Here is a 288,358-nt window from a genome sequence, read left to right as displayed (position 1 = left end):
CAATGAGTTGGGTACACAGCCTTCTCTCCAAGCACTATTCTTTCTTCTCTTTAACAGTAGAAGTTTCCCTTGTGTTTTAGCAAGGCACATGGCTGCTCAACTACAGACTTCATTTTTCCAGCTTAATTCATATCAATTTCTTTTATTCCTATAAATGTCAAGTTTATTTATTGCACTTAAATACACATTAAGAAACCATTCTCAAAGGACCACCAAAGCAGACTGTTAAGTATATGAGTTTGTCTACAAGGGATGATAGGATGAAGAGTTTAAAAATCATTTGTATAACTTAAACTGAAGTAGCTGCAACAGACAGAAAAGATAATTGCTTATCTGAAAATATTCAACAAGTTCTTTAGATAATTGTCTATGTAATTTTTCTGTGAAGCAATCATCTTAGTAATATAGTATTGCCCTTGATGAATGTGAGAACTGCTCATGTTTATGTAAATAATGGTCACTTAGAATATAAAAATGTGCAAATTTCTTGGTATATCTAGAGTTTTGTTAGATCTGATGTAAAGTGTATGATGCCTATCTATTTCTATATAAATTAGAGTTTCATGTTTGCATATAAGATGTGTGCATATACTTATTAGAGTTGTACATATCTTTTGAATGTTTGAAAAATTTAACTGGAAAAGTTAATATTTGATAAGATAGTTGACACCTCAATTAAAATAAGCCATTATATTAGAAAAGAGGGAAAAGCCTATTTCAAAATGATTCATAAAAGCTGACCCAGCAACTAAGATCAAATGCTTTCCTCAATTTTCCTTTCTTGAAAAACACTGAATGAATGTAATGTCATATCGTAAGTACAGAAAATCTTGAATTAACAGCTGTTACCATTAAAACAACAATATGTAGGTTAGAGAGAGAACAAAGAAGCTGAGTGATCACATCTGCACAGATAAGATGATGATGTCTAATTTGTCTGGAGTGCAAAGAATGGTCAACCTGAGGCTGGTGTCTACACAATACCGAATGAGCTGACCAGTGTTAAATATTCAACCTGAGATTAAATAAATCACTTATTTGGGGAAAAAAAAGTAGTACTGATGTTTTAAATTGTATAAAATAATAGCCAAGAATTTAAAAATAATAAGATTGCAATTAAACAGAAGGAACAAAATGTTTGTAAAGCCATAATTTTCATGAGACAAATACACTTTATTATCTTGTATGTAAATTGTGTTCTAATGCTCTTTAGACCCAGATGAATGTTGAAATGTTTTGTGATTTTTATTTCACTAAAGCAAATTGTTTCATGAGCAAAGAAAATAATTCAGGATTATAAGGATTATAAACTATTAAGGAGATCTGTGGTTAAAAACTCTATTTCATTAAATAACACATTATATTTATTTCTTTGCAGAAATGCTAGGTAGAGTATGAAGGACAACGTTTCTAAACTGGATTGGTATTAAATAATTCAAAACCCAAGAGTTGTGATCAAACAGATCTGTAGGCATATGTAAGTACCACTGAGGTGAAAATGCCAACCAAAGCAATTAGATAGAAAATTAATGTGTGGAGATAATCAATGGAAGAACTGAATGTAGATTTTCATGTCTGCATCATCTTTGTTTATTGCTGTAGCTGGGTATCACATAAAACAGACTCTTTCAAAGACAAAGAAAGGATGTTTTCCTCAATTTAGGCATTCCTAAATTAAATTGGAATCTATAGGAAGTGATTCCAAGCTCAGATCTTAAGCTGATTTTTATTAATGTTGCTGTCCAGTAATGAAGATAAATGGTAGGCACATTCCACTTAAGTCAGGAACTACAAATGCAAGGTTGGGACAGTTGGGAGTGATTAATTATATCCTCTCTGCACGGGTTCATGGGGGACTGGGGTTACCTTTTTCTCTAATGATGTCTCTTCCCCTGACATTAGCAGCACTGATGCTGGAGTTGGATATTTGACATTCTCTTCAGTGTCTAAATGTGACTTACAGGCATCATAATGAATGCTTCAAGGTAAGCCCAGCTCAGGCGTGTTCTTAACATTTCATAATGTATATTATACCCTCTGGTGAAATTAAAATCCCCAACAGGACCCATTCCAGCAGTCATTTGTATGATTAGAGAACCTCTGTTAACTTCTCATGAATAGTTTTTCTGGATAACTGAAGGGTTAACTCGAAAAACCTGTTTTGCTTCAACTTAAGTAGCCGGAAAAAAAAATCTTTGCAAAATGCATTAGTCCACTTTACAACCTTGCTAAGTACAGTATAGTAAAGCTAATTTAATATTTGTCTTATGATTGATGACTTTGCAGGGCCTTGGGGTCAGTATGAATTGTTGGTGAGGTAATAAGCTGTAGTATATTGAACTCTGAATTCGAACTGACCAGATATTGGTTTATTTCATTGTGCTTTGCTTCTTTCTCCCTAAAGCAGAGTACAGAAAAGAAATTCACTGGTATTATGGCTCTGGCTAGGACTTTTTACTCTATATGTCACAGGTTGTGGTTCATGGAACAGATGTGAAAGGAATAACTCCAGATGTTTTCAGTGATCCTGCCATGTATTCTTAAATGGTCCCTCCCATAAGCCAGTTTCTAAAGTGGGAGACACCAACCAGCTTCAATTTCCAGGTACCTCAGTTCTTTCACATCCTCTTAAATTGCCATAATTCCAATCAGAGAAGAAATGAGCACAATTATAATTGGACTGTCATATTGCTAGCAACTTCATAGTCAAATTGGCAAGCATGACAATTGTGTTCTGAATTCTGATCTTTCAATAAAAAGATAATAATGATTTACTGTCAAATTATGCCATCAATATCTAATTCCATCCTCTCTAATAGTGGTATCTAAGTGCAAGTCGGTATATTCAGTCAATATTTCTCATCTTATTTGGGAAACTTTATAGAATTTTTCCTAGGATTTTTCCTAGAGCTTCTCTTTCAATACATCAGAGAAAGGGCCCATTACTCTGTTTCTATTTTTGTTTTAGGATATTTTCACTTTGTTCAGACAAAGGAATCACAATACTTGGGGGGGAAAAAGAAAGAAGAAAAGAAAAGAAAAAGAAAAACTCTTGGAGAACAAATATAGAAACCACATAATGAAATAGAACTCCTCAGGAACACTATTTATAAGAACTGAAGGGTCAATTATCTCTGTACCACTGAAAATCTAAGACTGGAGATACCCGCGGGAAATTATAGAATATAGCATGGTAATGATGATGGGAGATAGGTGAAGGTTATTTGAAATGTTCCCATAACTTTTCAAACCTAAAGACCCAAAGTCTTTAGGTTTTCATTTTGCTAAAGTTTTCACAGTAGCACAGTACACCCAAGTATTGGGGAACTTTAGGAAATACCTCTTTTGAAAGAACAAGGAAATTGCCCTTTGTTATATCAAGGAATTAGATGTGGGGAAGATTCTGGAGGGATAGAGGACAAACATCATTTTTCTGTGCAGATTTTTTTTTTAATTTTGTTTGTTTATTTTTGTGTAGAACTGGGGTGTAGGCCAGAGGTGCAGTGGGTGAGAGGATTCACCAGAGACAGAGTGGGGAGCAGAATAGGCATATTTAATAAAGTGCACTGGTAAGGGGAGCAGCAGATGAGACAGAAGTGGTCTGCTGTGCCATCTGTGGGTTAGCCTGCTGCCATGGATTATTGCAGTAATAGCACTGAGACTTAACCCCTAGGCCACCAAGGAGGCACAGAAGACATTTTCATGGGCACTGTATGTATATCACTTAACCTTTTTGGTCATATGAATAAGGCAATGCATCTTTTCATATATCAATGAAAAAAATTGAGATTTAATGGCATTAAGTAATCTGTATAATATAATACTAATTTTTTAAGTAGCAATAAATAATAGCTATCAAGAGTCAATATTTCGGGGCTTCCCTGGTGGCGCAAGGGGTTAAGCACCACACTGTGAAGCAATCCACAGCCTCTGCAGCCCGAGTTCAATCCCCAGCCAGCCAGGGAGCAACCCTCATGGCACAGCAGACCTCTCCTGTCTTGTCTACTGCTCCCCTCAGCAGCGTATTTCAGTCAGTCTGCCTGTTCTGTTCCCCACTCTGTCTCTGGTGAATCCTCTCACCCCCCTCATCTCTGGCCTGTGCCTCAGTTCTTGTATGCATATATAAATAAGATCTTTTAAAAAATGAGTCAATATTTATGGAAAGCCTAGTATATGTTGTACATTGTGCTAAGTACCTCACCTATGCTATATAATTTAATTTCTACTACAACTACTTAGTGTAAACAAATAATGCTAAGCTTTTATAGAAGTAGACCATGGTTTATATGTTCTAAGTGACCCTGAATATCAGAGTAAAAGACAATTGGGATTAAATTTTGTTTGTTTGATTCCAAAGGCCATTTTATTTCCAGTATATCTAGTTTAAATCAGATCTACACAACCTGCTGTTTCCCACAAGTATTGGGTAAGCCTTACAGATGCAGTGAGTGGATTCCGACTAGGAAGTTTTACCCTTCAGTAAAAAATAGGATTTTCAGATCACAAAAGGCAAAGTTTTCGGTATTACAAAGGATACCAATATGTATACAACATTGTTTTGGCCTTATGGTAACTTATGATCTATAAAATACCCAGAAAAGGGACTAGCTATTTATCATATATACCAAATAGCCTGTAATAATAGCAAATATTTATGGAACCCTTATTTGGTGCCAGATATTTTTTCTAAGCTTTATATGTATTAGCCAATTTATCCTATAAGCAAGATTGTTATGTAATACCATTTCTCCTCTGTTTGCATAAGAGAAAACTGAGAGACATCACTATAACATAAGTTAAAAAGATATTCCAAGAATGAAAAGTTCAATTTCTCCTAGAAAAATCAGTGAAAGATATGGGGAAGTATAAAAGTATGGGGCAGAATTATGAGGAAATTTCAAAATGACTACTGTTTCACACAACAATGAAAGTTGTGTTGAATTCACTAGCAGCAGTGAGAATTTACAGAATGGAAAAATTCAAATATCCTTATGTATGAATGAACAGTACTAACAAGAAGCAACAAGAATAAGCAGTTCATATATGAATCATTTAAAATCCTACATATATACTTACACATACCTATAGCATAGCCCAAAGTTTCCCATTTTATATAAATTTTAAGGGAGTTATGAAAAGAACCCTTAAGAAAAAGATTGAACTTTTGGTTATTATGACTATGAAAGAGGTGGGAGAAAGAGAATATAGATAATTTGAACTCATAATATTGCTACAATTTTTAATTATCCAAAGGACAGATTTAAAGAAGCAACAGAAATTCCATGATTAGAGGGAAGTGGATGTCAAAGGCAATGGAAGATAAAACTCCCAAGCCCCACCCTTGCTCTAAACAGAACAATCTCTTTTCCTAACCCAGTTTATGAGATGGTGTGGAGTGGAACAGGGCATGAATCTGATTACTCTGTCAGATTTTATTAAGTTTCATTCAAGAGTTAGTACCATATTTCATCTACTCTAAGAAACCATCTACTGAAAACACATCATAAATTTAAATGCCACTAAAAAAGAAAAATTAAACTATAATACACTATGATAAACATCTCCTTATCTTCAATTTTAAGGTCATCCTGATTTCAGAGATGTTAAAATGTGGACAAATGAGAATGTTCTAATTAATGAAATATTATAAACCCCAATTCTCAATGGGGCCTTAACCTGCAAATCTATTTGGATTAATGAAAATATGACTGTCTAACCAGGCATTAATTAAGGATAACAAGTCTAATAATAATCTACTTTGTTTAAAAAACAACTTTTAGAGAAAATGTTCATTATTTTTATTTTATTTCTTTTAAAGATTTACTTATTTATTTATTTATACAAGAACCGGAGTACAGGCCAGATGCGTGGGAGGGTGAGAGGATTCACCAGAGTCAGAGTGGGGAACAGAACAGGCAGACTGACGAAATACACTGCTGAGGGGAGCAGCAGGTGAGACAGGAGAGGTCTGCGGCGCCATGTGGGACCCTTGCCGGCCGGCCAGGATCGAATCAGCGCTGAGGCTGCGGACAGCTTCACAGCATGTTGCTCAACCGCCTGCGCCACCAGTGAAGGCCCTTCATTATTTTTCAATACTAGACATTTTTAAACATTTAAAATGTTTTTACCATTGTCTGCTTTGTCCCAATTTACCAACCAACCTTCCCCCTTCTCTGTAGCAATCACAAAACAACGCAGTCTAAAAGTTTATTTTTGTTTTATTTAATTCATCTGTTTTTTTGTCTTTCTCTGACTTCACTCAGAATAATTCCCTTTAGATCTATCCTTGTTGCTGCAAATAGTAGAATTTCATTTTTAATAGCTGAGTAGTATTCTAGTGTGTATTTATACTACATCTTCTTTATTTATATGTCAGTCAATGGGCAGATAGATTGTTTCCAATTCTTAGCTTATATAGTGTATACACATGTTGAGTCTCAGTAATAAATACCTTAAGCTAATATCATAATGTAATGTTACTTCAAAAACATGAAGAGAAAAATAAAATTTACAACAGTAAAAATGCTTCTTTTTATTTTTTATTGTACTATGCTTTTTACACTTTTCCAGAATTTATTATTAAACAAACAAAATATATTGTGATATTATTGAGGTAACATTGGCTCACAACACTGTACATAATTCAGATATACAGTTTCAGCCCTCCTCAGATGTATTTGATGGCACCACACCCACCTGCAAAGCACCCATAATCCTCCACCACAGTCTGTGGAGCCACTCACACCTTTACTACTCACTCTCACCCTCCCCTTCTGGCAGCCTTAATTCTGCAGTGTGATTTCTACTGTTGGTCTTCATTAGTATAGTCTGTTACTTTGCTTTGATTCTCTCTATTCCAGAGATGAGTGAAATCATCCAAAATTTGTCTTTCTCCCTCAGATTTATTTCACTTATCATAACCCCCTCCACTTCCATCCATATTGTTGCAACTAGTACGATTTCCTCATTTTTTCTTTCATAACTTATTCATATTCTATTGTGCATATATACCACATCTTTTTTATCCAATCATCTGTCTTTGGGTACTTGGGTTGTTTCCATAACTTGGCTACTATAAATAATGCTGCAAGGAACATAGACTACATCTCTTCAAATTAGTGTTTTAATATTCTTCCATTCAATACCTAGAAGTGAGACTGCTAAATCATATAGTAGATCTATTTTCAATATTTTTTAGGATTTATTTATTTATGCATACAAGAACTGGGGTACAGGCCAGAGGTGTGGATGGTGAGAGGATTCACCAGAGACAGAGTGGGGAACAGAACAGGCAGATTGACCAAAATACACTGCTAAGAGGAGCAGCGGGCAAGTCTGGAGAGGTCTGCTGCACCATGTGGGTTGCTCCCTGGCCAGCTGGGGGACGGAACTTGTGCTGCAGTGACTGCAGATTGCCTCATAGGTTGTGTCTCAACCCCTTATGCCACCAGGGAGGCCCAATATTTGCAATATTTTGAGAAACTTCCATAGTGCTTTCTATATGAGAAGGACCAGTCTATAATCTCAGCAACAGTGTATGAGGGTTCCTTTCTCTCCACATTTCTGCCAACAGTTGTTTCTATGCTTTTTGATATGGGCCATTCTCACAGGAATGAGATGGCATCTCATATGGTTTTGATTTGCATTTTCCTTATGATAAATGATGATGAGCATTTTTCATGTGTCTGTTGGCAATCTGTCTTCTTTTGTGAAGTGGCTATTTAGCTCTTCTGCCCATTTTTTGATTAGTTAATTTGGTTTTCTTTTTATTGAGTTATATGATATCTTTATAGATTTTGGACTTTAGCCCCTTGTCAGATGTGTTATGTGTGAATATTTTCTCCCATTCAGTAAGGTGTCTTTTTGTTTTACTGATACTTTATTTACTGAACTTTTTAGTTTGATATAATCCCAACTGTTCATTTTTGTTTTCCTTGCTATTAAAGTTGAGTCCCCAAAGAATAATGTAACCAGAAAGAAACAGTAAAATGTTGTAGAAAAATTGTGTATTTGTAATTAAACATATTTGGATTTTAACTCTAGCCCCATGCTAAATATATAAGATGAAAAAAAATTAATTGCTTGATATTTGATCTCCTAATCTATGAAATGGGAGTAATACCTGCTGGGTCATCAGGTCCTTGGGGAGGTTGAATAAAGTCACTTATGTGTAACACAGTTTTTGGCACAGGGACCAGCTCACTCTCCCCTGGGACAGTAAGAGAGGGTTTACAGGCTACTAAATCATGCAGTCAGGAGAATTATCACTGTTGGTGTTAAAGGAAAAACATTCTGTCTGATCCCATGAGAAAATTAATTGCCCCTTCCTTCTTCACTGACCTCACCACATATTTCTCTGTGATAGTCCACCAAGGTATGGAATCAATGGAAATAAATACTGAACAACAAAATGAATAAATTTGAAGCTAATTAATTCTTAGATAAACTTACAAAAATGAATTGACCATACAACAAATGAAAGCAAAAGTGAACTGAAAAATGATATTATAATTGATTTAATGATTTCAAGATTTAAGCATAAAACTTGGTGTCATATTCCGGGATTAAGGACCATTGGTGGCCACAAATATTAATATATATTGATATTTCTGAGTAATAGTCTTTTGTAAAATGGGTTGCATTTTCTCATTTTAATATGTTCTTTGTGTCTCTTATATTTATGTGATCTTTTAGATTTAGATTTTGTTTCTCCCTAAGGATATAAGAAATTAAACTTCCTATACAGTGACTGATTACATTTGCCTACATTAAATTCATTCTGATTTTTGCTGTACTAGACTGGAGATTGGAATGGTCTAATGGACTTTTTATTTCCCTTTTCTCTTCAATAATAAATACTGTCATGTTGACTTTCAGCCAGTATGAAGAGTAAGAAACATTTTTTAAAAATTAAACCAAGGAAACTCTGGAATATCAAAATAAATATCAAAGTATTTTCTTTCCCAAAGAAAATGCTTTGTGAAAATAAGGAGGGTCATTTGTTGGAAAACTTAGCCTTAACAACCAAGGGTCCTAACAATTTTGAAGAAATGCCTTATTACCAATCATATTTTTTAAGACATGGATCAGAGACATACTGCAGGGGAGGAAGAGGGAAGGGCTGTGAGGGAGGGAGGGAGGAGCACAGGGGACTGTGGTGATGGTGCATGGGTGCCTTGGGAAAGGAAATTCTATGGGGACTCAATCTGAGGAGGTGGGGGGAAGCAAATATTGTCTAAAAGATGTAAAAAATTGATAAATGTTAAAATTAAAAAATAAAACATGGATCAAGTGTTATATGTTTACATCATTAAAATTTACAATTTGATGGAAGTTTCTAGTAGTCCTAGGCTAATACCCATATTGCCATGATTAGTAATCATAATTGCCCTTTTGTGAACATAAAGCCAGGTCAATGGTAGACCTAACAACTACTTCCAGTACTTGTTTGACACAGAAAATAAATTACAAACAAGTTAATCCTAGCCAAACAAAGTGCATTATTTATATTGATAAGCAGTTTGTTCTAAATAATAATTCCATGTAGCCACATTCACAATCTTAGTAAAAACTGTATTGAGTTAAATTTAAAATAACTACCACCAGGCAAAAATAATCTAAAGATTAGCTCACTTAAGTTCTTTGTCATAATCTTAAAATATATGGTATGGATAAATAAACCTGATATAAAATGTTGATTCAACTCTGAATCTTGGATCCAATATGACATGTTGATCAAATCAGTGCTTTTGAAAGGAGTGAAGAAACACTATAAAACTACAGAGAAAATTATTTCGTCCAAGCCTGGCTGGCTGAGCCAAATTTGAGTGTATATGAGCTTTCTGCCTCCCAGTGCATAAGGAAATGAACATCAGTTACTTGATACCTCTTAAGAAAGAGAAAACCTGAGTTACTGAGAAAGGATTCTGTAGGACCTGGAGAAAATCTAAGGTTCAGGTCCTTATTTCATTTAAAAAATATCCCCTATGATTAGGACTTAACAAAAAAGGCTATTGCCTGCCCCCTCTCCTGATTAGAAGCCTTGAGGTTTGGCAGAGAAAACTACTTGGAATCAACTCCAAGCTAGTCTTCAATTAGGATAATGCACATCTCTACAGCAATCATAGCTTTAAAGGATGGGTAGGCAGAAGGTCTAAAATGGTCCATTCAGGTATTTTCTTCTGTGGAATGAATAGAAACACACAGCCCTATTTGGTGCTAATGGTCACTTCATTCATGTAAATGTATGGCAAAGGCAGATCTCAAAGTGTCAAGAGAAACAAGACCTTGCCTGAATTCTCCTCCACCTCCATTTTCTTTACATGCCACAAAAAATTAATCCCCTTTAATATTTAAACCAATGAGTTGCAACCCAAAACATCCCACCTAAAGCAGGAATACAGGTTGACCTGTTTATCCAGAACCTGTCTTAAGTCAGTAGGTATGTTTCTATTTCCCAAGAGTATATATAAGAATTACAGACACAAGAATTACAGACAAAAGAATTACATGCTGGGCCCTGAGAGCAGTACACTCTGATTTATCATCCCACTGAAAAAATGTGGACATATTGAGCAACTTATTTGTGTCCTCCCAGCTTCTGTCACCTAAGCAAACAGTCTCCTTTAGGTTGCCACATAAAGTAGTTACAACGAAGGAGAGTCTCCTCATATCCAAGTAGATCTAGATCTATTCTCTTAAAATAGCCACCACTGACAATTTGGGGGTTGGTCACCCTACCACTTCCTCATGCTGAAAGTCTTTGTGTCAAAAGGTGAGCATTCCAGAAAACAACTGACAGGGACAGTTTAATACCTTTTCATTCCACTACTGAGAATAAATTCAACCCTGGAGATTTTGTGATTTCAGCTACCCTCCATCTTTCAAAAGAGGTCTATGCTTAATCAGTTTTCCAACAGCAATGGATGAAGCCAAGGGAGAAAAGAGAAGTAGAACACAGTGTTCTTTCTGGATCACTGGGTGGCTGATGCAGTTCCCAACCCTGGAATCTCAACCAGTGAGTAAGCTCCTTTCTTCCCTTCAACTTGGGACACTAGGGCAGTCAGGGAAGCTGTAAAACCTTCTAATGGTCCAAGACTGAGTCGCTGATTCCACAAGGATAGTTAACAACCAGAAGTGTATGGTTTTATTTTCTTAGACAAAAGTACATGTGGACGTACAAGCAGCCTCTCCTTCAAGCACGAGAAATTTCCCTTAGTCCTCCATGTATGTAAAAGATATAAGGAGAAAGGTGTCCCTCTGTGCTAGTACACAGAAGAAAAACAGAATTTTAAATTGGAGTTTAGTTGTGCTACCAAAATTAACTGATATGAAATTCTAAAATGAGGTTCCAGATGAAGACACACATTTTCAGGAAACATTTAAACAAACATTTAAATCTTGTAATATAACTCAAACTCAATCACAGGAAGGGCATAAAAGTAGAGAGTTGTTCAAGTGCTGTGAGCTCCATATTGCCCCGGAAGAGGTTGGGACTCATTGGCAGCTCACCTCAATTTTAGTAAAAAGGGACTTCAAATTGATCCCTGACAAATCTTATATATGTTCCCAGGCAACTGAGGGATACAGAAAATTGCGCCTGACTTGTGCTCTCACACAAAATCTTCTGTCCAAGGGCCTCCCCGGTGGCGCAGTGGGTTGAGCACAGCTCTGTGAAGCTTTCCTCAGCCTCTGCAGTGCGGGTTCAATTCCCCGCCAGCCAGGGAGAAACCCAATGGCACAGCAGACCTCTCCTGTCGCACCCACTGCTCCCCCCCCCCCCACAGTGCTTTCGGTCCGTCTGCCTGTTCTGCTCCTCACTCTGTCTCCAGTGAATCTTCTCACCCTCTGAACCTCTGGCCTGTACCCCAGAGGGAAAACAGAGCAGGTTACTTCTATATTGGGTTAAGGCTACATAGTTCCCTTGGGCAAAAAGTAGGTCATGCACACAGGTGAGAGTGAAGGCAACCTACAAGAGGAACTTGTCCTTAACAGAGAAGGCAAACCAGATCCCTTCCAACTTCAGTAAGAGAAGTGGTGAGCCAGAGATGGCGAAATTTCCAGCAACCCTTTTATCTCACAACAGATTAATCAGAAATCAGAGTGAGCTAGCTGGAGGTGAAGCATCTTGGAAGAAAGAAAATGGTGACCATGCCCACCATTAGTAACAGGGTTCCTGCTGTAACAAGAACTGGAAAAGAGAGGACACTTTGAATTTGGGAATCTTGAATTTCATGTGAAACATTCAAATTTCAGACTCTGGTGATTAAGAGGAACTCTCGGATTTCCTTTTTCTCAGGAGCAATCAGAAAAGTCGTAAAAATGATCAAGTTTTTCATTGGCAAGACTAGGGAAGTTAGAACCCTTCTCATTGAGCATGAGCCTAAAAGGGATAATAGAAGTTAACATAAGGCTATTTAACAATGTTTACACATTATAGAGGATTTAAGATATATTGCCATGATAAAATGCTTGGGGAGGAAGAAAGATTTCTGTTATGAACATCTCAGCTCTACCAAAACATTGAGAAGTAATAGAAGGGAGACACTTGGGAGCAAAAGGTTGTTCCTTCATCTAAGGGGATTAAAACACACTTTACAACAGTGGTATCATTCTTGTAGCTGACAAGAGAATTTGAGTCTGGGCAAAACACAAAGGCCTCTGAAAGGGAAAGACAAAATGAACTTAGACTTCACAGAAAGAGATACTTACGGACGGTTTGTTGAATATAAATACAATCTTCAACATTTCAACACCTAATCATTAGAAATTTATTATGGTTGAAATGTTTCCTTATAATAATATAATCAGGTTAATTAACAATGAAACTTCACAAATATGTAAAATACACCACTTTGTTTACTAATATAATAGTTTTGCACTGCTATCAACACTGTAGATCACATCTTCGAAGAGCTCAAAGCTATTATCTCAGGTGTTTCTATGAAATAGACAGAACATCTTATCATGAAAAATAAAAAAGGCACATTGATTTGAAATGATTTTGCTAAGTTGGCACAATGAATTTATTCAAAGGGACTAAAATTAACTTGATTTCTTGTTCATTGCTAAAAGCATTAGTGTGCCTGATTACCACTTTTTATGTAATTCTTAAAATAGATTCTTTTTCGTTCGCTCAACAAATATTTGTTTGGTATCTGTTCTTCCCAGGTACTGTGTTAGGTGATAGCACACATTTTTAAAGATTAAAAACTGTCAAAAAAAATCACATTAGGAATATCAGTAATTGTGACAAATATCATTAAGTGATTTAATTTTAATACAAATGTTTCTAGGGATGGAAGAAGGAAATTGGAGCCATGAAATCTCTTGACTGATTCGTTTGCAGGTTGCAGTCAACCAACAACTGTCTCAATGACCATAAACAAAAATGTCAGCTCTGATGGCACTTGTTTTGTGTTAAACCATGAACTTTTTAATCTATAGCTACTGGATAGCATATATGTAAACATGTAAACATAAATACCTTTATCTATTCCTTTTTTATATGTAGTCAGAAAAAAATCATAAAAGAATCATAAAAAAATCAAAAATTTGTAGACTGGCAGCAAAACTCATTAAGCTATATACATAAACAATCATTGCTCCCTACCCTGAGTGTCCTCTATTCTCAGTGGCTGGCAGCTTTGTCATTGCATTTCTCATAATCCTTTGCCTAGTAATTTCCAGGTTATATTCTGGCAATGAGAGGTTCTTGTAAGAGATTTGAAATGTGGAAAAGAGAAAGCAAAGTTCTTATAATTTCCCCTATATCAGTAACAAATTATCTTCCAAAGATTTGAGATTTTACAGTGAACTACCAGGTGCCTCCTAATGAATCACCTATTTTGACATGGTAAGAAATTGTGATAACCCTTAAATTAGTAGGAGTTTGTTGTGGATTTTAAAATTCTCTGCTCCTCTACAAGGTAGTATTGAGCCTGACCTTTGTCTCTCCAGGCATTCTAGCAATTAGGAAAGCATCTAATGCTTTTCACTAAATCCTCTCCTCTCTGAAATAAATTTAAATAGTCATTCTTATTCAGGTAGAAACCTCTGAAAAAATATTTGATACTGAAAGTAGTCCAAAATACAGATTTTGAAAATGATGAGAATCTGGCTTAGCTTTTCTGCCTAGTTAAGTCTGGAGATAAATTAATTTCCTTGCCATGGTCCATGATATTCAAAGATTTTTAAATAATTGTGAATACTATGGTTGCTGAAATAAAGTGTTAATTAAAAGCTAAGATTTGGGATACAAAGAAGGTGTTATAATAGAACATTTCATTGTAAATCATGACTATAAGGATAACACTCTCTCCTGACTGCACCACTTGCTTTTACAAAGGGAAATTGAAAAACTCAAGGTTTTAAATTTTCAACTCAAGGATCAGAAAACAAAACTATTTCATAAAATATATCTTATTCTTGTAGCCAAATATATGGCTAATGTATACATAAGCCAGACTCAAAGTCTGACAGTGCATATTGTAGAAATTATAAAGGACATTGAATTCACAGTCTTACTTACTATATTATGTGAAAGAGTAATTACTGGAGATTTTGGGTGTATTCTGATGTATTTGTATCTCTAAATTTCACTGAATTCCTTGAAAGAAGGAGTACTTCCTGTGCAAAAGAATTTGTGAGTCATACTTAAGGCAATACCTTCCTTGGAATTACTGATTCTCCACAAGATGTGCCCATCACCTTGTGTTACTTTCAAATCCATAACTACACTTAGATCACAGGAGAGCAGGCACAAAGTTTGACATGTGAGAAGATAACTTATCCATCAAAAGAATTGAAAAGTTTTTTTAATTTATTAGTAAAAACCTGAGCCAAATACTACTCTGAGGACCCTAGTACAGGGAGACAGAAACAAAAGTTTGGTTTAACCACATTTATGAATGTAATTGCACTTTTCTAAATACAGTGGATTAAAAATATTTGATGTTTGAGTTACTTTTGTTACTGATTAGAGTAGTAGACTTGATTAGTAGACTAAAACTAAGATTCCAGATACAAATTGAGGTGCAGTAATTTTTAGTGTATAATGAAGGGGAAGCTTTACAAAGGATTGAAATGCCCATGCTAATTTAGCAAGTGGAAACTGCTACTTGTCTCCCCACTATGTTACTTGGATGAGCTCTGAGGATGTTCCTTCACTACAGTACTAAAAACATTTGGTGAGGCCAAAGATGGTTATAGGAAATCCCCAGTCAAATGGACTCCCTAAGATTAACGGGGATAATGTGATCCTGGAGACAGAAGACAAGAGACTGCTTAAGCTCAAAGGCCAGAGACAAGAGGACATGAGACTCCAAATGAGCTGAAGCAGTATCAAAATGACTTAAGCCACAGGGCTCATGGGTGGAAGCAAGTAGATCAGTGTCTACTGAACTGAAAAGGAACTGCTGCCTGCTGCCTACTTGACTTGTGTAATTTATTTTTTTTTTTTTTTTTTTTTTTTTTTTAAATAAATTTTATTGTTATATTCCCCATACAATTGCAGCCCCCCCATTCTGACCCCAATCCCTCCCCTCCCGCCCCCCTAAAAGTGTCTCTGGTTCATAGTTTTTTGTTGATTTTGATTTTCACTATCTTATAGTTATTCATTTTCCTGGTCCCTTATTTAAGTTTTCTAGATTCCTGCTATGAGTGAGACCATCCGGTATTTTTCTTTTTCTTTTTGGCTTATTTCGCTGAGCATGATCCCTTCCAGCGCCATCCATGTTGCTGCAAATTGCATGTGTTTATCTTTTTTGAATGCTGAGTAATATTCCATGGTATATATGTACCACATCTTCTTGATCCAGTCATCTATTTTTGGGCATTTGGGTTGTTTCCAAAGCTTAGCTATTGTAAACAGTGCTGCTATAAACATAGGGGTGCAGGTGCTCTTTGGAATTGATGTTTCTGTGTCCTTTGGGTAAATACCTAGGAGTGGAATTGCTGGATCATATGGAAGCTGTATGTTTAGTAGGTCCAGAAATCTCCACACAGCTTTCCACAGTGGTTGGACCAGTTTGCACTCCCACCAACAGTGCAGAAGAGTTCCTTTTTCTCCACACCCTCGCCAACATTTGTTGTTGCTAGTTTTTTTAATATGTGCCATTCTCACTGGTGTAAGATGGTATCTCATGGTAGTTTTGATTTGCATTTCCCTGATGACAAGTGATGTTGAACATTTTTTCATATGCCTGTTGGCCATTTGCATTTCCTCTTCAGAGAAGTTTCTTTTAAGCTCTTCTGCCCATTTTTTGACTGGATTATTTTCTTTGTTGTTGTTGAGTCTCATCAGCTCTTTGCAGATTTTTGTGATCAGTCCTTTATCATTAGTGTTGGGTGCAAAAATGTTCTCCCAGTTGGTGGGGTTTCTCTTTGTTTTTGTTATTGTCTCTTTTGCTGTGCAAAAGCTCTTTAATTTGATGTAGTCCCAGCTGTTTATCTTTGCCTTCACTATCACTGCTTTGGGTGATGTGTCTGTAAAGATGTCTTTGATGTGCAAATCACGTAGTGTTTCGCCTATATTTCCTTCTATATATTTTATGGTTTCAGGTCTTATGTCTAGTTCTTTAATCCATTTTGAGTTGATTTTTGTGTATGGTGTGAGGTGGTGGTCAAGCTTCATTCTTTTGCATGTAGCGACCCAGTTTTCCCAGCACCATTTATTGAACAAACTTTCTTTGCTCCAATGCATATTCTTTGCTCCTTTGTCAAAGATTAGTTGACCATAAATCTGTGGGTTTATTTCTGGATTTTCTATTCGATTCCATTGGTCTGTATGTCTGTTCTTGTTCCAATACCATGCAGTTTTGATGATTATGGCTTTGTAGTATAGTTTGAAGTCTGGGAGTCTGATGCCTCCATTCCCTTCTTTTTTTTTCAGGAGAGCTTTGGCTATTCGGGGTTTTTTGTGATTCCATATGAATTTCATCAATAATTGTTCTATTTCTTTGAAGAATGACATTGAAATTTTGATTGGAATAGCATTGAATCTGTATATTGCTTTTGGAAGGATGGCCATTTTAATAATGTTTATTCTTCCAATCCATGAGCAGGGGATGTCTCTCCATTTCTTTGTGTCTTCTTCTATTTCTTTTAACAGTGTTTTATAGTTTTCTTTGTATAGGTCCTTTACCTCTTTTGTTAGATTTATTCCCAAATATTTGATTTTTTTTGTTTCAATAACAAAAGGGATGGTCTTTTTGATTTCTTCTTCTTCAGATTTATTGTTTGTGTATAGGAAGGCTACTGACTTTTGCGTGTTGATTTTGTATCCTGCCACTTTACTGAACTGATTGATGAGTTGAATTAGCTTTTCTGTGGAGTTTTTGGGGTTCTCTATATATAATATCATATCGTCTGCAAATAGTGATAGTTTGACTTCTTCTTTTCCTATTTGGATTCCTTGGATGTCTTTCTCTTGTCTTATTGCCCTGGCTAGGACTTCCAGTATTATATTGAAAAGCAATGGTGAGAGTGGACATCCTTGTCTTGTTCCAGATCTTAATGGAATTGCTTTCAGCTTTTCACCATTGAGAATGATACTGGCTGTTGGCTTGTCATAGATGGCCTTTATGATGTTGAGGTATGTTCCTTGTATCCCAAGAATTTCAAGGGCTTTTATCATGAATGGGTGTTGCACTTTGTCGAAAGCTTTCTCAGCATCTATTGATATTATCATATGGTTTTTATATTTCTTTTTGTTGATGTGTTGGATAACATTGATTGATTTTCGGATGTTAAACCATCCTTGTGCCCCTGGAATGAATCCAACTTGGTCGTGGTGAATTATCTTATGGATACATTGTTGGATTCTGATAGCTAAAATTTTATTGAGGATTTTTGCATCAGTGTTCATTAGGGAGATTGGCCTGTAGTTTTCCTTTTTTGTGTTGTCCTTGTTCGGTTTTGGTATTAGTGTAATGTTGGCTTCATAAAACGTGTTTGGTATTGTCCCTTCCTTCTCAATTTTTTGGAAGAGTTTGTGAAGGATAGGCACTAATTCGTCTCTGAATGTTTGGTAGAATTCATTTGTAAATCCATCAGGTCCTGGGCTTTTGTTTTTGGGGAGGTTTTTTATTACCATTTCAATTTCGCTAATTGTAATTGGTCTGTTTAGGTGTTCTATTTCTTCTTTATCTAGCTTTGGGTGATTGTAGAGTTGTAGGAATTTGTCCATCTCCTCTAGATTGTTGAACTTGTTTCCATATAACTGTTCATAGTAGTTACTGATTATTCTTTTGATTTCTGCTGTGTCCGTTGTGATTTCTCCTCTTTCATTGATGATCCTGTTTATTTGTGCTTTCTCCCTTTTTTCCTTTGTGAGCCTGGCTAGGGGTTTGTCTATTTTATTGATTTTTTCAAAGAACCAGCTCTTGGTTTCATTGATCTTTTGGATTGTTTTTTTAGTTTCAATTTCATTTATTTCTGCTTTGGTTTTTATTATTTCTTTTCTTCTACTGGTTTTGGGGTTTTTTTGTTGTTCTTTTTCTAGATCTTTGAGCTTCGAGATTAGGTTGTTTCTTTGCGTTCTTTCTTGTTTCTTGATGTGAGCTTCTATTGCTATATATTTTCCTCTTATTACTGCTTTTGCTGCATCCCATACATTTAGGATATTGGTGTCCTCCTTGTCGTTCAATTCAAAAAATTTTTTAATTTCTTCTTTGATCTCCTCATTAGTCCAATGGTCTTCCAGTAGTGTGGTTTTTAATCTCCATGAGGTAGGAAAGTTCCTTGCCTTCTTTTTATGGTTTATTTCTAGTTTGATGCCTTCATGGTCAGAAAAGATGGTTGATATGATTTCAATCTTGGTGTATCTGTTGATGTTTGTCTTGTGCCCCAGTATGTGATCGATCCTGGAGAATGATCCGTGTGCGCTTGAGAAAAATGTGTACTCCGTTTTTTTGGGGTTTAGTGTTCTATAGATGTCTGTTAAGCCCAATTGCTCTAGGTCCTTATTTAGAGCTTTAGTTTCTTTACTTATTTTTTGTCTTGTTGATCTATCCATTGTTGATAGTGGTGTGTTGAAGTCTCCCACTACGTATGTGTTTTCTCTGATGTCTGTTTTCAGAGAGGACAACAGTTGTCTGATATATTTTGGTGCTCCTTCGTTTGGTGAGTATATGTTAATGAGTGTTATTTCTTCTTGAAGTATTGTCCCCTTGATCATAATGTAGTGACCCTTGGGGTCTCTTTTTATCTTTTTGAGTTTGAAATCTGTTTTATCTGATATAAGTATAGCTGTTCCTGCTTTCTTTTTTGGTCCATTTGCTTGTAGGATTGTTTTCCATCCTTTAACTTTGAGCCTATTTTTATCTTTTGTAGCTAAATGTGTTTCCTGGAGACAGCAAAAGGTTGGGTTTTGTTTCTTAATCCAGGCTGCAACTCTGTGTCTTTTTATTGAAGAGTTTAGTCCATTTACATTCAGAGTTATTATTGATATGTTAACATCTGTATTTGCCATTGTGTTTGTCTTTCCTTTGATTTTATTTATTTATTCTTTTAATAACTTTTTTTTTTGGCCTTCTTTCATTGTTATTCGTCCCTCTGAGGTTCTGGCTTTAGGACTCCTTGTAGTATTTTTTGGAGTGGGGGTTTAGTTGCAATGAAATTCCGGAGTTTCTGTTTGTCTGGAAAGGTCCATATTCTTTCTTCAAAGAGGAAGGAGAGCTTTGCGGGATAGAGTATTCTTGGTTGGCATCTGTTTTCTTGGAGTCTGTTGACTATGTCCCTCCACTCTCTCCTTGCCCGTAGTGTTTCTTCGGAGAAGTCTGATGTCAGCCTGATTGGTTTTCCTTTGAATGTTATCTGTTTCTTCCCTCTTGCCAGCTTCATTATTTTTTCCTTGTCCTGGATTCTTGGGAGCTTTACTATTATGTGTCTTGCTGTACTTTTCCTTTCGTCGTGGAAGTTTGGTGTTCTTCTTGCTTCTTGTATATCAATTTTCAGCTCCTTCTTCACATTTGGGAAGTTCTCTTCAATTATCTCTTTGAATATTTTCTCTGTTCCTACATCTCTCTCCTCTCCTTCTGGTATTCCTATAACTCTTATATTTCCTTTCCTCATGGAGTCAGATAGTTCCCGAAGTCTTTCCTCGTTCTTTTTCCTTCGTACTTCTCTTTCCTTTTCTGTTTTGGTTCTTTTTATTTCTATGTCTTCAAGATTACTTATTCGTTCTTCCATTTCATCTATTCTGCTTTCATTGCTTTTCCTGACTTGTGTAATTTAAAACATTATGTCTCATTTTCAGGTTTTGGGCAAATTAGAGAGTCATGGCTTTTCACCCTACTTCCAGAGTCCCTGGAATAAAGAGTATTCAAGGTTCTTTTGAAAAAGTATCCTGTGTCATTGACAAAATAAAAACTCTTATCTTTCCTAGATGAAAAAGTATCCTGTGTCATTGACAAAATAAAAACTCTTATCTTTCCTAGAAATCCCTCAAAACATCCCATAATCATCAACCAAAGTGACTAAACATTTTACCATACAAGGTAATTTCCCCACTTTTTGAATGTATGGTAAGCAAAGATACATTCTGCCAATAATGCATTACTCATCTTGGTTCTTTTACTCATGGGATATTAGGAAGTAATGATCATTGTGCCTGGAAGCACCTCTCCCTTTCTACATGTAAACTAAATTGAAGGATACACAGATTAATGCCACCAAACATGACTAGAAGTATGAAGATGTAGGATTCCTGTTATGTCGCATTTAACAGATCTATTTGACCAGAGCTGAAAATAGATGGCCTTCAAGAAAGACAGTGGGTTATTGTAAACTTATTCAGGAAGTAATTCCAATTGCAGCTGCTTTTCTTTATCAGCAGACAGTCTGATATGGGTCTTTTGGGAGTAAATTAACATATCACTGCAGCATGCATCCATTGTATGCAACTATTGATCAGGCAAATGCTTTTTCAATATACTATTAAGAATAAAAATACAGCAAAGAGATTTGATTGCCCCTAGTAGGGCAGTAGTGCACCTTTACTACAGTTCACTTCAGAACTAAGCCAACTCTGCTTTTCTGACACAATGTAATACATAGCACTTTATCATCAGTCATTGCTTAGAGTTTTTTGCTCATCCACTACATTGATGACTGTAGCAGACTGCATTTTCCAGGATGGAAAGATGGTTTATACTGGCCTCTCTTAACCTCTGATGAAACCCTGCCCGAGACACTTGGCTCTGTTTGACAAATACTATGCAAGCACTTTTAGTCGTGAAAGGTAAGGAGCAAGATACTAAAATATGCCTGAGTAAGCTGAAAGGTTTTTAGGTTTTAAAAATCAATTGTGTTTTTTTCTTTTGGTAGCTTAAGAGGGAGATTTTAGAGAGACTCTGGACTTGAGGGAAAGAGATGTTAATGAAAGACTTGTACACAGAATAAGGGTAAGAGTCAACCACAAGACAAAAATCTTGATCCTCAGAAGGAAATTGGATCTCATGGATGGAATCTCTGTAGCTTAGAAATTCTGAGATCTGATTAGTGAGCTGTTATTTCTCCCTGGTACAACCATCATCCATTAACCTACATTTTGGAAATTTCCATACATTGTAGAAATGACAATAGCAGCACTCTTAGCTGTTTCTTTCAGTGTCATATCCTGGACTAGCACATCACTAGGTACATAGTAGGTTCCAAGTTTTTAAAAGAAATAAATGACTGGATTTAGTAGTGTTTTTAGAATTATTAGTAATTCAGAGTTCAGAGTAACAGGTGTAGACAACGCCACAGCAGGCTTCCTCTGCCATCTGAAAGTAGAGTTTCCTATAAAAACTTTTGTAAGTGGAAATAGCATAAAAGAAAGAAATAATTGCCACTAACTTATATGAAAGAATATTTTGGTGTTTCCAGACTCCTGAAGTAACCAACCAGCCCAAAGCAAATAACATGTAAAAGCTAAAATAGTACTCACATATATTGAAAGCATAATGACAAGACACATCCCATACAAAATAGAAACAATATTTGTACAGAGAAGTTTTGCTTATCAGAATCATAAGAAAGTGAGCACATGAGAAGGCTGAGAGGTGATTATGTTGGTGCTAGGCTGAGTGGTCCAGGTTTGGGATGGTGAGAGATACAAGACACTGGGGTACAGGAGAGGAAGAAGGTTAAATATCAACATCTCACCTTGTCTGATTCCATTCAGGTAGGCAGGTCACTAAAGTCTACACCTTCCATGTTCACCTGCCTCAATATTAAAGGTCAAGCTCCTTCCTCTACTGTGGTACAGTGAAAGGTCTGAAGTAGGACAGTGCACTTGACTGCTTACTTCCACAATATTCTATCACACAATTCTTTGTAGACACTCAAATCATGCTGCAAACATGCCCTAAACCAACCCAACCTTTGAAAATTAAAGTCACACTGTAATGCAGTCATTGCCACATGGTCAGCCAAAGCTAAATTATCACATAGGTACTTCTTTCTGAACATCTTCCCTTTCCAGCCCTTTGGTATGACATCAGCTTTGATCACATCCACTTTTCCGCTAAGATTAACAGACTTACAGTTTCCCTTAGGTTTTCCTGATACCTCAAAACACCTTGCTAACCATGCACACAATAAATCGAGATAAAGCACAAATGCTCACAGACACAGTTCACAGTTATGGTGGCTTGCTGCTGAGATGCTGAGTGTAGTTCCCAAGGAAGGACCTCACCTGGGGACTCTCTCCCATGCATTCTGCACTGGAACAGCCCCACTGCCACCAACAAATGCTGGAGGAACATGATCCTCACTTGTTGCTTTTTGTTGTAAAATAAGTACAACAAATTTTATGTAAATCTAAAATCATTCCCAAATGAAGATATATATATATATATATATATATATATATATATATATATATAAAAGGGGGCAACCAGTATATAAAAGCTGGATGATTTTTTGTATTTTAAATTATATATAATTGAACAACTTTAAGGCCCAATCTCAACAACCTTCCAGAAAAGTCTAGTTTGGCACAAAAGGACTCCAGCCACAGCAAAAGTTTCCATGGGACCATGCATTGGACAGAAGGGATACCACATTTGTGCCCACTGCCTGGATATCAGTGCTGCAGGCCAGGCAGCTGCCATCTGGAGAGCACCTTATCCTCTGGCTCAGCAGAGTTTTCTTTAGTTCAGCAAAGACACAGGTTGAACTGTCTGCTGGTACAGCATTGACTGCAAAAGAGCAGATGGTGGTGCTTACATGCATGGTTTCTCCTCAAGCAGTGGGTGCTTGGAAAGGTGGGGAGAGAGGGATCCCAAAGGAATAGGCCATTTGGAGGGGACTGTCAAAAGCAGGGGTGCTGGAAACAGGCTTTCACGGTTGACCAGTCCTGGTGGAAGAAAGAGAACTCCACCTAGCCTGGCACCTAACACAAGAGACTTGCAGGAAATGGGAAAGGAGGACCTCAGAAGGATTGCTTTCAAGGGGTTGGAAAATGGAGACTGTGTGTCCATAGTGGAGGTATTCCTGCTTTCACCTAATGCCAAACATCTTACTTATATATCTTACTTATAATAACATCTTATATATATATATATATATATATATATCTTACTTATAATATCTTACTTATAATAACATCTTACTTATAATACAACCATGGGCTATTTACTAGGAAATTAACATTAAAAATAACAGAATTTATCTTATTTCACCAGTTTTTTACTTCACCTCTAATGCTGTTTTTCTATTTCTATTTTCTGTTTTTCTGTTTTCTGTTTCAGAAACCTACTCTGGCACTGAAACAAGGATATAGGGGTGCTATAGCCATCCAAGGATAATGGCCAGGTAGAAGACTGGTCACTGTCTGTGTGTTCTTCCCCTGCACACACAATTGCTAGACCACTCAGGCTCAGGGAACAACAACAATAGGGTTTACTTAACAAACATGGGAAACAAACATTTCTACGGCCACAGGTGGCTGGATATCTCACCACAGATAATGTACACAGTGTCCACATACCCCAAATAACACGCTGCTGATCCAAGATGGCACCGTCCCACCAGATGAGGACCTGGAGTGTGTGGCAGCTGGCAAGCAGGAGATCAGGATCCAACTCACCACAGCTGGGTGTGTTCATAGGTGGGGCCACTGTGATGACACCACAGCAGCCCACAGCCACAATCTGAAGGTCAGGATGGACAGCACTGGATGCTGGACCAGACAGAAAGGAGGCAGCAGCACCAGGAGGCGGTGCTTGGCCATCAGGAGCAGTTAACAGCTCTTTGTGAGTTGATGTTCCATACCAACAGCTCTTTGAGACACTAGTCCAGGCCTGAGACACTAGTCCTGGTGCTTCTTTCAAGCAATGTTGGCAGCAAAGCTGGAGGCAGGTACAGCTGCCTTGTGGCTGTGAAGTTCTTCTGCTTCTCTTCCGAGGTTAGCTGCTGGATTCTGCTTTTTTCTTCTTTGGAGGCCAGAAATAGTGTGGGGGGAGTCTGGAATGTGGAAATCTACAAGTCCCTTCTTACTTATCTCCTCTTTCAGGATCCCCTCCCTAGTTAACACAGGCCTGAATGGACCATGTAGCCATCTAGCAGCCTTCTGCTGCAGGGCAGCTTGGGTGGTACCCTGAGGCAGTGCTCATTTGGGCCTTGGGGAAACTCTTGGCTCGTACTTTGTACCCAAAACCTGGCTGGTACCCCAGAGGAAGAGAAGGAGGAGGAGGGGCTGCCACAGGCAGCAACTTCTGGCATGAGATGGAAAACTGTTACATTTTCCCAACAACTCCCATGGTGTAGGGGGCTGTGATAAAATGCCAAGTCTCATCCTGCAGCCCACACTGTGGGGCCCCAATTTCAGTACCACATTGCATTTAGTTTCCTTTTAATTTTATGAATTTCCAGATTTGTCTTTTTTTTCCCTATGGAATGTTTTGAATATGCAGAAAATTTGAATGTATAGTACAATGAACTTCTATGTGTTCTGTATCTAGATTCAACAATGGTGAAAGTTCTGCCACTTTCTAACTCATACATATATGGATGTAAACAAATTTTGTTCTCAATATGAAAAAGAATGGGTATAGCAGGTCCTTAACATGTTATACCTTTCCTTCAAATCTTTTCATTATAGCTTTGCCAAGGAAAAGAAATTGATTCTAATCTGGACTGTTCACTGTGTGGAGTTTACATGCGCTCTTCCAGATGTACCTGGGTTTTCTTTGGGTATTCCAGTTTCTTACCACATCCTGAAGATGAGCAGTTCAGGAGTTCAGGTTTATTGGTGTATCCTAAATTGTCCCAGTCTGGGTGAGTATAGATGTGTGTTAGAGGGTGTCCTGTAACTGGAGGATATCCTGTCCAGGCTTGGTTCCCGCTTTGTGCCCTGAGCTACTATGATAGGCTCAGACCACCCTCCACCTTGAACTGAAAGAAGGACTCTAGAAAATGAATGAATTAATGAATATATATTTTTTCAATATCAGAAGTGTTTTGGGTCTTTATATATAAGTTTAGTGATATTTCTGTCAACAGAAATATGCTGTAGGAACGTTCATCTTGTTTATATCAATCAGTCTATTGTAAAACTGGCTTCATTATACACTGTTTCACTTCAGATCTCAGTTTCCAAGAACCATAGATGATGTTGAGTGAAGATTTATTGAATTAACATAGACTTATAAAAGGGAAATGACTTAATGTGAGCTTTAAAAAGAGGGGATACCTGTTGTTCGGCATGTGTACTCAGTAACCACTGAAGAATCCATAGAAAAACTGGTGGAGGCATCAGTCTTCCAGCAATTACTTGGGACCGAGGCTTATGTGATTTTATGAAAGTATCAAAGGACAGATTGACATCAAGAATCTGAAAGACTTGGAAATAGTAGGTAACATATAATAGATTCATTTCAGCCAAATCTCATAAATGTGCACTCAGCTTGGTAAGAGTTATAAATTACCAACCTAACTCTTGTCTGCAAAGGGAAAATGCAAAAAGCAAAGGTGCGCAGTCAATTTTAGACCAAATCAGTTTGCTTTCGAAGAGAAAAGTCCTACCAGCTGCCTAAGTATAAATGCCATCTGACGAGCTCTCACATTTTATGCAGGACCCTTGAAAGGAGAGGATCCCCACTCCACTGGAAACTGAACTTTCTTATTTTCCATGGGTGCATGAGGCCCCGGAGCACGCCATGAATGGGTACTAAGCCTGTTCATGCAGGGGCCCAGATGGAGAACTGTAACTGTGGGAGCAGTGTTCCCAAGCACACAGATGTTCTGCCTTCTCGCAGCTCTCAGAAGGGCTGTCCACTCAAATATAGCTCCTCTTTTCTCTGCTCTCTGAGGAGGCCCAGGGGATGAGTAGTTGAACAGTGGTATCGGGGCTTCCTATACTAACTTATTCTGCTGTTCTCTTGTTTATCTCGCCATTCCTCCTCCACAGTTGTTTTGATTTTTATTCTATGCCTCCTAGAGGGGTTGGGGGTGTTCTTGCTTAGGCACATAGACTTCTAAACCTCTAATTTTTGAAAGAACCTTGTTATAGAAATCACTTTTCTCCAATCATATCCACTCTTGTCATTGAATACTTAACTTGCAATTCTATTGACCCATAAAAAGTTTCAAAAGCTGTCCTATCTTAAAATTTTACTTGACTGATTCTTTGTATCTTTGTCTTAATAATACTCATTTTCCTTAAGATAGAGGAAGATGAAGTATAAGGATATGTGCAAAAAACATACACATTAATTAAAATTTCAAAAGTTCTTATTTACAAGCTCACCTGATAATGCTTGAAATTGAATAAACAAATTTAAAATTATCCCTAACCTGCTCTTTACTTTCATTTTAAGCACTTCTTCCAACATGTCACTTACTCCCATTGTACTCAATCTAATTTACATCATAATGACATTCCTGCTAAAAATGTACTCCCCTGACCTTTGTGGACTTAGCCTGATTCCAGAGCTAACATCTATTCTTTTATTTGGGAAGGAATATTTAAGCAACATCAGACCAAATCTTTAGACTCAGAAGGTAGTCACCCTTGTGGCCTGCCAGGCCCTGTTATAATAAGGTTTCTGCTTTACTCTCAAGAATTGCTCTTTAACATATTCCCAATTATTATTTGTCTGGCTTTCCTTTTGCTGAAATACAACAACAGCAATCTGAAGTATTCAATAATATTGCTTTAACTGATTGGTATTTTTCATTTTATTGGTACTATTAAAGTATTTCCATTGACATTTGCAAAATCACATTTTCCTGCATTTACTGTAATATTTGTGCAGTGATATGACCCCAAATATATTCCATTTGTCAGGATTTCACAGGTCTGGAAGACTGAACACTTTAATAATTTATTACAACAACTTGGATTCAATAAAATAGTCATATCTAAATTTAGAGTAACTGGTCATAATCTATATTTGTGTATAATATAATCTTAGACTAAATGGCTTTCTTTTCATTAAATGTGAGATATAAAGGTTACTTTGGCAGTTCCCATTTTGTATTTCTAGTCTTTTGTATTTTATATTTCACTACCATGTGAAAATCTGTGAAATAATGGGGGGGGGGAAATATAATCATTCTTTAAAAAGTCCTCACAGCAAACATAGCCAAATTCTACAATTTTGAAATTTTCTGTTTGATGACAAAATCATTTCCAACTGTTGTCCCAAGTATTATATTATATTTGATTGTAATGATATGTCCTCTCAGTTCTGTATCCCTACCTCTCAATGCACTTCTGTAAGGGGGTTGTGGCAATACAGTGGCGCTTCTTGATTAGTTTGTGGTTCTCTGTGACTCCTTTGAAACCCTCTTTTTCTCACTCATTCTCCCTCCTGGCAGCCATTCAGGTTGGAGAAAGATCCACTTGTTCAAAATTACCCATATAGCCATGCGTTGAATTAGTTATAGAGAAAGGATCTCTGTTAGAATCGAATGACTCCCTGATAGCCACATTCTGGTCTCCTGGAGAACTGCATGGAGAACTAAAGACATGGATTAGCTAACACTCTCCTATCAACATAATTTACAAAATGCACATTCAAATGTGTGTGCCTAATATATTTCTATTATGGTCCTGTAAATTCTTACAAAGTTGCTTTAAAATCTAAATTAAAATATTATTCTAAAATAATTATAAAGAACTCAGATATTATGCCATGGAGTAATCATTTTGATGTACATATTTTTTAGATTATTTGTATTCAGTGCATTTTTAAAAGAATGAATCTATTTTAAAGTTTATAAAACACTACACCTATAGAGAAGCAAATGTGAGTCCATTTTTAACCTACAATGAATTTTGCAGCCAAATAAGAGGGCTTTGAAGAGAGAACCACTATAATTAACTCAGTTGTCAATGAAGGTATTTTTACCAGGGCATCCATTCATAGCTTGAAATATTTCTGAATACTCTAGATTTTTGTCATTACTATTGCATATTGCACTTTAGAAAATAATACCTACCTCTACTTGAATCTTTTATTTTAATCCTTTATTTAGGAAATTATTAAAATATTTTTGCAGAAATATAAGAAATTGGAATATGCAACCAATATTGTGACAAGAAATTGTGGTGAAGTTTTATTTGCAAAATCAAAAGCACAATTATAATTCTTTTATGTCAACAAAACATTTCATTGTCTAACTTAAGTTGCTATGTGAACAGAGTGCAGACTTCTGACCTGAAGGCTTTTGTATTTATTTAGTATTTCAGCCCCAAGTGAAAAATACTAAAATAAAAGAACTTACTTCAATTTAGAAGTGTCAATCAGGGCCTCCCCGGTGGCGCAGCGGTTGAGCAATGGGTTGCAAAGCTGCGTGTCAGCCTTTGCAGCACCGGTTCGATACCGGCCTCTGGGCAAGGGTCCCACATGGCACGCAGACCTCTCCTGCCGCCCGCTGCTCCCCTCAGCAGTGTACTTCATCAGTCTGCCTGTTCTGCTCCCTGCTCCCCTGATCTGACTCTGGTGAATTCTCTCACCCTCACTGGGTACACCTTCTGACTGTACCCAGTGCTTGTATAAATAAATAAATAAATAAATCTTAAAAAAAAAAAAGAATCAATACATTCAGTAAATTCAGCAGCTCTAAAAAAATCTTTTAGTGATATTGATTATAAATTATCTTTTATTTACAGGCTTATTTACCAAATTATAGACTAATGGGTTTTTCTTGTAATAATTTCTCTCTAATGCTGGGCCTTTCTGGTGGCACAGGGGGTTGAGCACAGTACTGTGACATGATCTGTAGCCTCTGCAGCACGAGTTGATCCCTGGCCAGGGAGCTACCCACATGGTGCAGCAGATCTCTCCTGACTCGCCCGCTGCTCCCCTTAGCAGTGTATTTTGGTGGATCATTCTGTTCTGTTCCCCCTCTGTCTCTGGTGAATCCTCTCAACCCCGACCTCTGGCCTATACCCCAGTTCTTGTATGAGTAAGTAAATAAATAATTTCTCTCTAATGCAAACAAATATATCTCCCTTTTCCTAAAAGATAGTTACTTTCTTTTGGTGATTGCTTTTGAAAAATAAATCAAGATATTTATGTCAATAAGCTAAAATATAAAAAGCTCTAAAGTATACTTTAAAGAGATTATCATTCTTTTTTTTTCATTCTTTTTTTTTCTAAGATTTATTTTATTTATACAAGAGCCAGAGTACAGTTCAGATGTGCTGGAGGGTGAGAGGATTCATCAGAGACAGAGCGGGGAACAGAACAGGCAGACTGACAAAATGCACTGCTGAGGGGAGCAGTGGGCGAGACAGGAGAGGTCTGCTCGCCATGTGGGTTGCTCTTTGCCAGCGGGGACCAAACTGGCACTGCAGAGGCTGCAGACAGCTTCACATTGCTGCACTCAACCGCCTAGGCCACTAGGGAGGCCCGAGATTATCATTCTTATATTAAAGTGACTTAAGTCTTCAAGTCTTTGATTAAGTAAGAAAGTAGACCTTGCTGAGACGAAGCTTTCTTCAAACTCTCCTAAAGATCTCCATTTAACCCTAAAGATCTGTATTTAACCCCTAAAGATCTGTATTTAACCCCACATTGCTCAGGAATGGAATTGTAATTCATTAGGGAAAGGAGACTAAGGTGGGAAGATGTGTGAAGCACATCTGGATTAGAGCTTGAAGGTGTGGGGCAGTGTTCCCAGGGAAGTTGCAAAAGAAACCAGGTTATGGGAGAACATTCGGTAGAAGGGGTAGAAGGAGTAGAAGGAAGAGAACATGCTAATGTAGCAATTTACATAAGCATCTAATTGGGAGATAAGCATACAGTTCAGGATTCAAAAATAAATCTATGCAAACCAACTAAAGGAGCATTTCTGTTAAGTAAATGCAAGAATATTTCCTTTCACTCTAAATCTTTAGCATCTTGTGAAAAAATCTGTTGATCAAAGGTCTAGTATTATTTTTAAATCAGAAAAATGAATGGAGTTTGGTACAGTATGTACCTAAAAGAGAGAATGATCAGGCCAAAAGATTTGACCACCAAACTTCCCTTTCTTATACAAGTATAGAACATGAAACAATGGTGGAAATAATTTAGCTGATGATAATTTTTCCATCTTTACACTCCAAATGGCACATAAAATCTTTTTGATCATGAGAGTTAAAAATTTATTATTATTTTCTAGCTAAATTTAAGGGTCACTGATCCTCATTTAATCTACAAAGGACATGCTTATCACCAAGAGGCCTTTTTTACTGCAAAAAGAATGAAGAAAGACTGCATGGGGAGATTAATATTATTCTCTAAAGAACCCTGATGGGTTTGTTTTACTGTTTCCTACCACTTTATGAAATGTATATCCCCCAGGCAACTTAGCTATACAGCATTCCCCAGATGCCAGACAGCAGAATTTTACTATTCCCTTAATGTTTGTTCATCAAAGAGACTTGGACTGTCATCACCTGGTTTGCAAACGTGTGGTTCCCCTGCCAGCATCCTGGGATTTCCTGCTGCTCAAGTAATAATCCAGAGCTCAGTCACCTAAGACTATTCCTACTGGTTCCCATTCACTGCCTCATCCCCAGCCATCCCTCCCATCTCTCCTAAAATTTCCAAGTGTCCCATTCACCTGTGCTTTAAGCTTATCTAGCATTGATTGCATGTTTATTTGGAAATAAACATTGCCCAAAGAACCAGAAGTACCCAGGTAAGTAATAAACCTAACTTGAGCTTAAAGAATTTATGGTAAAGTGAGGTTATTTTTTTAAGATTTATTTATTTATACATACAAGAACTGGTGTGTAGACCAAAGGTTCAGGGGTGAGAGGACTCACCAGAGACAGTGTGGAGAGCAGAACAGGTAGGTCTACTGAAATACACTGCTGAGAGGAGCAGTGGGCAAGACAGGAGAGGTCTGTTGTGACATGTGGGTTACTTCGGCCAGGGCCAGGAATTTAAGCCATGCTGCAGTGGCTGGTAATAGCTTGATAGTGTCTTTAACCCCTGTACCACCAGGGAGGGCTTCTAAAGTGAGGTTATTAAAAAACTAACAAGGGGTCTGTATCCACAGGGAAGGACCATATAGCACCAGAGCTTGTAGCTTCACATAGGGATTCTAATCAAGTTTTCCTGGAGGAAACGATCTTGAACTAGTCTTGAAAGATGAACTTGGTCACTTACGGAAAAAGTAGGAGGGGTTTTTCAGTGCAGGTTATAACAAATACTAAGGTATCAAGGGTAATAGTATTGTTATGTGGCCTCTTCGTATGTTGAAAAGCTAACTCCCAGTGTACATGCACTTGGAGATCATACATTTAGGAAATAAATAGGGTTAAATTAAATCATAAGGGTGGGGTCCTAATCCAACAAGATTATTAAAGAAAAAAGATGTCTCTCTCTCTCTCTCTCTCTCTCTCTCTGTATATACCCAAGAAAAGCCAGTTATGCAGACAGCAGCAAGAATATGACCATTCGTAAGCCAGGAAGAGTGCTCTCTTTTTTTTTTTTTTAAAGATTTATTTATTTATACAAGCACTGGGTACAGTCAGAAGTGCGGGAGGGTGAGAGAATGCACCAGAGCCAGAGCAGGGAGCAGAACAGTGAGAAGGACCGAAGTACACTGCTGAGAGGAGCAGCAGGCGGCAGGAGAGGTCTGCGTGCCATATGGGACCCTCGCCCTGAGGCCAGGGATAGAACTGGGGCTGCAGAGGCTGTGGGCAGCTTCGTAACCCAGCGCGCAACCGCTGCGCCAGGGAGGCCCAGAAGAGTGCTCTTAATAGAACTCAACTCTTCTTATTTCACTTAACATAATCCCTTCTAGTTCCATCCATGCTGCAGAAAATGGCATGAGTTTATCTTTGATTGCTGAGTAGTACTCCATTGTGTATATATACCGCATCTTTTTGATCCACTCATCTGTTTGGGGCGCTTAGGTTGTTTCTATAGCATGGCTATTATAAATAGTGGGTCAGTAAACATGGGAGTACAAGTCTTCTTTCAAATTAGCGTTTTTTATTCTTCAGATAAATGCCTAGGAATGGAATTGCTGGGTCCTATGGCAGATCTATTTCTAATCTTTTGAGAAACCTCCCTACTGCTTTCCAAGAGGACTATGTCAGACTATATTCCCACTAAGAAGATACAGGGGTTCCTTTTTCTCTACACTCTCACCAGTTCTAATTTTTTTCTGGTCTTTTTGATATGGGTCATTCTCATTGGTGTGAGGCGGTATCTCACTGTGGTTTTGATTCGCATTTTCCTGATGATAAGTGATGAAGAACATTTTTTCATGTGTCTGTTGGCCATATGTATGTCTTCGTTGGGGAACTGGCTATTTAGTCCTCCTGCCTATCTTTTTATTGAGTTATTTGTTTTCTTTTTGCTAAATTGTATGAGCTCTTTGTAGATCTTTGATAATAGTCTCTTATCAGATGGTTGGTGTACAAATATTTTCTTCCATTCAGTAGGGTGTCTCTTTGTTTTAGTTATAGTTTCTTTAGCTGTGCAGAAACTTTTTAGTTTGATATAGCCACAAGTGTTAGGTTCTCTTTTGTTTTCCTTGCTGTGGGGACAAACTACAAAGTCACCACTGAAACTTACATCATAGAATGTAAAAACTTTCTAAAAATGTCATCATTAAGGTAATGAAAATGCCAATTTCTTGAAAAGAAATATGTATATACTAATGACAATGTTTACAAAACCAGATTAGTTACTGAATACTGGGAAAGAAATGGATAAAGGAAGCACAATTAATAAACAAACAACTCTAGTTGCTATTTTGCTTAATAAACAAGTAAATTTGTCTATATCTTAATAATGATGAGATAACCACTGAGAGAATTAAACACAGGATGTCTGCTTTCTAAATCTCTGTGAACACAAGAGTAAGTAAAATAAATAGCCTGTAGAATAGGCCAAATATAAGCAAACAAAAACCAGACAGCCATAATTATCCAAGTCAAACCATGAAAGCTAATGGATATAGTTTAAACTCTCTTATTGAAAAGTAAAAATGTATCAAATAAAAATTAATTCAGTGATTTATTACTTTTAAGAGAGGGAGAGATAAATAATAAAAATAATTTCAGCCAAGATGGTGACTGATACAAATTGAACTAAAAAAGTTGTTGGTTGTTACATATTGAAAAATCACAGAGTAAAACAAATAATAAAACTGATTACCTAAAGCTGAATAGTTTAAAACACATGAAACAAAGTTATCCACAGTATAGGAAATGACATTTTTTAAAAAGATTTATTTTATTTATTTATGCATACAAGAACTGGGGTGGAGGCCAGAAGTACGGGGGGTGAGAGGATTCACCAGAGAGAGGGTGGGCAGCAGAACAGGTGGATCTACTGAAATACACTGCTGAGGGGGGCAGTGAGCAAGAGAAGAGAGGCCTGCTGTGCCATGTGGGGTGCTCCCTGGCCAGGGATCAAACTCACGCTGCAGTGGCTGGTGATAGCTTCATTCATCTGATGATACTTTAACCCCTGTACCACCACAGAGACCCCAGAAATGACATTTTATTTTTTTAAAGATTTATTTATTTATGCATATAAGAGCTGGGGTACAGGCCAGAGATGTGGGGGGTGACAGGATTCGCCTGAGACAGAGTGGGGAATAGAACAGGCAGACTGACTGAAATACACTGCTGAGAGGAGCAGCGGGCGAGACAGGAGGGCTCTGCTGTGCCATGTGGGTTGCTCCCTGGCCTACCGGGAATTGGACTCATGCTGCAGAGGCTGCAGATTGCTTCACAGTGCGGTGCTTAACCCCTTGCACCTCCAGGGAGGCCTAGAAATGACATTTTAAAAACACAACCTTATCTGTCTATTTAACCTGTTAATCAAAACACTTTGATTAGATAAATGAGAGTAAATCAAATTTCTACATTTTTCTATTAATGTCCATATGAAGTTGACAAAAGAAAAAAAATTTGAACAAGGCAGACTGATAAGTATATGAATTTATTCTTTATCCCTTCCCCTATCAGGAGATAATTTTCCATGGGCATCTTGCGTTTCTGCCCATTTTGCAAGCAGAAGCACTTTTGTTTTTTTACCAGACTACCTTTCCAGGGATGTTTTTATGGAAAATAATCTTGGAAGAGAGAAATAGTGCCTCTTTCTAGACCAAAGAACTGGCTTGTTTAGTCTTGGAAGATATAAATAGTCTCCCTTGAAACAAAGCATGGGCAGTCTTAGTGCCTTTTGAAAAGGAATTGGGATTCCTAAGCTCAGAGATTCCTCTCCTAAAACATATACCCTTGTGTGTGGAGGTATCATCTGGTCCTCTCACCTTGTTCTGTGGAAATTATATGATGGTACTCTAGTGTCTCTTCATTCGATCTGAAATGTCATGCCTTCTCCTGTAATACAACAATGGGAGCTAGCCTGTTAGCTATCGTGTAATGCAAAATGAAGCTTTTCATCATTTTTTAATAGTATTAATCATGCTTTTTACTTTGTTTCCTTTTTTTCCTTAAGATTTATTTACACAAGCACTGGGTACAGTCATAAGCGCAGGAGGTTGAAAGAATTCACCAGCGCCAATGCAGGGAACAGAGCAGGCAGACCGACGAAATACACTGCTGAGGGGAGCAGCGGGCATGGCAGGAGAGGTCTGTGTGCCATGTGGGACCCTCGCCGGTGGCCGGGGATTGAATCTGCGCTGCAGAGGCTGCTGGCAGCTTCGCAGCCCAGCACTCAACCACTGCGCCACCAGGGGAGGTCCTTTTCATCATTCTTGACATTACCAGTAACTTCACTAGTTATCTTGACATTACTAGTTATTAGTAACTTTCTTCATACAAAATGGGCAGGAGCATCTATGAAAAACAATGCCATAACACAAAGTGAGTAATCCAAAGAAACCAAAATCATATACCATAATAGCTAAGAACAATGTAATGAAAATCATAAATTTTCTTACTGAAAACAAAGTTCAACCTCTGAGTAATGAAAACACACCTTCCTAAAGAATTACCAAGCCAAGGAAGAGACAAGAAGTAATATACAAAGATGTTAAAGTAAAAGTGGTATACAAAAGTGAGATCACAAGTGTGTATATATACTTTTTTTCTATAAGACTATGTGAACCCTTCTCCAAATTAGATATACAGATGGCAAACAAGCACATGAAAAAATGCTCATTATCAAAGAAATGCAAATCAAAACCACAATGAGATACCACCTTGCATCTGTGAGAATGGTGCATCTCAAAAAACCAGAAACAACAAGTGTTGGTGAGGATGTGGAGAAATAGGAACACTTGTACACTGTTGGTGGGAATATAGACTGGTCCAGGCCATTTGGAAAATAATGTGGAGACTTCCACAAAATACAAAAAAATAGATCTACCATATGACCCAGCAATTCCACTCCTTGGTATTTATCCAAAATAATGCAAAAACAATAATGTAAAGGGATATGTGTGCTCCTATGTTCATTGCAGCACCTTTATAATAGCCAAGTTCTAGAAACATCCTAAGTCCCAACAATAGATAAATGGATAAACACGGGGAATACAAAACACAACACAACAAGACAGACAATTATAAATCAGAGACATACTGCAGGGGAGGAGGAGGGAGAGGGATGAGAGGGAGGGAGGGAGGAGCACAGGGGACTGAGGTGATGGTGCCCAGGTGCATTGGTGAAGGAAACTCTATGGGTACTGCACTTGAGGGGGTGGAGGGAAGCAAATATTGTTCAAAAATGAACAGTGATGTAAAAAATTTAAAAATTAAATAAAAAAAGATGTGGAATACATACACAATCCAATACTATTTGACTATAAAAGATGAATTCTTGCCATTTGTGACAAATGGATGGAACTGGACAGGATTATATTAGGTGAAATATAAGTCAGAAGAAAAAGACAAATATATAAGATGATTTAACTCATGTGGCATATAGAGAAGCAAAACAAAGGACAGGCACGAATAAACCAGAAGAAATCAGAAGTATAAGTGTAACAGGGTGGTCCCCAGGAAAGGGGGAGGTTCCCTGCCCCACCCAAGGGAGGGTGGAGCTGAGCAGGAAGAGGAGAAGCAGAAGAGACTGAGGAAGGAAGTAGGATGGAGCCAGGAGACCTGGAGGAGGCACATGGAGCCTAGAGACACGTGAAGAAGCTGCGCTTGTCTTTTGGTCGTGGACGGGGTGACACAGATGTGGGTGAGACCCATGGGGAGGTGACAATGGCAGCTTTTATCTTGATGTTGATTTTGCTCTTTTCCTTCCGGGCTTGTCTGGTTGTTTCTGACTCTTTTCTGTGGGTCCCCACTGGAAGATGCTTTAGACTTGTGGCAGGCTTTGGGGCCTTGCTCTGGGCCGATCCCATATGGATGGAGTTTTACCCACGAGGGGACGGGTAACTTTGGGTGCTTCATTTAGAAACTAGACTCTTTGCCTTACCTGTATTGTTTCCTAGTTTTATTAAAGTTCCTTTTCATTAAAGTCTCCTATGTTTTGTGTTGATGCGGCGGATGACAGAACCCATTTAGAATAGGCAGGTTTGCGGGGTTTTGGGCTGCCCCTCTCCCTGTCCTATAACATAAGGACAGAGGCTGCTAGAAAGGAAGTGTGGAGGGGGAGACGATGTGGGCAGAGGACACTGGTCTATGGAGCAGAACGATGGGTGTTTTGGTGGTAGATGTGATATGGTAACATACATCTGAAGACATGTGAATCTACTTCCCCAAACCATATACATTGTTGTAAACCAATATTATTTACTAAAAATGAAAGTAGATAAATAAAATATTTTTCTATGTGTTGTGAAGAATGCCAAGAAATCTACATTTTAAAAAGGAATAAGTTCAACTTAAAATAAATAGAAAATTTTAAAATGGAGAAATATAACCAATTTTTTAATAGAGTAAAAGCAAAGGTATAAACTCATTAGCCAATGTTACATACAATTTTAAGTGATAAACACACTATAACTGCTTTTAGAAAGAGATAAAATACCATATTTTGACAAGAATATCAATAAAAGAAGTAAAATGTCAACATATCTATAAAAACTATGATTTTTTTCACAAATAAAATATTAGAAATAGAACTGGACACTATATAAAAATATCAGGTAGACATTATTTCAGAAATACAAAAAGAATCAATATTATGTAACAGTATTGTACTGCATTAAATTACAAGGTAAACTTAAAAAATAATCATTATTTTTGAATAAGACACTGAAAAAAATTCAGCAATCCCTATTATTTAAAATAATAGCATTGAATATTCCATCAACATGATTTAAAAAATAGTTACTGCTGGACCTCCCCTGGTGGCGCAGCAGTTGAGTGCTGGGCTGTGAAGCTGACAGCAGCCCTGCAGCACTGGTTCGATCCTCGGCTGCCGGTCCCACATGGCGTGATAGTCCTCTCCTCCCGCACCCGCTGCTCTCCTCAGCAGTGTGTTTCGTCATTCTGCCTGTTCTGTTCCCCACTCTGGCTCTGCTGAATTCTCTCACCCTCCCGCGCTTCTGACTGTCCCCAGTGCTTGTATAAATAAATAAATAAATCTTTAAAAAAAAATTAAAAAAATAGTTACTGCCCTACATTTCTAATAGTAAAACATAAAGTAGAACATCATTAAATGTAGAAACAAAACCAATAATAATGTTTAACATTCTTATTAAGCATTGATCTATGATGGAAGATGTGAAACAGCTATGGGATATAAGTGCAAGTCTGTGAAATAGCTATGGGATATAAGTGCAAGTCATAAAGGACAGTGATTCTTTTCAAGAAAATACAAATTGAGATCACGTGGAAAATGTATACAATTATTTTTTTATTTATTACAAAAGAGAAACAAAAAACAATAGAATGCCCATATGCTAGTAATAGGAAGCTGTAGAACTAGAGCCCACACACTGTTGCAACAAAAATGTAAAATCCCAAGGATCTAAAAATATGCAAACAAGATAGAGAATATTAAAAATTATTTGAGAAATATAAAGGACTTTGTGGGAAGACAAAATGTTTTATAGATATCAATCCATATGAAATTAGTTGGTAGCTTAATACTATTTAAATAAAACTGAAATTTGATTTTTAATAATTAAACAAGGTAATGCTGAACTTTTCCTGGAAGCATAATCAGATGGCACCAACAAAGAATTTTTTTAAAGAACAATAAGGTAAAGAGTTAAGTCTTTTCACCTAGTAAATGTATTCTAAAACTGGGACAGATGCAAATACCAAAAGAGCTTAATCAATGAATAGAAAAAAAAAATCACAAATTAATAAGTGAATATCCTTGAAGCCCTAGACTAGTAATTAATGGTGGTGTTGGAGACAGAATTGACATTCAATCTTCTTCATTCCATTCTTAAATATAATTTGCAGTAGACCTGTAGTGTGTGAGAGAATTAAAACTTTGTTAATTTAGGCCATTGAGTTTTAAGGAGTGTTTGTTAGCACAGCATAAATAGCCTGTCCAAACTCATTGTCAAGCTCCAAGATATATCTTTTTTCCAGGAGTGTTTAATTTAACTCATAATATTAGCATAGATTTTTCTTGGGTAACAGGAAGTTCAGTGTCTTATGGAACTAGGGTGCAAAATCTTATGTTGCCAGTAGGTGTCAGGAAGCACATTATGCAGTGCAGCCAAAAAATGGTCTTCAGATTGCTGAGTTGGATGCCAAAGATAAGATAGTAAGATAATTGTTTCTATTCACCAGGAATTAGCTTCAAGGAATCTTTCAATTAGCTCTTTGTTATATCAACTGAACATTTAAAAAAAAAATTGCATTGGTTTCCATCAATATAAAATGTTTTCAAAACATAATGTTTAATGTCAATGTCACTGTTGCATTCTACTTGCTAATTGATATAAGATTAGGGAAGTCATTGCTAAATCAGTTAAATAATTAATGCACAGTATTCTAAAGCATTAGTACATTTATGGATTCCTATTATCCCTTAATAATTTCTACTACAGGGACCTCCGTGGTAGCCTAGGGGTTAAATCTCAGTGCTGTGTTCAAAGCCAGGCCAAGGAGTTAACCCACATATGGCACAGCAGACCTCTCCTGTCTCACCCGCTGCTCCCTCTAGCAGTGTATTTCAGTAAATCTGCCTGTTCTTCTCCACTTTGTCTCTGGTAAATACTCTCAAACCCCACATCTCTGGCCATACCCCAATTTTTCTATGCAAAAAAAAATGTTTAAAAAATAATTTCTATTACAAATAACCAGGCTAAATTCCTTTACTATCCTCCAAATAGTGCCTCAGGGCAATGGAATCCTATAAAGAATTCCTGGTATTCTTCCTTTTGCCATCTTTGTCCCATGCATGTTCATCTTTGTGCCAAACATTTGTCAAGTAGACAGTGTGGATTTGTTATAGCAGATAAAAAGCAATATGGCAGAAACAAAAGGATAGTTAACAATCTGAATGGGGTCCATGATAACAGCTGGGAAACTGTTTTGTGCAAATAGAGTCTACCCCTGGGGGCTTATTCAGAATACAAATATACACTTCAATTTTACAAAATTAAACATAGTCTGAAAAACTTCCTGAAGACCACTATTCTACATCATTACTATCACCAGTTAAATCTCTCTCAATGTGAAGTAGCTGAGAACTTATTTCTTCTCCAATATAGGTTTTCTTTTAATCTGATGTGTTTGTTGACAAATTTTTGGTGTTCTGTGGTGAAAGATGCCACAGAAACATTTGTTTTTTTGGACTAATTAGATGATTTTGGTTTCCATAGCTGTCAGTTGCAAATTTTTACAAGTGGTATGTTCAAGTATAATAAAATTTCTAAAATTAAGTATTAGTTCTACAAAGCATATAAACTATATGGTAAGAAGATTTAAAGACTGGAAGAGTTTGCTCTCACCCATGAACACCTCCCAATAACTGATTCAAACAGCAGGGCCCCATGGCACCTACCTGAGGATTAGACATGTAAATCAAGCATAGAAAAAGTCATCAGTGTGAAAAGTTTAACATCCACTTTTTGTTGTTGTTCTTTCCTCCCCACCTACTCCTTCCCTATTTTTTTTTCCTTAAAAATATATATATATATATATTTATTTATGCATACAAGAACTGGAGTGTAGGTCAGAGGTTGGTTGTGGGTGAGAGGATTCACCAGAGACAGAGTGGGGAGCAAAAAAGTCAGATCTACTGAGATACACTGCTGAGGAGAGTAGCAGGTGAGACAGGAGAGGTCTGCTGCGCCAGGTGGGTAGCTCCCTGGCTGGCCAGGTTTGAACTCGTGCTGCAGTCACTGGTGATAGCTTGATAATGCTGTGTCTTTAACTCCTGCACCAACAGGAAGGTCCTTACATTTTTTAGTTTTTGATTGCTTGCTTTTAAGTTACTGTAAGCTGACTTAGAATACACATTTTTTAAAAATACCATCAATTTCAAGAACTACGAAATTATATTAGCTCTGGTTTTAAGTCAAAAGGGGACAAAGGTGAAGAAATGTTTAGTGAAGAAGAGTGGTCAAAAGCAAATATTTTTAAATGAAAAAAATAAGTTGGAAAAATAGTAAAATATTCATTTTGCCTTTGAAATTTACATGAAAATGTAAGAATTGACTGCTGGAAAAATATTAAATATGATATTGGATGCTTAATATAAATGCAACATTTTGGAAGACCACATATAAGATTTTTATTCTTAAGTCATGCAGATTTTTTTAATGCAGATTTTTTTAACTTTAATTTGGGAAAACTAAAATAGCATATAATATTTTATTTTACCTTTGATAATAATCTGATTTTGCTGTATTGATTACAGGAGGGACTGTTAGTAATCTAGACTGCAGGACTTACAGAGAAATGCAAAAGAATTTTAACGGTGTACAATGGATTGATTTTGTGATTCTCAAAAACAAGAATGTACCACAGAGGAATGCCTTCAAGGTTTTAGTCATGGTCTTAGGATAACTTTCCTAGGTTCTAGAAAACAAACCAAAGAATTTCCTGCTTATTCAGATTTAACCAGGTTGCTTTCCTTCAGGCAAAGAAATATGAAATCATCATCTCTTTGTCACTAGCCTTGCCAGGCACATCAAATTTAAAATTTTTATTACAGGGGCCTCCCTGGTGGGGCAAGGGGTTAAGTCTCAGCACTGTAAAGCAATCTGCAGCCACTACAGCATGAGTTTGAACCCCCCTTCCCCCTGGGAGCTACCCACATGGCATAATAGACTTCTCCTGTCTCTCCGCTGCTCCCCTCAGCATTGTACTTCAGTCAATCTACCTGTTCTGTTCCCCTCTCTGTCTCTGGTGAACCCTCTCATCCCCTGAACCTCTGGTCTGTACCCCAGTTCTTGTATGCATAAATAAATAAATCTTTAAAAGATAAACAAAATAAATTTTTTTTAAGGTTTACTTATTTTTATACAAGAGCTGGGGTACAGGCCAGAGGCGCAGGAGCGTGAGATGATTCACCAGAGACAGAGCGGGAGCAGAACAGGCAGATTGACGAAATACACTGCTGAGGGGAGCAGCGGGTGAGACAGGAGAGGTCTGCGTGGCATGTGGGACTCTCCCTGGCTGGCCAGGAATCGAACCTGCACTGCAGAGGCTGCGGACAGCTTCACAGTGCTGCTCTGAACCCGCTGCACCACTGGGGAGGCCCCAAAATAAAAATTTTATTAGAGCTTTCAAATGTCCATGCTGCTGCTCCCCATGGTTCTCCCTCCCTTCCGGCCTGTCTCTTACCCCCACTGTTTTCTTTCACCATAAACTCCATAGTTTGTGCCCAGATGCTTTGAAGTATGCCTGTTCATAAAGCCAAGGGGAAAAGAAAAAGGTCTGAGGCTTTGGTCATGTGTTTTGTTCTCCCTCTTGGATAATTTCCCCAATTTGGAGAATTCATTTAAAAAGTCACTTAAAAAAAAAGAACGTATTTTCTTTATAATTAAAAATAGGCTTTTTTTCCTTCATAAATGTGGTTACCAGTAAGTGCTAACCTACTCAATTTTACTGTAAGATTATCTGAATATTTTAAAGAGGAAAGATACATTTCTTAGAACTCATTATCTAGAAATACAACTTCTGATGAAATGGTGAATGACTTTTACATGTGTGTTAAATGGATGCTAATATTCTTTTCAATTCGAAGTTTGATGTCATCATGTAGATAAAATATTATATTTATAAATCCCTATAATGTGAAGTGATGGCATACTGTTGAATAACAAGATGATGAAATTCAACCTTGTAATATTTTAAATAAATATAAGGTTTATATTAAGTGAAAGGGAAGACCAATTAAATATTAAATCAGTGTTTCTTAATAGCAGAGGAGTGTTAATGGAGAAAGTAGTAACGATCTCCATCAGGAACATGTCACAATATTACAACAAACTATAGTAAAAGCACCTATATGATTCATGTACATGTATTGGGTTCACTTCCCTCAGTGAAAGATGCTTTTCCTAGAAGATGTGGGGCTGTTTTGTAAAAGTATAAGAGGGCAATTATTAGAGGAACTTCAGAAAGTTCTTTAAAAAGAAGTCTTAGAGACAGACTAGGGTAGGGGGCTTCTTGAAACCTGGGAGTATTTTTTTTAAAGATTTATTTATATATGCATACAAGAACAGGGGTAGAGACCAGAGGTGGGGGAGGTGAGCGGAACCACCAGAGACAGAGTAGGTACTGGCCAGGGATCGGACTCCTGCTACAGTGGCTGCGGATAGCTTCATAGGTTGCATCTGAACTGCTTACACTACCAGGGAGGCCCAAAACCTGGGAGTATTAAGTGAAATTCCGCATACTCTCTCCTTCCCCAGGAAGCTTCCATCATAAAAGACTGAGACAAAAATAAAGCAAGAAAAGTAGTAGAGAGGAAACTGATATAATTTAGGGAGCAGAAAAAAATCCTTTAGCAGTATTTAAAGAGATAAGCTCTGACATCCATGAAACAAGAGTAAGGTTATGTAAAACAGGCCATCAGAGAATCACCAAAAGCTCTTGGAAATAAAAAAAAAATATTGCCATGTTTTCATCAGGAAGGATGGAAGGCATAACTAGCTAATGAAATCTCTCAGAAAATATATTTAAAAGAGAGATGGTGGGCCTCCCCTGGTGGCTCAGTGGTTGAGTGCTGGGCTGAGAAGCTGCCTGCAGCCGCTGCAGTGCCAGTTCAATCCCCAGCTGCCAGCAAGTGTCCCACATGGTGTGGCAGGCCTCTCCTGTCTCGCCTGCTGCTCCCCTCAGCAGTGTACTTCGTCAACCTGCCTGTTTTGTTCCCCCCCGCTTGTCTCTGGTGAATCCTTTCACCCTCCCGTGCATCTGGCCTGTACCCTGGTGCTTATATAAATAAATAAATGTTAAAAAAAAAAGTCGGGGGGGGGAGGAAAATGAGAAGGAAAAGAAAATTCAGAATCAATACGTGAAGTTCTACATCCAAAAAAAAAAAAAAAAAGCCAGGAGTTCAAGAAAATGAGAAAAATCAACTTCTGTCTTCAATTAAAGCTTATACTATCTCATTAACATATGGACAGTGTTTATTTTTGACTGAAAATAAAACTCTACAAACTACAAAAATCCCTTTTACATCATTTTCACCTTTACCAAAATAACTTAAGAGGGGAACTTTTGAAGTAAAAATAGGTTTTTAATATTTGTTGAGGCAACAATTTGAGAACTGAGAATAACAGCACAATTCCTCACCAGCAATCATTTCTGACTGAAACTTTATTTCTGTGGCTGTTGACTTGTCCTTATCACAAGATGTGCAAATTCCCGGCAAGGACAGGCTGAACTGCCCCCATGGACTTTTACTTATCACTGTTGTATGGACCTTCCTGTCAGCTGAAAGGCTGCCCCCACGCTCTTGTCCAAATTCCATGTGCTGGTCTGGTTATTTGTTTTTTTTTTTTTTTCTTCTTTTTTTGCATGACTCACTTCTAAAATGGACCAAACATTTGTTGAACAATTACTAAGATTATGACTGTGCCCCTTCCCTGTAATTTGCCCATGGTTCACATCTGCTCCCCATCAGGAACACCTTCCCCCTTGGGGCAGCACAAATACTTCCCTTATGACATTCAATTGTGTCCATTTGTCCCTGCTCTGCTTCTTCCTTTGAGTCTCTTCCTTACAATATTCTTCCCCCCAGCTGAAGAACCCAAACCCATGTCCTAAAGAACCTCAAGGTTTGAAATTTCATGTGGCTTGGATAAATTAGTTTTGGAATGCAAATATATGTCTAGTATTGACGGTTATAACAACTTCAGAAGTGAAAATAATCCCTTATCCTACAAACACATTTTTGAAGAAATCTTTCTCTAGGATGACTCAAAATAATAGACCTCCCAGAAAGATAATTCCTATTTGTGATAATCACTCAGCTCCTTTGAGCTATGTAAAGGATGAATCACAGTGACATACATTATAAATTCTGTAATAAATGGGACTATTGTTGATTTTTTTATATTCATTCTTTAAAAGAAAAGCTCAGACTCTATCTTTCCAGATAGTTCTGCAATATGAGGTGTCTCATAATTATGGTGCATTTAACCGAATGTGATTTTCTCAAATACCTATGCATGCACTTGTACTGCTTTCTAATGGAAAGATAAATATGTTATTTTTAAATTTTGTGGATAAGTTAAAAAAATGGAGAAAGATCTAATTAGCACTTAGTGGCACACTGGTTGTACCACGTTATTAGAATGTGACATAACTTCAGGTAGCAATCATTCCTTTTATAATCATTGAATCCATAACCTTAAAAATTACCATGTATTTATCTAGAGCTTCTTTAAAGACTAAATAGGCTTTATTGACATTATTTGCTTAGTCTGCTCAGCATTTCAGTGAGGAGAATGGAATTATTTGTTCTATAGATGAGAAAGTATGCAAAGAAATTACGTGGTATGTTTAAAATTATTCAGCTAGCATAGATCTGGAAGGAGAACATTCATCTGCTGAGCCTAAAAAGTACTTTATCAGCTGCGTTGATTTTCACTGGAGGGAAGGAAACAGAATAGAAGTTTGGATATTAAATAAGTTTTACTATTCTCTAAACACTGACTGTTGTATTTCAGAATTTTCCAGAAGGCAGACCTTTGCTTTTAAAAGGACACAAGGGCAAAAGTTTGGCACAGCTAAACATTACCAAAGTCTTCAGTATGATTTGTTTTATTTTCTGAAGATAAGTTTATCTTCAGAAATAGGACTTCTGATTTTTAAGTAACCCAAAGTGCTGCTATTATTCCATAAATAACCACACATCTACTACCCAAGGTAGATTTCTTGAATATAATGTAAATAATATTTCCTCAAATACAGCTGATCTTTAAGCAGGACTGAGGAAATCAACAATGAAACTGGCTCTGGGAGTACACAGGAGGAAAGTGATTCTAGAAATGGCAAAAGCCAGGTTCGTAGAAAAAAGGTTCTAGGCAATTAGTCCTGGTCTTGCTATTATCAAATTATGAAGTCATTTAAAAATGTTTTTCCATCTAAGTCACTACATTAATAATTAATATATTGTTTCCTTTCATATTCACAATTTTTTTTTTACATTTTATAAAGCCACCAAATATTTATTCACTCTGTCAGTCTGTAGATTATTCACTCAGTCATTATCGTCTACATTGGAGATTTTATATGGTTCTGGAAAATTTGAGCCTTCCAAATAAAACTCTGATTGAAAGCTTTCTTTTTTTTTTTTAATTGCAGACAGAATGGGGGAGATAAGGGAACATTCACTGAGATTTCTGATTAACTCTGCTCCAAATCCTCAGTGGAAATAACATATTTATTTATTTATTTATTTATTTTCTGACACCTTTGTTAATTTCTGGATAATATTTCATTTCACTCTCAGGTGTAGTCTCTGTAGTTCTCCCACTTCTATAGCATTCATGATCTATCACCACAGTCCCTTGTGCTCTTCTTTCACCTGTTTTGACCTCTCTTCCCCAGCTCTAAGCCTCAGAACTATGGTCAGCTTGCAAGATTTTTCTTTTTCCTAGCCCTTTATTTGGGTCTCCATGGTATCTGGTATTCTCTACAGCATTTCTGGTATTTCTTTTTCCTTCCTACTTGTTTCACTCAGCTCCATCCATGTTGCTGCAAATGGCATGAGTTTATCTTTATTGATTGCCGAGTAGTATTCCATTGGTATATATATATATATATATATATATATATATATATATATATATACCACATCTTCTTGATCGACTCGTCTATTTGGGGGCATTTAGATTATTTCCATACTTGGCTATTGTAATAGCACTATAATAAGCACAGGTTTCCTTTTGGATTAGTATTTTTGTGTCCTCTGGGTAGATTCCTAGTAATGGAATTGCTGGGTCAAATGCTGTATGTGGAATCTTAAATGCCAAATCACACTGAATAAGATGAGATGCTCAAACTCAGACAGATATGAATCCTGAGCCCAAAAGAAAGAAGCAGTTATGCCTCCAATCTCACACATACTTGAAGAATAAGACACCTGAGGGAAAGTGGATTTATCCCTAGTATTTTCTTTTTTTAACCACTCTCATTCCATAGAGTTGACTTTTCCATGATTAAAAGGAACTCCTCTGAATAATGTAAAGAACTTAGACTGGGAATCATGATGGTAGAGGACCAGGGGTGCTTTGGTAGTAGTTGTGGTGTGGTAACATAAATCTGAAGAGGTGTGAACCTATACCTCTGTATCATATACAGTATTGTAAACCAATGCTACTTCAATAAAAAGGAGGGAGGGAAAAAAACAAACAAACAGAAAGAGGCTGTATCCCATTCGGCTTCCTTACTTGCCAATCAGTAGATTGGTGGATTCTTGAAAAGAATCCATGTTTAGTCTATAAAATTGGAGGGTAGGGGTTTCAGAGACTATCTTTAAGTTTCATATAGAACATTCCATAATACTTCAAAAGGGATAGTACTCTGGGAAGGTCAAATTTAATACACTAAAGCTAATTGGGTAGAAACTTGCAAAGTGGGGGATACTTCCTATGGGACAAGGGACAACCCCAGCTTGCTCTAGAGATTGGGAGAAAAGAAGGAGGGTCTTTAACATTTGCACAGGACACTCAGTGGGTGTCAGAGGTAAAGATGAGTGTGGTTCCAGACCTGGAGTTATGTGTAGGGTGGTGTTGGAATGGGTACAGACCAGACTACTGCTATTCAGCATTTGTTCCCCAAGTGAAGCCTCTTAGACACTTAACTGATGTATTTTGTTTAGCATCTCCTATTGGAGATAATACATAACACAAAGTTATAACGAATTTACTTTGAAATAAATGTTTTAAAATGAATCATCATGGCATCAATATATGCATGAAAACTGGCTATGAATGCAGGAGACATCGTTTACTCAGTCTGTCCACAATGCTTGAACCTCAGCAGTAGCCGGTAAATCAGAATTCAATGGATTAGACTGATTTTCAGTGTGTGAGCCAGACTTAGCTTTCATTTTTATTAATTTTTGTCTTTCTCTCCAACCCCTCACTACCTGCCTGACTGAGGGGATACTACCAAGTACCCTGAGCTGTGCAGGTTGATGGAAAGCAAGTCTTTTTTTTTTTTAAGATTTATTTATTTATGCATACGAGAGCTGGGGTGTAGGCTAGAGGTGCAGGCGATGAGAGGACTCACCACAGACAGAGTAGAGGGCAGAACAGGAGGACTGCCTGAAATACACTGCTGAGGGGAACAGTAGGCAAGACAGAAGAGGTCTGCTGTGCCATGTGGGTCACCTCCCTGGCCGGGGATCAAACTCCTGATGCAGAGGCTGTGGATAGCTTCACAGTGCTGTGCTTAACCCCTTGCACCACAAGGGAGGCCGAAAGCAAGTCTGTAGACTGGGCATGTTTTGAATAGGTTCTGAAATTCAGAGTATGGATACCACTTGCCCAGATTAATGAATGGCCTCTTAGATTGACATAACTATGGTCCAACACACGAGAAAGTGGCATTGGGTGCTAAAGTCAACACCAGGTCTACCTTTACCATCATCAAATGGATGCACAAGCCCTAATGATTTGATTTTAGATTAGGTTATTCCTAATCTAAGGACAATGAACAAGATTTGGCTGATCAGATTAACAGGTTAAAATCAGGTGAGATTGCAAAGCAATTCACCTCCACTAGAAAGTGAGAGGCATGCAAGTTGATCTTAAAAAACAAAAACAAAAAAAAAAAAACAAAAAAACTGCAAATGCTTACCTGTATGATTAAAAATGACTGGAAACAGAATTAGGTGATTGACAGACATTCCAAAACAGATTCTGAAGTCATAATAAGGTAATTAATAAAGCTTCAAGCAAATAACACTGCAAGCAACAGAGTTATTCATGCTGAAATCTATTCTACCTTTAAAGTAATCAGAATGACAATAACCATCAATGGCTACTGCTGGGAGTAGTGAGGATGTACCTTAGAGTCTAGATCACAGCTTAATTTTTAGGCCTGGAGATGAGATCTAAAAATCCCACTTTGGAATAAGACAAATGACTCCTCCATTTGCTACTGAATATCTTTTACTATTACATGCTTCCCTGAAGATGGAATTTATAAATACCCTATTGCAAAGGGAACTTTAAACTGATAAGAAATAGTACCTAGTAAAAAAAGGAAGGAAAAAAAAACAAAAAACAAGCAGACCCTTTTGTCATTTAAATTTAATTAACATAACCTTTATTCTTTCGAGAATAAAATCCAGAAAATTCTTTTAGTCTCACTAAAAAAATGGCCTGCAATATTGTTTTAATTAAAATTGAATAAGCTTCCTTATGAATATTAAAATTTTAAAAGCCTAGCCAGCAATAGTACATAATTAAAAGCTGATCACTTATGTCAAAGAAAATTGGTACCTGATATTTAGAGATTAATTTTCAAGTTCTTAAGCGATCAGGATCCTGAAACTCATAATCAAATGTTAATACTTCAGTTACCCAAAGCAGAAGAGTAATGTTCATTAAATGCAACGAAGTTCAAGGACCTTAAAGTATTCAAGTACATTAAGTATTACAGGTACATTATACCTGTAAAATCTGAAAAATAAGTTCTGGAAAAATATTATTACCTGTCAAAATCAATTGTTCCCCACCCCTCTCTCCATACCACGAATATTTGTGACCCAAATCTGTAAAGTCTTTCACTTTTTATGTCTCAAGTTCCTGCCTTAAGAGAAGAATGCAAAAAACACTTTCCTCGGTTCAAATCTGTATCAGTTCTTTTATCTCTCTGAAAATCCCATTTTCATGGCGAGTTCAGGCTTTTAGTTTGTTTCCTTCATTCTTTTCCCTTCTTTTTGTTGTTGGGGATGGTGTCGGGAGGAAGTCAAAGTCCCTGAAACTGTGTTCTAAGATATGAACGGTGCCACTAACGAGTAGAAATCTAGAGCCGGAGCTTTCAAATAAAATAACACGCAATCTCAAACTCCCAGAACAAGAACCCGCAAACTCGGGCTATTCCAGGAGGTCCGCAAAGGTGGGAGAGGCGCGAGCCCCGGTGGGAACCCAGGGCCTCCGCCCTCCCCAGACCGCAGGTGGCTCGTGGCAGGAGCCGGAGACAACAATGGTCAGGATGGGCTTTACTGGAGTCGCTAGTTTGCTGAGTCTGCCCTTGCCCAGAAAAAAACAAAAACAAAAACAGAAGCAAAAAACCAGCAAAAAACCAAACACACACACACATTTAAAAAAAAAAAATCCTGCCTAGAAAGAATGACAAAACAAAAAAAAAGCGTGCGTTCGGCTACCAAGGAGACATTTCCTGCAATTCCTAACATCTCTCTGATTCTCATCCAAAGGTGAACCTGCTCCCCATCAAGTTCCTGCGCAAGTTCTTTTATTCCCCGCAGCCCCTCCACCTGCCGGGCGCTGCTCCACACACCCCAGGCTTCCCTCCGGCGGCCCCCCGCGGGCTGCAGCAAAAAACCGTGCGCCTCGGCGGGGCGGGGGCGGGCGGCTGCCGCGGATCCGGCCGGCTACCGCCGCTGCTCGGTGGCTTCCGATTGGCCACGACGCGAGCGGGAGGCTCGGCGGCGACGGGAGGCGGAGGCGCGGGCGGCGGCGGCGGCGGGAGGGGACAGGAGAGGCGAGCGGGCCGCGCAGCCGGGCACCGCGTGCGGCGAGCGCTAGGAGAGCGGCTGCGGCGGCTGCAGCTCGCCCGGGTCGCGCTCGCGGAGGCCGAGCGGGGCGCGCGGGCGGTGGCCGCGGGGGGCGGCGCGCGCGCGAGGGAGCGGCGCGGGGCGGGGGCCGGCGGGTGGGAGCCGGCGCGCTAGCAGCCAGGCGGCCGCGGCAGCAGCTGCGCGGGACGGAGCGGCGGGGCCCCTGGCCTCACCCCCGCGCGGCCGAGGCCGGAGAACAGTCTCCAACTCGCTGGGGGACCGGGAAGACGAGCCGAGAAGCGGCTCTCAGCCCCCACCAAGCGGAGGCGCGCGGCGGCGGGACGGCTGCCCTTTGTAGGCGCAGCGCGCACGGCCCGGAGCACCCGCCCCGCGGACTCTCCCCGGCGCCTCCGTCGCGCTGGGCGGCCCTGGCGAGGGGACCCGGAGGAAGCACAGCCGCGAGCCCGAAACCTCGCGTTGCGGAGCTCCTGGGGCGCTCACTTCCATCTCCGCGTCCTCCGCCGGCCAAGGTCCCCGCCGCCTGCATCCCTCTTGGCTTCCGCTGCGCTTTGGGCTGGAGCTGAGCCGCCTGCGCTGCTACAGCGGCCGCCTCTTCTCTCTCCCTCTCCCTCTCACACACACTCACACGCGCGCACACACACTCAGGCGCGCACACACACTCACACGCGCGCACACACACTCACGCGCGCACACACGCACCAGCCCTCCTCCCCGCCCCCTCCCAGCTCCTTGATCTCTCGGTCTGTTTTATTACTCCTGGTGCGAGTCCCGCGGACTCCGCGGCCCGCTATTTGTCATCAGCTCTCTCTCCATTGGCGGGGAGAGGAGAGCAGCGGAGAAGGGGGTGGGGAGGGGAGGGGAAGGGAAGGGGGTGGAAACTGCCTGGAGCCGTCTCCGCGCCGCTGTTGGTGCTGCTGCCGCCGCCGCCTCCGGCTCCTCGCGCAGCCCCTCTCCGCCTCCATGTGCCGGATAGCGGGAGCGCCGCGGACCTTGCTGCCGCTGCTGGCGGCCCTGCTCCAGGTACGCGGCCGTCCCCGCGGGCTGGGGGGCGGGCGGGGTGGGGCGGGCGGCGCCGGGTCCCTTTGTTCCCCGCGCCGCTGCGGGGCCGAGCTGCGCACCCGGGAAGGGAGGTGCCGCACCGCGCTCGGGAGCTGCGCAGGCACGAGGCTCGGGCTGGGCGCGGGGCTGGGCTGCCGGGGCCGGCGAGTCTCCTGCGCCTCCCCTGGCGGGTTCCGAAGGGGCCGACTGCGGGCCGCTTCTGCTGCTCCTTCGGGGCCAGGGAGCTCGCGGGGGGTGTCTCCAGGCAGTGGAAAGGGAGGCAGCGTTGCAGTTTTCGGAGCTTCTCGCCCCAGTACACTTTGCTCCAAATTTTCGGTTTATTTCTGCGGGGATGGTTCGCGAGTTTGCAGGAGGAATTCGCACTCTTGGTGTCTTAGTTCCCGGGACTTGTCTCTGCCCCACCACACCCTGGCACCCGCGCGCCTGCCGGTGCCCTGGTGCCTGCGCTGTCCTATTGTCTTTACCCCAGCCCGGAGTTAACGTCTGTGCTTGTTCGCTCGTCCTCCTGATTTGCTGCGTGGGTCCTACCTGGAAAGAAAACCTGCCCTTTTTCCCCGAAAAGAGTCTCTCTGCCTGCCCGCGCCTCCGCACCGACCCCTGGCTCCGCATGTCCTTTATCCCGCCCGCGAGAAGTTCCGTTACTCGGTTATTATTCCTCTCGCTCCGTCGGGCTGACTCTGCCCTGCGTGCGTCCTGGGGACGCCTCGCCGGGAACCTCCGGCACTTCTCACACCCCGGCGAGAGCGCCTGCCCGCCGCCAGCCTTTTCCTCGAATCGGTCCTCGGAGTCTTCTCCGCGGCTGGAAGCACCTGCTCCAGGCAGGTCGCAGGCTCCTTTACCACTCGCGCTGCGGGTCCCCACCCAGGCGGCCCCCAACTTTCCGGGGGCGTCCGGCGAGAGAATGCCCCGAGGCCCTTCCCGACCCTCCGGTGGGTCCCGGGAAGCAACACCGGGCGCCGGGGGCGCGACCCCCCGAGCTGTGCTGGGGCCGGGAGGGGATACAGTCTGTCCCCGCGTGCCATGGGGTCCCAAGGCGGCTGATGGAGGGGGGCATGCGACATGCCAACTCTCGCTGCGGGGCTTGGTCTCCCGGGAGATCCTCCTGAAGGGTCCCCTGCGCGCGGCCGGCGGGTGGGGGTGGCCGGCGGGTAGCTGCCAGGGAAAGTGCGGGAGCGGCTCGGAAGTGCCACTGTGCTGGGGGCGGCCCGGCTGGAACAGATGGTGCTGATCCCTCCACCCCCCTCCCGCGCGCCCCGCTCCACGGTCTTCACGGGTCAGGGCCTGGCGCACTCCGGCCGCGGGGCTGGGGGTGGGGTGGGGCGAGGGCTGCGGGCGTCTGGGGCCGGACCGAGCCCGCGCGTGGTCTCGCGCTTTCTCCCGCCGCCCCCTAGAGGGGTGTGGGCCGCTGCCGTGCCGAGCCCTGTCCATGGTGCGCCATGGTGCGGTGCGCCGTGCCCTGGCCGGCTTCTCGCTCTCTCCCCCCGGGTCAGGTTCTTCTCCACTTTCGGGCTCTTTCCCTCCCGCCAGCTCTTTGGCCGCCGGTCCCGCCGTTCCTTTCTCCTTTCTTGGGTTTCTTCTTTTGTTCTTGCGTCTCCCGCTGGTTTCTCTCTCCCCTTCCCCCACTCGCCAGCACCCCTCCCTTCCCCCTCTTCGCCCCCCCCCCTCAGTCCTGACTCTGGGGTTTCAGAACTACTAGACCAGACATTTTTTGGCCTGTGCAGTTTTGGGGAGTGGATGGAATTTCTTCTAACTTGGGGGAGGAGACCTGCCAGTCACTTGCTAACAAAAGTACCTCCTGTTATAAAACCGCCCTTTATTCTTGGAGCGCACACTCCGCGTTCTTTCACCTCCTGTCACTTCTTTTATTGTTTCTTCTTTTTAAATGGGGCTTATTAAAGAGGTTATGCTGAAAGGGAAAAAGGGCTACTTCAAGTGTTTGAAGTTAAGGGGAAGGCGAAATAAACTTAAAAATCTTGCGTACATCAGATATTTTCTTTTTTTTTTTTTAAACAAAGGAGATGCCATAGATCAAAGCACTTATTTAAAAAAAATAATTTCTGGATATTATTGAACGTTCTGACTTATTTCCAACTTACAATTACTCCTCAGAGTGCGAGTCAAACAGCAGATGGTATGTCCACTAACTTTTTGATCTGAAAGTCAGTTTTAACTGAATACTGTGCAGTGAAGTAACAGGGGGAGATATTTTTGGTCACTACTACCATTGGACTATGTGTAGTACCACTGGAGTAATCGCATATCCTCTTTTAGTCTTCTGCCTTGAAGGAGGTGAATTTTGTGGTCTTTTTTTTTTTTTTTTTGGAGCATTTAAAAGTGCCATTTATCAATATCGAATAAATGTGCTTATTTTTCCCATTGTATGTTCTTTCTCAGACTCATCTAGACTAATGTTAACTTTTGTAAGTCTCCAGGAACAGGGAAATTATAACTTTGTCATCAAGTTATTTGGCAAGTCTTCGAGTTAGCGGGGGCAAGGCAAGCAATAATGTTGAATGATTTGCAAGGTCATTAGGAATGGAAGCAGAGCAGTTTATGCAACATGAGTTTTAGGGTTAAGTGCACCATATGGATTGTGCAACTGAGATTAGAAATGACTTTGGGCTAATGGTCTGCTTTAGACACCAGGACAACAAAGATCTATCTGCAAGGTGAAAATGACCCCTCTGCAGTCATCTGCTGTTAAAAGTCTACATTTTTTTTCAGTCCAGACTAAAGAGCCAAGAGTTTAAGGGAATATTTGCCTTACTAGTGTAGTTACAGACCAACCTTATTTTTTCAGGCCAGTTAAAGAAGAGTAATTGAATATTCAAAAGGACTTTTTGCCTTTACTTTTTAAATGGAATGTTAAAAAATGTTTTAATTGACTGCTTTGTTTTTTGACTTTCTTCATTAGTTGCTCCATAAGATGCATATTTACCTAGCTGTAGTCAAAATTTGCATATTATGCTGTTCAGTACTAACGTTTCTGTTCATTTTAATTTAAGGTATCAATGCCATTCACTTTACAAAAAAGCAGAATTTGAGCATTAAATATAACTGACACTGGTAATCACAAAGTTAAGACAAGCTTTCCTTTTAAATTATACAATTGATTTTCATATCCTTAAGTAGATTAATCATCCAGAAAAGAAAACCATAATTTTATTTTTACTGCCTGCGTAACAATTAATAGACCCGTTTTGTTTGTCTAGTTCACATTTTAATTGCATGGCTCTATTGTTCTCATTTTAAGTGTACTTTTTATGGGTTATATAGCAGCACCATGGACATTTTCTTAAAAGATACTCTGTATTTTTTGTCTTATGACATGGGTCCTGCTTTCAACCTGGATGAGTACCTTTGAGGAAAGATGTGTAAACCCCATGTGATTTTTTGACTATTACATGCAGATTTTGAGTGATTAATATGCAGCATATGAATTAAGCATATAAAGAAACTATTTTAGGATGTGAAATATCTAGAGTACATAACTGTTTTAAGTGTAAATCCTATTTATTCTCAGTGCTTATTTTACTTTGTGACAAATTCTTGTGGAAAGTAAGGGGGATTCATGTAGTTGGTCTTCACAGATTAGTCTGCTTGTTGGAATAGTTATGCTTTTTTCCTTATCTTGTGGTGTGTGGCCATTACCGATAGATTGAGCATTACAGACATACTTGGTGTGATTTTAAAAATAATAACTTGTGTGTTCTAAAATGTTGTGAGCATATCTTTATAAGCTATTTATCAATATACATACATACATACACATCAGTTGCAAGTTCAAAATTTATATAGAGTATACTTTTTGATTTTCATACTTTTATTGGAGTCTTCTGATCTTTTTCTAAAAGATTGGACTGAGGTTTAAAGAGCAAGTTCTTTTTAGATAAATCGTATTTTTTTTTTTACATACATAGTCTAAAACCTTCTTGGAGCAGATTATTTTAGAGACAGTGTATTGCACCAAACTGTCCTTAATTTCCTTTTACATTAAAAATCTTCAATTCTTAAATCTGATGTGCCTCATTAAGCTTTAGGGTTATTAATCTGGAAATGCCAAGATTTAAAGCAACAGTTAATCTTGCTTTAAAAAGCCTTTAAAAAAAAAAAATCCTGAGTAACGCAAATCAGGGGATTTGCGTTACTGAAGAGTGACTGAAAATATAAGTCAGATATTGTGAGAAATGCAGTGTTTGTATATACTCTCTACCACTTTGCCTAAGTTAACTTTATTCAGATTTGTTCTTTGGGCTCAAACGCAAAAAGTAATCCAGTTTAAGCCCTACCAGATTTTGGTAACTTTTATCAGCCACTTATAAAATAGGAAGGATTTTGAATTTGCCACTTGAATAAGTATTTCATATCTGCCATTAGTATACCTTCTAGAACTGAAGTGTTTTCAAGTTGGGTTAAGAAGTGTAACTTAATGCATAATTTATAATAACAAATCATTATGCTCCACTTTTTTTTTCTGCTAAAAACTTCTTTTGTTTTAGATTCTCAGCAAATTATATCTTAATTTGAGCAGATGTTGGTCTTTGTGTATATAGCTATATGTAGATAAGTTCTCATTAACCCTATTTGAGGCAAGGAAGAAGTATAGATAACTGTTTAATAAGAGGTATGTCTTCTACATATGTAAATTGTTGGGTTTAAAATAGGCAGACTATGAGTGTAGGAGCAAAATGTTACCTTTTGAAAGCTTTGGACTTCAGGTTAGGATTTGCGCTATAATAGAGTTTTTAGGAAAATTCAGGTCATACATAATACTGCTCACTTTTGATTCCTTTGTTATTCTTTTTAGTCCTCAGTGTACTTTCTTGTCTGAGCTTCCAAATATATTTACAACACCCAATATAGAGGTTGAGGATTGCTATTTCCAATATATCTCCTGCAGTGTTTATCACAGTTTGATGCGAAGTGTCAGTCAGTAGTTAATTGATAACTTTGTGTTTGTCATCCAGGGTGGTTTGGGCTCCATGAGTGTAAGTTTGTTCTATGCAAATGAACTGCCCTTAGGAGGTGTAAAGGGTAAGAGCTGGTGTCAAGGACAGAAAACCTGGGGTTATAATCTGATCCAGATGTAGTTTACTTTCTTAAACTCTTGTGACCTCTTTTGCCTCAAAAGTAAAGTATTGGGCCTGGTTGGATTAATTGATTTCTTAAGAGACACTTTCCAGTTCTGTGCCTCTTGGGCTTCTTAAAAATATCTCAAACATTCCTTCTTTTCAAAGACTTTGGAATGACTTTAGGCAAGGATTTTCAGGTACTCAGTGTGGTGGAGTATGGATTTTGAAGGTTATTAGCAACCACTTACAAAATACGAAGGATTTTGATAGGTCAGAGGTCATTTGTATTTTTTATAACCTTTATTTTAATTTTTTTCTTGGCTATGCTGCTATTAACACTAAGAAAAAATTTGGGGGGGGGGGTGGTTGGTGAAGGGAAATTCAGTTCACAAGAAGATAAGAATAGTGTTACTAAGAATAAAAATTACTACTTTTATGCTTTTGTAAAAGTTTCTTTGAGGGAAGATAACCTCCATGAAAACCATGAGTTGAGTGATAGGGGACAGCTTTCAAAATATAGATGGGTCAACATTAGAAAGATAGCCCTTTAACATAGCAAGTTCTTCTGTAGTTAATTTCCTACAGATGTATCTGTATTCATGATATATCCATACATACATATATAAGGATATGCATTGAAGCATTGTTTAAAATTACAAAATACTGGATTAGTTGATCTCTGAACATCTATCAGGAGGAACTGATTTAATAAATTATTGAATGATGTGCAATCAGATTTGAGAACCTCATATGTGAAATAAAACATTTTAGTTAAAATGATTGTTAAACCACCCCATGTTTTTAGCATAGTCATGTACCTCAAAAAGCTACAGGAAGGGGCAGCTAATCAGTTGCATTTCAAGGCTTCTGAGTGAGGAGAAATTGGACAAAGACCACAAATATAAGCTATAACTGAGGACTGAAAAATCAAGCAGTATAGAAATAACATGAAGGTGACCTACACAAACATGAACAACTTAAAGTTGGGTTGAGAATAACCTATGGTAGAACTATAAGTAGCTAGAACTGTAAGTAGGACCAGAGGAAGATTGGCTAAATTAATGGGTTGTTAAATAATAGATAACTTTCCATGTTGTATCACAGACTGACCCCACTGTGCTGAATTATCAGTACTTGAGAGATTATACTGGTTGGTTAAACTATTGTGATATTTTTTACATTCTTTTCTCTGATTGAGTATTCAGTTTTTCATCTGTTCTGGTAATGAAAGTGTAGTTGGAAGCGAACCATGCAGGTGTCCAGAACTTGAGATACAAAATTGGTTAAGTAAACCTTTCATCTTGGATTTTTTTTAAGTAACATTGGGAGAATTAGTTAAGTAATGATTTTAAAACAGCTTGAGCTATTTAAGGAGGGGTTATTTATGAAAGAATAATTTGGATAGGTGCTTGATCCATGAGTTGTTCTTATATTTTCTTTCACAAAATATAACTACCTATAATAAAAACAAGTAAATAAATACTGGAGTAATAATTTACTGCTGTGTATTTAACATTGCATATTTAATGTTGGTTTATATGTTAATTGAAAAAATTTACTTTGTGACAGTATACTTATGTACTACATTGTAGTTTTAATTTTAGGTGTTATGTAAATTAAATAAAATTTTACTTAATTACCATAATTAAAAATTTTCACACCCAGATTCTCCCAACCCCCCCCCATTCTAACATATTATTTGTTTTGGTGAATTAAGGAATTAGTAAAAAACAATTAAAGGGGCATAATTTGGAATATTTATTTTCCCAGAATCTACTGGATCTGGAAATGTGATATGACTATTCTTTTCCTCATTAAAATAAGTTTTTAATTTATTTTGTTGCATTAAATATGGCATTATTATATTTACTGCTTTCAGTAAGGATTGCATGGATTACCTTTTGGTTTTTTACTACACGTGAAATTTAAGACATTCCACAATTTATTTTAAGTAATTGTCAGCAGGTCATTCATGAAACTCAGAAGAGCATATATACCAAAAAGAAAAAAAAAAACAAAAGAAGAAGCTTTAAGTGTTTGATGCCGCCTCTTCAAAACTTTTTTAATAAATGAATGGTAATATTAAACCTGAAAAATGAAGTATTTTTATTTCCAAGAAAGAAAATGCTTATGTTATCTCTCTTTTTTAAAAAAGATTTATTTATTTATTTATAAGCACTGGGTACAGTCAGAAGCGCGGGAGGGTGAGAGAATTCACCAGAGCCAGAGTGGGGAACAGAACAGGCAGACCAACGAAATACACTGCTGAGGGGAGCAGCAGGCACAGCAGGAGAGGTCTGTGCACCAAGTGTGACCCTCACTGGCGGCCGGGGATGGAACTGGCGCTGCAGAGGCTGCAGGCAGCTTTGCAGCCCAGAGCTCAACCACTGTGCCACTGGGGAGGCCCTTTTTTTTTTTTTTTAAAGATTTATTTATCCATGCATACAAGAACTGGTGTACAGGCCAGAGGTGTGGAGGGGTGAGAGGATTCACCAGCAGCAGAGTGGGGAATAGAACAGGCAGACTGACTGAAATACACTGCTGAGGGGAGCAGCGGGCAAGTCAGGAGAGGTCTGCTGTGCCATGTGGGTTGTTCCCTGGCGGGGGATTGAACTTGTGCTGCAGTGGCTGCCCAGAGCTTCATAGGTTGCGTCCTAACCCCTTGTGCCACCAGGGAGGCCCCGTTATCGCTTTTTATAACCGTGAGATTGGTGATTTTTTTTCCAATTTGGAGATGATGAAACCGGAACTCAGACCTTTTGGTGTTATGAGAATCCAGAGTAAAACCCCATTTGTTGTGGTAGAGTTGCATCTGACCTCAGCAAAGTGCATGTTTTTCTCCCTCCTCTGGTCTGGGACATCATTTAATAGGATACTCAGAGAAAGATTATCACATTGACGAGAAATTTCAGTTCTCTATTGAGTTGATAAGATTTGCTTAAAGTAGTTAACTTTTGAGTTACATTCTCCATTTAATCTTGACTTTAAATATTTTTATTCACTTTGGCATTTAAGGCCAAAGTGTAATGCTTGGTTAGAATTATCACTGTTTTCTTTTGTATGCTCTCTTAGAGAAAGAAGAAAAAAATCTTAGGGAAGTGATTCATAATTTGTTATATAATGTTCTTAAAATTGTTTGGCTCAAATAATATACTCAAAAGCATTTGAAAAATATTTTTTTTTTGTTTGTGAATCTTGGGACTTGAAATACTTTCTGAAAGCTTAGAAGTGTTCAAGCTATGTATTTTTTGAAATTTTTGGACACTCTTTTCCATGAATATAAACTCAAGAGTTTCTGTCACTAAATTTTGAAATGAAATGTTTTAATGTTTAATGGCATATTTTCTAGGTTTTAATAGCTTAAATTACTTTTCTCCCACCAATGAAATTATTTGTCCTCTTTTAAAATGTACATGTCCTCATCTTGAAAGGAATGGCCACAAATACGTTAGCGCCAGTGTTTTGTGGAACAGCACTAAAGGACACTGATTTGTTTGCTGCTGACAGAATCTAGAACTGTTTCCTTTATAACATGATCTATTGTTGAAGGGTGGAGACAGTGGTTTGACTATAATCTCCAACAAAATGTTGGTTGGTTGAACTCTGAAATGTTGAACACTGAAATCATGACACAAAAGCCATTAACTTTATTAAGTTTAAAGGGGATATAATCTACTTCTGTGTAACATAAATCTTTAATAAACTAGAGGGGGTCCACTTCAACTTTTTTTTCTTTAATTGGTTAACACAAGGGTTCAAAGTCTGAAGTTTATTTTTTATGGCTTTCTGGTTCAGTAAATAAAAGATAATGTGTTTTGTGCAACCCAAATGTTAACCTTTGCAGCTTTTTTTTGCATTTACCCTAATAGAGTCTATTTTGTGCCAGTATCTCCAATACTGGGTTCTAATGTCCTGCTTCCCACATTGTTTCATGGAATTCAGAACTCTAATTACACACATACATACACACACACTTAATGGAAATATCGTCTGATATAGGAAAGTGTCTGCAGAATGTTCATAAATTAAACATACTGTGTAATTGGCATCAAGTCTACCAAAAATAAGTCAGGCAATACCAGCTTCCAGGAGTACCCTTTTCTAATTTTAACCATTCTCCAATGTAACTAATTACTTGACTTCTAATAGCATTAAGTATTTTTGCTTTTCCTTGTGCTTTATGAAATCATATACTGTATTTATTTTTGTGTGTGGCACCTTCCACTGAGTTTGTAAAACCACCCGTATATTAGTGTCATCTATTTTTCGAATAGACACAAAATTAGGAAAGAGTCTTAGACATTAAACAAATGTCTGGAAAGTTAAAGAAGTAGCAAATTAATTAAAAAGAATACAGATTAAAAAAAAGAACACAGATTGATTATGGACAGAGGTAACTTGTGTGTTTATGTTGTCAAGCTATGAACTATCTTTGGTGGGATTTTCTACTTATATTTCTTCTATAATTCTGTTTAGTTGGTATTGCTTTAGCCAAAAACCAAAGACTTGGAATTCAATAAGTTATAGTCTCTCTTGCCCTTCTCTTTATCAGAAGGAGGATGGAGGCAAAGAAGTAAATGCCTTTTTGACTTGAAGTCTTTAAGCAGAAGATTTGAGTGTTAACAGATTTTAATCTTTTCAGTGCTGCTGCTTAATGCCTTCTGAGCTTACTAGTGACCCACTTCTCAATGAGGTCCTACCCAGATTTATTTTTAATTTAAAAAAGGTTAAGTTGAGGGGTTATAATATATAAACTGCTGGTCTTCAAGCTGGAGAGTGCATCTTTGGGGAAGCTTGACCCTCTTGTGTGTTTTTGACTTTTTTTTTAAAGATCTGGGAGATTCTGTGAAGGATGCAGAATGCCATACTTATCCTAAGATCTTTTTAGAGGTCTTTTCTGTTTATAATGGTTATGTAGTAGATCTAGAGTCTAGGTAGAGGATCCCATGCATAATGATGAGGACTGAGGAATCAAATTCCAGAGGTAATTACCCATCAAGGATTTGTCTGCTTCAGGGCAATTCTAATTTATTTACTTTCTTACACGTGTAGATTTTATTTTTCTATATTTATAGAGATTGTACTCTTTGTGTGGCCTTAGTTTATTGATAATTTTATTTCACTTGTGTTTTGCCACTACTCATTTTTTTAACATAAAAGTAATTGTTTACATGCAATGTTTATGTTTTGAAGATTAAATTTTATTTACAACTGTCTTCTCTATTTGACAGATAACTAAGAACATTTGTGGAGAATATCATAATCATTGATTTAATTTACAAATTGATTTACAGCTAAGTAACTTGTAAATGAAACTGAATTAAGTCCATAATTTGGTTTATGATCTTCCCTTTGAGTGAGACCTTCTTTCGGGGCTTTGTTTAAAAGGAGGATAGCTGTATATTTAAATGTAGATAACATTGGATTATTTGTAGATCTCATAACATCATATGACCTAAAATAAAATTATTTTAGAAAACAGCAGTGTTACGTTTTTCAGTGTTTGCTTATGTAACAAAGATCGTCAAGATAATGATTCTGTATTTTTTGAAGTCTTGTTTTTTTATAAAGAAATGGATTTTATATATATATTATATGTGTATAGTATATATATTATGCACATACAGTGTATGTGAGAGAGAAGAGTATTTCTAAAATACTACTCTGGTTGTAAACCAGAATATAAATTGAGATTGTTCACCCTGACACTGTCTTCTCAAACCTCATGCTGTATCAAATTTAATTTATGATACTTTTTATATTCCAATATTTTACTTATCTGAAATTTATTTTTGCATGTGGTAAGAAGTAGGAGTTCATGCTTTAATTCCACCTCCTAGATTTTACACACATATACATATATACAACACATGGGTGGCTGTCTTTTTCAGACAAAATTTGTTTTTCTGAACTCAAATTCTTCCTTACTAACTGGAGTATTTCTATATGGATTTCCTTCATTTTCTCTCCAGGTATATCAATTTAACTGCCTAGGGAGGCAGTGTGACAGGCTGGCAAAGAATAGGGACTCTGAAGTTTTGTGCCCTGGTTCTGATACTAAACTGTTCTGTGAACTTGAATAAGATAGTTAACATATCTATGTATCCAAATTGGAAAATAAGGAAAGTAAATACTTTCTTTTTTTTTTTTTTTAAGATTTATTTATTTATTTTTATAAGCACTGGGTACAGTCAGAAGCGTAGGAGGCTGAGAAGATTCACCAGAGCCAGAGCAGGAAACAGAACAGGCAGACGGATGAAGTCCACTGCTGAGGGGAGCAACGGGCGGCAGGAGAGGTCTGCGCGCCATGTGGGACCCTCGCCAGTGGCCGGGGATTGAACTGGTTCTGCAGAGGCTGCGGGCAGCTTCGCAACCCAGTGCTCAAGCGCTGTGCCACCGGGGAGGCCCACAAAAGTAAATACTTTCAATGATAAAGTTGTTGGGAAGAGCAATCAGGGAAGTATATTTAAGTTATGTAGAAAAATACTTTCATTTATTAAGCAAGATGTAAGAACCTTATTTTTTGAAAAGATTTATTTGTTTATGCATACATGAGCTGGGGTATAGGTAAGAGGTGTGGGGAGGTGAGAGGATTCACCAGATACAGAGTGGGGAACAGAACAGGCAGATTGACTGAAATATACTGCTGAGGGGAGCAGCTGACGAGACAGGAGAGGTCTGCTGTGCCATGTGGGTCACCTCCCTAACCAGAGATTGAACTGGTGCTGCAGTAGTTGTGGATTGCTTCCTAGGGCTGACACTTAATCCCTTGTGCCACCAGGGAAGCCCATGATGTAAGAAATTTAATTGAAGATTTAATGTGAAGATTTCGGGGAATAGTCATTACCAGTTTTACACAAACACAAAGAATGGATGATTTATTTATTTGAATAAATGTGAGGACTTGATCTGTGCAGGGAAGTCCTTGTCTGGGTTCAGGGGTACAGCCAGATAACTTGTAACTGCATGGACCACCATCAGTGTTCCTTAGACCCTACTTGGAAGTCAGAAATGAAAGGCACATATTTTAACATTACTTCTTAAATTCTAATAGACTTGCCTAGGCTTATACTAATGTGTGTGTGTGTGTATACACAAAAATATGTGGTGGTGTTCTGTCAGCAGTTTGATTTGGGAATTGCAGGTCATCAGACAAAAGTTTTTCTGGTGTCTTCTTCTAGATCTGTCTTCTTGCTTCTTTGACTTAATTCTTTAATGTCCTAGTATGGACTCAGATGTGTGTGTGTGTGTGTGTGTGTTGAGACTAGTCTGAAACTAGACTGAATTTTTCAACCTCTTTGAATACTTTTAACATGATGTGGGGACCCAAGAGAAGAGAGGGTTGAGGTAATACTGATGCTAGCATAGAATCTGAAAAAAGAATGAAGGTAGATTCATTGGTTTTATAGAAGCTAATAATTTATTGATGATTAGATGCACAAAGTGTTGTTTTTCACTTCATTTCATTTTATCCTTAATTCACACATACATACACACACACACAAACTATACTCATATTATATATGGGGACACCAGAGTTCAGTTAGATTAAACTAAGATGCCCTAAGTTATTTGTGATGGAAATAGGATTCTTATGCCTGTAGCCTGATGTCAGATATTTATTTAAATGCAGGTAAAAAAAAATTGAGACAGTATTGGCATTTCTAACTGGTATATTTATGAAGCTCAGCCTCTTAAACACCTCATTTCTATTGTAAAGTGTACCTGTAGAGGAGTATGTAAAACATAAGTGCACAGTTTAAGCAATAATTAAAGGATATAAAATATATCCTTATAAATAGCAGCCACGTTTAAAAATCGAATATGGCCAATGCTTGGAATTCTCTGGATCCCGACCTCCATTCCCTCCTTCTTCACAAAAGTGAACACTATTTTCATTTTTTTAATAATTATTCATTGCTTGATAGCTTTACCTCTGCACACACAGAGGTGCTTTATATCATGCATATGTATAAATGTGTCATGCTTATGTAATAGTTGTGTGTATGTATGTGTGTGTGTGTGTGTGTGTATAATTTTTTGGTGATTTGCTTCTGTTCAGTGTTATGTCTATAAGATTCATTCAATTGAGTTGCATAGCTATAATTTGCTCATTTCACTGCTCTAGGGCATTGCATGCTATGAATATGATACAGTTTACTTATTCAATTTATTGTTAATGGGCTTGTGTATGTGGTTTCAGAATTTTGCTGTGATGAATATTTCTGTGCATGCCACTTGGGCATAAATGCCAGGGATCCTCAAGGGCTGCATTTCTGAAACATTCACTTGTAGAAGAATCACCAGAAAACTGATAAAACACAGATTCCTGGCTCCACCCCTGAGCTTTTGAGTCAATGAATCTGTGATGAGCATGACAATTTGTGCATCTAGCAAGCTCCCAAATGATGGAATGCTGGTCTGCTCTGGGGTATGAACCAAGAAGGGATTGCTGGGTTTTGAGCTGTGTGAATGTTTATCTTTACTATCTAATACGAGTGCTTCCACAACCTAAGTGCCAAGGACAAAAGAGTGGATTAGAAAAATGTGTTGTATATACATAAAGGAATACTATTCAGATATAAACATAGATGAACTCTGGCCGTTTCCAACAACACGGGTGGAACTGAGGGAATAATCCTAAGTGAAATAAGTCAGGAGGCGAATGAAAAATAGCGCATGATTTCACTCATATATGGAATATAGAAAAACAAAGCAGAGGGTCAGACAAAACCAAACCCAACAACAAACCCTAGAAAGACAATGGAATGGTGGAGGGGGAGAGAGGGAAAGCAAAAAGGGAAGGAGGCACAGTGGACTGTGGTAGAGGGTTGAGTGTGCCTTGATAGGGGATGTGTTCTTATGCCCTTGAATCACATACAGTGTTGTAAACCAGTGTCACATAGATATGTGTATATTCATTTATATACAAACACATAGAGAGGCGTTTATATCATGCATATGTATAAATGTATCATGCATATGTATGTTGGTATATGTGTATGTGTGTATAATTTCTATAAATCTATATGAATACACTATATGTAAATATAAAATACATGTATTTAACGTATAAATATATATGTAACATTTATATATATGAGATATATATATATATATGTTTAAAGGAAAAAAAATTTACAAACTGGCCCATCAGGCCATGTTCATATATCTGTTTTTCTATAATTTTAGCAGTTTTGTTATAAAGTTTAAAATTTTAACTATCTGGTAGACTGCATAGTGATATCTCTCTTCGGTTTTAATTTGCATTTGCCTGCTTACTAATGAGGTTGAGATTGTTTGTATATGTGCTTTGCCCTTTTCTTCTTTCTTGAAGGATCCCCATGAATCTTAGACTCTTGAGTGAAGTTAATAACTTTACAGAGGCTTGGCCTTGCTGTTTCCTGCCCATTTCTGTTGCCTGACATTTTCAGTCATAGTTTGTATGATGTGTTTCCAAGAGTTGTGAGCATTCTTGAAAGCTGACTCATGTGATTAAATCTAATGTTTGCTGAGTGCTTATTGTGTGCCAGGCCAAGGCATCACCTGCATTGTCTCTTATAATCTTCATGTAAGACCCCTGAGATAGGTGGGAATTGTTATCCTTATCCTGTTGCAGATGTCTGAATGAAACTGGGCTTAAATCATTCATCCAAAGACACACCTCTAGGAGGGGATGAATGGGTGTGTGACCAACGTTTTGCTTTCTCCTTGGAAGTCAGAGAGAGTGGCTGCAGTGGCAGCAAGATAAGTTTGTATATACAAGATTTTGAAGGATTGCAGGCTGGAGGAGGATTTGGACTTTAGAACGAGGGCTTACAGGATCTCAGTTTCAGAGAGAAAACTTATGGGCCACGTGGGAATGGGAAGATCCAGCAGATTGAGCCAGGCGTAGGGTGGGCTGCTGTGGAAGCAGGCAGTTACTGTCACTGACTACGTGCCCATTTATGGTGATTTGAAGAGATGCAAGGAACTGATGGGTGCTTGGTGAATTTGTGAATCACCTGTTTTTTCTGACCTCAGTGCATACTTGGCACAGAACTGGTCATCACCCAGTGAATTCAGAACTACGCATGACTATCTGATCCTGGCCCTTGGGCTTTTCCAAGCACTTGAGTCCTTGGGGACTCCCAGAACCTCAGCGTGCAGCACTCCTAGTGGGCTTGTAACCCTGAGGAGGTATAAGGATGTTATTTGGCCTCACTTCTTTTTGATATTTTGGTCTGGACCTTTGTGTATTCAGCAATATTGAAACTTGTGGGTCAGTTTGGTGTCTTTGAAGGGACCTAATAAAGAGTGCTTAGGCATCTAAGTCCTGGACAAATCAGACCGAGTCAGAAGATACAGAACCAAAATACTAGTTTTATTACTAATAAAGGCAAGGGAGGAGAATGTGGCTTCGATATATCATTTTGAATATAATTTCATCCCTTACCTCACATCTTTAACAGTGCTGTGTGAGGAATCAGCCACCACCTTGGGGTCCTGCCCCACTAAGTTCTCCTACAACATAATGATATTTGCACTGAGTGGAGAGACTGACTCCCACAGAAAAGAGGTGATCGGGGTCTAGACTCAGTGTGCCGAGTCGTTTCGTTCAGACTTTCCAGAGAGGTTGACAGAGGTCTGTGGTGGTATTGCCGGTGCAGCTCTCTCTACCTGAAGGTAGAAGAGAAGGGTTCCATTAAAACTTCCCCAGATTTTGGATTAACCATTAAATTTATGTTCTTAACCATCAAGAGCAGTCACCCTTGGAGAGAAAAATGGGCCTCTGTCAAGACAGTCTTGCACCCAACCTCATGAAGTTTTAGATCTGTCCCTTTACTTTTTTAGAGTCCACAGACCTAATGGGGCATTACAAGATGACCACGGCATCAATTGCAGTCTCCAAAGTTAGACATAAATCATTCCTATTCTGGAAGAGTTTATCCCAGGAGAAATTATGAGCATATAACTTGTCCTGAGTGTTCCAGAGACCTTCACCGATATCCCTTGATTTCTGATGCCCAGTGACTCACCATGGGTGGAGAGAACCTCCCCCTGTTTGACCTTTCTAAACACTAGTCTAGTCAAACCTTTTGTCAGTAATCCACAATCTTTGAACTGAGCACACAGTTCAGTGGGGAGATGAAGACTTAAACTATAGTGAATATGTTGGACAAAAATGAAAGGCACCTCAAAAAAAGATGGGGATTTCTACCATTGGACATTTCTGAGCCTTCCACACAAGTGGCAGCATTTTTAATGGCAGCTTTCTGAAGGAAAACCCAGAATACTGGGGTGGATTCCCCTCCCCCCCGTAAACATAAGCCACAAAATTTATCCTCCCACTGGGAGCCTCTTCCCTGATGGGTTTCGGTTTGCAACCAGCACATTCAAACCTTCTAATTTGCCTTTCTCTGGGGACTCCTTGAGATGGGCAGCCTGGTGCCATCAGCTGCATGGGCTCTGTTGGGTGTCGGGTGAGTGACCCGGGGACTTGCTGTCTGAGGGCAAGTGTGGCCATCAAGGTGGCTCTTTCCGTGCCACTAACTAGTGTTGCTTTGGCCAAAGAAAGTCACCTGCAAGGGATGATTTCTCTTCCTTTATAAACACCAATCCAGGGCCTCCCTGTTGGCACAATGGGTTAAGATGAAACTTATATGCAGCTATCCGGAGCCGCTGCAGCACCAGTTCGATCCCCGGCCAGGCAGATACCCACATAGCATGGCAAACCTTTCCTGACTTGCCTGCTGCTCCCCTCAGCAGTGTATTTCAGTCAGTCTGCCTCTTCTGTTCCCCACTCTGTCTCTGGTGAATCTTGAGCCTGTGCCTCCTTTGCCTCTGGTTGTGGAGCAGAATTTGAGGTAGCCAATCTGGTGCTGTCCTGGCAGGCCTGTCATTATTAATTTGGAGAGTCGGGACAGGATTCTGTAATTCATCTAAAAATAACAAGGATTATTCTACTGACTAGCCTTTAGGCATTAGATGTTCAAATAATCCCCCTTTTCTGTGTCCCAGTTGTCTCTCTTTATTCTGGCCTGGGGCTCATGGTCATCTCTGGAACTTGTGACCTGCCTCAGACCATTGCCAAGGGCAAACTGCAGTAGACCTCACCCAAAGGTGTCCATCCTTTGGTCACTAAGGTTCTTGGGGGTTCACTGTCATTGCATTACGTCCTTCTGATGTAAACAGCTGCTTTCTTGGAGAATAACAAACCTAAGTTGCGGTCACACATCAAGATCAAAATACCCTGTGGTTTAGGAATTAAAGCCTCTTGATGTTAAAAGCCACCTGCCCAACTATAAAAACCAACTGCACTTCACAGTCAAGGCTGCAAACAACCAAGTTAAAAATGGGCAGGACCAGTGTAAAAGGTTTTTTCCCTTGCTTGGATCTCAGTACCTTCCTGATTATTTTCTTCCCCAATTTTGCGCTTCCTTTTTATTTATCAAAGTCCCTAAAGTCTTTGAAGGGGCCCAATAAGTAGGACATCCTCTTCCTGAACCAAACTATAACCCAAGTGAAATATAAGCCAGAATGTCCACAGGTAGCAAAGGCAAATATCACCAGGGTTCTGATAAGTGGTAAGCTAGAGGGCATGGCTTCTACTTGTAGGCATGTCTGTCACTAATGGGAAACCCCAGAATTCCGTATACCTGCTCACTGGGAGCAAACTCCCAGCCTGGAAAATGAAATCACCATGCTTGTTTTCTATGGGCCAGCGACTCCCAGGTGGGAGGGTTAAAGACAGGGCTGGGCACCAGCTGCTTCATTATACTTCGAATGCAACTGTCATGTAGGTTCTGTGTATCCTTTTTGCTAAGGCAGAAGCTCACAAACCCCTTGGTCTCAGGATGCCTTTACACTCTTAAAAGTTATCACCCCACTGGGCTTTTACAATATAATATCTATCAATGTTTTGCATATTAAACATTAAACTGAAAAAAATGTATAATATTCTATTTGTTTAAAAATATTACAACCATTAACATGTAACATAAATACCAATTTTTATGAAAAATCACTATTTTCTGCACCAGAAAAGCAAATTTAGTGGTAAGAGCAACATCAGGCTTTTCAAGTTTTGCAAATTTCCTTAATGTCTGTCTTAGTAGAATACACTTGGTTCTTTTGTATCTGCTTCTGCTTTTATGCTGTTAAGGTATCACACATCACCTAGCTTCTGGAAAACTCCACTTTACACTATGAGAGCATGAGAGTGAAAAGGCAAATAACATAATAATGAAAATAGTTTTGCCCCTTCAGGTCCCCTGAGGGATCTCATACCACACTCTGAGAACTGCCATCCAGGGTATGACTGGGGGAGTGGGAAGGGGTGGGAGTGTTAGACTTAGCAGAGTTACATTCTCATGGATAGAAGAGGCATGAGGAGGGGAAGAATTCTCTTCTACAATTTGCAATAGCAAAACTGTCCAGATGCCAAACTTAAATCATTCACCATGGAAAAAAATGCTAGCCTGAGCCCCTGGATTGAGACTGGAAGTGATGATGTTACCTCTATAACCTCTCCGTTAGGCATGCAGGTCTTGTGGGTTTGCTTCTTTATTACTTAACCTACTAGAACACCCCTGGACTGGGTGCTGCTTTGGGAACAAGTGCAGGAATGACTTTGAACTCTGATGTTATTGACAGTGCCCTCTTTTCACAGCAGTGCATTTCTGGAAGCTGTGCCATGAATGTTATTTTCTCACAAGAATAATGTTATAATTGGTTTGGGTGTATCTTATCAAGAACTCGGGGTTAGATAAATCATCACGATGGCCAGCTATTAAAATTAAATCAGAGTTATGGGTACTGTAAATGTCTTAAGTATTTTTTGCAAACTAAAACTACACTCCAGGTTTTATGAAATGGAGCCAAATTGTACATGAATACAAAGGAGTGCAGAGTATAGGAAGTGTACAAAGAGCCTATTACAGACTAATTTTCTCTCACCAGTATCACCGACTGCCAATTAATAGACTAGTCCTGATATGTATTTACTGATAATTTTCCTTTTGTATTTTTGGTAGACCTTGGAGTGGTGGTAGTACTTTGATTTGGTAATTTAGAAAACAAGAAATTTAAGAAATTTTGACCTCATGTCTTTTTCTCTCCAGTTTTTTTCCTTAATGAACAGATAAGTTGAAATTATTCCATGCATATATATATGGGAATCACATTTTATGAAAAACTAAAATGGCAGCTTGTAGATTTGTCACTTGGTTTTAGTTTATATAGGACAGTTCCCAATATTGGCCAGTTAGGTGTTATTTATCAGTGCATTTGGATGCTTCCTGGGTTTGTTTTGTTTTGTTTTGTTTTATGATCAGGCAGTGGTTAAGGATGGTCCCCAAAGCCATTAGGTGCTGGTGTAAATATCGTACCTAGGCTGACTAGCTAAACAACCCTGGGCAGGTTCATTTGTTTGCTTTCATGTCTGCAAAATAGCTCTATAATTTATTTAACTCAGGGCTGTTTGGAAGATTTGTTAAGATACAAGGTGTGGCCAACTTTGTAGCATAGTTCCTGGCACATGGTGAATTAAAAAAAATAATAAAAATCCCTCAAATCTTTATTAGTAAAAAAGTACTAATAAAAACTGAGTAATCACCAATATTCAGTGTATTTAGTTAAGTCAATTCCCCTTTGGTCATAAACATGACACACTCAAGTGCTGTACTATCTGATGACATTTTGAGCATTGTATATTAGCATGTTGTCATCTTTGGTGAGTGTAATGAGTTGATAGGGCAAAAATGAGTTGAAGGCCATCTAAGCTTAATGGCCTTCTCTACTAGAATTGCCTTTGGCACTTCTGGAACTTTTAATGGCAGTTTAATTCCATAACTGCTGGTGTCTCTATCTCATGATAGTGTTATCCCTTTATAAGCCAAGTAAATCTGTAGGTGTGTTGTTGCTGTGTGTTACATTGTACATCCAGGACACTTACAGGTAAATGCCACTCCATGGGACTCCATTCTAGGAAGCCATGCAGCTCAGGAAGCTTCCTCTCACTTGGGCTGCACAGACCTATTAGCCTCACTGTGTATTTGCTTATGAGCCTAAGCTTCATAGGTTTGACTCCTGAGACATCAGCACATTTTCAATGCACAGCTCACATTTTTTGTCCATCAAGCTGTTGTATTGAGGTGCTGCCTTCTGACTCAGAGTTCAATTTCAACCTCGTTTTCAGGTTCCTGGGCCAGTATTGATCGAAGTTATTGTTTGACTATTCTCTGTGTTGTGACTTGATTAAAAGAAATGAAAATCAGAAAAAAAATGAAGGTACTGATAGTAGAGATATTCAAGGATCCATCCTAATAACACAATTGAAATAAAGAGGGAAATCACTAGGTAGGTCAAGCGGGGCAAATGTGTGGGTTCAGTCTGGGGTTCTTTGTACCTAAACTGACACTGAATAATCATGAAGGTCAGAAAGCGTTAAAGCACCCCTCAGAACACTACTCTCCTGGCAGAATAGTGCATGGCAAGTCAAAAAGAGCAAAATCCAAGGTTAAACTTCTGCACATTTCAAGTAGGTTTCCAGAGATATGAAACTCAGACTGTCATCAATGGCCTTACTGACACAGAAAAAGATCTTTAAAGAGAGGCAATAGCTTTTGAATAATCTTCTTAGCATAGCCTCCAGCATCATGGATGGAATTCCTGAAATGTAGACAATCTAGTAAATGTAATTATATGGTGATAAATTGGATTAAAATAAAAAAAATTAGTCATACAGAGTTGGTCCTAACAGTTCCATTATTCTATTATCGTGTACCCAACTAAGCACTTTAAACATCTCCTCAGTAATTGTTTATATTTGCTTATATCATTTACAAGACATAACTGTGTAATAAGAGTATTATACCACTCTCCATCCCCACACCCAAAATCACAAAAGGGCATCTGTTTATTTTCTTCTGGCCATGTTTGTGAATGAACTTTTATTTTTTTGTCGTCTTGATTTCTTTACAGTATTCCTGCTTCACAAAATTCTTTAAAAATATTTCTCAGGTACTCACAAGAGCAAAGAGAAGTAGCTACCAACAAAACAGTAGTGTCATAATAGTGTCTTGTGGCGAATCAGGTATTATTTTTAAGCCTTTTGTATGCTTTACTGCAATCCTGAAGCTGATACTCTTAGCTGTTATTACTTCATTACTATTAGAGGTAAAAGCTGAGGCACACATGAAGTTGTATAGCTTGTCAAGGTCACACAGGTAATAGGGAGCTGAGACAGAATTTAAACCTAAACAGGTTTGCTCAAGAGCTGTGAGTCTTAACTGTTACACACATTACTGCCTCCATTTCCATAAAGAATGAGGAGAATAAACATAAAATAAATGGAAAGTTTCAGCTGTGTTGACTGTATTTGATAATCTACACCATACTGCCCTAATTGTTGTTAGATTATGGCCATAGCCTATCTGGCAGAGAAAAGAGAAAGTGGTGGATGCTTTAGGGGAGAATACCCAATTGATTATTTTTAAGAGTTTTTGATAGCCGACAGAGCCCACTTAGCTTTTAGTTAGGTGATGTTTAGAGCCAGAAAGAAGAGATAATGATTCCATTAGGTTTGGGCTCCGCTCAGATGTGAAAATTTTAGCCTTAACTGACTTTGATCAGAAAGAAGATGGAGAGGTGAGAAGATCAAAAAGTCTGTAGTGATTTCCATGGAATATTTAGGAGTGACATGGAGGAAATGGGAACGCAGAGCTAGCAACCAAGCTGACTATAAAAAAAATAGAAATAACAGGAATCTAAAAGGAGTAGTGGAGACTCACAGTATTCAGACTATGAAAAAAAATTGAAAGTAACAAAAAAACAGTGTCTCAGTGAGTTCAGAACCGGAACAGACAGACCAATACTAACAGGCAAGCAGAATTCCTCAACTCCTATTACACTTCTGTGCTTTTTAGACGAGGAGGTCGATCTTCAACCTGGGAAGAGTAGAGCAAATACTTGTAAGAGGAAATTGAAACTCAAGATAGGTGAGCTGATTGTGTGAGAGCACAGAGCGACACTAAATGAGTTCAGATCCTCTGGCCAGCGTGCATTTTGTCGTGGTGGACTTGGGAGAACCTGCTGATTGCTTGTAATCTTTGAGGAATTGTAGAGAAGAGAATTACTAAACAAGGAAGGATAAGATAATGTTCCAGTTAAAAGCAAACAAAAAACAAATTCAAGGTGCGGTTTTCAAACAAGAGCTTGGAGAGCGTTGTGCTGACCCTGAGCACAGGCTAGTAATTACCAAAGATGGCTTGAAGTTCCAAATTTCTGGTATATGCAGGTATATGACAGCATAAAATTGTTAAGAATGGAAAAACAAATTGTTTATTTTTTTGGTTAATGCTCAGTTATTAGACTTGAAGACTAATACCTTTGCTGTTTATGGAGTTCAGACATGCTTCAGGAGATAGAGAGATGGGGTGATTTTTTTTTTTTTAAATAGAGACATGTTTTATTTATTTATTTATTTGTTTGTTTGTTTTGTTTATACATGCACTGGGTACAGTCAGAAGCACTGGAAGGTGAGAGAATTCACCAGAGCCAGAGCGGGGAGCAGAGCAGGCAGAAGGACCAAAGTACACTGCTGAGGGAAGCAGCGGGTGGCAGGAGAGGTCTGCGCGCCATGTGGGACCCTCCTCCGGTGGCCGGGGAGCAGCAGGGGATCGAACCGGCGTCGCAGAGGCCGCGGGCAGCTTCGCAACCCAGCGCTCAACCGTTGCGCCACCGGGGAGGCCCGAGATGGGGTGATTTTGACCTCCAGGTGCTGCCCAGACATTTGTCACAGGCACTAGCTTATAAAGCACATGCTTTGAGATTCTGTGTTAGGGAGTTTTGTTTGAGACCCAGTAATCAGTATTTGTATGTGTTTTAGACATATTGCTATGCTGAGCAAGTTTGAGAATTAAGGAGTTGTAAGAGACACCATGCGTTGATGTTGTAATAGTAATATCCTGTTACTACTACTAATCCTACTAATAGCTAGTACATTAGATAACTTTGTGCCATACATTGTCTTAACTGATAGGCTCTCATTTGAGCCTGACATCTGCTCTCTGAGTGGGTGCTATCTTTATTGCACAGATGTGGAAACTGTGATTTCTCTGGGCAGATTCAAACTCAGACAGTCTGGCGAGTTGCAAATCTGGGATCTGTGGTGAATCCTCCCCCCATACCTCTGGCCTGTACCCCAGTTCTTGTATGCATAAATAGATAAATCTTAAAAAAAATAAAAATAAATTCTTATTTTTTCCCAAGGATTTGATTTATTTTTGTGTTGAAGAGTTGGGGTGCAGTGAACAGGGAAGGGGCGAGAGGATTCATCAGAGACAGAGTGGGGAGCAGAGAAGTTGGATTTACTGAAATATGCTGCTGAGGGGAGTAGCGGGTGAGACAGGAGAGGTCTGCTGCGCCATATGTGGATTAGCTCCCTGGCCCGTGATCGAACCTAGGCCATCCCAGTGATAGCACTGAGACTTAACTCCAGGGAGGCTCATGTTAGAATTTTTTGATCCAAAAAACTGAGAGGAAACCCAAAGTCTAGGCGGAATTATTACTTTATAAAGATCAACTCTTGGAGGGTTAAATATAAGTTGCTGCTCCTCAGGGCCCTAAATCGAAGCAAAGATATTAGAAGTCATGATTTAACAGTTGTCTGGTAAAAAAGATCAGGGTTGCTTGGCTTGACTGCAAGCTTATTGTAAATCAACAGGCCCTTTGTCCATGCTGCACCTTTCGCCTGGAGTGCCCTTTTGCACTTCCTCCTCTCTCCTGGCAAATTTTTAATCATCTCTGAAGACAGAGCCTAAATGTCACTTTAGCTATAGAGTTTTCTTTGATTTCTACAGGCAGATTTATCTGTCATCCCATACTTTCTCCTCCTTTACTACTTTTTTATAATTCTGAAATTATCTTACTTAGTTTGTGCCACCCATGTTCGCAGTCACTCAGCTGGGAACACCAGTGAGGGCGTCATCTCTCCCTCCGGGAGCCCCTGGCCTCCCTAAGCCCTGTCAATTTTAACTGTGTGTGTATCGATGCAATCTGCCCCTTCTTCATTCCCGCAGCCCCTGCCTATTCAAGTCTGTGTCCTAACTTGTCATCCAGCTGTCATTTGTCTCCCGCCTCTTCACGTTTCCCATGAAGCTTCAGAATTATCTGTCGAGCACAATCTGTCCCCTTGAAATCTATGCCTTGCACCCCACACCCAAGGTGATAACCCCGAACTTCTGACCATCTATGATCTAATGTCGTCTAACTCTCCAGCCTCAACTTTTGACTTTCTGCGTTGCTTTTTGGATTCTAATGACACTGAACTCATTGTAATTCCCGAGGCAGTCTGCTGCTTCTTGCTGCCTTGTTCTAGCTCCGGCAGTGACCGCCTGGGAAGGCTTCCCTGCTACCCCCCACAGCCTGGCTACCCCTGGGCTCTGCCTGGGAGGCCCAGATCCCTGCCCTGAGTTCTCCCCATGCCTTCTGCATGTCTCCACTTCTCCCAGTGTTCACTTTATATTGCAGTCACCTCTTTATTTTGCTCCTACATTAAGTCTTGAACTTCTTAAGGGCAGAGCTGTTTCCTGCTCTGTTGCTTGGTTGCAAATGACTCTCAGAACATGTTTCTTGAAATAATCGTTAATTATTTATTGTAATTGGAAAAACTGTAAGGTTGGAATCGTGCCTCTTCCCCTTCCTAGATGTGAGATCTTGGCTATTTAACCTCTGATTGAGAACTTTTTTGCTCATTTATAAAATGTGGGTAATTTCATCCCCTCAACTTCCCTCCCCACCCTGGGGGATATTATGGGAATTATGTGAGATAGCAGCATTCTTTAAAACTTTATTCACTATTCCCGGGATCTTCAAACTTTAGTCCTGATGCCATTTTTTTATATGGCCAAGAATATTTCTCACATTTTAAAATTCTTCAGTGCTTTAAAAAAAGACAAAAGTGTATTATTATTTTTAAAGATTTATTTATTTATACAATTTATTTATTTATACTGGGTACAGTCAGAGCGCGGGAGGGTAAGAGAATTCACCAGAGTCAGAGCGGGGAGCAGAACAGGCAGACCGATGAAACACATTGCAGAGGGGAGCAGCGGGCGCAGCAGGAGAGGTCTGTGCGCCATGTGGGACCCTCGCCGGTGGCCGGGGATCAAACTGGCGCTGCAAAGGCTGCGGGCAGCTTCGCAGCCCAGCGCTCAACTGCTGCGCCACAAGGGGAGGCCCATGTATTATTATTTTTTGACACTTGAAAATTAAATGAAATGCAGATTTTGGTGCTCACTAAGTTTCATTTGAATGAGCTAGGCCATGATCATTATTTCCAGTGAAAACACCACATCAGACTTGAGTAGTTTTAACAGGGATCCTATGGCCTGTGAAGCCTCAAATATTTACTCTCTGGCCCTTTAAGAAAAATATTTGCTGACCCCTGCACCTTTCAAATGTTAAGAAAAAGCATGTGATTCACACCCTCTTCCTTGCACCACAGGGAACTTTTCCAGAGCCTCATCCTGAGTCTGGCAGAGTGATCAGTTAGTGTTGGGGGAGGCAGGAGGACTGAGTTTTGGCTTTCTGAAAAGCAAGGCCTTCCAATAAGTGTTGGATGAGCTTTTTGAAGAGCTAATGAACGTCCCACTGCTAGGGATGTTAAAGGGTAGGTGAACACCCCTTTTCATGGGTTGTTGTACAGGTGTCTTGCGCTTAGCTTTATTGACATCTTGGGCTGGATAATTCTCTGTGGTGGGGGCTGTCCTGTGCATTGTGTGAAGGGTGGCAGCATTTCTGGCTTCTAGCTGCTAGGAAGGAGCCTGTAACACTCCCCTCTCATTGTCACAACCAAGTATGTATCCAGATATTTCCAGATGTCTCCAGAGGACAAAACTACTACAGGTTGAGAACCACTGTTGGATAACAAAGACTATAGAACCTTCAGTGTCCAAGCATCTATATTGCTACTGGAGGCTTCAAGAGTGGCATTTGCTTACTTTTCACATCATCAGCCTTGTCTTTCCCACAGTCTCAGGTCTGGTACAAGCCCAGCCTTGTAGCTATAGGAATTAATAAGGTATTTGTTTGATGCACTAGCACAGTGCTTGGCACAAGTCAGCATATAACAGTTCCAGTTTGGAGGGCATATTTGTTTCAAGTGTTTCCTGTTCTGTTTTTTTTTTTTTTTTTTTTGAGCATGTTAATTTTGTTCTTTTCATGGTGAATATTAAGAGGGGAAAGTCATAATAAATTAATTGGTGGATATATTTTTTTAATAGTTTTTACATCCCATTTTAAAGAAACACTGTAGATTAATAACAGGATACCTTTCTACAGATCCATTTTGTCTTGGGGGAAGAATTTAAAAGAGGTTCTACTGTTTGCAGTGAATATGAAAATCTCACAAGAGGATACATGTCTTCTGTATTTTTTTTTTAAATATTACTTGCCAGTATTAGTTAAAGATGTGCATTATAAACATTGCTCAGTAATTATCACAGCCACCCTAGGTAGTGCAGGTAGGTGCCCTTTCTTAGATCAGGAAAATTTAAAGAGAAGATATGCAAGTAGCAGTATGATGAGGGCAGAAGTTCCCTTTTCTGAAACCATTGGAGATAGAAATTGAGAAGCGGACATTCATACAGACTCAGTGCGACCTGAAAACTGGTTTTGGAGGAGGAGTATGTTGCTGCTTATTTTCCCACCTTAGAGCAAGTCAAGGAGACACTAATAGCAGAATTAAAGATTAAAGTTTTCCCCTAATCTTTCTACTTCATTGAGCTCTGTGTGTGTACCCATAAAACTGTCCTACCCTAGCCCAGTGTCCAGACTAGACAGTAACTCCTGTTTGCCTCTGGCCTACTACCTCTGCCAGCTCTTACCGATCTACCTCCTGGGTAAGAACCCCACCTCTGACTCCCTCTGAAGAGGCATATCCCTGACCTGTCGTAGATACAGATTTATAACACCTGGTCCATTTTATATGGTGAACTGGGCAAGTCCCTTCTTTGTTTTGCTTAATTAAAATCAAAATTGTTCCTTTACTAAGTGCTTTCTCTGTGCTAGACCACCAGATAAGTGCCTGGATATTTACAGTTACCAAGTATCAAAGTATTGCCCACTGTCCCAAACTTGGGTGTTGGAAGCTCAACTTCTCATTTAGGTCTGAATATTTCACTTTTTAAAAATGAATTATGTAGAACATATACAATATATAGGAAATGATAATATAACACTCTTTGCTTTAGATTCTCTTGAAAGAAATGAATTGTTGGGTCTCCCTGGTGGCGCAGCGGTTGAGTGCTGGGTTGCAAAGCTGCCTGCAGTCTCTGCGGTGCCGGTTCGATCCCCAGCTGCTCCCCGGCCACCAGAGGAGGGTCCCACATGGCGCGCAGACCTCTCCTGCCGCCCGCTGCTCCCCTCAGCAGTGTACTTCAGTCCTTCTGCCTGCTCTGCTCCCTGCTCTGGCTCTGGTGAATTCTCTCACCCTCCCGCGCTTCTGACTGTACCCAGTGCTTATATAAATAAATAAATAAATTAAAAAAAAAATGAATTGTTACAAATAAAATCAAAGTCTGTAAAATCCTTTCCAATCTCACTATCCCATAGAATAGCCACTATCTTATATTTGTTGTTTATTACTAATTTGTACCGTTTTATATACTTGTTGTGTATGTATGGGTCCGTAACATTATATTATCGTTTATATTTCAGCTACATGTAATGGAAACATCATTTTGTGTGTTTATTTATTCATTTATTTGTTTATTTGCACAAGATTCATACTCCAGTATGCTTTGTCTCCGATTTGAACTTGGAATGTTGCATAATTAGATTTCTGAACTTAATGCAAATAATAGTCATCCATAAGTTGATTTATAATTAAATTTTTCTTTCAGTCTGACATGAAACTTAATGAAACTGTTTGTTTTGAGATATATATGGATAAATGTGAATTCAGTTCTTCTTGTTAAGTATTCCTTTATTTGGCAAAATGAAAATTAGTCCATTCTCTTATTGATGGGCATTTAGGTCCTGCAATTACAGTAGTGCCTCAGTGAACACCCTGAGCATGTAGACTAGATTCCCCAGGAGAGAGGTTGCCTGGGAATATACCTACTGTGTAGATTATTTCCACATTCATCTTTACTAGAATTTTCTAGCTTGAATCTCTGTGTGAATGTATCAGCTGACACCTGGGTAAGGGAGTTGGTTGCTCTGAATCCTTGACTTGATGTACTCTTTTCTTGCACATTAACATATTTAAAACTGTTTGCTGTCTTGACAGGTCTGAACCTCTCATTGTTGCCCCAAATACTTTTTTTGAGATTAAATACTATGTAATATTGAACAAAGTTCATATATATATTTTGATAAGCTTGATAGCAACATAGATGGCAGAGGCTTTACAGTCCAATTTCTAAGAAACAAAAATTTGTATTTTTATATTTTTAATAGATTGCTGCCTGCCAAATTTGAGAAATATTTATCATTGATTGGTTTTATTTGGTATAAATTAGTCTGTGTTTTGCAGTAAGTATGTTGGTGTCATATCTTTTAATGAACAAGGCATATTGAAGCAAACTTCATAATCAGCTAAGCTATAAATATATATATATATATTTGAATGTAGGTTTTTCTTGCAAAGTTGAGTTGGTGATGACTTGTGACTTGTGGCACCTGAAAACTATTTGACTGTCACCACCCGTAGTTCCATCCACTTGATGGTTCTTCAGTCACAATGACTATTTTAATGGAAATGTGAAGTATTTAGAAGAATCTGGAATGTGTATTATTTAGATTTTACTGGAGGAGACAAGTGGGATTTATTTCTTCTACTTCAGTTATCAAAAAAGATTAACCCTTTGGCCTCTGTGTTCTAATTGTAACTATTCAAAAACAAAGGGTTTTTTTGTACAAGATAGTTGAAAAAGTGAGGCTTTATGCCAAGTGGAATGTTTCTCAGTTGAAGGAGGTAGAAATCATTGCACACAATTTTTTTCTTCTTCTTGTGTTGCAGGCGTCTGTAGAGGCTTCTGGTGAAATCGCATTATGCAAGACTGGATTTCCTGAAGATGTTTACAGTGCAGTCTTATCGCAGAATGTGCATGAAGGACAACCTCTTCTCAATGGTACTATCTCAAAAGATATTTGTACATAGAGTGTCTATGCTCTTGAAACAAATTAGCCATTAAAAAGTCTCTAAATCATCTCTACTGTATAACAAGTATGAATTTTTCACAATCACTATAATGAGACTGTAGGGACTTTATTTTCGGATTACAGAAGAGCTCATGAATCTCTTATGTACATAATTGGAAGGCTCCTGATCTCTAGAAAATTTCAGATTTCTTCCTTTTTTAATTTACAGTAGAAACCAAAACACAAATAATCTTTGCAATTTTTCTGTGTTCATTTAACTCATTTTTGAGAAAAAATATTTACTAAGCATCTGATTCTAATGGTTCTAAAAATTACAGCAAAAATCCATTTAATAATTTGAATTAAAGAGAGGAAGTTACTATAATATCTTTGATAAAGCATGTCAGACTTTAATTTTTAGTTAAATTATAATGAACAGATTTAGCAGGTGAAGTCTCAAGGCAGGAGAATGAAAACTGTATTTTTATTTATAGACATTATAGAGAGCTAATGTAGTTGTAGCATGTGAGTTTCAAATATAGACCCATCTCCTATTAATGGATTAAGTTCATTATAATAGCATGTGAAAACTCATGCAGTTATGCTAGAAATTATCTGAAATAAAATGAGTATCAAATGTAAAGTTGAAAGTCCCTTCCTCTACCTCTAATTGAAAGCAAATTAAATATTGGTTAGTAGTTTTTTTCATGGACTTGTTTATCATTACCCAAAATATCACTGAAATGTGAAAGCAGGAAAAATTGATTAGTAAAGTTGTATTTAGATTCTAACTCCCCACAAATGGTGCATATCTCTGAGACTATTTTAGAGAGCTGCTTTTAGAAAATTTGTGCCACCACAACTAATTAATTTACACAGGGCTGTACCATGTGGCCTTAATTGAGTGTCTCAGCACACTGACAGAATCCTAGTGGTACAATATTTAAGACTACCTTAGACAGAGACTTTGAAATGTAAATGGCCTCTTAACTACTGAGGTTTGTTAGTGGTGCAGATTATCATTTTATTTTCATTTCTATTGTAATTGTGATTTGTTTCTACCTGTGTGCTCTTTCAGCAGTTGATTTTTATAGCAGTCCTTTTCCTGTCCCTACCTAATAACTTTAGGTGGTATTTTTTAATGAGTGAACATTTAAATCGGTTTATCTCAACACTGAAGGGCTTGGGTAATGATTGACACCATTAAGGTTCAGTTCAAGTTAAAATGTGTAGATTTTGTTTTACATAATATGAGTATTGGAGTTCTTTTGCATGTTTCTCTTTAAATCTATATAAATTGGTATATGGCAGCCTAGAGAATGTTGGACCTATAAATATTATTTGAATAGTGAAAAAATATATTGATACAATCCTGTGCAAATAAAAAAAGGTCAGTGAAATTTGTTGCATTTTTGCAGTTTAGTTTTGAGATTAATATTTAAATGGCTAGTTCCTTTTCCTAATCTCTTTTCCTGAAGATTTGTTGTAATTTGTTGGTTACAAATAAACACATGGTCTGTCACTAGAAACCATTGATTTAAGATGAAATACGTTGGCATGTTGCATAGTTTTGAAAATGAAAGTCTGTTTTCTAATTATTGGATAATGCTGGTGACAGTTGAAATTGGGCAGAACTGCTTGCCAATATCTTTTTAGTGTAACCTGGAAACTTGGGATTTTGCTAGAGTTGTAAATGTCAGATTGAAAATACTTTGACTTTGAGCTATAGCCATCACTGAAAGAAGTGTAAGATAGTCTCTGGTAGGATTTCTACAGTTTTGGTATGCCCAGTTGTTACTACTTTTTATTTAAAAAAAAAAAAAATCTTTTCTGATGACACACTTTTCTACATTTTCTTTATTATTCATAGACCTTGTTAAAAGATCTATGTCCAAGAATATGTTAAGCGTTCCATAGAATATCTTAACATTTAAACATAAATTTTGAAGTATGGATTAGTAGGAAACCTGTTTTTTTTTTTTTTCCTGGGGCGGGGGGGAGTGAGAAAGACAACGGGATATTATGAAACATCAATATTTCTTTTTATAAGAGTGCTGTCACCAGTTTTATTACTTTTGGAGACTATTTAGAAGAATTCTGTATTTTTGATATTTTCGTGCAGTTTTTAGTAGGACAACAGTCCAAAATTGTATCACCATGTATTAATTATATTAATGAATTCTGCATACTATAATATGTCCTTTCATCTTACATATACTACAGATGAAAGGTCAGCCAGAGTGATCACTTTTGCCATGGTTTTCTGACTTATGTGTTTAAGGAAAGAAGTAATTGTGCATACAGTATATATATGTAACAGTTTCCCAAGGCAATTGCCTCATGGCAAGTTATACCATATTAAGGTTGACTTAGAGTCTAAGAACCCCTTGAAATTATAACTCCTACCTCTTATTGCTTCCATTAATTTTCCATTGATGACTTTTGGGGGTGGAGGACAGTAGTCTGATGGTCTGCCTAGTATCGTTACTTAGGATACATTCCTGGCACAGTAGACCTTGTACAAAATCTTATCATTTTGCTGTGTGGGTACCGTTCATGCTGGCTGTTTTTCAAACAGCTAAGTAACGTCTTTTCTGAAGGTGCTTGAAAAGTATTAAGCTTTTGATGGTGATATAAAGTGGCATTAGTCATATCTGAAAAACTGTGTGGAAGCATGGGATGTAAAAACCGAACTGTAGTTTAGAGACCTTTCCTTCTCCTTCCCCCCAAAAGACCCCATTTTGCTTTTTGCTGTTGCAATGGATTTTGGAAAGAATGGACTTGATGAACTAATTATTCCCTACCAATCCCTCTTTGTTTTTTCCTCAGTATGTTTTTTTTGACATTGTGAAGAGGATGAGTATATCTTATAGTGAATTTTTACATTTCATGTTATATCATGTTGAATATTTTCATTCTTGGAAAATAGTTGAATATTTAACAAATGGCTACACAGGCCTTTGTTCCATTTTGTACAAAGCCAGATTTTGCTTAACAGGGTGTCTATTTTTTCCCTTCAGGTTGTTTCCATTTTTTCTCTCTTACTTAGAATGCTGCTATGGAGATTCATTTTTAGAGAACCCTTTGATTTTTCTTTAGGGTTATTTTCTACAAGGGTTTGTGTTCAAAAGTATAATTACTAGGCCAACAGGAATGTGGTGTATGATAGGAGTTTTTTGGTCATTTTTGTGAGACTTCTAGGCCTAAAAGTATGTTAGTTCTTTTCTACATTCTCATTATCATTTCACTTTATAATGTTTTACTTATTGTTATTTCCCCTCAGCTAAAAAAATACTCCTTTTTATCCTGTGCATTCTCTGCTTTTCTTTATAAGTTAGAATCCATTTTAATAAGTATGATCGTCACTTTCACTTCCCCTTTTCTATTCTGTTTTAAAAGCATTTATTGCCAACCCCCTCATTTTACAGATAATTGGAGCTCACAGAGATTTTTAGGCTTTTCCCATGATTATACAGCTCTTTAGATTGTCAGCTGCAGATTGGGAATCAGAACCCAGGTTTCCTGATTCCTAATTTGGTTCTGATGATGGAACTGTGGCATAAACTGGAACAGAGTGCAGGCTGAAGCAAGCGAGCCTAACTGTCCATATGTCTTGTGGTATGTTTGCCATAACTGGTTTTCTTTAGTCCCCACTGAACACCATGACTTGTGTGATACTGAAAAAATTAAAGAATTGGTAGTAACTATTTTTTTTTAAAGATTTATTTATTTATTTATTTATACAAGCACTGGGTACAGTCAGAAGCACGGGAGGGTGAGAGAATTCACCAGAGCCAGAGCGGGGAGCAGAGCAGGCAGAAGGCCCTAAGTACACTGCTGAGGGGAGCAGCAGGCAGCAGGAGAGGTCTGCGCGCCATGTGGGACCCTCCTCCGGTGGCCGGGAGCAGCCAGGGATCGAACCAGTGCTGCAGAGGCTGCGGGCAGCTTAGCAACCCAGAACTCAACCGCTGCGCCACCAGGGAGGCTCGGTAGTAACTATTGGCCAACAAGCGCCGCCCCCCCCCCATAAATTAAAAAAAAAAAAAAAACTCTCACTTTTTGTCATCATTAGTATTTCGTGCATACCCTATTTACAAGCAGAAACATTTAGGACTTTGGAAAATAATATTTGGTCCTTAAAATATTTAACTTACACTCCACTGAACTAGAAAAATCTCTTGTGGTAGCACATTACTTGAAAATAAAATAACTGCAGTCATAAATTTTCATTTTGTCACCAACAGTGTATCTGACGCTATGAAATAACAACCACACTGTGACATTGCAGAGAGGATATGGGCTGTTTTCAGTGTGGATGTCAGGAGTCATTTTCCTGGGTGTTTTGCATTGGTGGGCTGCAGGCTTAGACATTTCACTGAGTAAACTCATTTCTCCAACTCTGGTCAACATAAATAGTAACCTGCAATTACCATGAATATTTTCAGTAATCCATTCATACTCAACCAACTCTGGGCACTGCATGATGACTATTTTCAACTAGATGGGATTTGATTTAGGTTAGTTTACTTGCTGATTGAGGCTTGTGGACATTAACATGCTTGTGGAAAGGCTCACTGTGGTTTCTTTAGATGACAATACTGAAGTATTTTTTCCTTATTAGTTTAGTAGGAATGTGCAATTGCACTAATTTTTAAAAAATGATATGAATACTTTTGTATGATATGTATTTGTGAATTTCAGGCAATTCTGTGTTAGAGGCTTATATTAATTTCTTGCGAAACCTTGGCTTTTGCTTTAATGAACATTTTTATCTCGATAAATCTTTTTTTCTATTGAATCTGTGTAAATGTTTTAAAGTATTTGAAATGTAGGTTTATAAATACCTTGTTTATAAAGTCGGCAGCCCACAGCACTGTACTGATTTCCAATTGATTGTGGAAAATGGTACCAAGTAACCTGATTTTTCGCTTGGATATTGAGGATAAGCTTTCTAAGCAGGGACAAATGAAATGCAGCCTTGTAGAGTCTCAAGGATAGAGAACTTTAAAAAAAAAAAACTTGTAGCAATATTTTGTTTTCAAGAGCAAGTAAGTATGTAATAAAATCAACATAAGAGCCAAGAACATTCATTCTTATTTCATCATAAAATTTAGACTTTTAATTCTTGGCATTTTAAAATATCCATTTTCAGGTATTTCAGGTTTGGCTTTCTTAATGCAATGCAGCAAGCTGAGATAAGCTAATTTGGATGGCCACCTTTTTTTCTTTTTTGTCCTTTTGCAGTTATTAATAGTCTCTGTAATTTGGAGCTGAGGTCTGTTTCCTCCCAAATTCATAACCAGATCTGTGTTAAAGAAAGTCACAGTTCTATATTTGCTACATATGCCAATAGGTGTGATTTTAAATCTGTCTTTTTGAGATCAGAGATCCCTCTTCTCTCCTTTTAGGACCTCTAGTAACCTCCAGTGGATAGTAGATAATACACTCAATAAATAAGTAAAATATTCTACAGGTAAGATAGTAATAGGTTCTATTAAAAAAAATAAAGCAGAGAAAGGAAATAGGGCAAATGTGTGGTTCTGCAGTTTACATAGAATGGTCAGGGAAGGTTTCATTGTGATGGAGACATTTGATTAAGAAGTGATTTGGAAGATGCCTCAAGAGTTCTGGGTATTTAGGGGAGGATCATTCAAAACAGAACATACAGCTGGTACAAGGGTCCTGAGGCAGGAGTGTGCTAGATTGTTAAGAGGAGCAGCAAGGAGCCTCATGTAACTGTAGTAAAGAGAGGCAGGGCAGAGTAGTGGGGGGTGAGGTCAGATGAGGTCAGCAAGGGACCACTTGTTGTGGGGCCTTGTAGAAGACTCTGTAAGAACTTTGACTTTCACTATGAGGAGGTGAATAATTCTTGGACTTTCAGCGTTATTTCACTGACAAAATAAGATCATTCTGGAAGTTGTGGTGAGGAAAATACCAAAGGGATGAGGAAAAGGGGACCAGTTAGGAGGCTAGTGATTATGTAAGTGAAAGAAGATGGTGGCTTGGATTGGAGTGATAGCAGTGATGGTAGGAGAAGAGTTTGGATCCTGAATATTTTAAAAAATAACATGTTGAAGTGAAATTCATATAGCATGAAATTAACCATTTAAAAGGGTATTGTTCAGTGCCATTTAGTATATTTATAATGTTATGCTATGTGATCACTGCCTCTTTCTTTCTTTTTTTTTTAAGATTTATTATTTATTTTATACAAGCATTGGGTATAGTCAGAAGCACGAAAGGTTGAGAGAATTCACCAGAGTCAGAGCGGAGAGTAGAGCAGGCAGACTGACGAAGTACACTGCTGAGGGGAGCAGCGGGTGGCAGGAGAGGTCTGCGCGCCATGTGGGACCCTCCTCTGGTGGCCGGGGAGCAGCCGGGGATCGAACCGGCGCTGCAAAGGCTGCGGGCAGCTTCGCAACCCAGTGCTCAACCGCTGCGCCCCGGGGAGGCCCAGATCACTGCCTCTTTCTAATTCCCAGATCATTTCTATCACTTCAGAGTAAAACCCTTAACCCATACTCCCAAATCCTCCCTGCCCCAACCCCACAAACCTTTGACATTTAATTTCCTTCTCTTAGCATGTTTTAGAGATTCACCCATGTGGTAGCATGTATCATATTCCATCATATATATACTTGTAAATGATTATAATTTTTTGCCTTTCATCAGTTAATGGACATTTGCGATGTTTTCACATTTTCATTATTGTGAATAGTAATGCTATGAACATGCATCTGCATGTGCTTATTTTAGTATCTGCTTTCAATTTTGGGGGTGCATATATATACCTGGCAGTGATTTACCCCTGTGCATTCTTCTAAGAGTTTTATGCTTTTAGCTCTTATATTTAAGTTACTGACTTGTTTTAATTAATTTTTATATGGTGTGAAAACATATTGTCATAGTCTGTTGTCTGAATCTATTTTGATGATAAAAACTGATAGGGTTTGGTGGGTTTAATAAATGACAGGGTAAAGGAGGACTCAAACATGACTTCTTGTGTTTTATCTGAATACTGGGAAGGATGTCAGTCACTGCACTGGGGAAGATTGGAGTGTGATTTATATTTGTGAAAATGAATATCAGAGACTTTGAATGACAAGGAGACTTTGAATGTGGAGTTGGGGTTCAGTGGAATAGGTCAGGCTGCAGAGCGTGGGGTACTAAGTGTATAAACAGTAAGTAAAATTGTCACCCAGAGTGAAATCATCAAGGATCTGGGTGTGAAGAGGAGAAAAGCAAAGAAAGTTAAGAAATGCTTTCGTATCAAACCCAAGGAGAACTCCATTGGTAGAAGTGAGGATTAACAGACTAGAAACTGAGAAACAGACTAGAGAGTGAGACAAGAGAGTTAGGCAAAAATTAGTAGGGTATGGTCTCTTCAAGGCAAGTTAGGGGGTGTTTCAATGGAGGCAGTAATCACCCACACAACTGCAGCTGAAGGTCAACTCACTGAGGCCTAAGAACACACCACTGACCGCGCAACAAGTAAAGGCGTCTTTACCTGGTTGTATTCAGCAGTCAGGTGGAGGAGAAGGTAGATACACAGGGAGTTTTCCTTTAAGAGGAAGAGAAATTGGGTGGTAGTTGGAGAGGTCAAATACATGGGAATTTTTTCAAGATGGGCATAATATGTTTGCATGGTGATGTCAAAGCTATGAGCAGGGAGGGGGACAGGGATGGTAAAGTGAGGCAATACTTACTAGGACAATATCATGGAGTAGACAAGAGAAATGAAATCAAGTGCAATTTAGAAATCTGCATTTAGGTAAAGCTCCTCAGATGTTTTTATGTAGCTGGATTTGGGAGGTACTCTAAGACATTTTGTTGAGTCATTCCTAAAATGTTTAAAATCCTTCATTTTAGCTTGATGATTTTATGTCAGCAGAAGGTTTTCTCTATAGAAATGGCAGATAGGATAAAAATGAAATGCTTGTGGTGTTCGATGATGTAAACAGTGTTTTCATTGCTGTAGCATCCTTGACAGATGGTTATCCAGTTTCTGCAAGAACACCACTGCCACACCCTCCCCCCCAGACGAGGAGGAATCACTCCCTTACAAAGTCTGCTCCATCTTTGGAGAGCTGGAACTGTTAAAAAGTGATTTCTTTAAAAGTTTAACTGAAGCATATGTTCCTAAAATTTTTACCCACCGATGCCTGTTTCATCTTTTGGCACCACACAGACAAGTGCATTCTCTTATGCTCTGAAGTCATTCAGTTTATCATTTTTCATTCAACAAATATTTTTGAGCATTCGTTGTATGAACCTTCCTCAAGGGTCAGAGCAATGATGGTCTGAGTAAGCAGGCGCAATCCCTGCAGTGCAACTTACAGTACATTTAGAGGTCCCCCCTCACCTGAACATATCCCCTTGGCTCCTTAACTCTTCTCTGCCAGCGGCTAAACATCCAACAATTTTTTTTAAAGATTTATTTACTTTATGTATATAAGACCTGGGGTGTAGACTAGAGAGGTGCGGGTGGTGAGAGGATTCACCAGAGACAGATTGGGGAGCAGAATAGGTGGATCGACTGAAATACACTGCTGAGGGGAGCAGCAGGCAAAACAGGCAAGGTTTGCTGTGCCATAGGGTAGGTCCCTAGTCGGCTGGGGTTGAACTAGTGCTGCAGTGGCTGGTGATTGCTTGGTACAAGGTGTTGTGTCTTTAACCCCTGCGTCACCAGGGAGGCCTCATCCAACAATGCTTTCATTGGGATTGAGATTTTCTCTCCTTTCACACAGAGCAAACTGAGGTGTCCTCCACGGCTGAGCTCAGCCTCTCTGTATCCTGCACACACTGCAATGCCTTTTTGCCTTGATGTGGATGCGGTCCTTCTCCTAGCGCTGCCCATGGTGGAACTGGCATTGTTTATGCTGCATCATTCTGTTGGCTTCTGTTAAGATTGTGGTTAATGAAAACTCCTGGGTGTTTTTCAGATGAACTGCTTACCATCTTGCACTTATAAAATTGATTTTTGAGCTCAAATGTTATACCTGTAAGTTGATTGTTTTCATAAGTCTCTCGCTTCAGTACCATATGAAGAACCCACTGACCACCTGAACACATAATGGCCCCAGGAATCAATGCCAGTACTTATTTTAAATCTGCACTGAACAAAGAGGTACATGATAACATCTATACGTTTTAGATGACATAAGCTGCTGAACTCAAGTAAACCGTTCTCTCTCTCTCTCAATCATTAAATGACCAAAAAGCACCCCAGGATTCATGTTAACACTGCATTTCAGCTCATGGCCTGTGATTCTCTTAAACCAGTAATTTCTTAATGGCAGGCAGTGAAAAAAGGCCTGTTGAAGATACATGAAATGGGTAGAGGTAACAGTTATCAGTGGATATATATCACCCGAGTTACTTCTATTTCAGAATCCTGTGGAAAAACAAATTTTATGTATTTTAAGAAAAAATAAAAACTATTTTCAAGAATGCACATCTTATCAAAGCACATCTATAGATTTTACAAAGTCTCAGTCTCCATTTCATCTTCAGGACTTTTATGTCAGTAGATGCTTGTCCCTAAACTGACAACATAGAATAAAGAGGATTCCTTTTATAGTGTTTGGAGAATTAGCCTCATTTTCCTTTCCTTCCATCCCTCCTTTCTATTCTCCCTCCCTTCTCCTTTTTTAAAAAAGATTTTATTTATTTATTTATACAAGCACTGGGTACTGTCAGAAGGGCAGGAGGGTGAGAGAATTCACCAGAGCCAGAGCGGGAAGCAGAACAGGCAGAACGATGAAGTACACTGCTGAGGGGAGCAGCGGGCGGCAGGAGAGGTCTGCGCGGCATGTGGGACCCTCACCACTTGCTGGGGATTAAACCGGCACTGCAGAGGCTTAGCAGCCCAGCGCTTAACCACTGCGCCACCGAGGTGGCCCACCTCCCTTCTCTCTTTTTCCCTTCCCCCTCCCTCATTTTTTCCTTCCTTCTTCTTTTGTTTTTTTGTCTCGAGTAACTTTGAATGTTGAGCTGTCTCTGCAGGATTCCAAAGTTTGTACCTTTAATTGTTCTTTGTTGAATCTTTCTCTCTGGTTGGGTTTTGCTCACTTGTAAGGGGAAAGTCACTGATACCTAGATCTATTTTTTCCCTTCTTCAGTGTAGATTAGGCGCCTTTTGTGGATGCCTGAACTCCTCTTATTTCAGGGGGAAAAGTCTTGTAGGATTTTTTCCTAAATGGAGTGATCTTGCATGCTTAATATTCATGCTCTGATTTCATCAAGAGTGACACTGGAAGGCCAGCCCCTTTGCCTCCTCTGCGGCCCCATCTGAGAGCAGCCATTCTTTGTGATGTGACATCTCCTCTCTGTGTAGATTGTCAATAATATGAGGAAGTATCCCTTTAGCATATGAATTCATCAGATTTTAATTGCACTGCCTTTTAAATTGACTGCTACACAGCTCTGCACTATTTATATGCTTTTATTCTTTCCATTTTAACTTTTGTTCCTAGTATCTATATGAAAAAGTTCAGAAAATAACTCTTCCAAAGTTCTCTTGTTTTTAACTTCCTTTTTAAAAAACAAGTACCATTGGTTCTCAGATTAAAGGATGCTTGAGAGCTAACCCTGGGGAGCTTATTAAAATGAAGATTTCCGGGAGGGGCCCACTTGGATTTTCAGATCTGGGTCCTAAGAATATGCATTTTCATAAGTGAATTCCAGAGGGTTCTTCAGCCAAACTTAGATTTTTGTCTAAGTGTGTCTTTCCACTGTAGAAACACAAGTCATGTTTAGTAATGTTTCCTCTGTGTGGACCCAAACCCTAGTATCCAGATGGAGTCTCAGAGGTGTCATGCTTGGAGGTTGTATACTTTGTCCTCTTTCTTGCATTTTTCTGAGGGAGACTCTTTTCTGTCTTTGTTTGGACAGATATGCCGAGCATCTCGAACAAATATTGATGATACTATGTTAATGATTGACAAGGACATAATCTGTTTATACCTGTCAGTGGGAAAGCACTGGATATGTTGCATTGGATTTTCCTGTGACATCAGCTGGCCTTCCTGATGTTCCCCTTTCATGTTGACACTTGACTTTGGTGTTGTTTGTTAAATTACATTTTCAAACCCTTCGAATAAGGACCGTTTTGTTTGTCTTTCATTTCAGAAATTCCCTTTAATATTCTCCAACCAGCAAGTATAAATGAATTTCAGAAAGTATGGCTATGGAATTTCTCATAACCTGGGAAGTACTGTGTTCTGTGTATTTATTCACTTTTTTTTTCAAACAATGGAGTGTAAGGATGTCATTATGAATAGCCTTGAAAAATGCCAGGGCTGAGCTAACACTTACTAGTTGTGGTAGCAGGGAAAATAGTTATAATTTGTGGCAATCATTTAAATTATAGATGTTTCTTTGTAGAATTTCTGTATGGTTTTAAAAGCCAAAAATAATGGGCCACCTTAATGAACTAATCAGGGAAAAATCTCAACAGAGTTGAATATTTGTTCTCCTAATTTCTTTGTAAAATTAAATGCTAGAGAAATTCACATTATGCATATATGTAATTATTTCTTCAGTTCAGTCACTTAGATCTGCTATGGCATCTTTTGTTGACTTGTCATCTATTCTGTCAATGCAGAAGACATTTATTAAAGCTTCTTGTTGCATTTATATTGTAGGAAAATGGTCCCTTATGGGATAATCTCACACTAACTACTCAAACTGATAAAGGCCCAGTATGGTATTGTCACTTCACTAATGATTAGCAAATTAGTAGATAGCATGAATTCTCAACAGTATTAGCACCACATTCTTGGAGGTTTAGTAGTTTTGTATTTAAATGTCCTAATTGCTTAACTCATCTCAAATAATAATTATAATTTATTATTTTCTAGGCAATCAAATAAACTAGGCAATTAAGAACAGATATATCCTTTATTTTGCTGATTATTGATACATGATATCTAGTGGCCACAACATGAGCACTTTAGCAATATTACTCTGAAATTCGCCTTCCCTAGGACATTTAGAGAGGTTATTTATAAATGTATTACATTTGCATAGCATTTTATACTTCTTGAGCTATTTCATAAATTTTATTTCAGCTGCGTCAAAATATGAGTGAAATAGGACACTAGGAGGAGTTTCTATTTTCACAGAGTGAAACTGAGTTCACAGAGGTGAAGTGATTCACTCCTAGAGTCCTAACATTAATAAGTGGCTGAACATGGTCTGGATATTGTTTTCTGATTTCTGTCCATTGCATGGAGTCTCCTCCCTCTTGCTGAAGGGACAGTGAATCTCATAAAACCTACTTCTGAAGAAACATTCTGTGGGCCTTCCAATTTCTCATGCCCCACATGCCCATTCTTACTGGGCTGGAATTTAAAATCCATGCATCCTTTAAGCCATGAATGTTTTTTACTGAAGATTTAGAAATTCATTTCTGTGGATGACAATAGAAGATAAACATAGTCTTCATAAACAGTATCTCTGTTTTGCTGATATGCAGTGGCCCAGAGTTAATTTGGCACAGATGGATGAATCCTCTTGTTTGTCCTAAAATATTTGTTAAAAAAATTAGATCTAGCATATGAAGGCACCAGAGAGCACCAGAGGACTTCATGCAAATGAGATTTTATGGTTCTGTAATGAAAATAGGTATTTTATTTAACAAGTGACTATGTGCCAGGTCCTTAATAGACATTGTCTTTAGTCTTTAAAATGGCCCTGCCAGTGGCAATCCTGTGTTTTAAGTAAGGAAATTCAGATGTAAACAGTTTTAAAGTGATTTGCCCAAGGCATACCATTAGCAAGTAGTAACACTTGGAGTCAAACCCACGTCTGTAGGTCTCAACTGTTCTGTACTCCTTGCTGTTCCTGCCTTCTGCATAGAGTGTGCCTGAAAGTCCATGTAAGTCAGGGATCAGGTCCTAGAAGTGAGGACATATTGGAGAGAACAGTCGAGCTACACTTTGGAGATTGGCAGTTTGGATAAATAAGGAGGAGAGCTAGGTAAGGAGAGAGAAAGGGGGGGCAGGGAGAGAGGGAGAGAGGGACAGAGGGAAAAAGGGGAAGATGGGGAGAGAGAGAGACAGAGAGACAGGGTGATCAGATTGACATAGGAAGAAAATTTTTATTGGAGGATATGCCCCCAAAACGTAGCTTGGGGCCTCCCCAGTGGCACAGCGGTTGAGCGCTGGGTTGCGAATCTGCCCGCGGCCTCTGCGGCCCCGGTTCGATCCCTGGCTGCTCCCTGGCCACCGGAGGAGGGTCCCACATGGCGCACAGACCTCTCCTGCCGCCCGCTGCTCCCCTCAGCAGTGTACTTCGGTCCTTCTGCCTGCTCTGCTCCCCGCTCTGGCTCTGGTGAATTCTCTCACCCTCCCGCGCTTCTGACTGTACCCAGGGCTTGTATAAATAAATAAATCAATAAATCTTAAGAAACAAAATGTAGCATGATGGTACTATATCTTGAAGATCCTTGAGTACCAGATTGAGACATTGAGTTTCCTGATGAGGTGGTTGTCATGTAGAGGTGGAAAGGTGATGATGGATTCTAGAGAAGACAGTATGGATGAAGCCGACTTGAAAGGTTGTAAAGAGTAGGTGAATAATGTATGTGAAAAAAATGTGTAGTGGACATTGTGGTGGTTTCCTCTGATGTCATTACAGTTTGTTATCTACTCCTAGCTGCCCCTGAAGTTCAGGACTTGGGGAGGTTGATCTACCCCAAAGGAAGAGACATCATAGACCTGTTCTCTCATCACAGTGAAACGTTTGGACCGGTGAGGTCAAGTTTAGGAAATTATTGCTCCCTCTGACTCTGTCTATCTAGGTCTTTTGCCCTGAAACTCCCCCGACCCCTCCTCTCTGCCCCCTTTTCCTTCTGGTTCTCTGTTCCTGGATGGGGACAAGGAAACAAGTAATATCAAGAGTCCTTGTAAGTTCTTGTCCACTGCCAGGTAGAGCGGAGGGAAGAAAAAAAGCTTGGTCTGGGATGTAATTACTGAGCAGCTGAATTAATACAATCTAGAGCCTTTCCTTCCCTGAGCTGCTAGGAATTTTAGCTGATAAGCCCCCTGTCAGTGGTGTAAGGCAGCACAAGATGAGTTTTCTGTTATGTGCAGTGAGTTGTATCTTAGCTGACAGTGGTTTTTGCTGAAAGTCTCAGTGAGGATAGGAACACAGGCTTCATAACTTCAGGGAAATGAGAAACTGGTTTATTTGGTTATCACCAGAAAGAGGAAGTGTATGAAGTTAGAGACAGGAAAGTGTTGCTTTGATGGATCATGGGTCTTGCTTTTCTGCTGTGGATCTGAGATGGTCAGCTCTATGAAATGGGAACTGTGTATTTACCTATCCAGTACCCCTAAAGATGCTCTGCCTGCCAAATCCAGCTGATAGACTGAATGAGACTGAATAGAAGTGGGGAGATTTACTGAGAAGTTGAACATGAGGTCATAGAGTGTCTCATCTCTTGCAGGGAATAGTAGAGAAATTAAAAGAAACATGAAGTGGTAATATAGGAAGATAGAAATGGGGTGCTATCTTGTGAATTGGTAGAAAGTATTTAGGTAAAAGGAAATTGTAACTAAGTTGTAGGTCACGCTGTTTCAGGACACACAGACAAAAAACTGCTTGAGGAACATTTTCTTCCCTCCCTTATTCTTAATTCTTCCCCTTACCCCTTGGACCATTTTTTTCCCTAAACTTCTTCCAAAATATTTTGGTTTTCTTTCAAGAGTATCTTATGTAAGATAGCAAGAACAGGAAGAAAAATTAAGGGATCTTTCTAGGGCAGATCTTAACTGAAAATCACCATGGCAGTGATTGATGTGATATGTGAAGATTCTATCGGAGTGTTCATGTAACTTGTCTAGATGTGAAGTAAGTTGTTGTCATTAAAAGCCTATGATGTGCTTGCAAAGGGACCTTCCTTGCTCTGATCATCTCTATTCCTGTGGCCTCTTTTCTTAGGAAGTAGAGGTGCAGAAAGTCATTCAGAGTGTTTTTCTTTTAAATAGAAATTTCACTATCTGAATTTTTTTTCTTTAGTTCTGTCTTAATTCAGGTTGCTATAAAAGAGTTTCATAGAGATTGTGGCTTATAAACAACTGAAATTTACTTCTCATTGTTTCGGAGGCTGAGAAGTCCAAATCAACTGACTGGTTTTAAAAATAAATAAAAATTAAAAACAACAACAAAAAGACTGACTAGTTAAATGAGGTCCTTCCTGCTTCTTGTTAATTGATGCACGCTTTCAGGGTACATACTTAGTGGAAGGGATAAGGGACCTCACTAGATACTTTTTTATATTTTTAAAGATTTATTTATTTATTTATACAAGCACTGGGTACAGTCAGAAGCGTGGGAGGGTGAGAGAATTCACCAGAGCCAGAGCGTGGAACAGAACAGGTAGACTGACAAAATACACTGCTGAGGAGAGCAGCGTGCGTGGCAGGAGAAGTCTGCGCACTATGTGGGACCCTTGCCAGAGGCCGGGGATCGAACCGGTGCTGCAGAGGCTGTGGGCAGCTTCTCAGCCCAGCGCTAAACTGCTGGGCCACTGGGGAGGCCCAATGCTTTTTTTTTAAATAAGGTGATGAATCTCATCATGTGGGCTCTACCCTTATGACTAGATCAACTCTTAATGTCCCCATGTCCAAATGCAGTAACACCAGGGAATAGGCTTCCCAAGGGAAATTGGTGAGGGAGGGAGGCACATATATTCAGGTTATAGAAAACTGTAGTAGAAAATAGGAATTTTACTACTTTTGAAAAAATTAAGATATATGATCTAGGATTTTTGAATAGAAGAAATTTAAAAGGAAATTATTGTTTTCAAACACTGTAGAACTTAGAAGGTCTTATTTGAGCTCTTTGGTGTAGGTCATTCTGTTAACAAGGTATATGGTATTTATTGGTCCAAAGTGATATTTGATTTCTCATGTTTTTGAACTAGTTTTTGGATATATGTCTTGTTCACTGAGGAATAGATCTAAAGAGCAGTTTAAAAAATATTCCACTGAATGGATGTGTGTTCTGTTCACATATGTATCTAACTCTAAATTTTGAATTAACTCTTGAAGGGGGCTCATCAACATTTGGGGTCACTGAAGTCTCAGGCTCCCATGGAAATGGAATCCTTTTACTCGTCTAGACTGCTTTTAAGAGGGTTATTACTCTCACAGTGAAACTCCACTTTGGAAAGTCTTGGCAGCGTTACAGCTCTCTGTGCCCCAAAGGAGGTAACACAATTTTAAACTCTAGTCACTGGAGACAAAGCCCAAATGCTTTTCTCCAGAGCTCCCTGGAAGAGGCCTGCTTAGCTGCTATGTTCACTCTTGAAGCACTTCGCTTTCTCAGGACTTGTACCACTTAATTCCACCTTATAGACGCCTCACAGCTAGGTAGGCTTGGTATGATTACCTCACAGCTAGGTAGGCATGCTGTGATTACCTCACAGGGGTCCTATTTGGGTGTATACCCATGTCCTTTAAAACAGTGGTTTTCAAGTTGTTGTGCCTTGGAAACATTGTCAAAAATAGATTTTGCCTCTTGATCCTGTTTACACACACACACACACACACACACACTTCACTTTACTCTTGACTGTGCTGTATATACTTCATTTTCCACTCCATTTCAAATTATGCTTAAAAACCTTTGTTAACTGCACTATGGAAAGCTTTGCCTTCAACCTGGAGGTTGAGCCTCCAGGGACTCAAGAAGTATTTTTATGTGCTCTTCCTCAAAATGGACCTTTGATGATGGGTCATGACTTACCCACACCCATGGTCACTTTGTTAGTGTTAATGCAATTACAAAATGATCATAATGCTCTAACATTTATTTCTTAAACACTGTATAATGGATGTGAAGGTGTTTTGTGTGAATTAGTTCCTGTATTTCTCATAGTCATCTGCTAGGTGAGCACTGTGATTGTGTTTTGCAAATGAAAGACAGGTTTGTTATCCTTACATGGTAGTAGGAGGACAGGGATGCTGAGCTTAATTTTGCATCACACCAAAAATTCTGCTATTGCAAGCAGGCCTGCAGGGCACAGGACAGGTTCTCTATGGATTTGGGCAGATGGGTAAAGGAGAGTCCTGGAGCCCTCAGTGGCTTTTTCAGTCTTTTAATGATCTTTCTACACCATTTGGAGTGAGGCAGTCGGGTGCAGGGCAGGGAGGGGTGCTGGGGCCCAGGAGGTCTGCCAGCAAATCTTCACTGTCTCTGGGCTCTCTGGCCTCCCCCGTCTTGTGCTCTCTTCCTCTCGTAGCCATAACCATTGTCCGCTGCTCTCCACTTCCCTCCACTGCACAGCGCTGCACCGTCCCTTGCCACTCACCGCCCTCTGTGATGCTGCCCTAATATGCTCAGCCTCCAGGCTCAGGTGTGCCCACTTACACATGCCCACACCATACTCTAGGTGTCCACCATCAGGCATGCGTGCCCCAAGCCCACACTCCCAAGTGCCTCCTACATTCAAGGCCGCAGGTGATAATCACAGAAGCCAGTGGTGCAAAAGTCTGAGCAATCTTCATTTACTCTACAACCAGGTAACACTTTTGTCATGCAGTTCTAGATGTCCTAAAAATGAGTAATAAGGTAGGTGCATAAATTATGGTTGCTGACATATAAAGTACAGTTATCCATCCATTTTTATAAGTTAATCATTTGTTTTTTCCAAGATATGGTCAGGACTAGAGCCTGATATTCATTTGTTTTGAAAATCATAAACTAGACTCCTATTTGTACAATAGTGTTTGATAATTTTGCACTTGTCAAAGGCATCCAGGCAGGCATCTTTAATTTTTTTTTTATAATTACCATTTGTGCTTAAGTGGTAGCTAGATTTTTACATGCACGTTTTGCTTGTGAGTTTAAAATTTTTACAATTTTGATCACAGAATTTTAAACTGATAGAAGTAATTTCTTTCAGAGAAAAATAACTTAGCTTTAGGGATGTGACAACTTTGACGCAATGATGTTTTGAAAGGCAAATTATAATTTCCAGTGGAGTCGCTATTTACAGATAACACAAAGGCAATTCTAAGATCTATTTGCATATAGAAGGAAAAAAGTCATACAGTGTAGGATGCTTAATTGCTTTGCGTGTACTGGGATACAGCTGGAACCTGTATATAGTGGTCTGATGTCATAAAAGATGATAGAGTGTGACCTGTCCATTGTTGATGGCATCTGAAATTAGTTTACAAATTTACTTTCAAATCTAAGCAAAACAGCAATTTATATATGCACGGGTATATCTGTCAGAACCTAATAAACAATGTGTGTGACCATATTCATTCTATTTGTGTTTTTCTGTCTTTTTCTGGGAGGTAGCCACTTATTAATGGGTATAATGCTAAATCCAGTATTCAGTTAGGCCTTTAATTCATGACTGCTACTGAAATGAATAATAAAACCTAAGATATTACAGTTTAACAGTCAAGCTTCTTTGGAGGATAACCAAATATATAAGATATCCATTGAATATCTGGATATATGGATTCATATGGGTACACACACACACACACATACACATCAGATAAGGGTGCACACTTACAATATAATATCATTGATGCATAGAGTTCTTGATGTATAATGTATAAGATTATATAAGTAATAAGATTACGCTGTTTAGTTATAATTTTAAATATTTTTCAAAACCTTATTTCATATTCTGGTGTGGGTTATTAATTTGCTTGAATTTGACATTTGATTACAGTACAACCAAATGAAAAACTGACAAAAATTTTTGTGAGTTTTTAAAAGTATATGAGAACCATGATAGTTAGTTGCCATAAACTCCATTTAGTGGCCTGCTGACGAGAATTTTTTTATTATTTCCTTTATTCATGTGTCCTGGAAATGTTGGTGATGTCTCAGGAAGCCAGCCAACTGGTCATTGATCATTTCTTTATCCTTTCATTTGGTATCTAAAATATTTGTCACTGAACATTCCTTTAAGTTTGTTAATAAATAGATAATAGTTTAGCTTTGCAAAATATTTGACTACCATCAACCTTGGCCAGCATCTCCCGTGAATTTTGGTGCCTCGAGCTTTGCATTATGTTTATCATGATTAGCCAAGTTAAAATAAATATGTAAAATTACTAGAAATTTCACATTTTTTGGTTCCTTTATGAATGAATTTTGTAATTGCCTTTGTGCTGAAATAACCTTGAAGGACCTATATTAATGTGGGCAACACTACCTCAAGCCCTAGTAACCCCACTTTTTTTCTCATCTTACTGTGTGTGTGTATACTAGTATGTATAAATAAATATATATTTATATATATATAAATATATATTTATATATATTGCAGTACTTTTTTTGGCATGACTTAAATTGTTGCATTAGCCTAGGTGCTCTGTAAATAGATTATTTCCCTTATTAAAAAAATGGAATCAGCACTATTTTAATAGAGGTAAAGAATCTTAAATGTATTTTTGATTAGATAAATTGATTTAACCATTGCTTACTATGAAGAAAGAATCTTCCTTTTGCCTTAGCACTGATGATTGCTTCCCAGATTTCAGGCAAGGCTAGAATAACCTGTCTCTATGATTACCAAAGTTTGAAGTTGCTGTTTTTAGGAGGAAGTTTATAAATTCCCACTCAGAAGTTGAATCCATCAACTAAGTCTCTAACTCCCATAGGAGCTAAAGGAGGTGGGCAGGAGCGGGGGAGGGTGGAACCCTGCAGGCCAGGTTGGTGATTTGGATTACTTGACAATCACTTTTTTTTTTTTAAAGGTCATCTAATAAGTAATGAAATACTTACCTTTTAAAAATATGCAGTTCCTCACCAAGCTGTCTTCCATATTGCTACTTAAATTCTATAGATAGAACAATGTTTCACCTTTTGACAATCTCATTTTTATTGAATGTTTTCCTGTTTTTCTTACAATGTGAACCTTTGTCCTGTCAGTCTGAGCTCTTCAAAGTGTTAGACAATGAAATTGACCATAGGTTCCAGTCTTTTTCCTGTAAAAATGGTATATTTAACATACATTTTTGTTTTTCAATTTCCATACAATTTTCAGTGCAAATTTAAGGAAAATGATGAAATGATTGTGCATATTTTCTACACTCCAACTATGTAAATTTATGTATATTTTTAATCAGAAGCTGTGATCTCTAGATTATAAGCAATACCTAGGATATAGTGCCTTCACTTTCCTTCAAACACTTAGGATGATAACAGCCACTAATAAACCTGTTAGGATGATTCTATACTTATAATGCTTAGAACAATGACCAGCATATAGTAATACAAAATAAATGTTTATTATGATTAAGCTGTTTTTCTTCCACGTCTTCCTTTTCAACATGAAACACATACACTTATTAAACCAATTTATGTGTAACCTTTACAAATTATTGAAAAATACATGTGGACAGATAAAATCAATCTTGCAAAACAAGGATCAGTTCAGTTTCTCATTCCTTCCTCTCCTCAGTATGTGTATTTCCACTTAATCCTGGCTCCCTTTTCCAGAGAAAATTAAACATTTTCTTTGAGTTTTACTCTCTTCTATAACTTTATCTTCCTTAGAGCCTCTGTTAGTAGATACTTGTTTTTGCTTTCAGTGTATTAATTGAGTGGTGTCAATTCCTTTTTTCATTCTAGGCATTCTGTAAATACTGGTTAAATGAATCAATTGCTGTGTAGAAACTGCGTTTCTGGCTTATTGACCTTCAGAGGAAGGCACTTAAAGAGTTTTCTCATTCTCACATTGTGGAACATAAATATTAAAACAGATGTCTCTCCCCAATTAAAAAGGCCTTAATATCTTGTCACAGCTAGCCATGGCGGTTATGGACATAAAGATGTTAGTATCTAAATCCCAGAAAGTTTTTAAAACAACTCTTAATACTGTGTTCAAGTATTTATTTTAAAATTTCCAGAAGCAACCCAAAGAATAGGCAGCATATGCTCTATAATAGTGAAATTGTGAAGGGCTCTGAGTTTTGCCAAAGACACTGCATTGCCAAACCCTATAATGGCTAAACCAGGATTTGGATGGCATTCAAGTTTGAGTACAGTGCCTAGACCAGATCCTCCCTTACCCCCAATTCTGAACTGAAACCAGTTACTTTATTTCTTTCAGTGAGTCATACTTTAATCACTATTAGTCAGTGAGATTGAAAGGACTCAAGAAATACCGAAAAGGGGCCTCCCTGGTGGCGCAGCGGTTGAACACTGGGCTGCGAAGCTGCCCGCAGCCTCTGCAGTGCCGGTTCGATCCCCGGCGAGAGTCCCACAAGGCACGCAGACCTCTCCTGACGCGCCACCACTGCTCCCCTCATTAGTGTACTTCGTCAGTCTTCCTGGCTCTGGTGAATTCTCTCATCCTCCCGTGCTTCTGACTGTACCCAGTGCTTGTATAAATAAATAAATAAATCTTAAAAAAAAAAAAAGAAATACCAGAAAGATTAATGTGGTGATTTCGTGCTAAATCATTATCTTTTTAAAATACTAAAACATTGGAGTAGTAACCATGGAGTAGTAATAATGGGTCAATATGGTAGTGGATGAGTACTTAACCCTTTGGCTTTGAAGATATAGTAGGAAGACTTTTGGGAAATGTTTCCTTGGCAGATGAGTAGGTTTTCCTAAGTAAGATTTAGTTTTTTTTCCTTCCACTAGATTTTCCTCTTACTTGTTTTAAAATAGAGAACTCCCTGAAAGTGTGAAGATGAACACTAAGGCATTTGGTAACACGTTCTTGGCCTGTGCTTTGAAAATGGGATACAGGGGTATGGTTTCTCTTTTTCTGAGATTAAAGCCTGCTGTAAATTTTGGCAGCAATATTTTATTGTAATAAGATCAGTTTGCAGCATATTCCGCTCATTTTGAATGAAAATTGAGTTTGACTAAAGAAAATCATGTCCTTCCAAATGAAAATGAGCAGATGTACAAAATGAACCTTAAAATTAATCTTGGATTTACCCCTTTCTGCATGCCTCACGTCACCATAATACTGAAAGCAACAAGAAGGGGGTAAACTGCTGCATATGTAGGGTTAAAATTTTTTTCTACAAATATATTTTGGGAGTTCGAAGGGAGAAAGTATATTAAGGAGACAAAACTGACATTCTGCTTAGGATATGCAGTGAAAATACTCCTATTTAAAGTCATTTTACCTTTAGCTTACTATTATCTCATTTTTAAAACTGAGAAATCTGAATTTAGCACAAGTTTTATCTCCCTCCCTGCTCTCTAACTGAATGCTGTCTATTATTTTAATCATGTTAATCTACTACTTATTGTAAAACGCTGCTCTGTGACCGCCTGAGAACAAAAGTGCTTTCTGTTCTTCCTTCTTCAGTGAACTGGCCTTCACATCATGCACGGGACTACGAACAGTTAGGGGTTTAATCTGAGCTGATCAATATATTCAGAACCCTTTATATAGGGAGATCAATACAGTGTAATGAAGTCTGTGTTCCAGTTCCCTTTTAAGCATCACTGCTGAGCTAGGAAGGTGTCTGTTTTCTTTCTAAAGCACAATCAAAATTATGTTTTGAGTGTTTTTATTATTACCCAGAATGGAGCAATGCTTCTGAGCCCCATCCAAAAAAGCTCCACAAATCGCCCTGCTGGGTCCTTCCCAAGAGACAAAGGAGTGAAGGGAAGTCATGTGACTTACGAAAAATTGAATATTAATAAAACACTGCTTCAATTACTATCTAGGACTTATTCACATACAATAAGTAGTGCTAAATGATTTTGAATAAAAATCCTTTGTTTTATGAAAATATGCCCACAGGTTAGTGATGTGCTTCTGAAAAATATATGGATAATCCTAGCATTGGACAGGTGATTTTTATACAGATACATTTATATGCAGCGTGAGTAAAATCAATAGAAATATGTGATACTTTCCTTCTGTGTTTTTAATGCTTTCTTCAGATTTCGTTTAGTGAGTCTTTTGAGCACATTTCCTCCCCTTTAAAAACATTTATATATTTAGAGTTATGTTTTAGAGTATTTGAGATATCAGTTTTCTCACACTTGCATCAAGATAGAAGGAACTGAGGCCTGAAAATTGATCTCTTATATAAAGTGCTAAAACTCAATTTGACACCTTGTTGGCTACTGTATCTTACCATATCTTTGACCAACTTTCATCATGGCTTAAAAATGTCCTAAGATTGTTTTGCTGGAAAAGTTTACCTCAAAAGAGTTTATTTTACTTTGAAAAATTCATTTGTTTTTAATATAAGACAATCTGAGGCATATTGAAGAATTTCTATTTTCTAGTTTTTATTTTACTAAATGTTGTGAAACAGTATACAGTATATATGTGTTCTTAGGCAAGAATGAAATACAGGACTTCTGTGTGCTAAAAGAGTTGTATTTAAGAAAGTTTTGAGATAATGCTTTGTAATTCTCTGTGTTTTATAATTAGAAATCTTAATATTACTTTTAGTTAATTATATTTTCTAAGATCAATGACAGAATTCTAGAATTGGTAGGAATTTTGCACATGACTTAGGGACCATCTCCATTCATTGAGAAACTAAAGTTTAGCTAACATAATTTATGTTGACTTTGCTAATAGAATAAAATTGGATTGTGAAAATACTCTCAATAATAGGAATCTAGTGTAAAGATAAGTAAGGAAAAAAAAACTTGGAGAAAAGGCAATATCTCTGAGCATCTGGCGTGTGCACATATGCTAGTATAAATGCAAATAGGAAAGTTTTGTTTTCTGTGACTTTTTGTCAAAAATTGGAACTGAGCACAAATATTTGGGAATTCAAGTTCAAGTATTTGGGAATTCTTGAAGGAAGAATTGTTTGTATCTATGTTAGAGGTTGGGAAAGGCTTCCAGGAAAAATGGCATTTGGGGTTGGTCCGAATAGGCATTTGTTAGTTTAAGCCAACTGAAATTTTCTGCTTTGCTTCTGTTGCATATGAGGTATCAGAAAGAGAAGGGAGTCTAGAACCTTACAAGGTTTACGTGTAAGTAACTAGAAGTTTGCTGGTACTATTAACTAATATAAGGAAGCATCAAGACCACATTTCCTAAGTGACAAGGGAAGGGAAGATCATCCTTCTTTTCTAGAATTTTTAGTTCTGTCTCTGAAGCCCTGCCCCTTCCTCAGTTGTGCACCTGTGCACATACCATCACACTGCCCTGCTTACCTCTCTGCTTGTGATTTTTTCAAAACTCTGGGCAAATGTCAAGATCTGTGCACAGCTACTACATGGGTACTCTCAGGTCATCAGTTAAACCTTGTATGGTTGATCACTCTGGTGTGAGTATGGTTCTCTTTTGTGGCAAACCAGTGACCTTATTTGCCTTGGAAACCCTGATCCCAGACAGTCAATACTCAGTAGGTTTCTGCTGGATGAATGAAAGAGGATAAAGAATTTCAACTGTTGGAAAGACAATTAAAGGGAAGACATCCAATAGCTGTGGCTTGGCCAACCTACAGTTGGGAAAGAGGTTTAGGAATCTAATCTGTCATAATTAGAGTTGGTGTTTGGAATCGAGTGAAAAAAATTTAGCTAAGGAATAAATTGTAGGGACCAAATGTGGAACTGAAAGAGGTTATGGGAGGAATCAGTACAGTGTAAACTAAGACAAAAACAATCTCAAGAATTAAGCAATGACCAAGCAGTTAAAATACTGCAGGAAGGCCAAGAAAAATGAGACATAATGAAAAGGTTGCATTCGGAGTCTTTGAGGCCCTTGAGAGAAGTTTAACTGGAGTGGTTTAGATGAAAATACGTGTTTCTTTAAGAAAACATTCATATGTTTTCACATGTCATTTGTAATGATGTGCTGGACAATTTGGTTTATTTAGCTGTTTTTCATTGACCTTTTGCCCCTGAATCACCAGCAGCTAAGGATTTCTTGTGGCTGTTTTTACTTGATTGAAAGCTGATTATTGGGTAAAACATATTCTAAGTACTGGCTACTTATGTGAAACTGCACAGAATAACATTAGTGTTTCACTGTGGTTTCCATGGCTTTCTCTATTTGTCTTTGACTTGTAATGAGGCTATTAGCTATAAGCTGTCACAGTGCCTGTGGATAGAGTCAGATTCCATGAGTAAAAGTTTACACTGGTGGCCAAGGGGGTTTTCTCTTGAGAAGGGCTGAAACCCTCACCAAATAGTTTAATTTTCTAATTGGGAAATTGTTATCAAAAGAAATAAGAACCACAACAAGGCAACTTCTTGATAGTGTGTAGAGATGACCTGTATGCGCTGTGTTTGAGTGTTTCTTCAATACTGTTCTTTTACAATTTAGGGCAAGGTCGATGGAATACCATAGGCTTTCTGTCTAATTTGGGCATAAATCATGCCTTCCTTTTATATCTCTCTCTTTTATATTATTGCTCATCTGTCTTCTTTATTATGGTCATGTCTTGTCTTCTAAATACATGCAGGCTGTCTAGTCATGTCCTGTTGGGTGAAATATCAATTTTGGTCACATACAGGCATCTATTCTTTTTTATGTTCATGACTATGTAACAGCAAAACTTTATGGAGAAAACTCACTGATGTATATACAACTGATGTATCAAATCAGTGTTCTATCTTGTCTGTTGTTGAATATTCTGTAATTTCTTTGCTTAAATTCTTGAGTAATGGTATTTTAAGGCATCCAGTCTAAATTAATGCATTAAGGAGATGGAGTATAAGAAATACCCTGGGTCTGTCAGGATGACAAACCATCTGAAAATGATTGACACTCATACCAACATATATACACATATGACACATGCATGTGTGTATTGTTCCAACTCTGTGTGTGTGTATATAATGGTTTAGCTAAAGTATGTAGGAATAATTAAAGTGAGTGGTTTTTTGTTCATTTGTTTTATGGATTATGTAAGGTCCAAATTTAACTGTGTGAAACAAGAGCTAGAAATAACAGCTTAAACAAGTTTATTTCTCTCACACACATAATCATTTGGCAGCGGGCATTGGGGAAGGTGGATTGGCTTTACTCCTTGAAATCCTCTAGACAGCCAGACTTGTTGGTGGTTTTGCCTTCCCCAGAGTGTTGCCCTTGTTTGCATGGTCCAAGATGGCCAGCAGGTAGGTTCATAGTCTTAGCAGCTGACAGACAGAGAATGGATCTTTTCAAAAAGGCATGATCCTGAAGTAGCACCTCTCATTTATCCTACATCCTGCTGTCCAGACGTTTTCTATGACGCATAGGAATCTGAAGGAATGCAGGGACATGAGCTCTCTTCTGAGTTGTGCCAGTTTAAAATTCTATTATTTTGGAAGAGGGAAGAAAGAATATCGGGTTATAGTTTCTGTCCTAGGGCACAATATAGTTAGTGTATATTAATAAAAGAAATGTCATTTTCTATATTTTATTATTATGACTCATTAATTGGATGTCCACTCATTTTGCTCAATATTAAGTCACTAATGAATGCTTTATAAAATATACATCAGCTAACACCTTCAAATGTAAAACCTGATGATTCTCAAATTCTAGAACTTTAATCATGCAAGAACTGCTTTTGTGATAGGTGGCAGTTAATTACTGATGGAGATCCATTGTTTCCCAGCAGGTAAGGGATGATATGTTTCTAAGTGCTTCTTGAATATTGCTATATTCATTCATTTATTTTGATTTATTACTAAACTCTCTCAAGTGTAGTTTCTATCCCAGGCATGGGGTATACAGTAAATCAGACACAGATTTTAGCAGTAAGGCTTTTACAGTTGTGTGCACATTTTGTGACGAGCAGACCTTGATGACCATGACTATCTAATGAAAATCATGGGAAAACATGCCCATGTTCAGTCGGAGTCTGCGCCATACCATATTCCCTGAACATAGTCCACTTTAGATCTGGTTGCTATTGTGGGAAAATATTTTTTGAAGTTTTGGATTCTTTTTGAAGTTTCAAATTATTATGTTCCTTGGATTGTTTTTGCTTTTGAATTTTCTAATGGATTATGAAATTGCTTCCACTGTGGCCAAAGAAAAATAATTTTATTTATGACTGTTTAATTAGGTATTTTCCAGGCTTTTGAAAAAAATTGAAACATAACAAAATATACTTTTATGTAGTAGTTATATACATATTCTCTGCTTAAACAATTGAGATTTAAAAATTTTCCCATTTAATGAGGCTATCATTTCTGAATGACTTATCATTTCAGAATGAGCAATCTTAACAAATTAAAAACTGGTTTTAATAAAAATTAATGAAACACATCCATAACTATTAAATTATATTGACTAAGCCTGTCTTAGTCAGTATACACAGCAAAACCTGGAATGACCTTCATATTGCTCACCACCAGAAGTCAGGGCGCATACAACATCAACAACAAAAAAATCATCAAACCTTAAATGCATTGAAAACAACAAAACAGGAAACGGCGGCTCACTCATTTTTAATCTTTCTTTTTGCCACTTTCTCTAGTGATGACTTTGACCTTGTTCTTTTTAACAACATTCTACTCAACAATAGCTTGTTTTCTTTGATTACATCAGTACAGTGAGGGGCAGTATTGATGATACCAGAAGTCATATGTAGGACATGGAGCACTTTGCTTGACTGCAAGTATGCATCAATATATTTGGGTCAAAAATCACATTTTTCCTTTCTTTTTAAGATTTATTTATTTATGCATACAAGAGCTGGGGTACAGGCCAGAGATGCGGAGGGTGAGGGGATTCACCAGAGACAGAGCGGGGAACAGAACAGGAAGGTTGACCAAAGTACACTGCTGAGGGGAGTAGCGGGCGAGTAAGGAGAGGTCTGCTGTGCCATGTGGGTTGCTTCCTCACTGGCTGGGGATCAAAGATCAAACTCGTGCTGCAGAGGCTGCAGATTGTTTCATAGTGTGGTGCTTAACCCCTTGTGCCATCAGAGAGGTCCCACAACATTTATTCCTAATCTCTCTTCACTTATTGTACTTGTCGCTTCATTCCTTACTTTTCTTTCAACCTCAGTCTATCCTCTAGTAATGTTCAAGAAAACAAAACTTAGCTGAGAAATACAAAAAAGAAAAATGTCTGTGTTGCCCTAAACTCGATAGGAGAACAGATAAAATACAAGTGAAGATGGAAACATCACACCACTCTCCTTTGCTTTTATTTTTAAATAAATTAAATCAAATGATATACCTGCATTGGGATATACGAAACTCCTAAACTTCTTTCCAGGACTGTGCATATTATTTAAATGATAGGCAGCCTAAGCTATTGGGAAAAGGTATAGTATAGCAGTGAGCAAACTTGGATTTCAGGGTCAGCTGAGCTGCTAACTTCAGTGTAACCATCCCATGGGGTGTATATTGCCAGGTGCCTGTTTTCTCATTTGTAAAATTCCGGACCTGCATATGTGATTATTACAGTTTTTCTCAGTTCTATGATGATCATTTTCCCAGTGACTTTTATCTTAAAAACAATACAGAATAAGCAAAAACCAACATTGTAAAAAGTCAAGTCTACAAAAGTAGGGTTTGTTTACGCATCTGTGTAATTCACCTCATCTTAAATCTGCATATCTTTACTGATAATTTAAACTCATCCTCTATAAATTTTGCAATCTTGTGATGTGAAGCTCTAGTCCCTGGGTTGTAGCCCATATTTTTTTTTTGTTTGTTTGTTTTGTTTTTGTTTTTCAGATTTATTTATTTATTTATACAAGCACTGGGTACAGTCAGAAGCGCGGGAGAGTGAGAGAATTCACCAGAGACAGAGTGGGGAACAGAACAGGCAGACTGACGAAGTACACTGCTGAGGGGAGCAGCGGGCGGCAGGAGAGGTCTGCGCACCATGTGGGACCCTCGCCGGTGGCCGGGGATTGAACAGGCCCTGCAGAGGCTGTGGCAGCTTCGTAGCCCAGCGCTCAACCCCTGCGCCACTGGGGAGGCCCCTGTAGCACATATTTTTACTGTGTTGTAGGAGTGCTTACATAAGATCTCTTTGAACTAGCTCACAAGTGAAGCTGTTGGTGTGAGTTTGGGACAGGCAGCCTTTCCAGTATGGAATTTGCGTTTCTTCTGTGGATGAAAGGTCAGATGGCCAGTCTGGAACGGTTATCTCTTACCCCCAGTATGGGAACATTTGTCCATTCATGCGTTTTCCTTTAGCCATATTCCCCTTGGATCATCTCTCCAGCCATGTGGATTTAGTTTAGTTCATTTAAGGTTGGCATTTCCAATCTCATTTAATCTTATTTAACACAATTTGGTTTTTACAAGTAGGTGAATGAATTTCTCTGTGTGTCATTGCTTCTTCCCCTGTTGGTAGTAGCAATCAATTTCAATTTGAATGGAATATTAAATATCAGCATGGAAAAATGAGTAAGATAAACAAACTACTTCTCAGAGTTCAAAATGATGACTTATTTCAAGTACATTGTAATAATGTGAGGGAGGGGAAGAGCACAAAATTCAGGTGGTGGGCACTTCTCTAGGAAATGAGGCTGCTGAATAAATCTTACCCTGCCTACAAAATTTGAATAATCTAGTGTTTGAAAAGATAAAATAATAATCCTTCTCTTTCTTTCCTAAGGCATGTACTTATTATATAAAATAAGAACTATCCTGTGAATTATGCTTGTGTTAACTCTTTCACGTAACTCATAACTACCTTGGATTAGGTCAGATTAAGTTCACGAAGTTATTTCAAACTCTGAGTGGTTCAAACATGGAGTGTCTAATGTGTCACTCTAATGCTCCTGTCACAATCAAAACAAAACAGGGTAATAGCATGAAAACCCTTAACAAACGAAAGAGTTGTTCGAAAAGCGTGAAACATGTCTTTGTTATTGACTGGTTTTATAGAAAAACCTTGAATGTCAGTGGCCTTTGGTATCATCTGGTTCAATCTCTGGCCTTTTGGGAATTCTTTCTAGGACACACATATGCTTGGTCATTCACTCTCTACTTAAAATCTTGCAGTGATAAGGAACTCACTTTCTACTGAAATAGTTATTCCCTTAAGAAACTTTGCTACAGGGACCTCCCTGGAGGTGCAAGGGGTTAAGACACAATTTAGGAAGCTGTCTACAGCCACTGCAGCAGGAGTTCGATCCCCCAGCCAGCCAGGGAGCTACCCACATGGCGCAGGAGACCTCTCCTGACTTGCCTGCTGCTCCCCTCAGCAGTGTATTCAGTCAGTCTGCCTATCCTGTTACCCATTCTGTCTCTGGTGAATCATCTCACCCCCCACACCTCTGGCCTGTACCCCAGCTCTTGTATGCATAATTAAATAAATCTTAAAAAAAAAAAAGAAACTTTGGGGACCTCCCCTGGTGGCGCAGCTGTTGAGCGCTGGGCTGTGAAGCTGCCGAGCAGCCTCTGCAGCGCCAGTTCGATCCCCAGCCACCTGCGAGGGTCCCACATGGCCCACAGACCTCCCAGTGCTTGTATAAATAAATAAATCTTTAAAAAAAAGAAAAAGAAACTTTGCTACAAATGCATGTAGTGTGACTCAAATTATTCATTAAAGGACATTCAGAATAACATAGAATTTGATCATAAAATATGTTAGAGCACTTAGTAAAGTGAAGACATTATTCAAATATATCTGTTACCACTTTCATTATTTTAGATGCTCGGTTTTCAAAGTTATCTGGCCCAAAGATTTTTAAACTATGAACTAGTGCTCTTTACTTAACAAATTGTTCTTTTTTAAGCCTTGCAATTCCAGGTCATTTGGATTAGGAAATAACTAAAATTTCAAAAAAAAAAAAAAAAAAAAACTTAGTGAAGACTTTAAACTCAGGTTTTGTAACCTCAGCACTATTGATATTTTGAACCAGAGAATTCTTTGTGGATGTATCCTGGGCTTTTTACAACGTTTACCAGTTCCCTTCACCTCCACCAATTAAATGCCTCAAAAATATCTCCAGAGATTTCCAAATGTCACCTGGAGGGTAGAGTCACCCACAGATGAAAACCACTGCATTAAAGAAACAATTATTATATTATTATCACTATTTAACACCAGAAATGTCATCAGCATAAAGGATATCCTCAAGAAAAGGTGGTGTGGGGAATTTAAGCAGACCAAATAAAAACGTAAAATTAAAATTTTGTGTAAAATTAAAATTGTGTGAGATTTATTGAGTTACTTGTTTTCTTGATCCACGTTTGACAGATTTAGACCAGCTAACACAAGGTAAAGAAGGTGGACCTTAGATGTTTCACTTGTTCTGTCATGTAAATCAAATATCACAGGCCTGTTTGTGTAAATGGAGGTAATGGTTTTAACATCAGTTACTTGACTTTGGAATATTCCAGGCGAGTAGAAAACTGGCCAATAAATTGCACCTGGTGTGGTTCTAATTAGGTCCACAGGGGGGCTTCCTGTGGATCATTGAGATCATCCAACCGGGAACCCTGCCTGATACCAGAAAATTCTCTGAGAAAGATCGAAGGGACTGGTGGGAAGCTTTGTCACCAGTCGCTAGGAAACCCTGGCCCCTGTTTGAGAATCTTTAAGGGTTGGCTGATTTGATTTCCTCTTTCAAGTCCCTGATAGATGCTGAAGCAGCCTGCACCCAGAGCATGCTGAGTCACTCAAGGGGCATTCCTGTATCTTCCTTTATTCTTCAAGAGTCTGGAGAATAGGACAGGAATTAAAGCAATATGACTCATGCAGCTCCCCCATCCCACCTGGCATTTCTTGCAGAAATGATTGCTGTGGTACCTTGTGGGTAGGAGGGGGGTATGTTTATCAGAAATATTTCCCATCAAATCTTTCAGACTACCATGCAGAAGTCAACACCGTGGGTTACCTCACTTTGGATTCCAGGCTTTAGGTAAAGCCTGAAGACCCCTACTCCCTAAGGTTCTTCACTCATTGCATTTGAACAGGTGAGATGTGTTCCTAAGAGTGAAAATGTGGGGGGTGGGGAAGGGGGCGGCAAGTTCCCTTTGACATCACTGCATCACGCCCTAGGACTGTTATTCCTAGGGATTTGTCATATCCTTTAAGTGGGTTGAACAGGGAAATGGTTGAGAATCCCTGGGAGCTTAAAGATTTTTTTTTAATAAAAATTAGCTAAGCCTTAATACTGTTCACTGTAAGATGGTTTTATATATTTATTTTCCATTAGATAGACAGCCTGAAATTTAGATGGAGAGTATTACATTGATTTTATAGAAGATGGACAGACAGGTCATAGCAAAAGTTGCAATATGTTTAAGGTCATGGCATATTAATAACAGATTCAAGGCCTTGAAATTTAGAGTCCCCAAAACTAAGACCTCTCATGACATAGTAACCTAAGTATTTTACTGACACCAAATCCAGATAATGTCGGCGTTGAACTACAGCTTGATGTGTGAGTCATTACTAAAAACTGTCTTTGACAGCTACATGACATAGAAGTTAAAGGCGACAAACACAATTTAAATGAAACTAAAGCCAATCCTATTGCCCATACATTGTCAGTTAAATTTAGGAATAAATTCAAATCAAAGCTTAAGCATTCCAGATATGAAACATTTAATTACACAGTTTTTCCTTATTGAACACATGTTTCTGCATTCATTGTACGTTGGAGGATCAGTAGAAAAAATAATTAGTGGTGTACACATACAAGCCTGCAATGAATTGGAAGTATTTTAGCACCCAGTGCTCTTGTTCTGTCTAACATCTTAATTCTTGAAGTGGAGGATGATACTATTAAATGCTATGAAATCTGATATTTTTCCAAATGACTGCTCTTGCCTTCCATAGTCCTTTCCCTTTTCAGGATACTGTCATTTTTCCTTAGTTGTTTAATAAGGAAAATGCATATCTTCATTATGTCTCCTTAGGGTTTATATAAATTCCTCAGTTTTTTATCGAGAATAACTTTGTAAACATATGAGTCATCATTAAAAAAAACTAGAATGCATCTGCATCAGTATTCCATAGTCCCTGTCCTCTATTTTTTTAGTGCTAATTCTAAGTTATTTTTTGAGATTTATTTATTTTTTTAATTTTATGCATACAACAGCTGGGGTACAGGCCAGAGGTGTGAGGGGTGAGAGCACTCAACAGAGCCAGAGAGGAGAGCAGAACAGGCAGATTGACCGAAGTACACTGCTGAGGGGAGCAGCGGGCGAGTCAGGAGAGGCCTGCTGTGCCATGTGGGTTGCTCCCTGGCTGGCCAGGGATCGAACTCGTACTGCAGAGGCTGCCAATAGCTTCACAAGCTGTGTCTTAACCCCTTGTGCCACCAGGGAGGCCCCTCTAAGTTATTTTTTTTTAAAGCATTGTCATTTTATACAGTAGTCTAAGGAAGAGGATTCTGCATAAATGCCTACAGTAGAAATGTCTCAATCCAATGAGCTATGAAATTCTCTCTGTCTAAATTTAAATCATTCATATTTCATTTATGCCTAATCTTTCTCCTTTCCTTCTCAAGCAGCAGAGAGTATTTGTGCCACATCTTTGGTGAACATATGCCTTTTTTTCCTCCTTTCCCTGCCTTCCACAGAATTTTGACACAGCTCAGTATGGCAGTCAGCAGTCTCATGTGGCTGTTGAGCATTTGTAATGTAGCTAGTCCAGATTTTGGAGACTGAGTGCAAAAGAAAGAATGTAAAATATCTCCTTTTAAAAAACATCGATTACATATTGAAATGATAATATTTGGATATGTTGAGTTAAACACATTAATAAAATTACTTTAACCAGTTTTTTTAAAACCCTTTTCTTTATTTTTATGGTTACTGTAAATCCAACTTACACATGCAACTCCCTTATTTTCACTGGGCAGCACTCTAGAGTCTAAATAGTGTCTTCGTGCTTAACACCCAGAGTTTTTACGCAAGGCATTATAAATACACTTGACGGTGAAAGACTGTTTTCTGTCTTCATATTCTGTGAACACTTCCCTGTACATTTACTCTACCCCAGTATTCTTAAATTTTTGCAAAAAAACATTTATATATATTTTTCTGTTCCACAAATTTGACCTCCTTGATTTCTTTACCCGTGTTGTATCTGCACCATTGACTTTTCCTCCTTCAGAGAAGAATTGCTGGACATTGTTTCAATGGCTTTGCCTTGTTTGCTTGCCAGCCCTTGGAGATAAGGAGTCTTAGAGAGTGGGCTTTGATCTGCATGTTTGAGTTTCTTTTTTTTTGGACTACTTGTTTGTGTTTGTAAATCCCCTTCTTTGAATGTGGGCAGGTATCCTCAGGAAGTTTTTGAAGTTTTTTTTTTTTTTTCCCATTCTTTTAAAATAAGCCTTGAGTTAACCCATTAGAGGACATTTATGAGGTCATATAGTTTACTTTGTGGAAGTAAAGGTTACTGGATATAAAAAGTTGACCGAATGAGCAATACAGTATAGTCTTTAATTTTTCCCCTTAACCAGCCTGTTAATCTCTTTTAAGAGAGTTTGAAGCTTTAGTGTAATTTTGCATAAACTTCACAGCCTTATGCTGAATCCATCACCTCCATGCTTCTTCAAAAGAATATGGGTCTGCCCTTTTCACTGGCCATTTGGCGCCCCCTCTACTGAGAGCAGCACGGAATGCTTTTCTGTTCATTAAGATCACTGTGTGAAATTCCGCAGGAGGAGACATTACTAACCCGTTTAAGGACAGTGAGTGCAGAAAGACAGGTTGTATTTTGGATCAGTGAATTTGCCTGTGACCATGGAGCTGAAATATGAAACAAACCAGCTCTGGAGACTTAGCGTCTTGCAGTTTGAGTGGAAAAGATTAGATGAGTGGTTGGTAGTGACATAGACATGATTCATGCTCTATCTGCCGATGACGAAACTTTCCAAATACTTCAGTGTACTGATAGGGCATTTCTGAAAGGCTAAATATATCTAACTGTTAACAGCTAATTGTCTGTCAGGCTCCTTGTCTGTTATCCTTACATGCTAAGGTCAAACTGTCCTTCTGGCTATGTCGGTATAAAAATATGTGCATGTGGCTGAGACTTGGAAAAAAGACATATAAAAATTAAGTGTATGCTTGTAAACTGTTAGCTTAAAATTTTGAAAGCAATCACTGTAAATGCAATTTATTTACATTTCACTGTTGTTATTTACTCTTGTTCAGTTTGGAACAGGATGATAGGAAGTAACATCTGGGAAAAAACTTAGAGATCATTGGTTTCAAGTTCTTGATTTTTTCATAGTACATATTAGTAAACAAAAATTAAAGATGGTAAATGACACATCTCCATGTCACATCTCCATGTAAATTGATAGCACAAGTTAGACTAAAATTTGGAATCTTTGACATTTACGTTTAGTATTCTTTCTGCCTGCATTTGACTCTTCTGACTGAAAAAAGTCTCAGACAGATCAAGACTTTAGAGAACTCAGGGTTTTTAATTCCAAGGAAATAACACCTGCCTCTCTGATCCTGAGTTATTTCATTTATAAAGTGATAGGTCTTGGTCATATGATTCCTGAAATACTTTTTACTCACATAAATTATAACACAGTTACTGCTTATTTTTTTTTTAAAGATTTATTTATTTATACTAGAACTGAGGTATAAGCCAGAGGGTGAGAGAATTTACCAGAGGCAGAGTGGGGAGCACAACAGGCAGATGGACCAAAAACACTGCTGAGGGGAGCAGCAGGCGAGACAGGAGAGGTCTGCCACCATGAGAGTATCTCGCTGGCTGGCCGGGAATTGAACCTGCACTGCAGAGGCTGCAGACAGCTTCACAGCACGGTGCTCAACCTGCAGCACCACCTGGAAGGCCCTGCTTTTTAAAAAATTTTTAATGTGGAGCATGTTATTACCCCGAATACAACATGCTTCTAATCTTTAAATAAGTCACTGCTATTTCAAGGTTACCTTAAGTAACATTCAAAATTCAGATGAAACCAAAGAGAAAAGGGTGCATTGAGATTCTGCTGCTGGGGTTGGAGGAGCACATGTGCACGTGAGGATACATGCTCTGATGCATTTCCATCTGCGTCAGGAGGCAGGTTTCAAGAGGGAAAGTGAGGCTGAGCCCCAGCTGCCATGCTTTGAGATTTGGTACTAGAAGGCCTGCTCTGTTGTTTTCTTCCCTGTTAGTATTTGCTTTGTCCATTTCCAAGGCATATCAGTAGGCCAGGCCAGCCCATGAGTGTCAGCCTTGGGAACTGATAGAATTGGTAAGAAGCGCCTTCCCTACAGCACTAAGCAGGAAAGCCCACCTTCCTTGACTGTAGACTGTCGGCTGGGTATGTTCTCTGTCGTCATCTTTCCATTTCTTCCTATGCTAACCCAGTTCAGCTTGATTCACCTGAATTCCTGATGTTTCTATGAAATGGGCCATAAAGTCAGTGTCACTTGGTGAAAAGAACCCACAATTTGGAAAACAGCAGTGTGGGTTCTATGGTCAGCTTTGTGAGACAGCCGGATACCTTTGGCCAAGTCTGACTTCAATTTTGATCGAATCCTACACAGGCATCTGTCTCCTTTGAACTCTAGTTGCCTGAAGGAACACATACTTTAGCACTTATGTTATACATTTATTTCATGTTCATCGCTGTCTTTTTAAAAAAAAGATTTATTTATGCATACAAGAACTGGGGTACAGGCCAGAGGTGTGGGGGCAGGGGGTGGGGAGAGGATTCACCAGAGACAGAGCGGGAAGCAGAACAGGCAGACTGACTGAAATACACTACTGAGGGAAGCAGCGGGCGAGACAGGAGAGGTCTGCTGTACTATGTGGGTATCTCCTTGGCTGGCCAGGGATCGAACTCGTCGTGCTGCAGAGACTATGAATAGCTTTACAGTGCTGTGCTTAACCCCTTGCACCACCAGGCAGGCCCTGTCTTTCTTTTGACACAGAGACATTCTCAGTTTACCCTTAGTCCCCAGTAGTGTGTATAGTACTATCCCTCTCCTAATAACTCCCATTATTGTTTCGGTGAACTGAACTACTAACTTGCAGAGCAGAGTCAATATTTTAGTCTCGGGACTCACAGGAAAAGGTTTATTCCCAAGAAATAATTAATTCAATGAAAGAATGTGACTGATAGAAGGTCCCATGTAGGGAAACAGAGTTTTATGTTAGTCTTTGGCTGGACCTAACACAATGAGGAATTAAGCAGAGGACAATGCTACTCTGTGGAGATAGCAGCAGACGCCCCAGTATGTAATTAGTACAGTGTGAGCATGTTCTCATTTCATATTAACATGGGCAGCACCAAGTTCATAATTCAGAAAGGAAATAAACCACTGAGTGTGTCAGGTTTATTGCCTATCACCTCTTATCTCAAGAAAGGACACCAGATGGCCCTGTATTTGTATATTCTTGCCATGACAATTTCTTCTGTCAAAAATGATTTTCTCCAGAAGTGAGGGACGCACATTCTTGGTCCATCAGTCAAAAAAAGGAAGGAAAGAGCATTTTTTTAACCAGCCTTTTTCAAAATACTGTTTTGTCATTTAAACGAGGAATTAACAACCCTCTATAAGAGTTGACACTATGTGCTTTTAATTATAATAAGCATGTATAATTGTAAAAACAGTTAAAAAAGGCAAAAAAAAGCTTTTTTCTCATCTCCCAATTGTTCAAACATGGAAGATGTTTTGTCAGAGTTTCATATTCAAAAGCAGTAATGAGAAGTGTCAAATAGACTTTGACACGAGTTATTTGTGTAAATGCCTTGAAGCTAAGACTTGATTTTGTCTTGAATGATATTGAAACTTGCAGTTATTGAGAATGATAGGTCACAAAATCTTATCTGTATGGCCATTCCATCTAACTCCTCATATTGTTTATTATTATAATACTTACGGAGAGATACAGCCAGAAAGCTCCACAGTAAGTTTTCATTATGATCAGTGAACTTTTCTCCTTAAATCCTTCATGTACTGAATGAGGAGGAAAACATTACTTTTTACTTCTAAATAGGTAAAGATTTAGAAATTCCACCATTTAAAATTAGCTGGCATTCCATTTTTAATTTATTTATCAGTCCTTTATAAATTGGTAACCTTTTCTTTTTTTCTGTCAACAGTGTTAAAATTTTAAAGAAAGACTGCATAGGGTCACAGAGCAGTCTCTCAAAAATATATTTACGTTGGTCCTCCCTGGTGACCTAGGGGTTGAGTCTCAGCTATCACTGCTTAAGGCTTGAGTTTGATCCCAGGCCAGGGAGCTCATGCACCATATGGCACAGCAGACCTTTCCTGTCTTGCCCACTGCTCCCCTTTCACTGCATTTCAGTAAATATGCCTGTTCTGCTCCCCATTTGGCCTCTGGTGAATCCTCTCAACATATACGTGTGTGTGTGTGTGTGTGTGTGTGTGTGTGTATATAGCAACACAGGAATACTGTTTCTCTAAAAAATTTTTCTTAAGTTGTATTGGGCATTTTAAGAAGGCATTTTCTCTTTTGCTCCTTATTAGCTTCAGTAATAAGAGTTTACAGATGCAGTATTTGTGTCATTTATAGTCTAATTATTCTATCACGTGGTGGCCATGGTTCAGATGCTGCTTCTAGTGCCCGAGAAAGTGCTATCTTGTTGTCAAAGTATCCTTTAATGTTTAACACAGACAAATCCTGTTAGGTATGACAGGATTTGGGCTTCATTCTTCTTTCTTTACTAGTGAGATAAATGGAATTCTACTGATAAGGAGGAAAGAGAAGGACGCTTTTTTATTTATTTAGACATTACTCCTGCTTCTAGTTAGAAATTTGAAAAAAAGCTGTTCTTTTCTAATTGTGATCTTATTTTTTTAAAAAGGTTCTCTAAGGTTTTTGCAAAGCAGATTTCCTATCAATAGAAAATGACTAGTTAAACCATTCTAAGTCTAATTCAAAACAGGACAGATTAAACTAGAGTTTGTAAATTTATAATTGTGGTGTGCATATATTGGGAATGCACAAGTGCCTTTGGAGGGCTTAGAATAAACTTGATTTTCTGAAATTCTTTATTGAAGGCGTGCTGTTTGACTGTTAAAGGGACGCAAATGTGTCTTTGAACAGCTGCTTGATTTAAACCCTGAACCCCAGTCTGTCAGGGTGAGTTAGAATTGGCCAGGACTCAGGTATACCTGATTGTATTTCGTCTGTTTGCTATCGCAACAGATGGATCAATTTCTTTGAATATCTGCAGTTTGTCCTTCAGCAATAACTAGATAAACCAATGACTGTTGATTCCATTGACATGAAAGGGTTAATGACGCAATTCAGTAGAATGTTATGTTTCCCATAGTAGTTTTTAAATTTATGGATCAAATAAGCAACTGAGAGTTTTCAGCACTTTTTCAGATGTTTGGAAGTTGTCTCAAAAGCCTGATCTAAGGAAAATGAGGCCATTTATCTTTCCAGGGGTTTCCATGCCCTCTCAACACCTATGTGTTAATGGGATAAGAGTGCTTTTCACTTCTTGAAACCTGCAGGCTATCAAATGGAGAGGAAATAAAATGGAAAGGTTTCTGCTTCCTCTGTCTACCAGGTTTTATTATGGAAACTGTTCCTCAGATAATTGGGTTTAATTTCTAACACAGGGAATGATTTGTATTGTAAACAAGAAAGTTCTTTGAAGATAAATTTTGTCAATGACTGTTGGAAGGATGCTGGAGAAAGACTTGATTTCTTTTTTAAATGGTCTGGAGTGGGAGGGTGGTTTTATTTCTTTTTTTCTTAACTTTCCTTCCTTTTTGCTAGACTACAAAGTGTTAGTGGGGCTAGAAGGTGATAATTAGTAGTCCTCACCTGATTTTTATTTTTTTTTTTGGCAAGCTGACTAATTAAAATGCATAAAGACTTCCACTTTTTTTCTCCCAAAGGAAAACATAGTTCTCTTGACAGCTGCCTTTCTGACCTTCTGCTCTCTTTCCTGCCACCCTCTTTGTTTCATTGACTGCCTCTTTATACTGTTAAGAAGAACTCTAGTGTGCTTATTAGTAACTCTTAAATATTAAGGGGAATGAGTCTTACTTGTAAATGCAATAGCTGTTTCAATATTTACTGGCATTATATCATACATATTATACTCCTAACAAATCAGATTTAGTTCTCTATTTATTTACATTGGACTTTTTTATATTTAGTTTTGCGTCATTTTAACTGCTCTACTGTTTCTACAGTTTTCTGCACTACAATATACAACCAATTTATGAGTTTCTGTGTTAGTATGCAACCATCTCCTTATCCATACTTTACTGTCACACCAAGAATCAATTACTTTTTTAGTATTTTATTTTTTTAAAGATTTATTTATTTATGCACACAAGAACTGGGGTGGAGGCCAGAGGTGCAGGGGGTGAGAGGATTCACCAGAGACAGAGTGGGGAGCAGAACAAGTGGATCTACTGAAATACACTGCTGAGGGGTGCAGTGGTGAGACAGGAGAGGTCTGCTGTGCCCTATGTGGGTTAGCTCCCTGGCTGGGGATGGAACTCTGGAATTGAACTCTTATCGCAGTGGCTGACAATAGCTTGATAGTGCTTAGACTTTAACCCCTCCGCCACCAGGGAGGTCCTGCTTTTTAATATTTTAAACCCAGTACCTGTTAAGTATTGGGTATGGGGCATTGTAGATCTAGATACATTTTTCAGTTTTTGGTGTCTTGCTTCAGATAACTTATTCTTGATAAACTTTGATTTTTATAGTCTAAAATGGTGCTAGATATTTATAAAATATTACTACAGGGCCTCCTTGGTGGTGCAGCAGTTGAGCGCTGGGCTGCAAAGCTGCTCGCAGCCTCTGCAGCACCGGTTCGATATCCGGCCACTGGCGAGGGACCCACATGGCACGACAGACCTCTCCGGCCTCGCCTGCTGCTCCCCTCAGCAGTGTATTTCATCAGTGTGCCTGTTCTACTCCCGACTCTGGCTCTGGTGAATTCTCTCACCCTCCTGCGTTTCTGACTGTACCCAGTGCTTGCATAAGTAAATAAATAAATCTTTAAAAAAAAATTACTACAGTAAAAATACTATGGTACTTTCTCGTTTTGCCTGTTTTTAATTGTCGAACTTGCGGAGTTTTGAAGTTTTGCTGTTTTCAAGCTTTTCAAAAGCTTGTCATGAAATTGGTAATATTTTTTGAGTGTGTTTTCTAATTAGTGTCGTATTGGGTTGCCTTTATCCATAATTTTGATTCTTTGTATTTATACCCAAAATAATTTTAACTGAACATGTGTGTATCTAAATAGACTGTAAAATATTATCTCATACTACCTGTGATAGATATAATACAACTAGAGATGCTGAACAAAGTTACAAGTTATTTTATGGACTTGAATCTGACTTACAATACTGATATACAATATTTACCATTATAGAGTAAAAAAAGAAAAAAACAATTTTTAAAAGAATAATTTAGGTAAGCCAGAAACAAGAGCGTATTAAATGGAACAGATGCTCTGCCTCGGAAATAGATGAGTAGCTCATCATAAGGGCTTTCTCACTGTCTGGTAATTATATGTTACATGGTTTAAAAAAAATCTTATCTATAAGTTTTTAACTGCAGGGGATAATTTTTATAGATAGCTTTGTTCTTTCTCAGATGGAAAAACGAATCCAAAGCATGTGTCCAGGAGAAATAAACTCTGGGAAACTTATGCCCATAAGATACATATAACCCTTTCATACCTCACATTTGTTGATGGTGACTGACTGCTGTCAAGAAATAAACATCTTGTCCTCCCCGGTGGCACAGTGGGTTGAGAGCAGTGCTGTGAAGCTGTCTGCAGCTTCTGCAGCACCAGTTGGATTCCTAGCCGGCCAGGGATATACCCACATGGCATGGCAGACCTCTCCTGCCGCACCCTCTGCTCCCCACAGCGGTGTATTTCGGTCCTTCTGCCTGTTCTGTTCCCCGCTCTGTCTCTGGTGAATCCTTTCACCCTCCCACACCTTTGGCCTATACCCCAGTGCTTGTATAAAAATAAATAAATCTTTATAAAAAAAAAAATAAACATCTTCAAAAACCTCATTCAAAATCTCAGAGAAAAGGACTTGTGAATAGGCCCTGTGAGTAAACTATTATCAGGAGGATATTGTTAGTGTATTCTACTCACTTCCCATCTATTACAACTTCTAGTTACTGCTTTTACAGTAAGCCTTCAATGAACTAATCCACATAGTGGAGGTTTGTTTTTTCTTCCTTGCTAATGAAGTCATTTAACCAAGACTCCATCTATATTCAAACTTTATTTTTTAAACATCTTTATAACATATATTAGGGTACTGTGGCTATTATAACACCATTAATGAATGTGATTGTATTGTGTATTGACATGGCTGAATGTTTTTCTGAATTTGAATTTTCATTACAGAATTCTGTGGTGTGGGTTATGCTCCGTAAATTTGACAGTGAAAAAGGACAGTGAAAAAGGTTTATTGAACGACTGATAGAAGTTTGTTCTGTTGTCAGATATCAATTTTTCTTCTAAGATTGGAGTAAAAAAATAATCCTTAAACTTTAAATGTATGTAATTGATAGGTTCTGTTTAATTAAGACGTCACTGGATATTTTTATGAAAAGCCTATTTTGAAAAGATAGGAGGAATTTGGAAGTATTCCAAAACTCTCTAAAATTCATACTTAATAATTTGCTTCATTCAGATTTATTTTGATTGGCATGCGATCCCTATGTTGTGTTCTAAAATTTCTAAAATCACAACATCTTGATAGAGTCTGCTCTATTTTTGAATTGTTTTAAATAGTAACTTTAAAATTTGCATTAATTGAAAAGTACCTTGTCATAACATTTGCTTTGTGTCATGAAAGGTTATCTATATTTGGAAGTAACATTTTGGTAAAAGGAAGATTATGGAATATTTATGAACTTTCTTACAGATTCATAGGTTATTAGAACAGGATGGAACTTTAGAGCTCTTTAACCACAACCTTCTCAGTTTACAGTTGAGGGAAATGAGATCTAAGGAAAATAAATGACTTGCCCAAGGACACACAGAATAGTATAAGGAGGATGTCTCCCTGGGCTGGCTCCAGGTCAGATATTTTTACCATGGAAAAGTCTATCCAATAAGTGTAATATAACTCTTCCAAAAATCATGGTGTGAAACTGAAAGGGAGTGGATTTTATTTTATATAGTCATCATTATGGTGAATTAGTTCTTACTTCTATATATGTCTAGGTGGGTTAGTGCTTTTATATTTTATTTTAATTTTTTCCATTAAAGTCAATTGAATACAGTTGGTGAATTAATTACCAGAATGAAAATAATTTTACTTGAATAAGGCTAATTTTACTTATTCTATTTAGGAGCATTGCTCCTTAAGAATACCTCTGTAAGGTAATGGACAGGTATAGGTATACTGTGTAAAATGATTAAATTCTTGGATTACTTCATGGTTTAAAAAAATATTTGAAGAAGGATGAAAATTAAATAACCGTAATGACCCTTGATTTCAAGACACCAACAGTAATCATCTCTCTTTGCAGTTAACTAGGTTTTATGAATACCTGTGCTCTTTTAATTAAATTTGTTTTTACTTGTTTAGGAGCAAGTGCTTTGGGAACCTTTTAATGAGTATGTACAGTAAATATTTTCGCATTCCTAATTTTTGGTGCCGACCCAATAGAAACTATTGGTACATTATTTATACTGTTCCTTCATTATGAATTGGTTTAAATAAACAGAATCAATAATATAACCAGCTACAATTAACACTGTCTCTTGGAGAGGCAGACAGGAAAAAGTCACAGCCAGCTGACATCAAGAAAGTGTTGTAAGAGTTTAATGTCACGAAAACTGCTGTTCCAAATTGTCCTGGGCCATTGATATTCTCCATGCACAGCCTGTTTTCACATTGTAAAGCCTAAAAATTTTTAAACTATTTTTTAAAATCATATTGATTTTTTTTTTTTGGTATATATAAGAATATAAGAATTTTTCAGTTGGGCTTAAGGCCCTTGCATTACTTTATTTCTTAACTATTTACTGAGTACCACCTACTGTTTCTGACTGGGAGTACCTACCTACTATGAATAGCTACTATTAAGTCATTAGTGACATCACAATGCTCTTTCTAGGCCAATAGTATTTTGATAGTTTTAATCAGCTCTACTGTGTCTGTGTGTGGCTAGGTATATATGGATGGGTGAAAAATGGATGGCTTCATATTTACACTCTAAATATTTTTTGCAATTGGAAAACTAGTTTCAATTGCAGTGTCAGTTATTTTTAGGTGTTTAACATTGCTGACTACTAGTAATTTATATACTAGTAACTATTTTATGTTTCCTTATAATTTCCATTTCATATTTTCAAATAAGTCAGGCTACTACCCCTCCCCCTTGTCAACTTTCCCACAAAATTACCCAAATGAGTAAGATCTAAGGATGATAATTCACTCCCAACCATAGGATAAGTATTGGATTTTCTATATTTAATTTACATTATGTGCCTAAACTCTAGACTGAAAAAAAGGCAAGGGGGTAATTTGCATGTTCATTAAAAAGTAATTAATCTGTTCTGCAATTCCTCTTCCCTGAGATACCAAAGACTGTTACTCAGGTCTGAATACTCAGTGTGGAAATGGATCTCTTGTCCTGCAGAAAGTCCTTAGCCTTGACTGCAGGCTGGATAGAACCAGAAAGCAAGATACCGGTCTGTAGTCTTGTACTCAGTGTTTCAAGTACTTTCAGAAATGATTCTACAGAGATAAATCAGAATACCCAGGCAGTGCTTGACATTTTCAGTTCTTCATAGTTTTTAGGCATTTTGCAGTCAGTTCCAAACATGGGATTTTATTTCTCCATTTAATAAAATTAAAAAAATGTAATTTTTCCCATTAACATTAACTCATGATTTTATGTCTTATTGAAAATGTATAGTTTATAACCCTATGAGAGGAAGAAATTCACTTTCGCTCTTACTACTATCCAAAAAACCAGGACTGAACTGGGAGGTTCAGCTCCTATCATGGAGTGAGGTGCTGTGACTTGTGCGCATTTTCCATTGATAAAGGTCGGAGATGGGAACACGCTTTAGCTTCTCACCCTGCACACCCCATTGCTGGCTTCCTCTTGATAGTTTGAGAAATAGGAAGGGACATAGATGGAAATGCAGGGGACAGGAAAAAACTGAAACAGGTGTGCAAGTAGCTAATTTTGGCTTTGAATCGTTATGACCAGTGTGGGGAGTCTTTGTAGTTTGAGGTTTTGTTTTGTTTTTGTTTTTGTTTTTATTTTTTTTTTACTTTCATGTATTTGAAATCCTCCAGCAATCAAGGAAATGAAAAACTGCTTCATGCTTAGGGCAGATTTTTGTAATCTATTGTGTGTGTCAAGCTATGCAGTTTAGCTTCCTGGATTCCGGAAAAGTTTAGTCTTGTACTTTAATCATTTCATTCTCTTTTAAAACCTCTGAATCCCCAAGAACTGCAATTTCAGGCAAACATAACATTTTACTCAAATTAAATTGCACATAGGTATTAAATAAGCTGGGGGAGATTAAATTCCCAAATGTGTTATGGAATATTTGTTTATAAATCACAGGTGTGGTTACAGTCAAATCTCCAGGTGGTTTTTAGAGACATATAAGTCAATAGGGTACTGTTAAAAAATGCAGACAGGTGCAGATGACTTTGAAAGACAGTTAAATTCACCACTAACTTTATTACAGCAGATGAAAATTAAGTTGTGTGTAGTCAGGAGGGTCATATAAATAGCTGGTATGGTTAGTGCTAGGGGGTATTGATTATGTGTATAGTTCAGAATTATGGAAAAGAAGTTCTGGAATACCCTCTAATACAAGTTTTAATATATGACATACTAAGAAACAAACTACCAAGGGATTCTAGATACAGTGTAACTGGAAAATTATTTAAACCATTATATTAATTGTAGACATTAACAGTACATTATCTGAATGTATGGATCCTATTATCTGAATGTAGAATGTAGATCCTATTCAGTATGCTTTGTAGATTATTTTGCGGGGTATGTGAAAGCAGTTATCATTGATGTATATGGAAAACTGTTGAACTATCTTAGCCCCCTAAAATTAACCTACCCAATCATAGCAAATAGGAACCTTCTGTTTTTAGAGAGTTAGGGGGAGCCTGTAGCTGTTTAGAGGAAAAAATGTTCTGCCTTATACACCCAAATCATTATGTGTACTACATGTTTGGATCTCCACCATTAGGTGGGTCTGGAATGTAGGTGTTGACTGAGATATGAAGTGCCACAAGTAATATACTAATACTTATTAGCAAATTTTTATAAAATTACCCTTTTTCAACGCATATGTCTAAGTGAATTGCATTTGCCGCTCTTCGGGTTGTTAGTCTCACTACCTGTATCCAGACTTTCTTGCTTAGTGGGACAGGTTCAGCAAGTTGCATGTCATTGCTGTGTGGCTTGTGGTAGGTTAGCTTTTGAAATGTACTACAAAGACTATAAGATATTCTAAAAATTGTAGTGCTTAGCATTGTACAAGTCTTTAGGTTTTAGTAGACATTTCTCGAAATTTGGGATTATCTATATGCAAATGAAATTACTTGTATCCTGGTTGAAAAATCTGTCAAACTAAACACAGCAAAGTTGCATCATACCAGATTTGGAGAAAGTTGGAACTGCTTTGACTTGCTCCTATGTGGTAGGCTAGCATAGTGTTCTAGAGAATACACAAACGGAACCAATAGAAGGGTGTGTGTGTGTGTGTGTGTGCGTTTGTGTGTGTGTGTGTGTGATAGCTATTTGATTAGTTCTAAATTTGTTCACAGCTAGGTTATCCAGGCTATCACATTGCAAGATCTGCAGGTTGAGTTGACAACTTGGAACCCCAGGAGAGTTAACTCTAGCCTGAAGGAGGTTTAGCTCTAGCCTGAAGACCCTTAGTCTCAATACCCACGAAAAGTCTGTTTCAGTTCAAGTCTGAAGACAGAAAAAAGCTAATGTCACGATTCTAAGGCAGTCAGGCAAAGGAATTTTTTTTTTTGGGGGGGGGTGGGCAAGGATCAGCCTTTTTGTTCTATTCAGTCCTTCAACTAATTGGATGAGACTCACCCGCATTTGGGAGGGCAATTTACTTTACTCAGTCTCTCTCTTTAAAGATTTATTTATTTATTTATGCAAGCACTGGGTACAGTCAGAAGTGCGGGAGGGTGAGAGAATTCACCAGAGACCGAGCGGGGAACAGAACAGGCAGACTGACGAAGTACACTGATGAGGGGAGCAGTGGGCACGGCAAGAGAGGTCTGTCGTGCCATGTGGGACCCTTGCCTGTGACCAGGGATTGAACCGGCGCTGAAGAGGCTGCGGGCAACTTCGCAGCCTAGCGCTCAACCGCTGCGCCACCAGGGGAGGCCCAGTCTCTCTCTTTAGATGTCAGTCTCATCCAAAGACACCTAGAATAATGTTTGACCAAATATCTGGACACATCATGGCCCAGTCAAGTTGACACATAAAATTCACCATCACATACGGTGTATGTCTAGTGCACAGGACATTACTTTACAAAAATTGATGCTCAATGAATTTTAGTGGCTGAGTGAATGGAACTACATGGATGGATATATTTAATGGATGGTTTGGTTCACCTCTATGATTGTGTGTCTGTAGGGCCAATTCTCATTATTTGTGGATTTTGTAGTTGTGAATTCACTTAGTCCCTAAAGTTTATTTGTATATAATTCTAAAATTCATATGACCCTTCATGGTCATTCAAGGACTTAGGCAGAACAGCAAAAAATGTGTGACACACACCTTCCCAGCAGCGGTGGAACAAAGCACGCCCTGCTTGTTTCAGCTCTCATTCCAAAGGGGTGTCCTCTTTGCAGTCTATTTAGTGCCATGTTTTCACATGTGTTCATTGTGTTGGTGTTTTCGTTGTTTAAATTGAGCCACAGGTGTAGTATTGAAATGTTACCTAGTGTTCCTAAATGCAAGAAGACTACGTGCCTTTTAAAGGAAAAAATGCATGTGTTAGGTAAACTTTCCGATTTCAGATATAGTACTGTTGCTGGCTATTCCATATCAGTGAACTAACAATATATATTATATAAGGTGTCTTTAAACAGAAACACAGATAAAGCAAGGTTCTGTATTGACCTGTAGGTGAAAATGTTGTGACCAAACGCTTGAAGGATCCTAACTCTTTATTTCTTCGAGGAACAATAGTTAAGTATTTGCCAAATCAGTATTTGCTGCAACTTTATAGAATGTAACTATGAATAATAAAAATCAACTTTCTTCTTTCCATGGTATGTTTATGGATTTTTCCTCAGTGGTATATTTTGAATATTTTCCTGGGTCATTAAATATTCTCCATGATGTTTTTAATGTCTTTGTTGCAATACAGAATATGAATTAGCTGTGAGTTTATTTAATAGTTGACCTTTTTTAAAACATTAGCCCCCCCACCTTTTTACTATTATGCAATTTTGGATTAAGCATTCTTGTGGCTTAATCTTTATCATACCCATGATTATTTCCTTAGGATAAATTTCCTGCAAATGAAATTTTTGGAGCACAGGATATGCAAATTGAGACTTAGGCTGTTTGCAAGATTCCATTGTGATCTTCCTAATATGTTCTTTTCTGAATAAAAGGAAATTAACAAAAAACTTTTTATCAATTTTTAAAACCTTTATAGGAATATAAGAAAATTGCAAAACTTATTTTTATCTTTTATTTCAGTGGCCATTATAGTGATTTTGTTTTAACACGTTAAAATTGCACTGCATTGTCTTTTAGATATGCAGAGAATTGCAGAATAGATATAAATGTACTTGCAGAACCATTAGTATTTTTTAGTCCACCTTCTTTTTTTGATAAAGTTGGAGACGGGTACGACCATTTTATTGTTAATTCAACTTTTTCTTTACTTGTTAACAATATTTATTTTTATTAAGGTAATGTTGGTTTGCAACACTGTATTATTCAGTCACCTTTTTTAAAAGAAACACCATAATTTTGTTGTCATCTGAATATTATAACCCATAGGTATTGAGGGAAACCTAGACTGTTATCCATCCCTCTTTGGTTTCTTTTTTCTAGCTTTGTCTCAGATAACTTTATTCAGAAACCCAAATAACAAACCTGTTTATTGTAGACTTCAGGGCAGAAGTGAATGACGGTGAATGACTCTGCACCTGGGAAGTCAGGACAGGTACACGTAGGCCCTCTACTTCTGGGGAGATCCTGATGAGTGGCTGAGGAGGGTCTAGGCAAAACACTTCAGCAATGGGGATGTCAGAGAAATACTACTTTCTGCTGTGAGAACTGGCGACTGAAAGTGGACATGTGTGCTAGACATTGAAAGATAACTTGTGTCCATGGAAAGAATTAGCTAATGATATAAATTTGCATACTTCTATTACATTGACAGATTTTTTTATTTCGCATATGGTCTTTCTTGAGCAGGGAGCATGTCTAACTTATCATTTATTTTAAGCATTGCTGCTGCAAGAGCAAATGTTGATTTATGCTTTTTAATTTTTATTTACAAAGTGCATGTGGCATTTCATAGTTTGTACATTTCCCCATAGCATTATTCTGTGTGTTTTTGTGGTGCTTTTATGATTATAATTATTGAATACATACTAGATCATGTCTGTAGATTTTAATTGAAAATTCTTCCCTAATTTGATCATTTTAAATTTTGTTTTACTTTTCGATTATTACAGATAATGTCAAATGAACAATGCAATGCTTATATCTTTTTTTGTTTCTTGTGGGCTGTTTTTAGAGCATACATTAATAGGAGTGGAATTACTTGGAACTACTTTATTGCTTTTGTTGTGATTTTTGTATAGCTTTCCAAAAATATTGCTAATTAATAGTATTTGCCATTGTAGTTACCTTAGCCTTATGCGTTATATATTTAAAAAAAAATTCTTGCTTCCTTAGTACCTATAAAACAACATCTTGAGGTTATTTTAATTAACATATAGCAGGCACTCAACTAACTTTGTTTTCCTTCAATGTCATTTTATTATAACATTGAGGATTATAAACAATCCCAGCAGAAGTTGAATGAAGTGATGTTATTCAAGGACCTGGTTTCATTACGTCATTTTGCCTAAAGTCAGTTTCCAAGAATCTATCAACAAGATTAAGTGAGGACTTACTGTATCTTTAATTATTCATAAGGATCAATCTTTTTCTAATAGTATTTACTATTGGAATTTCATTTTGTGTAAAACCAGTGTTCATAAATTTTACCCAAACACTTGCCCATGAGGGCCTTTTCTCTGCCACAAGTTCAGGTCATTCCAATCATATGGAGTGCTTCCAACTTAAATATGTTTTTGGTATGTAAAATTTATAGTCTGTAATTTGTACTTTTACAGACCCAGTAGTATAGAGGGAATAGCACCTCATGTTAAGGGTTCTCCCTTGGATCCGGACCCTTGAAGGAATAAAAATATGTGTGAACCACTCTCATAATAACCTGTAAAAGAAGTAGGGCTTGTATAAAATGTGTAATTCCCAAATAGTTTATTTTCTGACATTGGAATGCACCCAGTTATTCACAGTAATAACTTCTTATGCCTCATACCAATTCATTCAATCTCTTGTGTTGTTGTTGTACCTTGCATCTACTCTGCACTGTGTAACTTAATCACAGTACCTTGTAATTAATTCTTTTTTATGTGCCTGTGTTCCTTCTTCTGGATGCTTCCTAAGGAGTGCATACCCATGGTCACATTCCTTTTTTAATTCCTCATGCTTAACACAGGGCAGTGCAGTCAGTTCTAATTTGTCCATTCATTAAGCAAGCATTTATTGGATGTCTGAGTGCTGTCCTAACCTTTATTGGCTATGGAGTATATAAAGATGAAAAAGCCTCAGTCCCTGAAGTCTGGCTAGACCATTTACAGGGGGGAAAAACCTAGGTCTCTTGGTAATTGACAGGGTATGAAGTCTGATTTTAAAGCTTAGAATAGTCTTTAAGCACTAAAAAATATGACTTGAAACACCTTATTGAAGCAGCAATGATCTAGAATTATTGGAAAAATATGTAATTACATGTTATAAATTTTTTAAAGGTTATTTTCCCAAACTTGATAGATTTTTATTTTAAATTGGCCTGGCCAACTATAAATACCCACTCTCATTTGTGAAAAACGTTAAATCTTAGAAATGTAGTATTTAGAGCTGGCAGAGACCGTAGAAATCATCTATTTAAAACAACTTCTTTTTATAGTTGAGGAAACTGAACTCGAAAGCAGTTGTGACTTTCCCCAGGCTTGCTGGGGGTTTTATTTTGAAAAGGAAATATTTTAAAAACGTAGAAAAATATATTTTCTCATAAATATGATGAAGAGCTTCATGTGCCTGTTTGCACATTTGAGCTTATGAGTTTTTAATCAGATCCAAGAATAATTTAGATTTGCTCAGACATTGGCTGTGGGAGTGTGGCCAGTTGGCCTGGAGGGTGGTCTGTGCGCATAGTCTGTCACATTTCCTCATATATGTGAACCTGCTGACATGCCTCATGAATCTGGGAACTGTGATATTTCTTAAAATCGGATGTTCTTTGCTTTTTTAAAAAAAGTGAGATTGGGCTTTACTTTGGGAAGTTAGTCATGGTTTTCTTGGTGACAAAGACATGTGCAAATTATTACTGTTCTGAGTTTAGTTTGTCAGTATAGAAGGATGAAATATAATATGTCAAAGAAATTGCATTAATCATGCAATGGGCTGGAAGTAGTAGTGTTTTTCACAATATTTTATCTGAACTTTATGGTCAAGTGTTTTATTGTTTTTGTGAACAATCCAGCATTTTGTTTTGTTTTCTTTTTTACTTTGCTTAGACTTGAAAAGATAAAGACATAGTTTATCTTAATCACACCAGACAAAGCTAACAACATAGTGGCCTCCAGATGAAATTAGAAGGGTGGAAAGGGTAAGAAGAAACCTTTGAAACTGTATATCATCTATTCGTTGGATTTGAAAAACGCAGGTGCTCCTACCTTATTACTTCATTCCTGGAAATGCTTTCCATTAAGATGAAGGCTCAGGGGCAAAAATTACATCTTCTAATTGGCTTTGTTTTTGGATCTGTGTCAGAGGTTTTAATTCTCAAGTACTTCTTTAGGGAAGTTTTTGATTTCCTTAGGGGTAGGATTGAATATTGACTTGATTTCATTTGTTTGTCCCAAGAAAATTTCTGTTTAATAGAACACATCTTCACTGCTAATAGGAGGGGATAGATGTGAAGGTTTCTATGATTCTGTATGTCTCCTATAATTTTGCTCATTCTTTGGAATGTAAATAAAATTAGAAATAAATATTAGAAATGTGAATTTTATACTACCCCTGAATTATGGATTTGCTTCCTGTGGTTTTGTGAAAGACAAGTTCTCTAACAAAATCATATTATATGTTAGTAATTTCAACTGCTTAGTTTTTGTGAGATTTATACAAGTTTTATGCTTTTTTTTCTCTTCTAAACATTATTTTATTCCTAGTTCTGAAATAGGGTGGAGAAAGGAATTTTGATAACTAGATTGAGTGCAGTTTAATTACGTTGGGTTGTCCAGCTAGGAGTCCAACACTTAATATATCCAACTATTCCTCTGATTTATGTTTCATCTCATAACTGTCATTTCAAATTGCTACACAAAGTAATCATTCCTTCAATGGAAAAAAAGGTAAAATGAGACCACTGCTAGCACTCACTATTGTTAGTTTGTCTTCATGGCCAGTAATTTCCCTGACTTCCCCACAGCCCTCTTTTCTTGGCCATGAAAATTAAGGAAGTTAGGGCTCAGAAAATTAAATATTGTAGAGCCACTTGGAAATGAAGGATTAATGTCTAGTTGATGAGGTTGAATTTGTGCCCCCGAAACTCATGTGTCAAAGTCTTAAACCACATACCTCAAAAAATGACTGTATTGGGGCAGCCTCCCTGGTGGTGCAAGGGTTAATTTGCAGTGCTTTGAAGCTGTCTGCAGGCACTGCAGCATGAGGTTCCATCCAGGGCCAGGGATCTCCCCACATGGCACAGCAGACCTCTCCTGTCTCTCCTGCTGCTCCCCTTGTAGTGTATTTTAGTCAATCCACCTGTTCTGTTCCCCACTCTGTCTCTGGTGAATCCTCTCCCCCCACACCCCACCCACATATCTGGCCTGCACCCAGCTCTTGTATGCATGAATAAATAAATCTTTTTTAAAAAAATGACCGTTTTTGGAGATGGGATCATAGCAGACGTAATTAAGTCAAAATGAGATCTTCATGGTGGCCCTGATCCAATATGACCTGAGCCCTCATAAGAAGAGGAGATTAGGACAGATCTGGTAGGAAGACCATGTGAAGACTCAGCAAGAAAAGACAGCCACCCACAAGGCCAGGAGAGGGGCCTCAGGAGATACCAACCTGCCGATACTTTGAGCTCAGACTTCTGGTCTCCAATTGTGAGAAAATATATTTGTTTTTCAAACCACCCTGTTTGGGGTGCTTTGTTCGGCAGCCTAAGCAAACTAATACAGGGGGGCCTGTTTAAAGAGTGTGATTAAAATAACTCAATCAAATGAAAGTAATAAATCTATATTTTTCTTTGGAAACAAAGTTTTTTATTCATGTCACTGGCATATCTTCATAATCCCTTTGAGGGTGTCCTAAAATCATCACTATTTTGTTAATTAATTTTCCAATGGCAGCTCCTTCAAGTGCAGATCAGTGGGTTGTCTTTAAAGTATCTTTTTTCTGTGAAGCTTCAAGAAACCTATACTTTGAAAAATAATTTGAGTTAATCATTAAGATTAATTGCTTCATTCCTCTCAAAATACTGTTTTATCTTGTTTGATGGTAAGAGAAATTAATGAGTTGTGTTTTTTTTTTTTTTTTTTGCCACTTCCCAAAAATGTATTGAAAGAATTGAGAAATATTTGCCTACCAGACAGACTGAAAGACAAAGTCTACTGGCTAACTGAACTAAAGGTAATTAAACACGATTAGTTACAGAGTAGGTGAAAGGAAGGCATTTAAGCATCAGGGGATGTATTTCATGTTCTTCCTATTTCTCAAAGTAACAAGAAAAATATGGGGAGAAATGAAGGAAAGAGGAGTAAGTAAAATTTTATCATTTCTAATCTCAGTTTGATTTATGACCCCTGAGGTCAATTTCTAGTAGGAAAAAAAAATTGTAATCATATAAATATTATAGAAACCAGTACTCCTAAGTTGACTTTGTTCTTCGGTTTCATGTCAGAGTATAACCAGATCCTTTCATTTTTTACAACTTTGTCCTGGAAAATATGGGAAAGTCAGCCTATGCAATTAAATGCAAAATCAATGTAAACTGCCCAAAGGACTAACATTGGGTATTAGCTTGTAGAGACAAATGCTTTTTTAGTTCTCTTGTGGTTCGACCACTATTGGATATAGAAATTTAAGGCTTAATCTCTATTATCTTGGTGTTCTAGTTGTAAGCAAAGTGAAAGGAATAAAAGCTCTCTTTTTTTCCCTTTCCCAAACCAGAAAGATACATGTTACATTAGAAATATTATACTGGCTTCTGGGCGTTTTTTAGGCCATGTTAGATAACAATATTCTACAGTATAATAAAAGAAAATTTGTGTTTTATCCTGAAGTTGTATTTTAACTTTCGTTAAATTCTTTATCTACCATAAGATTTGGAAGGGGAAAGCTTTAATTGCATTTCCAAGAGTCTCCTGGATGGAATGCACTAGAAAAATAAATGTACGCAGGGTTTACTTTTGAATTTTGTAAGTGAAGGAGAAATGTGCTCTTGAGAGGGACCTTGTGGGTAGCATGTAAGTTGATGTTTTTAGACACTACTTGGTGGAAGCTAGTAGAACTCAGTATTGTCAAGTCAGCCATATTGCCAGCCAGAGGAATGACCTTGGGGAGATAGTTCAGTTATTTTTGGCCTCCTTTTGTACTTCAGTGGTGACATGAAGGAGATTTTTGATTCATTCCTTTAAGGGGCCTCAGAATTATTGCCCAGTAAACAAATTCAGATGTCAACCAATACCACACTTTTGCTACTGTTTTTCAAATCAATTTAGATATTATGATTAATGTAATGTATATATATTTAAAGCATACTGAATCAAAAGAGTTCTTTCATTATGCATTATCTTAGTCAACAGATTCTAAAAGTGCAACTGCTAATATATGGGAGGGAGTCTGCAAAGTTCTGTGTTTCTGTGCAGTGTTGCTTTTAAAGTAGAAATTATACATTGTTTATAATTAGTACTTATATTCAAAGGAAAGGGGCAGCCAGAGTAGTTGATCTCCAAGACCCTTAGAGCTCTGGTATACAATATTTTTTTTTGAAGCATGCTAACTGCATATTAGTTTCTCATCACTGAAACCTCAAAGCTTTACTGAAAGTATATAATCAAAGAGTTTCTAAAAGCACAAGTTTGCAGCAGGTATTGAAGATTCTCTATTTGCCAAATGTTTACCTGAAGTGTAGAGAGGTTTATTAAGTGCAGGGATAAGCTCTGTCTTGTTTCCTGCTGTATTCCTGACACCCTTCATATGAATGGTGTCATATATACCTCCCAGGATAATATTTGGCCAATAAATATTTGTGGCTGAGAGTGTCTTTTTGAATAAGCTCTTGGTAGTGTGTTAATTATAATTTCCGCTAACCTTCCTTCCTCTGATCTTTAATAGAAGTTATAGATACAGCCAATTAGGAAATAGATATAGTGGATATGACTAGTTGCCTTAGAAACGATTATACACTTGAACAGAATTGCAATTGAAATTATTTTAAATTATTTAATCCAGTGGCATCTAAAATGGGGCTATTTTCAGATTTTCAATATTATACAACTTTTTGGGAGAAAGAGATTGTGAAAACCTAGATATTCCTTTATATAAAGAGACATAATAACCATTAAAAATTTCCTTTCAACCTGGAAATGCTATTGCCTATAGTAACAGTTATATTGTGAAGAAATGTTGGTTATCCTTTTTAAGTTGTGACTCAATATCATTATTTGATCTGTCAGTGCTACTTATTTATCTGCAAGGACTTTCATTGTGTTTCTGACTCCTTTTTTTGAGGCCCTATAATCTTTTATCCATATTTGTAAATTATACTTAACTATAACGATCTATGCATTGATGTTTTCAAGTCAGCTTTGGTTCCCCTTTGAATATGCACGGTTTATCTTGACACCTAGCTTAGAACTGGCACTTTCCCTGGTGGTACCTAATATCTGCTTCCACATGCTTTTTATGCACACTGTTTTGTGTCATGGTTATCTCTGTAGGTACAGACAACCCCCAGTTCAGAAACACTTAACTTTGGCGAAGGTGGCCCCAGAGAAAACCCCCAACTGCTTATTATCCTTGCCCATCACTAGGGGAGCTGTTGGCACTGCAAAGTTCACTCTAGGGCAGGCCTTATACCCAAGACCTTTCCTCCCACATCGCTCTCAGGTCAACATGCCTTCAGGTGCACGAGGTGGAAGGCAGGATTGTGAGATTTCCCTATGCTGTTAATTCACAATACTCTAGGTTAGAAAGTCTTCCCTGAGCTAACTGGGGACATCTCCATGATTTTCAACTTAGTGAAAATCGTGGTTCAGGTGCCACATTGATGAATTAAGTGTCAGATGCATTTGCATGCACATAAGTTTTCTTACGTACGTCCGTCTCATTTCGATACTAGATTTTCAGTCTCGTGCAGTTACTTAAAAGTGCCTGTAGTGACTTTTGTTTTACTACTCAGAAATATAGTTCATTTTTTTTGATTATCAGTCAATCCCCCTATCTCCAGAAGAAAAAAAATACATACTTTAATGCAATGTAAACAGTCTCCTTTTTCTTTAACCTATTGTTATGGTTTCAGCATTATCAATTAGTTGCTTCTCACCCAGGAAGCCTAGTTAATCAAGGTAGTATTTAATATAACACCAACCAGCCTAGTGATCAAAGAACCATCTTTCTGCCCTGACAGATCAAGTATATCTATTGAGGAACTTGTGTTTGTAAACTGTACATCCTCCCTTCTTCGAGAGCGAGAAAAATAGATGTGGACACAAACAATAAAACTCTGAGGATCTCTCACCAGTGCTTGCCTGTCCTTCAATGTAACATAGCTGTAATGTCCCTGTCCCGGGGCTCCCATGATGGAAGTTTGGTCAGCATTATTTTTTGTTTTGTTTTCTATATCTTTAAGATTGCACAGAGGAGGATATATATTTCAGCAGAATATGTGGACAGTTGTGTTCTTGCCACAATTTTTTTCATCATTTTTAACTACGGCAACATTTTATCAAAGGGCTATGTATTTGGATATTGAAGTATCTGAGGTATAGAGAGGATTGCTTTTTTCTTCTTTAGCCAGTGTAATCAAAAGCTTGCATGCAGACAGCCCCAGGAGTAAATAGCCAATGAGTCGAAAGGGTGTCTTGCAGGACTTGATGCCAGTGGCATTCAGTCCTGTGGTTTGTTTGTATTGACATGCCAGCATGTATAGAGGGCATTTTAAAATACCTCGGCATGTGAGAGACTGCGAAGATGCTTTTAGTGCTTTAACCTCGTTACTGTTTCTGTTAGAACATGTGCTTTTGCTTTCTTCAGGCAGGCTTGTTGTGTTTACATCATTCCATCTTTGTACCTCCTCATGGTGTGGCGAGAACTGCTTTATGCTTTATCATGCTTCTCTTCACACAGATGCACAGCCCTTTGTGTGCTTTGCATCAAACTTGTCTTTCATCCTGTCTTTTGTATCTTTTTCAAGGAAATTGATCTCATAAAGAATGCTATCAAATTCATCAACTGGCAAAAGATATTTCAAAGTCTAAGGAAGAGACATAAAAAGGATGCAATCGTAAGCTTGACTGTTTCAACAGAGCTGCTTAGCAGAAAATATTAAATCTGCCTGCATGCCATTAAATCACTCTGGCCATAACTAGCCAAAGAATTTCACAATGTGGATAACCTCCAGCCCTCTGACTGTATGCAAAGTAGGAGGCCTGAATAAGAGCATTGTATTATAAAACCTTAAGCTGGAGGGAGACTAAAGAGCCCAATCTCCCTGGTTATTTTGGACATTCAAATGCTGTCTAAGAGAAAAGAACTCATTATGACTCAGTTCCGTTAATTAGACGTAAATTACCATCTTTTGTCTGATACAAAAGAAGGTAAAGGGAACTCTGCAAGACCAGAGGATACAGAAATTCTAATGAGATGAGAGCATGGACTGGGAAAAGGACTGAATACAAGGAGCCATTCAACTTGAGGCAAGCCCCTAGTGTGGCTTGTGTATGAGCAAAAAGCGAAAACATACATTTGTAATTGTCCAGATTCATATACTATTTAGAACCACGGTCAATGTCCCCACAGAGCTTGGAGGGACCTGATTTTGACAGGATGTGAGACTGACCCAGGAAATTTGCTCTTCTTTTCTATCCCTGATTACACTCTGAATAATTTTGTTATGTACACAGACTATTCTCAGTGGGAGATGAAAGGCCTCAAACGTTATTGAATAATAAGTAAATGGACCTTTTACTTAAAAACAATAAGGGCTTAATAAATAAGGAAATTGGCAAAGTTGGACCAGGAGACTTAAGGAATTAAGCAGAAGTAGAGGAATTGTTTAAGGATAATAATAACTGAAGAATTAAGGAATTCTGATGCTGGAAAGGACTGCAGGGTAATTCTGAAACTGAAAAGCTAGTTCATTAGGCTAAGAAAATAGTAACCCCACTAATCCCTTCTTTAGAAATGTATAAACACGTTTTCTTAATTGCATCAACTTCTCAATTGCAAACCAGGTTGTTCCGGAGTAAATTTAGCCTCACTGTTTCTGCCTGCTAGAAAAGTTGAATTTCTCCCTTGTGTTAGGCAGAAATTAAAATGGTCTCAAAGGTCCTGTAGTCTGAACACTAAATGTCGTTAGTTCTAGAACAAGTTTATAATACAGTGGCGAACATGCTTCCAGGTGGATAATACCTTTGTTCTCCTTTTGAGAAGATGTGTGCAGTAGGAGTTTATAACCTGTGTCCTATGACTTGGACTATCTTATTGTTAGTTTGCATGATCCAAATACTCATTTCATAGGAAATTATAATATTAGAAGTAATTAATGAGTTCATTTATTCAGCACATTAAGCACATATTAAGTCCCAAACACACTGTTATACACTAGGGATTCAAGGATTACTAACTCTGACTCCAGTGAGGGGGCAGGGATAGAATGCACAGGAGCAGACTCAGAAGAAATTTCCCTTGTAAATTTGACTATGAGATACCCATAAACAGGACAACATCATCAGTGCCAAGCAGATTGTTTGAATATGATTTCTGAAAATGGAGGTTAAATCTGGGCTAGTAGGTCTTGATGTTGGAGTCACCAGTAGGAGTTGAGTGTTACTACCACGAGGCAGTGGATGAAATCATGCAAAGTGAGGAGAGCCAGGAAATGAAATGATGCTACAGGGGGTTAAAATTTAAGGAACAGGTGGGAAATTAGGAGCCTGAGATGCCAGAGCAAGCCTGATCAGAAAAGCAACCTGTGATAAGGGGAATGCGTGTCCTGTTTGCAGGGAGGGGAGTGTATTTTCTCAGTATGTTTGAGTTGTGGGGTTTGAGTGTCTGTCAGTATTTGTGAGGGGTGTGTGTGTGTGTGTGTGTGTGTGTGTGTGTGTTGCAGGGTATGGGAGGAGAGGGAAGAATGCCAACTATATCTGAGAAGTGTATTCAGATAAGGTTTGGGGAGAGAAAAGGACCATTTTGGAACAAGTGTATGGCCTGTGTACAAGGAAAGAATGAAAAGAGAAGCTGAAAACAGGAAGCTGAGGGGAAAGCTAACCTATGCTGAGAGATGAGCTTGGTGCAGTGGACAATAGCAGCCAACCCTGAACAGGAGGAGGAATTCAGCTGGAGTTCTAGAGTTAGGGTTGGCTGTGGTATGGGTAAGTGTATTGTTGGAAGAGTAAGGATTTGAGCTTTGATTTTACTTATGGACTTGTCTTTCCAGGAAAGATGTGGCCCAGGGGAGTGAAGTCACCTATAGGTTGGGCCAGAATGTAATCAAAATTCAGAATGGACCCTGAGGAGTGGGTGAAAGAGGTGTAAAAAAAGACAATGAAAAAAAATCATGGCTACTGATTACTCAAGGCACACGCAGGAGAAAAAAGAAGCTGAATGAGGGGCATACTGGGCCCCCAAAGCTGTACATGCTAAGTGACTTCTGCCATTCACCGCATCAAGACAATATACTCTAGTGCATAAGATCTTTGATAGAAAAGAATTTTAATAAAGCTAATGTGTAATGTGTAGAGAGAAGAGAAAGAATATAATTAAAATAGTTTTCCCATGAAATATCCAAAGTTACCCAACCACTGGTGGGTAAATGCTCAGCCAAACAGGGTTGGGCCACTGAGAGCAAAAGAATTTGCCACAAGTCTAAGGCATCTTTTGGTCGAGATCTATAGTAAAGGGGCATAGGGGCCAGACAAGTCTGGAAGGAAAAGAGGAAAATCGAAATCCAAGTCAAGATAAAGGCAGCCATTGTCAGCCTCCCTACCAGTGTCTCACCCATATCTGTGTCTCCTTTAAATGTCTCCTTCAGTGTCGCCCAAACCCCTGGTACAAGCCCAAGGCGGAGAAGCAAGCATGGCTTTTCCACGTCTTTGCTCCATGTGCCTTCTCAAGCGTTCTCCAGTGTTCCTCCTCATGCTCCTTTCTTTTGCTTCTCCTCACTCCTCAGCTCCACCCTTTCTTTGGATGGGCAGAGAACCTGGAATCTCCCCTTTCTATAGATGGCACACTGTTATAAAGCTACAAAAATTTCTCAAAAATCTCAGTTCCTGTATCTGAATGATAGATGGTGACTTGCTATATTGGTTCCAATTTGGAGGTTTTGCTGGTGTGTTAGATGGAAGAATCAGGATGAGAAGGGACAGTCAGTTCAGCTGTGGTGACTATAACCTGGGGCATTAATATGTTGACCACAGTTGTGTGTGTGTGTGTGTGTGTGTGTGTCTGTCTGTCTGTCTGTTTTGCACTGACCAGTTGCTTTTAGTGCCCTTCCTTCTCTGAAAGAGTGCTCAAACTTTATTCCCCACATGTCTTGGAGAAGATCAATATTTCTTGAAATATTGATAATTCTTACTATTATTTTATTTTTTTAAGATTTTATTTATTTTTATACAAGAGCTGGGGTACAGGCTAGAGGCACGGGAGGGTGAGAGGATTGACCAGAGACAGAGCAGGGAGCATAACAGGCAGACTGACGAAGTACACTGCTGAGGGGAGCAGCGGGCGAGAAAGGAGAGGTCTACTGTGCCATGTGGGAATCTCCCTGGCCAGCTGGGAATCGAACTGTGCTGCAGAGGCTGTAGACAGCTTCACAGTGCTGCACTCAACCCGCTGTGCCACTGGGGAGGCCCCCATTATTATTTTATGCTCTTGAGTTTCTGGAAAAATGAAACAACAAAGAAATAACAACAAATGAAATAAGAAAACGCCTCTTCTATACAGGAGGGACGTTCAGTGACTTTTCCACAGAACCTGCCCCATTGATGTCCTTAGACTTCTCAGAAAGAGGTTGCCTTTTGACTTCAATATCACTTGGTGGTCTTCAAGCAACATAAAAATGATAATACTGCCTCTGAGTGATTTGGTAACAGTTCAGAGATGCAGAGATACACAGAGAATTAAATAAATAGCAGAGTCATGTTTGTTGGCATTTGGTAACTTGAATTTGCCAGACAAAAGTCTTTATGACTGATTTGCTTACAGACTACCCAGGAAAGGCTACATATTCTATTTGAACCAAGCTGGAGACAGCATTCTGAGCAATGCAAAATTTCTCTCTGCTGAATTCTGCAAGACAGATGTAAAACTAACAAAACCACAGTATGTGTCTTCCCACCCCTGTGTAAAAATGTGAATATAAAGAGTTGATTACAGAGCCAAGTGTGTTCTCAAATTACTAAATTTAGGGCCTTGGTTGCCTTTCCTGACCCATGGACATGTGAGTCAGTGCCAAACCTTCTCCATTTGCCTCAAGACAAAAACATGGTTTCATCCATCTGACTGTGGTCTACCTATGGGTATTTCAGTCAGTCTTTAAATGCATCATAACTTTAAGAATGAGGCAGCATATTGAAATCAAACTTCGTAAGGTGTGGGGTAAATGTTGGCCTAAGAATAAGAAAAATCTGAGTTCTGGCTTTCACTCAGCAGCTAACCTTATGCAGCTAACACAAGACCTTATGATCTTGAGCAAGTCAGTGCCTTGCTTAGTTTCCATAGCCATAGTGATCTTTAAGGTCTTTCTTAGCTCTAAATAATTCACAATACTTTAAGTTGTCTTTGAAAGATTTTAAAATTTAAAAATCAATGAACCTTTTTTCTTCTTGCTGTTTTCTCAAGCCAACGTGCCTGCTTTTTTCCTGATATAACAGCATCATGTCCGAACTGTAGATTATTCAGGTTTCTGTTGGACCAAAGCCTTTCCTTTCACAGTCTTACTCTCTTATGGACTATGTGACATTTGGCTATTTGTCTATTCATTAGCACCTCCAGCAGAGGGTGGATGGGGACAATAAAATAGGAAATGCCGGTAAGGTACTGCTATAGTTTTGGTTCTGATGATGAAAATGAGTTTCTTGGGGGATGTTATCTTTAGATATTTAATTATACCATGGGTGTCTCCGGGAGCTAATTGAGGGAATGGCTTTGCAAACAGATCAACAGCAACAAACATGTTTTACCAGGCCTTCTCCCCTAGGAAGTCCATAGGCAGGAAATTTAATATCAGCATTCTTTTCTGCTCTGTTGGCATAAATTGTTACTTTCTTTTAGGCTGCTCACAAAGTATTTTTATACCCCTTTAGGTTAGTTCACTGTGAAAAACAACAAACTGTATTATTCCTGCCGTGGTAGATGAGGGTGGGGAAGAGCCTTTGAGTTGGTGAAGCCAGGCCTCTGTCAGTGCTGAAAGCCCCTTCAGATAGGATGTCCATTTTCATGTGAGGTCATGGATTGTCTTTTTCCTGTTCCTTTTCTTTATGTCTTAAATGATAAAACTTTTAAAAAGTGTAGTTGTATTAGATTCAAGAAAGTAAAGCTTAAGTACAATGAAGAAAACAACCATTTAAGGAACAGCTGGGTGATCATAAAGTAACATGTGTAGTGCACCATTTTATAATCTATTATAAAATAAGATTAATGAGATGATAAGAATTGCTTTGTGAATCTTTGAACAATTTGTAGGAAAAGAAGTAAATTCATTTCTAGATGGGGATGCCTATTAAAATCTTCAGTGTGACAAAAATACTTATTAGGAATTTGATCCACTTTGGCTAGTCTGGATGAATTTACATGAAGTCTCCAGAGAAGAATGTATTTGTATCTGTAGGTTCTGGTTGCCATTTTGATAGCTTTTAAAAGCCGTTAGGTGACTGTGATCTTTGTATTAATAAGAAATATTTCTATCAATTATTTGGTTATAATAAGCTGGGACTTGATTGTTATTTGAGGAACTGATATGGAAGAAGGTGCTTCAAGAGATGGTAGTGAAATGCTAAACTCTTTGCTTACCTGCCTGCTTATGCTGTGTGTTTTGATGAAATATAGTCCACCATTCAAAATGTTTCACATTTAACAAACATTATTCACCTATCTTTCATTCCCTCAGTGCTGAATTTTATGTGTGGTTTGGTGGGCACTAAGCTAACTGCTTTAAACATGCCAATGTATGCTGATGACTGTAGTATAGAAAATAGTTAATTTTGCAAATGCAGTGTAATCATTATTCAGGAAAATTCTTATGAACAATCTTGAAGTCATGGGAAAATTTTTCTGGTGGAGCATTTTGTTACACATGACAGGTGAAATAATACAGGTAATGTACTGTAATCATAATGGAGAAAATTTACTTTATAGGATGTTCTGAGAACTGAAAGATATATACTATTTCATACATTAAACTATCAGATAAAATGTTACAACTATTTTGAAAAAATCTTTAAAAATAGCTTGTTTGTGAGGGATTCCTTTCATTTCAAAATGTTTTTTAAAAGTTAATTTTAATTAACTAGGTATACATTATACCCCTTTAGGTTTTTTCTACTAAGGATTTCAATAATAAGTGAATCCATGAATATTTATTTTAACTAGTCTTTTACGAGGTGCTTTAGGAAAGAAAGCGGAAACTTTCCTAATGGAATAACACATAGCTGGGGAGAATTGCTCACATAAGAAAAACAATTAAAAAACGATTAAACACTAACTAGCTAGAATTAAAGGAATCCAGAAAAGGAAAGTTTATCCTGACCTAGATGAATAAATAGCATCATGGACTGGATCTAGAATGATGAGACAGCTGTAAGTGGTTCCTGTGGCTACAACAAATTACTCTATGTCCTTGGAGAATGCTTAAGCCTCACAAAGGTCTTTCTTAATGAGGAGGCCAGTGCTCAGAACCCAGGCACTGGTCCTCCATCACAAAGCTGCTCAGTGAGCTGCCTTCTTTGAAGATAAGACATTCAGTATGGAAGGAATGCTTGAGATAAAAGCTAAAGGTGGGCACAAATGTGCTTTCTAGGAGTAAGTCGGGCCTAAACGTCAAGACGACCCGTCATGACAGGAGTCTGGTTTAAGCATGTGTACTTTTGAGTGTCATTAAATGTTTCTCCTGTTTCACAAGGTGTGGATTATCTCAGGTGCTCAGTCATAGCACTTTATATTAAGTGAAGAGGAATTGCATATTTCCTAGTTCTCGGTATAATATTTAAATTAGATTGGTCATTGGGTTAAACTCATCGTGAGCATGATTTCACAAGCCATAAATGTTACATGAAGAGAAAAGCTTAAACTCCACCAAAATGTATAATTTGTTTCAGCACTCTTTGAAACTCAAAAGTCTCAGGTTTTTAAAGTACTCCCTTTTCTTCTGTTATCTTGTGCTACATTATTTTTGAAAAAGCTATTAGACTTAAGGGATGTCGTCCAGCAACTTCAAAATTCAAAAAATGAGGCCTTTACAGCAGAAGCCAACCCTTTCCAATTGTGAACTTGTGTTTTAAGGAGTTTCTGTGGAATTTTAACTTATTTTTGAATAAGAATAGGGGATATGCCCAGTTGCCTTGTGAAGTAGGAAGTGAACTCAGATTTCTGGTTTCTGTCCTATTCAGAATTTCCCTGAGAGGCCTGTAGGCTTCTGTTAGATCCCTAGAAGTGACCTTCGATATTCATTGCTAATTTCTCCCTTCAGCATTAGAGCGTGAGTCTTTTGTTTTTTGTTTTGCCCTAGGGGTCTTTCTTCCATCTTCTGGTAAATTAATTACCAGAATATTCTGTCTCTTGAATATCAGCCCTCCTTCCATTTCCTGTGGAATGTGTCATTAGGCATGAAAGCTCCTCAGGGCCCCTGAATTAGACTTTAGGCAGTGTCATTCTAGACAGTTTCATGGGTTAGATATAAAAATATATTTTTCTGACTTTGTATCTCCCTTTGCACAAATTTTATTTTTTTTAATTTCTTATAAAAATCGGGCTAGACTTAGAAATCAGTAAATCCTTATGATCATGTAACACATTTTCTCAGGGGAATAATTCACTTTTTAAGAAGGCTCCCTACTTTATGTACAAGAATTAATCTCCATGACAGGGCATATCGGGCTGTAGTTTCAGGATTGTCCTACCTGACAGAGTTCTTCCCTTCTCAAGGACATGCTTTCCTGCCTCTGACTTGATAACAGACCTGGAATTGGGAATCTCTACCACTTGAAGCCATGGTCCAGAATGTCCTTTCATTTTATTAATGGTTTTTGTTGTTGTTGTTTTAGTAAATTGGCCCTACAAAGAAAAAGAAATCACTCATTTGTTTATGAAACTTGAAGTTATGATCTCATAAAATGCAGAATAATTTGATCAAGGGAGAACACACAACTAATAATTGGAAGACCCAAATACAGCTGAGTATGTGTTTGATTGTTTGTAAGTAGAACTTAGACTCACACAAGATTAGAAATAATACAAACCTTCTGTTATGCTTCTATTGTAAAATAATATTTTGCAGATACATATTTTAAGAATTAATAGAAAAGTGAATAGAGAGAAAGGGTTTCTATAATCTAGTGTGAGCATGAAAAATATTGCTCTTTTCCATCTATGGATAGTGATGAGAATTACTACAGCTTTATTTTGAGAAATTAAGCTAAGCATAGAGGAAATCTTAGACAATTTAGATAGCTAAACTCAGGCAATTTTAAATATTTATCTAGCAAATAATTGTTGAGCAGTTATCAGGTTGTTAGATGCAAAGATAAATAAACATTCCTGTAGACTTCAGGAATACATGTCCATTAGTAAAACCAGGTAAGCAAATAATTATAATTCAAGGTTGGTCCTACTCTGATAAGTGTGCAGAGGGATGATGTTATTAATGTACAGAGGAAAAAGTCCCTTTCTAAGTTATCACAGATTTGATTGTTCAACCTACTGTGAAGTAAGAATGGTTGTCCTAACAGAAGAGTGATGAGTGTGATTTTGATGCATAAACAACAACAACAAACATGGATTAATCTTTTGGGGAGAAGGACATAGAAGCTTTTGATATATAAAATGTTTCCTGAGGGTCTTTAAAAAGTAACTGGTAGTTTTTCTGCTGAATAAGGTTATATCAGGCAGAAAGATTCAATGTGCAAATGCTCATGCTTGAAGGAACACAAGATTAGAGGGAGCATTTGGTGTACTTGGGGTTTTCATTGTAAGAAGGGCAGAGTTAGGAGGGAAGGCAGGCAATTAAGATGAAGAAGTACTTTGTCCTCAAGTTGGAGACAGCAACATTCCACTTCCTTATTCTAGCATCCCCAGGCACCAAGGGTTACCTCTATGAACTGAACAGTGATTAGTTTATCACTTCCCTCTTTAGTGAAGTTTTTTGCCAACGCTCCACCTTTCCCATTGCTGAAATGCAAGTATCCCTCTTTTTTTTTTAATAAGACATCAGTGAATCAAGAAATTCATGTATGAGTCTCCATATTCATTGATATATGAGTTTAAATGAATTGGTCATAGCACTTTCTTTATCTGGATTAAATCAATGTTTATCCAAGACAGGCAGTTTAACCCACTGATCTGGAAGATTATTTGAGAACGTTCTGGAGGATCCTTTCAGTCAACCTGGAAAATTCTGGATTCACAGTATGGGTCTTGAAAAGCACATTGCAAGATTTTATGAAAACATTAACTGTTTTCACATCAAGAGGAAATGCAAAAGGAATGTAATATGTCCCGTATGCAAGGAAAATTTGCAAACAGAGAATATGCTAAGGCATGTGCGTCTCTTGGTGCAAAGGTTATATACAACACTGGTGTTCTCTGAACAGAAGTTAATCCATCTTGAACTTGATTACCAAGTATTACCTCCCTTGCAATGGCCATAGATTTGATTTAATGGCTAGAATTTTGCAAAACATTCACTTCGTAGAAGTCTAAATGGTAGTGATAACCACTGTTCACTTTCCATGTAAACAGGATGTTTACAATTTATATTCTTCTGTTGATTTTTAGAGAAAGTTTAAAAATAATGGCATTTCTAAATTTTCAGAGAGGACTGAGAGTATGCTTTGATCTGATGTAAGGAGGACTTTGGGAGTACACTTATACTGGTGATTTCCTTATTTCAGGGAGACCTTATTTCAATCTTATTTTAATTTTAGATCTGGTAATACCTTCCTTTATATGATTTCCTTTTATTCAGTTTGAAGATTCTGTAAATCTCTGGTGCAACTCGTTTTGTATTTATTCCGAAGATTATGACTTCCATAAACAAGCCTCATGATATGTAGCTACTCACTTGTTGATTTTTACCAGTTTAAACTTACTGATAATATCAAATAACTATGTAGCTAATGTACCAGAAAACAATAACTTTAAAATAGGAAAGGTAAAATTAACATTTATTGCCAGTGTTGCTATTTGATACAAATACCACCAGGATTCATTCTCAAAATGGAAGATGAATAAAGACTTCTGCAGGTGGTGATGACTGATGATTACAAAAAATCATCATCATGATAATGGCAAACCTTTATTAAGAACAAAAAAAAATACTGGGTGGTTGGAAAAGTCATGATGTATCCTTTTGTTCCATCTGTTGCAAAAATGTGTCATGACTTTTCCAACAAGCCAATAGGTACCATATAGAGTGCTTCTAATACATTATCTCATTTAATTTTCCTATTTCTTTGCTTTTTCATTGAAGAATTAGCAAAGTTGTCTGGGCATAATTTTGTGAGAGACCTGATAAACTAATCAGTGCACTCCCTAAAAATAGTGTTTCTTGAGTTGAAAATAAAAAGGACCTTTTTCATTAAAGGTTTAAATTGTGTTATTTTAGTTTAAATGTGTAAACTATGAAACTAGTCAAACCTTTCTTATAATTAATTTATACTGCTGTTCAAACAAAGCAATATTGTAAACATAGCAAAACTAAAACGTCAGTAAAATTGGAATTAAACTTAATTCAGTGTCATAGCTGGTGATGTTTTATTGAAACTAACATTGTACATAGTACATCTGTGTTTTGCTAGTGGCTTTCATATTCTCAGGTATTCATATATTATGAGACAGCTCACTTTCCCCGTTGCTCTCCTTATTCATTTACTCAAAACATGGTGTTATGGTATCATTTGATCTTGGCTTGATAAGAATATTTACTTTTAAGTCACTAAGTCACCTCTCCATGATTGTGTTGTATCTCTTTGTACATAGAATATAAGTGAGCATCAAGTTCTTTTGTTAACTTTAAATCATCATGCGAATAAAGCCAAAACTTAATTTTTAAAATTCTTTTGGAGGATTTGTACTTTCCCAGAATTCCTTGGGCACCTCTCCCAACCTCCCACTCCCCCCCACCATCCCCAGCCCCTCCCACCACATACTAATGAATTAATGCATTGACAGTGGTAAGATCTTGACTCGTTAGGTGCTATGCTAAGTTCTTTGTATGTATTACCTATTTGAATCTCACAGCAACCCTAAGAACTAGGTAGTCTCGTTATTCCTTTTTTGTAGATATAAGGACACTGAACTTTGGGTATATTAAGTAAATGTCTCCAAAGGTCGCATGACTAGTGGAAAAATCAAAGTAATTTTGATTATAAGTACTCTCACTCCAGAGTACTCACCCTGCAGCTGGTGGGGACTAGCAGCTTCCTTCCCCCCCCTCCATTTATTCCCTTCCTCCCTCTAATTCTGTAAACATGTATAATGTACCTTGCTGTCTACCAAGTCCCAAGACAGATGCACCCCATGTATTATTATCTTTGCAGGGCGATGCTTTACAGGTTTGACTTTACAGTCTCAGCATAGTGGTGCTCTCATCTGCCTGTAAGTAATCTAAGAAGGCTCAAGGTCACCCTTTTTATTAGTCACCCTCACCTTAATAAAGGATAGTTTTAGAGGCAGAATTTACAAATGTCTTCATTTTCTAGAACTTCAGGAACTTGATTTATATTTTTCAAGGAAAAGCAATCAACTAAGAGTTCCTATATTTATATTGATTTTTTTAAAAATAAAACTTAAAAAATGTCATTGGAAAAATGGACCTGTTAAGCTTGTTAAAGGCTTCCATTGTATGTGAACGTTGACAAAGGACATGAAACAAATGCCTTATAAAATGAAGTTCTGTACATTACAAACAATTTTGGTCAGCAAATTTTGTGGCAAATTTATCGATGTAGTAAATATTTCATTTACTGATAGGGCTATTTGGGAGAAGATTTGTTTACACTAGAGAACTGAAGGAAATGTAATCCAAATTACAGGCATAATGATTCTCATTGATATTCTTGCAATACCCTCTGGCTTATATGGTTCTATAAAATGATTATTTTTTGAAAAAAGACCCTGTGTCACCATCTATATAATTCATGTGAGATTATTAACAATTAGTATACTGAAAGCTAAGACAGTAATAGAAATTGTAGGTTATAAAGTGAATGTGCATGTTTGTGTGTATTTATAAAGACACATACATGATTATGTGTGTAATCCATGAATCTAACCAGGGTTGGGATTTTTATTTTGAAACTCGTGTACCACTCATGTTTAAGTGTTACTTTGTATAAAGCAGACTTGTTGGTCTTGGGCCTTTTAATCAATTTTAACTTAAGGCCTTTTAATCAATTAATTTTGTTTGAGGGATAATACATTGTAATAGTAAGTATCCCCAGGGCCTTCCCTGGTGGTGCAGGTGGTTGAGCTCCGAGCTTTGAAGGTGTCTGCAGCCTCTGTAGCATGGGTTCAATCCCGGCTGGCCGGCAAGGGTCCCACATGGTGTGGCAGACCTCTCTTGTCTCGCCCGCTAATCCCCTCAGCAGTGTATTTTGTCAGTCTGCCCATTCTGTTCCCTGCTCTGTATCTGGTGAATCCTCTCACCCTCCCGCGCCTCTGGCCTGTACCCCAGTTCTTGTATAAATAAATAAATAGATCTTTAAAAAAAATAGTAAATATACCAGACTGTTCATAATGTTATAGTAAATATATCATAAAGCTTCCCTGTGTTACATATATAGGTTTCATGAAAAAAATCACTGGTTTTGTTTTATACTCTATCATTTGAATATGACCTTTTAGTCTGTTTTATGACTTTAAGTTCTTTATTGGTTACTTGCTAAGTGCTGAAAGGAATAGTATGGTTAACTAGAGGAACAGAGTTCCTGATATGGTAGATCTCGAGAAGGTCAAACCTTCTCATCAAACCTTCTCTCTGGCAACAGAGCCTCCCTGGTGGCCTACAGGTTAGGTCTCAGCAGTATCACTTCTGCGTCCTGAGTTTGATCCCAGCCAGGGAGTTAACCCGCATGTGGCACAGCAGACCTCTCCTGTCTCACTTGCTGCTCCCGTTTGCAGTGTATTTCAGTAAGTCCACATGTTCTGCTCCCCATCTGTCTCTGGTGAATTATCTTCTCCCCTGCACCTCTGGCCTACACCTGAGTTCTTCCATGCAATAAATAAAAAACCTTTGGCAACAAATCAGCACATGATCCTAAATGGTGGTGAAGATGGAGAAGACCTATACCAGGTGGAATTCTCAAGATCAAGCAGACATTTGTCAGGTGGGGATGGAGCAATGAGAAAGAAAAAAGAGGATCACAGGAACACAGAGGCTGCTCAAAAGCTGAGAAGTCACGCATTATGGGGGTCTCAGCAGGCTGGTATTAAAGACAAGTGGTCCTTAGCTTGGACAGGCAAAGGATTCCTCCAGGAAGCCCAGACACACCCATATGCTAGAGAAATAGAAGAAAAACTGATAAGGCGAAGGCTCAAAGGAGGGAGAGGAACAGGAGAGTGATAAACTGAGAGCTAAACTGGGGCATATGTGGGGGCCAGAAATTCAAGGCAGAGAGAATAAGTGACTCCCGTCAGTTGTTGCCAGTTGTTGCTGTTTCTTTCAGGACAAACACTCTGAGGAGTCATTGACTTTAGCAATCAAGAGGTCATTGGTGGCCTTATCAAGAGTAATATCATTATCACTATTGTCTATTGAGTTTTTCAGATCTTAGAAGAGCAATTATATGTTAAGAAAGCCTCATAAACCTCCTCATTTTTTTCCTAATGACTGCGGAACTACTGGAGACTCTGTTATTGCCACCCTTAGGGTTAGTAGTGAAATCCCTGATTGTGAAAAGGAGCCAAATTGTGGGCTAGAAGGGAGCGAAGGGGGGGGAAATCATTACTCAAGCTACTTCAAGGAAATGGACAGTGTATACAAACTCATCTAGAATATTTAAGTGACAGGATTTATCTTAAGTAGCTTATAAACAAAATTACTTGGGTTGGTTGCTGATTAAGAAAATGCATGCCAGCTTGTCAGAATGCCAGCGGTTTGTTAATTATTTAGCAATAAAAAAAGGTTTAATTCTTTCCCTGCTTTCAGCTAATGGGAAGATAAAAGGTGGAGGAGGGTTGGGAGGGGAAGGGAGAGCAGGTCAGAGTTCTGCAGTCCCCAGAAGAGTGAAGTCTCCTCTCCTTGGCGTCTCCTGTGAAAGCACACTAATGGAGAGACAGTTACGGACAGATGTCCCTGCAGTCTGCGTTCTCTCTCTATTCCTCACACTCACTCACATATTCCCTTCTCCGCTTCCTGCTTCCTTTTCCAAGGTGCAGTGAGTGACCTTCCAGCTGCGCACATCTGCATTTGTGCTCACTCACACTTTTCATCTCTCCCTTTAGGAACTGGGGGAGAATATATTTTCCCTCTTACTTAAAGGAGGGAAAAAGAAGGGGGGTATACAAAAATTGGCAGAAACCCTGAAAGAAAATGACTTCGACAGATTTGTTCAGTTCTGGATTTCTCTCTTCCTGTTTCCTAAATCTGTCAGAAAAGCGACGACCCTGCCCCCACCATGAGTAAAATCCCTAAGGCCACTGTCTGAGAAGAGGGGCGGATACACATCATTTTCTCTCCAAATTATCAGAGGAAGATCCATGCCTGCAGACAGAACCAAGACACAAGTCATTATCTTCAAATTATTGGCGGGAAATCAAATTAATGCTTGAGGCTTTAAAATGGGTGGGCTAGAGTAGAGGAGAAAAAAAATAATTGAAAAACAGAATGTCTCATGAATAAAAAATAAGTAAAATCTACTTGTAATTTAATCTGAATCCTACCACTAATGGATTGCTCGTGATTAGCGGTGGGGTGTGCTTTTACCATTTCCTGATATTTCACTTCTCTACCTGTGTTCTAGCCCCTAAAACCTTTACCATAGGACATTTAATTATTTGTTTACACTTTGTCCTCTCCAGTCATGCAGGAGCTCAGTGAGAGCTGGGACCCAGGGTTACTGCATTCCCCATGCTCAAATCACAGCAGGTATTCCAGAAGGCTCATATCCCATCAGGGAAATTCAAGCAGTTTTTATTTTGCAGAGACTGTCTGGTTTGGTGAGGGACCCAGCTTTGAAATGGAGGCTGGGCTAAAGGTGTCATCTTCTCAGATGCACTGGATCAGTACCGCTCTCTGCATCTGCCCCTGACTCCTGTAGGTGCTGGTTGATGGTAGTTTAATGTGTCCCAGGGGAATGGGCACCTGACTTGGGATCAGTGAAACCCCAAATGCAAAGCCCATTTATGCTCCACCCTGGAGGATCTTAGCAATTTTTATTCACATATCCCAGCCTTAACAATTAAATAGGGTCATTCTGCCTACATTATTGGGTTGTAACATGGCTCAAATAAGATAATAACTATGAAAACTTTTTTTTATTTTTTTTATAGAGGCATGTTTTATTTATTTGTTTGTTTTGTTTATACATGCACTGGGTACAGTCAGAAGCGCGGGAGGGTGAGAGAATTCACCAGAGCCAGAGCGGGGAGCAGAGCAGGCAGAAGGACCGAAGTACACTGCTGAGGGGAGCAGCGGGCGGCAGGAGAGGTCTGCGCACCATGTGGGACCCTCCTCTGGTGGCCGGGGAGCAGCCAGGGATCGAACCGGCGCCGCAGAGGCCGCGGGCAGCTTCGCAACCCAGCGCTCAACCGCTGTGCCACCGGGGAGGCCCATATGAAAACTTTTTGAACTGTGAAGGTGGTGGCTGTAGTTGAGCTTGTAAGAGAGCAGAATAATAGCTGCAAATACTATACTTATGCAGCTTCAATTCTTGGCAAGGTACCTTGCATAAAGAAGGTTTTATACTTGCTAGGTTCAAAACCATGTCCCCAAACCACGTCTCAGTGCCCTCTCCCTCTATGATCCTGTGCATATGGGGTTAGCTGTCTGATTAGTCCCCACATTTCCTCTTCTGATCCACCCCTGCCTTCTGGATATCTTGTAGTTAATGTATGGAGACCCATAAATTAGACTTTCACTTTATGTCATATTTTTTTATAGAGTTCCCAGAAAAAATGCAACCTTGAGGGTTGTTCAAGGTGGGGTGAAGGGCTGGGTAACTAGTTCTCAGATGCATCCAGGTAAGTTGGGTCTTCAGCACTGAATGAGCTCAAATTAATTATGGGAGTGACTCCATTCTCACATAAAACATGGTGGATGCCTTCATGCGCACCCTCGTTCTGTAACAGCGTGGTCTCCAGGAAAGGGGGAGTTTCCCTGCCCCACCCAAGGGAGGGTGGAGCTGAGCAGGAAGAGGAGAAGCTGCAGAAGAGCCTGAGGAAGGAAGCAGGATGGAGCCAGGAGACCTGGAGGAGGCGCATGGAGCCTAGAGACACATGAAGAAACTGCGCTTGTCTTTTTGGTCGTGGACTAGGTGACACAGATGTGGGTGAGACCCATGGGGAGGTGACAGTGGCAGCTTTTATCTTGATGTTGATTTTGCTCTTTTCCTTCCGGGCTTGTCTGGTTGTTTCTGACCTTTTGCTGTGGGTCCCCACTGGAAGATGCTTTAGACTTGTGGCAGGCTTTGGGGCCTTGTTCTGGGCCGATCCCACATGGATGGAGTTTTACCCACGAGGGGATGGGTAACTTTGGGTGCTTCATTTAGAAACTAGATTCTTTGCCTTTCCTGTATTGTTTCCTAATTAAAGTTCCTTCCCATTAAAGTCTCCTATGTTTTGTGTTGATGCGGCGAATGGCAGAACCCATTTAGAATAGGCAGGTTTGTGGGGTTTGGGCTGCCCCTCTCCCTGTCCTATAACAGTTCCAGTGTGCCAGCTAACTGCTTCTCTGTGCTATAATGCAGGTATCAAATCTGTTCTTGGGCTTCCTGTAGAATTTGCGGGTGAAGTATTAAAGGTTGTCTTTTAGTCTCAAGATCTCAAGGAGGACTTCTTAAAGCAATCCACCTGCTAGGTGCCCTGGAAAAGTAGTGTTAAAGTGGGTTGGTTGTCACTGGGTCTCTTGAAACTCAAGTGTCAGTGGACACTTGAAAGTTGGAATGGAAACAAAATGGGGTTACTATTACAGAACGAGTACAAAATGAGGAGGGTAGTTTCTTTGGGAAGAATGGAATTCAATAACCATTGAATGGGAGTAATATTGGAGGTTCAGAATAAAATTGATTCTTTCACTTAGAGAACAATCACAGAACTTTTCAGATTGTTACTTCAAAACATTTTGAAAAATCATATCAGATTCTAGATTAGCAAGAAAGGTAAAGGTTAGCATTACAGTGTTACAAAACTTCCAAAATTAAAATACTGTATTATGAAAATATGTGTAAAACTTCTAGCCTAGATTCTGAAATAAAGTGTATCTTCCTAAATAAAAAATGTGTCAAGATTACTGTAATTTCAAAGTGGCTAAACGGAATGAATTTTCATGGTGTTTCTACTTCATATGATAAATAGGACTATCCTCAGTAATTTGTCAGGCTTAATCTTGGAATTGAGAACTCCAGGAATATGAGTCTTGGGTAATATCTGACAATGCTGTGATTTTCTATTTTTTGAAAATAATGAGAGGAAGAATAAAGATGATTTATTATAATGTAGGGAATGGTTTGTCCTCCTACTTAATCTAAAGTTTTTTGTGATAGTAAATAGATTTCAGGTTGAATAGTTGTTCAGCAGCGCAGTGCATCCCACTTTGCAGGAAGTGAGGCATGTGAATGAAAGAGCCTGAGCTCTCGTTCACCATGGCACACTAGGCCCTAGCTCTGCAGGTCTTCTTGTTACACTTTTTAAAAAAAATATTATGTATACGGGAACTGGGGTACTGGACAGAGTTGGGGGGAGTGAGAGGATTCACCAAAGACATAGTGGGGAGCAGATGCACAGGCAGATCTACTGAAATACACTGTTGAGGGGAGCAGCAGGCGAAACAGGAGAGGTCTGCTGCGCCATGTGGATTTGCTCCCTGGTCTGGGATGGAGCTAGTGCTGCAGTGGCTGTGGTAGCTTCATAGTGCTGAGACTTAGCCCCTTGAACCACCAGAGAGAGCCCATTGTCAGCATTCTTCAGACCAAACCACATCTTCAAGTTCTCAGTAATGACTGATAGTAGCTAATGGTATCATCATCATGTGTGAACATTAGGTGTCGTAACCTTCCCACAAGGTTTAATGAAGCTTATTTTGGTCATGTTGTTAGTTAGCACTTCCACTTTTAATAACGAGTGTCTCCATTATCTGCTGTATGAGTAAATTCAGTTTATTTTTAATTTGTTGATAAGTTTTCTACTGCTTAGGAACATTTATCTGTGTGTTTCTTCTCACAGTGTTCAAAGTGGTCACGATAGTGACATTATTAGTGTTTGTGTGTGCGCATTTGTTAATTTCGCCTACTCGGCGCTTCAGAATTGCATGCAGACTGCTTATCATTTGGACTCTCTGGAACATTCTTTGTTTTTATAAATAACTGTTATGCATGCTAATAATGCTGAGACCTTACAGCAAGCAAATCTGGGATTTTTATTCCCTCTTTCACTTTTAGCTTTCAAAGTTTAAAATGCTTAAGGAACAATGATCTGCTTTTTGTCCTTCCTCATCTACTCTGCTGCAGGAAGCTGACCTGATGGATGACATCAGAGGGCTCCTCTGCCCTCTGTTTCTGGATGGATTTAACCAATGAAATCCTTGGCAGAGCTCTAAGAGAGGGAGGACAGCTGAATCAGGACAATATCTAGTTTATCTCCTCTCCTGTGAAGTGACTTTAGGCTACTGTCACTATACTATGCTATACTATACTGTCACCATACTGGATTTCATTCAGCTTTATTTTAATAATTCCACTGTATTATGAACATCCATTTTTATAGCCTTACAATTTGAAACTTAGAAATAAATTTTATTATACCATAAGTGTAATAAATAATCAAACCTTGACTCTTAGGGACAATTCAGTACTTGTGACCATAATCTAAAACAGAAACTAAATCATTTTACTTTAGGGAAGTTTTATTTTACAGAGTTTGATAGCATGAATTCCTTTTTTCAAAGTTTTATTTATTTATGCATACAAGAGCTGGGGTATAGGCCAGAGGTGTGGGAAGTGAGAGGATTCACCAGAGACAGAGTGGGGAACAGAACAGGCAGATTGACTGTAAACACACTGCTGAGGGGGAGCAGCAGGCAGGACAGGAGAGGTCTACTGCACCTTGTGGGCCACCTCTCTTGCTAGGGATCGAACTTGTGCTGTAGTAACTGGGGATAGCTTCAGAGTGCTGACGCTTAACCCTTTGTGCCACCAGGGAGGCCCAAGTATGAATATCTTTATTAAGAAAATAAAAATATATGAGATATACTATTTAAAAATTAGTCAATTGAAAGAAACCCAAATATCCACCAACCTATGAATGGATGCATAAAATGTGTATATCCATCTAAAATTACTCAGATACACAAAAAAATGAAGTATTGATATCTGCTGCAGCATGAAGGCACTCTGAAAACATTATGCTAAATAAAAGAGCCAGTAATATAGCACCACTTATTGTATAATGCCTCTTACATGAAACATCCTGCATGGGGGTATCTAAGGAGACAGCCTGTCAATGGTTGTCTAGGGCTGAGTGTCTAGGGCTTTAAAAAAAAACAATTTCTGATTATTACCATTATCCAGAATATGCAGTCTACTTGTTAAACATTTGTAGAGTTTATTTTCTCTTCCAATTTATGAAGTTTTATTTTTATAGATTTGATTGCTTATGAGGAGAAAGATCAAGTAGAAAACAAAATTTTAATAATGTTCTTATTTTAGGCTTTTTATTTCAAGTGTTACTGGAATTTGCTTTTGATTTTTATGTTTTGTGGTATTTGCCCATTCTTTTGTGTTGAAGGAGCATGTATATAAATGTTGCAAGAAGAATTAGTCTTCTCCATATGCTAAAATTTGCTCATATTGTAGCTTTCAGATTCTGACAAATATTTTTGAAACTTTCAGATTAAAATTTTTACCATGTGATCCTATGGCAAAATTTATCCTTTGCACAATTCAGATTCAACCTGACTGTAATAGAAATCTTTATTCAAAGAGTAGAGTAGTATCAGCTTTTCAGCGGCACCTAAACTAAAAAGAATTATTAAAATGGTTTTAATTACATGCTTGTCTGTTTGATAGGCAGTAAGAAAAGAAGAGTTTTACCTTTGAAAAGTGAAAGGGGTCTATTTGGCAAAAGGGATTGTCAATACAATTCCATGCATTGCTATCAAGAATTATTCTGAAAATTGTTGATGCATTAAACATAAGAACCTTTGTTCGAACTCTTGCTCCAAAGGTAGCAACCTTAAAATCTAAAAATACTCTGATTAGAAACCCAAGTTTTACTTTAATAATATAAAATTGGTGTTACTTTTTAATTATTACCTGTATTCCACTGTTCTTCTCTAGTTAGTTTGGAAGGTTAAGTTTTTTATGTTTAATAAGTGTCTGCTTTGGCTAAATCTTTTCTTTTTCCTGTGTGCAAGTGAAATGTGTTGTCCGGTTCAGTCTGTTGAGTTTGTTTTTCAGATAAATATTTTTATTTAAGAATAACTTTTTTTTAAAGCAGCAATTAAGTACTTTTTAAATGGTTGTTATCAGAGAGAGTTGTGGCATAAATTGACATGCAGATCCTGACACTGGGCAGACTCACAAATAGGGATGAACAAATACAGAGAGTTGGTGAAAGTTCCCTGAACACTATAACCCCCACCCCCACTTTAACCCAAAAGGTCCAAGATATGTTCTTTGTCAAATTTGGTCTGAGTCTGATGAATAATTCTCAGAAACCAGGGAGAATGAAATTTAATTTTGCGATCTTCTCCAACCTCTAGCATTTAAGTCTGGCATTGCCTGTAAGAAATAAATGGTGGTGGTTTTTCTGCTTTTCTGAGTCATTAATCACCTCACAGCCCAGGGGACTACCAAAGTCTTCCTGCACCTTTAAGATACCCTAGCTTATGGTGTTCTGCAGAAATTAATATTAGAGAATATGGCAGGGTGATGATGATAATGAAGATGAGGAAGAAGAGGTTGGTGCAACGTTTCTTATAATTTGAGCACCCTGAGAAAACAAGGAACCAATTCTATAGCAAATGACCATGGATTTCCTTGGAGGTTGACAATGACTGGATTATCAGTGTGGCTGGCATTCTTAGCCCTTGAGCCAGTGTCTGAGAATGCAGAACAGTAATCCCTCTTCCATATTAGGAATAGAAGCATTTGTAGTTGAAAATAGCAGTTCTTTCAAAGATTCCTCTATGACATTTGCTTGAAAGTGAATTCTTTTTAACATATAGTGTGTTTTCTCCTTTTTTTTGTAAGATGTCTTCTATAATTAAAATGTTGTTCTGGATCCCTTTGAATCGCTGTACTACCTGCATCTTGCTATGTGGATGTTTTGTGGTATAGAGCTTGTGAAATCTTAATAGACTTGGAATCCTGGCTTAGAATCTGACTTAGATCTGTTCATCACCTCCGTGAATAATGAAATGTCAACAGGAGATAAACCCCTTGGTGAGTGAGTTTCTGGCTTAAGGCCCAAAAGCTCACTTTTTAAGAGGGACTGAGGAGTGTCGAAACTGGGGTGGTCTCTATAATTTACAGTTTTTCAGTAGCCACTGACTATAGCACTCGAATTGTCGTATAACTTCATTTGTGGTGTTCTTGGGTATGAGAAATCTTATTATTGTAGGCAGCTGCTGGGAAGAAAGGAACCTGAAAATTCATGGTTCTTTGCAAAGAATAAGCCGAGGGAGTAGGAAACAGCAGAGGCAAGTTTATCATGAAGCAAAGGAAGCTGAAAGTTCAAGGCCTCTCACTTTTAGGTCCTGAGTGATGGGATTGGCTGGGAGCTATTTCTGATTGTCCTAGGAGAGGAGGTGAAGCCAGGTTGTAATCTAGATACATTTCTGGTAAATTGCCTGAAAAGATCTCAGAAGAAAGGGACCTGAATCTCTCAAGGCTCCTGTAATTTTGGTGATTTATTTCTTCATTTCAAGTAAATATTCACTTGATTTTATATTTTATACTTTTGCTAAATAAGGCTCCAGGTTTCTGAATACTTGTGGCATGACCACGGTGTCCATGAGGTTTTTATTCCTTTTCTCACACCACCTCATACTTGGAGGAGGTGACCAAAACTTCATTCATCCCAGTCTTTGTGTCATCTCTGTTTTCGTATCTGTCTTCTGTCTGTCTACCTACCTACTTTATCTATCTATCTATCTATCTATCTATCTATCTATCTATCTATCTATCTATCTAATATTATTTTGGTTCCCTTTGTGGTTTTTTTTTACTCCTGTTCTGATATAGTCCCATGCTCTCTGGCTGGTGTTTCAAAGGAAGAAAATGGATGGGGAAAGCTTCCTAATTACCACGGAGGGATTCCATACAGACACCATATTCAGAGGAGGAGTTCCTTTTGAAACAGAACAGTGAATATCTTCCTCTGCTCCTTACCCCCCTTTGAGAAATTTATGGTATTAAGAGATGTCCAGATGTTTCTCATCCAGACATGTCTGGAGAAATAAATGAAGGGCAGCATATATTTTCAGTTGTTTTGATTGTTCACGCCTTTGAGGCAAACACTAAATATTGTATTACCTTTTCCTGTGCCTGAGACTATCTTAATGATAGAAAAAATTGGACCTGATTAGATGCAGTCTACTATGCCGCTGGTGATTTTTGAAGATCATAGAATATGGATGGTTAGCAGTCATAATGTGAAGCTCCTTTAGGAAGAAAATACAGAAAAGCCTGTTAATACTTTTTGAAGCATGAAAGAGGATACTTTTGTCTACAAATCCCAGGGACTTGTAGCTTAAATGGTGTGAAGTTTTGCATATACACAGTTATGCCTTCAGATTTGTCCTAGCCAAGTAAATTTGTCTCAGTAGACACCCTGCTGCAGATCATTACTGGGTTCAAGCTTCCTTTATGGCTTCCTGAAGCTATAGGCCTCCTGCTGACATTTAGTTTTGCATGTAGATGAGAAAGGAGCCCCTGTGAAAAGTTTTTATTAGGATGTGTTAATGATGCCTTAGTGCTCAATACAATGAGTGAGAGGGACTGCTGTAGTTGTGGGTGTGTCTCCATAAATAACTTGCCAGCTTGCTCCATTTTTCTTTCCTCCAGATCTCCTCCCATTCCTCCAAACAATGGGATATTCTTCTACCCTTAGTCAATGTACTTCCTTTTCTGCCCACTTAGAAAAAATAGTGACTTATAGTAGTAATAATACATTGGGTAAAGTGGTTAACATTCAGAGTACAAGAAAAGTAGTATAAATGTTGCTCTTGCCCTGTAATAATTTTGGAGTGTGATTTTTTTCCCCCAAGTAGTTTTAATGAAACAAATAGAATTTTAGAAAGCAATATGCTTTATTTTTAAGAATTACCGTAAAAGTGACTTGAGGGCATACACTGCCACTTGCATCTAACTATTAAGTTGCTGCCTTTTAAAGTACTGCTCTTTTAGAAATAATATTATAATACAGTTTTAACAATTTGGGAGCCTGTTAGTCTTTTATGAAACATGTATTTCATAATTGGTGATGTTTCATCCCATCTTTCTGATGTTGTGCCATTAAAATTTGGAAGGTTTTCATATATGCAGCCACCTGATTTCATGTGAATATATTGGTCAATGTTTGTGTTATTAGCTTAACACTATGATTTGGATTTCTTGAATTAAAAAATCAGACAATGTTCTAAAAAATATTTTATAATTTTTAAAAAGTCTGCAATTTATAAAAGTTTTCATCTATAGTATGCTATTGAAACAATGCAGGCACACAAACCAATTCTCTTACTGACTCAATTTGTAAACACTAGATTATAAATTATAGTTAAGAAGTTGAATGGTATCTATTTTCTTAGAAAAGTGGACAAATTATTTTATTTAGTGGACAAATGCGTGAGTAATTGTCAGCAATCTTTTGCATTCTCTTCCGTTTATAATACTTTTAGCCACTTTTTTAAGTTTTAAAGAATAGATAAATGATTTCACAAAATATTAAGTGTTTCACAAGTTTATTGGAAGAAGAGGTTGTTTACTGGAGCTGTTCGTAAATTTAAAGATGCCTATAAAAATTTTTAAAGGTAAGATTTATAGACAGGAACAAGCTAAATGATTGAATTAGAGACTACTTGAATAGATTATAATACATCCCATCTAAGGAAGTACTATGCATCTCTTAAAAGAAGTAAGGGTTACCCCTCAACTGCTGTGAACAGATAAAATGTTAAGTGAGAAAACATCATAGCGAAGGAAAGTATGCATAAATAATGTTATAGTTTATTTAAGGGCAATTTGACTTTGGAAACATGTTCATATTTCATATAAGTATGAAGCAAAACCAATGAAATGAAGACAACCACTAAAGAGAACATAAATAAGCCTTATTGTATTTAGTGACATAAACAGCCCCACAGAAAACCATTGCAAATGCTTTTTTTTTTTTAAGATTTATTTATTTATTTATTGACTGATTGATTTATACATACATACATACAAGCACTGGGTACAGTGAGAAGCGCGGGAGGGTGAGAGAATTCACCAGAGCCAGAGCGGGGAGCAGAGCAGGCAGAAGGACCGAAAGTACACTGCTGAGGGGAGCAGTGGGCGGCAGGAGAGGTCTGCGCGCCATGTGGGACCCTCCTCTGGTGGCCGGGGAGCAGCCAGGGATCGAACCAGCGCAGCAGAGGCTGCGGGCAGCTTTGCAACCCAGCGCTCAACCGCTGTGCCACCGGGGAGGCCCTGCAAATGCTTTTAAGATTCAGGATATTTTTTTCTCGCTGGGATTTTTGTTTTTATTTAATTTTGGGGTTATGTTTTTCTTTTCCATTCGTATACATGTTCCACTCACCCTCCACCAAAGCACCCATGCCAATATCAGAAATACTCGGTATTCAGAAATTTGTACGTGTTCAGTGAACTATACTTGAGATTTAAGAAATGGGATAGAAATTTTAAACTTTCTCAAAATCGTATTTGGTTAAAGTGTTAGTTTTAGAAACTGGTGTGTGTGTGTGTTTTGCAGGGTTGAACAAATGATCAGTCATGGTTTTGGCTGGAAAAAAAGGCTGAGGTTTAAGATCAGTGTGATTAAGTAAAAATTCTGACAATCTAAATTTGAAAGGAAATCAAAATTAATTCATTTTAAAAGTACTAACTTCTTGTATGACTCCTATTTCAGAGTAAACATAGAGATGATGAGAACGGATTCCTTTTTATAGAAGAATTGCAGCTAATAAATGGAGAGGTTATAGGAACGATCACCACCTCTATGTATCTCTTTTAGAAATAGTAGATCTAGGCAATGAGCACCAGTGACTAAAAGAGAGAAAATCTGTATGTTCTCCTGATAGGAATACTCAACATCATTTAGGAATTAGTTTGTCCCCCAAAAAGTCTGAATTTGATCAAGTGTGTATCAGAGACAGAGGATCAGCGACATGGCATGATCTCCTTTCTTCAACAACAACAAAAAACTAAAAAGAGAAAGGGGATAAAGAAAGATTAAAAAGACTGTTGAACTAACCTTCACCTTCCTGGAGTCCTATTCAAATGTATGGGTTTATAATATACATATTTATATAAAAGATACGTGAAACATAGATACACCTGCAGATATATATGTGTAAATGCGTATGCATGTGTATATGTAGCAGTAAGGAAAATTTGATTCCTGATTGAGTATTTACCGATTTTAGTGAATTATAATTCACTATTAGGTGTTGATAGTTATTACCTTGTATGAAAAGGGTTTAATGTCAAAAAAATTATGATCCCACTAACTTGCCTGGTTATGAATGAAGTCAGTGACTTATTTTAGTATGTTAATTTCCTTAAGGCGTCACAACAAAATACCACAGACTAGGTCGCTTAAACAGTAGAAATTTGTTTTGTCACAAGTCTGCAGGCTGCAAGGTGTTGTTAGGTATCCTTTCTGATGAGGCCTCTCTGTTGAGCTTTCTCCTGGTCATCAACTCACTGTTGCTTCCCATGGCCTTTCCTTTGTGTATGTGAATATCTGTGTCCAAATTTCCTCCTCTTGTAAGGATACTGGATTAGGGCTCACTCATATCACCTCTTTTCACCTTAACTATCTCTTTAATGACCTTATTTCCAAATGCAGTCATATTTCAGGTACAGAGATCAGTTTCAATATGAATTTTTGGGATAAAAAAATTCAACCCATACACATGGAATAGAAATTTTTGGTTATCTAAAGGAGAGGATAGATTTTTAAACTTCAAAAAATAAGTCAGTTAGTTTCAGTGGACTGTTTCTTGACATTAAGCAAGCCAGTTGGCCAGAGAACTTGTGACCACTTTATCATGGCAGGTGTTTTTACTTTCAATCCTTTAACAGTTTTTGCTTGCCTCCCAGACTACTTTCCTACAGTCTTTTCCCCATTATAGAGGCTTTTGAGGCATCTGTTAACACCTTAGGTAAAAGCATTGTTTAATAACTTTAAAACTCTTCTCTGCAGTCTTTCGAATTTGTCTGCCTTTCTAAACAAATACGAATGACTTTGTAGAGAAGCAAACCATTAAATATATTAGATTTCATTTAAAGTGACATAAGGAATGAGGTACTTTAGAGTTCACTTCTGTAAGTTTTTAATGAAAGTGAATGTTGAGAAATTTTGCAAACAAAATTTATTTTTTGTTTGCATTGTTAAAGCCTAAATATAAACTAAAATTCAATTAATGCTTTCTCTTTCTTATCTGTTGAATTATAAGTTTGATACACACATTGACACCATGTCTACTCCTAATTGTACCTCCTTTACACAAATTGCTTTAAATGTGTAATGTACTGAGTTGAAGTGGGAATTATGGTTCCTCTAATTTTTTGTTAATATTTCCTCTTGGAAAATTATTGTAGAGCTGAAAAATAAAATAATTTGTAAAATATGATGGAAAAACAAACTTGCTTTTGATTTTGTAGATTGGTGCCATGCTACCAAAAAATTGTGGTTGTTTTAGGACTGTCCTCTCATTGCTCACATTTTTTGAGACACATACTTATGTGGTCAGGGGTTTGCTTAAATTACTTAAGCAGTAACAACAGGGACAGATGAAATGTGTGACAAAAATTTAATCATTTAATCTGATGATCAGAATGAATTTATTGTACTACTCTTTCTTTATCTTATGATTATTCCCAGTAAAAATTAATGCCATTATGTAATTATCATTATTACAAAGTGATTTCATAGAAAAGTAAGTGACAGAAAATACCACATTCTAGTGGTTGATTTTTTTTTAAGATTTATTTATTTATTTATTTATACAAGAACCGGGGTACAGGCCAGAGGCGCGGGAGGGTGAGAGGATTCACCAGAAACAGAATGGGGCACAGAACAGGCAGACTGACGAAATACACTGCTGAGGGGAGCCGCGGGCAAGACAGGAGAGGTCTGCCGCGCCATGTGGGACCCTTGCTGGCCGGTCGGGATCGAACCCGTGCTGCAGAGGCTGCGGACAGCTTCACAGCGCGGAGCTCAACTGCCTACACTACCAGGGGAAGCCCTGTTGGTTGATTCTTACCCTTTATTTTCCTTTAGACACTGAGGCATTACTACTGGGCCTCCCAGAATGTGTACTGGGAAACTTACAGTGTCAAGGACAAGGCAATTCTGCAGCTCAGAGGAAGTGTTTTGAAGTCGGATACATTGGCAACAAAGGATTAGATTATTTTATTTTTACTGAAATGTTTGGCACTTGATATCTTAATTTTTAAAAAGCCCAGCACTCCAGCTAGGCATGAGAATGGCTGTGACAGAGAATCTCTCATCTTTCGCAGATTCCTTCTTTCATTTTATGGACTTCATTTCTCAGGATGAACAGACCTTTTTAGTTGAAAGCCTTATGTTAGTGATAATGTCGTTCTATTATTAATTATGCAAAGGTTACTTTTTTAGTGCATTGGTGTCTTCCCAAGGTTATTATTACACCTAATCTTAATATCTAGTTTGTTATGGTTTTGCCAAATCTTAAAAGTTTTGAGAGATTTTTTTTTTTTACCCAGTACCTTGTTAGCTCTCCTTTACGCCCACTTCTCTCCAATAGGGATAACCTTACTATCCTAATGTATTAGGAAATCTGATTAAAGTTTATATGAGCAGCAGAAATATTTGTAATAATTTAACATGATGCTTAGCAGGACTTAATCTCTGCATCAGTGTCTTTTAAAAGCTACCTCAGGAAAAGCATTTGTACAAAGATATTCACAGTTTTTTGTTTTTTTTTTAAATAATACAAATAAGTGTTAGAAGTGGGGAAGGAAAATTGCTTGAGAGAATTGTTTATTTTTTTTTCCTGCTCTTTGTATGGGTTAATTAGATTATACCTGGTTAGCAAGATGCATGTTTTTTAGAAAAACAAAGCTCTAATTTTCCCTTTGTACAGTCCTTACAAGACTGAACTATCTTAATGATCACAGATGAAAAGAAATAAACTTATTTTTAAGTATCCTCTTGAGCTAAAACATACAGCTATCTTAGGAATTTTCTAGACTCTGCTTCTCCTTTGCAAAAAAGAGAGCTTTCAGGCATCCCTAGAGGCCTCTCCTTGTCAAGTGGACCATCTGGGGGTGGGAATGGGAGAGCTATTTCAGTGCCAGATGAGTCCCTACAGAGCAACAAAAGTGAAAAAGACATTATATCTTCTCTATGGAGGCGGCTTGTTCTTCCTTTAAACACTTAAAGTAGGAAAAAAAAAAAACTTACTGAAATATGGTAAGTATTAAGGAAACACCTACTTAAGACCTAGGGCTGTAACCTACTAGCTCTGTAGTCTAAAGTAAGTTTCTTGACTTTTGTTAAGTCTTGACTTCCTTATCAGTAAGGGGGTTAAATTTACATTGCAGGAATTGTTTCAAGAATCTGATGAATAAAAAGTAACTACTTTAGTGTCTGAGAAGTTAAGAGGTAGCATAAATGGCAGCAACTACTTTTGTAGGTATAGAAAGTTGAGCGGGATGTGAAGCTAAGATAGCCCAGTTTTACTAAGACTTATAACTAGATTTTATTCTATCAGCAGTGCTGAAATCTCTGTTTCCATTTCACCCTGTATATTTATTTAATATATAGGCACTGTTTATGGTGACACATTGAATATATCATTGTTAAGATTGTTATCACGTTTAGCTGTTGTCAAAATGATACTGCATGAGAAACAACTGCAAAACTCAGCATGTAAAATAGTAATCATTATTCTTGCTCATGCATTTGTGAAATGGGTAATAATAAAATTATTATTAATGACATCCAAGTTAAATTATACTGAAAATTTCTAAGAGCGGTGATCAGTTCTGCAGAATGTGGCTGAGACTGGTTTTTGTTGGTGGTGGTTGGATGTTAATGTGCATGCGATCTTATTATAGTTACTGTTCAGAGATGGGTGACTCCATGCAGCTTTCTCACAGTGTCACATGTCCAAACAACAATTGCATATAAAAATTTTAAAGCACATTGGTGCTTTTGTGGTATCATTAATGATCTAGCTAAGGGTAAAACAGGTTTTCTACCTATGCTCTATTAGATCTCACTTTCCCTTCAGTACTTCCACAGTGTATATTTGTACTGTTTATTTCATCTCTGTGTGAAGAGTTGCTTCTCTTAAAGAAGGTGAAGTTTCAGGAGCATTGTAAAGGGTGAATTGGAAACAGCTATATAGCAAGCAGTGTCTGCTGTTTGGATGCTAGTACTACATGCCCATGGTATGTTTTTGTGTGGTCACCATAGAAGAAGCTTTGAAATGCATTCTCTTTGCTGGTTGGATTTGCCACTCACTACTTTTAAGTGCTTATTTTTTTCCCAAACTTTCCCTTTTACCTTCGCATGACCCCAAAGAAATCAATCAGAAGTCCTCTGGTTGAAAACTTTTCCAATATATGATGTGACACCAGTAGAATCTTTTAAAAAATGACTGTGTATTCCTCTGAATGTACAATCACTGGGAGTAAGAGATGGTTTCAGGGAATGAAACAGAGCCAAAATAGGCGTCTGAGTCTGCTGCAGATTGCGTGCAGCAAGTAGACTGACAAGTGTGTCCTGTGTGCATGCAGATGCTGTTGTCTATGTTCTTTTTTTTTTGTCATACAGAAGTGGGAGGAGAGGGCTGTTTCAGCTGCCATTGATGAAAATCAAACTCCCAATGTCTGATGGCAGGCTGCTATTTCACGCTCTGCCGTTTTTGTTTCAACAGAAATTTAGTTTGTTGTTTTTGCTGGCAGTGTTTGCCTATTCTGAAATAGCGAGACTGCTGCATTTAGTTAGAGGTTCAACATTCTTTGCTTACATTCAGATGCATGCCATGGTTATGGTGCTTCAGATTTATTAAAGAGAAACACCTTCATGTAGATTGGAAATAGCATCATGAATAACACTGTGTAGTCTTGAAGAAATGCCAAAAAAACTTCAGTGTTAGTCTCTAGATACCCACTTTCTATGCTGTGGGGGCATTTGACCCACATTGCATATCAAATACACTTATTCATTTTAACAACCAGAATCTTTATTTATCACGGTGTAAGACACATTTTTGCTGGGTGCTTTTTCTATATATGTTCAACTTATGTTCACATCAAGTCTAAAATCTTTTATGATAAGAACTTGAATAATGAGATGAAAATTTGTTTTTCCTCTTCGTGATTCCCACTGAAATTTAGTGTGGCTCTAGAAAACAAGTTGTTTCCTTCATTTTAAAAGGGCAATCATAAGAACTGCAATCTTTTGGCTTAGTGCGGCAAGCCGATCTTACCCTCCGGTCTTAAAACATCTGGAGATGTAAAATGAAGAGTATCCTGATAGGTTTTCTTGCTCAGCCATGAATATAGAGGACCAAGACTTTCTATGATAGATATCTATCTTTTATCAGCATCTCATTTCTTTATGGCTTCTAGCAACCTTCTAGGTATTTAAATCTCTTAGTGCTTTTTTGTAACTCAGTTGCTTCTCCTACAGCTAAGAATCCACTTCCTTCCATAGGATGGTAATTTGTTTGTGAGCTGCCTGGAGCTTGGCTGATAAGAGGAACATAGAAGATTTGAAATGTAAAGAAGCCCTCCAGGAATCACATCAAATATAATAATTTGGTTTCCAGCACATCCTAGTAATGTGTGATTCTTGAAATTCAGACTTTATTTTTTTCAACCCTTACTAGATTCACCTAGGTAACATTGTGTGCTCACCTAAAGGCTACTTTAGAAAGAGAAATTTGCTTCTACTTAATCATTCTTGGCTCCCTTCACTTTCATCCTACTCCAGTTCAACAAAAGTGAAATCTTACACGTGAAATAAGACTTTTGCTCTGAGTGAAGTTCTTTGGAAAGTCCAAAGCAAAATATTTTAAAGACTGTTTATTAAAGTTAAAATAGTACTGCTAAAAGTCTATTAAAGGGTCGATTTATTTCCTTTAGCTTTTTTAAACTAGGTTGCAAATGGATGGATAAATTATGTCAGTTTTGTTCTCGCCTGTGATAATATCTCATAGAAGATCTGTTATCTGGGATACATTCTGTAAATTTGCAGCACATTTTCTCAGCACTGAATTTTATATTACAACTTAATTTGATTCAATTATGTAAGAATTTCCTCTAAATTATGAGTTAGGTTTACATCTCTTCCCACTTGATCATGTTAAAAAAATCATTTTTGGAAAATTTCTGACCACATCTTTGCATTATATCTTAATGTTTTACTGTGGCACACCTATTAACATTTTTAAAGAAATAGTTCTCTTCCTAAATTAGATAATTAATAGCTTTTCCTAGTGTATTTTTGTCTTTAAGTTCTTCTAAAAAGTTCCGTAACCCTTTGAGGTATATATGTGCAAATTTATTAAAGTCGCCTAAATTCTTAATAACATAATAGATACAAATTGCTAAACAATAATGAGTTAATTTTGGGATATTGTTCCATAATGTACTATATTTACATTATTTAGACTAAAAGCATTTATAAAATTTCTTAAATTGTCATTTAAGGGACAAGGAGCCATCTTAGAAAAATGAATGCTTGACTCAACCTTTTTTTGAATCAATGTGTCAGCTTCATCACATATTTGATTACCTTAAATAGGGCATTCAAATAACTTTGATGGACAGTTTCTTAATTAGTAGAAATCATAATTATGAACAGTTATCATATTCTGTATTGATGTGGGTCCTCTGAGACCCCGAGTGTCTACAAACTCCAAAACATGCTCTGAACTTTGCTTTTCAGTTTTGAAATTCAAATTCTAAATTCCCTTTACTGTCTCTTTCTGTTTGTTTCCTTCGTTCACTCAGCAAACATTTATTACTAGCTGTTATGTGCCAGGCCCGAGCTGAGCACCAGAGCCCATCCTCAAGGAGGAAAACGTAGTTTTGCCCTTCGGTTTGGGGAAATATGAGAACAAGCATATGTTGCGAGGTGTATAAAGGGTTATACTTGGATCGCAAATGGAGAGGAATATAGAATATATAAGGCAGGGCTTGGTAAAGGAAATGTCTGTGGAAAGATGTGCAGCCCCTTCTCTTGGTAATCAAGTAAGTGTGTTCCACTCACATGGACCAGCGCAAATAAGGCAAAGGAAACCTGGAGCTGATGTATTGCAGAAAGTGCAATTAAATAGATGAAATGGGAGCAGGGTTCACTAACAAGTCATTGTGAGGGAATTGACTTTAGGTGATGACCACACTGTCAAGCACATTTGTGACAGTCCAATTTATTCTCTATTCAGCAGGGCATTTTTAATAGATTTAAATGTGATCAACTTGAGCTTTGGACTTGTTCATTAGCTAGTGGGAGGGCAAATTTGGTGAGTGTAATAAAGGCAAAGTATATTCATTAGGAAGCTATTGTGGGAGGCCTAATAATAAAGGGATCTGTGTGCCAGGGAGAAGCAGCAACGATGACTCCAACATATCTGAAGGGTTAAAATCCACAGGATGTGGGAACCAATTGAGAGAGTAAGGAGTCCCAGGTTATTATACCTTATACCAGGTAGCAAGTAGATGCTGGTCTCATTCTTCTTTGAAATAAATTGAAAGGAATAAAGATATTAATTTTCCTTTTGAAAAGATTGAACTTGAAATTTGAGGTCTTCCCTCAAGAAAAGGAAAAGTCATATAGGCACTTAAATCTATGACTCTGAGTCTTAAGAACAGGTTTTGGGTTAGAGATATACATTTAAATCCTCATGAACTAAAATAACATTTATTGAAAGCATTCTATGTGTGAGGTGATTTTATGTATATCTACATGTGACTATATATATGGTCTTCGGTATTTATAAAAACTCTAGGAATAAGGTACTATTATCTTCACTTGTTTTTGGAAATAATGAAGGCTTAGAGTGGTAATCAAACTTGTACAAGCTTCTACAACCAGTAATTGGTAGATCTAGTATTTGAATCCAAACCCATCATTTAAATAATGTTCACTGCTATTTCCATTGTGATATTTAGTAGTGTTTTAGGAAGCATGCTAAGCAAGGTGGAAGTGGTGACAGGATATGGGTTCACTTAGACTCGGGTTTGAAAGTTCACAGAAGTGTCCTTAAGAGAATATTGGAATGTTAATCGATTTGATTTTCTCTCATAGACAGTAGTAAATATTGAAAGATTTTAGCAGAATGATAAGAAAAAAGGAAATGAATTAAATGAAGCATTCAAAAGGACCAGTGGAGGGCCTCCCTGGTGGCGCAAGGGGTTAAGACTCAGCACTTTCGAGCTATCCACAGCCACTGCAGCACAAGTTCAATCCCAGGCCAGGGAGCTAACCTACATGGTGCAGCAGACCTTTCCTGTCTCGCACGCTGCTCCCCTCAACAGTGTATTTTCATAGAACCCCACTGTGTCTCTGGTGAATCCTCTCATCCCCTGCACCTCTGGCCTGTACCCCAGTTCATGTATGCATAAATAAATAATTTTTTTTTAAAAAGGACCAGTGGAAAGCAACATAATATTCATGTTGTATTTTTTTTTCTTTTGGTTGTAACAGAAAAAAATTTAAACAAAAGGATTTGTTATTGGAAGAGTACCAGGAAAATCACAGAGAAAAAACGCAAGAGGTTAACAACCAAGAAGTTGAAAGTTTGTGGAATTCCCCTTCCATGCATAACTGAAAATTAACATGCACTCAGCAGTTCCCTGTGTTTCTTTCTCTCTGTTCAAAATTGTGTGAGGCTGAGAACGAGAGCGGCAGCCCAACTGAGGCAAGGGTTCTTCATCTCTGATCCTGATAATTGAGAACTTTCACTTGTAAACACATTATCTATCTCCAGCTTCTTTGGGTCTCTTCTCCAACTTTTAATTTTAGGGAACACATTTTTTTCTAACTCTATTTTATTAACTTGAAATAAAAAAGATACTTTTCAAAGATGATCATCATAAGAATATTCCTAGTGAGCTATTTATTTCATTAGGATAAGCCATAAAATTTGACGTGAAATGAGAAGTAATGAAAATTGAGCGTCATCTACCACTAAAGAACTTGTTTTAATGCCCCTGAAAAAATCACAAATTTCCACCGCCTTGTCCAAATCAAATCTTTTTTTTTTTTTTTAGATAGCCATATTTTTATCTCCTCACTAAGAAGTAACTCTGTCCTTCCTTCCATCCCCTTGTCAAGGCTAGAAACAGTTAATCTGTGTTTTATTCTTCTTCTGCAATGGAAAATGATCCAGTCATCTCATTTCATAGACTTCAAGCAGAAAGTTAAATCTATACTTTTAAACCTTAATTTCCTGTAATAACTTGTTTTATCAATAAATGTTGCTTTAGTTTTCCTTACATGTGTGCACGTGCATATGCTCTTTGTTCACTGCTGTATCCCTGGGATCCTAGCTGAGCTTGGCATTGAGTAGGTGCTCAGCAAGTAATTGTTGAGAGAAAGAATTAATGAATTTATAGACCACATTTAAGTGTAGTGACTTGTCTGTTTGTTTCTAACATGAAAAATACAAGAGTTTATCAAAGTTCATGTTTTTAAATGCTTTGGGAGTGTAATGTCAGATTATCAATTATACATCTACTATATAATACCATTCTGTGAAGAATGGATTTGGATAGCAAACAGATCACATTAGAGGTCATCTGAGACAGGTTAATCATGGAATTAACATGGAAACTCTAACTTAAGATACTAATTTTTTAAAATTTATTGATTTATTTATGCAAGAACTGGGTACAGGCCAGATGCGCAGGAGGGTGAGAGAATTCACCAGAGAGAGCAGGGAGCAGAACAGGCAGACTGACCAAAGACACTGCTGAGGGGAGCAGCGGGCAAGGCAGGAGAGGTCTGCTGTGCCATATGGGAATCTCCCCAGCCGGGCGGGGATCAAACTCAAGCTGCAGAGGCTGTAGACAGCTTCACAGTGCTGCGCTCAACCCACCGGGGAGGCCCCATCTTTATTTTTTAATTACATCTTCTTGGAGCAAAAAATTATATTTAAATGAAATTAGAGTAAAATTCTCTAGGCAACTGGAAACATTTTGCTGGGATGATATATTTGACATCATTTTTAGGAAATTATTTTATTTTTATTTATTTATTTATGTTTTTATTTTATTCATTCTTGCAATTATGGGCAACTCTATAAGGGTTGATGAATTATGAGAAAATATGTGAACTTGTAGGATCATTGAAAGGTGCAGCACTTTGATCATCAGCATCTGTCAATTCAGCAACAGATATGAAAGTGACATGGAGCCTGGTCCATGGTTAGGCTGCACTTTTTAATTCTGTTAAAAGTAATTTATCCATAAGACGCAAGGGAAAGAGGTAGACTGATCTCTTGGTTAATTCTGTTCCTAATCTCGTTGAGCCTGCTAACAGTGTTGCTTGCACTGCTGTGGCATTTTTTCCTGTTGTCATGGACACACATCCATTGAAAACACACAGACGCCTGCTGACTGTCCATTTTTTCACACTGCCTGGTGAGACTTGGGTCTGATTCAGGCTTTGATTAAAGTAGAAAGTACTCAGTAAAAATCCATTCTTCTTATTTCATATAAAACTCAGTGTGTGATTCCAGTGAGAAATTAAATGAATTTTGATTTTTTTAATAACAGTCAAAAAATATTTATGAAGCCCAGGTGTCTATGGATCTTATTTTAAGTAGACTGGTCAGATTTTTGCTTCAGAAAAATCACTTTTATAAACATGCCAATTAAACGAAATTGTTTCAAGAATGCAGAGAACGATAAAGAGTTCATTATTTTATAAATGTGGAATCTAATGCTGTTCCTAAGGGGAAGTTTTTTTTATTCATAAAGATATTAATTTATGACTCATTTTTATTCTTGACTCAAGCTCACTCTGGACTCCTCTTTCATAACTGAAAAGCAGTGAAGCATTTTTGAAAAAGCGTAACAGGTCTCAGAATCACACAACCATTTTCAAATACTAGTTCTACCACTGGGTGACCTTGGACCTCACACTTTATCTCCCTGTGGTTTGTTTTCTTCTTCTTTTTTAAATCTGTATAATATAAACATCTGCCTTTTAGAGTTGCTCTTAGGATTAAATGAAGTACTTTGTGTGGTGTGTCTGGCACAATCACTGAATCAGTGGACCAAACGTCTTTCAACATAGGAATAATGAACCAGAAGTCTTGGTGTTGGTGTTTGTTCCTTTTTTACTGTAATTTGAATCTAAAGAGGTTCTGGACTGGACTTACTCATCTTGATATTCTCTGTTTATAACTATTAGACACTGGGGCGGCTTTAACTGTAGTAAGGGTTTACAGAATGCTGCATCAGAACTAGGCTGGACTCTCTCTATTCAGCTTTTTTCATGTAGTATTCCTAAGCAGTTGCCAGTTTTGCTGCTTATGAATAATTTTGTTCCTGACTCTTCTATTAACAGGAAGCTAAATTAAAAGTTTTTTGCGTTGATTGTCAAAAGATAGTTTTTATCACAGTGCTGACCTCATAAGAAAGTTAGCATGTTCTGCTCATTTTGGAAGTTTAGCTACTTGGAAGTGAGTTAATTATTTTCCTGTTTTGGGAGAACTCGTCCCAGGGGCATACAATTTTTGGAGTACTACCATATCCAAAATCATAATTTATTATCTTCTTTGGGAAGGCAGCTTTATAACTTTTTTTAAGTGGGGTACAGGCCAGAGTTGCGGGTAGGGGGTTTTAGAAGATTCACCAGAGTAAGCAGGGAGCAGAACAGACAGATGCACTGAAATATACTACTGAAGGGAACAGCGGGCCAGACAGGAGAGGTCTGCTGCACCATGTGGGTTGCTCCCCAGATGGCCAGGGATCGAACTCGCTCTGCAGTGGCCAAAGAAGGCCTCACAGTGCTGCACTCAACCCCCTGTGCCACCAGGGAGGCCCAGCTTTATAACTTTTAAGGTGCTGTAAAGCTATAAGATAGTGGTCCTGTTATTATCTGGATCAGGCAGTAAAACTGCTCTAATTCCCTTTACTAATGAGCAGTATCTTAGCTGTAAAGGGAAGCAAGTGGAGAGGACCACTGCATGCCACACACTTGCTTCCATACTGACTCAAGGGCCTGTTTATAAAAGCTCATTTGGCTTTCAATAAGATTTTTGGCTGCAACTAAAAAAAAAAAAAAAAAAAGGTTGTTCTTCAATAGCACCATTTTAAAATATTATAGTAAAAAACAATTTGCAACATTTATGTGTGTTCAGTTAGTTTGAAAGACTTGTGCGTCCGTGTTTTGGGTGTTGTTTTTTTTTTGGGGGAGGGCATTGCCAGTGTTGCCAATATTAAAGCATGGATCATCATCAGAACATAGTACAGAAGACATTATTGTGTTATTGTGTCTAATACCCTTGTTTTCTTTTTTTTTACCCTTGTTTTCTTGAACCATAAATGTTGACTCACTTTTAGTTTCGCTTTCCTTGTGGTTTACAGTATCACTATAAAATACCAAAATCTGTAGAATCACATAAGAGTCTAAAATTTGTAGAATTGCTTAGTATATTTGGGAGAAAATTATCCTTTCAAATTAGTGGTGAGAACACCTTGACTTGACCAAAGAAACATATGATATGACTGTGAAATCCTGACTTGGCACTGGTAGAGCAGAAAAATAGGTAATTATAACAAGCTATAAACTAAATGTGAATTAGAAACCTATCATTTGATCCTTAATAATGGCAGTTTGTTCTCTGTGACAGTTGTGGGACCTAGGGGCAGGTTGCTTAATATCCCTGAGCTGTAATTAATTCATTTATAAAATGAAAATAGGAGTTTCTGCCTACTTAGGCTGGAGTGAGTTGTAAGGAGCAAATATGATTATGTCTTTGAAATCACTGCAATATCAAGACCAGTCTCCTAAGTCCACAAGCAGATTGCAAGGAGCACTGGAAAAAGGTAGCGAAGCGAAGAGTGCTAATGTGCCTGTGTGCCCTGCCTTTAAACACTGGCATCCCACACATCATGTATCTCCACCTTCCCTTATGTCTCAGAAACTTCCGATGTCAGAAGTGTGGATCCTGCAAGAGAACAGGTAGTACAGCTTGGAGACTTACCAGAGCAACTTCCAAGGGCTAAGGAATTATGACCCAATGCATAACTGGTAGAACATAAAGCACAGGACAACTCAAAGAGGCCGCTGCCCTGTATGTAATGCCAGATACAGAATGTGCATTGCTCAGTTACCAGTTATGTCCAAAGCTTTTGAAGCTCAAAAGAAATTGTATGAGAATTACCAAAGTTAAAAACACATTTGCTTTCAGTAGGTACTCAAATGCAGTTATCCTGGCAATTATTTCTAGCAGTTGCATTTTTAAGAAGTTTAGTATTGTGAGTTTCACATTTGAAAATTTAGGATATAGTGCAGATGGTAAAAACAAATTGCCAAAGGTTCATGAGTGCAAAGTCTAATAAATTTAATAAGGAAGGGAAAAAAGACAAGGACTGACACAGTAAATGTTCTGTATCTGTCTGAAGAGATGTCTGCATTTGAGATGACTCTCAAATGTTTCCCATCAATAAGGCAAGTAAACAAGGTAATCTCAGCAGGAAAACTTTAGATTAGACATGACTTTCTCCCTGAAGGATTTCCCCTCATTGCTGTGACTTCAAGTAGGCAAATGATTTGTGTGCCTGTCTCTGTAATCAGACTAGAGCTCCTCCAGGTAAGGCCTGGTGGTAGTTTATGACTCCCCTATAGTTAGTCCCAACATCAGACACTCAGAAGATGCACAATTCATGTATTTTTTAATGCTAAATTAAATCAGCAGTTCTGAAAAGCAATCTTTCATAAAACTGTTTCCTTCTTTCAATTTAGCTCATTTCCATTCATCTTTCTACCAGTCAACTAGACTCAAAATACTGGAATTCTTTATGGCTCTTTACTTTCCTTCCATAGCCATTCCTCATTCTCACATCTAATTAATTATTAAGCCCTATAGATTCTTTCTTTACCACCTCTTTTGATAAATATTTCTTCTTTGGGATTCCTGTTGCTAGCATCCTGGCTCAGATCCTTAGTTCAAGCTCAGATACTAACCTTGTCAGTGCTCTGCCAGTCTTAAAATTCCAGCCATGTCCCCAAATACGACTTGCAGTTCCCCAAAGTTTTCCAGCATATGTCTTCCATATTGTCATGAGTTTTCTGCAGTGTGTCAATACTAAATTTATAAATGTATCTTCTACTCTGTGAACTCCATACTTTGTCATTAATGACTTTTGTGTATACTTGGACATATCATCTGCCTTTTTCCTTCTGTTCTGCATTACTCCTACTACTTACTGTGACTTCCTTCCTCCTATTCTCACCTCTTAGAACCCTCCTGCATTACCCCAGAGCACTTCTATCAACTTTCTCACTAGTTCCCACACAATTCCTAGGCTGCATTAAACTATTTAGCATATGGAATGAACTGAAAAGTTAATTGTTGGATAGGGAATTTTAAGACCAAGGCAACATCGGATAAACCATTGTTAAAAGTACTTCTACCTTCTTGTGGGAAGCTTATCTGGAACCTCATAAAGTTTCTGGGTGGGTTTAATGTCAGTAAATATTTGGGCAAAAAGGCACTCTTTATGAATCTTTATCCCTTAGCAAAATTATTTTAACATGTTTTGCACTTAAAGCATTTTTCATTTTACATGGAGTGCATTTTCTTTTGTTATGAAATTTTGTATTTTAACAATCTCAGATATGCTTTTTGATATTTAATCTTGGATTCATACCCAATTTAGGGTATAAAACCATTAACTCCTTACCGATCTTGTTATCTTATAAACACATTGAGTGCTACTGGTACAAATGGCACATTTATTATTGACTTTTCATCCAAGTTGCTTCTTTAGAGAAAGCTAGGAGAGCTACAGATGTTTTTATTTAGATTGTTAAATAACAGATGAGGAATAGCTACTCACTGAAAAAAAAAAAAAACCAACAAAACTAGCTAGAACTTGCATTATAAAATACCAAAAAGGAGAGATTTGTCCAAATGGAAATACTGTTTTACCCCGTAAGAATTCATTCTTATGTTGTATTTGTTTTGCAAACAGACAAAAGGACCAGCAGAGCTCAAGAAGGTTTTATGTTGCATTGAGGTTGGGGGCAAAGTATTTGAAAGGGATCAGTGAATCAGAGGTAATATGGGCTCTGTTTGAGCCACCCAATCTCTATTTTGCTGATGGTCAGTATTCCAGATATAAAGAGCTGCATAGGCATTTCCGTCAGCTTGAAAGAACTTTATCCCTGTTTTCATTCTGACATACCTATTATGACTTTGTTCACTAAGCAGAAGGAATTATGGGAAATGGAAATTCAGTGGCATGTTTTTATTAAAGAGCTATGTGTGTATCTTCCCTGAGAAATTAAAGAAGCAAGCAGAATCGTGTTTTCCTTTCAGGTAACAAAAATTGCCTTATTCATTCCCACTAACAGTGATTTATTTAAATTGGAAAACAAAGTAGCATAAAATGAGAAGTCTTATGCACGAAGCATATTTCATCTTTTAAACAAAGAATTGAGTAACTACGAATTTCTGTTATTCAAAAGCAAACTAAAACGTAATCACAAAAAACTGCAAATGTATTCTAAGGGCAGTGGTGATTGTTTAAGGAAGGGAAGTTTCAAAGCTGTATTTTTCCTTTGGCTTCTTTAGATAGAGTTTTAGGTTTAGAGAATAGCAATTTAATGTTTCAAAACAAGATACACATTTTCAAATTCAGCTGGTGATACCTTGCAGCAAACTACAGGTGTACCTTCCCATATGTAGGAAGCATTTTCTTACAAAGTTCAGATAAGTAAAAATTTGACAAACCAAGTATTTTTTATGGCAAATTTTATGCTTTTTTTTAAAAAAAAAAAAAGATTTATTTATTTATTTATTTATTTATTTATTTATACAAGCACTGGGTATAGTCAGAAGCGTGGGAAGGTGAGAGAATTCACCAGAGTCAGAGCAAAGAGCAGAACAGGCAGACTGACGAACTACACTGCTGAGGGGAGCAGCAGGTGGCAGGAGAGGTCTGCTCGCCATGTGGGACCCTTACCCGGTGGCCGGAGATCGAACCGGCGCTGTAGAGGCTGCAGGCAGCTTCGCAACCCAGCGTTCAACCGTGGTGCCACTGGGGAAGCCCCCAAACTTTATGCTTTTTGTGATACTCTATTTAATCATTATTAATTATCAACTTCAGCTTTTTAATTTCTTGACCTAATTTTGCTACTGCCCTTTGTTTAGAGATTCATCCTAATTCACATAATTTTCTAGAGAAATTTGTAAATGAGACCACCTCCTTGATGTTGGAACACTTGGCTCATTCACTTTTATGTTTCTGTCTCCTCCCATAGTAACTGTCTTGTAGTCAGCCATGTAAGACCTCAAGGCATGGACAGGAGTAAGAAGGCAGAATTCACGCAACTATGAAAAGAATCCTTATAAAGTGAAAAAAAAAAAGTATCATGTTCTCTTTAACATTTTACTTCCAATGTCCACATTTTATAAATATATTTTATTTCAACTGGGATTGATTACCCTGTATTTGGTTGCCTCAGGGTATTTAAATGTCACATTGTTTGTGTTTTGCAGGATTTCCTTTGAGTGTAGCAGATTTTTGTAAAAATAAAGTCAAATTTAAAGGTGCATGTTAACATAAAGTAATTCTACATGTCTAAAAAATGAAAGTGAACCTCATTAATTTTCTAAAAATTTGTCCAGCATCAAGAATTTGAGAAAAAAAAAACCTAGAGAAATAGTCTTATGTTCTCAAATTTAAACTGTAATCCATGAAAGAATTAAAAGGTAATATTCCTATAAAATAAACCAATTAAGGAAAATGACTTTGAGAAAAAGAATGTTGCTCATTAGAGATCAAAACTCACTGTAGAATATTTATGTGGTGATAGTAACAAAGAGTTTATTTAGGAACATTTAAAAGAAAATATGTCACACAAAATAAAAGGAACACCTTTTATGTTATCATTGAAACAAAAAAATAGAGTCATACTAATTTTCTTGCCCTCTAGTCCCTGGTAAACTTTATAGATCTTCAGTTTGTTTTTTTTTTCCTGAAAAGCAGTTTTTCAATCCAAATTGTGAACTTAAGAGAAATCACAGATTATAGCCTTAGTTTTCTCAAATGCATTTTTTTTATTTTCTAGGAATGCAGCAGTTTTTTGTTCCCTGTTATTAATATATAGTTCTAAAGTACTGTTCTAATGAAGCGTGTTCTAAATAAGTTTTCATTTTACCTTTTCTCATTGATATTCATTATTCATTATTTTTAAAGGGACTGGGGCACAGAATTTGGAACTTTTGAGATACTGGTAGATTATTTGATCTTCAAGGATATATAGTCACCGTGCTGTATTAAAACCATTACATAGCACTACATAATGCTTAAATGACTGCTCAAATGGTTGAAATCTGTTTCCCGCAATGAAGGTGACTAGTTTATTCTAGGAAGAATAATTGTGTTTCAAGCAGAATAACTTGAACTTTTATTTTTGAGGACATGCAAATTTTAACAAAAGTATCTCAATTCTAAATTACAATTCATTGACACCAGTGTAATTAGTTAACTTAAAAGAAGGGTGGCCGTTGAAGCATTGCAGGAATAATGAAGGAATGTTACTATACTATTGCCACCCTTCCACCTCTAATTACGTGGAATTTGATATTTGAGCTTTAACTCTGCTTTGGGATTTATAACTTTTCTTTAGTTATAGTTTTTGATGAAACAGAAAAATACATGTAAAACGATTTTGGTAAAGTAAAAACCTTCTACTTTGCTTATTGCTCCAAAAAATTCCCTGTATTTTTCTTAAAATGTGTTTTCCAATAGTATAAAAACAAACCACAGAATTTTGAACACAACTTTCAGTGGTGATACTCACTCAGGGACTTGTTATAAAATGGAATTTTAGACTATGTATGCATATTTTCAGTGCTGTAAAAAAACACTAGCAGTCATCAAGGGAGATACCCTCATGTCACAGCTGAAAGCATGAGAGCCAAAGCTGTTTAGAGAATTATTTGGTACCAGCGGTACCACAACCACCACTGAGTTTGCTGGCTGTAGTTCACTGCTCTTTTTATTTTTTTTTGCACCAAACAAGAACAAAATGATAAAAATCTCATTACCAGTGTAATTTCTTCCTATTCAAAGAAAAGAACACTATGTCAGACTAGTTGAGGACATGGTTCAATTGAGTATAAAATGATAGTGTTTTGTTGAAGATTACTTATAAGATACATGAGATTAGAATTGGCCTTTAATGCAAGCAGATTATTTTTGTAACTTTTAGCTGTATTAATAATTCATCTCATTAGACAGTGAAGTTACTTCTGTACTGTACTCAAAATTAAAGTGCATTTTTAGTGCCTCCATTGGGTGGACTAATTTATATAAAGCATGCTTGTTATGTAATGAGTCTGATCTTGCTATGTGACTTGTGGAATCAGTTCCATTTCTTTATAATCACTTGCATATCATACTGTGTATTTTCCAATAATCCCCTTGTTTATAAAGTGTCACTAATGGTCTTCATCATATTAAAATGTCTAATAATGCGTGGACTGAGGAAGAGAGGAAATGCTAAATAAAACTCATGTAATAAGTACAATGACTGTTTAGTTTTAACACTTAATGTTACTCTCAGATATGCATGTTACAAATACACACACACACACACACACACACAGAGTCCCTAAATTTTGTGACCAGTTCATGTGCATCAGTAATCAGATCTTTACTTTGTGCATGGGTTAACATTTTCTCTTTCAGCCTAATGGATTTCAATTTACCTGGAAATTGCTTTTCTCAGTAAGACATTTTTAGTCCATAAAAATCCCTCCCCCACAGTATGTCCAAAGAAACACCTTGCTAAACAAATTTTCCATAGGAAAAATTCTCCCCAAAAAACTCATCCTTAACAAAGGCCTTGTGCGAAGAACTGTTAGGCTGATTCTGGTAGTGCTCTTGACATAAATGTGGATGCCTCTGTGAAGGCTCATCTCTCTCTGGCTTCCGTGCCCTGGTCATGCTGAAGCCTCCACAGTTCACCTAACCCCATGAGACATATTGAACTACTTATCTTTCTATATCCAAATCAAAATCTGCTGCCATTTCCATTGCATCTTAAAGGATTCCCTTCCTTCCTTCAAATGTAATTTTCAAGAGCTTTGCTTTTTTTTTTTTTTTCCCAGATTTATTTATTTATTTATACAAGCACTGGGTACAGTCAGAAGCCCGGGAGGGTGAGAGAATTCACCAGAGACAGAGTGGGGAACAGAACAGGCAGAGTGATGAAATACACTGTTGAGGGGAGCAGCGGGTGGCAGGAGAAGTCTGCGTGCCATGTGGGACCCTCACCCGGGTGCCAGGGATGGAACTGGCGCTGCAGAGGCTGCAGGCAGCTTCGCAGCCCAGCGCTCAACTGCTGCGCCACCGGGGAGTCCCCAAGAGCTTTGCTTTTGTACATCTTGTTATATTGTTTTACTTCACTGTTTTTGAATCCTTTCCTCCCAATTTAAATTCCTAGTGATCAGGTACCTTACCAAATTCGTCTCTATCTTCAACTTAAGTGGAGGATGAGGAATAGTTTGGTTAATTTTCACTGCATACAGGCACTTCGACCGGATATGTAAATGTCCCCTGGTCCTGAAATGCAGTGCATGCTTCTCAGGATAACACAAGAACTTCAAATTTTATTAAGTGCTAGTGCTTTTAATGCGATTGGGTAACTAAATTCTCTGGGTTTTGTTTCCATATGTGTAAAGGTAGGACATTATTGTATGAACAGGGAAAAAAAAAGTACTTGAAAGTATTTGGATCTTTGAAGGTGTTCTCCAAATGAAGTATTAACATTTTGAACTCTTGACTCATAAACAGTTATGAGACCAATAGTTGATTACTTACTCAGTTCAGAGTATAGTGCTACATCTATGTAAATTATTTTATGTAGACAGAAGACAGATTCAAGCATATATACAAACCAAGATGATGTAATATTATTAACTAGTGCTGTTGGATCTGAGGAAGTAGGTGTGATCCCCAACTTTGTTCTTTCCTTACATTAAGTAATCCTATAAACATTCTTACCAAAGCAGGTTTATGATTGATGTTTGAGGTGCTGATCCCACAAGTTTATGCTAACTTTCACTAGTCTCCAGTTTTGAGATGAGGCATACTAGAGTGAGCCCTGGCTCAATGCTTGACTATTGTTGTTATTGGCCTTGTCCATTACAAATGAGCAGTTAGCTGAAATTTGTCCATTCCCCCTTCAAGTTTCTAAGCATTGCTGTCTGTGAGACAATGCAGTGCAGTAGAATGTATGCTCTGGGTGATCTGTTGCATCCCAGCCATGGCTGCATGTTACAGTTACTGGACAGTGACCAAACTGTAAACATGAAAACACTTTTGCTTGCTGCCTCTCTATTTGCTTAGCTCTTATCAAGATGCATAATGTTCTCCACCCCTCCCCTATGCATTTTGTGATTCATATTCACTCATCTCTAGTCACTCATAAATAAAAAAGGTCTCAGAGTTCTTTTATTCATTATCTGGTTTGACTGGAAAAAAAAATCGATTCCAATCATCCATTGAATCAAGTGACATGGAAAGAAAAAAAAAAAGGAAGTTGGAAAATTTAAGGCAAGGTAACTTTAGCCAGGAAGACTATAAAAGACCAAATGAACCTTGTAATCTTTTACCTGGACAGTTGATTTAATCTCCTGCATGGTTTTCAAAAAAAAAAATTTGTCTTCATCTCTTCTTTTTTTACCCTCTCCTGTATGGTGTAATATTTCAAGTACACAGAAAAGACCTGAAGCAGGAATCAGTTGGTTTGTTAGAAGAATCACTGTCTACCAGACTGCAAGGACCAGGCAAGCCAGGAGAAGAGGAAAAGGGGCTGAGGTGCAGGAACCAGGGCTTTAAGAATTTTGTTCTCTGGGTAGAAGCAAGCCTTTGAGCATGACCTAATTGTTTTTAAAAGGCCACCATAGGTTTCATGACAAGTGAAAGTGATAGATTGACCAACTAGAGATATTAGTGGTGATTCAGCCTGCGTGATGACTAGTGATAAGATGGTAGCTGTGGATGTGATGAGAAATGACTATATTGGAAAGGAATTTGGAAAATAAAGCTGATAGGACATTCAGTTGGATTACATTTAGAGTACGGAGTCAAGCTCAACTCTTAGACCTATTATAGTCTGAGCATTTGGGTGAAGGGTGAATCTATTTACAAGCATTTTGTTGTTGGAGGGCCGGAATGAATCAGGAACTGACTTTGGCACCTGTTCAGTTTGAGTTGACAATTAGATATACAGGGGGATGTGGCAAATAGGCAGTTGGATGTAGGAGCTTGTATCTTAATGAAACAGTCAAGATTTATATATAACTTATCAACTTGCATTTTGTACAGGTAGTTTTTCAAACCTTTGACTTGGTTGACACCACTTAGAATCAGAATGGAGAGAGTGAGGTCCCAGCCTGAACCTCAAGTATCTTAATAGAGATGGAGAATGGCCAACTGGATAGGGAGAACCGGGAGAATGTTCCAGGAAATTAATTTGATTATGTTAGGTTCTGATTGTCACTTTTGTTGACTTCGCTTAGTGTGAGGCTTTTTGATGTATAATTATTTCAAGGTTTCAGTCTTGTGAATGGGATTTCAGTTTCCGTATCTCATTCAGTTATTGAACAAACTCAGTCTCAGCCCCAGCCCCATTTCTTGATATCATGTGCTATCCCAGGTGCTTACCTTCTTCCTCTCAGCTGCAGAAGGTGAACTTCCTGTTGCCACGCTTACTTTCTAACCAGGTGGCAATTTATATTAAGTTCACTTTGGCCCATAGAGATGCTCATCTTGTTTATGAGCTTATATGTTATTACTGTTGTGTGTATTTGGAGCAAGGTGGTTCATGAAGAACATGCCATGTTATCTGGATGCCTCCTTTATATATCCCATTTCTGTTTAGTATTTTAGTTTTTTTTTTAAGATTTATTTATATATTTATTTATTTGTGTATACAAGAGCTGGGGTACAGACCAGAGGTGTCGGGCATGAGAGATTCACCAGAGATAGGGGGGACCAGAACAGGCAGATTGACTGAAATACACTGCTGAGGGGGAGCAGCAGGCAGGGCAGAAGAGGTCTACTGCACCATGTGGTACTAGTCCCTGGCCAGGTCAACTCCCTGACCAGGGATTGAACTCAGGCCACAGTGGCTGTGGATAGCTTCGTAGTGCTAAGCCTTAACCTCTTGTGCCACCAGGCAGGCTCTAGTTTCTTAGTTTTTTATTCCTCCTTTAAAAAAAAAATTGTAGATGAAAAATTCATACTGTGTTGGTCATTCATGATTTCTATTTAAGTGTTTGGTTTTGCTGTCTTTGCCCCAATTATTTACATTTGTCATTTTATCTCTTCCTTTTTTTCATTTTTTGCTTCTGGAAGTAAAGCATTTACTCTGTCATTTTTAATTGAGTTTTATTATCATAAACATTACTATTTTGGGGAGTTTTAGACAAAAAGTTATAATTCAGGCTAATCTGATTATTGCATCTACTTATCAGGGCTGTAGAAGGATCTTGTTTAGCTAATCCATACAGATTGAGAAATGGTAAATTAGAAGCAAATAATATGTGCACATGATCCTTGGCTTGTCATTACCTTGATTAATGTAATGAAAATCCTTTAATAGATGTTCATGTATTTACATGGGATACATTCAATGCACATACACTGTATGTGTGAAAATTATGATACTTTGACACTTCCTAAATATTCTTAGGAGCTGGTTATGATTGCTGCAGTGACATTCTGGGAAGGAGAGGGTGAAATTACTGCCCCTAGCTAGAACACTAATGCACCCCAGATGTTTACAGAAAAATCTCACTATGTAGAGCTTATATGAGTTCAGTCATAATATTACAGTGTATGACAGTTAATTCCACTTTGATATAATTAATGAAAATGGTAAAGTAGAAGTGTAATCATTTTTCCAAGAGGAAATGTCTACCCATTAGTGAGGATAAGGCTTATTATTGTCAGTGGAAGCAGCAGATTTCTGTCCAGTTACTCAGATTGCTGAGTTGGTGTGTTCACAGGGATGGATGTTCATTTTGGACTGTGATAGAAGGAGAGAACACTTTTGAAGAAGATGTTTCATTTGTTTTAAACCAATGACTACATTTTGAAATAAACGAAGTTCTGTACAACATAATAAAATAAAATTTCTAAATACGAGTAATTGGCCTTTAAAAGAGTATTACTCAGGTTTTTATATATCTGTGTAAAACCAAATATTTTTTAACCATTTATTAATGTGTCAGTGCATTAAAAATCATAGCCCATTTTTATTATATGTTACAAATTACTTGCCCATTTTTATCTTTCTGACTACATATCATAGACCGGTGTGAATTGATTTTGATGTAATAAATCTTAGGTGGATGGGAGAACACTTTCATGCTACTACAGAAGCTTTCTTTAAAAAGTTGGAAGTGGTTTAATAGGACAATAAAAAGATGAACTGGGGGGTTATTTTTTCTCAGGTGATAGTGTGATTTTTCCTAAGTAATAATGCATTAACTGAAATAAATGCATTGAATAATGCATTAATTGAAATTAATTTGAATTTGGTAATTTTGTTTACTACTTAAATTTCTTTGGAAACTAGATTTATATAATTACTTTGAATAATTACATTGACTGTGAAAGAATGGTAACATTGATGAAATGTCTACAGAGTCCAGCGTACATTAGATACTTAATATATACCATGTTGCCAATATTCAGAAAAAACATAGACAGCCTTTACAAATAGCATATGTAATACTGTGTGTTTTGGTATTTTGTTAAATTTTTGTAGTTGGTGAAAAGTTTTAAAATTCACTGTTACAGCATTTCTTTCCATGGTTAGTAAATTGCTATATCCTTTGGGGAGATTGGTAGTAATAATTGGGAATCAACTTTTAAACTGTGAATTATGTATTTTTATGGCAAATTTTCAAAAACCGTTTTACATACATGGTTATTTCTACATATTTGACTATGATTTTTTTTTTCCTCATAGTGTAGAAAGGAATAAATTTTTCTTAAATTGTTTTAAAGGTTTAGGATAAAAGTTTGCTTTATTTTATGACTAATGCCAGAAATTAGGATTTAATAGTTTAGTAGTTCAGTAAACTTTAAGTGCAGTTAATATAATATCATGTCATACCAGTGGGACTAGTTTACCTAATGAACATTGTGGTCTTTTTTATATTCGAATTTCATAAAACATATGCTTAACTCCTTTTGTTCCTTGTCTTGCTCAGCTTAGTAAGGTGGTCTTTGACACATTTTGAGGCTACATTATTGAAACTGATATAGACACAAGTGTAGTTAGTTTTTTTCTTCTTAGTGGCGTATTTAATAACTTTAACTACAGTAAGTTCTGGGTTTTAAGTTTATTATTATGAACAAATTTTCTTTAAAAATTAACAAAACCTGCCACTAAATTCAGGGATTAGGATTCCTTCTTTGTTGACATAAGTAGTCTGAAAATTGAGCCTAACTAAATTGCATCAAATTTCAGAGACTAATAACCATACAGTTGGGAGAAGGATCTTGTATGCAACCTGTGCTCTGTCAGAGTAATTTAATTAGAGGTAGTGATATTTCAATGTAATTTGTTAATGGCCACATTCTGGAAAAGGGATAACCATTCTGCCTGAGCAGTGATAGTTTTATATATTTTTTAGCTGAAGTCTGTCAAAAGAAAGGGTTTTCATTAAATTTTGTGGCATAGATGCCAGGAGGAAGAATATCAATGAAGAATAGCTAAAAAAAAACTTTTTAGCTATTAGAGTGTATGCGAAAGAATGCAATCATTTTACTGCTTTTTCCAACAGTTAAGCATACACAATTGTATTGGACTATTGAAAATTTAGATATCATGTATTTGATATCATAATCATTCTTCTATATCATCTCTATTGCTTGTTTTGATTTTTTCAATTTCATATTAGAGTATCATAACTCTTTATTCCTTTTTTTTATTTGTGACAACTTATATGCAAATGTTAGTTGAATATTACATGACTTTATCTGGAAAGAAAGTGAAATAACAGCTTCTCTAATAGATTTCATAGTATTTTAGAGATTATTATAATGAAACCATTCTCTTTTTTGATGGGAAACTACCATAACTTTTAGGAATAAGAAATATTTTTGTTTTACGAATTTCATCTACAATAAGTTTGATTCTGATTTGTTTCATTTTATACATTCTTCATGCTAATTCTACTTCATTGAAGAGTTTTAGGTCACTAGATTGGTACCTCATCAGACATGGCAGGCTGGGATGTATTGCACTAACAGTAACCTCCCGTCCTATCTACAAAAAGTATTGATTTCTCCTTCATGTGAATTTCATTGTGGATGCAGGTGACTCTCCAGGACAGCTCTCCATGGGTAGCTCCCCTATCCTGGGGCTTTTGATTTTGAATCACCTCCATCTAACATGTTCTCTCATAATCCTTACTGCACAGAAAAAGGACAGTAACTAAATGCTCTCCTGGAAAGTAATATAAATGTGTCATTTTGACTCCAGATTTTATTGGCTGAAGCAAACCACGTGGTCGTACTTAAATAAGCCAAGTTAGATGAGAAAAATGCTCTTTCTCAGTGTCTGGGAAGGGGAGAAAAACTGGAATTATTGGTGAGCATTAGTAATGCCTACCTCAGCCAGAGTATTTCAGTGATATTACAAAATAGATCAGCCATTTATGGGCACCATACCATGCCCAAAACAGCATTTTAGGCAGAAGGAATTTTAATCTCTCTCAAACAGAATCTAAGAAGATTCCTTGGGCCTCCCCTGGTGGCGCAGTCGTTGAGCACTGGGCTGCGAAGCTGCCCGCAGCCTCTGCAGCGCCAGTTCGATCCCCGGCTGCCAGCGAGGGTCCCAAATGGCATGCAGACCTCTCCTGCCGTGCCCACTACTCCCCTCAGCAATGTATTTTGTCGGTCTGCCTGTTCTGTTCCCCGCTCTGGCTCTGGTGAATTCTCTCACCCTCCTGCTCTTCTGACTGTACCCAGTGCTTGTATAAATAAATAAATAAATCTTAAAAAAAAAGAAGATTCCTTTATGAGATTGAGTACAGCACTGTATTATCAAGCTCTAAAAGCCATTGATGAGTTCATATTTTATGCTTTAGCCCAAACATCTCACACAGTTGCAAAATTGCTTATTTTACCATTCTATGTGATATCACCAACTGTATGCTGTTTGGGCACCAGTGAAGTAGAAGAAATTGAAAAGGAACCATTTTTTGAATAATACTCTCAGGAGAGGTAGTGATGACGTGTCACAGATCAGTGTCAATACTAATAATAAAGATTATTAGATCAAAAAGTGACAGAATGGTAATTAATAACAGTGGTTAGAATCCTTGACGAGAATTATTTATTCTGAAAAAAAGTAAAACTAATTTCTGTAAGTTATATGTTGAGAGATAAATTAATACTTTAAAACAAGATGTTAACCAAAAATTCCAAAAGACTGCTCTGGTGCTAATAGCATGAAAGTATAAAGGCTATGAATGGACTGAAGATACAGACTTAAAGGGTTTGATCTGAATGCTTCCTGAGTCTATGTGAGTAATTCCAAAACATAAGTGGCAACAGTTTTATGCAAAGATAAAAGGAATTCTATATTTGCTAATAATTCCGAAGTATATAAGCTGTTTAAAGAACAACTTATTGTGTGTTGATTAATCTAGTAAAACATGGATAGTGAGTGTATGAATGGTGTTCACTATATTTATTAGAATTATTCACTTAAAAAAAAAAGTTAACTGAGGGGCCTCCCTGGTGGCGCAAGGGATTACGCACCATACTATGAAGTGATCCATAGCCTCTGCAGGGGAGTTCCATTCCCGACTGGCCAGGGAGCAACCCACATGGCAAGGCAGACCTCTCCTGCCTTGCCTGCTGCTCCCCTCAGCAGTGTATTTTGGTCTGTATGCCTGTTCTGTTCCCCACTCTGTCTCTGGTGAATCATCTCACCCCCCGCATCTCTGGCCTGTACCCCAGCTCATGTATGCATACATAAATAAATCTTTGTTTTAAAAAATAAGTTAACTGACATTGTGGAGCACCTGAGTGAATGTAATTGACAACTGAAAAACTTTCTAAAAATATTACACTTACAGATTTTATAGATTTGAAAGGAGAAAATTAAAGTTTGGACAAAGGATTGAAATCATTCACTTGTAATATATAGTTGCTGTACATGTTAGAGTCTAAAGAATACAAATATGACTTAGAGCAATATCCATGTATGCTTCAGGTAAAATTTTATCATTACTTTAAAATACTCCATTCAAAAGCATTTGAAATATATTGCATTTTTTCAAAAGAAATTTCAGCATATTTATTGATATAGAAAAAGGAAGAACCATGAAAGCAAGTCATGACAAGAAAGAAATTTCTATTAATTAGAGAAAAAGTAATGAATTTGTGCACCCAATTGCTTACACCAACTTTTGTGAATACAGTTTTATTTGATGGTATCAAGAATTTGATATCTCCAAGGAAATCAAAACCACAAGTAGATAAAACCTCACATCTTCAACAATAGCCCATTTCAAAAGACCAGAAACAATGTGTTAGAAAAGGTGGAACACTTGTACACTATTGGGAGGAATGTGGACTGGTTCAACCTCTGTGGGAAAGAGTGTAGAGGTTTCTCAAAGTATCCCATGCCAAGATATAAATAAGGATACAAAAACCCTAATTCGGAGGAATGTATGCACTCTTATGTTCACTGCTGCATTATTTATAATAACCAAGCTATAGAAACAATCTAAGCGTCCAATAACAAATGAGTACTGTATTAAGAAGCTGTATTATAAACCTAGTGGGTTGCTACTCAGCTATTAAAAAAAGATGAAGTCTTGCCACAATATGAATGGAACGAGGGGATTATGCTAAACAGAATAAGTTAGAAGGAGAAAGACAAATGCTAAATGATTTTACTCATACATGGACTATAAAGAAATAAAGCCAAAGAAAAGACAAAATCAAACCAAAACAAACTGTTGAAATGACTGTAAAACTGAGGTTAGTTGAAGAAGGGGAAGTTGGGTGTAAAGCAGGGAGGTGGCACAATGGACTTTGTTGAAGAATTATTGGTGTTTGGTGGTGTGTTTGCTGTGATAACTTATGTTTGTAGAAATATGAACCTTTGCCTCTGAAACATACGCAGTATTACCAACCAATATTACCTCAATAACCATTAAAAAAGCTAAAATGTTTTTATTTTTATTTTTTTAAAGATTGATTTATTTATTTATACAAGCACTGGATAGCGGGAGGGTGAGAGAATTCACCAGAGCCAGAGTGGGGAACAGAACAGGCAGACTGATGAAATACACTTCTGAGGGGAGCAGCGGGCTGCAGGAGAGGTCTGTGCGCCATGTGGGACCCTTGCCGGTGGCTGGGGATCGAACTGGTGCTGCAGAGGCTGTGGACAGCTTTGCAGCCCAGTGCTCAACCACTGCACCAACAGGGGAGGCCCCTAAAATATTTTTAAAAGATCTTTTACATATTTTAGTTTTAGGTGTATGCAATAGTAAGTGTTTCCTAAAAGATTTCTGTTTCATTTTTCTTATATGTTCTAATTAATTACATTCCTAAAGAACATGTAACTTTTTCCATCAAGGTTCATAGCAATAATTCTAGCCCATCTCTGTTATAGACCCTGGAAATGACAGCTAAGTTGTTCTAGGAAAATTTGTTCCTGATATTAAAACACAGAAAGGTCTAGCAGATTTTTAAAATTTATTGCTTTTCAATAACCACTTTCCAGTGGAATCTATAAGTAAAAATATTGTAAAATCTCCTCACAATGGCTATAATCAAAACTCAAGAAATAAGGAAGAGCAACTATGTGAAAAGGGCCAGGACCTTCATGCATTTTCAGTGGGACCGTGGATTGGTACAGCCTCCATGGAAAACAGTAATGAGGTGTCTCAAAAATTAAATAATAGAACTACCACATGATGCAGAAGTCCCACATCTGGTTATATTTTCTAAAGATAATAAAAATACTGATTTGAAAGATGTATGTATCCCTATGTTTTTCACTGCAACATTATTTACAATAGCTAAGATATGAGGCTAATCTAAATGTTCATCACCGGATAAATGGATAAAGAAAACATGATATGCGCACACATTGTGGAATATTATTCAGCCATAAAAAAGAAGGCCTGGGAGAGAATTATGTTAAGTGAAATGAACTAGACAGAAAAAGGCAAATATATCATCTCTGTTATATGTGAAGCCTAAAAACAGACAAAAAAACCTAAGCTTATGGATGCAGAGAACAAACTGATACATAACAGAGGTAGCAGGTTAGGGTTGGATGAAATAGGACAAAGAGGTTAAAAAAGTACAAACTTCCAGCTATCAGTCATGAATATTTAACTACATGGGGGCTATAGTTATTCATACTGTATTGTATATTTGAAGGACGCTAAGATAGTAGATCTTGTAAGTTTCAACCCCCAAAAAATAATTTTATGATTATATGTGATAATAGATTTTAACTAGACTTAAGGAGGTGGCAATAATTTCACAATATATAAAAATATCAAATCACTGTTATAACCTGAATGTCTAATTTATATATAAATTAAAAAAAACGCTGCTGTTGAGACAGTTCCCATTTCATTAATAGATATCTAGTTCATTAGTAAATATTGCTCTGTGCCTGTGGAAGAACTGTTGATACTATGAAACTATTTCTGTTTTTCTAATATGCCTTCAAAAATTGTAGTTAATATGGGAGAAAAACAATAAAAAAAGCCAAAGTCATATTTAGGCACAAAAATATTTTACAGTGTGCCTGTAATTGTTTTTAAATGTGGTGTGTTTTACTTTAGCAAAAATTATAAACCATATGTGCGTATTTTCACATTTTCATTCATATGGTTTATGTAGTGCTATTAACTGCTAATACATTTAATATATAAGATCTGTGGTTTCCTGTTAATATTTTATAAGGATATTATGGTTTTATGGTTAGCATTAATTTGAGGTATTGCTTCAAGAATAAAAAAGTACTTTAAAATAATTATTTCCCTGATGTTTAATTTTGTATTAATCATGTTAACAAAGTTTCATGTAGGCTAGAATGCAGTAACTACATATTATATAAGAAAACTATGCAATAGCTCCAATAATAAATAATGTCTTGTTTAATATTATGATGCTTTTAGCTACAAACATTTGTATATAGGGTTGTTTTCCATTTGAATAATCCAGTGTATCAAGCCAGATTTTTTTTCTTGTCTAGGGAAACATATGTCCTTTTCTCCTATGTTAAGAAATTATAAAGTTTCTGCTTCAAATTTCTATCAGCAAAATTAATGTTTTAATGCAAGGGAGATTGTTCTATCAGAAAAAACATTTCAAGTTAAATTCTTTGATTGTTTTAAGTGATAGAACTTCAACTTTACCATGTGTGTTTGATAAAATATTATGAATTTGATGAAACACCAGCTCACTATCTGGACACCTAGGGGGTTTATGTAAAGTTATTGATTCAGTTATATTTCCTGCTCAAACTAATACCACCTCAGGCAATTCATCAGAACTCATATGTTTGCAAGAGGCTGAGAACATTGACAGCTATCCATTCCTCTCAAATATCTAATAATATAATAGGTTAGACCATCACCTATCAGGAATCAATTTTTAAAAATTAATTAACTTCATTTTTAGACCAGTTTAGGTTTAGAATTACAGAAAAATTGAAGACCAAGTACATAGTTCCATATCACCCCCCCCCCCGGTTGTTTTCCTTGTTATAACTTTCCATCAGCGTGACACATTTGTTACACCAGTGTTGGTACATTATTAGTAATTAAAGTCAATAGTTTAGGATTCACTCTTTGTGGAGCAGTTCTCTGAGTTTTGACAAATGAATAATGTCATGTATTCTCAATTACAAACTCATACAAAAGAGTTTCATGCTAAACATATTTTAATTTAAAATGAATTGTTTCCTTAAAGACATATATATTAAAATATGATAAAACTGCTTCATGTTTTGTAAAATGAAATTTGGAAAATGTTTTAATAGCAGGAATAGCTTGGCTCCAGTCAATTATATATTTCCTCTAACAAGTATTACATGTCTCTGATGTTAACCTTGTTTTCCTCATCTTCAAAGTTCAATTTTAAATCTAATTTTAGTAATTTAAATGACTAAACTGTGTCTTTTGAGTGATCTCTTTCTTAATTCCAGTGATTACTTGTGTCTACTTTTTATTTTAACCAGGTTTTTTTGTACACATATTTTGTCATGTTCCTCCCGAAAATCTTCTTAAAAGGCTATTAATGATACGTATATTTCATTTATAAATTACTAGTATAAGTGCTGTAACTTCTGTTACATAGAAGATTTCCACTTTTTTTAAACTAACTTCTGTTAGTTCCTTTTGAGTAAGTTTCAGTACTTGGTCATAGGGCAGAGGTGAATCTTGTCACATATTTGAGAAAATATTCTAGCTGCATCTAAGTCACACGTGAACCAAACAATGGGCAATGAACGTTGACCAATGGTTAATATATAGAATTCATACTTTACTCACTCGTGCTGTGAACTGAATGATTTAAAACAAAGAGGTTCATTTTCTTGCAGTTCTGGGGGCTAGACATACAAGATCAAGTTGTCAGCAAGTTTGCATTCTCTTGATACCTTTCTTCTTGGTTTGCTGTGGCCCACATAGTCATTCTGTTGTTTCTAGCTAACTCTCCCTTTTTAAATTAATACCAGTCATATTCACTGAGAACCTATCCATTTGAGCTCAGTTAACCTTATTACCCCCTTTAAAGACCATCATATCTTCAGTTACAAAGGTATTGAGAGTTAGTGCTTCAACCGGATTTTTGGGGGCATAGTTCAGTCCATTATACCCATTGAAATTAGTAAAACTTTTAATTGCGTAACTTGAACATTGTAAAATATGGTTATCGTTGATGAATCATACCACCGCTCTACACATTCATAGCATGAAATCATGACTAATTTTTACCAAGGACAACTTAGTGAGTACACTAATTGAATAGACAAAGGAAACTCTGTAAACAAACATTACTGGAAACCAAAATGAGTTTATTCTCTGCTTGTGGAACGAAGAGCTAATCACATAAAATCATTAATAAGTAGATATTTTAATATTAGAACAAATGAGAATTGTCATTTGTTGAAGAAAAAAAAAGCACAGCAATTTAACAGGTATATAAAGCCAATTCATACTGGTTATAGGTTAGGTGTAGGGGTGGTAGACAAACTAATTGACTTTAAATAACTGACCTTTATTTAATTTCCTCCAAAGTATTTTCTCCAGCTTCAAACTCTCTAAGGTCAACCTCTTTTCATTCATAAAATGTGCAGTGACCCTTTATAGGAAAAGGTACAGTTTTTAATTCTTGCTGTGCATTATTTCAAAGGTCTCCTTTCCCTCCTTACATCATTTTGACACCCGAATCCAAACAGGAAACTGAACACCCAGTGAACAGAACAGTCAGTGACAACAACAGTGTATACAGTTCTCTTCTGCCTGTGGCACACTTACCCCACATTCTAGGGGGCCCCACTATTCCTCCTGTAGGACATTTTATTTATTCCTTTTTTAATATAAATTTTATTTTTATTTTCCCCATACAATTGCAACCCCCTTATTTTGACCCCAATACCTCCCCTCCCCGCCCCCCACCTCTTATAGAGTGTCTCTGGTTCATCGTTGTTTGTTGATTTTGATTTTCACTTTTTAATAGTTATTTATTTTCCTGGTCCCTTATTTAAGTTTTCTAGATTCCTGCTATGAGTGAGACCATCCAGTATTTTTCTTTTTCTTTCTGGCTTATTTCGCTGAGCATGATCCCTTCCAGTGCCATTCATGTTGCTGCAAATCGCATGTGTTTATCTTTTTTGAATGCTGAGTAATATTCCATGGTGTATATGTACCACATCTTCCTTTTTAATATGCTATTTACTCTGGTTCTCTCAGAGGTCTACATATGACATTGTTCTCTTCGCAAACATTTATCAAGCTTCTTTGTCATTTCTTTCCTTTTGCTGTTGTGTTAGAGATTTAAATTTCAATAATTTGAATAAAACTAAACTCATGGCTTTTAAGTTGCTGAAATTCTTGTAGAGGAAAGAATGAAAAGTCCACAGCAATGGGTATAGATCTCAATTTTCTTGCCCCATCTGTAGAGCAGAAATACCAATTCCTACCTCAGGAGGTTATTGTTAAAGTATATTTCACAGTCTTTACCAACAGACTTCCAAAGTCAAATTATCTGAAGTCCCTGGGTTTTGTAATTATTGCTGAATGCTGCTAGAGCTGGTTGAGTTTACTTCCAAGTTTCTGGCCTGTTTTTTGAAAAGTTGGAAGATATTAATCTAGAGTATTGGCTTATGGATCTTTACTGAATATTTATAATGTTCCTATTACTGCTGGATTCTCTGACAGGAAGCCAAAATTAGTTTATCCTCTGATTATGGAGAGAAGAGCTGATCACATAAACCATTAATAAGTAGACATTTACTGTCATTGTTATAATAAAAATCAAATGGTAGCATGTGTTTCCATGGGCAGAAAATACAAAATGAAATAAAAATGTAGAGCCTTCTCAAATGAGGGCAGAGACTTCATCTCCCAAAGGACATCAGGGTGGATTCTCCCCAAAAAGATGGCCTGGCTCTGGAGTTGTGGCCTGGAGATGGGGGCCAGGGGAGGGTTTGGGGTTTGGGCCCAGTGAGGTAAGGGGATAATGTCTGTCTGGCAGAATGTGATTTAGAAGATGATGTGTGTATAGCTGAAGAGATCAAGCAGTCAAGAATGAAGAGTATTGTGTACTAGGTGAGTTAGAACATTATAGGGAGAGACCTGAGGAGGCAACAAATAATTAGCCTAGGAGTGGGTGCCAAGTGACCTAGAGCAACAAAATCATCTAGAGAGTGGACACAACAATCCAGTCTAGACTGGTGAAAAAGCCAAGACTATATTTTTATAACCCAGGCTACATGCTTTTAAGTGTCATGAACTCTGTTTATGATAGGAAAAAGGTGTTTTGTTTGTTTTTTTTTTTTGAAAAATTTATTTATTTATTTGTTTGCTTATTTATTTGTTTATTTATTTATTTATACAAGCACTGGGTACAGTCAGAACTGCGGGAGGGTGAGTGAATTCACCAGAGCCAGAGCTGGGAACAGAACAGGCAGACTGACGAAATGCAGTGCTATGGAGAGCAGCGGGCGCGGAAGGAGAGGTCTGTCGCTCCATGTGGGACCCTCGTTTTCTGGCCAGGGATCAAATCAGCGCTGCAGAGGCTGTGGGCAGCTTTGCAGCCCAGCGCTCAATTGCTGTGCCACCAGGGGAGGCCCAGGAAAAGGTGCTTTTTCTATAAAAAGGTGGTGCTTTGAACTCTCAGCAGGGCTCTCCCCAAAACTTCACTTTTTATTTTTTGTCTGTCATAAAAGATAAGCAGCATATGGCATTGTTCTGTGGGAAGGATTCTTGTTTTTCACAAAGCAAGTATAGTGGGGTTATGTATCTTTTGGGATACGTCTCCAAATATTTTGCTTTAACATAAGTGAGTGTGGCACAACTTTTATTTTCATGTTGAAGTGTTTGAAAGATGAATGATGACATATGTGAGAATATATGGAAAATAATATATTTAGTATTTATAATTACAAGGAATTTATGGTTACTAAGGGAAATAAGCATGTGTGTTATTTGGCTGTAGTTTTGTGCATCTCACAATGAATTTATATTAATAAAAACCAAAAACTAAAGAACTGTCACCAGTTTGTACGTGAGGTAGAAAGAATTCATAAAAATTTTACTTATATCCTTCAGAAATACATAAGTTGTTTTTGCTTATGTTTTTAAATTTGTACTTGTTAACTGCTTTCCAAAATGTAGCTTGTATAATTGTGGTCAGGACATAGCATCACTTGCTAACAGAAATAAATTGCTTTTTCGTTAATCCCTTCATGCTAGTGCCATGAAATTTTTCTTCAAAAAGAGTGATTAAGAAATTGAAAGGAAATACTATTCCTCAGAGAGTATTTTTATTAATTTATAATTTTATCTTGGTTTGGCTATGTCTAGTTGTACATTTATGAGTATGTAGTTTAGCTTTAGTTATCTTATAAGATGTAAGCATGTTGCTATTGCTTTATTAAAGCATTTTTTTAATTTTTAAGTGATTACAGGTAAGGGAGATAGCTAAGACTGAAATAATTTTGATTATTCTTAAGATATACTTTTTAGTTAAACTGTACTTTGATATATCTTTATCTTTCATTGATTTGAAAATCTATAAAATTTTCACTAATTCATGAACTATGATAAGCACCATGAGGAGTAGAATTGCAAACCATTTTCCTTTTAATTACCATAAGGACTTGTCATTCTAGAGAACAGTGGACATTCAATAGTAGTAACTGCTAACTGCTATCTTTCTTTAAGCATTTTTTAAAAAAAGATTTATTTATTTTTATACAAGAGCTGGGGTACAGGCCAGAGGCGCAAGAGGGTGAGAGGATTCACCAGAGAAAGAGAGGGGAGCAGAACAGGCAAATTGGCGGAAATACACTGGTGAGGGGAGCACCAGGTGCGACAGGAGAGGTCTGCCGTGCTATGTGGGTATCTCCCTGGCCATCCGGGAATCGAACCTGTGCTGCGGAGGCAGTAGGCAGCTTCACAGCGCTGCGCTCAACCCTCTGCACCACCAGGGAGGCTCCTCTTTCTTTAAGCATTTGAAAATTATATACTAAGGTAAAAACATATATATAATTATATTCTAAGATATGTGTGTGTTTGTGATTACATATTGTTTTAAATAATAACTATTCCCTATCAGGAAATGTGCAGGTAACTAAAGACAATTTGCAGTGTGGTGGTAGATTTCAGATTGCTACATGAACACTGAGAGGATTTGTTCTATCTTCAGTGAATTTGTAGTTGGTACCTAAAGGTTGATTAGGAGTAAGGATTGACAGGCACTATCAGTGAAACCATGGGGGTAACAACAGGCACCCCAGGTTCTAGGGACATATCTGGGAAAGGGGTTTGGAGCAAGCTGATTGATGCAGAGAACAACTCAGAAGCATATTCTGATATTCTCTCAGATTCCTTTAATAATGTGAAAATAAAACCTTCTAGTTACTGTGTTTCATCCTCTAATCTAAGCATTATATTGATTTAGATACTGGTTGTTTTGCCTTTGTTGTACATTTAGATATATGTATTTATTATCTTTTACAGTGAAATTTAGTAACTGCAATGGAAAGAGGAAAGTACAGTATGAAAGCAGTGAGCCAGCTGATTTTAAGGTGGATGAAGATGGCATGGTGTATGCTGTGAGAAGCTTCCCCCTCTCCTCTGAGCATGCGAAGTTCTTGATATATGCCCAAGACAAAGAGACTCAGGAAAAGTGGCAAGTAGCAGTAAAATTGAGCCTCAAGCCAACCTTAACTGATGACTCAGTAAAGGTAGAGTATCCAAGTATGGCTTTGAAGTTACGCTTGAAAATTACTTTTACATAGTTTGAATTAAATACATATTTTGCTTTACATCACATTTATGGCTGGATGATATTTGAATTTTTATCAACTTCCCATTAGGGCAATGGTATTTTGTTGTTTCTCTGTCTCATAAGATACCGACACTAAATACACTGTAAGCAATCAGAAATTGTATTTGAAAAGTCTGGTTATACTTTGAGATTTATAATTTAAGTTAGAACGTTGTTTTAACTTTCTTAGAAGCTTTATAATCTGTTAGATATAAGCACAAAACAAACAATTCTTTGTAAGATGTCACCAGTCACATTTATTAGATGGGAAGCGCAGATTTATAGTAGTAACAGGAAAGCATTTCTGGCAAGGAATATTGGGTTTTTGTCTTGTCCCCTTAATAATCCAATTGGGGAGTATGAATTATGCATACCATCGACAAGACTCTTAACGAATGATATACTCCCTCTGGTGGAAATTGTTAAGAGCCAAGATGAAATAAATAAGGTACATTTCCAAAGAATACAGTTCGATTCAATTCAACAAATCTTTATTGAGCACTTATTTTGTGTCAGTCACTATGTTAGGAATTTTAAATAGATTCAATAACTTCTTCAATCAAGTTATGATAACATGATTTTCTGAATATTCTAGTTCTTTGAATGAACTCAAAACAAATATGAAGGACATCACATTCAGCTATTCTAAAGTTCTTGATTTTATGAAATATCACTTACATTAGGTATATTTATTATACTATGAGCAACAGGAACATACACATTCTTTTTTGTATTTAATTGCAAATGTGATATACACATTTCAGAATTGAATATGACTAAATATATTAGTGATATATTTAGAGATCTATTAGAGTTATATTTTCTTACACTACTGTTGAGTTTTTATTGTGTGAAATATAATTTGTTAATCTATTAATTCTAACAGGGAATCATATTATTTGGGTAATATAAAGTGAGACTGGTAACTAATCGAGTGAAAAGATGCTTTTGTTGTTGATGGTTCACTGTGTTGCAGCAAACTAGCTTGGATATTTGCATTGAAGCAGCAAGAGCTAATGGCTAAAATGTCTACAGATATAGGGAGAAATAGAATAAAATGTTGACATCCAGCAGAGATTAATACCCAATGTGCAAAGTGGGTCATCTACAGCATCCATCATGGCTGACATAGGTTTAGAATAATTACAGCATTAATTCTGTGGGATTTAATAGGGTCATAAATATTTGAGACATTCCTTTGCAGTATGTATTAAACTTCTCTTGGAATTCAAATTATATTTTAGCACATCAAGATCTAAATTTAATGTACAGTAGCACATTACCTGAACTGTGGTTTAAACTAATGAGAAATATATAAAAGGCTACTATTAAATTATGCTCAATATTAACTACTATCTGAGGTGGTTTATAGAAACTGCAAATAGTTTACACAGCTGTGCCACATAATTAATTATTTGGAATTCAATTTTTCAATGAAAAGTGAAACTCCAAAATTTTATGCTGTTTTCTATTATTTTTAATAAGGGTTCAAGGAAAGGGCCTCCAGACTTATTTTCTTGTTGATAATGAACTGTGATCCCTGTGCTGTCAGGTATACACTGATGTTGATGTACTTTTAGAAAATGTTTTTCCTAGTATTCAGGAATGTCTTGTTATGTTTTAATGCAAAGGAATCACAAGAAATTGAAGAAATAGTATTCCCAAGACAACTGACTAAGCACAATGGCTACCTACAAAGGCAGAAGAGAGACTGGGTTATCCCTCCAATCAACTTACCAGAAAACTCCAGAGGACCTTTTCCTCAAGAGCTTGTCAGGGTAGGGTGGCACAATTTTGATGGTCTACATGGTATATATTAAGTGTATTAGAAATCCTTTTGTTTTTATTTTTCACAAGGTAGGGTTTATGATATATATATATATATGTGTGTATATATATATATCAAAAATATATGTATCAAAAATATATTTTTCAAAAATGAAATGTTTATAGCATGGTATAAAATCTCATTTTTTTTGTTGCTGTTGTTACTCAGATTACTTCTATGGAGAGCTGTCTGAGATTCTGTGCAGTGTGGATATTAAAGCTGTTTCAGTATGAATATTTAAGTCTGAACCACAACATGTGTTCATAGCCATGTCCTACCCATCCCCACAACACACATACACCTAAGATTCTGTCTGAAACTGCCCTGTCCATGAAACTGCCCTGTCCATGATGAGCTTTGCCCTCTACAGATAGCTTCTGGGGGAAAGAAAGCGTTAAAGGGCAATCATTGCTAAAAATATCAGCACCAAGTGCATTTCAGAGTATATTAAAGAAAAAAAATAAATGACCTCTGCTACCATTAGCAGAATCTCGGAGCTGTGCAAAAACACAGATTTTCAAATTTGACAAAGTTTTTTTTTTTTTTTCAGTTACTCCAAAAGCATAATGTCAGTTGCAAAGAAATTAAAAACACAGCTACTTCCACATGTTTAGTAAAATTAGCAAACTGTTGTTTATTACAAAAGGAACATAAGACAGAGTCATTGTATTCACATTTATTAGAATACGAATGTTCCTGTATATTATTAATTTAGCATTCCAGTTCCTAAAAGCTGTATCTTTTTAATCAGTCATTTATTTATAATTCAGTTTAACAATGAATGACATAACTTCCAACTTAAAATGTTTTCTGTTTTTCTACTTTACTAGTGAATAAGAAAAAAGAGGATTTTGCCTTACACTAAAATTCTATTACTAGATTAAGTATATTCACCTAATACATAAAAAGCTCTTATTATCACCTCCAAACAGCATTGTTCTAACTTTTCTCTCTACTGCCTTTCCCCCTCCTTTTCTGTAACCTGTCTCTATGCCCACTCATCTATAAACTTACTTTTCCTGGGAATTGTTGTATTTGAAGAAGACAATGAGCCTGTAATGGGCATAATTTTTCAGAGTAAACAGGTGTATTTTGAAATCATTTTTCATTTGCTTTGTTATTAGTGAAGCATTTTGGGGTAATAAGTCCCACTTTCAAGTGATATGGAAAGCTTTGGTTACAATGAATAATGTCTGTACAAGTACAGAAAACTGACTTCCAGGCTCAACTATAGTATTAGAATTTCCACGTGAAGCTATTTCATACCATAGTTAGACAATTATTTTTATCCTGACACAAAAAGATAAACAATTTTTGCATTAATTAAATTGGATCCCTATTAGAAGGTTACATATTCTAACCTAGAAACTCCTAGGATAGAATGTGATTCTGTTTAAAACCTGACATTCCTTAATTTTGACTTTTTGCACGGCTCTGAGTGAATGATCTCTTAGATGTTAATGTCGCCTCCAGTCCTTTCTGGTGGTGGGTGACACCTCTTTTTGAAGCCTGTCACCAAGAAGCAAAGAGGAACAGGAGAGTTTCAGTGGTTTGCTGGGAAAATTTGATATAAGTTTGCAACTGAAAAAGGGCCTGAGCTGGGGCATGCCTTATCTCTGACAATGAGCTCATTTTGCCTGTAGTTTAATATGATTGTCTTCTTGATCCTCAGATAAGGTCTGATAGAGATAAAAACCTGTCACTGCGGTATAGCGTCACTGGGCCAGGAGCTGACCAGCCTCCAACTGGTATCTTCATTATCAACCCCATCTCAGGGCAACTATCAGTGACCAAGCCTCTGGATCGTGAGCAGATAGCCCGGTTTCATGTAAGATTTCAACCAGCTAATGATTCTATACATTAATATTCTTCTAGAGGTTCACAGAGTTTGACATTTCCCTTTTATGATGGTCTTAAAGAATCAATACTGAGAATTTTAATACCAGAAATGTCCATGTAGCCTTTTCAATTTATGTTAATGATTTTTTTATAGAATTAATTATTGCTCATGGGTAAAAACAGTATCAGAGAAGTGCAGATTGCCTCAAATCTCATTACTCTACATGTTGATGAGGCTAAGAAGCTATGAGAACAAATTTATTTTTAAGGGGTCAAGATAGTAGCATATAAATTACACAAATCATAACAAATCATGGCTGCATAGTATTCCATTGAATGTTTAGACCATAATTTTAGTAATTGTTTCTTATTAATAGACATTTTTGTTGCCATTTTATCTGTCCCTGCTGGTCTGATTATCACCATTAAATGAGTCCTAGAAAAATGGACAGCACATTTGTATTTTGTTATTTGTAGGCTGTTTTATGTGTCTCTGCTGGTCTGTTTATCACCATTAGAGTCCTAGAAAAATGGATAGCAAATTTGTATTTTGTTATTTTAGGCTGTGTTCTCTCCTAAAAGATGTGCCATTTTGATACTCTCACCAGAAACTGATTTCCCTTTCCCTCATAACCCTGTCAACACTTTGATCAGTCTGCTAATCTGAGCACGTTTTCTTAGATACAATATCTGCTTGTATTTTTGTTAATTTTATATTATGTTCTTAGTCTTTATATTTTATTCACTTTCTTATTCAATTATAACAGCTTTTTGTATATTAGTTGTATTTTCATAACTTTAAATATATGGATTTTATACTGATTTAATATATGTATGATAAACTGATTTGTCCAATTTAAAAATAGTATTGGAGTATTAATTGCCTAATATTAAAATACAAATTCCACAAAGCATTTTCTTTGAAGTTTTCCTACCCCCTTGCACATTTTCCTGAAACAGGATAGCAACACTTTTTTTTTCATGAGTTTAATATAGAAACTTAAAGTGATCTTTATTACTTCCTAATTTCTACATGAATAACTAAACTTTTAATAAAAGTAAAATTTCCATTTAAACAATCATGCGTGTTGTAAAAACTTTTCAAGTAGTAAAGAAAAAACTTTTCAAATAGTACAAGGAAGAACTTAAATATGATTGCTTCTTCTAGTACTGAAACTAATCTTTTTTCTTTTTTATGTCACTCTGACAGTATTCTGTAAGCTGTCACTCTATGCCTAGATTCATAAATGTATTCTTTTGAAATTAGAATCATTCTCTGAAACCAGCTCTTGTCACTTAGCAATCATAAGATTTAGCATCTTTCCTAGTCTGTAAATATTTATTTATATTACCATTTTTGATTGTTGCCAATGATTCTCTTGAATGGATGTAACATCTTTAGCTAATTATTGATTGTAGATATTTAAGAAAGTTTTGTAAATTTTATTTCGTAACTATATATAATATGACAGTGAATATCTCTCTGTACTTTTCCACATTCTGTCCTTGAAATAAATTCCTAAAATTGGAATCCTTTCCATAAGTACAATGCACTTGTTCTCTAGAATCGCTATGTTGTGTTACAGTCCCACCAAACAGGACATATGCTTCCTCTGCTCCATTACCAATACCAGCTTCTTATTTAGTGCCAATATTATTTGTAAAAAAAAAAACAAATTATCTTGATGCTTATGTTGTATTAGAGGAATAACCAGTCATTGGGCTCTATTTCTTTCTTAAGCTGTATTTTCTTTTGAATTATTGTTTTCTGTTATTAAGAACCTTTTATCTGCTAAGGATGTTAATGCTCAATTTGTTATATGTTGTGCCCTTTGTTTTTTGTTTTTACACTTTGCTCATTTTACCTTACTATAAATTGTAACTTTTTACATTCTAAATTTTTATGTTTTTTTTTTTTTGAGGTAATTTTGATTTACATCATTGTTTTGTTTTAGAGGTATAGGATCTCCTTCAGATGTTGTTACTATTCCACACTCATCACCAAGCACCCACAGTCCATTTTATTTTTTGAATTAAAAATATTTTAAAATCTGGGCCTCCCCTGGTGGCCCAGCGGTTGAGCTCTGGACTGCAAAGCTGTGCGCAGCCTCGGCAGCACCGATTCGATCTCCGGCCGCTGGGCGAGGGTCCCACATGGCGCGCAGGCCTCTCCTGCCACCCGCTGCTCCCCTCAGCAGTGTACTTCGTCACTCTGCCTGTTCTGCTCTGCGCTCTGGTGAATTCTCTCACCCTCCCACGTTTCTGACTGTACCCAGTGCTTGTATGAATAAATAAATAAATCTTTAAAAAAAATTAAAATCTAAATTTTTAACCTCTGGAGTTTATTTTAATTTAAAGTAAAAGGAAGGAGGGTGTCCATCTACTTTGTTTTTCTTTTACGGGTAGCTGCTTGTCCCAGCACCATGTATAGAAGTTTTATTCCCATTAGTTTATCATCAATACTTAGTCTAAAACTAAGTCTAAAACTTTTTATTCCATGTGTTTGTTTTTAGACTTATTTTGTCACTAATACATTTGCTGAATTTTTGCACTTATCTAAACTTTCAAAATTATTGATATTTAATTTTTTTAAAAAATACTGATATGTGGTTGAGCAAGACTTCCCTACACGTACTGAGACAAGAATATGAGAAATTAAAATTATTTTAATAGTTTTAATTAATATTTTAACTTATTAAAATAAATAATTTAAATTTAATTAATTTTTTAATTCTGGGTATTAGTCAATGTTCCCTCCTCTCAAAGGTTTTGATTGTTGTATGAATAGATTCTTTTAGAATCCTTGAAGGAAGAGCTAGTTCCATTGCTTTTTTTGTATTACTCTAAAACAAAGAAGTAAAATGTCCGCATTTTTCCACAAAGCATGCAGATCATAAGTAAGGAATCTTGATAAAGATAGCACAGACTAGACTGGTCTTGAATTAGAGTTGTTTCTTATCATTAATAGAAATAAGATCAATACAAAAATATCCTCAATATCTCTTACTACACAAATTCTTACTTTCTAAATTTGTGTGGTCAAAACTCAGGAAATAAGTATTTTCCAATCAATTTCTGGGTAAATGATTACTTTCCAGATTCTGGCTACTGTACATAATCTAGTGAACTAACCTCTTTGCCCCCCATAAAGGAATAAATTATAGAATTACAAGGATTGTTCAGTATTAAGAATCCATTTTTGTAATATATTAAGTCAAGAAGAAGAAAAGGATTATTTCTGTAGGTGTTGAGAAGACAATAATAAAATTTTCCTGTTTTACTCATTAAATAAACTTCTAAATAAAATGTTGATGCTTCTTCAACTGATAAAGCAGAGCAACAGAACCAACAGTCAGCATCATACTTAACTAGAAAGCCATAGAAGCATTCCCATTAAAAAGAAACAGTTCAATTGAACACTATGCAGCTATTGAAAAGAATGAAATGGATCTCCATGCACTGGATGAAAAGATTGTGAAGATTCTGCCAAAAATAGCTGAGTGATTACATTTGCTTTACTTAAAAAGAAAAAATAATTTTAGAATAACTCCTATGAAATGGAGAGCTCAGGCTTGGGAAAGAAACAACTGTCCAATAATACACTCATGTACTTTTAACATTTATGAGGTTCTTTAAAAAAAATTAATTAGTGTCAACACTCCTATACACACTTAATTCTTTCTGGATTCTTTTCTGTTCTCTTGATCTCCATGACTACTTTGTGCCAGCACCACAGTTTTAATTACCCTGACTCACATGTACTGGTTTAGCAAAGGATTTTGAACTGGACAGAACTAGCTTTGGAAATGTGCTCTGTCAACAGACAGAGAAAATTACTTAGCCTTCTCAATTTTCCTAGCTTCAAATGCTGACTATTTCTACCTCACTCGTATGTAAGGATAAATTATTCAAATCCATAAAGCTCTGAGCACAGTGCCTAGCAAATAGGAATTGGTGGCGTTTTCTTTTGGTAGCTACTGTATCTAACCTCATTCTATGGAGTTGGTCTAACCTAAATTTTGATGGAAAGAGTAGCTTTTTTCAGCTTCTCAGTCCGTCCTTGCTAGTCTCAGTGCATGCTTAATTGTATATGTTACCTGCTCACTCCAGATGTAAAATACGTTAAATAGTTTTGTTTTCCAATGACTTTTGCAGTTGAGGGCACATGCAGTGGATATTAATGGAAATCAAGTGGAAAACCCCATTGACATTGTCATCAACGTAATAGATATGAATGATAACAGACCAGAGTTCTTACACCAGGTGTGGAATGGGACAGTTCCTGAGGGATCAAAGCCTGGTAAGTTTGAAGATAATAATTTGGAGATGACTTTAGGAAATGCAGTATAATCCAGTACTAATAGATCAGCAAGAAAAGGAGAGATCATGGGGAGCCTTTTAGTCCCATTTTCTTTCATTCATAATGCTTTTAGGGAAAATGGAAAGTAACTTGGGGAAAAACTGATTGAAGACAGAAAACATAAAAAAATAACTCACTGCTCATGGTGACTTTTCCCACCTTTGAAAACTTAGGTACGATAGTATCTGAGTTAGTACAATAGAATCTGTAGCCTTCATTCTACCATGGTTGATAACATAGGTACAGTAGAAGATAAGCATTGGAGGGTTTTGTATTCCTGAAGTACAGATTTTATGGAGCACCCCAAAGTACTAGGCTTTTCTGAGATACAACCAGGAGTAGAGAAGGGGCTTGCTGACAGCTGTGATTGTTGCCATGTCACCACAGTGGATATTTACTCTGAGAATGAAGCTAATGCCATTTGCTGCCATGGCTTTCAAACTAGTGTAGTGGAAAGTGACCCAGCTTAGAAACAGCAGTTGCTGTGAACCGCTCACCATTGTGAAGTGGTGTTTGACCAAGATTTTAGCTTCTTGTACTAAAAACACTGTAGATTCAGTCATAATTGAATAGCCAGGCATAAAGGCCTCTTTGGTTTGAAAAACTAGAGGACAAGAAAAGCAGTTGGTAAACAGCGGGAAAAGGAAATATTTAGTTCACATTCTTGAGATGATACAGTTTTTGGAGACATTCAGTTAGCCCCACCATTATTATAATTTTTAATTTAGAATATCTCAACATTTATCTTTCTTGCATATAAAATGTTTTTATTAAAGAAAATTCCAAGAACATACAAGTGAAGAGATTGACATAATGACCCTTTCCCTGTGTTCTCATCATTCAGTTTCAACTAATACCAACATGTAATCTGTCTTCCTCTCCTCTAATTGTTTTTGGAAGCAAATCATAGATCTTATATGATTTCCTCTGCAAATATTTAAGCATATATGTCTAAAAGATTGGGATTGGTTTTTTTTTTTTTTTAAAGCTACTGCTGCTCTAGCACTTAGATGCTAGTAAGCAGTGACATTATCATGATACTTTGGGCTTAATGATTTGTGAGTACACCTGTCAATTCTAGAAAAAAAACGCATGTTGACATCATCAAGGTCATTGAAAAAAGTGTCTCCGTCAGGGACCAGAAATCCTATCACATGGGTTGGTTGGGTAGGAAGCAGTGGTTGGGAAATCAGCACAGCCTCTCAAAGCCAGTGACTATTTAGAAATGTTCTTGTTTGAAGGACACAAGTCCTGGTAGAAATTACAGGCCCCTGCTCTTGTGTTAAAAACATCAACATTTAAAATTGTGTTACATATCATCTGCACCAGTCTATGTATAAGCCCATTCATAGATATAACCAGCAATGTCTTTCTTATACTGATGTTTTTTCTTGTTCACATGCACGTCTACATCATCTAAAAAGAAATAGAGGTGGTGGTAGGTGGCAGTGGGGTGGTTTGCTAGAGAGGGAGGATGGAGTTCTGCAGGAAATTGAGCCTTCTGGGGCTCCTTCCCAGTCACATTTTCAGAGTAACTTCACTATTTTAAATACTGTAAAATCAAAGCCTGTTAAAGATAAATAAACATACTTTTTTGCCTGGGCAGTTTTTTGTTTTTTAAAATCATTTATTTCCTTTTTTTCTCTATTTTTTTCTAACTTCATTAAAAGTACTGCTTCACAAAAATGTCAAAAATAAGCCATTAAAATATATTGATCATGTATTTTATTGTGAATTTCCATAAAGCCTTGCATGAATAAAAGGCTCTCTGTGATCATGAGATGTATAGACCTTTCATGAGTATATTTCCTGTGGTTGTTCAATAAGTTTGAAAACATCCTTCTAGGAAAAGTTTGATAATATCAATCTTCAGTTAAGCTGCATTGTAATCAATATTTTGGTACAAGATTCTGAATCACATTTTGTTTTAACCATTCATTCAATAAATGTTTATAGAGTTTGAGCTGTGTATTCACTATGCCCCACTCTGGCATGTGGATACACCAATGATAAGCTAGTTTCTGCATGTTGGAGCTTAAATTTTTTAAGGGAAAGAAAGAAAAAGAATGCAAATTCCCAGCAAAGTTTTGAGAAAATAATAAAGGTATAGGGGTAGCAGATAATCAAAGAGTGTCATATTTAGAGGGACAGACTCTAAAAAGAGATTTAAATAATATGACCACAACTTGGTTAATTCAGGAGCAAAAATGTACCAGGTGGAAGGAATAACAGTTGTAAAGGCTCTAAAGGACAACAGCGCTTAGAGTACTAACCAAGAAGGAAAAATAGAGATGGAAATTTTTATATCCAGTTCTTAATAAAACTCCCACATAACAAAACATTTTAAATTGTAATTACTTTTTTTTCCCTATTTCTTAATTACCTAGTTTGTCTAGCTAGTTTGAATTTCCATGATGGTAATGCTTTGTAGATTTCTTTTCCAAAATATCTAATAAATTGTAGTTCCTGAATTTGTGACAGTGTTCTTTTAATCTCCTAGGAAATAGTAAACCACAATGCCAAACCCCATTCAATGTACCAAAACAGTAACGCATGGAATGGTTCCTTATGACCTGGGTAAATGGACTGTGTATCATTATGCACACAGCTTACTTTCAGAAAGTGACTTAGACATTGGGGGAATCATGCTCAGCATGTCATTTTATATGTTATTCCATAATGGGAAAAAATACAACATAGGGAAGAAATCAGTGGCCATAAAATATGTTTCTAAAAGCATATATATTATTTGCATTTTATATAAATGAAGGTCTGAAATGATCCATTTTTTAAATTATAGAGTGAACTTGTCTTCTGTGTTATGGGAAATTTAGTCCCTTACAAATTTATGATTTTTTAACAACTTCTAAGTGTCTAAACTATGTTTTATATTTTGAAGTGAGTGTAGTTCTTATTATTAGTGTTTTTAATCAAGTCTAAATGCTTAAATTAAATGTTTGTTTTGAGAAGTGAAATTGAGATTGATTAAAGACAAACATTCCCTCTATTTAGGAGACCCCGAGGTGCAGGGTGATCACTGATTTTTCATGTGTGCTGTGTCTAGGGACATATGTGATGACAGTCACTGCTATTGATGCTGATGATCCAAATGCTCTCAATGGGATGTTGAGGTACAGAATCGTGTCACAAGCTCCAGGCACCCCTTCTCCCAACATGTTTACAATCAACAATGAGACTGGTGATATTATCACAGTGGCAGCTGGACTGGATAGAGAAGTAAGTCATCCAAAAGCTATAAAATTGTTTTTCACCTTAAAGGTACATGGTATGTTATATACTTTATCTCCAGCTACTAATGTATCCACAATATTATTTGAAGATCAATTTTCATTAAGAAATTGTTCGTACTCCTGTCTACAAAACTTATGATTAAACATCTGTGTACTGGATAAACCATTGCTAGTCTCTGTAATATTGCAATAATTAACTAAGGTGAGCCAATAACCCTCTGGAATCTAATTTTAAAAATCCTTGGAATTTTTCAGTGTTCCTTATATGTAGCGGTTTTTATGAGGAATTAAATTCAAAATCATGTCCAGATAATGTGTGTGTAAATTTAGACTAATTTTTGGCATTTGGGTTTTTAAGAGGCTACAAATAGCATGTGTGTGATTAGTTTTTTGTCCCTGTGGATAACCTGATTTAGTACAAAGATGATTATTATCTCCTGTATTAGATCTCACCCCTTAACTCTAAAATTAATTTATTTAACAGGTTTGGATGCTAATAACTGCCTTTTTTTTAACTGACAAGACTTTAATAATTTGGTGAAAAGGCAAAAAATGTTCACGGCATTGAAATGTTACAGTGTCACAGCTTGAGAGGGAGTGGATATTTTGGGCAATTCCAAAGGGTTCCCCTCACCATGCAGATCTTAGCCCACCCTGCTCCTGTACACCTCTGTGTTTTTGCTGATGTGATGCTTTCTTTTTTTTTTCCTTGTTTTTTTTTTTAAAGATTTGTTTATGCATACAAGAACTGGGGCACAGGCCAGAGGTGTAGGGGGTGAGAGGATTCACCAGAGACAGAGTGGGGAAAAGAACAGGCAGGCTGACTGAAATACACTGCTGCGGGGAGCAGCAGGTGAAGCAGGAGAGTTCTGCCGCACTATGTGGGAAGCTCCTTGGCTGGGCAGCGAACTCGTGCTGCAGAGGCTGTGGACAGCTTCCCAGTGTTGTGCTTAACCCCTTGTGATACCGGGGAGGCTCTGATGTGATTCCTTCTACCAGGAATGCCTTGCACCATTTTTGCTCTTGAATCTTTCAGTTCTCCATGATCTTATCCAAATGTTGCTAATACTCTTTCCGGAAAACCCCAGTCCTAATGAATCTTTTATGCCCTGTCTTTATTCTGTTCTGATCACTTTCTGACAGATTCTCAAGGTCATTATTGACCATCAGTAAGTAGTCATTGTGTGTGTGAATTATCAAAGTGCCATCTCACAGAGATTCCTGCTTTGTAGATTTCTGGCTGAGCCAGCTTTTGTAGTAATGAGACCTCAGATTATTGTTGTCAAAAGGAAACATTATACCTACCATCGTAAATATTATTGACAAGGATTTCAGAAGTTGGCTTTTATGACACTTTATTTGCCATCATAGCATTCACTTGAATTGAATCGAAGAGAACATTACCATTGCAATTAATTATATACACAAGATAGTGTTAGAAGCACTGTAATAATGTAATATGAGCCAATCAAGAATACTCTGTTCACATCTGAGCGGAGAGCCTTACTTAGAAATTAGATGTATGCCTATTGCCTTGTATCTATTAGCTTCCAGGTGTCACTGTTTCATTTTGGGGGAATGTTTTGTGTCATAGATTGTTGAAATTTAGTTTTTGCAATAGTACTTTTGTTCGGTGGTATTTAGAACCTGTGTCTTTTCACCTCTTTCATTATTGTGTAAAATACTCTTCTTAAATGCCAATAAACTCAGCGTGAGAGCAACCGAGTTTATATATGAGAATATAGAGTAATTTTTCAACATTCTATCTTAAGAGCCAGGTTGCTCACATACTAAGCAGGGATAGTTCATCTCCCAATCTTAATATTTCTCTTTCATTCCGTCTCTGAATGTGAGATATATCTTGCTTTCATACAATACGAATGCTATCACATTTAGCATGGCTGTTTTAAGACAAGGAAAAGGTATAGAGAACTAAAAATAGTTTTGTTAAAGAGACCAACCACATTTAAAAATCAAAGAGACTGCATTTACTTTAGAAGATGCAAGTCTGAAGTCAGACCATTATGGTGGTTAAGTCTATCTTGCCATGGACAGAAGCAACTATGCAGAAATGAATGTGGAAATGGATTTGGAACTACAGAATCATGGATTAGATACAATATGAGAAATAGCTTCTTGACAGTGAAATTATTAAACACAACAATGAGTTACTAGGAAAAATTATAGAAAACCTTCCTTTTCTGAAAGTCATTTAACAGAAAAAAATGCATCTATCTCAGATGGTTTATGGTAATTTTGCCTGAGGCCGGGGATAAATTACTTTGACTTCTACAGGCTTTGTGCAGGCTTGAGATTCTTTTATTTCCATTAGAATTCACAGTTTTCTTTCTGTCAAAAGTCATTTCAGTTGTCATTCCCCCGGGATATATGACACCTTTAAGTGATTGAAATCACTTTAATCATTGAAATGCTTACTGAGGTTCAGCTTTGTATTTTCCTTTAATCTCTAGGTTTTAAAAAATATATATGTATCAGTTCTTTTCCTCAGACCTAAAGCTGTACCCACCACATATCCAGGTCTTCAATTTTTATATCTCCACCCTACTTCTCACCACATTGTTTGATGATGCCTATTCCGGGCATTTCCCTCTTTTCTTCTCTCCGTCACCTGCTCTTTTGGTGAGAATTGCTGAGGAGTTGCTCTCTGCAGCACTAGGTTGAGTTCTGATTTGGACTGCAATGGGCTTTTTGACCTTGGGTGTATTGACCTGAAAACTCTACTCCCACATCTGTAAATGGGGACCCTCCTATTACCCACCTCAAGGTGGCTGTAAAATTTGTGCCACGAGAGATGTAAGCACTCAGCACCATGCCCAGTAAATACCAGTTCTCACTTTCCCTGTTGCCATCTGAAATCTTGGTTGAGCCTTCACCGAGTGAGCACTGTCGCTTTTACTCATCATCAGTTTTTTTTTTTCTTGGCAAAGAAAGAATTATGCTTCCTGTTTTTGAAACCCGATAATCTGTTTACTTTTGACCTCAACTCCATGTTTTATTCAAAGGGGTGTTCTGTTTTCTGTTTCCCCGTCTTCCTTCTCTGTCATTCCTTCCTATAAACCCCACAGGCTCCTTCATAATCTACAAACACTCTTCGTCTGCCCTGGAATAAAATGGTTCCCCAGAACCCATAAGATAATGTGAGAGCTTTTTTTTATTTTTAAATTGTATTATTTTACATAAAGGTATATATACCAACATACAACACAGTGTATGATTATGGGTATAGATTCAAAACCTCTTCAGATGTATGTTCCCAGACCCATCACTAGGGCACCCATAGTCCCCCAACTGAATGCAGTGGACACCCTCCCCACTTGACTCTCCATCCTCCCTGCTGTGGGAACCATAGTTTTGAAGTCCCATTTCTAGGTTTTGTTTTGGTTCACGTTTGTGGTTCCTTTGTTTTTCTCTCTATATTCCACATATGAGTGAAAACATCTGGTATTTGTCTGTCTCCCGAAAAATCAGAGCTTTTAAAAATGGCATTCCAGAACTTCTGTGACCTTTGACCCCAAAGCCTTCTCTAGCTTAATCTCCAAGAATTCTTACATGAACAAATAATGCGCTACCATTCCCACAACTTCATGCAGTTCCTCTTACCAACCTGAAATTTTACATTCTTCTGTTTCCATTGTTCCCTTTGCCTGAAGATGTCTCTCCTATCCCTACATAGCAGAGTAATCCTCACTCACTGAGTCTGTATATTCATCAGAAACACAAAGACTATGTTACATAGACATTGTGTCTGCATTCTTGTCCCAGTATTCAGTGATGCCAGTGTGTTTCTCAGCTTTTCACCCTGAAGAAATGCTCAAGTTACGATATTTTTCTTCTTCATTTCAACACCAGCCTCTTCAAAAGCGTAACCCATACTCACTGCTAAACTCCCACTCCTTCCTCATCTCCTTGAAATCTGGCTTTCTGCCTATTTCCTTGACTCTCAGCACACACTTGCCACTTGTATATTCTAACTTTCTTGGAAGACATTAATATAGTGGAGCAATTAGTAATACTGACTCTAGACTCAGAGACACTTGGATTCAAATCTGTCTCTGCCACTTAAAACTGGGTGTCAATGGGCAAGTGTCCTTGCTTCTCTAAGTACTGATTTTCTCATCTGTAAAATGAGGACAAAGGGCCTCCCCGGTGGTGCAGCAGGTTGAGCACAGCACTGTGAAGCTGTCTACAGCCTCTGTAGCACGGGTTCGATTCCCACATGGCACAGTAGACATCTCCTGTCTCGCCTGCTGCTCCCCTCAGCAGTGTATTTCGGTCGTTCTGCCTGTTCTGCTCCTCACTTTGTCTCTGGTGACTCCTTTGACCCTCCTGCACCTCTGGCCTGTACCCCAGCTCTTGTATAAAAATAAATAAATCTTTAAAAAAAATGAGGACAAAAAATCAACCTGCCTTATGAGATGACTGAATGAGATGGAGTGCTTAATATTGTCTCCAGTAAGTAAGTAGTGCTCAGCAAGCATTAACAAGTATTTTAGACTACAAACTTAGAAGGTAATTGTACTATCAGCCCCATTTCAAGACGAGGAAACTGGGATTTAGCATTGAAGAATTTGAACAGTCACAAACCCGTACTTCCCCCCTAAGTTCTGCTTATTATTATTTAATTTTCTATCTCCTAATCCAAAAGTAAACCTATCATCTCCTAAATCTGTGATTCCTGATGAATTTCCTATTTCATGTGACCAGTGCCACCTTCTCTTCACAGTCCCAAGATCATGGTCAACCTGCCTTTCATACTGCTGCCAGTCCACCCTTGATCTATATATAGACATCAGATCCCTCTCAGTTTATCCCCAAATGCCTCCTGTAACCTTTCCTGCCTCCAGATTTGGAGGACTGGTTCAGATGTCCCGATTAAAGGCACTTGCTACACTTTTTCCTCCTCTTACTACAGTTGCAGCTATTGTGCATTTGATTCCTTCACTTAATATCCGATTCCATCCCTTAATGACAATTAGGACATCTCTGGTTTTGGTCATTATTTTATCAGAGTATGACATCTAGTAGACAATAAGTATTTGTTAAATGAATGGATTAATGTTCTCACCTCTTTACTTATATCACTCTAGTTCAGTGTTCTCAAAAGTGTGAAACACAAGTATAATGATTTTAATCAATAATCAATGATTTTAATGGATGCCTCCAAAGAAAACTAGAGCCCATACGTCTTTTAGATGCTACTCTATCAAATAGAGGCTGCTAAAATACAAGAATTATATTGCATTTATTTTTACAGTTACATTTATGGCAAGTGATGATAATTTTCCATTTACTTTTATAATAAATTAACTTAAGGTTTTAAAAGGAGAGAGTTAATGTCAAGAAAAACAATGACTCATGGTATAGAAATATGAGGATATGAAAGAATTGGGAAGATGGTGTATGAGTCACTGCAATTTGGGAAGCAGTAAGCTAGTTTATGCTTCCAGTTTATGTTTTAATGAATAAATGGTAACTAGCTATGTAAATAAGATGATTTTCCCCAGACCTAAGTGATTTTATAATGGAATGATAGGCCCAAGGTTCTTGTCCATTCATCCATCCAACCACTCATTGAGAAAATTCTGTGGCCTGCTTATTCAGTGTCAGGCATTATGCTGTATAACCAGCCACAGACACAGAAACAAAGCAGGGACCCTGGGAAGCAGCATGTGGTGTGTATGTGTGCACATGGGGGGGGGGGAGGACAGCCATGTGGACTGTTAACTGTTTTCTAAACTAGAAGCAGTGATAGAGGTGTGTATTGAGAAGCAAACAGCTCTGCTTCAAGGACTTTAAAAAGTCATCTCTGCAGTGAGGTTTAGCTTTGAGTCTGCCAAGCTAAGAAGAAGGAAGGGGAATTGTAGGCTAGGGTTTCTCAACCTTACTACTTCTGGTATCTTAGATAAGATAAATCTTTTTTTTAAGATTAATTTATTTAATTATGCATACAAGAATGGGGGTACAGGCAAGAGGTGTGGGGGGGTGAGAGGATTCACCAGAGACAGAGTAGGGAGCAGAACAGACAGATTGACTGAAATACACTGCTGAGGGGAGCAGTGGGCGAGACAGGAGAGGTCTGCTGTGCAATGTGGGTAGCTCCTTGGCCAGGGATCTAACTCGTGCTGCAATGGATGCGGATAGCTTCATAGTACTGCATCTTAACCCCTTGTGCCACCAGGGAGACCCCAAGATAAATCTTTATTGTGCTACCCTGTCTGCTCTATGATCAGATATTTAGCAGCGTCTCTGACATCAACCCCTGCCAGCCCCCCAGTTATGGCTACTGGAAATGTCTAAGGAGATCGCCAACTCCTAAAGAGGGAGAACACTCTCTTGGTTGAAAGCCAAAGGGAAATGCCAAGTGCAAAGCATAGGGTCATGACAGACACCTGTCATGATTAATACCAAGTGCCCCAGGTGTGGGGAGGTAGATAAAAGGTGGGAGATAGTTTGGTAAAATAGGTGAGTCACAGAGAGGGAGGGACTACCGGGAAGCAGATGTTTATCCCATGTAGAACAGAAAGTGAGAACGTGTTTTTCGGCAAAGTCTCCTTGATCAGATGTGGGGCTAGGAGGTTGGGAAGTCAAATTCTTATGAAATCTAAATGTCAGTCATGCAGAACCAGATGACCAGTGACTAAATTGAGCAAGAAGCTCTAAATAGTTTCATTGTTTAAAACATAGACGTGTGTCTTCATTACTAAGTGTAAGAGCATGCTACCAAGCAGGCATTTGAAAATGGAGATTGTTATTTGCCAAATGGGTATTGTTTTTATTTGAAGAGCAAATATATTTTAGAAGTAATATTATGCTTTCTAACTTACAGATCTCAAGACTACCCTGAAGCAATAGGAAAGTTCTAGTATTAGCTATTCATCCCAGTATTGTTGCTCAATAGAAATTGTATATATTATGTTTTATAATTTTAAAGATCTTTGTAGAGTAGACATTAACAAAGAATGTTTTCTCTGTATAATATCTGTGTGGGGTTTTTATCTTCTTTTTAAAAAGTACTTTTTTAGAGGATCTATTTCTGCAAATAGCAGCTAACAAAAATCACATTTCAAAAGTGATTTCAAAAATCACATTTCAAAGTCATAGCAAATTTTTCTTTTCATGATTATTAGCTAGCAGGCTGAATTGAATGCCCTACAAAATTATCTCACCACTATGAGAGTGTGAACCTGAAATGACACTCATGATTTGGGAAAGGAAATCATTGAGAAATATTTTAGCCTATGTAAGCATTATGGTTTGGTATTATGGAATTAAGAAATATTAAAATGGTTCAGTCAGCACTGTACCTTTATTTCTTTTTTATTCAAAAAGTGTGGTATTTTCTTTTTCAGAAAGACAAAAAATAAATAATTGTTAGGGATTGGCATTTTGGTGAACAGAGACATAAAATCCAATATGTGAGCTTTGGTTTTCCTCCTCACTCTTTGTCTTTCCTTGCCCTTCCCACTAACAACAAAATCAAAGGCTGCAATTTGTGTCTGTTTTGTCCAAGCTCCAGAAGTCCCTTAAGAGTGGCCATTCATAATGTTCACTATATTTAGAATCAGGGAAAAGTGCACTTTGCAGTGACAGTTTATTTTTGTATGAAAAAGTGGGTTTTGCTGTCCTGAATGTTTTAACATTTATGAAAATGATCTATCTATATATATTTTTAATCTGTGTAATTCCCACAGAGATTTCAAGTGATTTTAAAATATTCATTTGGTTAGGTTTTGTTCATATAAAATATTGTTATCTAGAACTTTAGCCTTTTCAGACAATGTCAAAGTTTTCTTTTAGATAGACTACATTTAGGCTTAGATTTGGCTCCCCTTTAAAAAAATTCAATCTGGCATTTGAAAACAGTGATACCTATTTGGTAATAGTAATCTACATATAAGTTTACCACATATATTATTTCTGTGCTAAGAACAGTGGACACATTGAGTGATATGCCCAAATAGCAGTCCATTCAGTATGGAATTATCAAATACCTACTATGTTCCAGGACTGAGGATATAACCATTAACTCTTTAATTAGTTGTTGACTACATTTAAAAATTATATGTAGTTGTTAATGTAACATACTAATGGAAGTTAGAAGAAATATTGTATTAAATCGGTTATAATTGAAAGAACATATAAAAATACATAAAAGTAAACCATATATATTTTGTGAATTATATGTGCTTTCTTCTAAACTGTGTAGAAATGAATATATAAGTAAGTGAATAAAAACCAAATGACTTAAATCCTTGAGCACAATGTTTTAAAGTTCAGAAGAAGGGAAAGGTTGAAGCCAGATGGATGTTTCAGTTTAGATGTGAATTTCACACATCTGCAGTGTGTTCCTTTCTGTGAGTAAGGTGAATAGATATAGTAAAATCTCCCTAGACATGACCGAGTCCTGTGCTTTGGAAGTTAAAGTAAACTCCACTTGGGAAATTTCAAGTAATGTTAATCAAAATGAATGATGCTGTGCTCTCCTTGTGTAATAAAGAGCCATTTACAGAACAACTGTTATGTCTTCTTGAGGAATTAGTTTCATTTAAGTTGTTATCTTTATGTCTTTTTAGAAAGTGCAACAGTACACGTTAATAATTCAAGCTACAGACATGGAAGGCAATCCCACATATGGCCTTTCAAACACAGCCACGGCTGTCATCACGGTGACAGATGTCAATGACAATCCTCCCGAGTTTACCGCCATGACTGTAAGTACAGACTGTCACTCACAGAACCTTTGGTCCGAGGTCCATTACTGAGAAGTTTTGTAATGAATAATAAATGCATTAAATAGAGGTGGAACTTGCTTAACCTAATTGTAGAATGGCTACTGACTCAGACATTTTCTGTCACTGGGGTTTTAAATAAAGCACCCAAGTAATTTGTTTTCTGGTAGACTCCAGCTCTGCTAATAAAGTTGTTAAAATATGCTGCTTAGAGGAAATGCCCTAAATAGACTTGGTGCTGATATAATTTATATAATTCATACTAAGTATATAATTACATAAGATAAAATATATAATTATATATTACATATAAACGTGAATAAACTATATAAATTATATAATTTATAACAAATTTGTTCAGGTACATGAATTGCATGACCAATTAATGCTTCTTTGTCAGCATATAATTATTATCTCTTGAGTAAAACGATTTCCCTCAGATAAGTCCTTTACTTCGACCCTCCATTAATCACCCGGATACTCACAAATGGATGCTAATTTTAATGAAACTGTAACATTTGGGGGAAAAAAGGTGGCTCCTGAAAAAAAGTCATAGTATTTTTAAAGTCAAACATAAATGCTGTGATTACCTGCATTACTGATCTCGTTTAGTGTAGCTAATAAAAATTTAATGGGGCAGTAAAATCAGGGCAGTGTGGTCATCAAGACACACTGTCCTTCAGCAGTGCAGAGCCCTCCTCTGAATGACATTTGTCGTCTTTGTAGTTCTATGGCGAAGTCCCTGAGAACAGGGTAGATGTCATAGTAGCTAATCTAACTGTGACGGATAAGGACCAGCCCCATACACCAGCCTGGAATGCAGTGTACCGAATCAGCGGCGGGGACCCCACGGGGCGGTTTGCCATCCAGACGGACCCTAACAGCAACGATGGCTTAGTCACCGTGGTAAAGGTATGTGCACCCTGGCCAGTGAGCTCTCAGACAGACAGACAGATACCCACTGTGACTGATACATGCCCTCGCCCTCTTCATGTGTTATTAAATTTTAGCTTTTCTTTCAAACTTTTTAAAATCTAGAGTGAATGTATCTGGGGATGTCACTTTTATTACATTTGAGTTTATATGGAAGCCGAGACTAACAGATATAGTCTCACATTCTCACTAGAATATGGTTATTTTGAAATCAGTTTGGGCAGCTGTAGCAATCTGACAATAGGGCTGCCCTCAATGATGGTAACTGTCACTGTAGGTGATATATCACATTCTGAAGTTTTGATCCCACTTGCTAGTTTCAAGAATGATCCCACACACCTAATGTTCTCATGTCTACAGGTTACTATTAGAGTATTAACTCAGGACACAAACCAGAAAATTTCACTGAAGTAAAATGAGATGAGTCAGTAGGAAGATGTTCTATGCATTTAAAAGTTATTGAATTTATATTGCTATTGTAATTTAAATGCGATTCTCAAGACTTTAAGAAATTGAGCCTTCTGTTCTTTAATTGTCAAAAAATAATAAAACTAAGCGCTGGAAGCAAAGGAAATGGTTACTTCAAGTTATATAATAACTACAAAGCTATAATGTGAACATTTTTAAAAGTGAATGGCTCTTCCTTTTAAAAACCCATGAAGAGATTTGTTTCTTTGCCTCCTGTCCCTACATTCCTCTGAACCCAAATGTTGGCCTTACATGGAAAAGGGCACTGAGGTGTCAGCTGCCAAGAATGTTATCTGTGTGTGTGTGTAGTATAGTAATTCCCCCCAGGAAGTGGAGGTTGGAAATTCTCTGAAGGAACAGCATAGTGATGGAGAACTTGACCCCAGAGTCCCCCTTCTGTGTTGGAATCCCAGCTCTGCCCTTGGTAGCCTGTGACTGTGGTGAGCTGTTTAACCTCCCTCAGCCTCAGGTTCTTCACATTGAAGTGGGGGATGGTAAGAGAACCTGAGTCATAGTATAATTGTGAGGGGTACATAAGCGTAATGCGCTCTAAAGGACTTAAAAAAGTGCCTGTTTGGCATACATAGTATTACCTCGAGGAACTTTTCCTGTGGTCAATGAAATCACTCACGAGAATGCTGTCTTACTTTCTGGTTTCTTTTTGTTTAAAATAATTGAGAAAAAATTTTAAAAAATTGATAAAGAGAGGTTGAAATGGGGGTTTCAGAGTGAGGAGAAAATGAGGATTGGGGGAGATGGTCTGAATGAAGAAACTGGGGCCATGAGAGCTAGCATGGCTTCCTCATGACTCAGGGTATGAGGGCCCTCCAAGCTCCTTTTCATATACCTGTGCTCATCTGCATGTCCACTAGCAGGTGATCAGAGGAAATGCAGAGAGAAAATCCAGGCTGGTCATTTGACTTGTGGTGACTTTCCTATTAACAGTAGGGTCAGTGGCACTTCGGAAGTTAGTATTTACATTAAGGGTTATCTGTGCATTGCCTTTTATCTAGAGTGTTGTTCTTAGATATGGAATCTACATAGAACAGTAAAAAATACCTAAAATTATTTTGGAAAACAACCAGTTTTAGTTTGCAAATAAGTAAGGTAAAACGAAAGCCACTTAAGCCCACTTAGAAACTATTATTTTTCAAAAGTGTATGTGAATGTGTGTACTTAAAAATGTGTACTTCAAATTATGAATGATAATTTTACATAGAGTAAGTTTAGCTTTTTCCCCAAAAAAGTCTCATTTTGTCATTTTTGTTGTTGTTGTTCACTTCATCATACATTGGTAAAAGCTTTCCTGTATGAGGAGTGGTCTTTGTGCCAATATTTGAGAGTACAATCTAGACCATTATGTCCTGTGTAAGCTCAGATTATTTAATATTTTTGGTCACTGATGATGTTCTTAAGAATAAGTATGCTTTTAGATGTAGCTAAATAGATGTAATCTGTACAATAGTAATTAAAATAAGCAGTATTCTGTGAACATTAATCTTTGAAGTATCCAAGATTTATAAATATCTTCTATAAGTAGATTAAATTACAATGACTATTTCAATCATTGATCATACTAATGCATGTTTTCCAGATTTTTGAGAATTTATTTATGGCAAGTAAATGAAAAAGTAATGCTTTAGAAATGGAGTTGATAAAAAATAAAATTGAAGAATGCAAATATTCTTATTTCCTACAAAAATAAGGTTCCTTTTTTTTTTTTCTTTCTCAGCCAATCGACTTTGAAACAAATAGGATGTTTATCCTTATTGTTGCTGCAGAAAATCAAGTGCCATTAGCCAAGGGTATTCAGCACCCACCTCAGTCAACTGCAACTGTGTCTGTTACAGTTATCGATGTGAATGAAAACCCTTATTTTGCCCCAAATCCCAAGATCATTCGCCAAGAAGAAGGCCTTCATGCGGGTACCATGTTAACAACATTCACTGCTCAGGACCCAGATCGATATATGCAGCAAAATATTAGGTATCGAATGCCATTTATGGTGTTTTTGTAGTTAGAGTATATTCTATGCTATGCATAACATTTATTTACCACTTGAGTAAGAGATTTTTATAGGAACCCTATTATAAGATCATTTTTAACTCTTTGATAAATAGATCAATGAGTATTAGATAGGAAATAGAAGAATGAATCTACTCATATATTAATTGAAGAAAAAAATGTCATTTGTCTTTTTCTTCCCCCTCCCTTTTTAAAATATTTATTTATGTTTTAGCCTGTGCTTTTTCTAGCACAAAAACCTACAGTGAATAAACACAGTAAACACAGTCTCCTTTCGAGGAGATTCGAAAGTTTATAACATTTATCTCTTCTCCATGTATTAGGAAGAAGAGAAACTCATGCCAAAACCAAGATCTAAGAGCTCATTATCTTCATCCCTTAACTGCACAGTAGCTATAGGACTTATAAAACATTTCTGTATAGATTTCCAACATCAGCAAAATCTAATTTATCCTTCCTGGTGAGGGAGTAGATGGTTGGCAAAGTATGCCCACATGGCTATTATCTATTCCTGGTGATGATAATTTTTTAAATTAGCTTATTTTTTTTTAAAATTCTTTTAGCATTGCAGCTAGCGGGTAAGCTGTGCATTTTCTCCATTCTCTATATTGATAATATAAAGATAGCTAAAGAGGTAATTAATAAGTGTGTTGAACTCCTACAGATCTTAACCTCTGTAACAGGATATTTTTCCCAATCTGCATGTTGGTTATGTGAGTTTGAAAATCTCACTCCACCCCAAATAAAAAGGGAGTTCAACCTGATAAATTTACTTATGCATATAAATCCACTGATAGAAAATTAAACGTGTATTTTTCCCCTATACATAATTGTCCTGTACATCAGGGCTACTGCTTAATTAGAAGGTGCGATTGAGCTATCTGGCTATCAGTTGAACTAGACAAGAGATCAAAGCAAGATCTGTCAAATCTACCCTAAAAGAGAGTAGAAAGACTATACCCCTAACAGCTCCCAAACCATTGCCACAGAAATAATTTTCCATGTTAAAGCTGTATTTCTAAATATCATCTACAGAAATGCAAATGATCACATTTGGAATTAAATGTGTAAAATATGATTTCTTTTTAAAATTTCATATAAAAATTAAAGTCAATGCACTTTTATTTTGTAGATACACAAAATTATCTGATCCAGCTAATTGGCTAAAAATAGATCCTGTGAATGGGCAAATAACTACAATTGCTGTTTTGGACAGAGAATCACCAAATGTGAAAAACAATATATACAATGCTACTTTCCTTGCTTCTGACAATGGTATGTAATTAAATATAGTCAATGTATTATCCTGTGTGATGTTAAACAGAGTAGAGTCTCATCATGAATCCATCTTCAGGAAATGAGGTTTTTCTCTGAAACTCAATTGTCTCGGAAACTGACCTTTATTACTCTCAGGCCCCAAGTCCTGTATTTTCCATTTCCTCTGAGCTTTCTATAACTTGTCTGCCTGCCTTCTGTGACGAATGTTCCCAGTGTCCACACACTCTCCATGGTAGTTGCATGTTGTGGTTACAGGGCTCTGTGGCTTTTCTGCTCAGCTGCATGTAGATAGCTTACTATTGCAGGCTGAGTCATCCTCAGTGGTCCCAGACACCACTTTTTGAATTGATCTCTGTTTCTTTTTTTTTTTTTTATAAATTTTATTGTTATATTCCCCATACAATTGCAGCCCCCCCCATTCTGACCCCAATCCCTCCCCTCCCGCCCCCGCCCCCCTAAAAGTGTCTCTGGTTCATAGTTTTTTGTTGATTTTGATTTTCACTTTCTTATAGTTATTCATTTTCCTGGTCCCTTATTTAAGTTTTCTAGATTCCTGCTATGAGTGAGACCATCCGGTATTTTTCTTTTTCTTTTTGGCTTATTTCGCTGAGCATGATCTCTGTTTCTTCTAGTCAGTCTTTTGCTGACATCATTTTGTCTGTCCCTAGCATTATCCTCTCTGTAATTCTCTGTAGTCTATATGGACTAGGAAATACATTAGTTTAGTGCATAAATTGAAATGAGTGAGTGCATAAGCTTTATTGTGTTGGTTTTGGAACATACAATTTATCACCTTTTCTCTTTCTGGGTCTCTGTTGGATTCTAAATGGTTGAGATTAATAGAAAGCCCCCCCCCCTTTTAAAGAGAGATAAGTAAAATGACCTATTCAAAACTGGTAATGGACTTGTTTTACTTCATTAATGCTCCTATGACCTGTGTTTAAGAGTGCAAGCTCTGAAGTTCTGCCTGACCTTCTGGGTCAGTCTGGGTCCAGACTCCAGATTTACCAATTTAAAACTGTGGGATTGGCAACAAAATTTTAATCTGTCCATTTCCTTTTTGTGTTAAATAGGGCTCATGGTAACAGAATCTAACTCATAGTGCATTAGAGAAAAATAAAAATAGCTAGTACAAAGAAATCTTATAAAATACCGCCAGGCACAAACTAAACACTCAAATATTTCTGTTGTGTTAATAGTTTCAAAACTGAAATACAACCATCTTTTAAAACACTTTTAGTGTGGAACTTTGAAAGTTAGTTTCTAATAAAAATATCAGACTTCGACTTGGCATTCAAACTGTGCACTTTGAAAAATGTTGCTTATCAATACTTTTGATAAGAACAGTTTCAGTGAACCTTTTTGGATCCAGTGTAAGATTCAATGAGGTCATATCTGTTGTAAATCTTAAGTGGGGACTGGGCTAAGCATTATTTCTTACCCTTCCTAATATAAGACCTACTGTTGAAATATTTAGAATTGAAACTTGGTGGAAACCGCTTCTGCTTCTGTTCTGTGCTCTCCCACCATTTGGAAGGGGTGGCCTTCTTTTACAGGGGTGCTTAGAAAGAGAGATCTCACACTATTAAGTTGAGATTTAAAGAGCTATAAAATTCTATATATGAATGTTGATATGGGTTATAACCAGACTCATATTTGCTAAGGTGGACTGTTTTCTAGTTGAAAGGGTGTTTGCTTGATCAGGGAGAGAAGTGAGCAGTTAAATCTTATAGCACTAAGGCCTGCAAGTGCACTTGACATTAAATCACAAGGCAGGATTGGGATCCCCATTCTGCTCCTTAATGAGGGGGCGAGCTCTCACACTCTCTGCACCTTCATTTCATTAAGGTGTTTTCGCTGCTTACTTAGTCTATGAAATTGTAATGACAGTCCAATAATATTAAATGTGATAATAAATGTTAAAGTTCCTCAGACACCTTATCATGGTATCATGGTGGTATTAGAATATTGTTAACAGAGGCTGCACCCCTCCACCTTAACTCTCCCTGCTCTACGAACCCTCCTGTCCATCAAGGGGCCTTAGAGATCGCTCTAGTCCCCTCTGCAGGATGGTGTGTGTGCACAGTCCTAGTTACATGACCTTGGGCAGGTCTCTTAAATCTATGGGTCTCAGTATGTAACCCTATTTAAAAAATGGTTGTATAACAATGGAATATTACTCAGCAATCAAAAAAAGATAAACACATGCAATTTGCAGCAACATGCATGGAGCTGGAAGGGATCATGCTCAGCGAAATAAGCCAGAAAGAAAAAGAAAAATACCGGATGGTCTCACTCATAGCAGGAATCTAGAAAACTTAAATAAGGGACCAGGAAAAAGAATAACTATAAGAAAGAAAATATCAAAATCAACAAACAACTATGAACCAGAGACACACTTTGGGGGGAGGGCAGGGAAGGAGGGATTGGGGTCAAAATCAGGGGGTTGCAATTGTATGGGGAATATAAAAATAAAATAAATAAATAAATAAACAAATGTTTCTGATATGCATCACTGTAAATAAAAAAAAAGGTTGTATTTCCATTATAGTATGTTTATAAAATGGTCACAATATATTTATATACAACAGATTTTTACATTCTGTTGTATGTGTTATATTTATTTGTAAATATTTATAATATAGCAGAGGTCAAATCACCAGACTAAATTATTATTATAAGTGGTAGAGACATTTTTTAAGAAATGAGAATGTGTTTGGGGTCAGCAGAACTTTAGTAGCAACCCTATCACTTATTAAAGTGTGCATTTTACACATATCTAGGTTCCTCATGTGTTCAGACCTCTTTCATAAGATTACAATGAAATAATGTATATAAAAAACTGAACCTCTATCAAGGAGATATTTGGTTTATCAATAAATATCATTTTTCTTCTCCCTGTGTTTCTTTCCCAGATGACATCTATGCTCTGAGTTACTTGTCTGTGGACTGTTTCAATATTTCATATCTGTGTTGAGGCATTCTTACATTCTTTCACGCGCATGTCTTGCTTCTCCACAAAAAGTGTAGGGTCTGCCAGTTCGTGAGCCTGGCTCTGCTTCTCTTGAGTTCCCTGCATTGCCTGGAGGTGTGGTTAGCTCAGGGCCTAGAGTAATGGACAGCGAGGGCAGGGAAGGTGCAGAAGTGCACCGGCAGGAAAATGTGTTGGTACCGTGCTCTCTCCCAGAGACCAGTAGTGGCAGCTCAGGGTCATCCTAGAGAGGAAGCAAGAAGTGACCTTGTTCCAAAAAACTGTCTGCCCAGACACTGTAGCAACTAGAATTTTCCAAGGTTATATAGTGAAAAGGACAAAAGTTTAGAAGTTTTGAGAATTTTGCTGTAATTGAGGCTCATGGGAGATTGTTCAGCATGAGTTTGTGATTTTTTTCTCTTTTAAGGAATTCCTCCTATGAGTGGGACGGGAACACTACAGATCTATTTACTTGATATTAATGACAATGCCCCTCAAGTGCTACCTCAAGAGGCAGAGACTTGTGAAACTCCAGACCCCAATTCAATTAACATCACAGCACTTGATTATGACATTGATCCAAATGCTGGACCATTTGCTTTTGATCTTCCTTTGTCTCCAGTGACTATTAAGAGAAATTGGACCATCACTCGACTTAATGGTAAGAACAGGTTAATTATTTGAATATGTGTATAGTTGAAAGGTTTGTGAAGACTGGTATGAAAAGTTAATTTAGGAGCTTTATAATCTACTCATTAAACAGATTTTAAATGCTACTTAAAGTTTAAACAAGATATTAAAGCCCCTTCAAACTAAAAAGTCATCACAAAGCAGCATAGTTATAGTTCTCTTTATATGTAGTATTAGGCAGCAAATACGTTCTAGAAAATGCTGTGTGTGTTTTTTCTTTTATCATACTATGTATTAACTGTCAAACTATATTTCAGGTGATTTTGCTCAGCTTAATTTAAAGATAAAATTTCTTGAAGCTGGGATATATGAAGTTCCAATTATAATCACAGACTCGGGTAATCCTCCCAAATCAAATATTTCCATCCTTCGTGTGAAGGTTTGCCAGTGTGACTCCAATGGGGACTGCACGGATGTAGATAGAATTGTGGGTGCAGGGCTTGGCACAGGTGCCATCATTGCCATCCTGCTGTGCATCATCATCCTGCTCAGTAAGTACTGTTACTTGCTCTTGGATATTAATTCTTTTTGCCTCTTGAATATTTATTTAGCAAGTTAACTTGCTGCTGCCCTTCAAAATAATCTAACAACTGTCTTACCTCTGAGCATCTTCTTGCTGATCACATAAGGGACAGCCTAGGTGACTTCAGTATAAGACAAACCCTTAGCATTTTTTCAAGACTTCTGTGTAGCAAACCAGCCTGGATACTGCTTTCATGCCTGTTGCCATGTGTTAATGCTGATGGGTTGGGGGGCCAGAGCAACTCTTTTCATGGAAAAATGTTACCCAGTCCAAAGTTAGAGCACTTATGATTTGAGTATGAATTTATGGCACATAGTTGATGATTTAGGAAAATAAGTATATTGCTTTACTTCGCTTTTTGTCATATAAAGCACAGTCAGCATCCTGCTCCAGTCATGCAAGGATCAAGGTATTTGTTTCTGAAGGGCTGTGTAAAATAGTGAGAGATTGTACTTTATCCAGCACATTTGATAATAGAAATGATTACACAGCTCAATAAATTGTCTTTCTTTAGAGCAAGTCTAGTAAAAGGAATTGCTTCTTTTTAAGATATTTTGCAATCTTTGGTTCAATGGAATGCAAGAAATTAACCACTGGAAAGTACTTTAGGAACTACTTCTAAGCAGGCAGGTTAAAAGAATAAATTGCCTAGGCCCTGTGTTTTATTGTTGAATAGCAGCAGGACTTAGTTTATTGTGCGATCATGCTATGCACCAATCACTTTCTTGAAAATGTTGGCCATTTCTTTTATGTTTTCTCCATTTACAAGTGTTCTGGTAATTTAGAATTCTGTCCCTTTATTCTAAGCAATTACTATAGAAGCCTGAGCATTTTTTACTTCCTGTGTGGAGACTACTTTGACTATAATTTGAAACCTACATGCTATACTAATAATCCACTTGCTAGATTTAGACCTGGAACAATGGCAAATGAGATCATGTATCTGGCTTTAAAAGGAGGATATTTACTTTTATGGCCAATAATAAAAATGTGCTCAAATAGGAGTCATTAAATCTTTTGCTTCAGGATGTAAACTGATATCCCAGATTTTAGAGAGAATGCGTTCCTAGATGTGCACTTAGGGATGTGTTTCAATTTCAACTAAACTGTGGTATATATGCCAACCTTATCAAGAAAGACCTAGATATGATGGATTATGGCATCAAGAAGTGACTGTAGCATTTTGAAGGGAAATAAATTGGTGCTGATTTTCACATCAACACCTGAAAAATGTATGGTTCTAAGCCTGGCACAAAAGTGTAAAACATGAAAGCCTGATGTTATTTCAGTGCTCAAACTTATCCCTTTAGCCTTCTTACCTGAGTTATGCAATTTAATACAAAAAGGAATGCACAAGAATGCAGTAGGAAAACACCGGCCTTTAGGAATCAAATGTCCTCAAGATCTAGTTACTGATCCAATTCCAGTTTACTACTCAAGTCATCTTGGCAAGTGCTGCCCTCCTTAAGAAGTGCTGTCCTCTCTGATTTGGGGAATATAATGATGACTGATCAGCCTGAATGCAAGAGCAATTAAAGAACAAGTGCAGTTGAATTGACTGTAGTTTGCTGTTTTAGAATTTATGTGCTATTCTAGTAGGAATATCCTGTCTTCTAGCAAGTCAAAATGAAAGGTAGAAATAATCATTGTTCCCATTTGTAGATGATGAAACTGAGGACAGATGTTTGCCCAGCAAGTTCACAGGGTACCAGGTCTTCACATGAAACCCAATGCTTGGACCCTACTTTGTCCTGTCTCTTTGTGTGGGACCAGAAACAAATGACAGAGTGGAAGACACACTGCAAACTCTTGACCTATATAAACATAAATTATTAGTATTGAAGAGTGTGATTAGATAGTAAAGTCTAAAAAATTAGGGAATTCATTTTTTTTTTATTCTTCTTTCCCAGTCCTCGTTCTCATGTTTGTGGTATGGATGAAGCGCCGGGATAAAGAGCGCCAGGCCAAGCAACTTTTAATTGATCCAGAAGATGATGTAAGAGATAATATTTTAAAATATGATGAAGAAGGTGGAGGAGAAGAAGACCAGGTGAGCAATATTTTTAATCTTTAAAATGAAATTTTATGATCATATCGTTTAAATGGTAGAAGAAATGTTAATAGATACAGTTAAAAAATAGTATCAAGCTTCATTTCTGTTACCATATTATCAAGCACTTGGTGAATTCTTCCCAAGGGGCGCTGTACGTTTCTTGAATTTTTTCTCAAGGTACCAAATGTTATTATATTTATTTTGTAAGAAAATCATTATCACTGTTTCAAGGAGCCTAATAATTAAATCCAATTCAGTTCTATTTGTACTTATAAAAATATTTTTCTTCCTAGGATGTCCCAAATACAAGTAATTTCTACCTTGGGATTTAGATATTTCTATATATGGCAGAAAACACTTCATCCTACAAACATTTACCAAGCAAATTCAACATTACAGGGATTATTTTAATCACTGGTAATCTACAGGTAGGCAGAGCAAGTAAATATATGCCCTCACAGGTCTTATATTCCTGAGAAATATTTGAGATTAGAGACAGTATCTAGGTCATCTTTTATTCCTTAGTGTCTCTGGCTCATAGTACTTACTCAATGAATGTTGGAAGTTCCCTTCTGGCTTTAAAATTACTTGAGTTTCTGTATCACCATACAATATGTATATAAATGGTGGATGAGAATGACTATAATAGAAAGTCTTTCTATGCTATAGATCTTTATATGCTAGGAAGAAATGTTTTATATAATAGCTAACTTTTATAGGGGCTGTACTACATACCACATATTCTGCTAAGTATATTAAATGTTACATTTAATCTTAGAAACCTGAGGTGTTTTACTGTGGATATATCCCTTCCATGATAGAAAACAGTTTAGAGATGGTTGGATTCTACAAACTCATACAACTAGGAAATGATAGATAATTATCTCACGGTCCTAACTATTCTGATAGAGTTCTTCTTGAAATTATCTAGAAGCTATTACTGTAATCCAGGAAAAATCACTATGACAGGTTTTTCTTAGACACATTTGATAGGTATATCTTTTCCACTCACTAACATAAATTTCAGGGGTAGCAGTCAGAAAAAGAATCCAGAAATCTTGGGTCTGAGATTATTATTATATATTAAGACTTACTCAGTTTTAACTATTTAGGTAGGCATTAGTGATAATATTGTTAAGTAAAAACAAATTTCCATGACCATATTTTCTCTTTCCCTTCTTTCCTCCTTTATGGAAATAATACATCTCTCTTTGTTCTGCAGACGCATTCACTTCTACTGTTGTGTTAGCCCTTGTGGAAGACATCATAGTTTTCCTTTTTCCATGTGCAACAAATTGCGTGCTTGCTTTCAGTTTGTAATTGGTAGAGCCAGAACTCAAGTCTGCCTTGTCTTTTTTTTTTATATAGTTGGTAATGTTTATTAATGATTTGATTTCAAATTACAAGACAATGGTACTGATGATAGGAGACACAAAATTACTTTGAGGACAACTAACATTTTTTAAATTATTATATTATTTTTTATTGCGGTAACCTAGGATTTTATTGTGGTAACCTCAGAAAATTATATATTTTAGGAATATAAGGTTCACACAGCTTCAGGTGTGAACACCACATCTACCACCAGAATACCAGTAATCCTTTACCACAGCCCATTGTCACACCCACGTCTTATGATTACAGATTTCATGCTTGATTTAAAATAACTCAAGTCTCTCCTTTAGTAGAGATGCATATTTAAAGTCTGTTGAAAACTTGACTTGTGTGTAAAGCTGTTTTGAAAACTGGCTAATTAAAGTGGCTCTCTAAATATGCCCCAGGGTTTTGTGCTTACGAATGTCTTTGGATATTAAAATTCATGTTTGGCTTAATCCTAATTAATCTATCTTTTCACTTTCCTGAGCTATGTTTAAGATCAGCAAATGTATATTGATCATATTCTCTTACAAATCTTCTACTTTTGGCATTTTATTTTTCATGACATTGTGCATGATTTTCTAGACATAAACCTACACCCACCTTTTAATGAATCTTCTGTAAAAATAGTAATAGCTGCAGAGCCTGGATGCTACACAAGATCGGAGTCCCATAGGCAGGAACCAAGATAGCCCTCAGCATCCAGGAAATTCCTTGTCACCTAATGTGGTTCTTTCTCTCTCCTCCCCAACAATCCCTTTAAGAAATTGTTTGATGGAGTTATTAGTGTTGTTATTTTAGGAGACTTACTTTATTGAATTTACCCATTTAGATTGATGCTTAAGTTCAAATGGTAAAACTTACTGATTGTGATTTATTAATATCAACCTCATAAATATTCAATCTTTTCTTTTCCTAACCTCTGGATTTTTCTTTACCCCAGATATATCTTCAGCATGAAGGTGTTGTTTCTTACCCGTTTCACCAATAGTCCAAAGATTTTTCTGGAGCCTTCTCTATATTGTTTTCTGGTACTAATTTCTCTGTTTAATACTGATCTTCTTGTGGTATCTTTTTGTAGCCTCTTAGTTCTTGTATGGCATTTTAGTCTATATCAAGAGCCTCCACCCACTTCTGATCCTTTGTTATGATATCCATTTGTAGTTCTCATTATATAAATGTGTGACAAAATTGCATAATGGGTTTTTTACCTGGAAAATAGCTTATAAAATCCATTTATTTATCTCTATCACCAAGGCCACTGCCTTAACTTAGATCAGAGTCATCACTTTCATACAATAATGTCCAAATGAGTGTTCTTTTGGTTTCCACCCCTATCCTTTCATTGGAATTTGTTAAATCCAAACTTCCTCGTTAGCATTTCTGGTGGGTGTGCTGGGCGAAGAGCTGATGGCAAGACAGTGGTGGGTGCAGACTCAGGTGGCATGGGGCTCTATCCGACCTGTCCACTCGTGGCTACTACAGTTTCCCTCACAGTCTGGATGAGTAATCCTTTTGCTATTTAATGACAGATTTTTTTTCTCCCACCCCCCCCCCCCTTTGGAGATAAAAGCAGTCACTAGTCTTCTTTCTCCTAGGAAAGGTTTGTCGGTTTCTTTATTTTTGTTCAGTTAGGACCATATGTTCTCAGCTATCTTATGGTTTCAAACATCTGTGATTTGGTAATTTCTCTGGTTTGTTCTTGGATGTTAGAATGTGAATAATAGCCTCATGACTTTATATTCCAACCAGAAGCAGAAGGTTTCCACAGGTTAAAGAGTAACACCATTCATATCAACAAATATTTCCAGCATCCTAGATGCTTCTCTTACCCTCCATGCTCTTGGCCTCTGCCAAAGGTCACCAGACGTTCTTATTTCTATTATTATAGATTAGCACAACCACTCTTGATTATATGATGCAAATGGCTATCATGCAGCAGGAACTTTTTGCCTCTGGCTGCTTTACTCAGCATTATACCTGTGAGATTCATCCGTGCTAAATATAGAAGGACTTTATTTTGTGACTGCTGAATAGTATTCCATTGTAAGTAACCACATTTTGTTTATCCATTCTACTACATTTGGACACTTAAGTATATCCATTTGAATTTTTAAGCATAAAACTCCTATGAACATTCATATGCCTATGTCTTGGTGCATTGTCATCGACATTTGCGCAGGGACTGATTTCTAGATCATAGGATGAGCATCTGTGCAGCTGTAGTCCAGCCCACCCGTTATCCAGAGTGACAGTACCATATTCTGCATCCCCTCACTACAGCCCTGCATGACACCCCAGCTTTCCTACATCTTCACTAGCACCTGTTTTTTTCACTCTTAAAAGTTTTAGCTACACTGGGCCTCCCTGGTGGTCCAAGGGGTTAAGCACTGCACTATGAAGCAATTCGCAGGCTCTGCAGCACCAGTTCAATCTCCGGCCAGCCATGGAGCTATCCACATGGTGCAGCAGATCTCTCATGAATCACCTGCTGCTCCCCTCAGCGGTGTATTTCAGTCAGTCTGCCTGTTCTGTTCCCCACTCTGTCTCTGGTGGATCCTCTCATCCCCTGCATCGCTGGCCTGTGCCCCAGCTCTTGTATGTATAAATAAATAAATCTTTTAAAACAAGTTTTAGCTGCACTGATGGTGTATCTCTGTGGGTTAATTGTGACTTTTTTACTGAGTTAGCATTTTGGTATCTGCCTCAAGAAGTTTCTGTTCGGCTGGTTATCTCTCTGCTTTTCTATTGGGTTGTCTGTCTTTTTCTTATTGAGTTGTAGGAGATTCTTTTATATTACGGATATTATTTCTTTGTCAGATAAATGTTACTGTAAATATCATTTCCCATTCTATAACTTGATTTTTTTATTTTCTTAATGCTGGTTTATGATGAAGAAGTCTTTAATTTTAATGAAGTCCAATTTGTCAATTTTTTCCATTTGCATTTAAGAAAACTCTGTCTACCTTAGAGTAGTAACTCCCCTCTTCCCCCCCGCCAAATTTTTTTCTTTGTATTGTCTTCTTGGAGCTTCATAGTTTTACCTATCACATTAAGTCAGTGATCTATAGCTGTAATGGTTTATTCATCTGGTGGAGGCATGGGTCAGAATTCTTTGTTGTTTTCTTCCTCTCTGGCTATCCAGCGCTCTTTACTAAAAAGATAACCCTTCCCCGCTGCACTGCAGCAGCTCATTTGACATAAAGCAGGTGCTTATACATGTGTGGGTCAATGAGTTTACTTCTGATTCTCCGCCGTACTACTTGTTCATTTGCTGATTCTTGGACTAATACCACACTATTTGTAATATGTCTTCATTTCTGTCTAGATAAATTCCCTAACTTACTTGAAGATTTTTTCTAAGTTTTTGGTGGATTTTACTATTTTTTGTTTCCTTAAAAAATAAGCAAGTTATTTAACATTCTACTTTCTAAGTGATTTTAATCAAATGCTTCTCCATTTCTTTAAATAATATACTATAGCTTTAAATGTCAAAGTCATGGTCAGTTCCTGAGAAGTTCTGTTTTGTGAAATGTGCTGTATACTATTTCCATAATTCATATGTGGCTCCCTGTAAGAAATCCCATTTCTTTGTAGCGTGCATTAAGTCTTTTTGGCAATAAAATGGTTCCTACTTTTCTATTACTTTCTTTGAAGATACTATCTCTTTACAAGAGCGGGCCTTGGGTAAGGGATCGGTGCACATTGCATTCTAGACAAATTTCAGTTGGTTTGTATTATACATAACTGGCATTTTTTTTATTTTAAATGGCACTTTTATTTCAATTTTTCGTTGTTCATACCAGTGTATCAAAATACACTGATTTATTTATTTTTTCACATCATTTTCATTTTTAAAGAATATTTGCTTCCCCAACCCCTCAGGTGTAGTCCCTATAGAGTTCACTTCACCAGTGCACCTGTGCACCATCATCTCAGTCCCCTGTGCTCCTCCCGCCCTCCCTCTGATCCCTCTCCCGCCTCCTCCCCTGCAGTATGTCTGTGATATATAATTGTCCATTTTTACTTTGTTGTGTTTTGTACTGTTATTATATTTTTAACTGATGTCTATTTGATTCCCCTATATTCCTGCTATAAGTGAAGCCATCTGATATTTTTCTTTTTCCTTCTGGCTTATTTCACTGGGCATAATTCCTTCTAGCTCCATCCACGTTGCTGCAAATGGCATCTTTTCTGATTGCTGAATAATATTCCATTGTGTATATATGCCACACCTTTTTGATCCAGTCATCTATTTTGGGGCATTTTGGTTGTTTCCAGGTTTTACCTATTGTAAATAGTGCTGCAATAAACATAGGTGTACAGGAGTTCTTTTGAATCAATGTTTTTGTGTCCTTTGGTTAGATCCCTAGTAGTGGAATTGCCGGGTCAGCATAACTGGCATTTTACAAAGCAGGCGTGATACTTCCAGATGTAGATGCCAACTGTGTAGCTACGCTTGTGATGATCAGTCAGTGGCTTGTGTGATGTCTCCCCAAAATTGTCAGCTTCAAAGGATGGCTGTGTCTCTGAGGTCAGTTTGAACAGTTGGTGGAGGCCTACTCTGCCGTGATTATAGCCAAAGGCAAAGTTTATAGCTGCTGTCCCACAAAGCCTATCCCACCCACAGCTGCTTGGCCAAGAGAAAGGATCCTTCTTAAGGGACTGATTAGAAAGTTGTTAAGCAAAGCAGTCCTCTGCTAGGGTAGCCTTTCTTTTCCCTGCAGTTGATGTGCATGTCTGTTTACATCCTATGCCAAGGCACAGGGTGCCAGTTTAACAAAACAGCTAAGAGGTGCCTTAGGAAAAAACAGAACACCTCTGTATCTTTTTCTTGTTTTGTGCAGAGTAGACACCTATCAGTGCCTGTGCATATTCTGCTTTGGCTTAGGTTGAAAGGAAATTAAGTTGGGCCCGTATTTGAAATGCATGTGGATGTGTTCCCGACAGAGGCAGTATTTCCTCACCATTGACTGTTGGACAGTTTTAGTATAATGTCCAGTCTCTTTTCAGAGGATGACATTCCTTTTATCTGCTTTGCTGCTGTAATCAGCAGGGCTTTTGGTGGTTATCAAGTTTTGTTTAATTACCCTCATTAGTAAGTATCCTTCAGTGCCCTTTTGGCCAGTGGGGCTGGTTGCAGATACTGGATCGCTTTTAATGATCTTTGCATCCACTGTCTTCTATCTCAGCATCAGTAATAAAAGCAGGCTGAATGTATAAAATAGCCAATAGCTCATTTTTCCTGGAACTATCCCATTTTAGCCTTAGGAGACAAAACAGAAACTGTTAGATTCCTACATTTTAAAGCTTAGACTTAATTATAGTTTGCTTGTATGTTAAACACTTGTGGTGTGTGTATCATGTTTATCTCACTCACTGATGACTCACTTTAAGCAACTTCTATCTAAATCACTTGATACTTGGCAACCTTATTGTCCATAAAAGTAGCAAGGGCTATGTATGGTGATCCTAAGTGTTACACAGGGTACTAAATGCTTTATATACATTATTTTATTTGATCTCTCCACAGTATAGCAAAGTAAGCACAAACCATTAGAAAGTAGTAAAGTGGGGATTAAAACCCAGTCCGCTTGTCTCCACAGAAGATGCTATTTAATGATATCTTTTTACTATCCTTGAGACAGCTCAGGCTCATTCAGGTAATTAAAATAGTCCCTTTTAGGGTGTTATTTGAATTCATCACAAGATTGTCCCTTCCTTGAAGTAGGCTCTGGAATATTCAGTCCCTTCCTCTACTTTTAAATTTTCACTTGTAAAATTTTCCACTCTGAGGGCCTAGAATTGTGGTGGGAATTTTGGAAATAGGAGAGAAAGTGCTGTTTTTCCTGTTAAGGGGTTTTATAAATGACAGTCAGTGGCTCCTGGGTCCTTCGGACCTGGCTGGTGGGTTCAGGGTAACAGAGAGCCTTGAAAGGGCAGGGTTTGTCATCTCCTCAGGCAGAGTCAGCTCTTCAGAGAGTAATCTGACACTGGTCAGAGCGGGTTATGGCAGAAGGCTACTGAGGACCCCACATCAATTTCTGCTTGATCAGTCTGGGGTTCTTGGCCTTTATGATCTGCTGTATTCCAGGCGTGGCCACCCATACTCAGTCTGCCCTGAGCGCAGTATCATCGCTAGCTCTATTTTCCCCTCTCCATCTCTCTGACAAGGCACAGCACCTGTGGGCCCAGTAGATTTCATGTCCCAGGACTGGGAGGACTTGATCTGAATCCCCAAATTTCATTTCTTAAGTTTCAGAGACTTGCTCAAGGCTAGTTTCTTATGCATCAGATATGGTTCTGAACTCTCAGAGAAAGTACAGGATACCAATCCTGATAGTTTGGGGGGTTGGGGCATGTCTGAAAGCTGCATTCTGTGTCACTTTAAAGTCACAGTTCAGGGTGTCTGTTCACAAAAGCCCAAGGCTGTGTTTTATTTCACTGGCTGAGTTTAAAAATTGAAGAAAATTCACATAAATTTTGAATCACCCAATCCTCTTAAGATAGAAAGATCTAAAAATGTGGCCTTCATTCTGACATGACAATAATTGTTGGAAACTAAATAGAGACTTCCTCTTTATGCAGAAAAAAACATGCTCCAGTAGTTTTTCTTCCTTTTTTTTATACCAACCCAGCTTTATTGATTTATGTTATCAGCCTGTCCTTTATAGATGCCTAATTTTTACAAACTCTGATTAAATTACAGAGTAATTGCTAGACTTTGGGTTAACAAAAACAGATTTCTCCATGTAACAAGTACCTTAGTGTTCTGGTTGTAAAAAAGTGGATTAGCTACAAATTCATTTAACTGGATATTTTAGTTAAACTAGGATAACATTTGTAACTAAGATTTCAGTGACCTAATCCTAGTTGAAATATTTTTCTTGCTTATGTAGCAGTAACTAAATTTCAGGCCATAAGAGTTTGAGACTGGGAGGGGAGGTCTGCTCCACTCTGTACAGTCATTCAGGGACCCAGAGTGCCTGGGGCTACCCCTTTTTCCTGATGTGGCTTCCAAGGTCATCATGGCCACACACAAAAGTTATCACTACATGACAGAAAAGCAAGGAGATGATATGTAGGAAAGTTTAATGTGTCAGGCCTGGAATATGTCACCTCCACTCCTGTCTCAGATGAAGAAAAAGTGACCAGATAAAAGTCTTCTCATCTGGTTAGGTACTTGAATTTAGAGAATCTTTTCTGAGCTTTTTTTTTTAAAAAAAAAGATTAGTTATACAAGAACTGGGGTACAGTCAGAGGTGAGGGAGGGTGAGAGAATTCAGCAGAGACAGAGCGGGGAGCAGAATGAGCAGATGGACTGAAGACACTGCTGAGGGGAGCAGTGGGAGAGACAGGAGAGGTCTGTCGCACCATGTGGGAATCTCCCTGGCTGGCCAGGAATCGAACCCGCGCTGCAGAGGCTGTGGACAGATTCACAATGCTGTGCTCAAACCGCTGTGCCACCGGAGAGGCCTTTTCTGAGCTTCTATGAGATTAGTTTTTCCCCCACTCAGAGTATGTTGCCAGATCACACTTAGGGTTCTGACCACCTGTTATGCCAGAGGGAAGTAGGTCATGGACACAGAGGAGACACAGGAAGCAGCTCATGAAAACAAGGCACTTTATATTAAGTTCACATAAAACTAGGGTGGGTAGCATCCCATTACCTGTAGAACACTTCCCGTCTTCTAAGATACTGAAGTCTTGATCAGGACCAACACTCACACAGGTCAGTAATTGCTTATCATTTCAGGTTAAAAGGAATCAGGATAGAAGCTCTTTTTACTGAGCCAGGTTTCTGAGTCTCCAAAAAAAAATCAGGTGCAATAACTGTATCAATATCAACTGTTTTTTTCTTTTCAATATATAATGAAATTGATTTCTTGTGACTTGTGAAAATTAGTCTCAGTATTTTAATCAATGAGATTCCCCTGAAAGCATGTTGAGCAGAGTTTAGGTTAAGAGTCTTCAGTTCCTATGACACAGGATTTGGATTTTAGAAATGGGTGCTTTAAAGGCTGATCACTCAGTTTCTCTTCTCACCCCTCCATTTGTGTTTTAAGCTGCACTTGGATTGAACTGCCTTTATACTCTTCTGCTTCATATTTCTGTGGCTTAGTACATGGTCTTCACCTCCCAGCTGTTTAGTTACCAAGATTCACCTCAGGACACCTTTTTTTGGGGGGTTCCAGGCACAATCAAGTGCTCTGTTCTCCTATTGCAGCCCATGCCTGCTTCTGTTTTGAGATTTTGTATCTAGCCCAGTCTCAACCTTAAATTCTGAGAGTACAGGGTCTTGTCATACTCATTATTTTATTCCTATATCTAGGCTAGTTGGTATCTGTAGACACTCATAAAACACTTGTGCACTGGATCTTCTCCCTGAATCTCTTAGTTTGCAAGTCAGTACACAAGGTTAATTGAACAAGTACACCCTTGCCAACTTCACTTTCTTCGAATCTCTAAGGTCTGCTAGAAATAATGATAGCATTACCAAATGCTTGCATTCATTATATACTTGTTCTGTGTTAGGCACTGAGCTACTCTGTCAGCTTGCATCTTATAATCTTCCCCAAAACCCCATGAAGAAAATTGTTAGTCCAATTTTCAAACCCAGGTTCGTGTGACTTGAGAAGCCAAGCTCTGTATACTGTGCTAGACATCGTGATAAATCCTTCCTTCCTTCTCTCCCTCCCTTCCTCTCTCTCTTTCTCCCTTTGTCTGTCTGCTGTCTTTCTTCACTTTTTAACAAGCAGGTGTTACCAAGTTACTGGGTAGAACAAAGGCTAACTGCTTAGCCACAGCTTATTAGATATCCAGTCACCTGTAATCTGATTTTAGAATAGACAAAGGATATGGCTCAATTAGTTGGGTAAAGATAAGGCTCCACTTTACAAAGTGAAGCACATTTTAACATTAAAGTTAGAATCTTGGAGACTCAATGTGAATAGCCAAGTTATTTTAAAAAAAAAATGAAGTCCAAATATACAATCTGGGCAACAAGAATGAAAATTAGGCTGACTGCCTAGACAAAAGGAAGGGACAGAGGTTCAAGAAAGCCTCTTGCACCAGCCACTTCCTTGAGTCAAGTGATCTCTGCTGGAGCCAGAGGGTCTCTAAGAACATCCTGCCAATCTCAGGAACCAGCTCTCATGAGCATAACGAAGCTCGACCCTCTGTCTCCAGCAGAGAACGAAGCTGTCTAGTTTAACCATGGTATGTTTGAATCTTTGAAATAATTGTTTCATGGAATCATTCTGCTGTTTAAGCAAACTAACAGATGGCTGAATCTGGACATAACTGTGGAGACCACTTTTAACATTTTTATTGGCAGTTAAAGCACACTTTGTTAATTATATTCCCACATTATTCATCCATTTATTCCCACCTGCAAAACTAGTATATGTTAGTTATTGAAAGAGTGACACTGATTTCACAGTAGGAAAGTTGCACCAGGGTTTGGGTTAGTATTTACTGTCATTCCTTTTTTTACATGCTCTTCTTAAAAACTTATGGCCAGGTGACACATGGGTAATCTGCAGAAAATGTAGAACTGAAACCAGTCCCATTTCCTGCTGGGCATTAACTGTTGTTAATAGGCTCATGATTTACCCTTAGCTTTATATTTGCTATTCCTGTCATTTCGTGTGAATGAACACAATATTTTATGTAATTCATTTTAATATTCTTCCTGACTAATCATAAGTTTATTACATTTTAGAGAAATGAAGTTATCAATACCCCAGTAGTAGCAGTGATGAAGCTCTGAATGGCAAGTTTCTATTAGCACTATGCCAAAAAAAAAAAAAAAAAAAAAAAGGCAAGATACTAAGTGCTGTCAAAGTTCTTCTGGCTGGACAGATCCACAACAGCCATTTTTAAATAAATTAATTGCAGTACATTTGTGTCACGCCCATTATGTATCACCAATGCCTAACTTTTATTTTTCAGTAATAGCAGAGTTGAGGTATTGTGATAGATTGACCAAAAAAAAACCTAAAATATTGACTGTTTAGTCCTTACAGGAAGTTTGTTGACCTCTGATATAGACTTATTCCATTAATGACAAACCCATTAACTGTTTTGTCCAGAAGTTGAATGTGCTAAAGATTAGCACAGAATATTTGTGTAATCTGCCCAAAGTCACCCTGTTCCATATGGGAGAGCCAAGATTTGAATCAATAGGCTCTCATTTCCAAATCTTATCTTTCTAAAGCACATGACAATACTCTCTTTGCTGTATTGAGTTTATTTGTAAATTTATCTTAAAGACTATATCTCTTTAGGAAATGCCAAAATGATGTGATATAAAATAGTCAAGCGTTTGGAAACTGTCACCATATTACTGACCAAATGTTGCCATTTCTTTATTACCTATTTTAGGTTTCCTCCAAAATAGAATAATAGGTCATACTAAGATAGAATGACTTTGATCTTGTCTGCGTGGTAACATTTTCATTTTTTGTAAGGAGAAATTGGAGCTTGGAGAAAGAATGTGGAACTGAAGATGTAAATAGATAACTATTATACCCTTTGTCACCCTAGAGAACTTGGAAGGGTTAGGAAAATACACTTCTCTTTCTAGATCTGTAACTGAATTCCATGAAAAGAATAGGAAATAACAAACATTAGAATAAAAATTACATTTCCGATTTCAGGAGAAAAATCATCTTTCTTAAGCTTTGCTACTCTCTGAGATCATAAAAGGTCTATGCAGCCTCATTCTCCCCAAATCACCTCTTTCACAGCTACTGATGTAATGGTTTATATATTACCCAGTTTTAATTATTTTGAAGTGTGGCCTTTAAAAAGATCTTAGATTAGGACCTCCCCTGGTGGCACAGCAGTTGAGCGCTGGGCTGCGAGGCTGCCCGCAACCTCTGTAGCACCGGTTCGTTCCCTGGCCGCCGGCGAGGGTCCCACCAAAAAAAAAAAAAAAAAAAGATATTAGATTAAAAACTCTATGAGGTCAGTAACTTTGTCTATGATCCAAAAGACTCTTCAGAAAGTATTTGTTGAATCACATTTAGTTGAATTGTGTTTGCTGCACTTTTTCCTAAAAGATTATGCCTCATTTTATGATGAAAAAATAAGTTGTGATACAATTTCAATCATTTTAGTTTCTGAAGTAAAACTACCATTTTGCACCAAAGAATGAACCTTCCAGCTCATTCATAATTCTGAAATCAGAATTTTTAAAAAGTATTAAAAGAAACTCTGACAGGGAGCCTCCCTGGTGGCACAAGGGGTTAAGACACAGCACTATGAAGCAGGCCGCAGCCACTGCAGCATGAATTCGATCCCTGGGCAGGGAGATGAACCACATGGCCCAGCAGACCTCTCCTGACTAGTCCTGACAGTCCTCTCCTGACTACACTGCTCTCCTCAGCAGTGTATTTCAGTCAATCTGCCTGTTCTGTTCCCCTCTCTGTCTCTGGTGAATCCTCTCCCCACTCACACACCTCTGACCTGTATCCCAGTTCTTGTATGCATATAAATCTTAAAAAAAAAAAAAGAAAAGAAAATGACAAGATGGCATGAGGGGTAAACCCTGGGAGCAGAAACTGTGACTGTTCCCTCTTGATATTGACTCCCGCTCCCTCCTCCTGGGAAGTAAAAACTGCTTATGCAGAGAGATTAAAATGCATACAAATGCAGAGAATGGAGGTCCTTCATCTATTTCCAAGTTCTTTTATCTCTGTATTAGGTTTATGATTCAAACCAGAAAAGCTTTCAGAAAGTCTTTTGTTTAGGAGGACTTTAGTAATCCATAAAATCTTGATTTCCCATCATTTTGCCTGTGTAGATAGTTACCATCATAACTACATTTCTCTGGGGGAAAAAAATCAGGTGCTAATGTAATTTACATAAAGTTTGCAAGGGTATTTGACTTACTTGTCAGCAGTTGTATGGTAATATGTTGACACCTTATCACTATTTCATTCAATTATTTTAATGCCAGGAGCTATAGAGTGTGAGATAACAACCTCTCTTCTACTTTCCATGTCGTTGTGCACCTGTCTGAAGAATTTCTTGCCTTTGCCACAGTCAGCTTTTTTCCAGATAACTTTTTTTTTCCCTTCAGAATTTTGTCCACTTACTTTCATGTTAATATTTTTATTTATCTCAGTCACTTCATCTTGAAACAATAAAAATAAATGTATGCTTTATATGGGAATTTCCAAGCAACTTGCCTAAACTAATATAAAGGAGAATTTTCCACTTGTCTCAGCCCTTGCCTAGCAGACAGCAAAACTAGCTGTTGTATTTCATCACTAACCAGGGGGTGTTCATAAATGTTCTAACCAGGTTCTAACCAGGGGGTGTTCATAAATGTCCCTGAGATTGGAGTGCACTCTCCCTCCCATCATGCCTTGCTGGAGCTACGTGAATACTCCCACCAAAAGTCCATGAAGCTTGTTTTCACCAGCCCTGCGCAGACCTGGCTAGGCCCCTGTGCCTAAACAGCAGAGCCATCTTCTCCTTTCTAGCTCTTAAGACCCCTCCCCTTTCTTCCCTCAGCAAACTACTGCGTTTTTTCCCTGGCCTGTGGAAGATGCAGCTTTTTTGTTTTCATATTTCATTTGCTCTGCTGGTCTCTATTTTGTTCTTCCACTCTGCTTAACTGAGTCAGTGACCTTGAGCAAATCATTAACCTCTCTTGAACTGTGGTAATCTATGGAATGGAACAACAGCACCCACTTGGAAGGATTTTTGCTTAGTGTCTATGAGATAGCACATGAGAAAGTAGCTACTATAATTCCTGACAGGTGATGGGCAGCAGGTAAGGCTTGATTTCCTTCTTTCACACTCTTAGAGCTGAAAATGGTATCTGGCACTCAGCAAGCACTCCCTAAATATTTGTGAAATAGTAAATGGATATTTTCATCACTCTCCAAAACAGACTTATTTTGTACACTATTATAGATTCTACCAGCAATGAAACTTTCTGAAATTTTTGCCTGGGATTCCAGAATTTCAACTTATAATGATGCAGCATTATTTTATTTAAACATAACGAAGTGCCTTAAGGTAGATCCGTGGTATAATTTTCTCAAGCAGTTACAAATCATTGAAAATCAGTGGAATTTAGCAAAAAAAAAAAAAAGGCCAGAACCAGAGTTTTACCTAACAAACTTACTAATTCTCCCAGAATTGTATCACCCTTAAGACATTTTAAATCATGGAGGGAAAAAAGTATTTTCTGTTACCTGCAATTTTAATATTCTAATATCGCAATCCCATGCCTACTTTTAATAGTCATTGTCAAATAACACAATTCCCAAACAATAGCACTCATTTCAAACATTGGCAGTCAAGTAAGATTTCCATTGGCATTCACTTGAAAATTAAATTTCTTTGGCATTTAGTAATGTAAAGGTTGATATCATAAGAGAATTTTCACATCCACTTTTTCAGCATTTTAGAGACCAAATACAGGCACAACTAAGAGATATTGTGAGTATACTTTGAGACCACTGAAAAAATTGAATATTGCAATAAAGAAAGTCATAAGTTTTTTTGGTTTCCCAGTGCATGTAAAAGTTTTATTTATACTATACTGTAGCCTATTAAGTGTGTAATAGAATCATGTCTAAAAAACAATGCACATACCTTAAATTAAAAATACTTTATTCCTGAAAAATTCTATTATCTGAGCCTGCAGTGAGTCATAATCTTTTTGGGTCTTGTAAAAAACTGAAACATCTGTAAGTTCAATAAACGAAAGTGCAATAGAGTAAGATATGCCTATAAAGTAGTTCTTCTTGGATTGTTTATTTTTAATTGAGCTATTATTAACATATAACATTGTATTAGTTTCAGGCATACAACAATGATTTCATATTTGTGTATATTGAAACATGATTGCCATGATTAAGTCTAGCTAATTTGGTCACCTACCATAGTTATAAAAATAACTCTTCCTAGGAGAGAGTAAAACTACCTTGGATTGATTCTCTATAACCTTCGGAAGTAAAACGATGGGCCCAATGACCTTGAGAAACTTTTCTGCATCTGCAATTCTCTTTATAATTGTCATCCTACATGTTGTAATTTGTGTGTTTAAATAAAGCACTATGGGATTATAAAGATGTATAATTTAGGAAGTTCACATGGAGTGACCTCTTATCAAAAGACTTAAAATGGGACCCTTTGGTCAGGAGCTCTGACGCAGTTGGGTGTGGACAGAAAAGCCTGACCTTGTTGCCCAAGGCCACCTAGCACACCACTGCTTCTTCCTGCCACCATCAGATTTTCACATTCCATATTTGTGGTAGAGAGAGGGAAAACATCACTGAGAAACTTTCAGTCATGTATTTTAACACATTTTCTAGCTTCCTGTAAATAAGTGGTGTTCTGCCTTTTTTAGATACCAGCATAGCTACGAAAAACGACACATCTCCATTATTATGGGAACTCATCACAGTCGTGAGCCTCAATGATGGGGCACAGGTTCTTCCCTGCTCTTCCCATATGAATTACTGCTGTAGAGTGTAATGTGGTGTGAGGCACTTATCTTGAATAGGCTGTTCTTTTGAACATCAGACATGAACATCATTGCTGAGACATTATTCAACACATTTTTTAATGAACACATTCTATGGGTCTGACATCTTGATGGTGGAAGTGAATGAGCAGGACCAAAAATGTTTTAAGACTAGTCCTGCTCTCTGATTCTTAAGTTAGTAGGAAAAGGCTATAAAAGCAAAAATAGAAAAGATAAAAAGCTGTGTATTACGGCCTCCCTGGTGGCGCAAGGGGTTAAGATGCAACCTATGAAGCAATCCGTAGCCACTGCAGCAAGAATTTGATCCCCAGCCAGGGAGCTACCCCCATGGCGCAGACCTCTCCTGTCTTGCCTGCTGCTCCCCTCAGCAGTGTATTTCAATCTGCCTGTTCTGTTCCCCACTCTCTCTCTGGTGAATCCTCTCACCCCCACACCTCTGGCCTGTACCCCTGTTCTTGTATGCATAAAATAAATCTTTTTTAAATTTTTTTTAAATTTGTTTTTAAAAAAAATTTTTAAAAAATTTTAAAAAGCTATGTATTAATCTGCTGCTCTGTGCATACACTGATAAGTGAAGCAGCTACGTGGAGATGCCATCTTTCTCCAAAGGAGATAGCTGCCATTAGTTTTAATAGACTGTTCTGTCAGAATTAAACTCTGCCAGATCTTCCTGCTTTCTGGTGGAATACACCAATATCTAAATGTTGACAACTTTCTAGAAAAAATTTCGAACAGTGCTTGCCAGTAATAGGCATTTGTGTTTGTAACCTTTAGATATAGTAAGGGATGAATCAGAAATCAGGGTAGACAAGGTCTTTCTAAGTAATGAATAGCTTGAACAAAGCTCGAGCCTCTTTTCTCTCAAGTTATGACAAGACATTCCTCTGTACTATTGTACAGACTTATATCCTTTCAAGAACTATGCCACCAGATTTAAAAAGTCCTCAAAATAAGATCTAATTACTTTTATGTAAGTCAAACTTCTAATAAAGCATTTTACTCCCTTAATGTAAAAATATATTTAAACTGCCATCAGTATACTTAACACTCTGTTTTCCCCATTTTAAAAAAAGATTCAATAATCGCTAGTAGGCACCCTTACTCTGGTTTACGCCACTCTATAGTGCTAGGTAGTTATGCAATTAAATGTGGCCTGGAAAATGATGCTTCTTGGTGTGTAAGCATTCAAAATTCACTAAATAAATCCCTCTTTTTATTGTGTATAACATTTCAAAGGGTTTCGCATCTGTCATGTCATTGTATGCCTCTGATAGTCTATAAATAACTGATAAATTTGATGCAGTTTACAATGGCGTGCAGTTGTGCAAAATCAAGATGTTTTCACGCAAATTTTGTATGGATGCTTTGACATACTCTGTCCTGACAAGAGAAAAGAGCGTCCCCTTCCCTTTACTCATGCCATTGGTTCCCTAGCCCATACATTGCTCAAGGTGCAAACCTAACACCAGCTTTCCAACTCTGAACATCTCATGCTTTGTATTATACCAAATTTATGTCTTGGGCTGCCTTGTCCTGCTCTTTCTATAACTTCCTCACCTCCCATATCACCTCCCAGGCACTCCTGAGAGGAGGCGCTTTCTCAGTGTTTTCCTTAGTTAGATTAGCTGAATCTCTAGGCAAGAGTTGTTTAGGGGACTGTGGTCAGGATGCTAGTGAGCACAGAGCTTAATTTCCTATCAGTGTTTTCAAGTCAGACACACGTGGTTTTAATTTCCATCTGAATCACATACTAAATGTGCGACCTGGGCAGTTTACTCAACCGCTCTGAGTCTTTTTCTCAAAACATGATTATAATAAAACATTCTTCACAGGTTCATTAGACAGAATTATTGAAAAGACACATACCAAGAGCCTGGTAAAGTATCTAGCATGTAGTGGGCATGAATGTCAGTGATCTTTCTTCCCTTTGACTCCTTTGTTATTTTAGTCATTCCTCACATTCCTGTCCCTCTCATCTGCCTAGTTTGTTTTTCTCCAAAACCCAACCTTATATCTGATTATATCTGAGACTTGATTCACTCTTTATTATTATGCAAAGAGCCATGCCTTGGAGTCCTGTGCATTTGGAATCAGAGTTTGTCTCCATGTCTTAATAGACCTGAGACCATGGACTAGTTATGTGGGTTCTTTGAAACTCAGTTTCCTCAACTCTTGAATAAGAATGCAGTACCACATTGTTGTTCAGAGGATCAAATTAGAAAATCTTTAGAACATTTAGAAGTCTGCCAGAACATGTAAATATTCAAGTGTTGAATAAATCAAAACCGCTGTAGTAACTACAAGTGGTTTTAAATGCATTTTACAAAAAGAGATGAAGCCTGAACTAAAAACAGTACTTGAAAATCTGTACTTTCTCTAAATGTTAACAACTTTGAACTGGAGAATTTTGGTTAAGTTGGGGATGTGATACTTTACATCACTAGAATTTAGGGGTTTGAACTACAAAGTATTTGCCCAAACCTAAAATTTTGATGCAATTCCACATCATAGTCAGTTCCTTTATACATTCCTGTCCAGCTGGCCGATGTTAACACTGAAAATAGTTCTGAGGCCCGCCCTTTACCCAGTGCTTCCTCTGTTCTATCTCTCTGAAAGTAGACAGGCTGTTTTCCAAGACATTTCCACAGAGTGAATCTACCCTCCCTGGCCTAACACTGCTGGGCCACAATTGGTAAACTTTTTCTATAAGGACCAGTTAGTAAGACATTGTGGTCTGTAACATAGTCTTCTTCGTGTTGTTATTGTGCTAAATAACCCTTTACAAATGTAAAAGTTATTCCAGGAAAAATAGGCCATAGGGGAGACTGGATCCATAGACCTTAGTTTGCTGACCCTGCATCACTGAAAGGAGGGAGGGATGAAGAGTGGATTTGAAACCTGGGGGACTAATACTTTCCTTTAAGGAAAATGAAAATTCACTTGCATCAATTTTGGGGTTTTGTTTTGTTTTTTTGTTATTTTTTTGAGTATTTAAAGACCTTGTAGGAGACAAAGTTTTCTTTTGACTCCCTTAGGGCCCCTGACTGGGTCTGAAAATTAAACTGGCAAAGACAGATTAACAAGAGAAAAACATACACAATATAATGAATTTTCACATGTGCCTGGGAACCTTCAAAAGAGAATCAAGACCCAAAAAAGTGACCAGAACAGAAAGCTGCATATACCTTATACCGACAAACACTAAGTTTGTGGAGAATTGACAAGACAAAGTGGTTAAAGTTGGAGTAGTGAATGGTGCAGAATTAAATGGGAATACAAGGCTTAATTTACCCAGTTCTGTTTGTACAGATTTTTTGACCCCATATTCCCCATCTTTGGTGATAAGAATGTTTTCCCACCTTCTGATACAGGGAGGGGATCTTCCAATTAAATTTTTTGACCTGTTACAGAGGGAAAGGGCAAGTTTGGGTGGGGGAGAAAGGTCAATTTGACCTTCTGCCATTTTTAAATTTCTTCATCTTAAGATATTGAATATGATAAGCTGCCAAATTTTGGGGGCATGTGTCCTGAACCCCATCCACATGAAGTTAGTTTAGTCCTTTTGCTTTTATGGCACAACTCCATTTTCCAGTCGGTGTTTTAGTCATTTTATAGTGGGGCCTCATCTCACTGCTGTTTTCCATTGGAAACTGATGAGGAACATAGTTAAGCAGATGGAGCACAGACTGTAGAAATGAAAAACACAGAAGAAATCACTGTGTGAAAGAAATATTTAATCATAACATGTAAAACTCACAGTGGCAACTTTTCCATTATGTTAAATTTCACTCATTTCTATGCATTCTGGGTATGTGTTTAAAAACAAAGGTTGTAATTTTCCATCTTTATGCCCATCTACCATGGGTTTTGATTTTTGTCTTTTGTAGGACTATGACTTGAGCCAGCTTCAGCAGCCTGATACTGTGGAACCTGATGCCATCAAGCCTGTTGGAATCCGGCGACTGGATGAGAGACCCATCCACGCCGAGCCTCAGTACCCGGTCAGATCGGCAGCGCCTCACCCTGGTGACATTGGGGACTTCATTAATGAGGTACAAGGAGAGACTCTTTTCTCTCTTTTTTTTTTAAGATTTATTTATTTATGTATACAAGAACTGGGGTACAGGCCAGAGGTGTGGGGGGGTGAGAGGATTCACTAGCAATAGAGTGGGGAACAGAACAGGCAGATCTACTGAAATACACTGCTGAGGGGAGCAGCCGGTGAGACAGGAGGGTCTGCTATGCCATGTGGGTAGCTCCCTCCCTGGCCGGGGATCAAACTCGTGCTGCAGTGGCTGTGGATAGCTTCATAGGTTGTATCTTAACCCCCAGCACCACCAGGGAGGCCCCCGAGAGATTCCTTCTTTATAAATGCTTTTATGCATGCTAGTGGTTAGCCCTCTGTAGATCACAAAATGATTGGGATATGCTATGTAATTCATTGAAAAACACTTTTTTTTTATATAAGTTTATCTTATGTGGAAGCAAATGTGACTTCATTAATAGACAACAGATTTCATGTTTTGATCAGCCAAAGAGATGTGTCAACTACTATTCTACCTTAGGAGTTGACACTCATATTTATTATCAGTATTAGTCACAGTATCTCCAGCATGAGTTTTTTCCCTTAGATTATAAATAATAAATAGACTAATAATATTTCAGTGCATTCTAATTTCATTTATTAGCACTGATAAATCAAATCGTAGTTTACTTTTCATTTTTCTCATACTGTACCCTTTGAATCCTACAAATGGTGAGAATTCAGTGCCAACGCAAGGACTAGAGAGTTCTGTCAGATGAGATTAGTAGGAAGAGCAGCTAAATTAAATATTATGTAAGTGATTTAAATACTTGTCTAGTCGAGGAGTTTTAAGTGCTTCTGTAAGAAGCAGCTAATTCTCTGTTGAATATAACAGATGTGATTTTCACTGTCAAAATTATTATGGCATCCTTTTATTTCATTACTGACCAAGAGTTTTGCTACATTTTATACTTAAATTTTGAAGTGAAATGATTTATGCTGCTTCTTTTGTTCATGTCTCTAGTTTTACTGTAATTCTCCTTTTGAATTTTTATTATAAGAGAATATAATACATATTGATAGATTGTGAATATATGGCAAAACTTTTGTTCTCTGGCCATATCCTCCTCCTCAGTATCTCCAAGATCAGATTCGGTCTTACTGTATTAAAAAGCAGAATGTATGTGTCCTGCATGGCCACCAGTTATGTGCTGATAAGACTCTTACTTCCTGGGCTTCTTTGAAATAGTCATATATTGTGTACATGTACTCATTCTATCATAAGTTTTTAGATTCACTTATCGCTTGTAGAAAGTTTTCAAACAAAGTTAGAATATTTATCTTTTTCCACTATTCATTACTGTCTATCTGCTGCATTATGAGCATATCCGTTCACTTTTGTTAAATAGATAATAGATTAATTTGTACTAGAAATGATTTTTTTAAGATTTTTTTTTTACATTTATTTATGCATACTAGAACCAGGGTGCAGGTTAGAGGTGCGAGGCCTGTGGGAGGGGGTGAGAGGATCCACCAGAGACAGAATGGGGAGCAGAACAGGTGGATCTACTGAAATACACTGCCCTGATAGGAGTGGTCTGCTGCGCCATGTGGGCCAGCTCCCTGGCCGGGGATCAAACTATGCTGCAGCTGCTGCCAATAGCTTGATAGTGCTGAGAGTTAACCCCTGGCACCATGAAGGAGGCCCCAGTAGAAATGATTTAAAAGCAAATTGAAGGCAAAAACCACAGAATACCGGTTTTAGAGTGTTCTTTTTCTACAAAAATGTGCCTGACTTTCTAGCTTGTCTCTATATAGGCCTGGTTAAGAAACAAGATAATTTGCAGGAATTTATATATATATATATGACTAGATCTTTTTGAACATCTTAAGAGTGCCTGGTGATTGTATTCTAATTTAGTGTGTATCATCATGATAAATTCTTTGGTTTTTCCTATGATCATTGGGTTTCAAGATAGTGCATCTTTTGGGTATGACGTAGGATCTTCTTCAGAGCATGAATTCTGGCTTCACTGTAATTCAACAAATCCTTACTTAACTGAATGTTTCTGCCTGTGCCTGAAATGTCCATAATCTGTGGGGATTCCACCCCATCCAGGACACTATTCTCAGTGGTAAAGTTCAAGCTCTGAGCATTATTTATAAGCCTATTCCTAATCTGACTCCTCCCTTCTTCTTCCTATGCTGTACCTCACTGAACTACTAACTGTTCAGGACATCACACTTTTGACTATTGCACAATCTCTGCAAAGCCTTTACTTTCTTGGCCATCAATGAAACAGTCACATAACCTTTAGATTCAATTGAAACTTCTCTATGAAGCCTCCTTCCATACCTTTGATATGCTAGGGTGAGGGCCATTTCTTATTTTTCTCTGTGTAACCTAAGCATTTACTACTTTGCCTAACTTTTAGATTTTGCTGGTTTAAAGGATCCAAGTCCTGTGGCAGGTGTGTAGGTCATGAAGCTATGAGCACTGCCTGGTTTGTAGTTGACTGGGATTCACTGGGTCCCAGTTCTGGAGCCTTTCACTCTGTAGTGTTGATTGCGTTAAGAAAACAAGACTATCAGTTGTTTTAAGTGTATATTTTGAGTTTTTATGTGTATGTCTCTGTGTGTTCATTTAGATAAAGAAGTAGTAAGTAGGTGGGTAGGTAGGTAGTTACTGATTTTCTTCATTAGAGAGAGAGACTAGTTAGTGAGTTTCATTTATCCGACTTTTCTAAAGCCATAGGAGAAGTTCGGTAGAAATTTCCATTTGGAATTCCCTTTCCCTAAAACAGAACCAAAGAACACAACCTAAAAAAAAGTCTCTTAAAACCATATGAACAGATGTGAATACTTATATGAAAAACTTTTTCTAAACAACTGACCTGCAAATTTACTTCTATAATACCATCAATTCATAGTTTGAGGATTATCTGCATTTATTAAAAATAGTGCATTTGAAATCATCTTGAGCTTGGTTTAAGATCATTTCAGCAAATAACTGCTAAATATCTACTGTGTGTACATACTATACCAGGAGCACGTAATTAAGAAAATAAATTATACATAGATTATGTTTGGGTATGCTCCCTACTGTACTGCCTGCACACCCTTTACATCAGGCAGACTTTTTATACTTGGCTTTCCAGCTGCATCTGAGGCCCATCCCTGACATGCTTCTTCCAGGCCATGGGCAGAGACATCAACTTGTCATTTACAGTCTTAGTTTCTAATTCCTGGATGGTCCCTGTTCCCATGCTGTTCTTTCAGTCTGAAACACCCTTTCCCTTTCTTCTGCTGTTAATTCTCATATTAAGTCTTGATTAGCTCATGCAGAGTCAGACACATGTAGTTTACATGCAGATGTGTTTAATATCTTCCTATACTGGACAGATTAAAAATAAATACATGTAAAATTTTAAAATAGTTGAAGACACCTAGAAAGAACTCAAGAACATTTTATAAATACATTTAAAATGCAAACAGATTTATTTATCTCCAGGTCTTATTTGATTTAGCATAGTAGCAAGTGTTCCAAATGAAGAATAATATAGTGGTGATTATAATTGGAATGTTTTTATAGATGTAAGAAATAGGTAAGCTCATGAGAACATTTTCTATTTTGTTTATTTAAATAATGTCGCCTTGAATTTCAAAAATGATAATTTATTTGCAATCTGAAAGAATAAAATAAATCACAAGGTTTTCATTCCAACTACAGATTTCATTCTGTTTTGAGGTTTTTAAATATGACCTTCAGAGGGTGAAAAGTTGAAACAAATTAATTTAATCTCAGTCCAACAGTAGATATTAGCATACCTCCAATAACTTCACTAATCCCATATATTTCTTTATCTCAGAAGTATAAAAACCAAGGGCATAATTCTGTTAAAAGACAGACTTTCTTTTTTAAAGACACACTTTGGATTAATAGCATTTAAAAACTTTGGAAGGTGCTTCAAGAATAATTTGCTTAGAACTACTAACACAAAACTTTTGCCCTTCTACTCCTATTAATTAAATTTAGTTTGCTTTAAAATATCTCTGTCCACTCTTACAGGAATTGGGCATTTTTGAGTTCAATGCCAGCTGTCTCACCTAAACAGTCAAAGTCAGGATCCGTAGACTTAATCTCTTGGATTTATAGTTGTCTTATTTATAAAATAAGGATAATATTAAAGCTTTCTAGTGAGCTCAAAAGAAGATAATTCATGTAAAGTGCTTAGTATAGTTCCCAACATACAGTAAAAATCTCTTAATTATATCAGGATCATATTAATCATTATTATGAGCCTTTCAGGAGTGAAAACGTTCCGCTATCTTTAAATTGCAAATAAGAAAATACGTCTCCTTCCCCTAAAAATCGCTTTAACTAAAATGAAGTCCCTAGAAAGGAACACAGTAGTATTGAAGTCCCTAGAAAGGAACACCAAATTTCACTGTAATTTTAAACATGGTACATTTTTATGTCCATATATATTTTAAACCTAGATCCAACTTCCTCTGAAAAGAGTAAATATAAATTTGAACAAGATCTAAAGTGAAAAAAGTAAGCCCAGAACAGTAATGCAATGTTAACTTCTAGAATACCTGCTGTGTGTCAGGCATTGTGTTGGACATCAGGATATGAACTGAATACAAGCAGACCCTGCAGGAAAAATCACAGTCTAATGTGACTAAAACACAGTATTGAAGTCAAGGGGACCAAAGAGACCACAGGGACTACTCCTATTAACTGGTCCTAGGTGTGGGGTGGGGGTGGGGGATCAAAATAGCAAAAGTGACATTGTTTAAATGGGCTTTTTTAAAGAAAAGGTGGATGGATGATGGATGGGTGGATTAATGGATGGGCAGATGGGTGGATGAATATTAACCAGGTGAAAAAGTTTTTGAGAGGGACAATTATAAAGAAGAGAATCCACATTTCAGCTATCAGAAAGTGAATATGCAAATAGCATGAAGATACACAAGAATATGACATTTTTAGGTTTTGGGAAATTGAGGTGAATAATTCATTTGCAGTTCTTGGAGTTGAGAATAGCTAAAACAGACTGGGTGGTAAATAGACTGGGTTCACTGAATGCTCTTCTAAAGAACTTTGATTTTACTGTGTAACTTACCCAAACATCAGTCATTTATGTAACCTATTCTAACTTTTTCCATGTCTGCATACTTCTTATTATTTATACTTTTAATCAATTTTAACTCAATTCTTTAAAAGAAAGGCTAATTAAAATAAATAAAAGGTATTCTTTTGAAATACCCTCACCAATTAAAAATTAAAAATCATCTTGCACACCCTCAAGGGAATGCCTCCCTTATTAGGGAAACACTTCTACAAGTTTTAGAGAGCAATCAAAAGGTTATAGATGAAGGAGTCACATCAAATAATGTCTGACAGAGAAGCCAATTGTAGTTTGTAAGAAAGAATCAAAGAGCAGTTACTGGGGACTGGAGAGGCTTTCACTGGGGACCAAAAGGAAGGCAGCGTGGCATTGAGACAACAGAACACAGAATATTGGGGGCAAGAGAACCGTCTCAAACTCTCACATGTTCCCTCGATGAAAGAATGTGGGTTTTTATAGTCTCCCTAAAAGCTTCTCTCCACCCCAAAGCATCAGGTCAGAAGGCTATAAATAAACTGCAGCAAGAATTCAGTCTTCAGAGGCACAGCCTTTCATTTAAGAGAGGCACCTTAAACTACAGCATAAAATCCAGATTTATCCACTTCAAGATCTGCTCCTCCAGAAAAGATGAACTTCACATACTCTTCTGGATTAATCAAGCTAAGTGAGAAGAAAGAAACATATGAAATTGGTTTGTAAGTTTGGCAACAGTATGATGCATCCCTTGCGAAACGGTGTCCTTAGCTGTAAATAAAAGTATCACTTTGGGGCAGATGAGAAGGTAGCATGACATGCCTACACTCTGGTTGTGTGCCTGTCACTGTCAGTTCCTTAGAATTCAACTATGATCTTTCTGGAATTACCAAAGTAGTACTGAGCATTAATATAATGCCTGATACAGAAGAATCATATCTTATTCCCAGATAAATATTAGTGCTATCCAAGTGGAAGGGATTTAAAGCACTTAACCTTCAGCCTAGAGAAGATGGCTTGCCTAAGAATTCTTGAAAAGTTCAGTGGGTTTTGTAATTATCAAAATCTGAGACAGTGTGCAGTACTCTAGCATAGCTCGATGCTTTCTGATGGGTTTCATGGCTTAACCTCTTTTTTTAAAAAGATTTTATTTTATTTATTATTGCATAGAGGAACTGGGGTGTAGACTAGAGGTTCAGGGGTTGAGAGGATTCACCAGAGACAGAGTGGGGAGCAGAACAGATGGATCTATTGAAATACACTGCTGAGGGGAGCAGAGGGCGAGACAGGAGAGGTCTGCTGTGCCATATGTGAGTAGACTCCCTGGCCAGGTATCAAACTCTGGCTCTCCCGGTGATAGTGCTGAGACTTAACCCCTAGGCCACCGGGAGACCCCCCTAACCTCTTTATAAAAGAAGATAAAACAGATTCAGAAACTACCAGGATGATCAGAAAGCTAGACAGAAGCTAAAACAATAAAAATAAAAACAAGTATTTTGGAGTAACTATAGTGAATATGGAAATAAATTATTTACAGAATAGAGTTGGGTGGCTTAGATTGCTGTGAAGAGTCTCGGACCCATTAATACCACAGAAAACCAGTCAACTTCCAGCATTTATTCCTAAGTCAGAGTAAACACAGGCCATCGCTTTCCTCTCCACTGAATTCAGACATACTTGACTCCCTGCCATTGGCTCTTTGGCTAATTTTAGGCTTAGCCTTTCATATTTCCACTTTGGTGCTGACGCCGTAAGGATTGGACAGGGTTCTGCATATATTGCAACTTGTGAACTGTGATAAGGCAGATGACCTGAGCACACTGACCTTCAACATTGTCTCTGCTCTTTGTATAATAAAACAGTTTACTTTAATAAAATCTTAATATTTGAGATCTAATCTCTTTTTCAGGAAATCCCTGATTTTTCTTAAATTTTCCTTCAGCTCTTTTTCTGATCTAGATCTTGTGTGGACTCAAATTAATGCTGAACTGAAGGAATCACCTAGTGCTTAATTTGCAGTTGCTGGATTTTGTAGAGAATAGGAGAGAGGCGCACATGCTAACATATGAACATAAACTTCATGGGGGCAGGCCTTGGTTCTAGCTTATTGATAGTTTGTGTTCCTACCACTGAGCAGAACACATTGGAATATACTCAATAAATATGCCTTGAATGAAATAAATGTAAACAAGATGATTGAAGATGCATTCTTTGACTTTCACTAGTTAATCCTACAATTCCAAAGTAAGAACTCCAAAATATTATTGGCTTACAATAACAAAGGTTTACCTTATGCTCACATAACATGTCAGCCATATGCCAGCAGTGGCTCAGATCCTGATCCACACATCTTTTGTTTTTCAAAGCCCAAGCAGATGGAAAAGTCCACCTGGGGAAGGCCATTCTCCTGGCAGAGAGCAAAAGGAGAAGAAACTGGTAGAAATGCTTTAGACCAAAATCTTTAAGAGTCTTGTCTACATTTCTGTTCGCGTATCATTGGCCAAGGCCAGTCCCATTGCCAAACTGGCAGTGCGTTGGGGAAGTAAACTGTGGCTCCAGAGAGGCACTTCTGGTAGTGTGGGTGTGTGATCCACCTGCAGGGAAGGGTTAGTGAATCACTGAAGACAGTAACACAATCTCCCACAGAAAGGAGCTATGAATTTTGAGAAATTGTGGTTTATGGTTCTCTGGCTTAGAAGAATTGACTTGTAGCTTATTCTGTAACTATAGTAAAGAAAATACTATCTAAAATTATTTGTGTTTTACATATTGAAGTAGTTTGCTGAAGACTTCTTTATATAACTTCACACAAGCATTTCTAGGTTATAAATAGCATAACCTGAAGTGAGGAAAAGTGATTAAATGGTGATAGTATAATTGGCAAGGCAGACTTGGAGATAGAAAAAGTGGTGGTGTGTACTTTTCTCTCCTGTTTTAATTGAAGTCAAGTGTTGGCATATTGTTTCTTTAAAAGGCTATAACTTCACATTTTTTTCAGATTGCAAAATAGGATATTATCTCCAAATTTTAACACTTTTTTTAAATGCTGATATTAATTGATCTCTAACAGTACCAGACACAGTTGGATCTCTTATTCCAGTGGTCTCCATAATAATTGTATTATTGTTATTAATAACTGCAGTTAAGGAAATAAAGCTTATAAAACTTAGGTGAATTCCATAGCTAATACTTTGTAGAACTGTGGTGTTAACCCAAAGTCTAATCTCATAATCAGTAATCATACCAACTCTTAATTTTCCCTCTTCCTCCTCTCTATATTTGGGAAAAAAACATGGATGAACACATACTCATAAAAAACATACATGTGTACTTATAAAATGCACATGGATTGCAAGAGTTAATCTAAAGTAGGATAGTCCATGATATCTTGGTTAACAGAAGCCACCATAAACTCACCAACAGTTGAAAAGCAGAGTTGTGGAAAAAGAGATTGCTTGAAAACTGATGTTGAAATAGTAGAATGGAAATGGGGCGGGGGGAATAGAGAAAACAGCAAAAGGATATGTCATTTAGTGCTTAAAAATTATGCATGGCAGAGTGATGAATTTGCTGCAGATTTGTGAATTATATATTAGAGCATCTTTTTGTGAATTTAAGCTTTTTGATAAGAGTTTCATTAGTTCTTATTTTTAAATAATTTTAAGAGCCATATATATATATATAATTTTACACCGACAGTATTTCCCCCAATACTTATATGTATAGATATTGGCTCATGTCTTGTCTAGGGGCTATGGGATTTGGAAATCATGCTATTCTTAAGAAAACATTGTCTCTTCACAATTTGCCATTGAATTTCAAATATTATGTGTTGCTAAGGACATGAAAAATTTAATGGGTAACTTTATTTTTATTATAATTACATTTGACCTGTCTTCATTCTTTGATATTCTTCCACATTTAGGTCAAATATAATGCTATTTTCCTCTTTTAAACTCCTACTTGTCACTACAAGTCTGGATTTTCTTTTTAGCATCCTGATGATTCTTTCCCTAGACTTCATAGTTTTGTCACTTCTTTTTCATTTATTTCATACTATTGTAATGCCAGTTATGCTAGATGGAAGCTTGCAAGGAGCAAGGGTCATATGGCTCCCATTTGTATATACCTTTCTTTACCTTTCAGATAATTCCTGTTCCCACTATAAGTTATCAAAATCTATTTATCCTGATTCTGAATAGATCAGAGACCACATATCACATTATTTTATAGCCTTCTGTGTTATTTCCTGCTCATTCAAAGCTGGTCTTCACCAATGCCTATTAAACATGTGCACTACCAGCCATCCTGGCAAGAGTGTAGTTGTGCTATAAAACATTTGTTGAATGAACGAGTGAATGAATTGATTGTATAGCAATTACCAGCAAATAAAATTTGACTTGTATTTAAATTACATATAACTACAAGCTGCTCATGTCCTATATATTACGTTATTTAAGCTCCTCCCTTCTCAGCTTCAAGCAGTTGGCCATTCGTTTTTGCCAGCTAGCAAACACATTTTCCATTTACCCTCTGCCAGTGTATGCCTTGGCTTCGCTGGACCAGACTCCTTAGGGCTTCTTTTTGGAAGAGCAACATAAATTCATTTTTGCCTAGCTTTCCAATGGGAACAGAACCTCAATTTCCATGGCTTGAAAATTTCAAATAGAAATTTACCAGCTGGTGATCCCTGTTGATCCTGCAGAAACACTTGGATCTGTCTGTGGATTTGCAATGTATGACCCTCTCTGTTCTTTCTTTGTCTTCCCAAATTGTAGGGCCTTAAAGCTGCTGACAACGATCCCACAGCTCCGCCATACGACTCGCTCTTAGTCTTTGACTATGAAGGCAGTGGCTCCACCGCTGGGTCCTTGAGCTCCCTAAATTCCTCAAGTAGTGGTGGTGAGCAGGACTATGACTACCTGAATGACTGGGGGCCACGCTTCAAGAAACTTGCTGACATGTATGGCGGAGGTGATGACTGAACTTCAGGGTGAACTTGGTTTTGGACAAGTACAAACAATTTCAACTGATATTCCCAAAAAGCATACAGAAGCTAGGCTTTAACTTTGTAGTCTACTAGCACAGTGCTTGCTGGAGGCTTTGGCATAGGCTGCAAACCAATTTGGGCTCAGAGGGAATATCAGTGATCCAATACTGTTTGGAAAAACACTGAGCTCAGTTACACTTGAATTTTACAGTACAGAAGCACTGGGATTTTATGTGCCTTTTTGTACCTTTTTCAGATTGGAATTAGTTTTATGTTTAAGGCTTTAATGGTACTGATTTCTGAAACGATAAGTAAAAGACAAAATATTTTGTGGCAGGAGCAGTAAGTTAAACCATGATATGCTTCAACACGCTTTTGTTACATTGCATTTGCTTTTATTAAAATACAGAATTAAACAAACAAACAAAAACTCATGGAGCAATTTTATTATCTTGGGGGATGAGACCATGAGATTGGAAAATGTACATTACTTCTAGTTTTAGACTTTAGATTTTTTTTTCCACTAAAATCTTATGCAGCTGGTTGCAAATAAAGGGAGTTTTCATATCACCAATTTGTAGCAAAATTGAATTTTTTCATAAACTAGAATGTTAGACACATTTTGGTCTTAATCCATGTACACTTTTTTATTTACTGTATTTTTTCCACTTCACTGTAAAAATGGTATGTGTACATAATGTTTTATTGGCATAGTCTATGGAGAAGTGCAGAAACTTCAGAACATGTGTATGTATTATTTGGACTATGGATTCAGGTTTTTTGCATGTTTATATCTTTCGTTATGGATAAAGTATTTACAAAACAAAGTGACATTTGATTCAATTGTTGAGCTGTAGTTAGAATACTCAATTTTTAATTTTTTAATTTTTTTTATTTTTTATTTTCGTTTTTTGTTTGGGGAGGGAGAAAAAGTTCTTAGCACAAATGTTTTACATAATTTGTACCAAAAAAAAAAAAAAAGGAAGGAAAAGAAAGGGGTGGCCTGACTGGCCTGACACTGGTGGCACTACTAAGTGTGTGTTTTTAAAAAAAAAAAAGTGGGGAAAAAAAAGCTTTTAAACTGGAGAGACTTCTGACAACAGCTTTGCCTCTGTATTGTGTACCAGAATATAAATGATACACCTCTGACCCCAGCGTTCTGAATAAAATGCTAATTTTGGATCTGGTGACTGGTTTGAACTTTTTCTTTTCTACTTGAGCTGTTTTGAATGTTTCGAAAAATCCCAAGTACTGGAGTTCCATTGAGAACAACAGTACAAAAGTATGTATTTGTTCTTGCCTTATTCTCCATTGAAACCTTTAACAGGCAGCCATGTCCAGTGAGCAACAGAAAATAATTGTGGATCTTCTCATCTTCACAGAAGGAAAATATCAAGTGACAGGACTTGACTATGACAACGATGGTAAACAAATCACATCCTTAACTTCAGAATTTAGTATGATTCTTAACATCCCTTATTAATTCCTTTCTGCTTAGGATTTTGGTTACACTGACTAAAAAGCCAACCTTTCCCATTAGAGCATCAGCCTAACAGAAACCTCAGTAAAGAGTTACAGGATCGAGCCTGAAAACTGCAGGGGGCACCTGGTATCTCAAGCAATTTGCTAAAGGTGTTGTTTTGTGTATTTAGTGAGATATACTTTGGTTGGACTGATGTCCATTCATTGACCATTTCTTTACATTTTTATTGAGATATAATGGCCAAATAAAGTTATATGTGCGTAAGGTGTGCAACATGGTCACTATACATTGTGAAATGATTTCCACAATCAAGTTAATTAACACATATATTGCCCTCATTGTTACTGTGTGTGGTGTGTGTGTGTGTCTGGTAAGGACACTTACAATCAACTCCTTTAGCAGCTAATTTCAAGTGTTCAAAAGAGAGTGAACCTGTCTAGACACAGAGAACTGAAAAAGGAAATGATCTTATTAAATTGTGTAAAGTTGTTTATGTATCTTATGACGCATAGTGAATTTTAACAGACTAGAAGGAATTCTCACTGTATTTTATTTGCTTCATGATAATTATACATATTTTCTTATACTGTACACTTTGAAAAACACTTATAAAATATACCTCCTCTAATTAACTCCATGTGTTGTTGCTTAACATAAAGATTATTTTATATTGCAAAATTTACTTTTCTATTGATTCACTCTGTAAGCCACTTTCTTGTTACTTTTCTAATCATTAAATGCCAGAGCTTGCCTCTGGGAATTTCCATAATGAAACTTTCTAAATTTGCTAATTGGAATAGTCTTTTCTGAAATGTATTCTTAGACTGTGACTCTATGCTGCTGTACTTCCAAATGAAAACAGAACATTTAAATCCAAACCAAACTATCTTTCAAAATTCAAAATTTGCCTCATTTAGATAGTCTAATTACTTTCTTATAGTTGATATATAGTCCCAGACTACATATGATATATCTACACACACTTTTGGCATTTTATATGTACACAATCAGTAAGTATAAACATTCATATTTTTCAATACTTCCCCCTTTTCAGAAGTAATACATGATTGTATTTCCTTTGTGAAAATACTTCCAAAACACACACACACACACACACACAAATCATGGAAGTCCCCTGATAACAGAGGAACTTCTGTTAGCAGTTTGATTTATACATTTCAGTTTTCTCCCAAATACATGTTTACACATTTCCATAAAGATTTATTTTCATGGAAGTGGTATTGTACTTTATATATATTTTGCAATTTGCCTTATTCACTATATAGCTTGGAAATGTTTCCATATTAGTATATATCTACCTCATTTTAAAGAATTACTGCATATTATTTCATTATTTGCTGTTTCTAATTTTTTTAGTACTAAAAATAATGCTGCCATTAACATCTGAGGCCATGCCTCTTTGAAGGGGAGTATTTCTCTACGTGAGATGTTTGGAGGTGGAATTGCTGGTCTAAGGGATGGGGAAAAAAGCTAATTAAATATAGCTGAAATTATAATGTCTTAATATTACTTCAAAGTGCCTTTGGCTAAAAGAACATGAGAATTACTAAAAGCCAGCAACTTCCTCCTTTGGCAAAAGGATTTTATGCAGCTCAAAATAGTAACCACAAAATGTAAGACAATCTAGCCAAAGCTTTATTCTTTTTTCTTTGTAAGTTAGCCTTTGAGTCAGGCCACAGTACTAGTTTCAAATACCCTGTAATATACTCTGGTTTCTCCTCAGATGATATAAATATTTCACCTTTTTCAAATACTCTGTAAAATGACTGCAACCATGTGATGTAATAAAGCCTTGAAAGCTACATTTGTGCACATGGCTTATCGACTCCATCCAGAAACATGTTTACCTAGGTCGTTCCTACTGATTTGGTTCTTTCCTGCAATATTGCCAATAAAAAACATGCATGCAGAGTGCTAGATCTACTTGATGAAATGGGTTATTTTCCATGACAGAAGTTATGCATTTTAAATTTTAATAGACATGTCCAAATCACCCTAAAGGCTACACTAGTTGACACTCCTTCCAACACTGTGTATAAACATCTGTATGTCTTCATCCTCAACCATCTGGGACATGACACAGATTCAATTTTTGCCAAAGTGATAAGCAGCAAAAAATACCTCATGTTAAACATGACTTTCCTGATTCGTAATGAGACAATTTGATGACTTTTTTTCTTCAGTTTACTTTCTTTAAATTGTCTATGTTCATTTCTTTGAAGTATTTGACATTTTCTAATTAGTAAGAACTCATTGTGTGCTCCATTTTCTTGGTCTTTTGCTAATCATGTAAATTTGTTTATTAATTTTTCTTAAAGTTTTGTCTTACTGAAAATTTTGTTTTAATTTGTATTTTCAACTGTAGATTTCTGAGATTGTCATACTATCTCCCAATTACGAAACTGTTATCTTCTACTGCTTTCTGTTCCTTCGCTTTTTGCATCTGTTGGCTCTTTAATTCACCTGGAAATGATTTTGTATGAGGTAGAAATCTAACTTAAGAAATCTCTAGGACATGGTGTATTTTGTAAACACCACCTGTTGAAAAGCCTAACTTTAACCAAATCATGTGAAATTAAATCTTTATCATATATGCAATTCTCATAAAAGTGTATGTTTGTCTCTGGATCATTGATTCAGTTCCATCCATCATTTAATTCCTACACAATAATAATTACATGAGAATATCATTTTGACAAGCCACTTTCCACACTTTTTCTTGCAGTTAAAATTTTCTGTATTAATTTTCTCTTGTCCATACATTTTTAAAACTTTGTCAAGTCCCCTAAAAAATTATATTGAGTTGGGAAAAGTTTAGTCTCATCTGCTACCCTGTCCAATTCTACAATCTCTTTGAACTTTTCAGATTATATACAATTGGCCCTTAGTATTAGTGAATTCCACATGCTCAGAATCATTCAAGGATCAAAAATACACCTCTATGTAGCTCAGTCAAGGGTAACTGCATCTACGCTGTACATTTTTTGTCATTCCCTAAACAATACAGTACAACTAATTAGTATTTACTTGTCTTAGGTTTTATAAGTAATGTCAAGAAAATTTCAAGTATATGGGATGATCTGAGTAGGTTATGCAGATACTATACCATCATATAAGGGGCTTGGACGTCCCAGGGCTTTGGCATCTGCCAGGGTCATGAAATCCATGTCCTTGGGATAACAAAGGATAACTACATACATTTTTATTAGAGTTAAATTTATTTTATTGCTCTTATTATTTTTTGTTGTCAGCAGAATCTTTTCACAGCACTCTTTCTAATGATTCTTTTACTGCTGTAATAGAAAGTTACTTTTATTTATCTTGCTTCCTACTATCTTATTTGACCCATCTGCTAGTTCTAATGCTTTTTGGTGATTCTCTTGGACTTTTCTGACAGAAAAAGATAGTTTTTTTCCACTTTCAAAACTAATAGTTTTGGGATGGGGAATAGTTAATAGTAGTGTTGATTTAAAACACTGTTTCTAACTAAAGTAGGGAAACTGTCTATTTCACCATTTTATATAGCTACGGGTATGCATCTGTTTCATGGGTAGACATGTTGAATTTTATAAAATGCCTTCCCTTCATCTACAGATCTGATTATATTTTAATCCATTAATAAAGTATATTAAGACATTAGCCTTTTTAAGGTTGACTCCAGTTTTCCTGGAATAATCTTGGTCCTAAAGTTGTTCTTTTGATGCACTGTTATTTATTTCAAAATTTTCACTTGTATGTGATTTCCTTGTACTTTTCTGTTTTTTCACTCTTCTTCAATTTCAGTTTGAAACTTACTGGTGACTTCAAATAAGAAATTAAGAATACTAAAATTTCTCCCTTAGAATGTTTTATATAAATTGGAATTATCTATTTGTAAAAAAAAATTTAGAACTCTTCTACAATTTCACCATTGTAGGGGTAGTTCTTTTTCCTATAGGGAGTATTATATTCAGACATTATACTTATTTTTGACAAATTTTCACAATTTATGTCTTCCTGAAAAATTGTCTATTTCATCTGACGTTTAAAAAATTAATTGGTGAAAAGTTGCATACGGTATTTTAAAAATCTCTTTCATAGCCTATGTTTCTGTTTCTACCTTTTTTTCTTTTGTTTTCACTTTTTTCTTTAGTACAGTAGTTAAGTATCCATTATTCCATTAAAAGGAGTAGCTTTTTAATTTATTGCTATGGGATATTTATTCACTTGATTATAGGGTGCATATTTTTCCAAACCTGTTACTACTTTTCTTTTCAAACAAAACCTAGTGTTTTACTTGTTTTTCATTTATTAGTCCCTTAAAGAGGCATACTGAAATTTCCCACTAGTGGTTTTGGATGTGTGTATTTCAGGCCATGTTGATATGTACCTTAATCTGTTCTACCCTCTGCGTTGGATTGTAGTTTTAGCAATGGGAAGTTGCTTGGCATCTTTGAGTGCTTTTGGCTCTAAATTACGTTTTGTCCAATATTTAATATGGACATAGCCATACCTGTTTTCTCTGTTTCTTTTGTTTGGTTTTAATTTTTTTTTTAAGATTTATTTATTTATTGAAGATGTATTTATTTATTTATACAAGCACTGGGTACAGTCAGAAGCGCGGGAGGGTGAGAGGATTCACCAGAGCCAGAGCGGGGAGCAGAGCAGGCAGAAGGACCGAAGTACACTGCTGAGGGGAGCAGGGGGCGGCAGGAGAGGTCTGCGCGCCATGTGGGACCCTCCTCCGGTGGCCGGGGAGCAGCCGGGGATTGAACTGGCGCTGCAGAGGCTGCGGGCAGCTTCGCAACCCAGGGCTCAACTGCTGTGCCACCCGCGGAGGCCCTCTTTTATTTGGTTTTAGCACTTGGCTGATACAACTTGGTTCATCTCTTTATGGTTGGCAACTTTTGAATAATTTTGCTTTTCACATCTTTGTAAATGACATATAAATTTAATTTTTTTCATTTCACTGTCATTTTTAAACAGGCTCTGTAACAGGGAATTGGCCAAAACATCAGAATTGATAATGATTTGTTTTTTCCAGTTTACCATTAATATGCAAACAAGAATTTTAAGAGGTGTCTTCAGTAATCAAGTGTGGGATGGGGGCGGGGTAACTCACTGGCTGCTTGCCCAGCTCTTCCAGGTGTCTCCAGGTCAGCAGCCTGTGAATTGACCTTGATGACTTGAAAATTTACAAAGGGCTTTACTAAGGCTCTTTCTTCTCCCTTTTTTACCTCATTGCAGCTTTACAGTTGTTCATTTAAAATGCACTATAGTTTTTTTCCACTTTAGAGGAATGAAAGTAATTCTTTTCATATTCAAATAAAACACTGGAGGACTAAAAGATCCCAACTATCCTATCTTTTTCTTGACTCATGAGATAATATTGAGCTAGTAAAAATAATAAAAGGTTTGCTAATTATATTATTACCATGTGCTCAACAATAGCAACAAACAAAAACTTACCTGCAAAAATATCAGTTGATTGACCCCCCTTTTATGAAAGCATTTGAGGGAGAAACAGAAGCCATTTCTCTTTCTTGATGTAGCAAGTTTAGTCTTACTGTAGATTCTACTCATTGATGATTAGCACTTCTAATATTGGAAATAAAAATCCATGTATCTCTTATTTTTTCTGTTTGTCAGCAAGTCCAGATAAGTGTTGGGTGGGTAGAAAAAAAAAGTAGCAAACGCAGATAAAATGAATTTGAGGGGATATTATTTTTAGATTTAAAATAAGTCAGTGTGGGTAAATTATGTTAAGAGGATCAATTACATGGTAAAGGATAGCATTGGACTTTTAGTGGTAAACTTAATGTAATATGTACATACATTGATTTATAATGTTATACACCAAAAACTTAAATAATGTTATGCAATGTTCAATAAAATTTTTTTAAAGAAGAAAATAGATGAAAATAAAGATTATCTTAATTTCTCTTACAACTTAAAGTTTGAGAACATATTGACTCTTAGTAATTTGTCTTAGCAAAATAAAAGTCCATGTGATAATTAGGGCACTAATTAAGTGCCTGTTTTTACATGGGTGTTGGGATGAAAGCAATCTATCAGCTAGAAACATTTATGTGAATCACTTGAGGTTGAGGTATTCTATTACTCTCAAACAATATGTACTTACTAATTGGATTCATTTATTCATTGTTTTATAGCTTCAACATGTTGATCTCAAGATAATTCCTGAAAGTATCTATTTGTTCAGGAATACATGGTGAATTTATAGATTAAATGGATGGCAGTCGGTGTCTACAGTAATTTGGTTCTTGATACTTCTCTGCAACTATTCTATTTTGAATAACCCAACTATCTGGTTCCTGAACTCATACTTATCTGAGTTGCAGCAGGCGTGGTTAAAAAACAAAACACAGGCTTGAGCCACAGAGAAAGAGTAACTCCACTCCATAGTATCAGTTATATGCTAGGTTGAGCCATATAGGGTTGCCATTTTTAGGATGTCAAGACTGTCCAATGCCTTTCATTTTTATACATAAGTTAGAATTTTAAATTGGTACAAGTTTAAAAATAGGTCATATATTTTACAAGGAAACATGCATAGGCCACAGGGCACTAAGCACATTAGTTGGGATGCATCAGAGAGGGAGAGGGAATCAGAGGCCTCAGGATGAAAGGGAACATTTAAAAAAATTTAATAGTGTCTTATACTCACTGAGTCCTTTTCTCTCACTGCTTGCACCAGGACTGGTCCATTCCTAGCATTCTTATTCATCAGCCTCTCCCTGGTTCCAAGCAGACAACACTGCACCCTATTATCCACGCCTCGCAGGCAACACGGAGCCTCTTTCTAATGTCAGCCACTATTGACGGTCTCGCTCATTCGTATGTGCAATGAGACCGACCTGCCATCTCTGGCCCAAATATTTCATTTTCTAGTTGTAAACTGCGCAGTTTTGGAAACCAAAATAACATTTTCAGGCTCTGGGGGAACATTAGGTCTAGTGGCAGAGACTCATTTTCTTCTCAAATAAAAAGATGAATCTTACTCTGTTCCTTTATCCAACATAGCTGGTTGGTTTTTCCCATGCTCTCCCCTTTGGCCACCACACTGTGTAACATCCATCCTCACGTGCCTTGAGAAAGCGAACTTTACTTACCAGAAGGAACAGATTGGTTTGATTTTACCAGAGTGAGATCCCACTTCTGTCCTTAACGGCTGGCTAATATCAGACAATTCAGCCCATCTGTGTTCCTGTCTGTAAATAGGGTGGTCATGGGGCTGCTGTGAAGCAGAACCTAAGCCCTGGAATCTGGTAAGCATTCCCCCAAAATTAGCTACAGACGGTCCTTGATTTACAGTCTCAACTATAATTTCTCAACTGTATGATGGTGCAAAAGTGATACACATTCAGTAGAAACTGCACTTCAAATCTTGCTCTTTTCCAGCGCTAGCAATCAGCAGTGCATGACTCCTGTGATGCTGGGCTGTAGCACCTGAGCCAGCCTCTGCTCTCAGTCAGTTTCGCCATCATGAAGGTAAAAACAAGCAATTTGTATTTGTTTACAAAAATACACATCTGGGTTTGAGATATTGAGGACTTTATTACAAATAAGGGTTTGTGTTAAATGATTTTGCTCCAGTATAGTAGGCAAATGTGTTAGGAACACATTTAAGGTGGGCTAGACTAAGCTGTGATGTTGAGTAAGCTAGGTGTATTTAATTCACTTACAATGGGTATATCTAGACATAATTCCATCTAAGTAGAGGAAGGTCTGTATTGTTAACACATGGTCATATTTATCTACATTTTCATATATCCCTTCAAAATGTCATAGGGCAATGCAATGTTCTTCCTCTCAAGACACTTTCCACTTTATATTTCAGTGTAATCTCTTATTTATTTATTTAAAGATTTATTTATTTATACAAGCACTGGGCACAGTCAGAAGCGCGGGAGGGTGAGGAATTCACCAGAGCCAGAGCTGGGAGCAGAACAGGCAGAGGGACCGAAATACACTGCTGAGGGGTGCAGCGGGCACAGCAGGAGAGGTTTGTGCACCATGTGGGACCCTCGCGGCGACTGGGGATCGAACTGGTGCTGCAGAGGCTGCGGCAGCTTCGCAGCCCAGTGCTCAACCGCTGCGCCACCAGGGGAGGCACTGTAATCTCTTACTTATTGAAAGGTTGTTGGCAAGGTGCAAAAGGAACTTTCATGAGAACTTTCAACTCTATAATACATATTATTTCCCTCTTTCCTTATATACACATACATCTAAAATAAAGACTTTACCTTTTTAAAGTTGAAGAAAATCTCAGTGTTAGTATTCTGCATGCTATGTTTTAAACTTTGACTATTATTAAAGTAGTATAAAGTATGGTTCATATAGTATATTTGTATAGTCAGGTTTATTTAAATAAACCAGTGAATGATTCCAAGCCCCAGTGACCAGAATACCTCAACACCCATCAACTTTGTTTCCTTAATCACCATCTCAGGAAGAACCCCCATTTCCAGGAAACTTGGAACTACATAAATGCTAAAAATTGATTAATTTGCCTGGACGTGATGGATCCTAAAGAGATCAAAGTTTATTACTTTGGGGATTTTCATTGTGGACTTGGGCATGAAAAATGCAGACTTAATAACTCAGCTATGTGAGCAGAATCATCCATTTTTGCTTGGCTCACCTAACTCTATAGCCACTTTCTAATATTTCCGATCTTAATAGTGCCATTCCTCTTAAACCCTTTGACTGCATATATAGGAATCTTTCAAAAATTAGGTCATCGTGCAACATTAAACTTTAATAACTGGATGTACAGGGCATAGAAGCAAATATATCAAACTTCTTTTTGTTAATCATGATTACGTTCTTTACAAGAATTTAATCCTGGTATCATCTAGTTTATTAAATCATTCAGCACAACTGAAGAATGTCAAATGAAATAATTGATGCAAAGGTATTTCATAAACTGTGAAGGGCTGCAAAATGTTAGGCTCCACATATCAAATTAATAACTTTGGAAACTGAATGGCATATGTGTCTTTGAAAAGAAACTGCTTAGTTTGAAGCCTCAAACATGTATTCCTGTTATGTACTAAAAGTTAGTACTCAGCTGTCCCAGGACGTACTGATGTTGCAGGCTACAAAGACAGGACAAAGACAGAGAAAGAGATATTAGTTTGTCTATTTGTTCCAGGATTTGTTTGCTTGATGATTTTATTTTTTTTCAAGTAATTGGTTGTTACTATGACTTCTTAATGATGGGATAAAATGATTAAATGGTGTGACAAAACAATCATTTTTCCTTTGCAGATATTGTCTTTTTCTGCATATTGTTACTTTTTTTTTGAAACTGTAATTCTAACATAACTGTAGGGTAAGTGAAAATTGTCAGGATTTTCTGCCCTCCCGCCATTAGTATTAATGATAGACCCCTGTGGTCCTACACGTGTGCCTGATGGTGGACATCTGGACTTGGGTGTGGACATGCATAGGTGGGCACACCTGGGCTGAGAGACTGTGCATATAAGGGTGGCATCATGGGATCACCAGCAGCAGCAGTAGCAGAGAACAGAGCCTGTGAGAGAACGCTAGAGAACACAGAAAGAGGCCTGTCAGCCTCCCTACCTGCCATGTACATGGTTGTCGCACTGCAAATGATGTTAAAAAGTTCAATAAAAGCCTGAAAAAGCCCCTGAGGGCTCCAGGCCTCTCCTTTACCCATTCACCCGGATCACAGAGACTCTGCTCTATGCCTTGCTGTCACTACAATAACCATACTAGGCCTCTAGGGAAAATGTAATTTGTAAATAGATCACAGTGATCCTGAAGAATGGAGGCGCCATAAGCTGAGTCAAGGAGATTGAAGTCATTCTTTAGTCTCAGGTAGGAAAAACATGAATCCTCAGATGAACATTAACTAAAGCTGTTCCCCAGATCAAACACAAGAATGCTGAGAAGGGAGCATGGATTCTTTTGACAAGCAAATACAACCAGGGAGATAGAGACTTAAAGAGTAATGGAGTTATTGGCCAGTGGTTCCTGAATTTATCTACACTTTAGACTCCCTGGGGCTCTTTAAAAAATACTGATGCTTGGCTTCCACTCAAATACCCAAGGTCAGAGTCTGAGTAAATTAATCTGCCAAGCAGAATCATCTAAGGGAATAACCAGTCCAGGTTTGCCTAAAAGCATTGTGTGGGTCTCCTCTGACTCAGACAATTGGTAACCATGAAGAGAAACATTAATGAAGACCATGTCCCTGGATGAGTTCCAAAAGAAGCAGATCTTTGGATGAATGGCAGAAAGTTTATCATGGAGGGTTTTGGGGCTAGATGTTTTTTGTAAGGGGGGGGAGGAGAGGGAAAGAAACTGGTTTAAGCAGAAGTAGAAGTTGAACTTAAGACTGAAGCATGCAGTCTTAAGAAAGACTCCCGCTGACACCTTGGGCTATTATAAAGTCACTGTGGTCCTTGAGGTTGTTCCAATCAAGAGGGTCATACCTACCTTGCCCCAACATAGACCAGTCATTGGATTTGTGACCTTGGGTGAATGGATACTCTTCAGTGGAGGCAAACTTTAAAAGGGTGTGTCAATAGGTCTGGCTGGCAGCAGCAATCTTAGCAACAGGAAAAGTATATTCTGCAGTTTTCAAGAAGGTTGTGAGAAGCATACCATAGTGAATGCTTATTATTTTTTTAATACTATGGTAACTTAACCATTGTATTGTTATAATACAATAAAAACAAAATAAAACTACCTAGTGTAAGAATTCCTTCTACAGGAGAAAATAGAATTGGTTTAGAAAGAACTTATTGGGGTAAAGAATACAAAAAAAAAAAAAAAGATGTGAATCAAGGGTGCCTCATTTGAAATGCACAGGAACAGAGATGGTAAAAGCAGGATGGGGAGAGGTAAAGATGAAAAAAATTATGTAATTAAACAGCATTGGGGAAAAGTTTCATATCAGGAACACTTGATATTCAATTTCACATTGTTTGAATTCTTGTATATAAACCACCTCCACCATTTCGACCATAAAATAGATGTACAAGGCTTTGAGGGATTTTGCTTTTGTTGTATTGTTTATTTCTGATATTTGGTGGAAATCTGGTGAAAACTGAGCAGAAATGCCATACAGTAGTGGGTGGCAAATTGCAATAGAATTAATGGAGATTTTAAGGGCACCATGATCCCAGGATGCATCTAAAATTGAGAGAAGTTTCATTATTCTCACAATGATTGAGTGCCCATGGTGCCCACTGTGATTAGCTCATCCATGGAAGAACTTGTGTACTTGCTTTAGTAGCTGCAAGGAAGAAATTATAAAGAAACTCACTGGTTCCTAACACAGTGCCAAACTGGAAGGAGAGGCAGAAATAAAGGAGGTGGGAAATGCAGGATGCATTCTTGAAAACTTACAAGAAGAAAGAAGAGTCATCTGACCAGAAGGTCCTCAAACAATCTCCTGACAATGGGAGATAAGTTCTTTGTGTAAACCTCTAGGGATGTTTTATAATAATTTAAAGGAGTTCCTTCTTGAAAATATTATGCCCTTGAATATTTGAATTCCTGGCTAAAAATGTTTTTTGCCTTCCTTCACATATCCTATTTTACCCAATAAAATATGTATGTAGCTATATTTTAGCAGACTAATTAATTGGTATGCATATCTTAAAGTCTATTAGGTAATACATATAGAAAGTTTAGACCTAATGCTACACTGTTCAGTTCTGCTTAGGGATCTTATTTTTTTTTCCAGATATTTTTGTGAATTTTTGTTTTTATACTCTTATTCAATTTCTATAAAGGATATCCATTTTATTTTTGCTATTTTTTAATCCTAGAAGTTTGATTTCTGAAGATAAAGGGGATATCCAGAAAGTAATAAATTATATCTTATGAGAATAAAAGGATATACCATGTAAGTGATTTTATCTTACCTTAAGTAGCATCTTCAAATACAAATTTTAACTTACTTTAATCTCAGAGCTTTGAAAAAAAATTATTTCAATTGGGAAAAAAAATCGAAAGGCTAATGCATCTAATTCTTCTTACAACTTTTAATCACCTTAAGAATGTCAGTGTCAGAGACAGAAATTACTCATTATAAAATTCACAAAGATACAAATATATAAGAACAAACATGGTCTATAAATATTGATGTTATAATCAAATTACATGTCCAATTACAAATACCACGTGTGTTTTTCCAAATATGTTCCTATATTTTTTTCAAAAAAGGCTTAAAAATTATTGGTGTTTTCAAAATTAAATGCAAGCTGTAACTCCCCATTCATAGTAGATAATTCTCTGACTTGATTAATTGGATTGTACATTTCTTGATTAACTGAAGCACTGGGCTATTAGTTCAATTTATGTCAAGAAAGCTTAGAATGTTTTTCCTTCATCATTGACTCTCTACTAATCCTACCATTGTGCTGTATAGTATCATAGATATTTTAGATAAATAGTAAACAGAACGTAGAGAGGAAATTATATCAGATGGCTGAGTGTGTAGATTTTCATGCTACCCAATGGTACATATCAACGATTACTGACTAAACACTAAAAAGATCTATGAAAAATATGAAAGAGATAAATTAATCTGATGCTGTAATTCTGATAACTATAATTTACTTTGCACACATATTATACTTATTGATTTGCTTTAAATAAATGATCTTATTTTAATGAAATGTTAATCCATCTTGAAAACGTGAGTTGTCTAAAATCACAAGTATAATAAAGAATTTGGAGGAAAATGCAGACATATCTAATTCAAAAATCCCAACTTTCAAACTGCTACATATTCTTTTAAAGAAGTTCTCAATTTGATCATAATAAATATTTATAAAAGCTGATTTATCTCTAATAAAGCAAAATTTCAGACTGTAAATTTTGCATGTTCTGGTAAGATGTCAACCTTTTAATATATTTGAAAGTTGACCTTAAAATTTCAGTGCTATTAATGTTCCTTGCAAAGAGAACTAAAATGTGGGATTTTAGGATGTTAGCTATCCTAACATAAAATATATTCTGTATTTTGAATTTGAGTGAATGCAATTATTCAGCTTGCACTTTTTCTTACAAGAAAATTAATTGGCATTAATAAAGGATTCCTTCTGAACTAGAATGTCTTTAAAATGGAAGGCATTTTATTATTTTAAGTAAAGTTAATATATCAGCCTCCTTTCAAGTTTTTTTCCAGGCAAGTGTAAAGGGCAGGGATGGTCACTGAGCAGGTTTTCTGTGATCCAGCAGACCTGGTAAAGGAGGAGTCAGAGTCCTCAGAGGTTTTGCAGGTTTTTATTGGGATTACCAGGTACACGGCAGGCAGAGGTGCTGGGGGGCCAGGAAGCTGGCAGGCCTCCCAGCCCCAGGCAGGTCTTTACTCTGGGCTCTCCGGCCTTCTCTCGGCTTCTGTTTCTCTTGCTTCTCACTCGGCTTCTTGGCTTCTCTTCGGCTTCTGCTGCTTCTGCTGGCGTCCTCGTGATGCCGCCCTTAAAAAGCACAGTCTTAGCGCAGGTGTACCCACTTCAGGTGCCCGCCATCAGGCATGCATTCAGGATCACAGGGTTCCCTCATCTATCCTGATGGTGGGAGGGCAGAAAAGCCTGATTTTTTACCTTACCTTACAGCAAGGAAGAAATAATCATTTCAGTTCAAATGGGGACAGGGGAAAGTAAGAAAGACAAACATGTCCCTTATGGAAGAGTGAGTGATAAATAGATTGTTTCGTTTATTAAATGGAAGCCTGGTTTCATCTTGTTTATATCTTCTTAGAGACAATATAAATGTGGAGGTATTTTTTTAAGATTTATTTATTTATTTTATACAAGAACTGGAGTACAGGCCAGATGCGCAGGAGGGTGAGAGGATTCACCAGAGACAGAGTGGGGAATGGAACAGGCAGACTGACGAAGTACACTGCTGAGGGGAGCAGCAGGCAAGACAGGAGAGGTCTGCCGTGCCATGTGGGACCCTCGCCAGCAGGCTGCGATAGAACCGACGCTGCAGAGGCTGCGGACAGCCTCACAGCGTGGTGCTCAACCGCCACCAGGGGAGGCCCTAAATGTGAAGGTATTAAATAGCCACCTTCTATCATGTGGATTGAGAAGCAAGAAAATTGGTCTACACTATGGAATGGAGGAAACTGTACAGTTTAGTAGAAACATAAGGATTGTGAACCTAGGAGTTTTGTATTACACAAACTGTTAAGAATCACACAAATTTTGTTGAGAAAACTAATCAGCATTCTTATCTGTTGCATGGACATAACAACAGTCTTGCTGAGTACTTAATTTAAAAGGTTACTATGAGAGAAAAAGAAAAAGTTTATGAAAGAAAAAGTTTATGAAAGATAAACTTTTTATGAAAGATAAAAAAAATTGAAACTAATGAAAATGGAAAACCAATACACCAAATATGGGATGCACAAAAGCAATTCCCAGAGCTATGTTTATAATAATAAATGCCAACATTGAGAAAATAGACATCTCAAATGACCAAATAAACAAAAATTTAAGACCAAGCTTAGATGAAGGGTGAAAATAAGAAAGATCAGGGCAGGAAGTAAAACAATCAAAAAGATTAACAAAACTAAGAGGGAGTTTTTTAAAAAGATAAACATAGAAAAAGTTTATGAAAGATCTTTGTAGAATATAAATGTATATAAATATTAATTTTGATCTTTAAACCTTGACTGTTGGTTTTCACATCAATTGTTCATTGTGAATAAGCCTATGAAAAGAATTTATAAGTTTAGCTCAGTTTTCTATGGTCAAGAAAGTGAAATTAAAAAAAACCCATAAAACTAAAAATACGTGATCTGACCTACATTATCTACTTTCCACCAACATTATAGTTGTATTTATAAGTGCAACAGAATAATATGTTCTTATATATAACATATATGCATAAGTATGTATAGGTAGATATAAAGGATTTCAGGTTTTAGCAAAGGCTTCTTATGAGGGTTTCATCAAAGTTAAAGACCTTAAATTGAAGTAAAAAGTGTTTTTTAAACTTTGAGAATAATCCTGTGATGCAAGAAACTACACCATCCACTTTGTATTTTAACATGGAAAGAATCATAATTATTGGACAATAGCTATTGAATGAAACAAAAGAGACACACACAGAACATTTGTTCCAACAGCAACAAAATACACATTCTTGTCAAGCACATACAGAACATTCACCAGAATAGATAATGTGAAAGGCCACAAAACACAACTTCACAAATTTAAGAGGATTGAATTTGTACCTTCTTTTCCAGTCACAATGGGGTAAAACTAGAAATAAACAACTAAAGAAAAGCCAAAAAATTCACAAATATGTGGAGATCAAACCACAGAATCCTGAACAAGTGTGTCAAAGAAGAAATAAAAAAAATTGAAACTAATGAAAATGGAAAACCAATACACCAAATATGGGATGCACAAAAGCAATTCCCAGAGCTATGTTTATAATAATAAATGCCAACACTGAGAAAATAGACATCTCAAATGACCAAAAAAACAAAAATTTAAGACCAAGCTTAGATGAAGGGTGAAAATAAGAAAGATCAGGGCAGGAAGTAAAACAATCGAAAAGATTAACAAAACTAAGAGGGAGTTTTTTAAAAAGATAAACAAAATTGAAAGATCTTTAGCTGGATTAACTTAGAAAAAAGAGAAGACTCAAATAAAATTAGAAATGAGATAGGAGACTTTATAACTGATATCACAGAAATACAAAGACTTGTAAGAAACTACTATAAAGAATTATATGCCGGGCCTCCCCGGTGGCGCAGTGGTTGAGCGCTGGGTTGCGAAGCTGCCCGCGGCCTCTGCGGCGCCGGTTCGATCCCCGGCTGCTCCCCGGCCACCGGAGGAGGGTCCCACATGGCGTGCAGACCGCTGCTCCCCTCAGCAGTGTACTTCGGTCCTTCTGCCTGCTCTGCTCCCTGCTCTGGCTCTGGTGAATTCTCTCACCCTCCTGCGCTTCTGACTGTACCCAGTGCATATATAAACAAAAAAAAAAAAACAAAAACAAACAAATAAATAAATAAAACATGCAAAATAAAATAAAATGTATATTATAAAAAAAAAGAATTATATGCCAAAAATATTGAATCACATATGGTAATATAATTAATAATATTCTGTTATATACTTGAAAATTACTAAAAGAGCAGATCTTAAATGTTCTTAACACAAAAAAGAAATGATAATCATATGACATGATAGAAGTGTTACCTTTTATCACCTACCTATGGTGATAATCATTTTGCAATATATGAGTGTAGCAAATCAACAACATATTGTACACTTAAACTTACACAGTATTAAATGTCAATTATAACTCAATAAAGCTGAAAAAAGTGGAATGAAATAAAATAAAATGGTTTTCATAAAATCCTGTGGTCAACAACCAAAGAAAACACAGTTGTATGGCTATTTCATTGTATTTTAATGCTAATAGACTGGTTCAGCACTTACTGTGATTATGTTTATCTAACAATTATGAAAATTGTGGTATGGTCCTTTAAAGGAGACACTGGCTTAGAAAATAACTGATCTTTAGAGTAGCAAAGGATATTGTTCTAAAATTGAAAAGGGTCCCTGAAAGAAAATCCAACATTATCAAAGAGACAATAGACCACTCTAATTCCAGTAGAAAGAGAAATCTATTCCTCCCAGTTGCAGTAATGGAACCTGCACCGGCTTGAAAGGAAATCTGTACATCAAAGCATAAATGGCACTCAGATTGCTCTCAGAATCATGTCAGAAGGTGAAGGGGAGTTAACTGACACAACCTATTGTCTTGTTTGATAGACATAGATGCACACAGCACCATAAACTGGACCTATAATGGAAGTAGGCAGAACCAGAAAAGAAAGAGACCTTAGAATGCATATATGTGTGTTTATGTGTAAGCTTTGGCACACTTGCTATAAGAAATATAAAATGGTACTAATAGAGAAACCATTATTATTTTTACATGTTTTATCCTATTACACATTCTGGAGTAAAATGAAAGGACATTGCCAGGTTAGTCATTATCTTATCCTTTTACAATTGTGTGAGAAATATAATGTGTTTATTAATTGATAACCTCTCTTTCCTTTACCTTAGCTCATTGATACAGATCCTAAGTCGATCAAGTTCTTCAATTAAAGCTACCTAAAATTATTGGCATTACCCAATACACTGTGGCCTCAAAGTCAACAAGTTAGGTAAATTCTTACCTGGGTTTGGAAGATCTTAGTTAAAAACAACTTCCAATTTCTAAGAAAATATATATGAAGGCATAATGACATGTTGTTTAAATCCCAAACAATTCTAGCTTGTTTTTTCTTGACTTTTCTTGATTCAAAAGTCAATCTCAGAACTTAGTGACTTGGAGCATTCAAAATAGATTTGAATTACAACATATTTAACTCTTCAAATAAGATTCAGGAATATTGGGCCCCACAATATATCTCTTCTTCTAAAGTAATCTCTTGCTCTCTCTCACTCTCTCTCTGTCCCCCAAATTTTCCCACACATTCTTTAGATTTCAGGAGTGATATACATTATGATTTACTTGGGTTATGGAAATGGCTAAACAATGAACTTGTACAATTTTTAGATTCATAATTGAAAGTAAATAGGATCTATTTTTATAAGGGCAAAGAGTACAAATTTGCTTCCCTTTTATATATGAAATAGATACCAAAAAGGGTATATAAATTATTTGGCCAAGAAGTTTCTTTAATATTGTCACTAGTTTTTCTTGTTTAATGATATGTGTAAATAACAACAGATGATGTTTGAGATACAAGCTTTCACTTTCTTGACAGAAATACTGGCCCACACATAGTTTACACCTTTAATCTTGGCTTCATTCATCCACACCATGATCTCAACAATTCATTTATCATGCCTGCCCTTTGACCTTATGAATATGAACCACATTACATCAGAGAAGAGTGCCAGGGTCAACAATTAATATTTTAGAGTTATGGCTACATATGAACCCATGTGCTTACATTTTCAACACTATTTTCTAGTGCTATTTATTTCTAAAATGAAAAAAGAACAATATAACATGTATTGTGTTACCAAAAATGATTCCAAATGGGCAAATATTGCTAATGTCTCTGGACAAAAGTAGAATTCAAGAGGCAATTTTACAAGTCAAAGCCAATTCTAGCTTACCCTTAAATAAAGTGCTGGATTTATTTGAATGATATCTGCTTTATCCTTAATAAATATTCAACATCACTGAATAGAATTGACCAACTTAATAATTCCACTGTCCACCTCTTTGGTAAGTCAGAACTTCATGTAAATAATTTGAGAGTCAAAATTAAGTTTTCAAAGTCCCCCCCCCCCCCCCATGTATCTGCTTTATAACAGGAGCTCTGTTTGTACAACACAGTTTGCCCTTTAGGCCAAAATGCATGGGACTAATTCTATTTCACCTCGGAAAATATTTCATTCATTGCAAAATAATACTTCAGCTTCATCTTGTTTATCTCTTCTTAAAGACAATATAAATGTGGAGGTATTAAATAGCCACATTCTATCACATGGATTGAGAAGCAAGAAAATTGGGACAAATGCAGCAACCACTAGAGGCAGAAATGAGAGGGGTTGGCAGGGTACATGAAGGAAGGAATCCAATAACACTGCCACCTATTGGTTCCAAAAGACACACCCAGACTCTTTTACTGAAAGTGACTCTGCTTAAATAATTTTCTTTTACTAAAGCCAAAGATATCTCAGTAAGCTTAACTGGTAACACTAGGAAGTCTAAGAGAATTCAAGGAAGGGTAATTGGTTCATAGTCCTTAAAGAATCTGCAAATGGAACAGTAAATCACATTTAAATATTTTCTTTATGTGCAAAATATCAGTCATCTGTCATAAAGAGAATAGGAAAATCTCGATGAATTTTGTCTCTTTTATACAACAAACCCACTTCAAATAAACATGCCATTTGAAGAGAGGTAAACTATATATTATGTTAACAGCTCACCCAAACAGACATGTTATTTTACATGTCAGTCTGGTGGCATTCATTTCTTAGAATAAGCAGATTAAAATGAAATATGAATTTTATTCTTGTTCATTGGGGAAGACAAGATAGTGTCTATCTTGAGACAGAGGTACCATATGGAGATAAGCATAGGCGATGAGAAAAAGAGACTAGAAGGCACTTTGCCAAATATCATGACTTTTAATCTGTTTACCAGTCTCATCCCAGATACCTCAAAAGGCCTTAACTTTTTACCTTTGAGTTTTCAGCAAGAATATTAATATGTATAAAGGGGAATAAATGATTCAACTCAGATTTATTTTGTTAGGTGAGAGAGCTGGAGGCAATTTCATATTAGCATTTTTACCCTTAAACTTCTTAAAAATAAGGTCATATGAGTTCTAAATTATCCAGTTATTTTTAAAAAAAATCAATATTTGAATTAAAATGTATATTGGAAATAATTAAAATCATTTTTCTGGGAAAAATTACTCTCTTCTACCTAGAGAATTTGGTAGAAACTTTAAATTTGTGTTTTCATAAAATTTTTCCAAAGACTGTTGACCATGCACCTCATAATTCCAGTGCTTGATTAATGTCTACATTTTTGTAAATAAAAGTGACCTAATGAGACAAGTGGGCTGTTCCATACATGTAGCACAAATGGATCAAATGTCATTTAGTCAGTCAGAAAATTAAAAGAAATCAAATGTCTTATTCCTTACATTATACTGAAATTTGAGGTGCACATTTATTTTAATATTTTCACATATTCATTATGTATATTATTTATTACATTATTCATAATGTATATTATTTATTAAATACATGAATATATTCACTAAGCATATTTTGAATCTGCTATTCAAATATATCAAAATATATACATACACATATTAATATATGATTATAATACTTTACAGGGAAACATAGTTTAGATATCATTATAAATATAAATTTTAACTCTTTAAACTGGAGATTGAAAATGATAGAGAGTTAAAAAGATGTTACCAATTCTTAGATCTTTACTCAGGAAATTATATTTCGGCCGCTCACTCACTGTTTAAAAACAACAACAAGCAGAAATGATTATTGCTAGTATATTCATGAGACACACTGTAGAGATTGATGTTACGCAGTGAATAAGGCACTACATAAATCATAATTTTAGAAACAGGAAAATCTGACATGTTGTTTCAAGAGTACTTACAAGCATTGTGCCCTCTCAATGCGAAATGGCCAGCTTCCATTATTGTTAATGATAGTTTCTCATGTAGACATCTCAGAAAAGGAAATCATTATTCCTTTTATTGGTTGCCATTTTCATGTTTCTGAGTGAGTGCCAACTTTTTACAGATTCAACTTAAAATAGTGATTTAAATATTTACTAAATCTTCTTATAAGAAGATGATGAATTACTTAACTGTTACTGGTTTTTATTATTGGAACAGAATGATGTTGAAATATACCTGAGTTATCATTATGTAAATGTTCTTCATACCTAACATACCGCTTTTCTGTATTTTGGTAGAATATCTTTTTTTTTTTTTTTTTAAGATTGATTTATGGGGCCTCCCCTGGTGGCGCCTTTGGTTGAGCATCGCGCTGTGAAGCTGTCCGCAGCCTCTGCAGCGATGATTTGATCCCAGCCGGCAGGCAAGGGTCCCACATGTCGAGGCAGAACTCTCCTGCCTCACCTGCTGCTCCCCTCAGCAGTGTATTTCATCAGTCTGCCTGTTTTGTTCCCCACTCTGTCTCTGGTGAATTCTCTCACCCTCCTGCGCATCTGGCCTGTACCCCGGTTCTTGTATTAATTAATTAATTAATTAATTAAAAAAAGATTTATTTATGCATGCATGCAAGAAATGGGGTGTAGGCCAGAGGTGTGGGGGGATGAGAAGATTCACCAGAGACAGAGTTGGGGACAGAACAGGCAGATATACTGAAATACACTGCTGAGGGAAGCAGCTGGTGAGACAGGAGAGGCCTGCTGAGCCAGGTGGGTAGCTCATTGGCCAGGGATTGGACTGCTACAGTGGATGTGGTTAGCTTCACAGTGCTGAAACTTAACCCTTTGCACCCCCAGGGAGACCCTCTGGTAGAATATCTTATGGAACTGCAAACATTTTACTGTCTTATCAAAAGTAAACTTCAAATTTTAAGCAACTGGTGACAAGATAAACCATTAATGAAAGGATCTGCCATTCACATTCAAAAGGTCTTGGGACCTAAGGACATAGAAGAAAAGAAATTGGCAGTGTCAATTCAATCTTTGCTAAACATCAAGACATCTCAAGATACCATTATACTTAATTCAATGTGGAGGACAGCCAAGTATAAACAGTTTGAGGATTATTGTGCTGGGGATATAAATTGTTTATTACTTCTTATGATTGAAAATGATTATTTCAAGTCAAAATTAATGTTAGTGACAGGCAAGTAAGACTGCTAAAAGACACAATGGATGTCTACTGCAGTTAGGAAAGAAGGGACTATTTGCCAAGACTGGACAGTATTTGTAAGCACAGAGAAAAAGTTATCTTTTACATAACTAATCAATATTAAAATAACGTTAAGTATAAACACAAGATATTACTGGAGCAAAAACTGGGTACAATAAAGTTACTGGAAATAAGAATGGGGGTAATGGGGGAAAGATTGTACTTTATCCCCAGAGCACGTTCTTAACACACACGCACACACACAAAATAAAACTGTAAAATATCTTCAACTTATTTCTGTCTGTCTCCATTCCTTCCACCAGGAAATGGAGATCTTAATAGTCACACATTTTTCATAGCATATTTCTGAGTAGTAGATGAGTTAAGATGTATGAAGTACTTTGAAACACATGCAGAATATGCAATACCAACTCAATAAGTGTCCATTCTTATTATTTTGATTTTTATTATAGTACTATTTCATGAAAAAGAGAGTTTGGAAAGCAATAACTTTCCAAATAATGTGTCCCTTCTCAGGCAGAAATAACATGTACAATCTTCCTAAAGTGTTTATAATACAGTGTTTAAACTCAACAAGGTCCTTTAAAAAATAATAAAAGATTTTCTTCACTTTGGTTAACAGGTCAGGCAAATGTCAATATCACATCAAAATAACAATTAAACATTTGTCATTAAAAATGTCCCTCTACAAGTAATTGTGTGTCACTTCACTTATATTCCACAAAGTCTCCTGTAAAAGCCTACTGAAAAACAAAGAATTTAACTTTGTAGGAAGCAAAGGAATTTGGGGGAAAGAATAATATCCTTTTATCACATCTGAAAATAGTATGAGCATTTATTCCTTTTGAATTCTGGCTTCAAGAATATTTAAGAGCAAAATAATGAGCTCAGTGCTAATGTTATGAAGATAAATAAGACATGACACCTAACAATAAGTTTATAGTATATTTGGAGAAAGAGATATATGCAAGTAGTTCAAACACAAATTAGATATTGAAAAGTGATGAGTCAAAAACAAATAATTCTTCTGGAGTCCAGAGTTGGAGGTGCTAATTTCCACTGATCAAGACCGACAACGTTTTCATAGACAATGCTATTTTATGTATATAGATGGGAGACAGCTGGAAATCTTGACTTGAGTTTAGAGGTGTGATAAGGTTTAATAGATAATAGAGGTTATATAGATGGTCGTTTATGAAAAAATTCTTTATCATGAAGCATTAACCTTTTCTCCTCTATATTAGGAGAAAGGCAAGGATATACTCTCTCACTCCTTCTATTCCAACTGTAACAGTTAGGCAAGAAAAATAAATAAAAACTTAAGGTTAAAAAATGAAGAAAGAAAATGATCTTCATTTTCAGATGACTATTGTCTATATAGACTGGCCTAAGGAATATAAAAATCATCTAATAAATTGACCAAGTAAATTTAGCAAAGCCATACAATGTCAGTGTATTCAGTGTTTGATACACTGAATTTTCATATACATTGAATTTTCATATACTTAGCAGCAAACAACTGGAAACTAAATGGAAAATGTAATTTTATTTATACTAGAGACAAAACATATGGAAGATTTAGATATAAACTTAGCAGATCATAGTCATGAGCTCTAAACTTTAATACAAAATATACTGAAAGAAAACCAAATACATTCACGAAGAATATATGCTATGTTAATGGATTATTGTAAGGCTCAATAAAATTAACATGCCAAGTCTTACCCAGTTGACCAATAATTATAGTAACAGGCTTTGGAAGTCTTATACTCTCTGACTTCAAGACCTGTTAAAATACAATAATCAAGTCACTGTAGTATTGTTAAAGAATAGACCAAAAGGAACATTGGAATAAAACGGACCTACAAAAGTTTATTAATTTTCAAAATTTGCTAAAACGATTCATGTGAAGAGAAAAATGTTTTAACAAATGGAAATAGAACAATTGAATATCCATATATGAAAATGTGAACTGAGACTTCTACCTCACACCATACACAAAAATTAACTTGAAATAGACAATATGCTTCAATGCAAAAAGTAAAATCATACAAATTGAAAGGAAAACAGAAGAGAATATCTCCATAGCTGCCAGGAAGTCTTCTTAGATGCAAAAAACAATGAACACAAAATAAGGTGATAAATTAGTCTACACCAAAACTAAACTTTTCTGCTCATTTTCTGCAAAAGAAAATGATTAGGTTAACTTCAGCCTTTAAGAAAATACTTCCAAAATATATAGACTATTGGTACATGGATTATTTAACTTCTAGAATTCAATAATTAAATGACAAAAATAATCAAAATCTTACAAGGCTCTATAACAAATCCAATTAAACATCATAATGAGACAATATAGTTTATTCCATTTGGGGGAGTTAGACAATGTCTCTTTTTAATCATTTGTTTATCTGTTTAATAAAAACTATGTGAGACTCTGACACTACAAAGAGAACAACATCAATTGCTTTCTAGCAAAAGAAGTGAAAGGAATAAGTGACATTTAATGAGACAGTTCAGAAAGTAGGTAATGACAAGACACTTTTATAAGCACTAACATAAAGCAGTTAAGTAGAACATTCTGAGAAGCAAATAGGAGGAGTAGACCACTCTCTGGACATCAGCAAAAGTTATCCCAAGGAAGAAACAGCAAAGTCAAGACCTGAAGGGCAACAAAATTAGTAAGGGGACGAAGGGGAGGTGCACATATGAGATGGATAGAGGAGGAGATATGCAATAGGGCAATTTCAGACAGATGGAGCAAAATGAGCCAAAGTGAGGGAAAAAATGGCATATTTGACAAATTCAAAACAGTTCATGGGAATTCGTAAAGTGTCTGTCAGCAAGCCTGGTTGTAAGAACAAATAGATTGTTGGAATGTGCTGATAGAAATTTTGTTTGCCTTTGTTGACAGAGTTTATCTGGAGCAAGAACTATCAATAAGTCGCACCAGTATTAACTAAGGCAAACTATTCCCTCTGATTTCACTGGCTGGCCATTCATAAAAAGACATTTTAAAATTCATTTCTATGAGATCTTTCCTTCTCTCACAGCCTGTTGTAGCTATCTTTGTAGGGAAATGCCACATTACAGTGTAATTATTTGTTTCCTCACCAAATGAAGAGTGCCAATGGCACAAAGCAGGGACAGTTCTTTAATTTATATTAACAGCTCACAGTAGGGAGTTTGGAACACAGTAGGCTTCCAATAATCAAAACCTGCCTGCTCCTCCCACATACAGAAAACAAGTTAGGTATATACATAGCAGCCACATTCCTCACACAATTAAGAACAGGCTGATTTTCAAATGCCCTGTCTCATTCTCTCTCAATAAACAATCAAAATATTGCCCAAAATTAAAAAAATATCTTTTACAATGTCTTTTGCAATTTAAGTGAACACAACAATTCTTTATCTGACCACAGGTACCAATTTTTCTTCGAGAGAATGAGTTCACCAAGTATATGCCATGTTACCTTCAAGCATTCATGCCTGAGAGGCAGAGATTAATTGCGAGAATGTTCTGCTCAATTGATAGCATACTGTGGTTGCTCAGTACTTATTTAAAATATCAACAAAACTTGTTTCTTTGCTTTGACATTTGAACCAGCTATATAATGTTGGGCAAGTATTTTGATTCCCATACATCTACATGCCAAAGTTGAAAATAAGGGACCTATTTTCCCCTCAGAATGGTTTCATGCCTGTATCAAAATACCAAGTTACCATGGTGATAACTACTCTCGTAAATAGGGCAACTCTACGCCCCTATAGAAGAAAAAGTAACACAAAAGGGAGGCAAAATAAGCTCTGCAGTAGAGGACAAAAGAGCCTGGGGAAAATCCCCACAGTGAAAGAGATAAAGGCTTTTCAGATAAAAGTCTTGGAGGGTGACAGGCATTCCTCTGTGC

At 37.3% G+C, this 288,358-nt stretch overlaps 1 protein-coding gene across 2 annotated transcripts; it reads left to right on the top strand.

Moving 5' to 3' along the window:
• Positions 1 to 51,467: 51,467 nt before the first annotated feature.
• Positions 51,468 to 261,508, top strand: CDH2 (cadherin 2; the record flags this gene model as incomplete). 2 transcript variants are annotated; one of them, XM_084252257.1, is made up of 16 exons in its annotated part: positions 51,468 to 51,527; positions 80,646 to 80,757; positions 200,224 to 200,450; positions 202,165 to 202,311; positions 204,034 to 204,189; positions 208,356 to 208,500; positions 211,625 to 211,797; positions 220,406 to 220,543; positions 221,288 to 221,473; positions 223,695 to 223,948; positions 225,120 to 225,262; positions 228,664 to 228,897; positions 229,184 to 229,417; positions 231,360 to 231,499; positions 251,279 to 251,443; positions 261,302 to 261,508. In XM_084252257.1, 16 exons carry the CDS (start codon positions 51,468 to 51,470, stop codon positions 261,506 to 261,508), a joined length of 2,721 nt encoding a protein of 906 aa, XP_084108383.1. The 2 variants fall into 2 exon arrangements, with proteins under 2 accessions (XP_084108383.1, XP_084108384.1); XM_084252258.1 differs by lacking the exons at positions 51,468 to 51,527; positions 80,646 to 80,757 and adding an exon at positions 179,204 to 179,265 and having other exon boundaries at positions 200,198 to 200,450.
• Positions 261,509 to 288,358: the final 26,850 nt, after the last annotated feature.

Source organism: Talpa europaea (genome assembly GCF_964194135.1).
Source record: "Talpa europaea genome assembly, chromosome: 13".
NCBI lineage: Eukaryota > Metazoa > Chordata > Mammalia > Eulipotyphla > Talpidae > Talpa > Talpa europaea.
This window is presented reverse-complemented; position numbering and strand designations above follow the sequence as displayed.